We start from the raw sequence: 249,704 nt of genomic DNA, 5'->3' as shown, positions 1-249,704 counted from the left end.
AAAATGGGAACAGCAAGTGCCCTACTCTGCAGATGCAGATGTGAGGTTTAGGCGAGATCACATGCTAGCGAACACAGCCATGTTCTAGGAGCTTCCCCACCCGCCCACCTGGTGGCATTGGGGGTTTATGGCCAGAGCGAAGGGGGGCAGGCTTAAGCAGGGTCTGCCTTAGTCCAAACTGGTCCAGAAAACATGGGCAGAGCCCTCCAAATGGCTTACCAAGCCCTATACAGACTGAGGGCGGACAGAGGGCCCAGTGACGGCGGTCAGGTACCCATGGCTCACACACCACACACACACAGCCACGCTTAGAAATGTAATGTGGGCACTGGTATGCACCCCAGGGAGTCTAGAAATTCTACACAATGAAAAGCTCAAAAACAGCCTCCGAGCTGTGAACAGCCGGGGCTGACTAGAGTACGGTGGACAGGCCTTCCCCAGGCTGAGCTGGGCCCCAGTCCCTGTCAAGGTGAATGGCCCACTGTGCCGCCTGCGGCCTGGCCCGTGCCCCAGGCGGGAATCGTTCATGTAAAACCAGCTCCCGTGGGCACCCCTGCCCCCACGTAGACCCGGAGGCAGACTCAGGGCGCGCCCTCGGCCAGGCGGGCCAGGCCCTCCCGCAGCTCACTCAGCTCAAAGAGCCTGACGTCCAGCAGCTGCGCGGCCCGGCCCACCTCGGCCCGTGCCCGCTCCCGCTCTACCCGAGCCTCCTCCAGGCTGCGCTCAGTTGCCCGCAGCTGGTGCTCCAGTTCCGCGTTTCGGGTCTCCAGGTCCTGCAGGGAGAGGGCAAGCAGGGTTGGGGGCCCCAGCAAGTTTGAAGGGTCCAGCATCTCAATGGTATCCCCACAGCCTCCACTCTGGGCCAAACCTTCTATGTCACCTGGCTTCCCTGGTCCCCCTGCCAACTTGAACATCATTGAACTGACCACTTTCCTCTTCTATTCAAAACTCTCCTGTCACCTATCACGCTGGGAATGAAATACATAGCCCTCTTTCCTCTCTTTGTTCATTCCAACTCAGCCTTGCTGGCTTCCTTGTGGTTTCTTGAACATAATGACTCCCCCACCCCACCCCAGGGCCTTTGCACATGCTGAACACTCTGCCCAGAAGAAAACAGGGAGCATCCCTCTCCCAATTTCTCTCTCTTTGGGGGCAGAAGAGATCCTCTAAGTTCTCTACCTGCTGGACTCACAGGACATGCCCCCAGGAACATTTCTCAGATAAAGTCTTCAGTGAAAGCCAGGCCAGCCGCACATGGGTACAAATGAAGGCTCCCAACCTCAGGCTGGGGATGTGTGAGGATTTGATGGGGTCAAGAATGGAGATTCAACAGAGATTCAAAAACTGCTTGTTGGGAGTTCCTGCTTCGGCTCAGTGGGTTAGGAACCCAACTAGTATCCATGAGGAGGTGGGTCTGATTCCTGGCCTTGCTTAGTGGGTTAAGGATCCAGCGTTGCTGCAAGCTGCTGCGTAGGCCATAGATGTGACTCGGATCTAGCACTGCTGTGGCTGTAGGGTAGGCTGGCAGCAGTGGCTCTGGTTTGTCCCTTAGCGTGGGAACTTCCATATGCTGCAGCTGTGACCCTAAAAAGCAAAAAACAAACAAAAAAAACAAAACAAACTCAAAACTGCTGGTTGCATGAAAGGAATGAGATGAAATATTATACTAATAACTTGCTTATAAACCACCCACTGTGACTCAATCCCTCCATGTACCTGGTCACCTGAATCCTTCACAACCTTAGATGTCTTCCTGACTGCATTCATAGATGAAGAAACTGAGGCTCAGGGAAGCACATAGCTGCCCAGAACCCACCAGGAAAGGGAGATCCCATGTCTGTCCCATACCAGGGGCTGGGGGCCCTAGGCAGTCATCCCACCCTCACAGCAACCACACACACCTGCACCTTCTGCTGTGTCTCCTCACGTTCGGTGGTGTCTGGTGCCTCTCGGGTCCCACCAGTCTGGCTCTTCAGCGTCTGGATCTCCTGGTGGAGAAGTTCCCAGGATCTGTTCTGAGGGTCCTGGCTCCCCCATAGGAGATCAGGGAAGGCAAAGTCCAAGGAAACACACATGCACACAGACAGTTCACACACCTGGTCCTTGGTTTGCACTAGTGCCTCCAGTTGCTCCAGAGACTGGCCCGGCCCCTCCTTCTCAGTGACTGTGGGTGGCTCAGTGGCAGCCTGGGCCTCCAGTTCAGCCACCTGCAAAGATAGGAGGGTCAGTTCCCTGACCCCCAGTCTGTACTCTGCTGACCCGTGGGGAATATGCCTCCTGATCAGTCAAGCCCATGACTGGGCACTCACCCCTTCTATTTGGGGCCACCACCCTGACTCTGGCAGATGAGACTTTAGGGTCCTAAAGGTAGGACAACCCTCTGAGGCTCACATTATTTCAGACCCATACTACAGAGCACAAAACTAAGGCTCAGGTCAGGGAAGAGACCTGCGGAGATCACACAGCCAGCCAGCGGACCCGAGACAGACAGGGCGCAGGGACTTCACAGTGGCCTGGACCACTTGGGGTCTCTGGGAGGGAGGGGCTCCCTCACCCGCTGCCGCAGCCTGTCGGCCTCTGCGCGCTGGGCCTCCAGCTGCTGCCTCCACTGGGCGGCGGCGGCGTTGGCCTCTCGAAGGGCGCCCGCCAACTTGTTGTTACTGTCCTGCAGCGCGAAGAACTCGGCCTCCCACTGCACCTCGCCCACCGAGCTGCGGGAACACTGGAGTCAGCAGAGGGCAGGGCGGGGCCTCACTGGGCGGAGGACCGGGTGAGGGCGGTGCTGTGCTAGGGGGCGTAGTTATGGGCGGGGTCAAGATACCTCGAGGCTACAGGGTGGGAAGGTACCGGGGGAGGCGGGGTCTTGCGCGGGCGGGGAGGCGCTGGTCAGTTTTGAGAGACGCAGTCGGAATGCCGAGCAGGATCAGCCCAGGGGGGCGTGGACAGAATGAGGTGGGGGTAGGGAGGCACCCGTGGGTTTAGAATTAGCTGGAGGAGGCGTGGACGGCCGGGGTTAGCCCGAGATATGGAAGATGCAGGACTGGGTTTGGCTCTTGTAGGAGCATAATCTGGGTGTCTCCTCCCCGACCCCAAGCCTTGGGTCCACTGTTAGATTCCGCCGCCTGAACGAGTCTCAACAGCTTCTGGGAACCTCCTCTCCCCCGCTTCCCCTTCGTCCTGCCTCACCCCTGTGCCCCGCCTCACCCCTCGGACAGCATCTTCTTGAGCCTCTCACGCTCAGTGGGGCCCGGGGCGTCCGCGCTCTGGCTGCGGAATAGCTTCTCATCGCCGGGGCCGTTGGCGCTGACGAGGGGGCTCGGGGGCACCTAAGGGTGTGGGCAGAAGTAAGGACACAGTGGGGGTGGCTTCAGTCAAGGGCTGGTTAGAAGGGCATTATTGGGATCAGGGTTGATGTTAATCGCTCGGGTCGTGACAGGGCAGGGGACCCTTCCCAGGTCTGGGATCTGACTGCGCCTCTCCCCTCCTCACCTACCGTCCATGGAGCCCCTGCCCTCTGGGCTGGAGTTCTGGGCCCTGCCCCAACATGGCCCGCTGGGCTCTCACCAACTCCCTAGGGGAGCAACCCTGAGGCGGGCCAGCCTAAACACAGGGAGATACTCAAAATCTGCAAAGGGGAGGCGGGGTTTGCAATCTGAAGCCTCCCTGTTATTCCCTCATAGCATTGACCTTCCCTGGGGCCAAATTTCAACATCAATTTAAGATTCCTACAGGAAACTCACTCCATCAGGCTGGATTAATTATGAATCCCCTTGCTGCCAGGACCATAGCCCTGGGGGACCAGCCAACTTTTTCATCTCCTTAACCCCAGTGCCCAGCCCTGGGTGAGACACACAGTAGGTGGTCGATAAATTATAAATAAATTAGTGGGGGAAATGCCCAGGGACAGTTTTTTTTTACTCTGCTCCTCTACTTAGCCGTTTCAACTTCCATGTCTCAACTCTGCCATGTGAGCTGGTTCTCTGGCCTTCTTCTATTTTTTTTTTTTTTTTTTTGTCTTTTTTAGGGCCACACCCGCAGCATATGGAGGTTCCCAGGCTAGGGGTCTAATCAGAGCTGTAGCCACTGGCCTACGCCACAACCACAGCAAAACGGGATCTGACCTGCATCTGCGACCTACACCACAGCTCACAGCAATGCTGGATGCTTAACCCATTGAGCAAGGCCAGGGATCAAACCTGCGTCCTCATGGATACTAGTCAGACTCATTTCTGCTGAGCCACAACAGGAGTTCCTTTAATTCTAATCTGAGGCTAGGACAGACCCCCTAGGACCATGCTGACATGTTCCTATAGCACCCACACCCCTCTTCCATGGTCCTTGCACTGATCTAGCTTTATATCATCTGTGAGCATTTGGTCCTGGGCACCGGTACAGCACCTAGACCCCCCAATATCAGCTGAGTTCTTGGCAGACATGGGATGGAGAGTGCTGACCTGGTGGGCAGTAAGCCCCAGAGCTGGACTGGTGAGCTCCCCCCCATCCTGAGATTTCTCCCGTGCCAGCCTTGCTGCTTCCTTCACTTCCTGGAACTTCTCAGCAAACTGAGGAAGGGGGGACAAGAACAGAAAGTCAACAAACTCCCAGCCCCCTCCCACAGGGCCCCACCACAGAACACCCACCCAGTGCTAGCTCTGCTCCTTTGGAAGGAACTTTAGAACTGAGTGCATCGCCCTCATCTCATGAACTGGAAGAGTGGGAAGAAAGCTTGGATGATGCTCAATGAGTAGAGTGGGTGTCAAGGGCTGGGATGTTCATGGATGTGTATCATACTAAGCCATCTTGAGAAAGGGATCTCCTTTTCCTCTCAATCAGGCTTGTTTCAGCTAATCTGTCTTTCATGCCTGAGACACTTGTGAATATCTTTTTTTTTTTTTTTTTTTTTTTTTGCTTTTGCTTTTATATAGGACCCCACCCCATGGCGTATGGAGATTCCCAGGATAAGGGCATAATCGGAGCTGCAGCTGCCAGCCTACACCACAGCCACAGCAACTCAGGATCTGAGCCTCATCTGCGCCCTATACCACAGCTCATGGCAACGCCGGATCCTTAACCCACTGAATGAGGCCAGGGATCGAACCTGCATCCTCATGGATGCTAGTCAGATTCGTTAACCACTGAGCCATGGAGGCAACTCCTGAATATCCTTTTATCACCAAGAAAAAGCAGGTCTTGGCCTTGGAGCCTCTGAGAGGCACCCCTAGCCAGTGAGAAAGCAATCACCCGGATCTCATTTTTGTTACGCCATAGTTTACATTTACCTACCACTTTTCCAGCTAGGGTAGGATACACTATATATATATATTTTTTTTTATTTCAAAATAAATTTCCTTAGTTTGAAAAAAAAAGGGGTTTTTTTTGGTTAAGCCCATAGCATATAGAAGTTAACGGGCCAGGGATTGAACCTGAACCCTAGTATCCATTAAGATGAGAGTTCGATCCCTGGCCTTGCTCAGTGGGTTAAGGATCCGGCATTGCCATGAGCTGTGGTGTACTTTGCAGATGAGGCTTGGATCTGGCATTGCTGTGGCGTAGGCTGGCAGCTGCACTCTGATTCGACCCCTAGCCTGGAACTTCCATATGTCACAGGTGGGGCCATTAAAGAAAAGAAAAAGAAAAGAAAGGAAAACAAATGCTTCTAGAAGAAAAGTCTCATGAGCTCAACAGGACTCAGAGAACACTAACCATTCAGGGAAACAATGGGTAAGACAATACTGAACAGGGAGGAGTTCCCATTGGGGCGCAGTGGTTAAAAAATCTGACTAGGAACCATGAGGTTGCAGGTTCGATCCCTGGCCTTACTCAGTGGGTTAAGGATCTGGCATTGCAGTGAGCTGTGGTGTAGGTCACAGACACGGCTTGGATCTTAAGTTGCTGTGGCTGTGACGTAGGCCAGTGGCTACAGCTCCCATTAGACCCCTAGCCTGGGAACCTCCACATGCCACGGGAGTGGCCCTAGAAAAGGCAAAAAGACAAAAAAAAAAAAAAAGAGATAATACTGAACCCTAGAACAGCTGAGGGTAGAGGAAGTTGATAATGAAGGTAGTGCTAGCGTGTGTGGGGAGGAAGCACATCCCAGGCATCCAGGGAGGGGCAGGTGCTTCTGAAATCAGAGCAGGCAGGCAACAGAGCTGGGATGTGAACCAGGGAAGTGGGAAGGGGCCACTGGCTTGTCTAATTCTGTTTTCTTTCTGCTTGTCCAATTCTGTATGCCCATTCTGCAGCTGGAAAAATGGAGGCCCAGCCATCTGTCCAGGGTCCCCCAGCACCCAAGAGAAGACCCATCCCTAGCCCCGTTCCTCCCACCATGTACCCCCACAGGCCCACCTGTGTCAGATGCTGTTCAGAAGCAAAGCCAAGGCCATAGACAGTGTTGGCGCGACTGTCTGCCCACTGCCCGAACTTCTGGGAGGTTTTGGTAAAGGTCATGTTGGGGGTGACAGTGCTATTGATGATGGCCTGGGGGGGAGGGTAAGCAAAGTTCATGGTTGATGGGAACTGGTAATAATGAACATGAACCCCTTCCCCGGGGGGTATCACTTTGTATTAGCACCTCAGAGGTCTTTGGCCATTTCAAGAGGAAGATTGAGGCCCAGAAAGACTCAGGGCACCCCCCCACCACCCCGTGCTCCCAAAGCACACAGCAAAGCAGCAACTGAACCCACCCCTGTCACTGGGATCCTTGGCACCTGGCACCCCACCCAGGCCCCACCAGGACCTTGGCACCCCCAAGGCTGATGATTCGGTAGACATTGCGGGTGGCATCGTAGAAGTAGGAGACAGTGAGTGCATGTTTGCCCGCAGGGATCCAGTTCCGCTTAGTGGCCGGGTCGATCTGGAACACATGCGCCCGAGTGCTGAAGATGGGCTGCTCCCTGGTGGGGAGAGGGTGCTCAGTGGAGGCCAGGCAATGCCCCCCATCTCAGAAGACTAAGGGTCAAGCTGGTAGAGGCAGAGGCTCACCTGGCTGTGGACATTGGTCAGGCTGGTCTGTGGGCTCCAAGGGGCAGCCAGAAGAATGGTAGGAGCTGCTGGTTTGGCCTTTGCGGGGAGAAGGGGGGCCTGTGAGTGTCCCCCAGGCCAGGCTGAGGGAGGCCAAGCATGTCCAACATCAGGACCCACCACCAGGTTCACTATTCACAGAGCTTCAAGCTCAAAGTTCTCAGCAAAAAGACCCCAACTCTCCCCATCTAGAAGAAGCCCTTGCAACACCCTGGGCAGGAGACTACCTCTGATAGGAGCCAAGTGGCTCCTACCAGCATAAACCTCTCATCTTCTTGGTTATTAGACCCCCAGTGAAGTCTTCTTAATCTCTGGGTTGGGCTGAGGAGGCCAAGGCCAACTCCTGTGTAGTACTTCCTGACACATTCATCCATCACTCCCAAAGCAGAGCCTCCATCAAAAAGTGGGGCATTGGCAGGTGCCTACTGGTAAACCAGTCCCCTTCTGGACCCACAAAGAGACCCCTCAGCTTCCACCTTAGGGCAGAGGCACACCTCAGAGTCAAAGCCCCCAGGGAGCCCTCAGCCTAGTTAAAAAAACAAGATGTGGCTAAACAGGTTCAAGGTGGTGGCCTCCAATCACCACTCAGTCCGCATCACCTCTCACCACTTAATCTGAACACCCTGGGGTTGGGGGGGGAGTCCTAGGGGAGGACCTGGGGGAAGGGGGAGGCAAACTAAGGGAAGAGAGGCCCCGACCCAGCAGCCTCCATGGTCAGAGGGGGAATGCCCCCCTCCTCTGTCCTGGGCAGCTGCTGTCCCGGTCACAGGGTCTGAAACCGGAGCCCCTGGGTGGGGGAGGGGCAGCGACTTTGGCCAGGGTTGGGGCTAGGTCCCGGGTTGAGCCAGGGTTCCGGGCGCAGGGGGTCCCAGAAACTCGGGCCTCCCTGCCCGGATGCTCCTGCAGCGATTCTAGGCGTTGGGGAAAGTTACTCACCAACTAGTCATGCGCCTCGGACGCCGCTGCTGCCGGCAGCGGGGCTCCCAAAGGGGGGCCTGACCCCGCCCGGTGTACTGGATCCACAATCGCGTGAGGGGGCGAAGCCCCACCCCAGGAACCCCAGCCCAGGGGATCTGAGGAGATACTCGCTCAGAATCGAATCCCCACCCGTCAGAAGCGGGGTGCCCCATGTGCGCCCCAAATGCAGGAAGTGCCATCCCGGACCTTGGTATTTCCAAGATCCCTGCTACGCCTCCCCCCCTCCCCCTGACTCCGGATCCAGAACTTCGGGGACGTGTTATCTACCTCCTGCAACTACAGGTCCAGAACTTAGGGGATCCTCCCCGCTGTCCCTGGCTCTTGAACTTCGGGGACCCCTGCCACCCTTCCATCCCCAGGTCTGGAATTTCGGCGTCCCCTCGCGCCTCCCCTCCACCTTAGGTCCGGAATTTGGGGAACCCGGCGTACTGTGCCCTCCTCGACCCCGACTCCGGAACTTCGGGGTTCCTGTGCCCTCTCAAGCCCTGGAACTTCGGGGCTCCCTGATCCGCCCCCAGCCTCCGTATTCGGAACTTCGAGGACCCCCGAGCCCTGTCCCCAGTCCCAGAACTTCGCGCCCCCAACCCCCTGCACCCAGTGCAGGCTCAGCTATCCAGGCTCACCCTGACGGCTCGGCGCCCCGCAAATGTCCGGGCGCGAGACGGGTGCGGCCCCACGGCGCCGACTCCCCGAAGCCGGGCGCCCCGCTCGCTCGCTGGCTCCGGGGCCCGCGCCCTCCTCGCCGCCCGCCGCACCGCCCGCGCCTTTGTCTGCGCCGCCGCCGCCGCCCGCGCCGCCTCCGGTCCCATCGCGGCCGGTCCCGACGCGGCCGCCGCCCGCCCCGCCTCCCCGGGCGGCCGAGGCCGTCCCGCAGCGCCCCCTGCCGGCCCTCCGCGGCGAGGGGGAGAGGGAGGGGTGGGAGCAGGGAGGAAGTGGGGAGGATTGTGGACGGGATATTAAGATGGGTACAGAAGGGGACAGGGGATGCAGTGGAGACAGAGACCCAGACCCAGAGACAGAGAGATGGAGGAGGGAGTCAGAGACAGGCCTAGGTGGACAGAATAGAATGTGGCCTCATCCTTTGTTCAAGAGTGAGCCGGACCCTCCCCATCACTGCTGCTTTTGCCTGTGATGGGGGGTCAAGTCCCTCTTCACCTGATGGGAATCCAGAGGCAGCGCACATCTGACGCCTTGTGGGTCCAGGCGTCTGCACACGGTAGGAGCTCAGTGCGTGTTTCTAGAAAACCAAAGAGACTTGGGCGGAGAGGGGCCTAGAAGAAGGTGAGAGAGAGGCAAACAGTAGGCACTTAAGGGGCTTGATACAGGATGCCCTGCTCAGAATCCCTGCCTGCTTTCCCATCCCACCCTGATCCCCCCAAACAACTGTAACAATGCTAGTGAGGGGAGTTCCTGTTGTGGCTCACCCCAAACAAACCCAACTAGTACCCAGGAGGATGTGGGTTCCATCCCTGGCCTCGCTCAGTGGGTAAAAAGATCTGGTGTTTCTGTGAGCTGTGGTGTAAGTCTCAGATGGGCCTAGATCTCAGGTTGCTGTGGCTGTGGTGAAGGCCTGCAGCTGCAGCTCTGATTCAACCCCGAGCCTGGGAACCTCCATGTGCTGTGGGTCAGGTGTGGCCCTAAAAAAAAAAAAAGAAGAAGAAAAGAAAGAAAAAGAAATGCTAGTGAGGTTGGGTTAGGATTATTGTTGCTGTGTTATAGGGTCCAAAGACTGAGGTGGAAGGAACATCATTGTCCAGGTCCCACCAAATGAGAAAATTGCCTGGAGGCCCACAGGCCTGCATTTGCCACCTCTGGTCAGAGGGAAGCCACCCCTTCATACGCTTGCTGGGAGAGGGTCCTTCTGGAACTGAGTTCAGTCTCCCCTGATCCGAGCCTGCCTGTGGGGCCCCCTTGTCAATCCTATTATCTGCCCTTTCCCTGGAGACTCCTCCCTCCAAAGTCACACAGTGCCACCGAGTTCTTGGACAGAGCACTGAGGCTCCTCAGAACCTGCACTTCCCTGAAGCTTGGAGACTCACTTGTGAGCTTTCTCAAACCTCAGAAGTGTTTGCCATTTTTTTTTCCCCTGTCTTTTTAGGGCTGAACCTAAGGAATATGAAAGTTCCCAGGCTAGGGGTCCAATCAGAACCATAGTCAACACCAGATCAGAGCCACATCTGTGATCTATGTCGCAGCTTGTGGCAACGAGGGATCCTTAACCCACTGAGCAATGCCTGGGATTGAACCCACATCCTCATGGATACTAGTTGGGTTCTTAACCTGCTGAGCCACAACAGAAACTCCTCCTTTTCTTGTTCTAGTATATTTGTCTGCCCCCATCCCCACCCCAACAAGAATTGCACAGCTGAGCTGGTAGCTCCCTTCAAATTACCTTTAGGTGAATTCCAGTTTGTATAATTTCTAGAAACTTATTCCCAGGCCAAGATCTGAGGTTTCCTCCTTCCAGGCCAGAAGGTGGGCAAACCCAAGCTGTTTCTTCCACATGGAATGCCCTTCTTGAAGGTACATATTTTGTTTTGCCCTTTCAGGCTCAGCTCCACTGCCCCTTTGCCTCCTTTCCAGGAGGCTCCTCTGACTATCCTGGGCTTGGAAGAGATCTTGCTCGCCTCTGTTCCACCACCCCAGCCTTTTCTGAGGGATCCCTGATTTATTTATTGGTTTGACAGTAGCCAGGGCAGGCCCATCCTGGAGCCCCAGCCTCGAGCCCCAGCCTTACTCAGCGTGAGAGGGACTGCTCATCCCCGCTAGAGAAAGGGAGCCGCAGACTCAGTTTCCCCAGCTGCCTCTAACTTCACACGGCATCTGAATAAGCAAAGGATTTGGCTTCGCTCTCAGGCCCGAAGCCACAAAATGCTTGAACACTGTAAGGAACAAAGAAAATACCGTCTGTTCTGTGCAAAGAGTGACTTTTCCTTATTACCACACACACATACAAAAAAAGTAACTAGAAAGGTGCCAGCAGGGCCGAGGCTTCTGGAAGATGCTTGGCATGTGCCGAGTGCTGGCTGGCTGTTGATCTGGGGCCCTGAGGCCATTCTAGGGGTGTGGCCAGGCAAGGAGCTTGGCCAGCCTTTACTCCTTGAGTGGGCAGGAGGGCTGGCAGCAGCATGAGGGAGAATGGGGTCCCCTCACAGGCCTCCAGGAAGGACTGGGATGCGGTTGACCTTGAGCAGCCCTGACCTGAAATTGTCTTAGTCAAGTTCAAACTGAGGGAGTGGTTTGTTGGTTTTTAAGTCTTTTTTTATTTGGCCATGCCCAAGGCATGCAGAAGTTCCCAGGCCAGGGATCAAACTTGGGCCACAGCAGTAACCTGAGCCACAGCAATGACAATGCTGTATGTTTAACCCACTGAGCCACCAGGGAACTCCAAGGGAATATATTTGTCAGTGTAGACCTCAGTTTTCTAACTTGGAGAATGGGTTGATGCTCCTAGAGCTAGGGGTGGGGTGGGGGGCAGGAAGGCTGCAAGCAAAATCAGCAGCTTCTCACTGTTCCCTGGGTATAGATGGGTAGGGGGCTGCCCTGAGCTGCCACCCGCACCCCAGCCTGAGCCCTCTTCTGCCTGGCTCTTGGACCTTTCTTCCAAGGTACTGGAGAGGTCCTTGTGGGGTGAGCAGAGGCCACCACCCTAAGGTGGCTAACTAGAAAATACAGCTCTCTTTTGGGGCTGAGGAAGGACATGAGGAAATGAGCTTCCTGTTATAGGAGGAACCAGGTAGAGACCAGAATAGCTTATTCGGTTCTAGAACTGCCTTTGCAGGGTGGCTCTTATAGGTCAGACTCTGACTTCTGGCCAGTTAAATCTGACCTAGCCTTTGGACTGAAATTATATTGTTTCTCACCCTTGGAGGGGTCTTGTCCTACCAGAGCAGCAGAGGTCTGTCACTCTTCCCCAAAGCCACATGTTCAACCTCATGGTGTGTGCGTCACAATGGCTGCTTAGATCTGTTTATGGCATGGTTTGGTTACTGTCTACTTTTCCATGGTCCTGTCATTGCATCTAAAGCAAGCCTAACTTGCAGCAGGAACTCTGTAAATATTTCTAGCAGGAAGAGGTCCCCAGGAACACATCTTGGTCCTTGGTGGCCTCTAGAGTTGCATGAACAAGGGAGTGAATCCCAGCTCTGCCTCCTACCTCAGGATGACCTGAAAGAAGTCACTTTCTGGAGTTCCTATTGTGGCTCAGCGGGTTAAGGACCCAACATTATCTGTGTGAGGATGTGGATTTACTCACTGGCATCACTCAGTGAATTAGAGGATCTGGTGTTGCTGCAAGCTGTGGTGTAAGTTGCAGCTGCAGTTCTGATTTGACCCCTGGCCCAGGAATTTCTATGTGCTGCAGGTGTAGCCATAAGAAAAAAAAAGGAGAAGTCACTTTCTTTCCTGGTACTTTAGTTTTCCCTTCTATAAAATAGGCATAAGGAGTTCCCATCGTGGTGCAGTGGTTAACAAATACAACTAGGAACCATGAGGTTGCGGGTTCGGTCCCTGCCCTTGCTCAGTGGGTTAATGATCCGGCGTTGCCGTGAGCTGTGGTCTAGGTTGCTGACGTGGCTGGGATACAGCATTGCTGTGGCTCTGGTGTAGGCCGGTGGCTGCAGCTCCGATTCAACCCCTAGCCTGGGAACCTCCATATGCTGCGGGAGTGGCCCAAAGAAATAGAAAAAAGACAAAAAAAAAAAAAAAGGGGGGGGTATAAGAGGAGTTCCCATTGTGGAGCAGCAGAAATGAATCCAATTAGGAACCGTGAGGTTGTGTTTTCAATCCCTAGCCTCGCTCAGTGGGTTAAGGATCCAGCGTTGCCGTGAGCTGTGGTGTAGGTTGCAGATGTGGATCTGATGTTGCTGTGGCTGTGGTGTAGGCCAGCAGCTGTAGTTCTGATTGGAATCTCTAACCCTGAGAACCTCCATATGCTGTGGGTGCAGTCCTAAAAAGCCAAGGGAAAAAAAAAAAAGGTGCATAAAAATGGTGCCCAGTTCTGAGGTTTCCCGTAAGGATCCAATGTGTCCTTGTGTGAAGAAGGCATGACCCTAGGAGCTTAATGAATGCTTGTTGTCATAAGCATTATAGTTATTCTTGGCTGTCAGGGCATGTGGTTTTGCTCCTGAGCTAAATTCCTAAGATTCTCTTTTTTAGAGTTTGAAGGGTGCCAACCAAGCATGAACTCTTGAGGACAGAAATGGGTCCAACCTGGCATAATATCTTCCAAATCTTTAGCTCTTTGTCCTTTATTTGCTTCTCTAACCACCACCTTCTTCTTCTCCCTATTCCCACAGGCTTGCTCATTTGGCCAGCCACTAGACCTCATCCTCCTGGCAAACTCCTATTCATTCCTCAAAACTCTATCTTCAACACCCTCTTCTCAAAGAGCCGTCTTTCCTCTCCCACTAACAGTTTCCAACTCCCTCCCTCCTTCTAACCCAACCCTGACCCCAGAAGCTGGGGGTGTCTCTTCAGCTCTGATTCCCCCAGCCTGAGGGTATCTCCAGGGCTGGGCTGAGCCCTCACTTGGGTTTGGCATCGCTCAGTGTCGGGGTTGATGCATAGGGGTCACGCCAGAGTTGAGTTTGATGACTCAATATTTGTGATTTTTCATCGCTTGAAAGTGACCCCACCTTAATTCAGATCCAGTTCACTTTCTGCCCAAGGCCGAAGTTAACTCACTAAAAAAACAGTCCCCAGGAAGTAACGGAGCCAGGCCCCCTGAGGCCCAGGCATGAATAGGCTGGAGAAGGGGGTTCAGCACTGGGTTATGGAGTTGACTTCTCAGAACAAGGGTGGGTTGGGGGTTGAGGGAGGTGGCACTTGAGCCCCCTCCAAACTCCAAACCTGGATTTGTGGTTTGATTCCCACAGACCTAATTACCCTCATTTGCCACATGCACTAATTACCTCCAAGGTACCAGGTGGCTGGGCGGGGCTGCCCCACTTTTGGGAGGTAGGTCGGGGCCTGATTATTTTTGGCTGTGTCGTCCTTGAAGGCTCCACCATCCGCTCATGTGAAGGGCGGAAAATGGGGCAGAAAAATCACGGCCACATCAAGAGAGACACTGGGAAACGTGAGAGTCAGGTTGGCCCAGGAGCTCCCTAAGCAGGGGGTTTGGGCCTGAGGACTGAGGGTCTTTGGCACCCACCTTTTGCGTAGCAAAACCTGGAGAGGCTGAGAACTATTCATCTCTACTATGGACTGGTCTGGAGACCCATTTTTGGTTTTGTTTTTGTTTTGCTATGCCTGCAGCATGCAGAATATTCCTGGGTGAGGAACTGAACCTGTGTCATGGCTGTAACAATGCTGGATCCTCAACTGCTAGGCCACCAGGGAACTCCATCCTGGAGTCCTGGGTTGTTGGTGTTTTTTGTTTTTTTTTTTTCCCTTTTTAAGGCTGCACACAGCATATGGAAATTCCCAGGCTAGAGGTCAAATCCAAGCTGCATCTGCGACCTATGTTGCAGCTTTGGCAATGTGAGATCTTTAACCCGCTAAGCGAGGCGGAGTTTGAACCCAAATCCTCATGGATCCTACATCCGGTTCTTAACCTACTGAATTACAACGGGAGCTCCCTGGAGTCCTGTTTTAAACGTGACACAGCTAGAGAGAGAGGGCTTGAGTGGTGGGTCATCAGACAGGCCTGGATGCAAATCCTTATTCCCATCAACTTGATATGTGTTCCTGGGTACACACCCTCCTCTTTCGGCACCTTTCCTGAGGGATCATTAATAACAGAACAAGAGTGGTCTGGGCTGAGGGCACAGCTTGTGCAAAGGCCCTGAGGTGAGCATGGGCTAGGTGTATTTCAGGAACAGCAGAGGCCAGGGTGGTGAGAACAGAGTACATGGCAGGAGAGTATGGTGGGGGCGCTAAGGGCTAAGAGGGTCACAGGAATCAGGTGGGACCTCCTGGGTGGTAATGAGTTGTATGGGTTTCATTCTGAGGGTACTGGGGAGCCATGGGAGAGTTTGGAGCCAGAGAGGGAGGGATGTGATCAGATTTACACAGTAGACTCCAGACAGGGTTTCAACTCTTAGGAGAGAACCAGGTGTCTCTACATGGGCAGAATAGGAGAGACCCTAACTTTCTCTGAACCTCAGTGTCCCAATCCCAGTCACAGTCCAGAGGCTTTGGCAGTCCCAGGACATGCTGGACCCTCAGCCAGGGAATCTCCCCTCCCCACAGCTCCCGAATTCTGGCCAAGCAGCCTACATGGCCTCCCCTCCGCCTGCCCTCTCCTCCTACTCTCCTTCTGTGGCCTCGAGGAACAGCTGTGGGAACAGAGAGCGGGAGGCCTCAGGGAGGGCTGCGTGGAGGGGCTCCGGGGGCAGTGTTCCTGCTTGGTAACAGCCTACACAGGGCCGCTGGGTGCCGAATGTTCTTGCAGGAACCGGGTGACTCAGATGTTGCATCCTCCTCTCTGGGTCTGCCAGGACAGGCCGTTCCTGGTCCCCAGGCATAGGCTAGAGTCAGGATTCACCACTCTGGGCCGCCCCCAAACCAGCCTCCTCACCCCCGGGATCCCTTAACTGGCTGCATTGCTCACTTTCCTGCCCCAGCACCTCCATGGCTCTCTTGGAGGCTTCAGAGGGTGGATCCAGTGCCTTATGGCCCTTGGTCAAGCTGCTGGACCCCTCTCTGAACTTTCACCCGCCCTCATTTCCTCTTCTTTTTCTTTTTTAGGGTCGTACCTGCTGCATATGGAAATTCCCAGGGTGAGGGTCAAATTGGAGCTACAGCTGCCAGCCTACGCCTCAGCCATAGCAACGTGGGATCCGAGCCGCATCTGCGACCTACGCCACAGCTCGATGGCTCTGCCCCCACCCCAGATTGAGGGCCCCTCAGAGTCCCAACTTGGCCAAGGCCTCTCAGGGCTCTGTCATTGCCCAGTGTGGGAAGGCACTAAGGGGGAGGGAAATGCCTGCTGTGACAGCCAAGGCAGGACCCCACAGGCTGCCCCCTTCTTTTTTTTTTTGTTTTTGTTTTTTAGGGCTTCTTTTTTTTGTTTTTTTGTTTTTTTTGTTTTTGCTCCCACGGCATATGGAGGTTCCCAGTCTAGGAGTCCAATCGGAGCTGCAGCTGCCAGCCTATGCCTCAGCCACAGCAACGCAGGATCCCAGCCGCGTCTGCGACCTACACCACAGCTCACAGCAACACCGGATCCTTAACCCACTGAGCAAGGCCAGGGATAAAACCCACAACCTCATGGTTATAAGTTGGATTCGTTTCTACTGCACCACGATGGGAACTCCACGACCTCCTTGTTCTGACTTCTAACTTCTCTTCTTTTTAAGCCCACACCTGCAGCATTTGGAAGTTCCCAGGCTAGGGGTCGAATCAGAGCTGCAGCTGCCAGCCTATGCCATGGCCTCAGCAACACAGGATCCAAGCCGCATCTGCAATCTGCTCTGAAGCTTGCGGCAACTCCTGATCCTTAACCCACTGAGCAAGGCCAGGGATCGAATCCAAAGCCTCACAGACACTATGTCAGGTTCTTAACCTGCTGAACCACAATGGTAACTCCCTAACTTTATTTTTATAGAAGAGGAAACTGAGGCTCAGGGGACTTAAGCCAGTTCCCCAAACTAAAAGATGGCCAAGGAGTTCCCTGGTGGCCTAACGGTTAAGGATTCCACATTGTCACTGCTGTGGCATGGATTTGATCCCTCATCTGGGAACTTCTGTATGCCATGGACAAGGCCAAACAGACAAGGGGGAAAAAAAAAAAAAGAGCAGGCCTAATGGAAAAGCTTGGCCTCGAACATGAACCTGGATCTGACCAGCCAGGCCCTGCTCCTTAAACCCTTCAGAGCCTTATTTACCTGTAAGAGGGAGAGGAGGGCACTCACTTGCCAGTAGGTAGATTTAATACAAGCTGGGCTCAGACTTGAAAGTTCCAATAGTCCATTTCCATGGATGAACTGGGGGCTTCCCTAGACCTCTGTTTTCTCCTCTTTAAGTTGGGAGTTCTTTTTTTTTTTTTTTTTTTTTTGTCTTTTTGCTATTTCTTTGGGCCGCTCCCGCGGCATATGGAGGTTCCCAGGCTAGGGGTCAAATCGGAGCTGTAGCCACTGGCCTACACCAGAGCCACAGCAACGCGGGATCCAAGCCACATCTGCAACCTACACCACAGCTCACGGCAACGCCGGATCGTTAACCCACTGAGCAAGGGCAGGGACCGAACCCGCAACCTCATGGTTCCTAGTCAGATTCGTTAACCACTGCGCCACGACGGGAACTCCTAAGTTGGGAGTTCTTGGTGTTCACCATGTGGTGTGGTGGGTTAATGATCTGGCTTGTCTCTGTGGAGGTGCTGATTTGATCCCTGGCCTGGGGCAGTAGTTAAGGATCCATTGCTGCAGCTGTGGCATAGGTTGCAGCCACAACCTATGCTCAGCCTCAGTGGCCCAGGAATTTCCATATGCATGGGTGGAGCTGAAAAAGAAAAAAAAAAAAAAAAAAGATGAGGGTTCTTTTTTTGTTTGTTTTGTTTCTTCACTTTTGGCTGCCCAATGGCACATGGAGTTCCTGGGCCAGAGATCAGATCCAAACCTCAGTTGCAACCTATAGCCAGCTGGGGATCAAACCTAGATTCTGGTGCTGCAGGGATGCCACTGATCTCTTTGCACCTTGGTGGGAACTCCTCTTTTTTTGTTACACACATTTTTTGAGCACCTACTTCATGCCAGCACTGTCGGAGGCTCCACTGCTCTCTAGTGGACAAAATGGATAACAAACAGACAGCATGGGGTGAATTCTGACAGCATTTTGTGAGGGAAAGAAAACCAAGCAAAGCAGCAGGCAAAGGTAGTGCTTGGCATGAACTGTTCTGAGTTCGGTCACACACGGGGGAGGTGGTGATTCGGGGGGAACAGCATGTGCAAAGGCCCTGAGGTGGGACCGATCTCAGCTCTTTGGAGCAGCATCAAGGAGGCAGGTGTGGCTAGAGCAGGGTGAGTTGGGGGCACAGTTGGGGCCTCTGGGCCCCAGTGAAGAATGTGAACTGGGGAGCCATGGAGGCTTTTGAGCAAGAGGGGGGGATAGGATTTCCTTTTACATTGTTAAGATTTGCCTGGGCTCTGTGTAAAAATGGACTGAGGAGGGTGATTCTAATATTTTCCTCCTTATCATGAAGCAGATAACTTACTTATGAGCATGGGCTGTGCTTTATAAACAAATGACATTGTTATTAGCTATCGTTATATCTTTGGGGATGGCCACAGGATCTGAGCTGGTATCCCTCCCAGGGCCTCAGGGAAGAAGCCCATCTCAGTAACCTCCTTTCTGCTTTGTCTGGTCTTCCTCTTTCTGTCTCTCAAAAACTCTTGACACTGGCCTTGGTGTTATCTCTGAAATCCCAGGCCTCCAACAGGACGGAAACATCTGGTTTCCGGAGCAAGTGGATCCTGTTGCCCCCAAGAGAGGTCACAGAGGAGCCTGCTTTGCCCTGGGTTGGAGGAGGGGGACCACTGAAGGACAGAGAATGGGTCACATATTGAGCACCTGCTGCATACACAGGGGAGACACAACCTTCAGGCTGCCATCAGGGTCCTGGCTTTGAATACCTGCTCTGACATATTCTAGCTGGGAAGCCTCGGAGGAAGGGTTACACACTTCTGGGGAGGAGAGTCACGACCTGGCTTTGCCTGCATTCACCTGGCGCAGAGTAAGTGATTGTTGAGGGATGCAACGGGAGTGGCACAGCCTGCACGATTTACAGGACCCAGTGCAAAAGGAAAATGTAGGACCCCGCCTCGAAAAATGATTCAGGTCTTTCAGACTGTGACATCAGAACATTAAACACAGAAGCTGGGCCCGGGTGGGAGCTTTCACAGCCACTTTTTTTTTTAATTTTTTATTTGTTTATTTTTTTTTACAGAATAAAATACATATATTTAAACACAATTACATTCACACAGATTATTATATCATGGATCTTAAGAAACAGATTAAGTGACTCCCTCTGGAGAAGTGGAATGGAAAATATGCTGAGACAAATAGGAGATTTATTCTATACTTTATCCCATTTTGTATGGCTTTCATCTTTACTATTTAGTATTATCTATTACATTTCAATTTTTCTTTAAAAATTGGCACTATATTAAAATTGTGTATATTATGCAACTAAAATTTATAAAGAAAGCCTTATATACCATTAAATATTTTATATAGCATAATAAAAAGAATAACTTAACTGGTAAGAATAACAAAAATAATACACCCTCTGAAAATAAGTAAAATATAAAATGCATAAATTGGTTAAAAACGGTGTAACTATATAAATATGTCCTCACAATTTGTTACATCTTATTGATTCTTCAATATAGGCATTACACCATTCTAGGTGATATGATAAACAAGACATTATAGACCTTACATTATACCATGGAGAGAAATGGTTATTAATAATACAATTGTACAACTGTATTACAGTTCCACAGCCACTTTTTACAGCTGGAGAAACTGAGTCTGAGGCATGCCCAAGAGCAGAAGACTCACGGGGACTCTCCCACCTCCCAAAATGTTGACATGTGATGAATGTAGTGGGGGCAATTGGGACTGGATCCTTTTTAGGATGCTAAAACAGGAATGCGGAATTCTGGGAATTGTGGTCCCCGAGTCTCAAAATTCTTTAATTCTCTTTTATAACAAATCCAAAAGTGAGCACAGACAAGGGGAACTCAGATTCTGGGGAAAGGGTGTCTCCTCACATCTTGGGGTCTCTTGTCGCACCTTGGGACCCAGGTGGGCTGGGCTGAGTCCTTGAGGATGGGCCTCTGCTGTTTGGGGGGCACCCTCCAGGGGGAAGAGCAGAGACAAGAGGGAGGATGGGCCCCCCACAGGGTTGGCCAGGTGGCCAGTGGCTCAGAGTAGGCTGCCCTGTCTTATTCACCCATCCACTAGTCCACCCACCTGCCCATTGTCCATCCACCTACCCATCCATCCATCTGTCCACCCACCCCTCCATACATCTACCCATCTATCCATCCATCCATCCTCCATCCATCTTTCCATCCACCCATCCATCTACCCACCATCCACAACCACTTACCCATCTACTCACCCACCCATCCATCCACCCACTTACTCATCCGTCTACCTACTCTCCCAGAGATTCAGGCATCATTCATGATCCACCTCCATCTTCTATCCATGCATCCAGCCAGCTGGTCTTCCACTTCTCAACCTAGCACACTTCAACTCACTCTTCAGGCCCCAACTCTATGTTCTCTCCTCCATGCAGCCCTCCAGCTTTTTCCAACAGAGGCCCAGACCTGATCCCATGGAGCAGAAAGCAAATGCATTTGATCTGGCATCCCCAGGCCTGGGACTGAGGCTTCTTGAGGAACCAGCAGCACCAATGTGAGGTGTATACAAAAGAAAAGACCAGGAGTTCCCCTCGTGGCGCAGTGGTTAACGAATCCGACTAGGAACCATGAGGTTGCGGGTTCGATCCCTGCCCTTGCTCAGTGGGTTAACGATCCGGCGTTGCCGTGAGCTGTGGTGTAGGTTGCAGACGCGGCTCGGATCCCGCGTTGCTGTGGCTCTGGTGTAGGCCGGTGGCTACAGCTCCGATTCAACCCCTAGCCTGGGAACCTCCATATGCCGCGGGAGCGGCCCAAGAAATAGCAACAATAACAACAACAACAACAACAAAAAAGACAAAAGAAAAGACCAGTGATTTCGGCCCATACCCCAATGAGAAGCCAAGCTTCATGTGGGGTACAACTCCCCCTATCAGAATTAAAGGCACCATCATATAAGCCTAATAAAATGGCTGCAAGCGCAAGAGTGGCCCTAAAAAAAAAAAAATGGCTTCAAGGGAGGAAGGGATCTAGGCTTGGCTTGAGCCCATTCCAGGGAACAGAAGGAGCTCTGGGGGCAGACATCTTCCATTGACACCTATGTGCTGTGTGACATTGAACAGGTCAGCTTACCTCTCTGAGCCTTTGAGTTCCCCCATCTGGAAATCTCTCCATCTCATTTCCTTTTTATTTTTCTTTTTTGATCACCTCCAGGCACATGGAGTTCCTGGGCCAGGGATCAGATCCAAGCTGCATTTGTGGCAACACTGGATCCTTAACCCACTGTGCCCAGCTGGGGATTGAACCTGTGTCCCAGTGCTGCAGAGACAACACTGATCCCCATTGCACTACAGCGGGACCGCCTCTCTATCTCATTTTAATTGCATATTTTCTCAGAGCTCAGCCCAGCCCCAAACTCCAGGAGTTGGGATGTATCAACACTCTCAATGAGGGGCCAGGAGGAACCAGGCTAGAGGAAAGAAGCGGCGGCTGAGAAGACAAACAGCCATGTCCAGGAGCAGAGAGGTCATGAAACATACACACATACCTTTTCTAATGGAATTAGCTTTATGTGTTTTCTCTTCTGACTGCCAAAGTAATATGCCAGTGTAAAAATAGTTTCAGAAGACACAAACAAGCATAATGTAAATAATTTAAGTAGGCCCTTCGTTATAGCATTTAATTTCCTGAGTGAATTTTTATTACTCACCTATGATGTGCCTGTGCTCACTGTTGCTAAGAAACACTGGTAGGAGTTCCCGTGGTGGTGCAGTGGTTAGCTAATCCGACTAGGAACCATGAAGTTGCGGGTTCGATCCCTGACCTCCCTCAGTGGGTTAAGGATCTGGCATTGCTGTGGGCTGTGGTGTAGGTCGCAGACTCGGCTTGGATCCCATGTTGCTGTGGCTCTGGTGTTGGCCGGCCGCTATAGCTCTGATTCGGCCCCTAGTCTGGGAACCTCCATATGCCGCAGGTGCCGCCTTAGAAAAAGACAAAAAAAAAAAAAAAAGAGAGAAACACTGGCAGAGGAGGGCTGGCACACACAAGGTGCTCTGTAAATATCTGTTGAGTGAATGAAATTTAAAATAAAAATCAACACCCAGAAACCACCGTTACTAACATGATCGTCTATTTCACTCTTTTTTGGGGGGAGCGGGCACACCTGCAGCATATGGAGGTTCCCAGACTAGGGGTCAAGTTGGAGCTGCAGCTGCCAGCCTAAACCACAGCAACAGCAATGCAGAATCCAAGCCTCATCTGTGACCTACACCACAGCTCACAGCAACACCAGATCCTTAACCCTCTGAGCAGGGCCAGGGATCGAACCTGCGTGCTCATGAATACTAGTCAGTTTCATTACCACTGAGCTACAAAAGGAACTCCTATTTCACTCTAGATTGTTTTCTTTCTTTCTTTTTTTCTCAGCCACAATGAAATCACACTGTACACTGGAGGATTTGGAGAAGCCCCACAGCAGCCAAAGTAGGGAGGAGGAGAAGGTTGGAAGAAAGGCTTAGGCCCCTGGGAAGAAACTCGGGCAGTGTAGGTAGACATCAGGTAGAGAAAAGTGGGCAGACTTTTGATTGTCTTTGGGATAATATGTCTTACAGTCATCCCTTTGTATCAGGAGGAGGGGGAGTAGCTGGTTCCAGAATCCTCCTTGGATACCAAAACCTGCGAGTGCTCAAGTCCATTATATAAAATGGCATCATATTTGCATGTAAGTTACATTCATCCTCCTGTATACTTTGTTTATTTATTTGTTTATTCTGTCTTTTTGTCTTTTTAGGGATACACCCGTGGCATATGGAGGTTCCCAGGCTAGGGGTCTAATCGGAGCTGTAGCCACCTGGCCTACACCAGAGCCACAGCAACACGGGATCCGAGCCACATCTGCGACCTACACTACAGCTCACGGCAACGCTGGATCCTTAACCCACTGAGTGAGGCCAGGGATCGAACCCTCAACCTCATGGTTCCTAGTTGGATGCATTTCCGCTGTGCCACGACGACGGGAACTCCCATCCTCCTATACACTTTCAATCATCTTTAGATTACAGTATCTAACACAACCAAAATACTATGTTACTGGTGGCTGGTACAAGTCAAATTCAAGATTTGCTTTTTGTAACTTTCTGAAATTTTTTTTTCCAGACTGTTTTTGATCTGTGGTTTTTTTGAATCTGAGGATGCAGAACCCATGGATACAGACGGTGGACTGTATAAGACATCTTTGTCTTATACAGATAAATTGTTCTGAGGGCGAGGTTGGCCATGGGCCAAGCCAAGGACCAAGGAGGTAATGGCCTTCCCTCTTGGGAGACAATTCCTTGGAGCCCATGGGCTGGAGACCACAGGGCCTCTTCCATGATAACCATCTCTCAGTGGTGGCTGTGGACCTTGTGCAGGTGCCTGTCATCTGGGGGCAGGACACACTGCGGGGGGAAGCTCTTCAGGCTTTGCTGAGAACAGGCCTGCCTCAGAGATTCTAGGGTCGAGGGAACCTTGGCCTGTCCCAGTCTAGCTGTGTGATGGGGGTGGGCACACACCCTCTCTGGGCCTCAGTCATTTTACACAACAGGGCATTGATGACAGCTCCAGGGTCAGGTGAGGATTCATTGAGATGAGGTGTGAACAGCAGCTGTTGACAGAGGTTCCTCTGTGCCCCTTGCACCTGCCAGCTCCCAATGCCATTAATCTGGCCATGGCTCACTTTGCCCACCTGTGGGGTTGGCTAGAAGTGCCAGGTCAGTGATGCCAGAGAAGCCCTGGCCACTGTGAAATCAGCCCTGAGCTAGGACCGCTCTGCCATGTGCTCTATGCTGTCTCACCAAGGTTCTCGGTGGGACTGAGCTCCAGTTGCCCAGAGAACTCCCTCCCTCCCTGTCTTAGGTCTTCATCCCCCAACAATGGCTTCCTGGGGTCACGTCCCATGTAATCCAAGGGCCCTCAAGTCCTTGTCCTGGAGTCTGTTTTTGGGGCCCCCAAACCACTACTGATAATCAAAAGTGACTGAATGAAATGGACTGGCTTTGCTCAACCTGCAGCCATTTAAAAAAGACCTCCATTCCCCACACCCCAACACCTGGCTAGACCCTCCCCATCTCTGGGTTATTTGTGAAAGTTCCTGGGCCAGGGATCAAACACCCACCAAAGTGGTGACCCAAGTCACTGCAGTGACAATGCTGGAACCAGTGCACCAAAAATCCTACTTCTAGGAATCTGGCATTAACAGAGAGAGACTATGAGTTCCCTTCGTGGCTCAGCGGTTAAAGAACCCGACTAGGATCCATGAGGATGCGGGTTCGATCACTGGCCTCGCTCAGTGGGTTAAGGATCCTTTGCTGTGAGCTGTGGTGTAGGTCGCAGATACAACTCAAATCCAACAGCTCTGATTGGACCCCTAGCCTGGGAACCTCCATATGCCATGGGTGCAGCCCTAAAAAAAACACGAAAGACCAAAACAAAACAAACCCAAACAAACAAACCAAAAACAAGCAGAGAGAGACTAGCAATGACCTAGAGGGGACGACAGGATGAACTATCCATAATCTGCTAGTGGAGTACACAACTATAAAAAACAATGAGTTAAAGCTCTCTATGGAAGCCTCCCTTGTGGCTTAGTGGTAATGAGCCCCACTAGTATCCACGAGGATGTGGATCTGATCCCTGGCCTTGCTCAGTGGGTTAAGGATTCAGTGTTGCCATGAGCTGTGGGATAGGCTGACAGCTGCAACTCTGATTTGACCCCTAGCCTGGGAACTTCCACAGGCTGTGGGTGAGGCCCTAAAAAGACTAAATAAATAAATAAATAAATAAAATGAAGAAACAGGATGAAAGGGACAGGCTAGAAGCTGATTTCTCTGAGTTTATCTTGCTTTGCAAATGTGACTTTGGGATCATGTAAATGGTTTTCATGGTTACAAAACAAAACAATGAAAGTGTGAAGGAGAAACCCAAAAAACTTGAAATCGAAATGAGACAGGAGTTCCCATTGTGGCTCAAAGGTAATGAACCCAGTTAGTATCCATGAGGATGTGGGTTGGATCCCTGGCCTCACTCAGTGGGTTAAAGATCTGGCATTGCCGTGAGCTGTTGTGTAGGTCATAGATGAGGATCAGATCCTGTGTTGCTCTGGCTGTGGCATAGGCCCACAGATGCAGCTCTAGTTCGACCTCTGTCTAGCCTGGGAACTTCCATACGCTGCAGGTTCAGTCCTAAAAAAGCTAAAAACAAAACCAAAATGAGACAAACAAACCTAATTGTGGTTTTGAGTCAGTTTACCCCCACAAACAGGAATTTATTTCAAATGATTTTTTTCCTTTTTAGGGACAAACCCTTGGCATTTGGAAGTTCTTAGGCCAGGGATTGAATCAGAGCTGCAGCTGCCAGCCTATCCCACAGCTCATGGCAACACCAGATCTTTAATCCACTGAGCAAGGCCAGGGATTGAACCCACATTCTCATGGATACTAGTCAGGTTCGTGGTTGATCCCTGGCCTTACTCAGTGGGTTAAAGGATCTGGTGTTGCTGTAAGCTGTGGTTGAGTTGCAGATGTGGCTTGGATCCTGAGTTGCTGTGGCTGTGGCTGTGGCCATGCCTGGCAGCTGCAGCTCCAATTCAGCCCTTTGCCTGGGAACTTCCATATGCTCCAGGTCTGGCCCTAAAAAAAAAAAAAGAGGTAAATACACAAGTAAGGAGAGCTCCCTGGAAATACACACTGAGAAGGAAATCAAACAGGAGAGGGGAGCTGACTGGAAGAGCATGAGGGAGGGGGCATTCGGAGGAGGTGACATTTGAACAAAGAGCAGAAAGAGTAAGAGTCAGGCAAGCTGAGATCAGGAGGAAGAGCATCCCAGGTGAAGCGCATAGCACATGCAAAGGCCCTGAGGTGGAAAGGAGCTGGGAATGATTGAGGAACACTGAGGACGGTGCTGACCCTGGAGCAGGGTGAACAAAGGGGAGAAGGAGAAAGAAGAGATGCCAAGGAGATGGGCAGAGACTGGGCCTCAAGGTGGGGGAGGCAGCTGCTGCAGGGAGGAAGTAAGATTCTAGGATGATGGGAGCCATGGGTGAGTTCTGAGCTGAGGAGCACCTCAGTATGGTTTTTCCCTGGGAAAGCTTCCAGGGACTGCTGTAGGAAGAAAGACTGCAGGGGTATTGGTGTCAGGAGGCATGGAATATAACCATGGCGGCATTCAACATTTACCAGGTGCCACTTGTGGCCCCCAAGCCTCCTGCTTCCTGACCATCCCCAGAGCCAGTGAGGGGAGAGATGGCCTGCCTGAAGCAGGGGGAGAATTTGGCCAAGGGAGGAATGTTCTAGAGGCTGAGGGAGGAGAGAAGTCTAGGGAGACTCCTGGATATATGGGTGTTTGATGGAACCTCTCCCTAAGTTGGAAAGAGTTGGGGGGATGCTGAGACTTGGGTGGCCTGGGAGGCTCATGTTCACCTCTCCCCATGAATGAAAGTGCCCTATATAAGCATGAACTTGAACTTCCTCTTGGCAGAGACATGGTGGGCCTTCCATATTGAGACAACACATACAATACAGACATCCACCTTCCCCCCCAAAGAAGGCAGGAAAAGGAGAAAAAAACTGTAAAAGGTGGGGTCAGGGTGGGCAGGAGACTGAGTGAGATGTTTCACCATCCTTGCAGGAAGGAAGCGAGTTAGAGCTGGCCTATGCCTCCCCACCCTGCTTCCTCTGGCAAATGCTCTAAAACAGTCATTCCATTTTGCTGACCATGCAAAGCTTGCTAGGCTGGCTAGCTGTTAGGACAGGCCCACAGGGGACCTGGAGACTGTTCCAGGTTGAGTCAGATACTTCTGGGTTGGAATCCCTGCTTCATCCCTGGTTGCCCATGTGAGCTTGCACATGGATAAACTTTTTAAGAAATATTTCTGGGCATTCCCGTCATGGTGCAGCAGAAACAAATCCGACTAGGAATCATGAAGTTACAGGTTCAATCCCTGGCCTCACTCAGTGGGTTAAGGATCTGGCGTTTCTGTGAGCTGTGGTATATGTTGCAGATGCAGCTCGGATCTGGCATTGCTATGGCATAGGTTGTGGCTTCCATTCCTTGACCGCTAGCCTGGGAAGCTCCATATGCCAGTAAAAAAAAAAAAAAAGAAAAAAAAAAGAAATTTTTCTTGAGCAACTGGATTTCCATGTAGGACAAAACGAACCTTGATCCCTACCTTATATCACGTACAAAAATTCACCTTTTGGAGTTCTCAGTGATGCAAAGGGATTGGCAGTGTTTTGGGAGCTCTGGAATGCAGGTTCAATCCCCTGCCCAGCACAGTGGGTTAAGGACCTGGCATTTTTGCAACTGCGGCTTAGGTCTCGACTGTGGTTGGGATCTGATCCCCTAGCCTGGGAATTCCATATGCTGTGGGATGGCCAGAAAAGAAAAAGAAAAAAAATTTTGCCTTTTTCTGGAGTTCCCATTGTGGCTCAGCAGGTTAAGAATCTGACTAGTATCCATGAGACTGCAGATTCAATCCTTGGCCTGGCTCAGTGGGTTATGTATTTATTTATTTATTTTTCTTTGTCTTTTTATCTTTTCCAGGGCTGCACCCACGGCATATGGAGATTCCCAGGCTAGGGGTCTAATCAGAGCTGTAGCCACCGGCCTATGCCACATCCACAGTAACACCAGATCCTTAACCCACTGAGCGGCTCAGTGGGTTATGGATCCAGCTTTGCCGCAAGCTGCGGCATAGATCAAAAAGTACGGCTTAGATCCAACATTGCTTTGGCTGTGGTGTAGGCCAGCAGCTGTGGCTCCGAATAACCCCTAACATGGGAACTTCCCTATGCCTCAGGTGTGGCCCTAAAAAGCCAAAAAAAAAAAATTTTTTTTTTCACCTTTTTACACTCTGAGCCTCTTCTGGGAGATGGTCCCCACCTTGCCAAGCTGTGGTGGGATTGGGTCCCAATAGGGCTGTTGTGCAGTTGACTCTCAAACGACTGTCATTAGTATGATTATTTCTTGAAAATTCTATGAGGCACCCACATGAGTGCATGTAAAACTGGAGAAATCTGAGTAAAATCTGTTGCTTGTATCCACATCAATTTCCTGGGGATGATAATGGATTATATCATGCATGATGTTCCCGTTGGTGGAAGTGGGATGAAGGATTCCTCAATTCTCTCTGTAACTTTCCTTTTTTCAACAGTTTTTTTTTTTGAGATATAATTCTCATGCCATACAATTCACCCTTTGAAATTATTCAGTTCAGTGGTTTTTAGTATATTCACAGTCATACAACCTTGCCACTAGTTCCAGTATTTCATCACCCCCAGAAGGATCTCTGTTCCTCTTAATCACTTCTCATTTTCCCCTTCCCCAAGCTCCTGTCAGCCACTAATCTACTTTCTGTGTCTATATATAGACTTGCCTATTCTAGACATTTTATATAAAGGAATCATATATCATGTGACCTTTTATTTTATATCTGCCTTCTTTCGCTTAGCACAATGTTTTTAAGATTCATCCACGTTGTGGCATGTATACGTATTTCATATCTTTTTATAAATAAATAACATTCTATTGTATAGATATTTCACTTTTTTTTTTTTTTTGTCTTTTTGGGGCCGCACCCATAGCATATGGAAGTTTACAGAATAGGGGTCGAATTGGAGCTGCAGCTGCTGGCCTATGCCACAGCCATAGCAATGGCCACGGCAATGCCCGATCCTTAACCCACTGAGTGGGGCCAGGAATCCAACCTGAGTCCTCATGAGTCCTATTTGGATTTGTTATCTCTGAGCCACAACGGGAACTCCCAGATATTTCACTTTTTATTTACCCATTCATCACTTGGATACATTTGCATTGTTCCCACTTCTGACTATTATGAATAATGCTGCCACGGATATTTACCTACAAGTTTGTTTGTTTGTTTGCTTTTTGGAGCCACACTTGAGGGACATGGAAGTCCCCACGCTAGGGGACAAATTTAAGCTGCAGCTGCCGGCCTACACCCACAGCCACAGCTGTGCTAGATCCAAGCCACATTTGCAACCTACACCACAGCTCGTGGCAACACCAGATCCTTTAACCCACTGAGTGAAGCCAGGGATTGAACCTGCATCCTCATGGATACTAGTCGGATTGGTTTCCACTGCACCACTACGGGAACTCCCTACATACAAGTTTTTGTATGAACATATGCTTTCAAGACTCTGTCTTATCTCTTTCAAATGCACGTAAATCTAGAGTTATTTTAAAATAAGAAGTTTAGGAGGTCCCACTGTGGCACAACAGGATCGATGGTATCTTGGGAGCACTGGGATGCAGGTTTGATCCCTCGCCTGGTACAGTGGGTTAAGGATCCAGTGTTGCCACAGCTGCAGCTTAGGTCGCAACAGTGGCTTGGATCTGATTCCTGGCCCAGGAACTCCATATGCTGCATGGTGGCCAAAAAAAATTTTTTTAATTAAAAATTTTACTGGGAGTTTGGGGTCAATAGATGGGAACTTCTTTTTTTAATTAATTTTTTTTCTTAGGGTTCCCATCATGGCTTAGTGATTAACGAACCCAACTATTATCCATAAGGACGTGGGTTCGATCCCTGGCATCGATCAGTGGGTTAAGGATCCGACGTTGCCATGAGCTGGTGTAGGTCACAGATGTAGCTTGGATCCCACGTTGCCTTGGCTGTGGCCTAGGCCAGTGACTACAGCTCTGATTCAACCCCTAGCCTGGAAATTCCATATGCCTCGGGTGGGCCCTAAAAAAAAAGGCAAAAAAAATAGATAAAATAAAAAACAAATCTAGCCAACAAGGACTTACTGTATAGCACACGGAACCATACTTAATCTTTTATAATAACCTATAAGAGAAAATAATCTGAAAAAAGAATATTTATATAGAGAGGATACATAAATATAAAGAATATATAAATATAAAAAATATGTAACTGAATTGCTGTGCCGTACACTTGAAATTAACACAACATTGTAAATTAACTATACTTCAATTAAAAAAAACTTGAAAACAAAAACAAAATTTAAATGAAAGGGAGAAAAAAGACTTGCAACACTGAGAGATTAAATCACATAGTTCCCACTGTGGCAAATAGGGTCCATGGCTTATGTGGAGTGCTTGGACAGGGGTTCAGTCCTGGCCTGGCAGCACAGAGGGCTAAAGATCCAGTGTTCCCACAGCTGTAGCATAGGTAGCAACTGTGGCTCGGATCTGATCCCTGGCTTGGGAACTCCATATGCCACAGGGCGGCCTCCCCCACCAAAAAAAAAAAATCACTTAGTGAAAATAACAGAAACTAGAAAACAATAAAATTATTTTTTAAAGTTGAGGACAACCTGGAGTTCCCGTTGTGGCTCAGCTGTTAACGAACACGGCTAGTATCAATAAGGACGCAGGTTCAATCCCTGGCCTCGCTCAGTGGGTTAAGGATCCGGCATTGCCAGGAGCTGTGGTGTAGGTTGTAGATGAGGCTCGGATCCCTCCTTGCTGTGGCTGTGGGTGTGGTGTAGGCTGGTGACTATAGGTCTGATCGGACCCCTAGCCTAGGAACCTCCATATGCTGTGGGTGCGGCCATTAAAAAAAAGACAAAAAGAAATTTGGGGACAACCTCTATGAAGATAGTGGAACACAAACAGCTGTTTGAAACATGATGTACTGGGAAGGGCACCAGGAGATGTGCCAGGTTGATTTGGGTGGTGGTTACCTGGGTGTGCCCATATCAAAAATTAACCAAAATCCACACTTAAAATTAGTGCACTTTTCCTGGGTATAAGCCATACTGCAATAATTTTAAAAAACCAAAATATAAATTTACATTTCACAAAAAATTTGAAAAACTATTACAAAAAATTTCAGTGGGGGATTAAAGTGGTCCATTTGGGGAAAAAAATGAGATAGATCTATATGTATAAACGTGCACATGTGTTCCCGTTGTGGCTCAGCAGGTTAAGAACCTGATTAGTATCCATGAGGATTTGGGTTCAATCCCTGGCCCCCCTCGGTGGGTTAAGGATCCGGTGTTGCCATAAGCCGTGGTGCAGGCTGGCAGCTGCAGCTCTAATTCAACCCCCTAGCCTGGGAACTTCTATATGCCAAGGGTGCAGCACTAAAAAGAAAAGAAAGAAAGAAAGAAATGTGTATATATATTCACAACAGGGAGTATGAACAAAACAATTTGCAGATTAATATGTAGAGTAGAATCACATTTCTTAAAAATAAGAAAAATATGTATAATTTCTGCATCTGTATATTTATACCTAGATAAATGTCAGACTACTCTCCAAAGGGCATAGTGGAGGTTCTCTCTTTACTCAACAGGACTCTGCAAATTTGAATTTTTTACACTTAGTGAATATTATTTTTGAATTTAAAATATATTAGGAGGAGTTCCTGTCCTGGCGCAGTGGTTAACGAATCCGACTAGGAACCATGAGGTTGTGGGTTCGATCCCTGCCCTTGCTCAGTGGGTTAACGATCTGGCGTTGCCAGGAGCTGTGGTGTAGGTTGCAGATGCAGCTCGGATCCAGCATTGCTGTGGATCTGGCATAGGCCGGCGGCTAGAGCTCCGATTCGACCCCTAGCCTGGGAACCTCCATATGCCGCGGGAGCGGCCCAAGAAATGGCAAAAAGACAAAATAAATAAATAAAATAAAATAAAATAAAATAGGAGTTCCTATTGTAGCGCAGCAGTTAACGAACCCGACTAGCATCCATGAGGACGCAGGTTTGATCCCTGGCCTCGTTCAGCGGGTTAAGGATCCGGTGTCATTGTGAGCTGTGGTGTGGGTCAAAGATGCGGCTCGGATCCTGCCGTTGCTGTGGCTGTGGTGTAGGCCATCGGCTACAGCTCCAATTCAACCTTAGCCTGGGAACCTCAGGGCGGGTGCGGCCCTAAGGAAAAAAAAAAGATAAAATAAAATAACAAAAGGAGTTCCCTTGTGGCTCAGCGGTAATGAACCCAAATAGTATCCACGAGGATACGGGTATAATCCCTGGCCTTGTTCAGTGGGTTAAAAATTTGGCGTTGCCATGAGCTGCTGCGTAGGTGGCATACGCGGCTCAGATCTGGCATTGCTGTGGCTGTGGCAGATTTGACCCGGAGCCTGGGGACTTCGATATGCCACAGGTTTGGCCCACAAAAGACACACAGAAATAATAATACAATAAAATAACAAAAAGGAAAAAATTTTAAATTTAGTTTTTTCCTAATCACTTGATGCATTCATGTCATGGATAAAGTCTAGACCCTGGACAAGTCACTTACCCCTGTCTGGGTCCCAGTTTCCTCTCATGTAAAATGGAGAGACAAAATAGCCCCTGTGAGGGTGAACTTGGATGTATTAGCCCAGCCCTCTTGCCTCTGGGCTAGCCAAGCTCTGGGGTGCTCTTCATGCTCCAGGTCCCCCTGTGGGATCAGGCCGAAGCTGGACGTCAGCTTGTCTCTTGCCCTAACTTGCTTTCGGCTGGGTTTTGCTGGGTGGAGCTGCCAGCCTTTCTCTTCCTATTAGCTGTTGCTACTTATATATATGTGTGTGTGTGTGTCTTTGTTTACGTGGTGCGTATATCTTATCTGTGTAAACAGAGGAAAGAAGTATACAAATCAAATTGGGGAGTTCCCCTAGCGGTATAGCAAGGCTCCAGCATTGTCACTGCTGCAGCTTGGGTCGCTGATATGGCACAGGTTCGATCCCTGGACTCAGAACTTCCACATACTTCGGGTGTGACAGAAAAGAAAAAAAAAAATTAAGTTGTAAAAAATGTTCTGGACACAGTAAGTGCCTTATCTCAAGCTTCACTGGACCTTGGAAATTAGCGTGATGATCATCTTTCCTGTTGTAGAGATAAGAAAGCTGAGGCCCAGAGAGATGAAGCTCCTTATCCCAAGTCACACAGCCAGTGGGCAGATCTGGGATTTGAACTTGAGCGGTCTGGGTCTAGAGTCTTTGGTCACAACCATTTGCTGTTCTTCATCTCATAAGTATTCATAGTATGAAAAAAAACAAAACAAAACTGAAGTTTCATTCCCCTACTCCTCTCTGGGTGGAGGGATGAAAAGAAATTGTTCTGTTTTTGGTTTATCTGTATTTTCTAAATCATATGCAGTAGATATGAAGTGTTACTGCATACTAAGAAAAATAAATTCTTTCCATTAAAATAGAGTTCTCAGAGTTCCCGTCGTGGCGCAGTGGTTAACGAATCTGACTAGGAACCATGAGGTTGCAGGTTCCATCCCTGGCCTTGCTCAGTGCGTTAAAGTCTCTGGTGTTGCCATGAGCTGTGGTGTAGGTCGCAGACACGGCTCAGATCCTGCGTTGTTGTGGCTCTGACGTAGGCCGGTGCCTACAGCTCCGATTCGACCCCTAACCTGGGAACCTCCATATGCCGCGGGAGCAGCCCTAGAAAGGGCAAAAAGACAGAAAAAAAAAAAAAAAAAAAAAAAAGTAAGAGTTCTTGTTTTGGAAATGATACGTAATTTCTGCCTTTTTTTTTTTTTTTTTTTTTCCTCTCTCCTTATCTGGTCTGTTGCTTACTCTCCTGGAGAGTCACATTACTCGGATAATAACAAAAATATAATAAGACCTTTTTAAAAAAAATCTTTTTAGGGCTTCACCCATGGCAGATGGAGGTTCCCAGGCTAGGGGTCTAATCAGACCTACTGCAGCATAGGATCCAAGCCGCATCTGCAACCTACACCACAGCTCACGGCAACACCAGACCCTTAACCCACAGAGTGAGGCCAGGGATTGAACCTGCATCCTCATGGATGCTAGTCAGATTTGTTTCCCCTGAGCCACGATGGGAACTCCAACAAGGCTGTTTTTTAAATGCCGGGAGGCGGTATATGCCAGGGGAGATTATCTACCCTGAGCTATTGTGGGAGAGGTTGTGTCTTTCTCTATTTGTTTTCTTTTCTGCTTCTTTGATTCTCTGTCAGGAAATTGCTCAATCTTTTTATAATTAAGGGAAAATGATCATGTAAAACCCTGAGGTGGAGAAGTTACTCCAGGTGCACCCTCCCGCAGGTCCTGGGGCTTTAGGGTGGATCTCATCCCCCTGACACTTTGAACTGGGGGTTGGGGAGATGGGTCCTTGTGGGAGGTCGCCAGCTCTGCTTTTCCTTGGAGGTACCAGTGCTGTGAATTCTGGGGCAGACATCCTCTCCTGGAGGTTCGGTACATGCAGATCAGACTCCTAAGTGTTGGGGTGAAGATGAAATGAGCTAATTCAAGGAAGGGGTGGCCTCACCCGCCCAGGCCTGAAGCCAAAGGTAAATCCAAAGGCCTGAACCCTCCTGATCTGCTGTTCTTGCTTCTAGAAGAGAGGGGTTGGCATGTAGTAGGTGCTCTATTATTGCTCTGGAGGCACAGAGATGATTCTCGTTTACAATGTGATGTGCTTCCCATAAGAGAAATTTGCCACCACCCACAGCATATAGAAATTCCTGGGTCAAGGACTGATTTCAAGCCACAGCTGCAACCCACACTACAGCTGCAGCAAGGCTGGATCCTTTAACCCTCTGCAGTGGGATGGGGAGTGAACTGGCAATGCCACAGAAACAAACTGGATCATTAACCCATTGAGCCACAGCAGGAACTCCCTTTCCCTAATCTTCAGTCTTGTAGGAAGTTGAAATGGAAGCTAGTTGGGATGAAGCATATCAGGCTGACTTCAAAGAGGGCTATCTATTGCTTCTGCAGAAGCTACCTCTCCTGAGGTTACTCTGTGGATGGGGTTCCCTGAGCAGTGTCCCTGGCTGCCTCTCTGTGCCTACCTGCTCATAGTTCCCCATATTTGTTCTATGTCCTTGAACTCATGGTCTTGCAAATTCCCTCTGTTAGGGTCATTGCCAGCTCTTCCCCATCTGCTGAACTCCTGTTCATCCTTCAACACCCAGTGTTATTGCCCCCTCCTCCAGGAAGCCTTCTTTAACCTCCCTGGCAGGGTCCAGCTCCATGTTCTTGGGTCCTCCAGCCCCAATCCCTCCCTCCAGACCAGCCCTGATCCCATGGGCTCCCCAGACTGGGGATATCTTAAGGATTGAGGCTTAGTGAATCCAGCATCACCTAGCATGGAGCCACACACAGCATGGCACCATAATATTTATAAACAAATGGTATGAACATGAACGTAAAAGTTCAGAAAATTCATTCCAGGCTCAGTTTTGGTAGCTCTTAATTTTGTATCCAGAAGTAAAAGATTTGAAGAGAAATAGGCATTTAGCAACTCTGTGAAGTTGGCCCCTAGGGAATTTCTAGAGGGAAGGTCATATGGCAGTGGGCAAAGGGCATCAAGAATTCCTCGAGAGGAGTTCCTATTGTGGCTCAGCTGTTTAAGGACATGATATTGTCTCTGTGAGGATGTGGGTTCAATCCCTGGCCTTGCTCATTGGGTTAAGAAACCAGTGTTGCCACAAACTGTGGTGCGGTTTGCAGATGCAGCTTGGATGTGGTGTTGCTGTGGCTGTGGTGCAGACCTCAGCTGCAGCTCTGATTTTACCCCTAGCCTAGGAACCTCTATATGCCACAGGTGTGGCCATAAAAAAAAAATTCCTTGAGAAGCAGCTGTGAAGCTTTTGCATGGCAATGCACAGCTTGGTGATATTTCTGATACTGGGAAAAATTAGGAGCTGCCCCAAGACTCAACACAAGAGGCCTATTTAAATGTGTGTACATGAAAAACCATGGCGTGATGGGGGCAGGACTGGGATCAAATCACTCTTCACTTGCGAGAGACCATGCCCAAGCCAGCAGCTCCACTCCTAGGACTTTCCCCTACAGAAATGTGACACAGATGTGCCCAGCAGCACCATTCCTGGTGACCACAACTAGAAGCCACCAAATTCCATTCACAGAAGGATGGAGACACTGTATATGAGGCATGCTATGGAATACTATACAGCCATGAAAAAGAATCAGTAGCCAACCTACAACCATGCTGATGAATCTCACAGCCATTATGCTGCAGAACTGGTGCTTCTATTTATGTGAGATTCTACCACAGGCAGAATCTACATTTGAAAACTAATCTACATTTGAAAATTTATCAGTGTGACACCACCTTAAGAGAATGAAGGACAAACATCACATGATCACCTCAGTGGATGCAAAAAAGCATTTGACAAAATCCAACACCCTTTCTTCATAAAAACATTCAACAAACTAGGAATGGAAGAGGATTTCCTCAACAGGATAAAGACCATGTGTGAAGAGCCAACAGCTCACATCACACTCAATGGTGAAAAACTAAAAGCCTTTCCTTTAATATCAGGAGAAAAACTATGTCTGCAGTTGCAGCTCCAATTAAAAAAGCAAAAAAAAAAAAACAAAAAAAAAACCCAAAAACACAACATTGTAAATCAACTATACTTCAATTAAAAAAAAAAAAAAGAAAAGAAGAAAAATTTCTGGAGATAGATGGTAGGAATGGTTGTACAATGGTGTGAATGTACTCAATGCCACTGAATGGTACACTTAAAAAGGGTTAGAATTGTACATTTTATTTATTTATTTTGCTTTTTAGGGCCGCACCCGCAGCACATAGAGGTTCCCAGGCTAGGGGTCCAAGCAGAGCTACAGCTGCCAACCTATGCCACAGCCACAGCAATGCAGGATCCGAGCTGCGTCTACGACCTACACCACAGCTCACAGCAACACCGGATCGTTACCCCACTGATCCAGGCCAGGGATCGAACTTGCCATGTTACCGTTACTAGTTGGATTCGTTTCCACTGTGCCATGATGGGAACTCCAGGATGGTAAATTTTGTTATGTATATTTCACCAACAGACAATCCAAAAAAAGTAATAATGTAACAGTACTATGTGAATTGAGGCCCTACTGTGTGCTGCCTGGGGCAGACCAATACAGCACCTCCTCACCGAGTCTGATTGTGGTTCCCATTGCTCAGGTGAGGAACGTGAGGCTCAGTGATGTCCCATGTCCCACAGCAGCTGGGGCAGAGTTCAGGCTGGGACTCTGCCCCCCACTCGGAGAGGGAGGCACCATCAGGTGGACATGCTGCCCCTTGGTCTCCATGAGCTTCCAACTTCTCATCTGTAAGACAAGCCCCTAGTGGGGCTGCTGTAAGCACTGCGCCTTAGGAAAGATCCTGCCATGTCATCAATACCACCTCTTGCAAGAATGCTTGGCTTTCTTTTTTTTCCTTTTTTTGTCTTTTCATATTTTTAAGGGCAGCACCCTTGACATATGGAGGTTCCCAGGCTAGGGGTCGAATCAGAGCTGTAGCTGCTGAATAGCCACAGCCACAGCTATGCCAGATCTGAGCTGCATCTGCGACCCACACCACAGCTCACAGCAACGCTGGATCCTCAACCCACTGAGCGAGGCCAGGGACTGAACCCGCAACCTCATGGTTCCTAGTTGGATTCACTTCCGATGTGTCACGACAGGAACTCCAGGAATGCCTGGCTTTCCACCTATCACCAGTCTTGCAGAGCAACTAAGTGTCAAGGGAGGCAGGACATTCCTGAGAGGAACTGAATACTCTATGGATGTCCCAAAAATTCCCCTTTGCTCACATGGGGCTTTTAAGTTTTTTCACACTCCTTGGAGGAGAGTTGACAATTCTCAACAAACTGGAGAAGATTCCCAACTTCTAGGAGAATCGTAACGCCTCAAATCTAGTCCAAACAGCAGAAGAGAGGGCATGTTTGGGGTCTCTGCAGGAGCAGGTTTGAACTCTTGAGTTCACGTGGAAACGTAAAAAGGTCTTACAAAGATGGAGTCGTACAGCAGGAAGGGGTCCAAGAGGCATCTGTCCCAGCTCCCCTTGGCTGTTAGCCAGATGCATGTCTGTGATTGACAGTCTGGACCCAACATGGAAACCAAGAAAAGGTGAACTCAGAATACGACTTTCAAACATCTGACTACAGGCTTACCAGAGATAATGATGGCCTGTGTACTGGTCTTTTCATTAAGTGATGACAGGAGTTCCCGTTGTGGTGCAATGGAAACGAATCAGACTGGAAACGGTAAGTTGCGGGTTCGATCCCTGGCCTTGCTCAATGGGTTAAGGATTCGGTGTTGCCGTGAGCTGTGGTGTAGGTCGCAGAGGAGGCTCAGATCTGGCATTGCTGTGGCTGTGGCGTAGGCCAGGGGCTACATCTCCATTTCGATCCCGAGCCTGGGAACCTCCATGTGCCTTGGGTGCAGCCCTAAAAAGACAAAAATAAACAAATAAATAATAAGTGATGACAATATGATCCATCTTTCATAGGTGATGTCAGCCTCCCTCCCTCCAGGTCCCCAAACTTTTGGAGATAGAGTTGGACACAGATACTCCCAGAGAAGAGTGAGGGCTCTGGTTGAGGAGTTGAGGGGTGCTTCCAGAGGAGGAGACATTTGAGTTGAAGGGTGAATAGGAGTTCACCAAACAGAGAGGTGAAGAAGAGCAAACCAGGCAGAAACAACCTATGTTTGAAAAAGAGTGAGAATGAATCCGAATGGCTCTGGAAAATGGGCAGAAGTGTTGGAATGTTTTCTTGAGGTAAATTGGGAGGCTTAGGGAATATAAGAGCAGAGGAGGCCCATGGCCAAAGTTGCACCTTTAACAGATTCCTCTGGAGTTCCCTGGTTGCCAAGTGGTTAAGGATCCGGCATTGTCTCTGCTGTGGCTCAGGTCACTGCTGTGGTATGGGTGCTATCCTTGATCCAGGAATTTCGCCATGCTGTGAGTGTGGTCAAAAAAAAGAAAAAAAAAAGTGAGTTCCCGTCATGGCTCAGTGGTTAACAAATCCAACTAGGAATGATGAGGTTGCAGGTTCAATCCCTGGCCTTGCTCAGTGGGTTGGGGATCCGGCGTTGCCGTAAGCTGTGGTGTAGGTCGCAGATGCAGCTCAGATCCTGAGTTGCTGTAGCTCTGGTGTAGGCTGGCAGCTACAGCTCCAATTAGACCCCTAGCCTGGGAATCTCCATGTACCTTGGGTGCCACCCTAGAAAAGAAAAAAAGACAAGAAAAAAAAAAAAAAAGAATCGTGTTCCCCCTGTAGCACAGTGGATTAATGATCTGGCTTGTCTCTGTGGTGGCACCAGTTCCAGCCCCAGCCCAGCACGGCGGGTTAAGGATTGGAGTTGCTGCAGCTCTGGTGTAGGCTGAAGCTGAGGCTTGGATTTGGTCCCTGGCCTGGGAACTTCCATATGCCACAGATGCAGCTGAAAAAGGAAACAAACAAACAAAAAAGATTCCTCTGCAGGTGCTGGGGGGGATGGACTGGAAGGAGTGAGAGTGAAGTCTGCAGGAATGGCTCAAGTAACCAATAGGAAAAGACCAGGAAAGCAGTGGATCAGCGTTTCCATGGTGACATCAAAGCTCTGGGGGGAGAAGGGGAAGGAATCTATGAGTCATGGTTTAAAGGGTGAAAGAATGATGAGAAGGGGATGTGGCTCTTATTTATTCACTCAACAAGCAGTTATGGAGAGACAGTATTGGTTTGTTTGTTTGTTTCTTTGTTTCTTTGTTTGTTTTTGCTTTTTAGGGCCACATCTGAGGTATATGGAGGTTCCCAGGCTAGGGGTCCAATCAGAGCTGTAACTGCAGACCTACGCCACAGCCACAGCAACTTAGGATCTGCGATGCATCTGCGACCTATACCACAGCTCATGGCAATGCTGGATCCTTAACCCACTGAGAAAGGCCAGGGATCGAACCTGTGTCCTCATGGATGCTAATCAGATTTGTTAAACACAGAGCCACAATGAGAACTCCAGTTTGTTTATTTTTTGGCTGCATTCCTGGCATATGGGAGTTCCCAGGCCAGGGATCAAAACCATGCCACAGCAGCAATCTGAGCCACGGCAGTGACAACACCAGATCCTTAACTTGCTGCACCACAGAGGAACTCCCTGAGAGATAGTGTTGTAGGTACTGTGAACGTGGCAGGAATCAAGGCAGAAAAAGTCCTGGGGGTTCCTTACTCCAGAGAGAGAAGCATAAAAGAAAAGAAAATTGTTTCAAACCCTGGGAGGTAAAACAGGTGATATCACAGAGACTGACAATAGTGAAGACAGCTTCCTCTGGAAGGTGAAGGTTAAGCTGAGCTTCAGTGAGGAGAAATTGGCCATAGGGAAAATGAGAGGAAACGCATTTTAGTTAGAGGAAACCACCAGGGCAAAGGCCCTGGGGTATGATGAAGGTTTGCATGTTTGGAGAATCTCAAGATGGAGCCCATTTTCCCTGCCAGTCTGTCTGTCAGGGGAGACGGCTTGGCTTTCCACCGGGAGCAGGGAGAGAAGACAGCTGTCTCTAGACAACAGCTCCCCAGGGGTCCCACACTGGATGGGAGGCATGGGTGCCACAGACATTCAGGGTAAGGTCATTGACCTTGTGCAGCCTAAGGATGTAGTTTTTCTTTTCTTTTTTTGCTTTTTAGGGCCACACCTGCTGCATATGGAGGTTCCCAGGCTAGGGGTCGAATTGGAACTACAGCTGCCAGCCTACACCACAGCCACAGCAATGCAGGATCCGAGCTGCAAGTGCAACCTACACCACAGCTCATGGTAACGCTAGAGATCCTTAACCCAGAGAGCAAAGCCAGGGATTGAACCTGAAACCTCATGGTTCCTAGTAGGATTCATTTCTGCTGCTCTAAGACAGGAACTTCAGGAAGTTGTTTCTTTTTTTTTTTTTCTTTTTTTTCTTTTTATGGCCACAACTACAGCATATGGGGATGAATTGGAGCTGCAGCTGCCGGCCTGCACCAGAGCCACAGCAACATCAGATCTGAGCCACATCTGTGATCTACACCACAGCCTGTGGCAACGCCAGACCCTTAACACACTGAGCAAGGCCAGGGATCAACCCACATCCTCACAGAAATAACACTGGGTCCTTAACCTGTTGAGCCACAATAGGAACTCCCTAAGGAGATAGTTTCTGACATATCTCCTGGAAGAAAGCAGGGGACCGAACTCATGGCCAGAGCACAGCATGATGGTTTAGCAACTCATACGTACTGTATCTGGAACCTCTTTTCTTTCTTTTTTTTTGGGGGGGGGCATACCCGTGGCGGCATATAGAAGTTCCCAGGCTAGGGGGTCAAATCAGAGCTGCAGCCCCCGGCCTACCCCATAGCCACAGCTACGCCAGATCCAAATCATGCCGGCAACTTACATCACAGGTGCCAGATCATTAACCCACTGAGCAAAGCCAGGGATCAAACCCACATCCTCATGGATACTAGTTGGGTTCTTAACCCATTGAGCCACAATGGGAACTATGGGAAGCTCTTAAATTGGCTCTACTCCGTTCCCACAGCCCTAAGCCCAGATCTTGCCATTTCCTCTCTAGACTGGAGCCCTGACCCCAGGTGCCCCCCTACCCATAGACCCATAACAGTCAGTGACAAGCTTCTCAATGGTTGGTGTATCACCATACCTCTCCCCCACTCTAACACCTACTATGGCTCACAATGGCCTGTGGCAAAACCAAGATCCTTGGCTGGACTTGGAGCTCTTGCCCTTGCTGATATCTCTGCTGCCTTCCCACAGACACCCCACTTGCCTTCCCTGCTTGCTGCCTTTCTGGCTCCCTCCATCCAGATGCAGACAGTCGCCGCACCACCACTTTCTTTCCTTTGTGGCCAGGGTACATCACGGAAGTCTTCTCGGTGGAAGTGGCTTTCTTGTGGGTATTTGGCTGTGGAGTGGGGACACGGAAGCACACTGATGGTTAAGATGTATGTCTCGGAGTTCCCGTCGTGGCTCAGTGGTTAACAAATCTGACTAGGAACCATGAAGTTGTGGGTTTGAGCCCTGCCCTTGCTCAGTGGGTTAAGGATCCGGCGTTGCCTTGGGCTGTGGTGTAGGTCGCAGACACGGCTGGGATCCTGCGTTGCTGGACAGTCTGCCAGACAGATTCCAGACTTACTAACCCCCACGATCATATGAGCCAATTCCTTAAAACAAATCTCTTCATATTTATAATATACATACATCATGTTGATTCTGTTTCTCTCAAGAGCCCTCACTGATACAGGCCTGGCAGTGGGGGGAGACAGGGATTGCTTTTTAGAGATGGGATTCCCTTGACATGGAGGCAAGAACTCAGCCTACTTTGGCCTTTCCTGACTGGACACAGGCCAGGTTCTCAGCCTCAGATGCCACCAAGACACCTGCAGGCCAAGGACATGCATGCGAGGCTTCGAGTTTCATGGTCCTGGGCAGAGGCCGCCCCCAACGTGCTGACCTAACCTGCCATCCTTCACCAAAATAAACTCAGGGCAGTGTGCTGCGAGATCAACCCCGCTCCAAAACCCCAAAACCTGATCTGGGTCACAGATCTGGGTGTTTCCAGCCCCATGGACAGGGCTGTCCTTGATACCAAAAGCCCTGAGGGGTGGACCACTTGGCCTCAAGGAAAACTTCATTTTGGAGGGACCCAAGAGAGAGAAAGTGATCACAGCAGCTGACAATGAAAGGGTGGCTTCTTTTTCTTTTTCTTTCTTTTCTCTCTCTCTTTTTTTTAAGATTTATTTTTTATTTATTTATTTTTTTAATGGTCGCAGCATATGGAAGTTCCCAGGCTAGAGGTTGAATCGGAGCTGCAGCTACTGCCTACTCCACAGTCACGGCATTGCCAGATGCAAGCTGAAATGCAACCTACACTGGAGCTCATGACAACGCTGGGTCCTTTAACCCACTGAGCAAAGCCAGGGATTGAACCCACATCCTCATGGATACTAGTTGGTTTCTTAACCTGCTGAACCACAATGGGAACTCCAAAGGGTGCTTTCTACTCAGGGGGACCTCAGACCCCTACAAGGTGATCTGTGGGATCCAGGAGCCTCTGTGTTACCCTTCACATGTGAGACAGTGGGGGCAGATTCCAGCCCACATTCTGGATTTCAAAGCCTGTTATGTTGTTCACCTACCCAACCCAGGTGACTCTGTGACTGCAGATTAACAGGATTCAATATAACCATTAAACATTTTCTGTCAGTCCTCAGGATGCACCCAGGAGAAGTAAAAACATAAGTCCACACAAATATTTGGACGTATGTGTTTGCAGGAGCACTTTTCACAGCAGCCAAAAGATGGAAACAATCCAATGTCCATCAGTGGAAGAACGGATGAACAAAATGTGGTCCATCCACACAATGGAATATTATTCAGCCATCAAAAAATAAAGCACTGATACATACTACAATGTGGATGAACACTGAAGACAAGCTCAATGGAAGAAGCCAGACAAAAACGGCCATATGTAGTATGATCCTGTTTCTGTGATCTTATTTACACAAATTTTTCATAAGAGGCAAATCCATAGAGACAGAAAGTAGATTAGTGATTGCCAGGGGTGCTGGAAGGAGGAATGTCGGTGACTGAAAGGAGCACAGGGTTTATTTTGGTGGAGGCAAAACTGTTCTAAAATTGACCACAGTGGTGGTTGTACATATCTGTGAATATCCTAAAAACCATTGAACTATACACTTTAAATGGGTGAATTGAATGATATGTGAATTATTTCTCAATAAAGCTATTTTTTAAAAAATATTCCCCTAAAGCTTCGTATTTAGTGAGTGCCCACTACATCCCAGGCACTGAGCCGGGTGCTAGAACAGAACCCAGAGTGGGAGACAGAGTCATAAACAAATGACCATAGTGTCAGAGGATTCCTCTCTTACAGAGGAAAGATGTAGAATTCGTGTGGGCGTCTGTTGGGTTTTGACAGATGAATAGGAGTTTGCCAAATTAAAGTTGGAGGCTGAGGATGAATTCAACTTTATAAAGTCTAACAAACAGTATAAAATAAATATAACTTTAAAAATGAAAATGAGTGCATTGCTAATTGCCCTATGAACTGAAGGAATATATATTTGGACACTTCACAGCCCACATAAACCATGTCTGGCTTATCCATATCATTTTCTTATTTTCTCTTTCTCTCCCTCTGTTTCTTTTTAGGGCCACATCTGTGGCATATGGAAGTTTCCAGGCTAGGTGTTGAATCATAGCTACAGCTGGGACCTAAGCCGAAGCTTGCAGCAATGCCAGGTACTTAACCCACTGAGCAAGACCAGGGATCAAACCCACATCCTCAGGGACACTATGTTGGGTTCTTTTTTTTTTTTTTTTTTTTTTGTCTTTTTAGGGCCACACCCACGGCATATGGAGGTTCCCAGGCTAGGGGTCGAATAGGAGCTGTAGCCACTGGCCTATGCTACAGCCACAGCTACACCAGATCTGAGCTGCATCTGTGACCCACACTACGGCTCATGGCAACGCTGAATCCTCAACTCATTGAGTGAGGCCAGGGATCAAACCTGCAACCTCATGGTTCTTAGTCAGATTCTGCTGCACCACGCTGGGAACTCCCAATATGTCAGGTTTTTAACCAGCTGAGCCTTGATGGGAAATCCCCATGTCAATTTCTGAGTGACATTGTTTATGTCCACAGCAAAGACAGTGCTGTAAATAGCATGTCAGCCTCTTTGTTGATTAGGAGTATGGAGAAATGGGGAAATTCAGCTGCAGGCACTGCTGGTTGCTCTCTATGAGGATAAACAAAAGACAAAGGGCCAGGCCTGAGAGAGACCCTCCCTGGAGAGCCTGCCATTTCTCATCTAGGCTGGATTCTCTCTGACCTCCCTTCTCCCATTGTGGCCAGAATGTGACTCTGGCAGGTGGCCACTAGAGCAAAGAGGAGGACATCCAAAAATAAATTGTGGCCCTGAATGGGTAAACAAGAAACTAGGGCGGAGAAGGGGGCTGGGGAGAGGCTGAAGGGAAGGAGAGAATTGTGACTTTCCTGGGAAGATGAATGCAGCCTTCAGAGGCTGGCCTCCCAGGGCTGGGCTGGCAGCCATGTGCTCAGCCTCTGCTACAACCTCAGCTGCTCCCAAGAACCTGACATCATCCTTGCTGGGTCCTGAACCTGACACCCCTGACACCCCTCCCAACATGGACCCTAACAGCCCTCAGAAAAGTCCTTTCCTTGCACTTTTTTTTTTTTTTTTTTTTTGCTTTTTAGGGCCGCACTTGTGGCCTATGGAAGTTCCCAGGCTAGGGGTTGAATCAGAGCTGAAGCTGCCAGCTTATGCCACAGCCACAGCAATGCTGGATCCAACTATTCCACAGCTCATGGCAACACTGGATCTTTAACCCACTCTGTGTGGCCAGGGATCAAACCAGCGTCCTCATGGATACTAGTCGTGTTTGTTACTGCTGAGTCACAATGGGAACTCTTTTTCCTTGCACCCTTAACGTGGATCTTGCTTTTTTTTTTTTTTTTTTTTGTCTTTTTCCAGGGCCGCACCCTTGGCATAAGGAGGTTCCCAGGCTAGGGGTCTAATTGGAGCTGTAGCTGCCCACCTACACCACAGCCACAGCAACGCCTGATCCTTAACCCACTGAGCAAGGCCAGAGATCGAACATGCAACCTCATGGTTCCTAGTCGGGTTCATTAACCACTGAGCCACGACGGGGACTCCCTGTGGATCTTGGTCTTTGTAAACCCAGTGTAATCTCTGACTGTTCATTGAGAGCAAAATGCTCCCTCCTTATGACCCATTTTACAGAGGAGGAAACTGAGGCTCAGAGAAGGGGAGAGAGCAGGGAATGGGATTCAATGGTGAGAGGCCCCAGGGGACCTCCCCAAGCCTGATTGATGGTGATTTTGAAGCAGGAGGCTTCAGAAGGGTGGATGTACTTAGTCAAAAGCAGCTGAGATCAGTACAGTTCAGGGTGAAGGCTTGGGCCGCAATCCTGGCTCTGCCCTGCAGCCTATATTCCTGCTCCTTCTGGGAACAGCATCTTGGTGTGTATAGGGCTGACCCTCTCTCCTCTCAGCAAAGTCTCCCAGGCCCTGTCAATCAGTGTATTTCGTTGGCTCTTTGTAATTTGTTTGGAGAGAAGCATATATGCCCCAGGCTGGGTCAATAAAATGCAATCTTGCTGCTTCTACTATAGTATCAGAAAAAACAGATATTTTTTTTCTTTTTTGGCCACCATATGGAATTCTCAAACTAGTACTAGCAGCTATGACCTACGTGGCAATGCAAGATGTTTAACTCACTGTTCCAGGCTGGGGATCAAACCTGCCCCCGAAACTGAATCCCGGAGTTCCAGAGACATTGATCCCATTGCGCCACTCCAAAAGCAGAACTCTTTTATGTTGCTTAAGTGTGTAATTCTCAGTTCAGAATTGCTGGCCATCATTTTACCTGCCCAGAAATGAGGCAGATGCAAGCACAACAGAGCCAAGGAATGGAGAAATGTGCTGCCCTGGTGAGGTTGGTTAAGCACCTTGATTCAGTTGAACCTGAAGCTATCATTTTCAATCCCATTAACCAATCAGTTCCCTTTTGGCTTTCTGCAGCCTAAAGAGTTCTCGCAGATACAGCACTTATAAGCAAGTGGTATAATAAGGGTTGTTAAACAATTTCTCTGGGCCTCATTTCCTCATCTGTATAATGGGTTGTGCCTGTCTATGTTGCAAAGGAAGTGCAGGATGAGAGCCCTATTCTGTGCCTGGTGTTATAAAATAACCGATGTTATCTAGGACACTCAACCTTTGGCTCCTCCTGAATAGGATATGGAATAGTTTTTTTCTTTTTGGCTGCCCTGCAACCTATGGAATTCTTGGGCCAGGGCTCAGATCAGAGCTACATTTGCAACCTAAACCTCACCAACAGCAACGGCAGATCCTTTAATCCACTATGCTAACCGGGGATCAAACCTGCATCCTGGCACTGCAGAGATGCCGCCAATTTCTTTGCACCACCGCAGGAACTTCTGGGAAGGTTTTTTTGAGGTTTGCAGTTTGAAACCAGCCATTCCTGCCCACTTCAACAATCCACCAAGAAATGCTGAAGGCCGGAGTTCCTCCAGTGGCACAAAGGGATCAGTGGCGATTCTGGAGCACTGGGATGCAGTTCGATCCCCAGCTCCCTGTATCAGCACAGTGGGTTAAAGATCCAGTGTTTCAGCAGCTGTAGCAAAAGTCGAAACTGCAGCTCTGATCTGATCCTTGGCCTGGGAATTCCATATGCCTCGGGGTGGCCAAAAAAAAAAAAAAAAAAAAAGAAGAAGAAGAAAAGACAAAAAATCCTGAAGGCCAGAAGGATGAGAGAGTGGACATCTCAGTCTGGGCTCTGGAGTCAGAGGTTCCAGGGTGGGCAGCGGCAGAGATGAGCCATTCCCAGCAAGGGAAGACTGGCTCCGGGTTCCCTGGAAGTGACTTCCCTTGGGCTCGGGGCTGGGGTAGAACCTGCTACGTTGTCTGCAGCCCTGTTTCAGATAACCGCCTGAGACTGAGGCTGTTCTGACACAGCCTTAGTGAGAGACTACCACCGATGCACCAATGGACCTGACAGAAAAATCCTTCCTGGGGTTGTTTTGTCAAACGGCTGGCTGACCAGGAGACGGGGTGTTTGGCTCTGTGTCTCTTGGCCCACTTGGGGGCAGGAGTGGTGTGCACATTGGCCTGGAGGACATGACACCCTCTGCCCTGGCCTTTTGCCTCTGTGGCTGGTCCCTGGAGCAGAGTCTAAGACAGGGATTTGTGGGCAAATGATTTTTTTAAAGAAAATCTCAGGAGGACCGGGAGGGAAGATGTGAAGCAGGTGGAGGGAGGAGAGTGCGTGTTGGTGGCATAGTGGTGAGCATAGCTGCCTTCCAGGTGGAGGTAGGAGAGAACAAATAAGAGTGTGCATAAAAAAAAAAAAAAAGAAAGAAAGAAAGAAAGAAAGAAAGAAAGAAAGAAAGAAAGAAAGAGAAAAATAGTGTGCATCCAGCAGAGTCTCTGGAGGGCAACTTTGGCTCTATCCTTTGGCTGGGGGATCTGGAAACCCCTTATGCCATTGGTCAGGGCTACCCTGGGGGATGTCAACTCAAGGCATGTCTGGCCCCCTCTTGGGCATGCAGGCAAAGGGTGCTCCAGCAGCCCAGAGGAGCCCCTATCAATCCCACGGGTACCTGGTGTTAAACAGAGAGAGGGATGAGAGGTGTGGATGGAGCAGCACAGTGCTTATTTCCATTCCTGCTCTTCCATGCTGCTCTTTTAAAAATATATATTGGAGGGAGTTCTCTTGCGGTACAGGGAGTTAAGGATCCAACATTGTCACTGCAGTGGCTTGGGTTGTTGCTGTGGCTTGGGGTTTGATCCCTGGTCCAGTAACTTCCACATGCTGGGCCAAAAAAAAAAAAAAAAAAAAGGATATATTAGAGGAGTCAGAGTAAAAAGGCCAGAATTCCTGTTGTGGCTCAGTGACTAATAAACCTGACTGGTATCCATGAGGACGTGTGTGTGATCCCTGGCCTTGCTCAGTGGGTTGAGGATCTGGTGTTGCCATGGTGTAGGTCGCAAGCATAGCTCAGATCTAGTGTTGCTGTGGCTGTGGCGTAGTCCAGCAGCAGTAGCTCTGATTCGACCCTTAGCCTGGGACCTCCATATGCTGCTGGTGCAGCCCTAAAAGGACAATCAATCAATCAATCAGTAAAATAAAATAAAAGGCCACATATCATATTTACATGAAATGTCCAGAATAGGCAAATTCATAGAGACAGAAAACAGATTAATGTTTGTCAGGGGCTGGGGAATAGGGAAGGGGGACTGATTCTAACGGGGATGGGGCTTCCTTTTGGAATGATGAAAATGTTCTTGAACTACATAGAGGTGATGGTTGTACAACACTGCGAATGTATTAAATGCCATGCAATTAAACATTTTAAAAAGGTAACATTTATGTTAAATAATTTTTACCACAATAAAAAAAAAGTATAAACAGGGCTGTGCCCCTGCCATGCTCTGAAGCCTCCCATGATTCCTCATTGCCTTAGGACAAAATCTATACTTGTCTCTCACCCCAGAAACCCCTTACCCTTTTCTCCCTCCAGGCTCTCTTCCTCTCCCTCCTCTTTCTGAGCTGAGATCATGTGCACCTCAGGGCCTTTGCCTTCCTTTCTCTATCCTGGCATCCTCTTAGTCATCCTTTAGGTCTCCAGTGAAATGTTACCTCCCAGACCAGGCCCCAGCATGGCACTTTTATTTGTACCTTGGATGTTTCCTTCAAATCACTGACTTGAGTTTGTAATTTCATTGTGGCTTTAGAGCTTGGCTGGAAAATTCCACCAGGAAGGAGCAGTTAAGTGTTTCTCAAATCTATAGTGAATGAATGAGTGGGTGAAAAAAAATGAATGAATGAGTGAGTGAATGAGGAATGAATCAGTTAGAGGATGAGTGAGGGAATGAATGAGGGAATGCCTGAATGAGGGAATGAATAGGTAAATGAGGGAATGAATGAATGAAGAAATGAATGACGGAGGGACTAAGGGAATGAGTGAGGGCATGAATAGAAGAATGAACGAGTGAGTGACTGAGTGAACCAAAAGATAGATGGACAAAGGCTACAGAGAGACTGTCAGAGAGATGCTGGAGGGACATTCATGGCAGCCTATAAAAAGCAGTCCTGGAGGAAGCAATGTTCAATCACCTATTTGACACGGGAAGAGACTTTCTAGATTCACATCTGGTGCTTTTTTCTCCTAAAACCACAGCTGCCTCTGAAACAAAGACTGACAATTGCCGCCAGCACAGGCTCCATCATTTTTACTTCCTTTGAACATTCATCAATGGGTTTTCTTTTCAAACTGCATAGGCATGCGCTCTCCCAGCTCCCAGGCACACACGGCTGCAGAAAGGAAAGGAAGATCTTCCGCCCCGCCTCCACCACTTTCCCATGACTCAGACAGTTTGGAGCAGACCCTTCTCTGTATGTGGGGGAATCTGTCTACATTTTAGAAATTTTATACAAAAATCACATCACCCTTTGCAATTTCATCCTTTCGGATTCTGCAAAAATCACATCATGCTTTGGAGTTTGTCCTCTGGGGTCTAAATTCTTTATGAAAATTTTCATCATATTTCACATCCAAAGTTCTCTCTCTCTCTTTCTTTCCTTTCTTTCTTTCTTCTTCTTCTTCTTCTTTTTTTTTTTAGCACCTCACCTGCAGCATACGGAATTTCCCAGGTTAGGGCTCAAATCAGAGCTACAGCTGCTGACCTACACCACAGCCACAGCAATGCCAGATCCGAGCCCCATCTTCGACCTACACCACAGCCCACAGCAACGCAGGATCCTTAACCCACTGAGGGAGGCCAAGGATCAAATCCACATCCTCATGGATACTAGTTGGGTTTGTTTCCGCTGTGCCACAGTGGAAATTCCCGGAAGACCTCTTAATTTCTCTCTACCATCCCTCTATTTGCTTTGTTCCCAGGATTCTGCCTCACATCTGTGGACATGGAGAATCATGCCCTGGGTTGACCACAGTGGGTTTGCTCCATGAGGGAGAGGATCGTGGCTTTTAAAGATATTGGCCCAGATCAGTTGGCGAAGATACAGGAGTATGGAGCAAACCCATGGAAAACAGCTTGGCAGCTCCTCAAAAAAGTAAATGTAGAATTGTTATACGATCCAGTAATTCTGCCCTTAGGTACAGATCCAAAAGAATTGAAAACAGATTTTCGAGCCAAAATTTATACACGTGTGTTCCGAGCAGCATTTTTCACCATTGCCAAAAGGTGGGAAATATACAAATGTCCACCAATAGATGAAGAGATGAACAAAATATGGCCCAGATATACAGTGGAATATTACTCAGCCATAAAAAGGAATGAAGCACTGACACTACTACATTGTGGATGAACCCTGAAAACATTAGGTTAAGTGAAGCCAGACACAAAGGACCACGCAGTGTATGATCAATTTCTATAAAATACTTAGAATGGACAAATCCATAGAGACAGAAAACACATTAGAGATTATTAGGGCCTGGGGAAGGGGGTATGGGGAATGACTACTAATGGATGCGGAGATTCCTTTTGGGGTGATGGGAATGTACTGGAACTAGGTAGAGATAGGGCTTGCACAACACTGTGAACATATGAAATGTTACTGTTCACTCATGAATTTTACATCAATAAGAAACAAAAAAATTGGGGTGGTCCTCATGGACACCAGTAAGGAGGGAGGTGCTGTCCCTGCCAATGCAGGCAAGCACTGGGCATTAGCAATTCTAACATTTGTCTGGGCTTGTGGTCAGAGGGAATGCCTCTTCTCAGGTATTTATTAGCTGCTTCCATTGCTTTTCTCCAAATTCCTTGTTCACACAGACTTCTGGGCTGGTGCTCCAGGAGAGGACTAATATCCTTATTCCGCATATGAGGAAACTGAGGTTCCAAGGGATGAAGTGCATTTTCCAAGATCACTCATTGTGATCCTTCCATCACATCACAGGATTCAGATAAGGACTTGGGAACGTTATTTTTAGGAGGAGCAGGCCGACAGGAAGTCTCAATGACAGGCTCCCAGTGACATAGAACGGTGGAAAGAGTACAGTGAACATTTGTGAGCTTTGCAGCACACTGGCGCTGATTCTCAGAAGCTGGCATTAGATACTACCGTTCTTTCATTTTATAAATGCGGGAAATAAGGCTCAGAGAGGTGGATCACTCACCCCAGGTCACACAGCACAGGGAGGACATATTAGGACTGAGGATTCAAACCCTCGAGTTCTGTTTGCTCTGAGCTGCCCCTGGGCAAAAGCAAGTTATCAAGATATAGACACGGGAGTCCCCGTTGTGGCTCAGTGGTCAACAAATCCGACTAGGAACCATGAGGTTGCAGGTTCAATCCCTGGCCTTGCTCAGTGGGTTAAGGATCCGTCGTTGCGGTGAGCTGTGGTGTAGGTGGAAGATGCGGCTTGGCTGTGGCATTGCTGTGGCTGTGGTGTAGACCAGCAGCTGTAGCTCTGATTAGACCCTTAGCCTGGGAACCTCCATATGCCATGGGTGTGGCCTCAGAAAAGACCAAAAAAAAAAAAAAAAAAAGCTGAAAACTCACACCTCACACCTGGACCAGGAATTCCTGGAACTGGAATAAGTCCTCCCATAAGTCCAAACGGAGGAATCTTTGGAGAAAAATTAAGCAAAGAGAAAAGCTCAGCTCAGGAGACCCCCCTCCTGGGGTCTTAAAGGAAGCAGCTGGTAGCAGATTCATGGTGGAGCTACAATTCTTGAGTGCCGAAGTTCTCAGGACGGTGAGCATGGGCTTGGTGGGAAATAGAAATGGTGTGTGTGTGCATGTGGGTCTGCATATATGAGGCATTGAGCCTACATGTGCACACGTCTGTCTTTGTGTGTGTGCATGCATGCATGTACATGCGCACACGTGTGTGAATATATGAGGGTCTTCAAAACCAGATGAGACCAACTGGAAATCCTGGTGTCTAGTGTGAGTCTGGAGTCAGACTCCCAGGCCTAAGTTTCTTCACTGGGAAATGGGCCAGCTTCTGCTAGATGTGAGGGTTAGAGTGCAGTGAGGCTACTGACTATCAGAAGGAGATTTGTCACAGTATATAGTCTGGGAGACAGTTTCTTTTTTTCTTTTCTTTCTTTTTTTTTTTTTTTTTTTTTTTTGCCATTTCTTGGGCCGCTCCCACGGGCATATGGAGGTTCCCAGGCCAGGGGTCTAATCAGAGCTGTAGCCACCGGCCTACGCCAGAGCCACAGCAACGTGGGATCCGAGCCAAGTCTGAGACCTACACCACAGCTCACGGCTACGCCGGATCCTTAACCCACTGAGCAAGGCCAGAGATCGAACCCGCAACCTCATGGTTCCTAATCGGATTCATTAACCACTGCGCCACCATGGGAACTCCCTGGGAGACAGTTTCTGAAGGAGTCTCTCCAACACTTGATAATCCCAGACTAGGAGCCAAAACTTGATGCCGGGGCTTAATTCTAGATCCCAATAATGAGTTTGAATGGTTGTTGCTTGCTGCAGCACAATGCCAGCTCTACCAAGATGGGGAAACTGAGGCTTGAACTGGCATGGAGGGTTTTTTGTTTTTTTGTTTTTTTTTTTTTTTTTTTTTTTTTTTTTTGTATTTCAGGGCTGCACTCATGGCATATGGAGTTTCCCAGGCTAGGGATTGAATCAGAGCTACAGCTGCACGGCCACAGCAGCACAGGATCTGAGTTGCATCTGCAACCTACACCACAGCTCACGGCAATGCCGGATCCTTAAACCCACTGAGTGAGGCCAGGGATCAAACCCGCATCCTCATGGATCCTATTCTGGTTCATTAACCGTGGAGCCATGAACGGAACTCCAGGCATGGAGATTTTGAAGAGCTCATTGTGAAACTTTCCCCTTTCTGGGCCTCAGTTTCCCCATCTGTAAAATAGGATGGGTCAGCCAGCAGAGTTGTCCACCTGGGCTGGAGTTTGGCCCCAGCCCCAGCAGTAACTGTCACACTTACTCCCATCCTACCGTCCCCATGCCACAAACACATGGGAGTTTGACAATTTACCTGTCTCCTAAGGGCTGGTCCCTAGGTCTCAGCACCTCCTCAGTAGAAAGGGGGCAGTTTGGGTGTATGACCCCCACCTTGGGCTGGCCAGGGCAAGATGAGCAGGACACACTGTAAACGGGGTTGGGGATCCTCATGGACAATGCCTGCTTCAGAGGTGGGGAAACAGAGGCCCAGGAGGAGGGGCTGTGGATCAGTAACAAAACCAGTTCCTCTAAACCTTCTCTAGGAGAGGTACCATGTATAACCCTGCAAATCAGCTACCCCATTTCACTGGAGGAATCCAAGGCAGAGTCCCACTACCTGATGTGACAGCCCCCCTACCCTCACCCACTGGCCCTTCTCCAGCCCTTTTGATGCTCCTTGGATGGGTGTTATGCACTCATTGGATAGAAGGGGAAGTCAAGGCCTGGAGGAGCAGGGTCCCCTGCCCAGGCCAAAGGCCCCTCTGGGAACAAGGTCACCTGCTATGGCTTTGTCAGCTCTAGAATGGTCAGGTTTTTTTTGGGGGGGGGTGACAGGGTTAAAGTAGGGGAGCCTGGGGGAAGTAGAGGAGGCAGGGGCAGCCAGATCCATGTCCTAAATAGAGCGCAGGAACACAATCCAAAGGGATCAGGGCCATGGTCTCATTTGCGGTGGAGTACTTCCTGGGTCCAAGCTCCAGCACACACTGGTGAGACAGCCATGGCTATGGGTTAACAGGTATGCCCCCAGGGTTGCTCCCAAAGTCAGAAGGTACAGGAAAGCTGTGGAGGGAGGCAGTGAGGTGGGGAGACCCCAGGGAGATCCCTTGGTCTCAGAAACACCATGTCTAAGGCTTTATCCATAAAGGTGTTCTACAATGTTGGGGCCATTGTTTGGCCAACAATGAATATGGCTATGGGTGGGGAGATAAATGACTGTCCATTACATAGATATACTTACATTTTTTTTTGAAAAAATGTTTAGTAATAAAAAGCAACAAGCAGGATAAAATGTGCATCGAAGTACAATTTGCATTTTTAAAAAAGGGTTCTATCTAAAATATGCCCATATGTATATATATCAACTACACATAAGGGATCTGAGACCTGGGTGCTGTGGGTTGCGGAAAATTATTTTCCCATAGAACATACTTCTGTTAATTTTTGACCTTACTCAGGCATTACTTATTCACAAACAGTACTTGAAAATTTTACTCACGTGGACAGACTGTCAAGACCTCCAACCACATGAGGAAGTGAGTCTCCAGGCAGCATGCATGGTATGCCTTTGTCTTTTTTTTTTTTTGCCTTTTCTAGGGCCGCTTCCCACGGCATATGGAGGTTCCCAGGCCAGGGGTCCAGTCGGAGCTGTAGCCGCTGGCCTATGCCACAGCCACAGCCATTCAGGATCCAAGCTGCGTCTGCAACCTACACCACAGCTCACGGCAATGCCGGATCCTCAACCCACTGAGCAAGGCCAGGGATCGAACCTGCAACCTCATGGTTCCTAGTCGGATTCATTAACCACTGCACCACGATGGGAACTCCAATGTCTTTTACATGATTTTTTTGTTATTTTTACATGGGAATGGGAAGGAGGGGAAACTTCTGTGCTCTGCTCTGTATCTATCTGGCTTTTGTATTTTTAAAAATCTTTTACAGGAGTTCCTGTCAATGGCTCAGCAGAAGCAGATCTGACTAGTATCCCTGAGGACTCTGGTTTAATCTGTGGCTTGGATCTGACGTGGCTGTGGCTGTGGCATAGGCTGATGCCCACGGCTCTGATTCGATCCCTAGCCTGAGAACCTCCATGTGCTGAGGGTGTGGCCCTAAAAAAAAAGACCAAAAAAAAAAAAAAATCTTTTACAAAGAAAGTGTACTGCTGTTGCTTGAACATGCGTGTTTGCATGTATTATGCACACACGTTACACAGGTCCGTGTGTAGGCACGGCAAAGGCCTGCTTTAACACTGGAGATGAGTTTTGCCGGCAGAACTCTGTCTCTTGAGGTCCTGGGGAATCCAGGCTTCCAGGGTGAGGGGAGGCTAGGGGGAGAAAGGGACAGGCCCTCAAGGCTGAAAATGGCATGTCTGGGTTCCAATTAACTCTAAATGACAAGGCAGCAGAGGAAATTTTACCTTCTGAACTGGAAGAAATCCTTCCCAGGTTGCAGAGGGGAAACTGAGGCCTGAGGTGAAGAGATCTGCCTGAGGTCAAGGTCTGATGGTGTCCTAGTCTGGAGAACTTCACTCCCTGTGTACTGGTCTAAATGACCTTCCCCAGACTTGAGCAATGATAGAGAGGAGCTGGGAAGAGGGTCTCTCAAGAGGGAGGTAGAGATGGGTTCACCACCAGCTTCAACATCTTGTAGGTTCTGAGTGACTTTCTCAGGGAGTGGCACTGAGGCCCATGGGCAGACACCCACTTCAAGGGCTCTCTTGAAGATGATGGCAAATGTGTGAGATTCTTGGTACTGTATTCACAATAGCTCCCATCTTGATCATATGGGTCCCTGTCATTCCTGAGTGTCCTTTGTCACTCCTAAGTATCCTCTGGGACACAGTGAGAAGGGAGGGTCAGGGATTCAACACTAGCTTCCTGTCAACAAAGCCCCCCAAAGCCTCTTAGGCTCCTTGCTTCCCTGGGCATACCACCATGGGGCTCTTGCCCATTGTGCCATGCTCAGGTGGAGGCCCCTGAAGTCCTGTACGTGCCAGGCTTGCCTGTGTGCTCTTTACCCTCCCTCCTCACTGGAAGGACCAAGGGGCTGCTGATGGAAGACTCAGACACAGGCCAGACAACATATGGGAACAGCAGGGAGCTCTGAAGAGGTTCCATAGGCCAGCTCCTCAGTCAGGGAAAAGCCCAGGTGGGTCTTGGTCAACTCTAGCAGCTGGAACCCGGACCCTGAGATTAAGAAAGGCCATGAGGTGGGCAGGTGAATTGTGGGCAGCCCAGATAAAGCTCCCATGTCCAGACAGTCTCTCAAAGGCAGACTCCTGTACTTAGTAACAATCCGCCCGCAACACACAGAACAGGGTACACCCACCCACTGTGCTTGGCCCTGATCACTACCTGCTCTCTGACACCCTCTAGGCTTTTCTGGTGACTTATCAGACCCCCAGCTGTGGCAAGCCAGGCAGAGAGGCCCTGGCAGGCAGAGGGCATGCCTGGGAGGCAGCAGTGTTTACGATCTGGTTCTATGTAGGTCTTACAACATCTACCACTCATTCCATTACCGGTGTGATTTAATTTTTTCTTTTTAGGGCCGTACCTACGCATGTAATTCTGGGCTAGAGGTTGAATTACATCTGCAGCTGCCAGCCTACATCATACCACAGCAACACCAGATCCAAGCTGCATCTGAGACCTATGCTGCAGCTTGCAGCAATGCTGGATCCTTAACCCACTGAGCAAGGCCAGGGATTAAACCCGCATCCTCACAGACACTATCTCTGGTTCTTAACCCACTGAGCCACAATTCGAACTCCTGACCAGTCTGATTTAAAAACACATCAATGGTGGAGTTCCTGTCGTGGCGCAGGGGTTAACGAATCCGACTAGGAACCATGAGGTTGTGGGTTTGATCCCTGGCCTTGCTCAGTGGGTTAAGGATCCAGTGTTGCTATGAGCTGTGGTGTAGGTTGCAGACGCGGCTCGGATCCCACATTGCTGTGGCTCTGGTGTAGGCCGGTGGCTACAGCTCTGATTAGACTCCTAGCCTAGGAATCTCCATATGCCACGGGAATGGCCCTAGAAAAGGCAAAAAGACAAAAAATAAAAAAATTAAAACACATCAATGGAGACCATGGAAAGTTGGGTTTCCTCTACATTTATTTCAACTGCTAAGTGATTAACAACATTCACAACTTCTTAGATTAAAAAAAAAAAAAGAAAAAACCCCCAAAACTTCCATTTTATAACATCACAAATGTCTTCTAGGTTTTACCAAGGACCAAAAATGCTAAAATTCTTTATATGATTTCCAGTGATGGAAACAAGGCAGAGACAGTAAGCACCCAAAGTGGCGAGTTAGCACTTTCCGGATGCCTGTCGTCCTCATGGAAGAGACCCTGGAACTAGAATGACAGAAAAGATACTGTGACTTTGACAAGGCTATGCAACTGCACATCGCGCTCACTCACACGCACACTCCCTGCAGAGTGGCCTTTGCCGGAGAGAGCAAGGGTGGGCACAGATGGCCAGCGTGCTGGTCCCTGGCCGACAGGTGGCACAAAGATGCACCATCACACTCCACCCCAGCTCCCACGCTTTCACTGTCTCAATGCCATCTCTGTAGAAGCATCACCTGAGTGCTTACAGGACTTTCCAGGCTCAGTGAGTAGGTGTTCCCTTTGATGTTTGCCAAAGGCTCATAGTGTCAGCTCAAACAGGACACCCCAGGAGGAGGGGTGGCCGGAGGCTGTGGGAACTGGGAATTCCTCAAGTATTTTACTTATAAATTAAAGCAGAGAAAGCCAAGAATGAGCATACTAAGACAAAGTGAATATGATGATCAGAGCTATGAAAGAAAGAGCCAGAACCCACGTTAGGGGATGCAAGCCTTGCTCAGGGCCAAGAGGTGCTCTATGAAAGGCCTGGGAGACAGAGGCCCTATTTTCAGAGTTCTATCACTTTGCCTGACCTACAGCAAACATGGAAGCCTGCTGGAAGGATCAGAAAAGAAGGTAAACTCCTATAGCTGAGGTTTCCCCAAGCCACACCTCCCCAGCAGGCTGTTTCAATTCTGCTGAGGCACCTCTAGCATGTCCAGGGCTATCAGGATCTGTCAGTTGCCAAAGCAACAAAAGTGACCAGAAGCAAGCAGAGACCTGGGGACTACACCTGACAGGAAGAAAGGTGGCAACAGGTGGGTATGTGAGATGCTGGCTCAGGCCTATGATGCTGTCTCTGCTGGTAAATGTGGACCAGACAGGCAAGATGGATCTAGAAGAGCCTGGGATTACAGCCCAGGAGATCTGCGACTTTGAGAAAGCAAGGATTTCCTAACAGCCAATAAAAGTGGCTGTCAGGGTAACTCACTGCTGTGTCCCCCAAGCTTGTAGTATCAGCAAGATTCCAAGTTTTCCAGATTTTAGCATATATTTAAAACTTCAACACTACTGCTTTATGAGGAAGGGCTGAGAGGTCCCCACAGCCTGCAAATTTCACATGTAGTTGCAAGAAGCAGAGTACGAGAAGCTGGAAGGGGTGGCAATCACATGCCTTGAAATAGCAAACAGCTGCAGAGCCCACCCCAAGAGGATCCTTTCTGCTCTGTACAAAGGCCCTAATAAAACAATTCTTTACACTGCCACACATGCAGAAAATGAAGAGTCTTAAAGAGTTTACACCTCCCACCCCTTTGTAGGAGAGATCCATATGTGGTTTAAAAAAACAAAAATCTGTAGTTTGCTTTGTGGATTCTAAAGAGAGACAAGTAAATTTGGGGAAAGTTTCATCAGTGTAATGATTACTCCCCACTGAATATAGCTGCTGAATACACTGCTGAAATTTCATTAAGTCTTTTGGGATGCATTTAAGAGATGAAATTCCATAACTAACACATTCATTGAATCAAGTATCTCCACTTGTTCAAAGAGCTTCAGCACTCCGACAGGTTATGGTACCAGAGCAGACTTATTACTACTGATTTATATTCCTTATCTAAATTTGAGAAGATATGATCTGTGATTGTTTCAGCATTGAGTTTGCTGACTGATCACTTTTCAAGAGCAACACATCCTGGAACAGGAAAATTGACAGGACTTGGTTCCTGAGCACTTAAAGAGCACCCCCATCTTCTGGGGGAACCAGGGGAGACCTCGAGAAGACTTGCTGCCAAAAGCATTTGGAAGAGGGGGAAAGGCAAAAGCAGACTGGAAATGGTGCGTTCTTTTTTTTAAGAAACAGAAAAGCCAGCAGGTGGAACCTCTGCACCAGAAACTGCAGAGATGTTTGTTTTCATGTACACACCAAACCTACTTGGGCACTGGTTCCAGGGCAGATCCGGGACAGAGTTGGCGTTTTAAGAGTAATTGCTGCTTCAAGCCTTATCTTTCTCACCAATGGTTCTCATCTATTCAGGGAGAGAATGATTTTGTTCAAAACTGAGTTGGAAATTACATGTGGGCAGGGCAACTAAAATGAGAGGAGAAAGATGAGGGTATAGGCCAAAGGGCCTTTGGAAGGAAAAGGATCTGAAGACCCTCAGAAAGGGATGAGGCAGAGTGGCATCCTCTGCACCACCAGCTTCCAGGTCACCCTTACACATGCAAGACACAAGGCCACTCCTGTGGCGGCTTGTTTCCACAAGGTGGCCACGTGCAGTTGCACCTGGGAGCCTGAGTTGAGGCCCCACGGGGGGCTGCATGGGACGGTGCTTGGTGAGCACAGGGCTTGCTCCTTCAGCCAGACCTGGAAGGTGAGAGGTGGGACACATCCGCATTCAAACACTCCTTCTGTTTTCCTCACAGAATTTTCTGGGGGTTTGTGTGTGGGGTGGGGGCGGGTGGTACTTTGGTGTTTGGTTTTTGAGAAGTGGGGCACACCAACTTTTCTGGAGGAAGCTTCTCTGTGTACCAGAATGCCAGTTTAGGCAGAATGCCCCACACACTAGCTCACAAACATACCTATTTGTTGGCCCGTTTGTGTCTGTACATTTGCATCATCCTCTGACGGAACACGTCAAATGTGTCTTCTTTGTGCTCCTGCCCGTCGGCACCCAACCCCTCCCCTTCCGAGGCAGTTCCCCTAAGGAGCAAAATGGAGAGTTAGCCACATCTGAGCCCAGGGCCTGGCCACCAGGAGGCCGAAAACAGCCCAAGCCATCAGAATGGGACAGAGGTATGGGGGACACACAACAGTGACAGCAAGAAAAAGGGAAAGTAAAGACACAATTCACAATGGGGAACAAGGGATACTCACCTGTGCGGGTATGTGGTCCTTCTGAGGAGCATGCTCAGAAGCTAGCCCCTGACTATAGCAGCAAGCCTCCCCAGCAGGTGCTAAGCTCGGTTTTAACTGAAATGCTTGCTGGATGTTAACGGGGCTTAAACTCTGGGCTGTGCTCTATCCTGGCTAGTCTGCCTAAGGGTTTCTGGGAAACGGAAGTGGTTCTTAGCAATAACTACCCAGAATTACCACTTAGCTTTTATGACAATAATGAATGTGGCCAAATGCCAGGGATCGATCATGTCTATGCAAGCATAGCAAGGAGCTGTGCAAACACCCGCATATGTCAATGACCTGCTTTAAGCCATGTTCAACATGAGGGAAACCAAAACCCAGGCTGCAGATCAAAGGACTTTAGGACCAGAATCCCACAGAAAGCCTCATCTCCCCAGGCATAGCTGCCATGCCCACTCCCGGCCCCTGGCGCCTGCCGCGTACACGCTGACGGGCTCCCTGATGCCCTTCCCACAGGAGCCCAGGCCGTGGCCCTCTTTCCAGCCCATCTTCTGCAGCATCTGGAACCCGAGGTTCTTGTCAGTCAGCTTTTGCTGGGCGAAATCCAAGTCCTTGGGTTTCTGAAGAGAGAGAAGAGTGTGGCACATGGGGTGCAGCAAAGCTCTAGGATCGAGGGTCTGCTCAGGACATAATCCAGCACTAACACCTCTTGAGCCTTCTTGACTCCCCAGATCTTTAAGGTCAAGCTGTGGTTGGCAAACTCCCTGGATGGGTTGAGACTTCTAAAGGCTAGAGGTCACCAGCTGGAGGTGCCCCTGCAGAACCAAGCCAGGCCAGCCTCTCCGGCTTTCGTGTGATTACTCCTGTTGCAGTATTAAGACTGTGAATTAAACTTTGTGAGGGGATGGCGGGTCCTGGGATCAAAGGGTCAGTAGGCAGAGCCCAGAGTGGAGACTTGGATAAAGAGGGTGGCCCTGTGATGATGAGAGGGCATATCCCAGGCTGAGGGGAACAGGGCACAGGCCTTGAGGCAGGAAGGGCCCTGGGGTGCAGGCGTCAGAGGGAGGCAGGGCTTAGGTAGGAGAGAGATAGACAGGCAGTTGAGAGAGGCTGTGCAGAAAATCAGCTCAAAGGGTCCTGCTTGTTCAACTCCCACCTCGTGGCCACGCATTGCTTCATTCATTCCATGAGCTTCCAGAACTCTGAGTAGTAACTACATCCTGGAAGCTTCCCTGACTGCCCTCAGGCATTGCTCAGCAAACCTGACCGATCTACCAGTCTGTCTGCCTGCTTCTTCTCAGGTCTGAGCTCTAAGAGCACCCCAAGGGCAGGGACCAGGTTTTACTTGGATCTGGGGTCCATGTCTAGACAGGGCAGACCTCACTGAGAGCTGGAGCAGCTGGTAAGGAGGAGGCTTCTGTGACAGATTTTATGGGTGGAGAGGTAAGAAGCCCTAGAGGAGATCTGGGCTCCAGAGCTGGCTGTGGGAAGACAAACTAAAAGGCTTGGAGGAACTCCCATCATGGCTCAGCGGTAATGAACCCGACTAGTATCCATGAGGATGAGGGTTCAATCCCTGGCCTTGCTTGCTTAGGGGGTTAAGAATTTGGCATTGCCACAAGCTGTGGTGTAGGTTGGCAGCTACAGCTCTGATTCAACTCCTAGCCTGAGAACTTCCATACACGGCAGGTGCGGCCAAAAAATTAAAATAAAATAATAAAAGGCTTGGAGGAAAAAAAGGTCAGGAGGGCCCTAAAAAGATAAAAGACAAAACAAAACAAACAAAAAGGAGTTCCCACCGTGACTCAGTGGTTAACGAACCTGACTAGTATCCATGAAGACAAAGGTTCGATCCCTGGCCTTGCTCAGTGGGTTAAGGATCTGGCGTTGCCGTGAGCTGTGGTGTAGGTCGAAGATGCAGCTCAGATCCCAGTTGCTGTGGCTGTGGTGCAGGCTGGCAACTGTAGCTCTGATTGGACCCCTAGACTGGGAACCTCCATATGCCATGGGTTTGGCCGTTAAAAAAAAAAAAAGTCAAGAGGCCTCTGAAGGAGGAGCCTGCCCAGAGGGGATTTCCACTCATGAATATTCATTAGTACCCACTGTGTGCTGGAACTGGTCAGCGGGCAGCTAGGGGCTCACAGTCCCTGCCACCTGAGCCTGTGTTTCTTTAATTCATTTACTAAACACTGAACACAAGATTGAGAAGGCTCCTTTGTCCTGATCAAGACAGCTGGGGGCAGCGGAAAGGGTCTGAGCAGAGGACAAGTGTAGGAGAGAAGAGGGTGGAGAAGGCAGGGGAAAGGCTGGCCACAGGTCCCCACATGGCAGGCTGGTACCTGCTTCAGGAAAGCTGCTCTGGTGGGACTAATGGGAGCAACAGGAGTCAGCTCAGTTGGACGGATCTTTGTTGAGTGTTCAATTTATGTCTAAGAATGACCCTGCCTCATCTCCTGGGGCTGGAGAAAAGCGGTGCACTGCGCACCACAGGCCAAGCTGAGGTATGGAGGGAGCTGCAGGGGAGGCCTCTTCCTTGCCTGTGGTTACCCCACAGAAAGACCCATGTATGCAGGACTCCAGCTGCACCCCAGGTTAACATTCACTTCATTTTCTCCTCAACGTATCTCCTACCTGCAGGGTAGGTGCAATCTGCTCCCCTTTACGGACAGACAGACAGAACCTCAGGATTCACATGCTAAGATTAGATGGCCAGGCTAAGCCTGAAACAGCTGCCATCTCACCAGGCTGTGGTTTCACCCAGGACATGAGATGGATACGGGTGCTGGCTCAGCTTAAAACCCAGCACACCTGTTAGGAACACAAGCTTTGGTCACAGGAAGGTCCTTGCTCCCAGCTGTAGCTGGGGTCACACTGACACTCCATCTGGCCATTGAGACCAATGCAATGTACTCAGAACAGGTCTGAGCCACCACATGGGCTTTCCTCACCATTGGACATCAGCAGAGACCTCACCTGGTTCCCAGCTAACCTCCTTGAACTCTAAAGACGTGATGTCCCCACATGTACCCCTGGTGACCTTGCCCAGCCTTACCTGCCCCAACACGTGTCAACCCAGCTGTAGGGAGTGCACCCCTGTCTCCTTCCAATGTCCTGCCCCCGCACAGGGGCTCTCCATTTCAGTCAATGGCAGCTCCATTCTCTTAACTGCCCAGACAGACAACCCTAGAGTCACCTTGAGCTCCTGGCTTTCTCTGTTCCACATCCAATCCACCAGCAAGGCCTGCCAATTCCACCTTCACCCCTCCTGATGCCCCCACTCTACCTACACCCCCCCAGGATGCTCTCACCCAACCCCTGCTCATCTAAACCCCCACCCTTGGGGCCTATTCTAGGGGCCTATTCTTGGGGCCCTATTCTATTCTTGGGGCCTATTCTAGGGCCTGTAGATGGATGTCTATGCTGACATCCATCTACAGGCCCTACGTGACTTGGGTCACCTCCCCACCCCTATCACTCCACTCCAAGCACAAAGGGCTCCCTGCTTTCCTGGGGCTTCTCCTAGGCCTCCCTGGTTAAAGGGTACCGCCCCCAACCCAAATTATTCCCCGTCTTTCTTTGACCTGTTCCTCTGCACCGACAGCAAACCCCATGACCTGGTCCTGCACATTTTTGTCCTTGCCAGCCCTGTTCACTGTTGTCTCTAGGTGAGCTGGGCATATAGGAGGTGCTGACCAGCTAAAGAAAACACACACACACACACACACACACACACACAGATTACTAGCCAGATGTGCACTCTTTTAATCACAATTCTAGTTCACTATATCTGAACTTCTCAATGGCTGAGACATTATCTTGTTCATCTCTTCAATCCGTTGTACATATTAGGCCTCGTCCATCCGTTAAATAGACTAATTACTCCCTCCTGTGCTTTGGGCAAAGCAGAATAGTGTTTTGGGAGTTCCCATCGTGGCGCAGTGGTTAACGAATCTGACTAGGAACCATGAGGTTGCGGGTTCGGTCCCTGCCCTCGCTCAGTGGGTTAACGATCCGGCGTTGCCGTGAGCTGTGGTGTAGGTTGCAGACGTGGCTCGGATCCCGCGTTGCTGTGGCTCAGGCCGGTGGCTACAGCTCCGATTCGACCCCTAGCCTGGGAACCTTCATATGCCGCGGGAGCAGCCCAAGAAACAGCAAAAAGACAAAAAAAAAAAAAAAAAAAAAAGAATAGTGTTTTGTTTGGGGTGGTGCCCAAAACATGTAGAAGTTCCTGGGCCAGGGATCCAACCTGCGCCACAGCAGCGACCCAAGCTGCTGCAGTGACAATGCCAGATCCTCAACCTGCTGCACCACAAGAGACCTCCCAGAACAGTTTAAAAAAGTCCCCAAAGAGAAAAGGCTATGTGTTGTGCCTTGTATGTTGACACTTGGCCTGAAACATGACTATAGCTTAGTCACAGGCCACAGTGTCCTTCGAAACTCTGGAAAACTCTGACTATGTCACATGTGAGGATTCACAGCCACACTCACCTTCTTCTTGGACACGGGACGACCCCGAGGCCTGTCATATGCAATTCGAACTGGTTCGTGAACTGAAAGACAAAAAAAAAATGTATATATACAAATTTCTGTGCTTCCCCCAAATTATTCAGAGAGAGGATGAGGGTGCTGCCGTTTTGGGTAACAGCCCCTCTACCAAAAGAAGGTGGCTAGGAGCTGTACCATAGAGGTAGAACACACAGGTTCAACTGAGGGCTGCCTCACTGTGAGAGAGGCTACCCAAGCGTGACTCCGTTTATGATGAAGGACCTGACATGTGGTTCATTTTCCATGACCAAAGCACTACACTTTGCTTCAGCAAATGAACCATTGCCCACAGTGCCCTCCTTGTGTCTCTGTGACTGTTTCAGATAAAGAACTAAAGTCCACACAGAACTTTCTGGTAAAAACAACCAAGCTTCTCATATAGAGCACTAAATGATGTTACTATAATTGTTATTATTGTATTTGACAAAGGGGAGATCAGTGGGTCCAATACTGTTTCATCAACTACCCAAATAACTGAGAGCTTCTAAAATAGAAAGAACTCCACTATTCCTATATGAAAGCCTTATTAACAAGCATTCTGATGTGCTATCACCCTCTGTGATCATTCTGAAGGACATAAGAGTTTGGTAGAACAGTTAGCAATCTATTGCAATGTCAAGGTTTCCAAACATGAACCACAAGAACTGTTTCCTTAGCAGAAAAAGCTATACTGACAACAGTGAGTATGAACGTCATGGTCTTAGCAACATAGAATTCAGTTTCTGTACACACAGTGGAACACTGTTTACCAAAATCGCCTCACATGCAAGTATTGGAGTATCAGCCCCACGCAAGAAACATATCCAAGGCTTGGGTGGATGCACAAACATGGGTGGAGAGCAGGCAGCCCAATAAAAGGCAGCACATGATGTGATTCACCTGACAGTCTAAAAAAGGCAAAACCCCAAGGCCAGAAGATGGTTAATGGCTGCCAGGGCCAGGTAGGAGAGGCGACCACAGAGACACAGAGATATTTCTGCGACAGGCTCTGGCTTGGCCATACTGGGTGATTCATGTCTATACACTTTTGCCAAAACTCCTTGAACTGTCCACTTGAAAAGGGTGTACTTTATTGCTAATAAACTGTACCTCAAGAACCTTGACTCTCTCCATAGGCCAGCAGGAGATGGACTTCCACAGCCATAGCAGGCAAAGAATGGAGAGCAAAGGTCCAACTAACTACTGCCCAATACTGGCCCCATTCCATGTCCTCCCGCCTCACTGTCACTAAGCAGGTATAACTACCCTAGGGGCTTTGCAAGGGCTCAGAAAGCTGGGCACCCCAAAATATCAGGCAGGAAACAGCTGAGATGACCCAGGCCCATTCCTTCCACAGCCAGGACTCCCCTGCAAGAGTCTGAGTAGTAATGGAAAAAAACAAGCAGCATGTGGGGTGCCAGAAACCAAACACAGCATCTCCTTAGAGTGCCAACTTTAGACCAACTGGAAACATCAGTTTCTCAAGAACATTTTGGATTGTGTGAAAAACCAGTAGGACTATTTTAGGTTAAAAAAGCAAGACCAAAGAACCCCATGTTGTGTTGGTCCTGGGGAGAGATTCTGGAAAGTAACATCCAGGTTAGCCAGAGTAATCACAGGCAGAAAGGGTGACAAGGGCCATAGCTGGTCATCTTGCAGCTGAACTTGGGCTGAGGGCCAATAAATTCTTCAAAACATTCAGGCAATGTTTCCACAACTTTCCATGGCCCACACCAAGCACCATGACTCTTCCTCAGGTATTAAACAGAAGACTGTGCTGGGGGCACTGTTTTGTGGGCTAGGTACTCACCTTTGGGCTCCTCGATGAGACATAGCCTCTTGGGAGCAGGAATCATGCCAACCTTCAATGACTTGCTGCTGACCCTCTTCCGGGGGAAGCAGGCCCCTGAGGAGGCCTGTGACAGGGCAGGTGTACCAACTGAGCCGTCCTCAGCCACCTCACTCAGGAGACCATCAGCGGGGGAGCTGCCCTCAGAGCCCTCAGACTTGGTGGACTCTCCTGCCAGTCTGGAGGCCCCTCCTGGAGTGGGGGCCTCCTCATCTCCCTCCTCGTCTTCCTCCTCCTCCTCGTCCTCCTCGTCCTCCTCAGGTATCACTTCTGGGCTCTCTAGCTCCGCTTCATGCTGAGGGGGCTCATCCTCAAACTCTCCTTCCCCTTCCATGGGCTCCAGAGGGCTCTCCTGAGAATCGGCACTCTCGCTGGCACGTAGGTTCAGTGGAGATGATGTAAAGCAAATAGATGGGCACAGTTCAAATACTTTCTTTCGATAGAATTTGAAAGCTGAACTATTTTGGTCATGTAGAAACCTGGGATAAAGATGAAATACAATGGTAACCAGAAGGTTCTCTAAACATTCCAATTTGCTGAAACTGTCCAAACAGACCTGAAAAAGCTGGAGGTGGGACAAAAATGCAAATTCATGACCTCTTTCTACCAGCTATGGTTGATGGTCTGCTTTGCCATGAGATACAAAGTTAAGGAGAATTAGTAATTTAACAAAGGAGCCAGAACATAAGAGGCCTAACTGCTCTTAAGAGGAGGGAGTTGGAGAAACAAGGTACGCAGGTACAAGGGAACATGCCAGAACAAGCTCTAACGCTGCAGGAGATCTGACCTGGGCCCTACCTCATCTCTTTCTAATTACATCACCGGTCACTCTGGGTCTGCATGTGCTCACTGTGACTCTTTGGTTCCTCCCTCCCTCTAGCTATGAGATAAAGGAAGGTGTGTCACCCGTAGCACTTCCTGCCTCATATCTTGCAGCAAAGTTGCGTGAATGTGGTGGCAATAAGGCATCTCTGCACCTTGGAGGCAATGGTCCAAGCCACAGCTTAGAGCTGCAGCTGGTGTAAGAAACTAAAAACACACAAAATACACTCGGGCCAAAGGAACGACAGCCCTTGTTCTTGGATAAGCCCACTCCACCTCATAATAATGTCAATTCTCTTCTACTTAACATATTAATGTACAAAAGTATCCCAGTAAAGGCACCATTTTTTTTTTTCTGGAACTGAACATGATTCTTAAGCTCATATAGAAACATAAACATCCAAGAATATCTAGGAAACACCTCAACAAGATCACCAAGCGGTTCAGCTCCATCAGCTATTAAAAGGCATGTGAAGCCTGTATAGTAAAAACAGTATGGTACTGGTCTATGGACAGACAGACCAAGAAAGGCCAGAAACACAGTATCTGACAGAGGTGGCCTCTCAAACCTCAGTAAAAAAGAAACATCTTTTCAACTGAATGGTGTTGGGACAACTAGGCACCTTTTTAGAAAAATATTTAAATTGGAATTATGCAGTACTCTCTGCTCCTGAATAATCAACCCCACAAAGATGAGAGATCTAAATGTAAAAATCAAGCCACACAAGTTGTAGAAGAAAATACATAATGCCTTTGGGTGTGGGGAGGTTCCTTCTAACTACAACTGAGTATGCAGGTGAAATAATAGAAAAAAAAAAAAAAAACAAGAAATTTGACTACATAAAACATTCCTGAGAGTTCCCTTGTGGCAGAGTGGGTTAAGGGTCCAGTGTTGTCAATGCATCCATCAGCTGGGGTTGCTGCTGTGGTGCAGGTTCAGTCCTTGACCTGGGAACTTCCATATGCAATGGGCACAACCAAAAAAACAATCTAAGAATTTTTTTTTTTAATTTCTGTATTGCAGAACATTACATAAGCAAGTGAAAGATAAATATCCCACTAAGAAATAAACAGGTACAATTATATCACCCCTAAAAGCTTTTAGATACTGAGAAAGAATAAATCAAAAAAAGTCCAATCAAGAAAAGGGCAAAGAGGAGTTCCCGTCATGGCTCAGTGGCTAACAAATCCGACTAGTAACCATGAGGTTGCAGGTTCAATCCCTGACCTTGATCAGTGGGTTAAAGATCTGGCGTTGCCGTGAGCTGTGGTATAGGTTGCAGACGAGGCTCGGATCCCGCATTGTGGCTGTGGCTGTGGCATAGGCTGGCAGCTACAGATTCGATTTGACCCATAGCTTGGGAATCTCCATGTGCTGCGGGAGCAAAAAGACAAAAAAAAAAAAAAAGAAAAAAGAAAAAGAAAAGGACAAAGATTAAGAACTTCTCCCCTCGAAAAGACACTGCTAGAATGAGAAAATAAGTCACAGACTGTGAGAAAATATCAACAAATTACATGTCTGATAAAGGACTTGTATTAAGAATATACAATGAACTCTCAAAATTCATTAATAAGTAAATAAACAACAATGAAAAAATGGGCCAACGATCCAAACACTAAAGAAAGACACAAGCATGTGCAAAAATGCTCAGCACCATTTCTCCTCAGAGAAACACAAATGAGAACACAGTGCAACACCCCTCCCCAACATTCCCCGACACTAACATGAAGAAGACTGACACTATCAAGTGCTGGTAAGGATGGGAGGAACCAGAACTCTCTTCCAAGATGCTGGAAATGCAAAACAGTGCCGCCACCTGGAAAGACAGTTTGGCAGTTTCTTCAAAAGTTAAACATGGACCCACCATGTGAGGCCTCCCTGCCTCAGTATTTTACTAAAGAGAAGTAGAAAGACCTTGTACACAATTGCTCATAGTAGCTTTATCTGTAATTGTCCCAGACCAGAAACATCTCACTGCCATCAACAGCTGAATGGGTAAATAACTGTGGTCCAGTCATACACTGCAATACACTCAGTAGTAAAGAGGAATGAACTATGGACACACATAACATGGCTGAATCCAAATAATTATCTGGAGTAAAAAGCCAGAAAGAAGGAGAAAACAAACAACACTTACACAAAATTATAGAAAATGCAAACTATTTACAGTGAGAGAGCATTGGTTAGCAGCTGCCTGCAGGGAAGGATGACAAAGAGCACAAAGAAACTTTTGGCTCATGGATGTTCATCATCTTGGTGGTGATGGTTGCATGAGTGTAAACATGCATTCAAATGTATTACACAAAATACGTGCAGTTATGGCATGGCAATTTACCTCAACAAAACTTTTTTTTTTAAGAGGACAATACTATTTGTTTGTTCATTTTTAAAATGGGTGGGAGTTCCCATCGTGGTGCAGTGGAAACGAATCCGACTAGGAACCATGAGGTTGCAGGATCGATCCCTGCCCTCACTCAGTGGGTTAAGACTCCAGCATTGCCGTGAGCTGTGGTATAGGTCGAAGACACAGCTCGGATCCGGCATTGCTGTGGCTGTGGTAGATATAGCTCCAATTAGACCCCTAGCTTGGGAACCTCCATATGCTGCGGGTGTGGCCCTAAAAAGACAAAAGACAAAAAATAAAAAACAAAAAAAATAAAGAAATAAAAATAAAAAGGGCAAATGGAGTTCCTTTGTGGCTCAGGGGTTAAGAATCTGGTATTGTCACTGCTGTAGCGCAGGTTCAATCTGTGGCCTGGCCCCAGAATTTCACATGCCACAGGCTTGGACAAAAAAAAAAAAAAAAAAAAGGCAAATGACAGAAATTGGCACAACACTGTAAAGCAACTACATTCTAATAAAAAATAAATTTTAAAAAAAGGGCAAGTGATATGAACGGCTTACAGAAATGTATTCAGAGGGCACAAGTTTACAAAAAGGCTTTGCTTTCACTGAGAAAATTAGAAATTTCTCACCAATCCCACTGGCTCAAAGGCATGCCAAAAGTTGGGGAGTGAGACAAGCATTCATGACACTCCTAGGAGAGTGGCCCTCAGGGAGGGGAATCTACACTATCGAAAAAGGTCCCAAACAAGAAAGACCAGGAACAGTGTCCCCTCCTCAGACTCATGAGCGCTTAGTCACTACTGAGTCCCAGAAGTTCTCCAGGAAATGTAAAAATTTTAACCATATCCTTAAACAAACTAAGGCACAACTCTCTAGCACTTTGGGAGTGGGGCAAAGGTCCAGGCAGCACACAATCCACGCAGCACGGGAACCCCACCCACTCCAAGGGGAGCCCAGGAGGGTTATGGCTCAGTACCAGGAACACATGGCCCTCAGGCAGCCTCTCCCTAAAGAAGAACTCACTTCCCTCAGGCAGAGTAGGATCCTGGTTCTGTCACCTTTGGGCTCTCTAGAGTTGAATGGCCACCCCAGATGAGGAATGAAGAGAATAATGGCACCCCCCCTCCTGGCACAGGGTGCCAGGTCACCACTGCATGGAAATGCTTGTTGCTCACACCAGGACCATGACTCATCCATCCATCCATCATGCCACATGAGCAGCACAATGCCCAGAGCAGCCAGCAAGACTAAAGACAGTTCCCCACTCCTCCTCAGACTCACAGGCGAGGACATACCCTCCTCTTTGCCGCTGCAAAGGTTCTGGGGATCCTATCAGCCCCTCTGCCAGGGTGTTCTCTCCCTCTTTCCCTGGCCAATGTCCATTGACCCTTTGGAACCTGTTTAAATTTCCCTCCAGGGAAGGCTTTTCCCTAATGCCCCAGATGAGGGCAGGTCTCCCAGCAACCCAAAACAGATGCTTCTCCCTAACAGCCCTGAGCTCAGTGGAAGTAAAGTCATGATTTATATCAGGACGCCCTCCAGGGCACGAGGCCATCTGCAGGCAGCCCTACGGGCTCTCAAAGACATTCATAGGGTGAACATAATCAAATCAAATGGGTGTAGTGGGTACATACCACAGGTCAGGGTTGTCAGTGCTATTTTCTATGCTGAATTGTTCAATCTCTGGTCCCACCTGAGCAACAAATTTGGCCAGTTTCTCTGCAGTCTCCATGGTCTTCGTGTCAACTACAAAAAAACCCAAAAACGACTGTCATGCATTGGTTCTGAGCTGCCAGTTCCCATGGTAAGGTTGCAGAGACTGATTACAAAGACAGTCCTTCATTGTAGCCTTGCCCTTTGCCATATGACTCTGCACCTCTGTCCAGCAGAGATGGACTCTTTTCTCCCCTTGAATTGGGGCTGGCCCTGGGACTCTTGCTGGTTGAGAAGGTGACAGAAACAAGAAGCCTGAGCCTCAGAGGCCTCAAGCACCTCCTCTGCCTCTCCTGGATGCCCAAACTCAACCATCCGGTGAACAAACACAGTCTGACTGCTGGGGGGTGACAGGCATGTAGTCCAGTCATCCCCATCACTTCAGCTAATAGTCCCAGACAACTTGCCACTGCCTATAGACACATTTGCAGGTCTAGCCTAGCCCAGTTCTCTCAAAGCCAACACTGGATGCCTCGTTTGAAGCTACAATTTGGAGCACCTTGTTATATAACAATAGCTAGAGAAACACAGCCGTTGCATGGATTTTTTTTTCCCCCTCTCCATTCCCAGGACTAGTGCTAAATGAGAATCACTGGCCAGAGGGCAGGCCTGGTGTGGAAGGAGAAGGTAATGGCTGGGAGAAACAAAAGAAGAAACTGAGGGTCGACTAACCCTAAGTAAGAGACCTTGGCAGGAAAAGAGGCAGCAGAATAAGAACAAGGGCATCCCTACGGAATGTTCTTAAGGAAGCAGTAAGAACAGAAAGAAACAGATCAAGGAGTTCAAAGGCCCAAGCATGGGCACATGGCACACCCTACTGGCCAGCAGGAAGATCTTGAAGGGAAGCAGAGTTGCTGGCAGCACTTCGTGTCAGCTCCACACTCAGGACAGGGGGAAGGGTGCAGCACGCCTCTAGGGCTGGCCCCTCAAGGAAGCAAGAGGAGAGAGTGTGCCTCTGTGTGTGCACCATCTTGGCCAGGTCCCTTTCCTTACTGCCTGCTGCCCAACCCATTAAAGCCACCCATCTCTGCAGAGACCCCTGGAGATCAACCAGAGTTGGGACTGGGGCTCAGAGGAGAGGGACAGGCGTAAGCACTCACCATCGGAAGACGGGCAGGGAGAGGAGCTCTGAGGGGCTTCAGGGACATCTACACCTGCTGGCTTGGGGGATGGGCCTGAGGCTTCTGGGCTGGGGTCCTGAGGAGAGGGTCCGGCTGGATCTGGCAGGCAGTCCTTGGCAGCAGCATTTCCATCTGGCTGGGGCAGCTTTCCCTGCAAGGAGCCTGGAGCCTGACGGCCATGGTGTTTCAGCCTGGTGCCTGAGGAGAGGAGGGTCTGGGTCCCAGTGGTTGCTTTCCTCACCTTCCAGCCCCGGAGCCCTTGAGCTCGAAGCAGCCCCCGTCGCCGTCCCGGGAGGAGCCTCTTCTTGAGGCTCCGGACTGCCCGGGCATATAGCATGGCCCGGACTGCACACTCTGCTGCCATTGGCTTCTGATCTGCTCCTGGCATGGTCTGGCTCATCCGCTGCATTTCAGCCAGCTTCAGCTTGTAATATTTGTACTCCAAACTACTATCATCAGACAAAAACCTATGTAACAAAACAGGCACAGCAAGACATTTGTGAATACACCAGCATGACCAAATTATTGCTATAAATACACGTGTGCAACTCCTTTCTACCTGGTGGCCTCCCTGCTGTCAGAGAGGCTCTGTCCAGCTCCACCCACCAAGGACCCAGAACTGGACCCTGGTCATCTGCCCCTGCTCAGAGTGACCATAGGGTGACCAGGAACTTTTATGGAGCACTGGTTGATTCTTGCTCAATTTCCATCAGCAGCAGCCAAGAAAAAGCTCACAGCTCCTGGTGGTCGTACAATACAAACCAGTCACCCTGGAACCATGGAAACAGTCCAATGCCAGGGAGCGGCATGTGTTGCTCCTGGACCACTTTCAGGAGGTGCTGCTCTTCAAGTGGAGGACACTCAGTGACATTTTAACTGCATTGAGGCCAGTGTGCGACTGCTGTGAAATCACGTGCCAGAATCACAAAAAGAACAGTACAGAAAAGAGGAGTTACAGGAAGAGATCCATAATACTGCCAGTGGAGAGCAAGCTCTAAGAATACCAACATCAGGGAGTTCCCGTCGTGGCGCAGTGGTTAACGAATCCGACTAGGAACCATGAGGTTGCGGGTTCGATCCCTGCCCTTGCTCAGTGGGTTAACGATCCGGCGTTGCCGTGAGCTGCGGTGTAGGTTGCAGACATGGCTCGGATCGCTGTGGCTCTGGCGTAGGCCGGTGGCCACAGCTCCGATTCAACCCCTAGCCTGGGAACCTCCATATGCCGCGGGAGCGGCCCAAAGAAATAGCAAAAAGACAAAAAAAAAAAAAAAAAAGAATACCAACATCAATACGTACCATATGAAACTGCTTCGTGTATATAACATTCATGAATATTTGCTTTTTTCGCATAGGTTAAAAGATTAGAAAGCAAACTTAAGAACTAGCTCTGAGGAATGGGTTAAAAAGGAGAATGGAGAGAGACTTCTACACATTTGCTCTGTTGACCATTTCATTAGCACTTTCTTTCATCTCTATAAACCCTTCCCTTCTAGTCTCTGGGATTTTGGTGGGTTTTTTGTTTATTTTTTTGTTTTTTGCTTTTTAGGGCTGTACTCACGGCATATGGAGGTTCCCAGGCTAGGGGTCGAATCAGAGCTGTAGCCGCTGGCCTTTGCCACAGCCACAGCAACACGGCATCCAAGCCATGTCTGTGACCTACACCACAGCTCATGGCAACACTGGGTCCTTAACCCACTGAGCGAGGCCAGAGCACCCATATTTGTCAAATTTCCCTTATGTGGGAACCCTTGCTTGTTAGGGTGCAATCTTGCAGGATACTGCTGTTGTCCACAACAGCATTTAGGGCAGCAGAGGAGCCAGCATGCAGCCTGTTTCCTCAGATCCAGCCAGACCTTGACTGTGCAGAGAGCATCAACAGGAGCTTCAAACGGAGCTGCCCCCATCATGCAGTGCTGCCAACATCTTGTGCACTGCTACCTCATGTCCAATCAGCTTCTGTCATTGGTAATTAGGAACTTCATCTAATATGTGATCTTACCATCAGGCAATCCAAAAGCCGCATGAAATATTGCCGTACTTACCAAACAGTACTCACTCTAACACAAACTGAAAGTGAACATTCACAAAAACCTTCTAAATGAGGTCATGGAGAAAATTACAGTACATCTCAGGAAAGGAAGATCAGGTGAGCCACATTATGTAATGCATAAAAGTTGAAAGCAGCAACACCAAAATAAAACAGGCTTCTAGGAGTTCCTGTTGTGGCTCAGCAGTTAACGAACCAGACTAGCATCCATGAGGACATGGGTTTGATCCCTGGCCTTGAAAATGCTTTGAATACTGCCTGGCATTCATTAAGTGGTCAACAAATATTAACACAGCATCTCTGCTAATACCCATTTACTGCGTGCTAAGTTTCCCATACCTTTTTTGGATGACATCTATCTACTTCAGAGAATTATAGTCAAGTCTCCTAGCATGATAAGGATTTATCTTATCCCCCTTTTATTTCTAAACCTTGTTTAGGTAGCTCATAGCTGCACGGTTCCAGCAGTAAGATTCCCAGCTGTTGTAGCTCCATGACTTTCCCTTGTTAGTAACTTTTTTTTTCCGTCTGAATTCTTTTCTGTTTAGTCTTAAGTAACATTTCCATACCTCCTTTCTTTCTGGTAGCATTTGCTCGGTATGCAATCTTCCATCTTCGTTTTCCATTTCCTGTGTTGTTTTTTTTTTTTGTTTTGTTTTTGTTTTTGTCTTTTTGCCTTTTCTACGGCCGCTCCCGCGGCATATGGAGGTTCCCAGGATAGGGGTCTAATCGGAGCTGTAGCCGCCGGCCTACACCAGAGCCATAGCAACACCAGATCCAAGCTGCATCCACGACCTACACACAGCTCACGGCAACACTGGATCCTTAACCCACTGAGCAAGGCCAGGGATTGAACCTGCAACCTCATGGTTCCTAGTTGGATTTGTTAACCACTGCACCATGACGGGAACTCCTTCCATTTCCCGTGTTTTAAGTGACTCTGAGAGGAAGCAAAACCTGGTGCTTTTAAACCCCAGCGTCAGGCTAGTAAAGGTAGCGGCAACCTATGGAAACATGGATTCCTAATAAGTTGAATGTATTCAAACTCTTGTTTTGCATCTGCTCTTTCCTCTTCATTTTTTTGTTCTTGTTTTTCTTCTCTTTCCTTTTTTCAGTTTTAGGGCCGCACCTGTGGCATATGGAAGTTCTCAGGCTAGAGGTCGAATTGGAGCTGCAGCTGCTGGACTATGCCACAGAAAAGTAGGCTCTGAGCTGCATCTACAATCTACACCACAGCTCACTGAAATGTCAGATCCTTAACCCACTGAGCAAGGTCAGGGATCAAACTGGCATCCTCATAGATACTAGTCAGGTTCTTAACCCACTGAGCCACAATGGGAACTCCTCTTTCTTTTTTATCATTGGACTGAATTATTTTCTTTTTTCTTTCCTCTCCCCTTTATAGTAGCATGGAAGTTATAAATCCTATTTCTATGCTTTTAGTGGGAATAAGCATTAAAGCTCTTATTCTCTGTCACTGTCCAGAGTTACTCACTAGCTACATAGCCTTATTATAAATAAGACAAGAGCCCTAACATCCACTTCCCTCCTTCCCCTTGCATGTTTATTAAAAAAATTTTTTTCTTCGCTGCGCCCATGGCATATGGAAGTTCTTGGGCCAGGGATCAAACCTGAACCACGTCAGTGGCGATGCTGGATGCTTAGCCTGCTGAACCACCAGGGAACTCCACTCCCTTGCATGTGTAGATAACGTGAGATTTTAGTTTTTCCCCGAAGCATCAATTAGACTTTTTGTTCATTTTGAGGCCTTTGGACAATCCTGCTAAAGGTTAAACTAGAGAGATTCTTGGCCACCTACTTCTTCCCAAGTCTCTCAACATGTGGACATGGCAGACTATCCCTGGAGAGCATAATCCAGAAAAGGTAAGTGCCATCCCACTCCCAGGAGACAATTTAGAAGCTGGGAGAAAACAACGCACGACATGTTGAACTGTTGGGATCATTCTATAAGCTTGTTCCTCTGCAACCTCTTTTGTAGAAAGCAAAGGAAGTCGGGAGTTCCCATCATGGTGCAGTGGAAACGAATCTGATTAGGAACCATGAGGTGGCAGGTTCAATCCCTGGCCTCGCTCAGTGGGTTAAGAATCCGGCACTGCCGTGAGCTGTGGTGTAGGTCACGGACATGGTTTGGATCTGGTGTTGCTGTCACTGTGGCGTAGGCTGGCAGCTGTAGCTTTGATTAGACTCCTAGCCTGGGAACCTCCATATGCCATGGGTGCGGCCCTAAAAATAAGACAAAAAAAAAAGCAAAGGAAGTCTACCTTTCAATCCTTCAAATGAGGAAGTGTCTGTCTGTATTACTGATATTTTAGTGCACCAGAAGGGGTAGGCCACCTTGGGAAAAAGCAGTGGCCAGTTCCGTCCACAAGGCTTGGCTGTGAGGTTGTGAACAAACTTGTGTTTACCCTTCCCCATGAAGAGAGGGAGTCTCAAATCTCTGCTAGACCCCAGCAGGTACAGATAATGGAAACCCTCCCTATCTGCTTTCTAAGAACTGAACCTTTCACTTACTAATAAAAAGAACACATTATTGTGTTAAGACCTAGCAAAAAGAGCATCCTCTGATCAATGACTAAGAAATCCTCAAACACTGGGGAGGAAAGTGAGCAAAATTCCCATCTATCTTCATACGTACAACAGTAATACTGTACAACTGATAATGAAGAAAGAACAATACAGGAAATCAACTTACTCCAAATATAAAGTAAAAATTACTTTTTTAAAGTAATTAAAATAAAAAAAAACAAGGAGTTCCCGTTGTGGTTCAGTGGTTAATGAACCAGACTGGTAACCATGAGGTTGCAGGTTCGATCCCTGCCCTTGCCCAGTGGGTTAAGGATCCAGCGTTGCCGTGAGCTGAGGTGTAGGTCAAAGATGCAGCTCAGATCCCGAGTTGTTGTGGCTGTGGCGTCGGTTGGCGGCTACAGCTCCGATTCGACTCCCAGCCTGGGAACCTCCATATGCCGCGGGTGTGGCCCTAAAAGGACAAAAAGACAAAACAAAAACAAAAACAAAAACGAGCAACACAGGCATATTATCTCTAGAGATACAGAGGTAAATGTTAAGAGTAGTTTAAAGAACTAAAAGTGACTACCTCCAAGGAGTGGAACTAAAAAGTGACTGCATGAGACTGGATCATGGCAGAAACATTTTGCCTTTAGTTCAACTGATTTATTTTCTTACTTTTTTTTTTTGTAAATTACAAATAAGTACTCCTTTTTTTTTTTTTTTTTTTTTTTTTTTTTTTTTCCCCATTTAGGGCCAAACCTGCCACATATGAAAGTTCCCAGGTTAGGGGTTGAGTCGGAGCTGCAGCTCCAGACCTACCCCACAGTCACAGCAATAACAGATCTGAGCTGCATCTGCGGCCTATGCCGCAGCTTGTGGCAATGCCAAATCCTTAACCCACTGATCAAGGCCAGGGATGGAACCCACATCCTCATGAATACTAGTCGGGTTCTTAACCTGCTGAGCCATAATGCGAACTCCCATACAAGTCCAACTTTGAATTAAGTATTCAAACATATGTACCAAAACACTAAGTCTACTAGTTTTTTTAAAAGCACTTTTTTTTTGGTATCACCCTATCCTTATAGTCTCTGGGCAATTCCTTCTAAAGGAACTCACAGGTGATCAAGTCTCCAAGTCTAGGAACCTAATCTGTCTTCATCCAGGTCTATTCTATTGACCAACCACTGAGGTTTTTATTTTAACAATTACATTTTTCATTTCCAAGATCTTAATTGGTCTTTTTGCCTTTTCTAAGGCTGCTCCTGTGGCAAGTGGAGGTTCCCAGGCTAGGGGTCTAATCGGAGCTGTAGCTGCCAGCCTACACCAGAGCTATAGCAACTCGGGATCTAAGCCGTGTCTGTGACCTACACCACAGCTCACGGCAATGCCGGATCCTTAACCCACTGAGCAAGGCCAGGGATCGAACCCGCAACTTCATGGTTCCTAGTCAGATTCGTTAACCACTGAGCCACGACGGGAACTCCTGGCCTGGGAACTTCTATATGCTGCAGTTGTGGCCATAAAAAGCAAACAAACAAACAAACAAAAGCAAATACACAAAGTATAAACTTTTCTATTTCTAGCAATCTAATCTAGAGATAATCCTAAACACATGCCAAAAATGTGATTCATTAAGCAATTCACAGAAAAAAATTAAAAATAGTATACAATCAAAAACATTCTAGGAGTTCCTGCTATGGCACAATGGGTTAAGAATCCTACTGCCAAGACTTGGGCTTCTGCAGAGACAGAGGTTCAATCCTTAGTCCAGCACAGTGGGTTAAAGGATCCACTGCTGCTACAGCTGTGTTGTAGGTTACAACTGTGGCTCAGACTCAATACCTGGCCTGGGAACTTCATATGCCACAGGTGGGGGCATTAAAAAAAAAAAAAAAAAAACTCTAAAAATCCAACAAGAGGGAGTTTCTTGGTGGCTCAGCAGGTTAAGGGTTAAGGATCCAGAGTTGTCACTTCTATGGCTCATGATGCTGCTGTGGCACGGGTTTGATTCCTGACCAGTGAACTTTGGTATGCCTTGGGCGGAGCCAGGAAAAAAAAAAAAAATCTAACAAGAGAGGAATAGCTAGGCGTTCCTGTTATGGCTCAGTAGGTTAAGAACTTGACTAGTATCCACAAGGACTCAGGTTCGATCTCCAGCCTCCCTCAGTGGGTTGAGGATCCAGCGATGCCACAAGCTGCGGCATAGGTCAAAGATGCAGCTTGGATCCAGTGTTGCTGTGGCATCGGCCAGCAGCTGCAGCTCCAATATGACCCATAGCCTGGGAACTTCCTTATGGCTGCCAGTGAAGCCATAAAAAGAAAAAAAGATAGAATGGCTAAACAAAATGACCACCTACTCTATGGACCAGTAAATGCAGCCATCTGAAATGTTTACAGAGAAGGATATGAGCATTTTCCTGTGTTATTTAAAAGGAATAGGGCATATTATATCACAGGATAATCACAACTATCATTAAAAACCAAACAGCCTTTCATGAGCAGAAAGACCAGAAGCAAATGCCCCAAAATGTCAGTGGACGTCAGCAGGCACACAGGTGGCTTCTCCCACCTTTTGTTCTTTATCTTCTCTAATAAGCAAGTTCTGTATTTATGGTGAAAACCTTAATTTTAAAAAGCTGTTCAAGTGAAGAGGCAGTAAGGCAAAAGGAAAAGACAGTTTAACAAACAGTAGCCATCAGTCACAAATAATTTCTGTGACATACTCATCTTATACTCTCTTTGCATATGCACCTCTCACCTCATCCTCAAACTAACACAGCAGGGCCAAGGAGCTCCATGTCTGGATGAGAGAAGGCCACATGGCAGGTAAGCAGGAGGATTAAACCCATGTGAACTTGTCCACCCTCATGCTCTTCCCATTGACAGCAAAGCTCAAAACAAGCATCTTACCCTCTGCTCTGGACACCATCAGAGCAACAAAAACACTGCCATGTGCTTTTTATAGGAGGGATTCTAAAGAGCAACATTTAAAGACTTACCAGTAAGCAGGGTCCTCCTTGAGAAGAGCTCTCTCTTTGGGAGACAGGCTGCCTCCGACTACACGTGAGACCAGCTGGTCAATGATGTCCACCACTTTGTGATCTGCTCGCTGGGGGACCTCTGGAACACACAGAAGGGCTTTCTGAGAAACACACTGGACCACATGGGGCCTAGAAGACCAGGACAGAATTGAGGGCTTAGGATGGAACCTAAGCAGGCACCAGCAACGGAAATCCTCATTCACTAGAGACCAACATTGAAAATGTTAACATAACAGCATTTCTGTTATTCTAGAAACCAATATGCAAAACATCCTCCCAAAAGCTATAACAGCATAATCGCTAAAAAACAGTTACAAACTTATAATGACTGTACAGAGAAATGCATGTACATATTCCATAAGAGGAAATGGTAAATAGCAATTCCATAACACTTTTTGCATATAACTTAACTTGAATGTTCACAATATTAAGGGAAAATAGAAAGACATAAAATGTATCTAGGTATAAAATATGTAAAAGTATATCTAGACTCCCAACATGAAAAAAGGAAGAAAAGATGCATACACAAAGAAAAAAAAGATAAGAAATATGCCAAAAAAAAAAAAAAAAGAAAAAGAAAAAGAAAAAAGGAAATACACCAGAAAGTTAACAGAGGTTATCTATGGGTGGTAGGTTTATCAGAGAATTCTTTTTTTTCTTGATTTTTAGAGCTGCACCTGCGGCATATGGAGGTTCCCAGGCTAGGGGTTGAATCGGAGCTATAGCTGCAGGCCTACACTACAGCCACAGCAACACCAGAGCCAAGTCGCGTCTGCGACCTACACCACAGCTCATGGCAATGCCGGATCCTCAACCCACCAAATGAGGCCAGGGATGGAACCCACAACCTCATGGTTACTAGTCAGATTTGTTTCCACTGCACCACAATGGGACCTTCGAGATTTCATTTTTTATGTGCTTTTTCTATAAAAAATAAACACACATTTTGTAATCAGAAAACATATAAATTAACAAAGAAAAAATTTCCAATTAAAGAAGTCAATGGTCCTAAGGTAGGTGTTGACAGAAAATATTTGCTGAATGTATGAAAACATTTTTTAAGGTGTGAATTTCCTTCAATATGACTTGCATTTTTTTTTTTTTTTTTTTGGCCGACTCGGCCTATGGAGTTCACGGGCCAGGGATCAGATCCGAGCCACTGTTGTGACCTACGCCACAGCTAGGGCAATGCCAGATCCTTTAACATACTCTGCCGGGCCAGGGATCAAAACCTGCATCCTGGCACTGCAGAGATGCCACTGATCCCATTGTACCACAGCGGGAACTCCTGACTTGTAATGCTACCAGCAACACAGAAGTGTGTTATGACCTTAAATACTAGGACTTTTTAGTTTTCTGATACTTAAAAGTTTTAATAGCACAGATGGTCTATTTTTTCATTCATTCAACAAAAATTACCCCGAACTGGAGAGGTTTTCCAGTTTGTTCTGTGGAATGGTATTTTAAACATCCATATCAGATCTTAACAAAAGAGGAGTCAATCCTTCAATTGTCATGTCATTTCCCCTCTGAAATTACTTTCCCTTTTTTTTTTTCTTCTTTTTTTGCTCTTTAGGGCATCACCCATGGCATATGGAGGTTCCTAGGCTAGGGGTCAAATTGGAGCTACAGCTGCTGGCCTACACCACAGCCACAACAACTCGGAATCCGAGTTGTATCTGCGACCTACACCACAGCTCACAGCAACACTGGATCCTTAATCCACTGAGCAAGGCCAGGGGTGGAATCCGGAGCCTCATGGTTCCTGGTGGGATTGTTTCCGCTGTGCCACAACAGGAACTCCTTACTTTCCTTTTTCTTTTGATGTTGGCTCTCATTTTATAGAACTGCTAGATTTATATAATTTTACAAAAGAGTAAGAGGTTCAAAGTCAGAAGCTTTCAAAGACAATGAAATTTGTCCACTGCTGCAATCATCTCTAGGGATAATCATAGCCCAGAGCCAGAAAGTGGGTCCTAGGTTTGGCCCAGCAATCATTCTGAGAACATCTCCTTAAAGAAGGATTAAAAAAAAAAGTTTAGGAGTTCCCGTTGTGGCACAGTGGTTAACGAATCCGACTAGGAACCATAAGGTTGCGGGTTCCGTCCCTGCCCTTGCTCAGTGGGTTAACGATCTGGCGTTGCCGTGAGCTGTGGTGTAGGTTGCAGACGCAGCTCGGATCCCATGTTGCTGTGGCTCTGGCGTAGGCTGGTGGCTACAGCTCCGATTCAACCCCTAGCCTGGGAACCTCCATATGCCGCGGGAGTGGCCCAAGAAATAGCAAAAAGAAAAAAAAAAAAAAAGTTTAATGAAAATAATAGTAATAATCAATATATCCAATCAAAGATGTTTCCCCAGCACTTCTAACAGTAATGGAAGTAGTGGCAGGGCAGTGTCCCATTGAGATGTGGGTGTTGGCGCCATCTACCTGCTGATCAAACAAGAAGACAAGGCTTGCAGATGCCAACTACATGGGAATCCAGCTCTGCTCAGCCTCAGAAGCCTCTTGTAAAAGGCAGCGTGAGTCCAACCGCAAGGAAGAGAGATGAAGTAAATTTACATTAAGTCAATATCAAGATGCAGCAATTGCTATAAAAACACAGAAAAGAGCCTTGATAATCCTATAAAAGAGCAGACTCTACTGTTTGCAGCATGGCAAGACTGCAGCTACAGGCAAGCCTGTACAGCAGCACGGTCAGAGGACAGGGGTGGGCAACATTAGGTTATGGGGGACTTTTTCATCTTTCTTACAAAGTTCTTCAGTATCATTGTTTGTTTGGTCTTTTTGCCCTTTCAGTATCATTGTTATACTGACTTTCTATCCCACTACTCTGGGGCAGGTATAGGGAAGAGGGGTCCTGCTTAAGCCTCGAAACCACTTATGGAAGGCTCCCTCTCTGGGAGGTGTGGCCACTCATCATGGTGGGACCTACCCAGTGCCTGTTGCACAAGGCTGGAGAGGACTGAAGAAAGTCAGGGAAAAACAAGACTTCCCCAGTCGGCTGGGGCAATGGAAGCTAAGAACTATATCAGGAGGAAAAGGGACTTCCTTGCTGGTTACATGGCGACTACACATGCTCATGACCTCTGGGATGTCTGGGTTATGAGAACATTCATCCTGGGAGCTAAGGGAGAGGGAAAAGGGACACAAAACAGTTGTTTCTATCTCTATTACCTTCTTCTTGGTCTTTCCCCTTCCAAGTAAGCCAATTCATCAACTGCAGCTTACCAGGTATATCTAAGTTAGCTCTCGAACTTTAGCCAATCTAAAAAAGTAAACAGGTGAAAAGGTGTCTGTCCTCAAAACACTGCCTCCCTGACTCCCCAGCTCCTCCTGTGCAGGCTGAGGCCTCTCCTACATAGCTCTTAATCCCAGCACAGAAGGGGCTGGGTTTTGTGATTTCTTTCACTCAGGAGCCTGAGGAGTCCTTGGAGACAGTGCCCAGCATTTATTCCCCCTTCTAGTAATACCTGGGGGGTGCGGGGAACACAGGGAAGGGGTGGCATAAGGCCTCTTAACCTTGGCTGCAGGATGGTACAAACACACCAGAAAGTGCAAGCAAAACTGTGTACAAACATATGTGCATTTTTCTCTGGCAAGGACCACAGCTTTTCTTGTCTTTTTGCTTTTTCTAAGGCCGCTCCTGCAGCATATGGAGGTTCCCAAGCTAGGGGTCTAATCGGAGCTGTAGCTGTCAGCCTACGCCAGAGCCACAGCAACGCAGGATCTGAGCTGCGTCTGCAACCTATACCACAGCTCATGGCAACGCCAGATCCTTAACCCACTGAGCAAGGCCAGGGATCAAACCTGCAACCTCATGGTTCCTAGTCAGATTCGTTAACCACTGAGCCACGATGGGAACTCCCAAGGACCATAGTTTTTCATCAGATTCCCAAAGGAGTGTGTGACCCAGAAAGTCTAAGGACTTCTTTGGTGGACAGAAGATTCTTAATACATGCTCACACGCTTATAGAATGAATGGCAGGCATATATTCTGGTCACTGTGAGTTTTCTGCTAAAATTCTGATTTTCTTCCAAATGGTTAAAGAACTTCCATGTACAAATCTCAAAGAGAGTAAGAAACATTACAAGGAAACATGAAAAATAAATCATAACACAGAGTTCCCGTCATGGTTCAGCAGTTAACGAATCTGACTAGCATCCATGAGGACACAGGTTTGATCCCTGGCCTTGTTCAGTGGGTTAAGGATCCAGCGTTTCCATGAGCTGTGGTGTAGGTTGCAGACATGGTTTGGATCCTGTATTGCTATGGCTGTGGCACAGGCCAGCAGCTACAGCTCCTATTTAAGCCCTAGCCTGGGAATCTCAGTGTGCTGCAGGTGCGGCCCTAAAAAAAAAAAAAAAAAAAAAAAAAAGGAAACTTAATCAATCATAACAAACAGAAACTTCTGCTGCTTTCCTTACCATCACTCAGACCACTTGGAGCCTTGGCCTGAATTTCAGGTTTAGCAGGAGGAACTGTTTTCTCCTCATCTCGAGCTGGCTCAGGTTCGGCTTTCTTGACCTGGAGTGGACACCCACTGCTGACCAGCCAAGCCTTTAGGTGATCGATGTACTCTCTCCCAAACAGGGTAGAGTCCTCAAAGTTTGGAAATGCAGCAGGAGAGGGAGCTATATCTTGGAGGCCAACAGCTTCTAAGATTTTCTCTTGTCGGAAAGAAGAGGCCAAAGAGAATGTCTGTCCCAAAAGAGCTAAAGACTTCCGGCAGAGAGAATTAGTGGTCTCCAGGGCAACGGCCAAGTCCAAGGGGTTACTGAGGGTCTTCATCTTGACACTCAGCTCATAGGCATTGCAGGCCATGAGCAGGGGTGTGACACTCTTCAGAAGCCGGTCTTGAAGTCTCATTATGTATTTATCAAAGGGCTTTATGATTTCGAAAAAGCAATTTTTGGTCTTCACAGCACCTTTGTCTAAAAGCATGTTTAAAAACTCGTTATCAACTCTGGGTGTTTTCAAAGCAGAGTGCTTTAAAAATTTGATAGTAAAAAAGCAAAAATCTCTGTGCTCTGGTTTTAAAGAGCATTTGAATGAGGCGAGCATTTTAGCACAGGTTTCGGTTTCAAGTTCAAAGAGAGTCTGGAAAAGCTGGGAAAATTTAACATCATCTTTTATGGTGTGGAATCCTGCCCATTTGATTATTTCTATCCCAAATCTTGAAAAAACATCAGATTTATCTATGAGATCAAAGCTCATCTTTCTTCTGGGGAGCCGAATATCCTTCAGATTAAGCCCCAAAGGGATTTTCTGAGTGGGGAATTGGACATCTTCCGTCCCTGGGTTTGTCCCCAGGGTCACATCAGAACTTGGGGTAGTTTTCTGGATTTGGTTAGTGCCCTGAGTTTTGGGAGTGATACGACTTACAGTGGGTACCTTTTTTGTGCTCACACTTCTCAGTGTGACAAGTTTCCCAACCCCCGCTTTAGGCGTGAGCAGGCCTTGCGTCTCCCCCTTTCCTAGGAGGGCACCTTCCTGATCAACAATGTTTAGACCTCGGCCTCTGCCTTGAACTTGGCTGCTGCCCCTGAGCACAGAGTCAGCCTCCCCTGGATGGTCCACATCATAATCCCGACTCTCTTTCTCCAAACACTCTTTCTCAATCAGCCTGGAGGAGCCAAAGTCCCCCAGTAATGCAGAGGGACCAAAACTATACTCCTGTGACCAGGAGGATTCTTGAGAAACTGAGTGGCCAAAGTCTTGTTCCCAAGAGCCACGGAGTGCAAATTTCCAGTCCTGAGAACGGAAATGTCCCAATTTTCGGTGGCCAAAGACCTGGTCTCGGGAGTCAGTGTGAGAAAATTCCAGATCCCGTCCACATTCTTTGCGAAAGTAGCTGTCTTCACTTACAGAAGGGTTGCTTGATCTGAAGGAAGGTCCTGGAAATACATCACTTCTTAGGCCTTCTCTCCCAGTGTCTCGAGGATGAGCTATAGACCCACCCAGAGTATACCTGCTGTCACTGTGAATGTCATCAAACATATCTGCTCTGGCTCTTGGGACCGTCCTTAGAAGATCTGAAAGAAAAAACCCAAAAAGAAACACAAAGGTACTTTAGACCTGAGGTTACAAACAGATGATTCACAGATCACTAGCCAGCAGGGGTACTTTATCAGAGTACATTTTAGAAATTCACATTTGTTGCCAACATTTAAAATGCATATGATTTCAGGGGGGGTTCCTGTCGTGGCTCAGAGAAATAGAATCTGACTAGCATCCATGAGGACACAGGTTCGATCCCTGGCCTCACTCAGTGGATGAAGGATCCGGCACTGCTGTAGCTGTGGTGTAGGCTGGCAGCTACAGCTCCAATTTGATCCCTAGCCTGGGAACCTCCATATGCCACAAGTGTGGCCTTAAAAAGCAAAAAATAAAATAAATAAAATAAAAATAAAATGCATGTGATTTCCAAAACATACAAAAAGCTCATACAACTCAACAACAACAAAAAACAACTGAAAAATGGGCAGAAGGAGTTCCCGTCGTGGCGCAGTGGAAATGAATCTGATTAGGAACCATGAGGTTGCAGATTTGATCCTTGGCCTTGCTCAGTGGGTTAAGGATCTGGCATTGCCATGAGCTGTGGTGTAGGTTGCAGACATGGCTTAGATACTGTGTTGCTGTGGCATAGGCCAGCAGCTGTAGCTCTGATTAGACCCCTAACCTGGGAACTTCCATATGCTACAGGTGCAACCCTAAAAAGGGAAAGAAAGAAAGAAAGAAAGAAAGAAAGAAAGAAAGAAAGAAAGAAAGAAAGGAGGAAGGAAGGAAGGAAGGAAAAAAAAAGGAAAAGTGGGCAGAAGACCTAAACTGACATTTTTCCAAAGACATAGAGATGGCCAACAGACATGAAAAGATGCTCAACATCACCAATTAGAGAAATACAAATCAAAACTTCTTGGTGCCACCTCACACTGGTTTCAGAATGGCCACCATTTAAAAGTCTACAAATAATAAATGCTGGAGAGGGTGTGGAGAAAAGGGAACCCTGCTACACTGTTGAATGGAATGTAAACTGGTGTAGCCACAATGGAAAAGAGTATGGAGATTCCTCAAAAACTAAAAATAGGAGTTCCCATTGTGGCTCAGTGGATTAAGAACCCGACATAAGAGTCCATGAGGATGCTGGTTTGATCCCTGGCCTCACTCAGTGAGTTAAGGATCTGGCAGTGCCACAAGCTGTGGCATAGGTCACAGATGTGGCTTGGATCCAGTGTTGCTGTGGCTGTGGCATAGGCTGGCAGGTGCAGCCCCGATTTGACCCCTATCCTGGGAACTTCCACATATCAGAGGTGTGGCTAGCTGTAAAAAGGAAAAACAAACAAAAACGACAAAAAGCTAAAAATAGAGTGGCCATATGATCCTGCAATCCCACTCCTGGGCGTACATCTGGATAAAACTATAATTCAAAAAGATACATGTACCTGGCCCAGGAACTTACATATGCCCTGGGTGCGGCAAAAAATGCACCCCTATATTCATAGTAGTACTATTCACAATAGCCAAGAAATGGAATTAACCTAAGTGGATAAAGAAGATGTGGTACATACATACAACTGAATACTACTCAAGTCATAAAAAGGAATAAAATAATGCCATTTGCAACAACATGGATGGACAGAGAGTATTATAATAAGTAAATGAAGAAAGTAAGAAAGAGAAAGGCAAATGCCATACAATATCGCTTATATGTGGAATCTAAAATATGACACAATTGGGAATTTCCACTGTGATGCAGCAGAGGGTTAAGGATCCAGCATTGCCACAGGCTGCAGCATAGGATGCAGATGTGGCTCTGATTTGACCTCTAGTCTGGGAACTTCCATATGCCACAGGAGCAGCCATAAAAAGAAAAAAACAAAATAAAAAAATAGGAGCTCTCACTGTGGTGCAATAGAATCAGTGGCATCTTGAGAACCACTGGGACATGAGTTTGATCCCTGGCCTGGCATAGTGGATCAGGAATCGTGTTGCCACAGCTGCAGCTTAGGTCACGACTGTGGCTCAGATCTGATCCCTGGCCTGGGAGCTCCATATGCTGGGGGGTGGCCAAAAATGACCTGTTGTGGCTCAGTGGAAATGACTATGACTAGCATCCATGAGGATGCAGGTTCCAACCCTGGGCTCAATCAGTGGGTTAAGGATCTGGCGTTGCCATGAGCTGCGGTATAGGTCACAGACGTGGCTCGGATCTGACATTGCTGTGGCTGTGGCATAGGCCAGTGGCTACAGCTCTGATTTGACCTCAGCCTGGAAACCTCCATATGCCGTGGGTATGCCCCTTCCCCCCAAAAAGACCCAAATAAATAAATAACACAAATGAACTTACCTATAAAACAGACACAGACAACAGATTTGTGGTTGCCAAGAGGGGAAGAAAGGACAGGGAGTTTGGGACTTGGGAGTTTGCAGAGGCAAACTATTATACATAGGATAGATAAACAAGGTCCTACTGTATAGCACAGGGAACTTACATTCAACATCCTGTGATAAACCATAATGGAAAAGAATATGAACAAGAATATATGTATAACTGAATCACTTTGCTGTATAGCAGAAATTACACAACATTATGAATCTAGTATACTTCAATAAAATTTAAAACAAAATGCATGTGATTTCACTTAAAATTCTAGATTACTACTTACAAAAACAGAAGACCTACAAGCACTGGGCTTGCATTTGCCCTGACGACAGTCCATGGAGGCTAGGCAGCAATGCCCCTTACTCATTCAGATCTCCTGCTCTGGCTCTGTTTAACTGGCCCTCTTTTAGACTCAGGAAAGGGTATTTGGTCCCCAAATAACCCAGACTTCTTTACTGCAAACAGAACACTTACGTATTTCTACTTCTATCACACAACTGTCTGTCTCACAGAACAGACAGTTTTTCTAGAGGCTGCCTGCCTTTCCTGCTTCCTACGAGGAACTCTTGGCCCACAGTGCCTCTGAGGCTGGTGCCACATCTGACACTGCCCCCACCACATCTGCCTGGGCCTTGGCCAAGCACTTGACCCAAAGTTGGCTGATAGCTCCCTTGGAAAGGTCCACTGAGCCAACCAATACCTGAAAAAACAGAGATTGAGGCAAATAAGAGGGAAGGCAGAAGTTAAACAAGCAACAACAGAGGCCACAGTGGAAACTGCACAGTGTGTGCTTTTGTCCTCCTCTGTGTAGAAATGAGGAAAATAGGAAACTATATTTGCATTTGCTCATTCATGCAAAGAAACTGTAAGAAGCTAGGAATAGAAGTAAACTACAGCTGTACGGGAACACCCACAGTGGGCCTCAGGGAGACTTTGCACAGAGTGCCTTTCTTACTTTCTAGCTTTTGAAACAGAATCTACCATCTAGTTGGAAAGTCAAATGTAAAGAAAAGGGAGAGAGATCATGGGGGGAAAAAAAGAAAACGGAGGGAGTTCCCTTCATGGCTCAGTGGTTAATGAACCCGACTAGAAACCATGAGGATGAGGGTTTGATCCCTGTCCTTGCTCACTGGGTTAAGGATCCAGCATTGCCGGAAGCTGTGGTGTAGGTGGCAGATGCGGCTTGGTTCCCATGTCGCTGTGGCTGTGGTGCAGGCCAGCAGCTGTAGCTCCATTTCTACCCCTAGCCTGGGAACTTCCACATGCCGCAACTGCAGCACTAAAAAGCAAAAAAGGAAAGAAAAGAAAAAGAAAAAGGGAGAGAGAGAAGCCAAGAAGTAGAGATAGGCCGAAAGGCCACAGGAAGCTAAGGCTTTGTATAAATCCAAGTTTATTTGTCCAACAAGTACTTACTAAGCATCTATTGTATGTAGGCACTGCTCTAGGCACTGAAGTTACAGCAGGGAAAGGCGACAACGAAGTCCCTACTTTCCTGGACTTGTCAGTTGAGGAAGTCAAACAATTAACAAAAAATCCTTCAGATATAATAAAAGTGCCAATAAGAAATATCAAGCAGGTGGGAACGTGAAGAGGGAAAACCATTTTTAGACAGGCTGGTAAAGGTGGGCAGCTCTGACAACAACGTATCTGAGTAGCAGAGGCCTGAAGTGCAGAGCCAGAACGTGCAGTTATGGGGAAAGCCTTCCAGGTAGAGGGAGTGTGAGGACAAAGCCCTGAGGTAAGATGAGTAGGGGACAACTGTGGCCAGAATAGAACAGAGGGAAGGAGGGGCAAAATGGTAAGGAAGCAGGACCTAAACTCTGCTGTACATTGAAGTTCCTGGGGACCTTCAGGTATACTGATTTAATCAGGTTGAGGTGTGACCTGGGCATTATGGTTTTTTTTTAAAAAAACCCAAATGATTCTTATGTGCAGCAAAACTAGGGAACTATTACAACAGCAGATGCAAAGAGAAGGGAGCAGATACCAGAGCAAGCCAGGCCCTTAAGAGGACTCTGGCATTTACTCTGAATGAGACAGAAAGCCTTAGGGGGTTTAGAGCAAAGAGACAACCTCACTGGTTGCTGTATGGGGAACAGACCACAAGGAACAAGAGTGGATGCTGGAGTTCCCGTCGTGGCGCAGTGGTTAACAAATCCGACTAGGAACCATGAGGTTGCGGATTCGATCCCTGGCCTTGCTCAGTGGGTTAAGGATCCGGCTTTGCCGTGAGCTGTGGTGTAGGCCACAGAATCGGTTCAGATCCCACGTTGCTGTGGCTCTGGTGTAGGCTGGCAGCTACAGCTCCGATTGGACCCCTGGCCTGGGAACCTCCATATGCCGCAGGAGCAGCCCAAGAAACGGCAAAAAAAAAAAAAAAAAAAAAAAAAAAAAAAAGAGTGAATGTTGATGTTCCAGCAAGAAGTCCACTGAGATAATCCAGTATTGATGGTTATTGATGCTGTGGCTAGGGCAGTAGCATTAGAGATAGGGTGGTGGCTGGATTCTGCACAACAGGATCTTCCAAAGACTTGGTTTACAAGGCATGAGAAAAGTGCAGAGTAGAGCAGAGACACAGAGAAAGGCTGACCAATGGACCTCGCAGTTTTGTGACAAAGAGATGGTCCCAGAATCATCTAGCATCCTACTGGTTTCAAAGTCTCCCCGTCCTTTGAACTTTCTTGAGATAACTAAGATATGTATTGGTGTTTGGGTCTCTAGGTAAAAATAAACAAGATTTAAATTTCCATACATGTGTGTATATGTACATATATATATAAACACATAATTATTCACGATTCATAAATGGCTAAAAGAATTAAAGGATATACACAATACCACAAATATGATTACTTTTGAGGGATAAGGAAGCTACAAACAGGCTTGTCACATCCTATTTTTAACTACTTAATTTTTCTAATTTTTTTGTAACAGGAATGTTTTGTGTGCTACTCATTAATTTCTGAAAACTCAGAAGCTGGAAACAGCCTCTGAGCCTCAGTTTCTCCAGGTTCAAAACACCTAACAATAGTTATCCCTACCCTAAGCACTCAAGACTCATCCAGCCAACACTGAGGAAGCCTCTTCTATGCTGAGGCTGGCTCACCAACTGGTGCAGCAGCAAGCAGTACAGGCCCAAAGGAGGCCTGGAGGATGCCAGCCCACAGCACAGGAGCAAGCATACTGTGTAAAATCAATCTTAAGGACTACTAGGACCTCCTGGGAGAAGGCACCTGTGAACTGGGTCTTAGTGCCTGAGGTGAGGGAATTAACCATGCAGAGCTGGGATGAGGGATTCACAACAAACAGGCCTGAGGCAAGGGAGTGGGGCTGGGAGCCTCGGGTGCCATGGGAGACCCCCACATTGTCCTGCAACCTGTGTGGGCACCATTTTTTATTTTGCTGGCATGATGTTTCAAAACTTTGCAAAGGGAGTATTTTCAAGCAGAGCCTACATTCAGCAGCTCCACAGCCCCCACGCCCCTCTGTCTTGCACACACCAGTTACCTTGCTGCTCCTGCACATGTCTGAAGATGTAAACCTAAAATGCAGAGCCCCAAAAGTCCAAGCAGAGCCTTGGCCCAGCAAGACTGACATTAATAGATCTGTGGGGAGAGCAAATTTGAGGGGAATGAAGCCAGAAACGAAAAGATCTTTCAGAAGGAGATTATTGCAATAATCCACATGAGTTTGGAGTTCCCGTTGTGGCTCAGCAGAAATGAATCCAACTAGTATCCATGAAGATGCGGGTTTGATCTCTGGCCTCACTCAGCTGGTCGGGGAGCCAGCATTGCCATGAGCTATGGTATAGGTCGCAGACGCAGCTCAGATCCTGAGTTGCTATGGCCGTGGCGTAGGCCAGCAGCTACAGCTCCAATTGGACTCCTAGCCTGAGAACTTCCATATGCCGTGGGTATGGCCCTAAAGAAAAGGGGAAAAAAAAAAAAAAAAAAAAGAAGTTCAAACCTGGGTAGCAGGGTAGCTATGGTGGGTACAGAGCCAGAAGATTGATTTAAGGACCCTCTTTAGTTGGGGGCCAGTGCCCGGAGAGAAGAAGCTCCAAATAATAACAATACTTCCTTCTACATAATGAATTGGCAAGTGGACCAGGAAAAAATTTTATCTTCTCTTAACAAATACGAAGGCAGGCTCTTTTGCATTTTGCCCAAAGCATTGAAATCCTCTTGCTCTGACCCTAAACACAGGCCCCATCCCCTCCAGCCCCTCAAAATAAGCAGTTCAGTTTACCTTGAGCTTTAAACTGAAGAGCTTCACCTACAGCCTCACCACTGGGGTCCATATGATATCGTTTAGCCTTTTCCTGCAATACAGCATCAAAAGTCTCCTGTGCAATTCTCCTTGTTGCCATGTTTCTCTGACCTGCAGTAAGAAGGGGAAAAAAGACACTAGGAGTGACAACTAATGCTCACAGAGCCTGCTCTATTTTACCTAATCCTCAAAGTAAAAGGCAATAATCCATAATCTGACATGGTATTTCAAAGGGAGGCTGGATTATTTTAAGAAGAGCTCTGCCCTCATGAACCTCAGAGGTGTGTGTTAGCTGAGAAGGAGCAAGACAAGCATGTTGATCTCGGACAATTTATTTTGCTTCTCTAAGCTCATTTCCTCAGAATCCCTTAAAAGCAGCTCTATAAAAGCAGTCCTGTCTCCTGGGGTTACTGAAGGACTGCACGAAGCAATACATAAAACTGAACACAACAGTGTAGGGGAGCAGGGACAAACCTAACCTTGCAAATGGTGGTTAGGGAAGATGTGATATTTCCCATTTCTGTTTTCCCATTTCACAGACAGAGCAAAGAAACTCTGAGAGCAGACTTCCCCTCTGACAGAGAATTCTCAGTGAGTGAGTGGAGAAGTCCCTGACCAGTGACAATGACCTACTGACAGAGCTTACTCTGTGCCAGGTCCTGCTGCAGGGGAGGGAATCCCACAAGCCCATTTACTTCTCACACCAACCCAGGAAAGAAGTGGGTCCTATTATGAATAAAATTATACAAAAATGCAAAAGGGAAATTCAGACTCAGTGACCCATGCAAGGTCAGGTAGCCCAGACTGGAACCTGGCACACAGGGCCCTGGTGGTGGGGACAAAGCCCTAAAGGCTGAGTAGAAAAAGACTGAAAAACAAAACAGGGGAATCCAGTAGCAATGTCCTTTACCACCAAGATATCCCTTCCATCTTGAAATCTCCAACCTCAAAACCCAAACTTGTTTCTGCCTTATACTCATTTCTTATAATCATCACCTCCTTTTCCCATCCTTCAGCCCTTTTTCTGAGGCACCCCTTGCTCTGTGCTATCGAAGGGGAGGGTCTCCCGGCCAGGTGGCCCGGGATCAATTCAAGTGACCTAACCTTTCTGAGCCTCCACTTCCCCACCTATAGAATGGGCAGCTCATGATGAGGAGTTGCTGTGGGGATGGAATCGGTTAAAAAAAAAAAAAAAAGCAAACAGCCGAATTCAGCGACCCGCCGCCGTTACTGTCCCACTAGAGGGGCTGTTCCAGGCTCAGGCTGAATGAATGAACGAACGAATAAACCCCTTCGGGAGCGGCCCGCCTCCTCTCAGCCTCCGAAGATGAAGAAAAGGGGGCGTCAGGCCCGGGAGGCCGCAGACCGCCCCCCAGGCTGACGCGGCCGCCGCGCAGCCCAAGGGCCGAGCCCGCTGCGCCATCGCGGGGACCCAGGGTTCCCGGTGTTGCGCCCAAGCCCCACCACCCCGGGGTCCACCCGCAGACGACGCCCGGGCCCGGGCCTCACCCCGAGCCCACCGCGCGCGGAGCCGCCCCCGCCACCGCCTCAGGCTCCTCACCCGCCGCCGCCACCGCGCGAGGCGGGGACATGCAAATGAGCCAACGGTCTCCGCAGCGCCGCGCCGCGCAGGCGCAGGCCGCCACCGAGCCGGGATGCACGGACGCAGGCAGCGGTCGCCAAACCCTTCTGCGCAGGCGCACTGCCTGGTCTTCGGGGCGGATACTCCCGAGGCAAAAAAATTTGTCTGCCGGCGGCGGCGGTAACGGGAAGCAGGCCGGAAAAGGTGGCAGAGACGCCGCTGCCTCACACCTGTTGGCTCTCTTGGCCTTACCTGTACCCGCGATCACCCTTGGTCACCCAGGGAGCGGTTCTCCAGGCTGAGAGGGGCCGAGGCGAGGCGGCGCCAGCGCGCCTGCGCGCGTACGGCGGCCGAAAGGGACCAGCGGCGCTGCAGCTGGTGACAGCCGCGAACCCCACCCTTTTCCCACGTGGCCGGGAAGACCGGGTGAGAAGTGGCGACTGCCGAGCCCCCTCGCGCGCAAGGCAGGGAGTGGACGCCGTGGGGTCGGACTAGTGACCGTGGCGCGGCCTTCAAGGACTTGGTTTTGGGTAATGAAAGACTGTTACGGAAGCCGCCAGGAGACAAAATTACCCACTTCCTTGCTTTTCGCTTTCTTTTCATTTATTCATTCTTTCAGCACCTGTATATGTACTGAGTGACTGTTGCATGTCCGTCCCCATGCTAGGCTGGTGGGGGTGGGGGGATGGAGGAAGGTGTTTAACAAAAGGAGCTCCAGCTCTCATGCAGTTAAATTTCATTGGGGGAGGAGGCTAGACAGCAAAAGCAAATAAATAAATGAACTATTTCGCTCCATGTTGAGATAATGTTAAAATTATAAAAGAGTGATGTGATGGGAGAGCGGGGGATGCTTTGACCAGAGTGATTATGAAGGCTGTCCCTTGGATAGCTGGGAAGAATGAGAAAGAAGCAGGGAAGCACAGGTGAGAAGGTCCCGGTAGGAAAAGTGCTGGTAAGGAGACTGGCTTTGGTTTTGGTTTTGGTTTTGGCTGCACCCATGGCATGCGGGACTTCCTGGGCCGGGGATAGAACTCCCGCTGCCACAGCAGTGCCCCAAGCCATAGCAATGACAACATGGGATCCTTAACTGCTAGGCCACCAGGGAACTCATGGGTCTTGTTCTCAAAGGTTGGAAAGCCACTGCAGAATTTTGAATAGGTGAGTGAGGTGGTCCCTGAGCTTTCAAGTCTCTCTCTGGCTGCCTTGTGGAGAGTAGAGGCTCTGGGTATGGCAGGGAGAAAGCAGGTGAGGCCACCTGAACCAGGGTGGGTGTGGCAGGTGAAGGGAGAGGAATCATGCAGAGTCCTTGGCTCATCAGGACAGTTTTTTTGATAAGCAGAACTGTGGCTTTAAAAGGGAAGCTGGCTGTCAGTTGGGAGCCTTGATGACTCCCTTCCCCCTAACATGCCTTGGATGCAGTACCAGAGCTGGTAATGCTTTGTCTCTCCTCTTCTGGCTGAGGCTATTCCCCAGGTGGCTCCCAGGTGACCATTCCCAGGCACCATCTTTCTCATAAGCTCCAGATCTATACTTTCTTTCCTTTCTGTCTGTCTGTCTGTCTGTCTGTCTGTCTTTCTGTCTTTCTGTCTTTCTTTCTTTTTTTTTTTTTTTTTTTTGTCTTTTCTAGGGCCGCTCCTGTGGCATATGGAGGTTCCCAGGCTAGGGGTCTAATTGGAGCTGTAGCCACTGGCCTATGCCAGAGCCACAGAAACGTGGAATCTGAGCCACATCTTCGACCTACACCACAGCTCACGGCAACACCGGATCCTTAACCCACTGAACGAGGCCAGGGATCAAACCCGCAACCTCATGGTTCCTAGTTGGATTCGTTAGCCACTGAGCCACAATGGGAACTCCAAGATCTGAACTTTCAGTCTGGCTCCCAGCGCTGGGCTGGATCTAGGGGACCCTGAAGGTCTGGCCTAAGGGCTGGTCCCAGAGCCAAACACTGACCCCTGCAGCTCAGGGCTCTTAAGTCTGGACAGAGGGAAGTTCTTGGGGCAGAAGGAGCCAAAAGTACACCGGCTTTGTCTGAGTGGTCAGGGAAGGTTCCCAGGAAGAGGCAGTCTAGGAGGACTGGTGGGAGCTCTGCAGAGGACCCAGGTGGAGGGAAGGTGTTAACGAGACAGGAAAGGGTGATAGGGTCCTATCCAAGCCTCTTACTGCCTGTGGACCTGCAGCAGGTTCTTCCTTTCTCTGAACTTCAGATTCTTCATCCTTAAAGTAGACGCAGTGATGTTCCCTTTAGGGCTGTGCTTCTGTGATGGAAAGGCCACTCACCATTGGCGCATTTGGTCTGAAGCATGGCCAGGGTGATGAAAGCAATGTCTGATGGCTGAGCCAGGAGCAGGGTCCCTCTAGCAGCACTCAGCCCAGAAGTTCCCACCCCTCAAAGCTGACCAGGAACTCTCCACTACCAACAGTCCAGGTTCCCCACGAGAAACTTTTTATCTTTTTTGTATGTGTGTGGCCCCACCCACAGCAAGTGAAAGTTCCCAGACCAGGAGTTCCCGTCATGGCGCAGTGGTTAACGAATCCGACTAGGAACCATGAGGTTGCGGGTTCGGTCCCTGGCCTTGCTCAGTGGGTTAACGATCCTGCGCTTCCGTGAGCTGTGGTGTAGGTTGCAGATGCGGCTCGGATCCAGCGTTGCTGTGGCTCTGGCGTAGGCTGGTGGCTACAGCTCCGATTAGACCCCTAGCCTGGGAACCTCCATATGCCGCGGGAGCGGCCCAAGAAATAGCAAAAAGACAAAAAAAAAAAAAGAAAGAAAAAAAAAGAAAGTTTCCGGACCAGGGATGGGACTGCACCACAGAAACAACCTGAGCGCTGCAGTGACTACCCCAGATCCTTAACCAGCTGTGCTGCAAGGGAACTCCAGAAACTCTTTATCTTAAAACAGAACATCCTTAAGCTTTTCCTTCACTTTTGATCTTGGAAAGTCTTAACAACCCGTAACCAGGCTCCCTGATTCTTCACGGGAATAGAGAGGGGGGATGTCTGTGAGGGAGTGAGGGAAGATGTTTGGTGCCCCGCCCCCCATGAACTGGCTGAATTACTTCTTAAGCAACAAAGGAAAAGAACAGCTAACTGATGTTTATTGAGCTCTGTGCTAAGTCCTGTTCTTAGTGCTTTGTAGGAACTGATTGTGTGAATTTTCACTGCACCTCTATGAGGTAGATTCTGTGCTTGTTCCTGCGTCACACATGAGAGATTTGACCAATAGTGAGGTTAAGTGGAGGGCCTGGAATTTGAGCCCCCCTGGCTGATCCTGGAGACTATCCTCCCTCCCCTACCCCCGCCCAAAGTATCTACACAAACACAGATGGAATACTCACATCCTGTGCTACCTCCACAAAGAGAAGTGAGGGCTTTAGTGGCTTGTTTCTCACATGGCCCAAATTTTCACATTCCCATGTCACTGTCCTAGTACCCGCTGTGCCTTTGTCCTCCTAACACACTTTCTGTGCTTTTGGTGATGCATAATTCTGGAATGGTACCCAAGACCAGAAAAAAACACAAACTGTCTTAAAAGGCAATATTACAACAATCAAGAAAATCCATCATGTACTGTATGTTAGAAAACAGTATTGTATCCATGTTAAATTTCTTGTGTTAAATTTCAGTCATTCTGTGAATTTATAATCCTTTTTTCGGGAGAGTCATGCTGACATCTGCAGGAGGGAAGGGATCTGAAGAATGCCTGGAGAGTGCTTTCAGCCGATGTATATGTCACACTCTCATAGGCACTCACTCACTCATGTAGAGAAGTTAACATGGCAAAATGGTAATTGGTGAAGTAAGAGACCCTTCTGTGTGTACCCTATACAGCACACCTTGTACTCTTCTTGTAAGAAGTGATGTGGAGTTCCCATTGTGGCTCAGTGGTTAATGAAACTGACTAGTATCCATAAGGATGTGGTTGATTCCTGCCTTGCTCAGTGGGTTAAGGATCCAGTGTTGCTGTGAGCTGTGGTGTAGGTTACAGACGAGGCTCAGATCCTGTGTTGCTGTGGCTCTGGCGAAGGCTGGCTACAGCTGATTGGACCCCTAGCCAGGGAACCTCCATATGCCTCCGGTGCAGCCCCAAATGAAAAAGAAGAAGTGATTTTTTTTTTTTTTGGTCTTTTTTTTTTTAAGGGCCGCACCCGTGGCATATGGAGTTCCCCAGGCTAGGGCTTATGTCACAGCAACTTGGGATCTGAGCCTCGTCTGTGACCTAAAACCACAGCTCACAGCAACGCTGGTCCTTAACCCACTGAGCAAGGCCAGGGATTGAACCTGCATCCTCATGGATGCTAGTCAGATTTGTTTCCGCTGAGCCATGACGGGAACTCTAAGAAGTGATGTATTTTAAGTGAAAACTTGACATAATTCCAAGATATGAAATGTAGTTTTGCTGCAATAAACAAGGTAGATATAATAAAACAAATGAAATTTTAAAAGTTGTTAACCTCTGTTAGGCTCTTGGCCTGAGGCTGGTCCCTCCTCACTACAAAGAGAGGGTGGAAGTTCCCGTTGTGGCTCAGCAGGTTAAGAACCTGACCAGTATCCATGAGGATGTAGGTTTGATCCCTGACCTCACTCAGTGGGTTAAGGATCTAGCATTGCCGGGAGCTGATGTGACTTGGATCCCGAGTTGCTATGGCTGTGCAGCTGTAGCTCTGATTTGACTCCTAGTCTCGAGTGCGGCCCTAAAAAGATAAAAGAAGAGAGAGAATGAGTGGCAGATATTAGCTGTTAACAAACTGCTTGCACCCTGGTGACCATCTTGTCAAGATCACTGGTTCTTTTACTGAAGCTTTTGTCTCATTTAACTCTATGATCTGTCCCCAACCTCCTAAAGGAAAAGGCACTGTCCAAGGTGCTGGGTCATGTAACTACTGATACTATCCCTTGCACTCCAGTGTGTACCTGTGCTGGATTTCCCTTTTTTTTTTTTAAGTTATTCTTTTTTTAAAAAAAATTTATTCGAGTATAGTTGACTTATAAAGTTTTCCATTTGTTTTTTATTTTTTTAAAGTAATGTTTGTGGGGTTTTTTGTTTTGTTTTGTTTGCTTTTTAGGACTGCTCCCACGGTATATGGAAGTTCCCAGGCCTGGGGTCGAATCCAAACCAACCTACTCCACCGCCATGACAATGCCGGATCCTTAACCCACAAGCAAGGCCAGGGATCGAACCTGCATCCTCATGGGTTAGGGTTAAGGTTAGGGTTAACAACTAGGGTTAGAACTAGTCAAGTTCATTTCCACTGCCCTGCAACTAGAACTCCTTGTTTTTTATTTTTTTATTTGATTTGAGAACTTGGTTTTTTATTTTCTTATTTTATTTATTTACTTACCTATTTTTGCTTTTTTAGGGCCACACCTGAAGCATATGGAAGTTCCCAGGCTAGGGGGCATATCAGAGCTATATCTGCTGGCCTATGCATAGCCATAGCAACACTGGATCCAAGCCGTGTCTGTGACCTACACCACAGCTCATGGCAATGCTGGATCCTTAACCCACTGAGCAAGGTCAAGAATTATACCCGTATCCTCATAGATATTAGTTGGGTTCATTACCGCTGAGCCACAATGGGAACTCCAATTGTTTTTGATTTTTAAATAGAAGAGTACTTTTCTCTTTATTTTTCTTTTTTCTTTTTTGGCTGCCCCATGGCATGTTGTGTTCCTGGGCCAGGGATCAGATCTGAGCTGTGGTCTTAACCTCGGATCCTTAACCCACTTTGCTGGGCCAGGGATCTAACCTGCATCCCTGTGCTCCAGAGATGCCACCAATCCCAGTGTGTCACAGTAGGAACTCCAAAGAGAACTTTTTCATTGAGCTGTAGTTTGCATACCATAATATTCACCCACGTGAAGCGTGCAACTTGGGGTTTTTTTTGGGGGGCGTTGTTTATTTGTCTTTTTAGGGCTGCACCCACGGCATATGGAAGTTCAGGCTAGGGGTCAAATTGGAGCTATAACTGCCAGCCTACACCATAGCCACAGAAACAGCAAATCAGGTTCTGAGCTGTGTCTTTGAACTACACCACAGATCACATCCAGATCCTTAACCCACTGATCAAAGCCAGAGATTGAACCTGCATCCTCACGGATACTAGTTAGGCTCTTTTCCACTGAGCCACAATGGGAATTCTGTAGTGATTAAAAGTTGCTTAACCACTAATTCCAGAACATTTTTATCACCTCAGAAGGAAACCCTGTACCCATTAGTAGTCATTCCCTAGTCCCCTACCTGTTCACCCCTCAGCCCCTAGCAACCACTCACTAATCTACTTTCTATCTCTGTGGATTTGCCTGTTCTGGACATTTCGTATGAATGGGTTCATACAACATTGTGGGCTATATGAATCCTGACTCTTAGTCAGTGTGTTTTGGAGGTTCGTTCACATCGTAACATGCGTCAGGGCTTTGTTTTTTATGGCTGAATAATACTCCATTGTATGGACACTCCACATTTTGTCCGTTCATCTATTGAAGGACCCCCAAGCCTTTTCATTGTTTTTGTGGTTTATTTGTTGAAAGCCCTAGGTATTTTTCCTGTAGCTGAGGCTGCCTCCTTTGTGGGGATTTTGCAGATCATATCCCTCTGATATTGGTTGACTTGTCTCTTTGTCCTCAATTTCCTATAAACTAGTCAACAGCTCTAGAATCTTGCTGCTCAGTATGGCAGCCACTCATCACACGTAGCTATTTATATTAAAATGAACTAAAAATAAAGTACATTCAGGAGTTCCTGTTGCGGCTCAGTAGGTTAAGAACCCAACATAGTATCTATGAGGATGCAGGTTTGATCCCTGGCCTCGCTCACTTGGTTAAGGATCTGGCATTGCCACAAGCTGCAATGTAGTTCACAGATGTGGATTGGATTGTTGTTGCCATGACTGTGGCATAGGCTGACAGTTGTAGCTCTGATTTGATCCCTAGCCCTGGAACGTCCATATGCCACAGGTGTGGCCCTAAAAAGAAAAAAAAATAACAACAACGTACATTCAGTCTCTCGATTGTATTAGCTACATTTTAACTGCTAAATCCCATATGGGCTGGCATTCAGCAAGATGGACTGAGATTTGGGTCTGAGTTTTCAGCAAGATGACTTCACAAGTGCATTTTGTGCTTGTTGGGGGGCAAGTTTAGTTGTGTTTCTCTTTTGTTGACCTGAAATCACACAGTGGGCCTAGATACTGTCCACCCATTGTCACGTTACAATTTTTTTTTTTTTGCTTTTTAGGGCCATGCTTTCTACATATGGAAGTTCTCAGGCTAGGGATTGAATCGGAGCTGTAGACACCAGCCTACACCACAGCCACAGCAACGCCAGATCCTTAACTCACTGAGTGAGGCCAGGAACAGAACTTGCATCCTCATGGATTCTAGTCGGGTTTGTTAACCACTGAACCAAGATGGGAACGCCACCATTCTCCATTTCTTAAGTAAAATCTGGTGTACTACCTGCCTCTTCTGTACTTTTAGACATTCTGTGGGTATTGAGATATCACCCTTTCCTGTGACTCAGGTCATAAGAATTTTTCCAGGATGGTTTTAGGCTCTGGCCCCTTGTAGCTGCTCCCTAAATGGTAGCCAGGTTCTCAGTTGCCATCTCACCCTCAATGAAGCTTTCTTCTCACCTTCTCAGCTTGGGAGCATCTGTTGGGCACCTTTGGCCGCACACGGAGGAGCTAAAGATGGCCTCCAAACGCATCACTCAAGAGACCTTTGATGCGGCTGTTCGTGAGAACATCGAGGAGTTTGAGATGGGGCCAGAGGAGGCAGTGAAAGAGGCTGTGAAGCAGTTTGAATCACAAGGTAGGGCAGTGGAGCTTGGTCTCAGCGATGGTCGGGCTCTTTGCCACACAGTCGCCTCCAGTCTACAGCTCTTAACCTGCAGGAGTGATGTCCTGCCCTGACGCCATCTCTCCTAGCATGACAGGCCTGGCCCTGTCCCCTCTCTGCACTCTGCCCCAGGCAGCTGGCCACCCACTCCCACCTCAGTGCTGCCCACACTCTACTTGCCTGGACCTCACCCTGACATCCAAGGGCTGGGTCCTTCAAAGTGGGTCTCGTTTACACTGTCACTTCTTTGATGAGACTTTTCTTTTTTCTTTTTTTGTTTTTTAGGCCACACCTGCCGCACAGGGAAGTTCCCAGGCTAGGGGTCAAATTGGAGTTGCAGCTGCTGGCCTACACCACAGCCATAGCCACGCTGGATCCGAGCCATATCTGTGACCTATACCACAGCTCACGGCCATGCTGGATGCCTAACCCACTGAGCAAGGCCAGGGATTGAACCTGCATCCTCATGGATATTAATCAGGTTCTTAACCCACTGTGCCACTACAGGAACTCCTGAAGAGACTTTTCTTGACCACCTCCCAAGAAACAGGGCCACCTACCTCCCTGCCCCACCTGCACCCCAGCTTGTGTTCATGGAGGCAGAAGGAATGTTGGTCACCAGGTGGCATTCGCAGGCTGGGCCGTGGAGGAGAGCAGTTAAGAGGGAATTCTCCGCGATAGTGTGGGCAAAGTTAGGAGACCCTGCCAGCCACATCCAGGACCTCCCCGCTCCACAACAGGCTATAGCTGGGGATGAAGGTCACCTGACAGAGGCAGAGACAGGAAGCTGGAAATGAACACACTGCCCTCCCACTCCTGCCCCTGATCTCAAGTCCCGCTTCCCATTGGTCAAGCCCACTCAGATGCTGGAGGGCAAGGGAGCCCTGGGATCCAGCTTTAGAGGTCAGAAGCTGGCCTCTTGGGCACCGAGTAGGGTATAGACACTGGATAGGAGCTGGAGGGGCACTTAGATGTGTTCTGCACAGTGGGGGCTTCCTTTGGGTGTGCCGGTAAGGGCTGAGATGCCGCCTGGATGAAGAACAATGGGAGCCCCCAGGGAGAAGGCCATGGGTTCCCCTCCCCTCTCAGCCCACTAGACAGAGTGTGTCCCTTACTGCAGTGCTGTTGTGCAGCCTCGCAAGTCCTCTGCTTCCTTTGACTGGACGGGGCTAAGGTGCAAAGACCCTGCCCTGCATCCTGGTATGGGAGTGGCTGCTGGGCCCTGCCCAAGAGGGCGGGGGTAGGGTAGGGAGCTGGGCAGATCTCTGACGGCCTCCAGAGTAGGGTGGTCCCAGCTGAAGAGATATGCTGTGTGACTCAGGCCTATAGGGGTGATGGCTGCCACTTGTTTCCTAACTCCCCCCTCTGCCGCAGGGGTTGATCTGAGCAACATTGTAAAGATGACGCCGAAGGTGTCTGCAGATGGAGCCCAGGAGCCTATACATGACATCCTGCAGGTAGGAGAGGGCAGCCCACATGGGTCTTACAGGTATGGGCCCATGTCACCCCAAAACTCTGTCGGGGGCACCTCTTTCCTTGTTCCCAAATGGCAGGCACAGACTTAGAAGATCTGAGCCTGCCCAGGGAGCACAGGTGAGCCTAAGTTTGCAGCCAAAGCTTCCTGAGTCCATGCCTGAGGGCCTCTTGGGGGGCCACCTTGCTCTGCCCTCCCACCCAAGTGCCACATTCTGAGATTGGAGCTGATGGGATGGACAGGGAGTGGCTAGCACTTGGGGCCTGAGGGGCGGACAGCATTCATGTTTGTCCTGGTGTTGAGGTGAAGGATGACTTGAAGGAGCCCCTCTGTGGTCTCCTGCCTACTGAGTTTGCTCAGAAAAAATCAACAGGAATCCCAGGACAAGAGTGGGATCATAGTAAGGCTGTCACTTTTTTTTTTTTTTTTTTGTCTTTTTGCTATTTCTTGGGCCACTCCCACGGCATATGGAGGTTCCCAGGCTAGGGGTCGAATCAGAGCTGTAGCCACCGGCCTACGCCAGAGCCACAGCAACGTGGGATCCGAGCCGCGTCTGCAACCTACACCATAGCTCACGGCAACACCGGATCGTTAACCCACTGAGAAAGGGCAGGGACCGAACCCGCAACCTCATGGTTCCTAGTCGGATTCATTAACCACTGCGCCACAACGGGAACTCCTTTTTTGTCTTTTTAAGGCTGCATCCGTGGCATATGGAGGTTCCCAGGCTAGGGGTCCAATCAGAGCTATAGTTGCTGGCCTATGCCACAGCCACAGCAACACCAGATCCAAGCCGCATCTGTGACCTATACCACAGCTCACAGCCATGCTGGATCCCCCACCCACTGAGCAAGGCGAGGGATCAAACCCGCATCCTCATGGATATTAGTTGGGTTCGTTACCGCTGAGCCACGTTGGGGACACCAAGGCTGTCACTTATTGAGCACCAACTCTTTACTGGCATGTTACAGCCTATCCCTGTAGCACTTAAGCAAACCTGAAGTAGATCGTGTCATCCCTGGCTTGTTTGCTTGCTTGCTTTTTTTGAATTTTTTTTATTTTATGGCCACACTCACAGCATATGGAAGTTCCCAGGCCAGGGGTTGAATCCCAGCCACAGCTGTGGCAACACTGGATCCTTTTAACCCACTGCGCTGGGCCAGGAATCGAACTTGGACCTCAGCAGCAACCCAAGCCACCGTGCCACGGTGGGAACTCTATCCCTGGTTTTCTGATGGGTTGTTATCCCCATTTAACAGATGGTAAAATTGAGATCCAAAGGGAAAAAAAAATGACTCACCTTGCAGCCAGAAAGCATAGTGACAAAAGAGGAGGATAAAGGAGGTGGCCCTGGGTGTGAACCTAAGGGGACTCCCTCAGTACTTGTCCTGTTGTAACTGGTTTATTTCACTTAGAATAATGTCATCAAGATTCATCCATGTGGTAGTATTGTCAGAATTTCCTTCCTTTTTTTTTTTCCCTTTTGGCTGCCATGCGGTATAACAGAGTTCCCGGGCCAGGGATCAGATCTGAGCCACAGTTGTGGTTTATGCAGCAGCTTGTGGCAACACCAGATCCTTAACCAACCATACAAGGCCAGTGATCAAACCTGCGTCCTCATGGTTAATAGTTGGGTTCTTAACCCGATGAGCCACTCCTTCCTTTTATGGCTGAATAATATTTCATTGTGTGATTACATATATATGTATAAAATATGTATATAGTCTTTTTTAGGGCTGCACCCACAGCATATGGAAGTTCCCAGGCTAGGGGGTCTAATTGGAGCTGTTGCTGCCAGCCTACGCGACAGCCATAGCAATATGGGATCTGAGCCATGTCTGAGACCAAGCTCATGGCAATGCCAGATCCTTACCCACTGAACGAGGCCAGGGATTGAACCCACATCCTCATGGATACCAAACAGGTTCGGTACCACTGAGCTACCAGGGGAACTCTCACATTTTTTTTCCTGGCTGCACCTGCAGCATGTGAAAGTTTCTGGGCCAGAGATGGAACCTGTACCACGTGAAAGTTTCTGGGCCAGAGATTGAATCTGCACCACAGCTGTAACCAGAGCCACAGCAGTGACTACCCGAGATCATTGACTTGTTGAACCACAAGGGAACTCCTAATACACATTTTGCTTATCCGTTCATCCACTGATGGACACTTAGGTAGCTTCTGCTTTTTGATTGCTATTAATAATGCTGCTGAGGGAGTTCCCATGGTGGTGCAATGGAAACGAATCCAACTACTATCCATGAGAATGTGGGTTTGATCCCTGGCCTCGCTCAGTGGGTTGGGGATCTGGCGTTGCCGTGAGCTGTGGTGTAGGTTGGCAGCTGCAGCTCCGATTTGACCCCTAGCCTGAGAACTTCCTTATGCCACGGGTGTGGCCCTAAAAAGCAAAAAAGCAAAACAAAACAAACAAAAAATGCTGATGATGGATTTCCTTGGTGGCCTAGCAGGTTAAGGAACTGGTGTTGTCACTGTTGTGGCTCAGGTCACTGCTGTGGCACCGGTTTGATCCCTGGCCTGGGAATTTCTGCATGCCATGGATGTGGCCAAAAATTTAAAACAAAAAGCCAAAAAAATTAGTAGTAATAATCCTGTGAATATGAGTGGGCAAACATCTCTTTGAGACTCTGCTTTCAGTTCTTTTGGTTATGTACCCAGAAGTGGAATCTCTTGCTGGATCTCTTGGTTTAATTTTTTGAGGAACCACTGTACTGCTTTCTACAGCAACTGTACCATTTTATTTTCCCACCACCCGGGCAACAGGGTTCCAATTTCTCCAAGTCCTGGCCAACACTTGTTATTCTCTATTCATTTGGGGTTTTTTTTAATAGTAGCCACTTCAATGGGTGTGATGATGTCATGTTGTGGGGTTTTATTTGCATTTCTGTAATGATTTGTGTGATGTTGAGCATCTTTTCATGTGCTTAGTGGCCATCTGTGTTATCTTTGAAGAAATGTCTATTCAGGAGTTCTGTTGTGGCATGGTGGGTTAAAGACCCGGCATTGTCACTGTATCAGCCTGGGTTACAGCCTGGCATGGGTTCAGTCCCTGGCCTAGAAATTTCCATGTGTCACAGGCACAGCCAAAAAAAAAAAAAGAAATGTCCATTCAAGTAACGTATTCTGGTTTTAACCTATTTATTTATGTATTTTTATTTATTTATTTTTTTAGAGCCACACCTGTGGCATATGGAGATTCCCAGGCTAGAGGTCTAATGGGAGCTGCCGGCCTACACCATGGCAACACCAGATCCTTAACCCATTGATCGAGGCCAGGGATCGAACCTGCAACCTCATGGTTCCTAGTCAGATTCATTTCTGCTGCACCATGACAGGAACTCCTGATTTTAACCTATTTCTTACTAGTCTGTTTCATAACATATACTCAGTTAAATCTACAAATCTGAACTCAGTGAGACTTGACCGACAGGCATTCTTGTCTTCCATGGCAATCAGGACCAAATCAAAGCCCTTTGGGCTGATGGCATCTGTAGACCCAGCCTCCCTAGGGCTGGGATGCAAATGATGTCATATGCTATAGGGGCATGTGTTCATCTTGAGCTCAAGCTGAGGCAGGTCCTAAGGCCATGGCATTGAATGGAAGCTAGACTTGTCTGTCCTGTTCAAATTGTCTTCACTCATTTTACATTTTTCCCCAAGGGGCTTAGAGTTGAATATAGGTAAAACAACCGTGTCTGTAGCTCCTAGGTAGGGACACTGAGATGGCGAGGCCAGTCTCTCTCTGTTGCCTCTCAAGCTTAATACTTTTTTTTTTTTTTTTTGGGTCTTTTTAGAGCTGTACCCACAGCATATGGAGGTTCTCAGACTAGTGGTTGAATCGGAGCTGTAGCTTCCAGCCTACACCACAGCCACAGCAACGGATCTGAGCCACATCTGCAACCTACACCACAGCTCACAGCAAGGGATCCTTAACCCACTGAGCGAGACCAGGGATTGAACCCACATCCTCATGGATGCTAGTCAGGTTTGTTAGCACCTGAGCCATGATGGGAATTCCTCAAGCTTAAGACTCTTAAACAGGTGTAGAAGCTGCCACAGAACTTCCGCCAAGGCCCAAATCTCAGGGAGGGAATCTCACAGGGGTGCAGCACTGTCACTGTGACCCTCTTTGGACTGAGCTGACACTGAGGTTTCTCCTCTGTTCCCTAGGCCCTGGATGACCTGCAGGAGTCCGTGGCCCACTCTCACCCCCAGGAGGCATCAGCCCACCTTGCCCGCTTTTGTGAACAATGCAAGCAGCACAAAGCCTGTCGCTTCCTGGCAGCCGAGAAGGGGGCCTACCCCATCCTCCTTGCTACCTGGAAGTTGGCCGCAGCAGGTGACCCCGGCCTCCTGATCCAGGCCCTCAATGCCCTGTCAGCCCTGACTGAGGGCCAGCCTGACCTCCTGGACACCCAGGGCCTGCAGCTGCTGGTGGCCACACTGGCTAGGAATGCCGACTCAGCCAATGTGACCAGCTCTGGGATCCGTTGTGTGCGCCATGCCTGCCTAAAGCATGAGCAGAACCGGCAGAGCCTGGTGAAGGCTGGTGTGCTGCCCCTGCTGACCGGTGCCATTTCCCGGCACAGGCACTGTGCTGATGTGGTCAGGGAGGCTTGCTGGGCCCTACGGGTCATGACCTTTGATGATGACATCCGTGTGCCCTTCGGCCATGCCCATGACCATGCCAAGATGATTGTGCAGGAGAATGGAGGTTTGAAGGTGCTCATTGAGGCTGCCAAAGGTAGGAGCCAATGTGGCAAGAGTGAGAGTCAGGGAGGGTTATGACTGCTTCAGGCATGGCTGGTTCCAGGCTGTGCTTGTCTGTCAGTGTGGTCCTATCTGCATGGCAGCCCTAGCAGAGCAGTGTCCTTACTCCTGGTTGTTCCAGTAGAGTTCCAAGCCAGCACTCACTGGCCAGGACCAGGTCCCATGTTCATCTCAGAGCCATTTGGGGAGGGGGCTCAGCCCTGTGCAATAACACAGACTAAGAGTGGAGAAGAGTGGCTCCTCAAGGAGAAAAATAAGGCTGTTGACTCCCAAAGATAGGAGGGTGTTGCTGGCACCATGGCCACTCCCAGGCAGAAGTTTACACCTTGGTTTACACTTGGCCATCAGTTCTTCTGCATGTCCATGTGCCTAACTCAGGGGTGACTCTGATGAGCCAATCACAGTCACAACACTGATGTTTGTGTGTGAAAGCCCCTGTCCCTAGTCCACTGCATCTACCGGAAAAGGCCTGACTAGGGCCTGGTGCACAGAAAGTGCTAGAGAAAGGAGTTTCCCTTTCCAGCCTGCCCTGTGGCTCTGTGGCCAGGCCCATGTGTGTGACTCTGGCACTGTAGGCAGGGGAGGTGGGCCTGCCTCACACTCCCCTCCACACCTCCAGAGAGGGCGAAAACTGGTCCTGACCATCTGCAAAATTGGGCTGCTTTTCCTAGGGTTAGTTTGCATCTTCTGTGTTTATTTATAGGAGCTCAGACCAGTTAGGGTGCTACCAGAGAGACAGAACCAATAGGATATATACGTGTGTGTGTGTGTGTGTGTGTGTGTGTGTACATACAGAGAGAGGTTTATTGCAAGGAACTGGTTGTGGGGCTTTTGAGCCTGAAATCTGTGAAGCAGGCTGGAGGCTCAGGTAGTTCCTCCTCCTCTGGGAAGCCTCATTTTCCTTCTTAAGGCCTTTAGCTGATTGGATGAGGCCCACCCGGACCATCAAGGGTCATCTCTTTTACTTAAAGTCAGCAGGTCACAGATGTTACCACATCTGGAGAATACCTCCACGGAGTAGTGTTCATGGAGTCATTAAAGGCAATGGCCTGTCCACAGGGACATACAAACTGACCATCACTGAGCTCTGTGTCATCATGGCTCTCTGCACTCCTCCACTCCCCCACTCCTGCCACAGAGCCCTAACCCTCTCCTCCCCACCATCAGTCTCAGTTGGGCGTCTCCTCCTTGGTGCCTCTGAGCTTTATCCTCAGCATCTGTGTCCAATTTTGCCCCAGTCACCTCTATCCATATGTCCCTCTGCAGCTTCTAGGTGTCCTGTTGCACTTAGAAAGGTCATTCCCAACCCAAGATCATAAAAATAGTCTCAGATGTTTTATTTTAGCACTCTTATGGTTTTCTTTTTTTAGTCGAGATCATCAGTTAGTCTGGAATTTATCTGGGACATGGTAAAGGGGGAGACACATTCCCATATCTTCCCTGGCAGCCAGCAGGGGGCGCCACAGGCCCATGCAGGCCCCCCACCTCCACACCACCCCACCCCACCCCGGGGTTCACTGGAGCCTTCCTAATGCAGGTGGGCATCCTGCCAGGAAAAGTGGCCCGGCTTCCCTGGTGGAGTGGAATTCAGGATTCCCATTTCTCCCAGGACAGCTGGCTCTGAGCCGAGGCTGGTTCGCCCCCGCCTCATCCCGGCGGTTCCTTCTTCCCTCTCTGCAGCATTCCCTGACAACCCCAGCATCCTGAGTGAGCTCTGCAGCACCCTGTCCCGCCTGGCTGTCCGCAATGAGTTCTGCCAGGAGGTTGTCGACCTTGGGGGCCTCAACGTCCTGGTGGCCCTGCTCGCGGACTGCAATGACCACCAGGTGGGCATCCAGAGTTGTCTTAAGGGGCAAAGTCCCCTTGCCCAAGTTTCCAATGGTCATTTCTCTCGACATGGGGCGGGGAGGAGTGGGAGGGGGACGGGCAGTGAATTCTGTCCCTTTGGGCCCTGCTCAGCCACGCAGGCTGAGTCAGAACATGCTGGCCCTGGCTACTGAGCCCAGAATCAAAGTTCAGTTGACCCATGAGAAGGAACTTTAAAGTTTAGGGGGAAAACAAACCCACCCGCCCCCTCTCACTGTACTTTAGCACCTTTGAATTTTCAACCAGGAGCGGGAGGAGCAGAGTGGGTGGTCAGAGATTGGCACTGACCCCAGCTCAGATGTGTGATGCTGGAGTGAGGCCCACCTGTGCTGTGGCTGCTGGCCTGAGCCACATGCCCTTCAGTGGTGGTGGGGGGTGGAGGGAGTAGCAAAGTCATCCAAACCCCTGGCCTGGATACAGGTGGCCAGAGCCTCCAGATCCACCTCCTGGAGCTTCCCCTGCCTTCTCTTTATAGCAAGTGACAGCCCTGCTGTTCCCTGCCACTTGTTGTTCAGAGAGCAGACGTTAAAGCAGCCCCAGATCCTCCCTTGAGACCCCCCTGCCACAATCTGGAAACCAAGTAGTTAGTGCTGCTTAGAAGAAGGGAGCTGGAGGTGACCCGTGTGTTGCCCCCATTCAGGACCTTGTGAAGCAAGTGCTGAGTGCACTGAGGGCCATTGCAGGCAACGATGATGTGAAGGATGCCATTGTGCGTGCTGGCGGAACAGAGTCCATTGTGGCCGCTATGACTCGGCACCTGGCCAGTCCCCAGGTATGCACTTAAGGGCAGGATGGGGGTGGGGGGACATGTGAGGTGAGGCAGTATGGCTGGAGTCCCAGATCAGTATCTACATCTACACAGGGGTCTTTCCCATCTGAGGCAGGGCCAGGTCTAGGGTGAGTAAGAGAGTGGCGGGGAGTTCCCTTCATGGCTCAGCAGTTAACGAACCCGACTAGGATCCGTAAGGATGTGGGTTTGATTCCTGGTTTCCCTCAGTGAGTTGAGGATCCAGCGTGGCTGTAGCTGTGGCGTAGGCCAGCGGCTACAGCTCCGCTTCAACCCCTAGCCTGGGACCTTCCATATGCCACAGGTGCAGCCCTAACAAAGTTAAAGAAAAAAAAAGAAAAGAAAAGAAAAGAAAAGGGGGTGGGGGCAGGGTGAGTGAGGGCTAGGGTGGGGGCAAGCAAGGAACCTGGGGCCAGAATGTCACCCCAAGAGCTTGGATGATGTACCCTGGCATCATTTCTGTTATTTCTGGTCCAGTTTTACACATACAGGCTGACAGTGGTCTGTCCAGGTGAGGTTGCAGGGCATTCACCTGGGGAGCTGATGATGGTGGGAGTCTGTCTGCCTCCCCTCAGCCATCCCTGTGACCCACCCCACAGGTGTGTGAGCAGAGCTGCGCAGCCCTGTGTGTCCTGGCTCTGCGCAAACCAGAGAACAGCCGGGTCATCATGGAGGGCGGTGGGGCCCTGGCTGCACTGCAGGCCATGAAGGCACACCCGCAGGAGGCTGGCGTTCAGGTAGGCATTGGGACAGGAAGAGGAGACAGGAGCCTGGTGGGCAGGTCGGGCAAGAGGCCAGAATGCAGGTTAGGAGGGTTTGGTGTAGGATGCAGAGCCTCTTCGTCCCTGTTCCATCCCCATCATGAATTAAGCCTTCATGGTCTTCTTCTTTCTTAGCCCCTGATGTCCTACACCTACTTCCCACCTCCAGAAATGCTGAATTCTGCCCACTGTTTTCTCCTTTCCTGTTCCTTGGCTTTTTTTTTTTTTTTTTTTTTTTTTTTTTTTTTTTGGCACACCCAAGGCATGCAGAAGTTCCCTGGCCAAGAATCAAATCCTTGCCATTGCAGTGACGATTCCAGACCCTTAACCACTAGGCCACTAGAGAACTCCTCCTTTCTCTTCTTGCATTTTATCTTTTCCATTCCTGACAGTCTCTTAGGGAGATCTGGGGGGAAGGAGTAGGGATATTGGGGGGGACTAGCAGATGGGGATCTCCTGAGGTTTGGGGAAGGTTCCCTGCCCTACCTTAGGCTGCTGCTTTGTGTGTTTTGGGTTTTTTTTTTTTTTTTTTTTTAGGGCTGCACCCACAGCATATGGAAGTTCCCAGGCTAGGAGTCGAAACAGAGGTACAGCTGCTGGCCTGAGCCACAGCCACAGCAACTCAGGATCCGAGCCACTTCTGCAACCTATGCCACAGCTCACGGCAACGCCGGATCCCCAACCCACTGAGCGAGGCCAGAAATCGAACCCTTGTCCTTATGAATCCTAGTCAGGTTCGTTAACTGCTGAGCCACGAAGGAAACTCTTGCTGCTTTTTGTTTTGTGTGTGAAACCGCTGTCCACACCTTGCTGTGGAGTCAGTAAAGCTGAAGTGTAGACAGGGCAAGGCACAGCCCTACCAGAAACCTACACTCCTCCCTGTAGTGGCCCCCAGGGCGCTCCCTGCCTCCCACTTTTCATACCCTCCCGGCACAGGGGCCTCCTTGTCAGTCCTGAGACATACCAGGCCTTCGTTCTTGCTGGTCCCTCCTCCAGGATGCTATTTCCTTGGCTGGCCCGTCTCCTGTCCACTCTGGCCAGGCAGGTCCTCACACTCACCTGCTTCTCGTCTGCTGTCTCACTGGTGGTGGACGCCATGGTGGGATGCTTCTCAGCACCCACTCTGGGCAGATACACAGAGCACAAATGTTGACTGGATGAGTAACACTATAATTGACAGCTGGACCCTGAGTACAACCCCACTCTTCTCACTGTCTCCCTGCCCTCCTCCCCTGCCACCTGGCCAGGCTCTTGCCAGCATCAGGGGATATTGCTTGGAGACTTTGGGTCCCAAACCTGAGGGATCAGCCACACTCACCAAAGCACTTGGCTATCCTGAGCTTCAGTCTCCTCACCTGGGAGATGGGAGGATTAGTCCTGCCTCCCAGGACTTCCACAAGGATGAAGTGAAGGCATGAATCTAGCCTGATGAGTCATAGCATCAGCCCCTGCTGAATGTTGGCTGCAGTCATGTTGTATTATGTTGAGGATCCCAAGGTCAGTGTGGACCATCCTCGAGTGCCCCAGCCCCCTGCCAGCTCACAGCCAGCCATCTTCTGTTCTCCCTTCTAGAAACAGGCCTGCATGCTGATACGAAACCTGGTGGCCCGCAGGCAAGCCTTCTCACAGCCCATCCTGGACCTGGGGGCTGAGGCCCTCATTTCTCAGGCCCGTGCCGCCCACCGTGACTGTGAGGACGTGGCCAAGGCCGCCCTGCGGGACCTGGGCTGCCACGTTGAACTCCGAGAGCTGTGGACTGGCCAGAAGGGCAACCTGGCACCATGACCCCAGGCTCAGGCTGAGCTGTGACTCTGGGTGAGTCACGTGACTCAGAAACAGTTCAGGGTTGGGGTGGGGGCAGGATTAGATTCTCTCCCCCATCAACAAGAGGTGTTTTCTGATGGGTACCAAGTGTTGGCCAGAGAGTGGGAAGGGAGCATCAGGGAGGCACCTACACAGCAGAAAGCAGCCCCTGGTTCCCAGCCTCCCTGCATGCTGGTCCCCTCACCGCTGCAAGCATCAGGATCATTTGTTCTGTGCCGCCCTACCCCACACCGCCTCCTAGTAGAAGTGGTCCCTGAACATTGCTTAGGGCCAAAGGTCTGCCTGAAATAGGGAAACCATACTGGCCAACCTCAAAGCAGGGCAGGGATCCCACTTCTGTTGCTACATGCCCGTTCTCACTCCTACTACTGTTTCTCTCACTTGTGAAATGGATCACAGATGCCTGGCTGTGCTGAACAGAGGGCAGGGACCAAGGCTTGTTTGTCACTCTGTGTCCCAGGCAAGCCAGTGTTGCCTGGTAATAAAACTGTTGGTTGAACAATGGAGGAGTCTATTCCATAGCTGTGGGGCATAGGGGCTGCAGCCAGTGGCTCCAAGGAACTGGGGTGGGGTGCATGTTTGGGGCGGCCATGGGTTTGCTGAGGAAAGCAAAGGGAAACAACCTGGGAAACATGATTCACTGTCACCTCAGAGGGGTGGGCTGCCGGGGTCATCCTCAGACTTGGGATCTATGAACAAGGTCACTGTTTCTGAATGTGCGTTGCCTTGAGGGGGCTGGGGTGCCCACTATCTCATCCACCTCAGCTCTGTGGTCTTGAGCTGGTGATGTAACCTCCCTGAGCCTTGATTTGATCCTATGGGGAATGGGGAGGGGAGAGAGCCCCCTCCAAGGGGTGTGGGAGCAGAGCTGGGCACATGGGAGACACCCAGTGTCTAGCTTCAGCACCTGACTCACCCCAGGAGAACTGTCCTACCCTCTCCTGGCTGAGCACGTCAAGGTCCTCACTCCCTGGCAGCCCGCCTTCCCTCTCTTAGCCTCAGTTTCTCCATCTGTGAGATGGGCATCACTGTTGCCACCCCCAGTGCCCATCCCCACAAGTGTTTTTGGGGAGTCCCCAGGCAGCAGTACCTGGCACACCCCAGCTCTTCTTCTCTGCATTCACCCTGGGAGCCATGTTGGGGTCACCTGGCAGCTCGAACAACCTGCATAGCCCAGTCAGGGTCAGGGCAGCCTCAAGCCTCTGGTGGGCTCCAGCCCACACATTAGGAAACCCTCTTTCCTCTTGGAGCCCCCAACCCCCTGCTTGTCATTCATCTCTTCTAGACTGAAGAGTGAATTCTGTCCTTGATATCAGCTCAAACCCTTTCCCAGAAGGCTCCTGGTTTCTATGGAAATTGGCCCATGTGAATAGCTATTACGGGAACATCACCCTGGTCCCACTTCCCTGTGGTGTTAAAATCTCCCCTACCCCCAGCAGGGGCGCCATGCTAGCTCAGTGGGGCTGATGAGAACCTCTGATCTGATCACTCAGCCTGACCTCCCTCACTGGGGACTCAGCCAATGTGTAGAAGGATCCTATATCTGTTCCAGGTGGCCCTGACTTGACTTCTAGGTTGGCCACCCATGTGACCTTGAATCAGTCCTGTGACCTTAGAGCCATCCTCAGACCCTGTGAGCCTCATGTTTCTTCATCTGTCTCATGGCAGGATGGGGGTGCTTCCATTTCTGGGGAAGCCTGAGAAGTGCCAGCCCTGTTTGTAATTCCTGCCTCAACTCTGCTCTCAATCTGCTGTGGCTCCCCATTGCCCTCCCCATAAAACCAAACTGTCCTCCAGGACCTGCCTACCTCCCAACCTCATTTTCCCCATGCTCCCCTTTAGTCAGATTTCCAGTTACACCAGCTACCGCCCTCCCCCTACCCCGACCTCAGGGCCTTGGCACATGCTGTGCCCTGCGTGGAGCATCCTTCCCCAGCCCTCCCCATGGCTAACTCCTTCCTGGCACCAGGTGCCAGCTCACACATTGCCTCCTCAGAGAGGTTTCCCCACCATTCCCTTGCCCTCACACCCCATTCCCCTTACAATTTGTGCTGTATCTCTGACCTCTAACTCCATCTGAGGTTGCCTGGCTTGTGTGCTTTTTGTTTGTCTGCCCTATGCTCCCCGCCCCCATGAGCTCCATGTGGGCAGGCTTCTGCCTCCCCACTCTGCTCCAGCTTCCCCATAAATGTTTTTTTTGTTTGTTTGTTATGTTTTTTAGGGCCGCACCTGTGGCATATGGAGGTTCCCAGGTGAGGGGTCAAATCAGAGCTACAGCTACCTGCCTACACCACAGCCATAGCAATGCAGGATCCAAGGCGCATCCACAACCTACACCACAGATCATGGCAACGAGAGATCCTTAACCCACTGAGCAAAGCCAGTGATGGAACCTGCAACCTCGTGGTTCCTAGTCAGATTCCTTTCCACTGTGCCATGATAGGAACTCCCCCTTAAATGTTTTTGAACATACACATGAATAAATGGATAAGTACACAGGGTAGTTGGAGGGAAGGCCTCCACCTCTGCAGCCCTTGTCTCCTCCCCTGGGCTCCAGCCTTCCTAGAGCAGCAGGCTTCTTCCTGGAAGGGTGGCTCTTATCAATCCTCCCCAGCTTGCCAGAGGGTGTCTTCAGTGAGCTTGGGTCAGGGCCTTTTTGGCCCAGGCTGGGTGAGGCCCCCTCCTTCCAGCTGAAGACCCCGCATTTCACTGACATTTCATTGATGCCAGGAAGGCCTTTGTTCTAGTCCTTCCTCTGCCACTTCCAGTGAGCCTCTGCCTCCTCACCTGAAAATGTGCTAAGTGTGTCACAGCCCAGGACCACAGCCCTCAGCAAAGCCTGGCTCAGGGGATGCCTCACACACAACACTCCCCTAAGGAGTACTTGTTGTCCTATCGTTGATAACACAGGAGCATGGGCTGAGGGGAAAACCGCTACAAGGGAGGAGCCAGGACTTTCAGTTATGTCTCTACTGCTGTGTGATTTTAGAGGAGTGGCCTGACCTCCCTGAGCCTCTGGGAGGCTGAGTGGGACTGCCTTGAAACTAGTCAGGCTTGATGTTGTCCATTGAGACCAGGGTGTCCATCCAGGATGTATCGCTCCAGCCAGGGTCCTGGGAAGGAACACTGTTACCTCTTCACTGAAAACACATCTCTGAGAGGCAGGGCCTGTGAACTCCATTTTCCAGATGAGAAACAGCTTCACCAGCAGGCATTTGAGGGGTGGCAGTGGGATGAGAACCCAGTTTGGCCTGCCTTCATGCCCCTCCTCTGTTGCCAGTATTGCCCTGACCTTGGGCAAATGGCTCTCTAGCCTTGGTTGATTAAGCCCTGTCACTGTGCCCAGGCCTGGCTTGTGGCCATCGTGTCAGATGATTCCTGGGATCCTCAAGAAGTGGAAGAAACTGGGGGCGGGGGCAGGGCAAGGCAGAGAATCAGTGTCTGGCCTAGGGGAAGCCAGGAGGATGGGGAAGAGCTGGGATCCCGCTCCCTCCCCCAGGAAACCCTGACCAAGTACAGCCGGGGTGCCCATGGTGGGAGGGTGTCAGTTGCTGGTGCCAAGAGGCACAGCCTGCCACTGTTGGAAGATGGCTGGGAGACTGGCCAGTGCCACCTTGCTGACAAGTGAACAGAAGCCAGAGCCCAGCCAGCACCTCTGGCACCATCCGGAGAGGCAGCCCAGCGCTGGGCCACTGCCTGACCTTTGCCTCAGTTGGCACTGTCCCCGGGGGTACTGTGGGACTTTCCAGGAGCTTGCCGCTTCCCTCACAAGACCTGACAGGTGAGCACCGAAGGTGAGGACTCCTGCAGGATAAATATCTCCCTATTTGGGTGGCAGACCACACCCATAGTTGGTCTCTCTGCTCGCATTCCATCAAGTGCTATTTAGAGAGTGGGAAACGGAGGCCCTGGAAAAGAACAGTTTATCCAGCCCACACTCAGCAAGCACTCACTGCAGATCAGCACGGTTGTGGTTTGCTTCCATTCATTTCATTAATGCTCCTATCAACCCCGGAAGCTCCTTGGAGAAACTGAAGCAGGGCGTTTGAGTCACTTGCTAAAGGTCCTATGATCAACAAGTCAAGAAGAGCAGGGATTCAAACCCAGGGCCCTTCCAGTAAGAGACACTTGTTGCACAAAACTCAGTTTTCCCACCTGCAAGGTGGGCCACCAACACCCCTCTCTGGAAGTCAGGTCATGAGATTTTGTTTGTTTCTTGGTTGGGATTTTTATTTGTTTGTTTTTGCCATCCCACAGCATATGGAGTTCCCTGGCCAGGGATCAGATCTGTGCTGAAATTGTGATATACATAAGTTGCATCTGTGGCAATGCTGGATCCTTAACCTACTGGGCCAGGGAGCAAACCTGTGTTCCAATGCTCCAAAGACACTGCCAACCCTGTTGTGCCACAGCAGGAACTCCATAAGATGATATTTGAGCCCTGCAAGGATATGATACCCAGTAGGTGTTCACCAGACTCAGCTTCCATCTCTTCTCCAGAGGGCAGGATGGAGACTAGGGCCTGGAAATTGCAGGGAAGCAAACCACAGTTGGGAGCTATTTGAGCAGAGACTCAGGTGGGAACATCATGGGAATATCAGGCATCTGATGGTAACCTCAAGCTAGTGACTTCCCCTTGTGAGCCCTCATTGTATCCTCAGATGGGCCCTTTGCAAAGTTATGGATTGAGAACTTAGCCGGGGGATTGTCCAGATCTAAACTGTGAGCACTTATTACAGTCTAGCTCAGCCTTGCTCCCTCCCAGGATTCTCTTGTTCTTAACTCGATTTCCACCAACACCCGCCCACACCTAGAAGAAATAAGAGCCAGTATCTGGGAATATTTGTAATCCTCTATGCCCCAGAGATTAAAGGGGTGCACTTTGTGAGTCAGAGAACAGGGTAGGCTTTGGGGAGGTGCCAGTGACACAGCCTGGTGCTGGACTGCAAGTGTCTCCCTAACTATCTGCAAAGAATCTCATGACCCCACACCTCACAGAAAAGCTGGGGCTCACAGGCCAGATGTGATCTGTGCAGGGTCAAATGCTTTCACCAGAAGGTCAAGGTGATGGCTGGAATGTAAGTTCTCCCAGGGGAGCAGCCCCAGAGAGGAAAGATCAGGTGTAGGAATCATTGTCCCTTGAGGAAACTGAGGTTCACAAGTGCATTGCCTAAGGTTGAATAGCCGAAATGTGGCCTCTGTACACCAGCACAAATTAAGACTTGGAGACAGAGTTTTGGGCAAAGCAGAAAGAACAGCTTTATTACTTTGCGAGGCAGAGGAGGCCACAGTAGGCTAACACCCTCAAAACTGTGTCCTGCCTTGAGAGGGGATAGCAAGGGGTTTTATAGGTTTAGCCTGAGAAAACAGGGCTGTTGGTAAGGATTTGGGTGCCTGTGTTCCTCTCCCTCCATAGATCATTTCAAAGTCATCAAGGCCAGAGTCAGGTGGTCTGGTGACAGTCTCTGGTGGTCTTTGGGGTTATTGAACCTTGACCTTCTCTCTGAAGTGAAGATTGCTCACAAAAGGAAGGGGGTGTTAAGGAAGTGTTTCAGATGAAAAGAAAACACCAGGTGCAATATAACTCTAACTAGAGTTTCTGTCGTGGCTCAGTGACTAATGAATCTGACTAGGAACTATGAGGTTGCGGGTTCAATCCCTGGCCTTGCTCAGTGGGTTAAGGATCCGTTGCTGCCGTGAGCTGTGGTGTAGGTCGAAGACATGGCTCAGATCTGGCGTTGCTGTGGCTCTGGTGTAGGCCGGCAGCTACAGCTCCAATTTGACCCCTAGCCTGGGACCCTCCATATGCCGTGGGAGCGGCCCTAGAAAAGACAAAAAAGACAAAAAAAAAAAAAAGAAGAAGAAGAAGAAAAGAAAGTAACCATTAGTAATAAGTTAGTGGGTCAAGGTAGGACATAATATAATGGAGACTGTTTTCCTAGTTTTGTTTTTCTTTTTTTTTTTTTTTTGGTCTTTTTGTCTTTTATGGCCGCACTGCAGCATATGGAGGTTCTCAGCCTAGGGTCAAATCGCAGCTGTAGCTACTGGCCTACACCACAGCCACAGCAATGCTGGATCCTTAACCCACTGAGAAAGGCCAGGGATTGAAGCTCCATCCTCATGGATACTACTCAGGTTCATTAACCACTGAGCCACAACAGCAACTCCTGTTTTAACTAGTTTTTTAGCCGTAACAATATTTCCTAATCATTAACTCTTGAGTCAGTTTTTTGAGACTGAGTTTGGGAGGCTAAAGAAAGTCTTTTACTTCAGAACATAAGGTCTCAGGGACTCGTACACCATATCTGTTGTAATGTCAGCTAGTGGCTGGACAAGTATTCAAACCTGTGTCACTCAGGTCCCCCATGGCTGTCCTTTGGCACGGCCTTACCCTACTTCCAAAAACCAGGCAACTTTGGGCCTGCTGAAGTGCTGTGTGAGCATGGGCAAGGATTTGACCTCTCTGTGTTCTGGTTTCTGTAAAATGGAGCCAGTAGTCGCTTTGACCTCATGGGATTCTGGTTAGGATTCAGTTAATTCACCAAAGATTTAGCAGGGAAGTGGCCTGACAGGGATGTCATTCAGTCCTGTGAGGAGCAAGTTTGTACTCGGAGAAGTCAAACATTTCCAGAAGATCACAAAGCACGTAAGATTCCACCTATTTCCACATTTTGCCATTACCCGGAGCTGTGGAGGACAGCTGAGTGACTTCCAGCGAGACTCTCTGCCCCCTCCGTATCCTTTGCAGGGGAATAGTGGGTATTTCCTATTAGTGGCCAAGTTCGCCGCTCAAGTTGGAGGTCCTGCTTCTGCACTGGGTGGCCAGAGAGCCTGACTTTGCCACAGCCTGAGGGGACCCTACGCCAGACTCCCAAGGCCACCTCGGGCCACAGTGCTCAGGGCCAAACTCTACACCTCCTTTGCTCCAAAGTCTGGTCCAGGGCGCACCGCCCACGGCCCTCGCGACTGGCCGCCGGCCCTGCCTGTCTTTGGCTTCGCAGCCAATCTCCGTCGCCCTCCGGGCTACGCCCTCCGTTCCTCGCTGCCAGTCGCGCCAGCTTCTTTGGAGCCCCGCCCTTTCTCCCAAGCGATTGGTCCTTGGGGCTGCCCATCTTCTCCGAGGGCTCCAATCTTCGCCTGCCTACAGGCCCTCGCCTCCCAGCTCCTCACACCCAGCAGGGCACCCCCGGGACCCGCAGCCTCTCCCAACAGCCCCGCCTCTATCCCCCAGTTATTGGCTGCAAGGGCTGCCCGTCCGCTTCATGCTCACCAATATCCGCCGTCTTCAGAGATGGTTGGCCAGCAGGCAGCCAATCGGAGTACAGCGTGGATCCCTCCCGCGGCGCGCGCCGAGAGTGCGCGAGGCGGGGCTGTGGCGGTGGAGGTGGCGGCGGCAGCGGCGGCGGCGACGCTTCCCAGCCGGTGAGGGGGCACGGGGGGCGTGGGGTGGCGCAGGCGTAGGGGGGCCCGCGCCCTTCGGGCCGACCTAGGGCGATGCACAGTTCTGTCATGGGCCTGGAACGAGGGCAGACGAGGCGGGGCGTGACAGCAGCATCACCGGGACTGGAAGAGGTTAAAGCCCACCCTCCCGACCTCCACGTCCCGCGTCTGGTATCCCCTGAGGGCCCCCAGCCGGATGTGAGACTCACTGTCAGCCCCCACACACCTGACATCACATCCATTCTCGTTGACATCTCCCCTTACATACCTAAGACTGTCCGCCTTGCTGACATCCCCCACCCCCTTGGGGCCATGCCCCCAGGCTCCCCGCACAGTTGAGCCTGCACCCCCTCACGCATCTGAGTCTATGCTCCCACTCATATTCCCCCTTACACACCCGACACTCGCCCCTGCTCACGAATGCCTCCCATGTCGTCTCAGTCCGTCCCTGATGACACCCCCACACCACTGGGTAGTCTCCACCCTCCTTTCCGTCCCCCTCGATACCACACCTGGGCTTGTACCTCCACACCCATACCTGAGCCTGTCACCCCAAACTTACCGTCCCCCATTCACATCTAGACCCGTTCCTATCTCCTCACCAGCTTTCTCATACCCAGGACTATGACCCTCTCACTGCTCCCTCCCTTAAGTAATCTGGGTCATTGCCCTCAGGTACTCCCCCAACACATGCACACACTTGCCCTCTGCCCCTTGCAGCCCTCTCATCACTCGCACATCCCTAGTCTGTGCACCCACCCTTACTTCCGTTCAGACACAGGTGTATTTGTGCCCCCTCCCTAGTCCTTCCCAATTTCCCCAGGTTTTCCAACATTCACCCAAGCTTTGCTATCTCAGGATCACTGCACCCTCCACACACACAATCCCCAAGAAAAGCCTACCCAGATATTTTTTCATTTATGGCGGTCTATAAAGTGATTTCCGGGCTTAGAATAATCCCTTCAGCCAGACAAACCGGAATTATCTCCTTTTTACCAGCAACAAATCTAAAGCGATTTAATTGGGGAGGCATTGCCCACACCTTCCTGAGCATGGCTGCTGACCCTTCTCTGTGGGCCAACCCCATTTTTGCCCATCTGTTGTGTTCATCTTTGTGGAGTTGGCAGGGGAGGGGACCCCCCACCCTCCTTGCAGCTGTTCCTTAGGAGTCATGACTTTGACTAGGTCCGGAAAGACTGAGCTGGAAGGGGTGGCCCCAGTCGTTTGCTGAGCATGTGTCTCAGAGCCCTGTAGCTAGTGGAGGCGGGGCGTTGTTGGAACTGGGCTTCAACACCCAAAGTGCCACTGGCCCAGCGGATAGGGTCGCGTGGGGGTAGGGGTGGGGACTTGCCTGGCCAGATCTTGCAGACCCCTCGCTGACCAGGGGGAGCTCCTTGGGTCCTGGAAGCTGATGAACCAAGAGAGTAAGGAAACACTCTTCACAGTGAGAAAGCTAATGTTTCAGCTGCTTAGAGATAACTACAAAACTGGAGCCTGGCATGGTGCTGGGGATAAAGATTTTTCTGGAACTTTTCAAGTTCTCTGGTGTGTGATTTGCAAGTGTACAACAAGGAAGAAGGTTTTGTTGTCAAAAAAGCAGTAATGTGCTGTTTCCTGTAATGCTTGCATAATATTTCTTACCTCTCTCCTGGCTTCCCCTGCAAAGATGATGCTGGAATGTTCTGGAGGGTTTTTTCACCTTCAGCTTCTCCTGTGGAAACTGAAGCCATCGGGGTTTTCTGTCCAAGTTCAAAAGGAGTCATTTAAATTGTGTGCGTGTTTGTGTTTGTATGTGTATGTATATGTATATATATGTAGATGTACATATATACACATACACACATTTTATATATGTATGTATGTGCATATGTTGTGTATACAAACACATTGTGAATATATGAATAAACTTTGACAAAGTAATTGATGTACTTAGTAAAAAAAATAAATAAAATCAAACAGTACATAGGAGTAAAAACCTCGCAGGTCTCTCCATAGGGCTGTACCCCATCCCCCTCTGGGGGCCCTCATTGTTAATAATTCCTCCTATCTAATAATGTTCCCTTCCAGAGATAGTCTAATGGCTCTAGGGGAGGGGTGTATATCCCCCCTCACCACCCCTTTTAAACCACTGGTAAATTTGTATAAGATTTTATCAAAAGGGTGGATGATTTTATAACTACTCCCTTGCTGGCAGCTTTTTAAGTTGTCACTCTTAGTCTGCTTTTACAAACCAAGATGCAATGAATAGATAGAACCTTGCAGGAGCAAATAACTACATAGTGAACATGTATGGGGCTCCAGCAGCGCTCAGTCCTCTCTGTCTTCATGGAGTTTAACATCCAACTGCAGCAACTTCCCAGGAGTGGCCAGGCCAAAGGACATGTCCATTTAAATGGTTAATGTTCCTCTGTGGAATCTGTGCTGTCATCCGTATTCTCTCAGCTGTGAAGTTGGAATGCCTGTTTCCTCCCCCAGAGCCCAGGACAGTTGTTATCAAGTGTTCTGGTCTCTCCAGTCTTCCTACGTATCTCTTAGGTGTTCTGGCCTGTGGCATGGTGATGAAATATTAGATTTCTGTTTCTCTTTCGAGGTCTAAAGTTCAGTCCTAGAAATATCTGAGTCCCTCCTCTGCCAAGCTTTGAAGGAAACCTTGGGGTTATGGGACAGGGGGTGAAGGGGTTGGGGAGAGGTGGGGGAGGCCATCTTTTCTTTTTTTTTTTTTTTTTATTTTCCCACTGTACAGCAAGGGGGTCAGATTATCCTTACATGTATACATTACAATTACATTTTTCCCCCACCCTTTCTTCTGTTGCAATATGAGTATCTAGACAAAGTTCTCAATGCTATTCAGCAGGATCTCCTTGTAAATCTATTCTAAGTTGTGTCTGATAAGCCCAAGCTCCCGATCCCTCCCACTCCCTCCCCCTCCCATCAGGCAGCCACAAGTCTCTTCTCCAAGTCCATGATTTTCTTTTCTAAGGAGATGTTCATTTGTGCTGGATAGATTCCAGTTATAAGTGATATCATATGGTATTTGTCTTTGTCTTTCTGGCTCATTTCACTCAGTATGAGATTCTCTAGTTCCATCCATGTTGCTGCAAATGGCATTATGTCATTCTTTTTTATGGCTGAGTAGTATTCCATTGTGTATATATACCACATCTTCTGAATCCAATCATCTGTCGATGGACATTTGCGTTGTTTCCATGTCTTCGCTATTGTGAATAGTGCTGCAATGAACATGCGGGTGCACATGTCTCTTTTAAGTAGAGCTTTGTCTGGATAGATGCCCAAGAGTGGGATTGCGGGGTCATATGGAAGTTCTATGTATAGATTTCTAAGGTATCTCCAAACTGTTCTCCATAGTGGCTGTACCAGTTTACATTCCCACCAACAGTGCAGGAGGGTTCCCTTTTCTCCACAGCCCCTCCAGCACTTGTTATTTGTGGATTTATGAATGATGGCCATTCTGACTGGTGTGAGGTGATATCTCATGGTAGTTTTGATTTGCATTTCTCTTATAACCAGCAATGTTGAGCATTTTTTCATGTGTTTGTTGGCCATCTGTATATCTTCTTTGGAGAAATGTCTATTCAGGTCTTTTGCCCATTTTTCCATTGATTGATTGGTTTTTTTGCTGTTGAGTTGTATAAGTTGTTTATATATTCTAGAGATTAAGCCCTTGTCAGTTGCATCATTTGAAACTATTTTCTCCCATTCTGTAGGTTGTCTTTTTGTTTTCTTTTTGGTTTCCTTTGCTGTGCAAAAGCTTTTCAGTTTGATAAGGTCCCATGGGTTTATTTTTGCTCTAATTTCTATTGCTTTGGGAGACTGACCTGAGAAAATATTCATGATGTTGATGTCAGAGAGTGTTTTGCCTATGTTTTCTTCTAGGAGTTTGATGGTGTCCTGTCGTATATTGAAGTCTTTCAGCCATTTGGAGTTTATTTTTGTGCATGGTGTGAGGGTGTGTTCTAGTTTCATTGCTTTGCATGCAGCTGTCCAGGTTTCCCAGCAATGCTTGCTGAATAGACTTTCTTTTTCCCATTTTATGTTCTTGGGGAGGCCATCTTTTCTAAAGAAAAAGATGCAGGCATCACCCGGAGTCCCAGGAGGGAAGGTCTGAGATATTGGCCGTTATTTTTTTTCTCATTCTTCACTTGCATCTGCCAGAACAATGAGGGGGTCAGATGAGATTGAGACAAGTCAGGTGTAAAATCTGTTTGGGAAGTCATCTTGAGCTGTCAGTGGTTTCCCATTATTGGTACCAGGTGGAGGGCATCAGCTGGGGGGCAGCAGGCCTTTTCCCACGTGTCATCCCATTTTCTGTTTTCCTCTTCTGTTTTGGTAATTAGACATTAGAGGAATATTGAGGTGATCAAAGCCGTTAGCTTGTTTGGGTTTTGCCAGCCAGCATTTTTAAAAAATGCATTGTATTTTCAGAGTTCCTGTCATGGCACAGCGGAAACGAATCTGACTAGGAACCATGACGTTGGGGGTTCGATCCCTGGTCTCGATCAGTGGGTTAAGGATCCAGTGTTAAGGATAAGGATCAGGGCATTGCTGTGGCTGTGGTGTAGGCTGGCAGCTGTAGCTTCAATTTGACCCCTAGCCTGGGAACCTCCATATGCTGCGGGTGCGGCCCTACAAGAGCAAAAAAAAGAAAAAAAAGTGTCGCAAAAAAGAAAAAAATGGCCATTGGTAATTTTTATTTTAGGTGGTGTGCAATACTTCTTGCATAATCCAACAGTATGTAATGTGTGCACATGAAAAGAAAGAAGGTAGAAAGAATAATGAAACTAACACCCAGTTTAAGAAGTAGAGTGTTGGCATTCCCATTGTATTATAGTGGAAATGAATCCTCCTAGTATCCATGAAGATGTGGGTTCCATCCCTGGCCTCACTCAGTGGGTTAAGTATCCAGCTGTGAGCTGTGGTGTAGGTTGCAGATGCGGCTTGGATCCCGAGTTGCTATGGCTGTAGTATAGGCTGGCAACCGGAGCTCCCATTCGACCCCTAGCCTGGGAACTTCCATATGCCGCGGGAGCGGCCCAAGAAATAGCAACAATAACAACAACAACAACAACAACAACAACAAAAAAAAGAAAATAAAAATAAATAAATAAATAAATAAATAAAAATAAAATAAAATATGCTTGTCAGAGTTCTCGTCGTGGCTCAGTGGTTAACGAATCTGACTAGGAACCATGAGGTTGTTGGTTCGATCCCTGGCCTTGCTCAGTGGGTTAAGAAGGATCTGGCGTTGCTGTGAGCTGTGGTATGGGTCGCAGACGCAGCTTGGATCCTGCATTGCTGTGGCTCTGGTGTAGGCTGGCGGCTACAGCTCCGATTAGACCCCTAGCCTGGGAACCTCCGTGTGCTTCAGGTGGAGCCCTAAAAAGACAAAAGACAAAAATAAAATAAAATATGCTTGTCAACATTTGTTTTCTTTTTTCTTTTTTTCAAATGACCACACCTTTGGCATATGGACGTTCCCAGGCCACGGACTGAATCCAAGCTGCAGCTGCAAACCGGCACAACTGGCAAGCGGCAACACCAGATCCTTTAACACACAGCACTGGCCAGGGATGGAACCCATGCCTCTGCAGCAACCTGAGCTGCTATAGTCAGATTCTTAACCCATTGTGCCATAGTGAGAACGCCTCAACATTTGTTTTTTTTTTTTTTTTTTTTTTTTTTTTTGCCACCCCACAGCATATAGAGTTCCTGGGCCAGGGATCAGCTCTGAGCCACAGCTGCAACCTACACCACAGCTGTGGCAGTGGGATCCCTTAACCCACTGTGTTGGGCTGGGGATCGAACCTGTGTCCTGGTGCTGCAGAGACGATGCCCATCCTGTTGTGTCAGAGCAGGAACTCCACCATTTGTTTTCTTTACTGGATACCCTTTGCTAGAGCTGAGTGCTTGGGTTCTAGAGTCTCAGCAAAGATCAAGAGAAGCCAGGTTTTCTGTTGAAACTCTGCCAGCAGGACAGCCTATGAAATCTAGAGAGTGGTGGTCATGAACTGATCACTAGGCAAGGGACAGCACACACTTGGGAGGTTTGGTTTCAGACTCCTGCTGTATTAAAGTCCTGGGGCTGCCATAACAAATTACCACAAACTGGGTGGCTTAGAACAACAAATTTTTATTCTGTCACTGTTGTGGAATTCGTAAGTTGAAAATCAAGGTGTTGGGAGTTCCCACTGTGGCGCAGTGGGTTAAGAATCTGACTGCAGTGTCTCAGGTCGCTACAGAGATGTGGGGTTCGATCCCCAGCCCAGCACAGTGGCTTAGAAGGATCCAGCTTTGCTACAGCTGCAGCATGAGTTGAAGCTGTGGCTCAGTTTCAGTCCCTGGCCCAGGAACTTGCATATGCTACAGATGCTGCCACAAAGTAAAATAAAAATAAAAATCAAGGAGTTCCCATTGTGGCGCGGTGGAAACGAATCTGACTAGGAACCATGTGGTTGCGGGTTCGATCCCTGGCCTCTATGAGTGGATTAAGGATCTGGTGTGCCCTGAGCTGTGGTATAGGTTGCAGATGCAGCTCGGATCTGGCATTGCTGTGGCTGTGGTGTAGGCCAGTGGGTCCGATTAGACCCCTAGCCTGGGAACCTCCATGTGCCACGGGTGCAGCCCTCAAAAGACAAAATAAAAATAAATTAAAAAAAGTAAAAATCAAGGTGTTTGTAGGTACTATAGGCTGAATGAATGCTTGTGTCTCTTCTAATATCCATATGTTGAAACTTAATCCCCAGTGCGATGGTATTAGGAGGTGGGGTTTGGGCCAGTGATTGGTTATGAGGGTGGAGCTGTCATGAATGAACAAGGCCTCAGAGAATTCCCTCACCCCTTCTGCTATGTGAAGACACAGAAAAGTGGCCATCTGTGAACCAGGAAGAGCATTCTGAACAGATACCAAATCTGCTGGCACCCTGATCTTAGACTTCCCGGCCTCCAGAACTGTGAGAGATACATCTCTGTTGTACCAGTCTGTGGTATTTTGTCACAGCAGCCAAAACCAAGATAGCAGAGGTGGTTCCTACTGGGGCCCCTGAAGGAGAATCTTTCCATGGCTCTGGTGGCTGCCAGCAGTCCTTGAGTTCTTTGGCTTGCGACCACATCACCATAATCCCCGCCTCCGTCTCCAAATGGCCTTCTTTCCTGTGTGTGTGTGTGTCCTCTTAAAAGGACATCTATCGTTGGACACCCATCAAATCCAAGATGATCTCATCCTGATATCCTTAACTCATTACACCTGCAAAAACCCTATTTCCAAATAAGGTCACTTTCTGAGGTTCTGGGTGGCCAGAAACTTGGGGAGACCTCATTCAACCCCTACAGCTGTGAAGCCTGCATTCCTGTGAGGGCGTTATTCAGGGAAGGGCTTATTCAGCTGCCTCTGCTGTTTCGGACGAGATGAGGCTGGTAGGTCAGCGCACACTTCCCAGCCCCTCCAGATGGCGTATGTGTGGAGCCTCTGTTGACTCCCTTGCTCACCCGCCTCCCTGCTGGAAAATGGTGGCATCTGCTCAGAGCTATCAAGGACCTGGACAAATGAACGTTATGTCTTCTTTTTGCTCCTTGCCTCCCCTTGGCATGTGCTTACCAAGCTATGAGCTTGGTTTTATATCATCCCAGATTTTTTTTTTTGCTTTTTAGGGCCACACCTGCAGCATATGGAGGTTCCTAGGCTAGGGTCTAATTGGAGCTACAGCTGCCGGCCACAGCCATAGCAACACCAGATGTGAGCCACGTCTGCGACCTACACCACAGCTCACGGCAACACCAGCTCCTTAACCCACTGGGCGAGGCCAGGGATCGAACCCGCAACCTCATGGTTCCTAGTTGGATTTGTTTCTGCTGCACCACAACAGGAACTCCAAGATCATCCCAGTTTCAGGGTGTTCCAGGCTTCAGGGGCCTTTTCTCAAAGAATATATGGAGAACACGGGGAAGCTGGAACAGACCTAGGTTGTCCTGAATCTAGATTCTTGTCCTCCTTCAAACAAGTCACCCATAGCACCATGCTTTCAGCCACTGTTTGCCATAAATGTATATACAGCATCCTGGAACACCACCACCAGCACTGCCTCCAAGAGTGGCACAAAGTTGAAGCCTTACAACATAGTTGTTCCATAGTCCATACAATCCCACCATGCAGAGAAGGCAGAAACACAGACTCAGAAAGATAGGGGACATGGACATGGATCAGACCTTCCCCAAATGATTGGGGGTGTTATAATTGATTGATCCTGAGCAGAGGCTGGGGGTGTTAATTCCAGGGGCTAGGAAAGCTCCTGGAGACATGAGAGCCAGCAAGGAGTTAGCCAGGTGGCAAAGTGTTGTGAACAGAGGACGTCTGGGAGTTCCCGTTGTGGCGCAGTGGTTGGCAAGTCCGACTAGGAATCATGAGGTTGTGGGTTCGGTCCCTGCCCTTGCTCAGTGGGTTAACGATCTGGTGTTGCCATGAGCTGTGGTGTAGGTTGCAGACATGGCTCAGATCCAGCGTTGCTGTGGCTCTGGTGTAGGCCGGTGGCTGCAGCTCCGATTCAACCCCTAGCCTGGGAACCTCCATATGCCGTGGGAGCAGCCCAAGAAATAGCAAAAAGACAAAAAACAAACAAACAAACAAAAAAAAAAAACAGAGGAAGTCTGTGAGCCTGGATGTCATGGGACCCAAGAGATGGCCAAGGGGCTGGGGAGCACGAGAGGGTCCAGAGAACAGACTAAGTTGAAGGACCTAGTCCTTGGTGCTGGCAAGAGATGCAGGAGAGGGCCTCACATCGAAGGCCGGCTGCTGTGGGCAAGCTATAGTCAGTAAACCCAAGCTCAGAGCCTCAGATCACCTGTGTCTCCCCAGCTGTGAGATGCGGACCAGGATGGGAGACCTATTTTGTGAGTTGTATCAAAGTTTCCATTGAAACTTGCCAGCACAGAGCTCCAGACAGATGTCAGAGCCATTGCTCTTATCTCTGGGCTGCATGCCTTTGCCATGGGATAAGTTGGAAAAGTGAATATGTATGTTTCAATTAAGATTTTTTTTTTTTTTTGTCTTTTTAGGGCTGCACCCACAGCATATGGAGGTTCCCAGGTTAGGGGTCTAATCGGAGCTGCAACTGCTGGCCTATACCACAGCCACAGCAACACCAGATCCAAGCCATGCCTGCAACCTACACACAGCTCACGACAACACCGGATCCTTAACCCACTGAGCGAGGCCAAGGATCAAACCCAAATCCTCATGGATGCTAGTCGGATTCTTTAGCCACTGATCCAGGACAGGAACTCCCTCAATTAAGTATTAATTAATCAATTCATTAGTGTTATGTAAAACTTCATATAAAATTAAAGAATTAAAGAAGTTGTCTGGGGGCTCAGCAGGTTAAGGATCCAGTGTTGTCACTGCTGTGACATGGGTTCGTGCAGTACTTCTGCATGCTGTGAGTGAGGACAATCCCTCCATCCCCCCCCAAAAAATTAAAGAATTAAAAGTACAGGAGTTGTGGCTCTGCGCTACTGAACCTGACTAGTATCCATGAAGATGTGAGTTCGATCCCTGGCCTCACTTAGTGGGTTAAGCATCTGCTGTTGCTGTGAACTGCAGTGTCGGTCGCAGACGCGTCTCGGATCTGGCGTTGCTAGCTGTGGAGTAGGCTGTCAACTACAGCTCAAAATCAAGCCCTGGCCTGGGAACTTCCATGTGCTGTGGTGTCGCCCTAAAAAACAAAGTACAGCTGGAGTTCCCTGGTGGCACAGCAGGTTATGGATCTGGTATTGTCACTGCAGCGACTTGGGTCACTGCTATGGCACGGGTTCGATCCCTGGCCCAGAAACTTCCACATGCCACAAGTGTGGTCAAAAAAGTAAAATAAGGACTTCTCATTGTGGCACAGTGGAAACCAGTGGCATAATCCAACTGGTAACCATGAGATTGCGGGTTCAATCCCTGACCTTGCTCAGTGGGTTGAGGATCTGGCATTGCCGTGAACTGTGGTGTAGGTTGCAGACGTGGCTCGGATCCTGCATTACCGTGCCTGTGGCATAGGCCAGCAGCTGTAGCTCCCATTCAACTCCTAGCCTGGGAATCTCCATATGCCTCGGGTGTGGCCCTAAAAAGCAAAAAAAAAGTAAAATAAAACAAAATAAAAGTATAGCTAAGGGAGTTCCTGCTGTGGCACATCATGTTAAGGATCTGGCATTGTCTCTGTGGTGGTACAGGTTTGATCCCCAGCCCTAGCACAATAGGTAAAGGATTCTGCGTTGCCACAGCTGTGGCTCAGATTTGATTGCTGGCCCAGAAGCTTCCATATGCTGGGGTTTGGCCAAAAAATATATGTATATAGCTAAGAACATAAGCATGATCTGTGTGAGAGGATTCAGTATCATGCACCCTGTTTCCTTCATGCACTAGTGTCCCTAGAGATTGTGGGACAGGCACTCCTGGAAATACCTGGCAGAGTGGTGTAGAGCTGGGGGGTTATTTGAGACCCTGTTCCTCTCCTGCTTCAGGCAGGTCTCTGTAGCCATGAGAGGGGAGGGGATGAGGGGGAGCACGTGGCTTGCAGCGTTGCTGCTCTCACCTTAGCCAGTGGCTGCTTTAGCCTCCCCGTAGTGATGGGATGCATAAGAGCCAGGCCTTGAAGAACAGGCAGGTTTGGAGCATGTGAGCCCCTTTTGTCTGGAGTACATTGGTCAGAGCCAAATGTTGATTATCCCTGAATGCTGGAGTTGGAGACTGTGCTGCCAGCTGTAATGGGCACGGCTGAGTGCTTGGTGGAAAGCAGGCACTTCCTAAACTACCATCATTTGATGCGTAGTGGGGTGCTGCTAGCCAAATTTGGGGAGAGATGAACCTGGAAGAGGCAGAGTCGGGCTGGATGCCACAGACCAATCCTCAGCCTGCTTGGAGGCCCCAGCCTGGAGGCGTGCAGGCTAAATGGTGAGTCATGGGAGCTGGGGAGGCCTGCTCAATAGGGCCAAGTGATGTCACCTCCATCTGACTTCTTGTCAGGGAGAATGATACTTAGCAACACTGGTGACCCACTTGAGTAGCACCAGCATCAGAAGGTAGTGACAGAGGAGGAAACTGAGGCCCAGGAAGGTTTAGTAACACATCCAAACTCACATGCTAGACTGTGTCTTAGCTTGGCATGGCAAGGAGCCTCTTGGGCATCTTCCCGCTTGAGGAATGAGGCATACAATGACAGAAGGGGTGCACTCCTGCTCCTGGGTATATGATGCCTAAAGGGCAGGAAGACATTCCTGTCTTTACGTGTATACCTCTGGCTCTTTGGTAGGCACAGACAAGTAAGTGTGACCCAGGCCCTTGCCTTCCAAGGATGCCAGGCTAGCCCGGGGAAGCTGAGTGGGAAGCAGCCCCTCCCAGCACAGCAGGAACCACAGAGTGTTCAGTGCATGACAGAGCAGTTAACATTGGGGAGGTGAGGCCAGGACATTTAGGATGGGCTTTGAAGGATGCAGAGGAGTTTGCTAGGCATGGGGAATAGGATGAGGAGTGTAGCCAGAGCAGAATTAATTCACTCACCCAGCAGATAATTGAGTAAATGCGAGCACTGTGCTGGGCTCCGTGTGTTAGGAACACAAGGCTTTGGGGTAAGAGTGTTACCCAAGTGCACCCTCTTAGCCGAGGGAGTGCCTGTTTGTTTTAAGTCACTGCACATGCAGTTGGCCACAGGTGGTAGGCAGCATACTGTCTGCAATGACCAAGGACAGTGATTGCCCATAGACTATTCCGAATCTTTCAGGAAGTGGGTGTCTGACCCATAGAGGCTGCAGCACAGGATTGCAATGACCAGAGTGTGTCTGAAAGGCTTACATACAGAAGGACCTGCAGCGGGGAGAAACATACAGCAGCCAGTTGGGTCAGGGTTGACAGGGAATGGCCATTATGTAAACTGTTTCCCCTCTATTAGGTCCATTAACTGGAAAAGAAAACAGCCTTTATCAGCAGGCAGATAGGATGATAATTGGCTTCCATTTACCAAGAGATTACGGGATCTGTTCCATGGCTGCTTATAGGTTCCATTTCCCAAGAAACTGCCCTCTTAGAGTTCTTTTCATGGTGCAGCGGAAACGTATCTGACTAGGATCTATGAGGATGCAGTTTCAATCCCTGGCCTTGCTCAGTGGGTTAAGGATCCAGCATTGCTGTGAGCTGTGGTGTAGGTCTCAGATGTAGCTAGGATCTGGCGTTTCTGTGGCTGTGGGTAGGCCCGCAGCTATAGCTCTGATTCAACCCCTAGCCTGGAACCTCCATGTGCCATGGGTGTGGCCCTAAAAAAGCAAAAAAAAAAAAAAAAAAAAAAAAAGAAAAGAAAAAGAAAGAAAAGAAAAATCTTCCCCTCTTGTTTGTGCAAACATTTACCTTGTCCTATGGGGTGGAGCGTACAGCTGTGTGGTGCCCCCAAGCACATGCTGACATGACTAGTGGCCCTGGTCAGGGTGCTGCCTGTGTGTCTCTGTGTGTATGTGTGTTAGGACAGCCGACATGGAGCACCTACAACATGGGGCTCATAGCTGGGCTACCTAAAATCCTGTGACCCCAGGTTCATGTTTCTTAAGACAGTGCTGTTCAGTAAGTTGTATTACTGCATCACGCTCCTCCCTCAGCCACACTTCACTTTACTTTTTGTTTGAAGTGTCGTACTGTGAAGTGTCGTCTGTGAAAAGATGAATGGGAGTTCTGCCATGGCGCAGTGGAAACAAATACAACTAGGAACCATGAGGTTTCGGGTTCCATCCCTGGCCTTGCTCAGTGGGTTAAGGATCCAGCGTTGCCGTGAGCTGTGGTGTAGGTCACAGACATGGCTCGGATCTGGCGTTGCTGTGGCTCTGGCATAGATAGGCTGGCAGCTGTAGCTCAGATTAGACCCCTAGCCTGGGGACCTCCATATGCTGCTGGTGTGGCCCTAAAAGGACAAAAGACAAAAAAAAAAAAAAAAAAAAAAAAAAAAAGAAGGAAAAGATGAATGTTTGTTCTTTGGGGCTTGGCTGCAAAAACAAACATCACTCACTCATGGCGTGTGGGGTGGCCCTTCCGTACGTGGCCCCTGGTTCATACCCATCCCTGAGGAAGACTCTGGCACCTACATCCTAGTTCGTGGGTACTTGTTAAGGGCACCTACAGGATGCCATCATCTGTAGTTGGAAATACAGCATAGGGCTGGAGGGGTGTCAGGGAAATAAATAGTTCAGGGCTCTGGGAGGTTCGGAGGAGAGAAATCCATCCCAAACTGGCCTCATGAGCTCCAGGGTGGAAAAGCCCGAGTGCACCTTCTGGGTTCTTTCCACCCTGTTGGGTCCCAGGACACCCCAAGTCTGCAGGCCTCTGTCTCCCGCTCCTGGCCTTGGCTCTGCTTGATTGCCCTTGGGCATTATTGCTTCCCCTCCCTGGAGAAAGAAGACTCTTCCAGCACAGGGAGCTCCCTCGAAAGTTGCAGCACCCAGGAGTTCCTGTCGTGGCTCAGCGGAAACGAATCCGACTAGGAACCGTGAGGTTGAGGGTTCGATTCCCGGCCTCACTCAGTGGGTCAAGGATCTGGTGTTGCTGTGGCTGTGGCATAGGCTGGCAGCTACAGCTCCGATTAGCCCCCTGGCCTGGGAACCTTCCTATGCCATGGGTGCAGCCCTAGAAAAAGACAAAAAGACAAAAAAATAATAGTAATAATAGTCAGAGCTCCTGTCTTGGCTCAGTGGTTAACAAATCCGCCTAGGAACCATGAGGTTGTGGGTTCGATCCCTGGCCTCGCTCAGCGGGTTAACGATCCGGCGTTGCCGTGAGCTGTGGTGTAGGCCTCAGACTTGGCTCGGATCCTGCGTTGCTGTGGCTCTGGCGTAGGCCGGCGGCTACCGCTCCAATTCGACCCCTAGCCTGGGAACCTCCATATGCCTCGGGAGCGGCCCTAGAAAAGGCAAAAAGACAAAAAAAAAAAAAAGAAAAAAGAAAAAGTCGCAGCACCCCAAACCCAGGAGTGTGAGCTCTCGTGACCTGACCAGGGTCACCTGGGTACCTGGAGTTAAGGGGAGGGTCAGCGCCCCCTTCTCCAAGGTGATAGAGGGCAGAGTGGGTGGCTGCCCAGGGTGCAGTTTCCAGAAGGGGGCCAGGTGTGCACTGCACCTGTGACCCACCTACCACCTACTCAAAACATCTCCTTTCCATTTTGAGTCATTGCCAAAGTCTTCAGCAGGTATTGTCCACAGGTGGGGAAGGCGAGCAGTAGCAAACAGTGCACCTCGCCCCCCAGGTACCAGCATAGTCCTCTGGGAACTAGGAATACGACACTCAGGGTCACCTAGCCTGGGAGGAGTCCGGAAGGTTTGTTTTTGTTTTGTTTTACTGTTTAAAACATTTTTTTTTTTTTTTTTTTTTTGCCATTTCTTGGGCCGCTCCCGCGGCATATGGAGGTTCCCAGGCTAGGGGTCGAATCGGAGCTGTAGCCACTGGCCTACACCAGAGCCACAGCAACACGGGATCCGAGCCGTGTCTGCGACCTACACCACAGCTCACGGCAACGCCGGATCATTAACCCACTGAGCAAGGGCAGGGATCGAACCCGCAACCTCATGGTCCCTAGTTGGATTCGTTAACCACTGCGCCACGACGGGAACTCCTAAAACATTTTTATTGCACTACACCTTACGTACAGTAAAGCGAATAACTCATAAGTGTACAGCTCAAGGAATTTGAACATCTGTTCATACGTGAAATCTGATCAGAATACAGAGCATTTCAAGCCCTCAGCTGGCCTCTCCACATCCGCTTCTTGTCGTAGCCCCCAAAGTTAACCCCGTTCTGATCTTTATCACCACAGATGTGTTTTGTCTGTGCTTGAATTTCTTTTTTAATTAGGTTAAGACGTACAACATAAAATATACCATCTTATAAGACTTCTTCGTAGTGTGCCCTTCAGTAGCTTGAAGTACATTCACACTGTTGTGCAGCCATCACCACCATCCATCTCCAGAACTTTTCCTTCTTTCCAAACTCTGTCCCCATTAAACACTAACTTCCCAGCCCCCTCTCCCAGCCTCTGGCACCCCCGTGACTCTTTGTTGCTACGAATCTGATACTCTAGGGACCTCATGGAGGTGGAATCATACAGTATTTGTCCTTTTGTGACGGGCTTATTGCACTTAACATGATATGGTCAGGGTCCATCCATGTTGCAGCATGTGTCAGAATGTCCTTCCTCTTCTTTTTTTTTTTTTTTTTTTCCTTTTCAGGGCTGCACCTGTGGCACATGGAGGTTCCCAGGTTAAGGGTCCAATTGGAGCTACAGCTGCTGGCCTACACCACAGCCACAGCAACACCAGGTCTGAGCCGCGTCTGTAACCTATACCACAGCTCACAGCAATGCAGGATCCTTAACTCACTGAGCGAGGCCAGGAATCAAACCCATAACCTCATGGTTCCTAGTCAGATTTGTTTCCGCTGGGCCATGACAGGAACTCCAGAAGGTCCTTCCTCTTGAAAGCTGAGTGACATTCCATTGTGTGGACAGAACACGTTGTGTTACTGGGCTTGGATTTTACTTAGATCTGGTACACAGTCTTTTGTATCGGCTTCTTTCTCCACTGCTCTGCCTGCTGGATCCATCCCTGTCGTTGCACATGTCGGCAGCTTGTCCTATGTTGTCATATGGTCCCCATTGTGTGCCTGGACCATCTGTGCAAACTCATTCTCCCGTGGGTGGCCATCAGGGTTGCATCCACAGAGCGGGCTCATCATCATCATCATCACTGTGAGAGAAGGTGTTCTGAGCTCCCAGGTGACCCAAACTCAGCCCAGGGTCACAAACACTGAGGAGAGGCCTGGGGGAGGCATGCGGTTGTGGGGGGCCCTGGCTGGGATAGTGCAGCAGCTGAGGTCCAGAGGTGGGAGGTCCGGCAGCAGTGCAGGGGGTGGGGGGCAGTGGGGATGCTTTGTCCTTTCCTGCAAGCAGCGTCTTCCATGGCCCACAGCACGCACACACACACTTGACCTGTCTTTGTTTCCCTGATCAGCCTGAGCTCACTCCCTGGGGAAGGTGTGCAGTGTGGGGGGCCTCTTCCCTGCTTCTCTCGCATCGGATGATCCCAGGACAGACTCCTGCCCCACCCCTCTGAGCTCCACTCACTTTCATTCCCATGTGGGTCATCTGCCCACACTCCCTCCCCCCTCGACACTGCCACCTCCCCAGAGCGCATACACAGCAGGCACCTAGTTAATCTGACTCCAAATAGATTAGTAGAAAGGGTAGGGTCTGTGAGGAAGGGAGGCCCAAGGTGTGACTGGGCTCCTGCCACCCTGGGATCCTGATGGATCAGAGAAGGGCCTCCCAGGGCAGATGGGAGCCTGCGGCTGTTTTTTTGTTTGTTTGTTTTTTGGTTTTTGTCTTTTTAGCCTCTCGGCATATGGAGGTTCCCAGACTAGGGGTCAAATCAGAGCTACAGCTGCTGGCCTACACCACAGCCACAGCAACAAGGGATCTGAGCCACATCTGCAACCTACACCAAAGCTCACGGCAACGCCGGATCCTTAACCCGCCAAGTGAGGCCAGGGAGCGAACCTGCATCTTCATAGATACTAGTTAGATTTGTTTCTGCTGAGCCACAACAGGAACGCCTGGGGCTGTTTGTTTTTTTGTTTTGTTTCGTTTATGTTTTTGTTTTTTTCCATAAAGTACATACAACTTAAACTTTACCATTTCCCCCCTTTTATTTTTCTATTTTTTATTTATTTATTTTTTTGGCCTCGCTTGTGGCATGTGCAAGTTCCCAGGCCAGGAATCAGACCCTTGCCACAGCAGTGATAATGCTGGATCCTTCACTGCTAGGCCACTAGAGAACCTCCACCATTTTCCCCTGTTTATAGTGTACAGTTCAGTGGCAGTTAGTATGATCGTAGTGTACTTCAAAACGAACATTATCATCATCCTGAAGGGAAACCTCCCCCTCCTCCAGCATCTAGCAACCACTAATCTATTTTCTATCTCTATGGATCTGCCTGTTATGGACCTTTCATCTTACATGGGATTGTACAACATGTGACCTTTTGTGTCTGATGTCTTTCACCTGGCATAAGGTTTTCAAGATTTATCCACAGGGTAGCACGTGTCAGTGCTTCATCCCTTTTTATGGCTGAGTAATAATCCACTTCATAGCTGGACCACATTTTATTTATCCACTCACCTGTTGATGGATGTTTGGGTTGTTTCTGTCTTGTGGCAACTGCAACTAGTGCTGTTCTAAACACGGTGTGCAAGGATTTGTTTGAACATCTGTTCTCAGTTCTTTTGGGGATGGCCTGGCAGTGGAATTGCTGGGTCACATGGTAACTCTGTGTTCGGCTAGTTGAGGACCCTACAGAGTGATTTCTGTAGCGACAGCCCTAACTGGTATTCCTGGTATATGAGGGCTCCAGGTTCTTTGGGCAAGTTCAGGCAGACCTTGGCAGGATGAAGTTGGGAGAACATGGTTCTTCATTCGGCTCACTCACCCCAACTGGGTATCAGCGAGCCCAGGCCCTGGGAGCTGGGCCATCTCCCTGAGGGCGCTCCCCTAGTGAAAGGACAGAGCCAGCCTTGAACTCATGACTCTGCCTTCCAGGTTACACAAGGAGATACTTCCCTGACAGGTGACAGGAGAGGCCAGAGTGTGGCTTTCTACCACTGGACCCATAAGGAACCACAGGAATAGCCATTAGGACCAGCCTGGTAGGTAAGGGTGGGCAACGAGACAGAGCATGGGGGGAGTGGGTGAGAAGAAACAGCACCTCTGAAAAGGACTGATGCCAGGTCATGTCCAGTGTGAATCCACTGGGTGTGTCTTTAATTAAACTTTAATTAAAATTAGCTATGCTGGGAGTTCCCATCGTGGCTCAGAATCTGACTAGGAACCATGAGATTGCGGGTTTGATCCCTGGCCTTGCTCAGTGGGCTAAGGATCTGGCGTTGCCGTGAGCTGTGGTGTAGGTTGCAGACACGGCTCGGATCCCGAGTTGCTGTGGCTCTGGTGTAGGCCGGTGGCTACAGCTCCAATTCGATCCCTAGCCTGGGAACCTCCATATGCCACAGGAGCGGCCCAAGAAATGGTAAAAAGACAAAAAAAAAAAAAAAGAAAAATTAGGTATGCTGTATGTTTTCCCTCATATCCTTCTGGGTGGTGTATTGGGACCACTTGGTACCAGAGGTCTTGACAACGTTTTCTCAATTTGGGCAAGGATCTGCCAAGAGTGGGGCCCTTGCAACAGGAGCCACTGCCCTGCTGGGCTCCACTTCGGCCCCACAAGCCTCCTGGTCCCAGAAAACAACCCCACCCCTCCTGGGTCTCAGGCGGAACTTGGGGAGTGGGCTCCTGGGTCACCCTCAACCTCCCTCCATCAGACCCCATCTCACCTGAGTGACCCCATGGGTGGCCTCTAGGCCTCCCTGCACCGTCCCCTCCTTCCCCACTGCCTCTCTGGATCCACACCCTCCTCTCTCACTGGCTGACTCATTCCTGCCCTGGAGTCTTTTGCACATCCTGTCTCACTGCCTGGAAGGAAACACCTGCCAACACCCCTGCTCCCTACTCTGTTTATTCCAGCCTCAGCACCCACACCCCACTTAGGAATGCTAGTTTGACCATCCAGTCTCAAATCTAGGCTCCCATCACTTGGTCCGTCTCCCTGTTTGCTTCCTTCATCACAGGTGCCAGTTCAGTTCCCTGAATTGTCTTGCTTCTGCATGGGGGCAGGTGCCTGTTCACTGCTGTGCCCTCAAAGCCAGCAGGGCCTGGCATGGAGGAGGCTCTGAGCATCTATCTATGTGAATGACCACCTTCCCCAAGGGGCAGAGGTTGGGCTATGGGTGGTCCGGGCTGCCCTGGCTTTCTCATTATCTTATGTTGACTGGGAATTGACCTCCTTGTGACTCCCCTGAGTTGTCGCACAGGGCCACTGCCCCTGCTTCTTTGTGACAGCCTGCATCAGGTTCCTGTGGCTGCTGTTAACAATCTGCCAGATAGTTGAGGCCAAAAGCCACACAAGTTTGTTGTCCTCCAGTTCTGGAGGTCAGACATCTAAAATGGGTCTTCAGGGCTGTGTTGCTTCTTGAGATTTCAGAAGAGAATCTGTTTTCCTTGCCTTTTCCAGCTTCTGGAAGCCACTTGCATGCTTCCATCGGTGGCCCCTTCTACCACCTTCAATGCCAGCAGTGCAGCATCTTCAGATCTCTCTGAAACCTACCTCCATCATCACATCTCCATCTCTGACACTACTGCCTCCCTCTCTTAAGGACTTGTGAGGATATTGGGGCCATCCTGATATTCCAAGACAGTTTTCCCATGTCAAGATCCTGCAAAGTCCCTTTTGCCATGTAAGGTAGCATCCACAGGTTCTGGGGGTTTCCCAGACATCTTTAGGGGCCACCATCAGCCCACCACAGCCCTTTAATTATCAGACCAGGCTGGTCCTTATGGTTGTCCTTTCCTGGACCGGTACCCCAAGTATCAGGATTCAAGGACTCTCAGTCCCTGCTCATGGGCCTCCCAACCTGGCCTTGCCCAATGGCACCATTCCTCCTGTCTCAAGTCCTCTTACCAAGATTGAAGGCGTGAATTCCACTCAGTTCCCACTGCCTAGGTGCTGGGGGGCGGGGGGTGGCTAAGTGCACCCAGAGAGCTGTCACATGAGCCAAGGCAGCACAGTGAAGGTTGGGGCAGAGGGAGGACGAGGGAGCAGTGAGGACCAGGAGCACTCGACCTCAGACTGGAGTACTCACCCTGTCTGGCCTCGCCCCTGCATCTGCACCGTCAGATTCAGGGCCCATAGGTGCACGTTGATGTTCGTCCCTTGAGCATGCCCTGTTTTGGCTCCTGCTGCTGCCCAGATCTTTTGGACCGCCGTTTCGTCATCCTCAAGGTCTCCATCCCCGCCCCTGCTCCAGACCTGCCCCCTCCCCCTCCGGTGGATGGAAAACAGCTCAGACCACATGGCCAATGCTGGACGATCAGAGCAGTAAATAAGTAACAGAGGATCTTGTTGAACCCAGAGTGTAAACAGATCTGGATAAATGACTGAATAACTGAGTAAGACAGGGAGGTGGGGACCAGAGAAGAGACCTCTGTTCTGTGGAAGAATTCTGAGCTGTGTATGTCCATTCTCCCTCTCCACCTCTAGCTTACTGCCCCCTGCCCCCCACCACCTCTTGCCCAAAGACTTGGTTCCAAAGAGAAGAATGTGGAAAGGGAAAAGGGTTACTTGACAGGGGGACACCTGGCAGACCCCACTTTAACCAAGAAGCCCAGGCTCATCTCCCTTGGATTAAGTCTGTGCTCTCAGGGTCCCTAGATAATGTGATGGCGAGGGCTCCCCACCTCCGTGTTCTTCCCAGAACCCCACAAACCAGGCTAATGGCGAGAAAACACATCAGACAACCCAGATGGAGGGGTGGGGGTGTTCTGCAGTACGGGGAAGGCCTCAGGCTCATGGATGGATGAGATCCTGGGGCAAAAAAGGAAGATTCAGTGAATAACCGGTGAAACTGAAAAAAGCCAGGAGTTGTGTTGACAGCGGGAACAAGGGCAGTAAAGGTCTCATCAACCAGGTCAGAGCAGGCTGCTTTTGCAGTCACCCCTCTCGGATCTGTGGGCTGTGACACTGGGGGGTCTCAAGAGGCTCTTGCTGGGAATTCCCATTGTGGTGCAGCAGAAACAAATCCCACTACTAACCATGAGGTTATGGGTTCAATCCCTGGCTTCGCTCAGTGGGTTAAGGATCCAGCGTTGCCATGAGCTGTGGTGTAGGTTGCAGATGCAGCTCAGATCCCACCTTGCTGTGGCTATGGTGTAGGCCTGCAGTTGTAGCTCCGAATCATCTCCTAGCCTGGGAACCTCCATATGCCTCGGGTGCAGCCCTAAAAAGCAAAAAACAAAACCAAACCAAAGAAAAGAGGCTCCTGCTTCCTTATCTATTTTATCAAGTACCACCATGTGTCATTGCCCACTGTTGGTAATTCATCTCCACTGCAGTGGGTGGTCTACATGAGGCCCTACATTCAGAAGATGGGGTGGCTGAGGCTCAAACCTACTCCAGCTCTTCCCAGTTGGATGTCCCATCAGCATTTTCAAATACAGCATCATCCGCCCAGCCCGCCTCTGTGGGGTGGTTTTCTCCTCCTTGTCCCTAGCATCTGGTCTCCCCTTGCACCTCATTATCCGAGGTTAGGTCCTAGATTTTAGACTTTCTTTTTAATTAAAAAAATTTTTTTGGCCATACCCACTGTATCTGGAAGTTCCCAGACCAGGGATCAAACCTGTGCCACAGCAGCAACCAAAGCCCTTTAGCTTCGTGTTCTGCACAGCTTTGAGAGTTGTGTTCAGGAGCCATCTGAGTGTAGCCAGACCCTCGCTCCTCTCTCCCCTGTGCTGTTTGTTGTTCTTTAAGGTGAAGCGAAATCTTTATTACAGGGCACTTCTCTAGAAGAATCACTCAAGATAAAATGGTGTTGAGCTTGTCTGAGGGTCGGGCTCTCTGGAGGAAGACTTGGCAATGGCTTTGGAGCCCTGTGTCAAGGCTGGAGTTCCTTCTTTTTGTTTTGGGTTTTCTCTTGTTGTTTTTGTTTTTTTGGCTGTGCCCATGGCACATGGAAATTCCCAGGCCAGGGACTAAACCTGCGCCACAGCAGCAACCCAAGCTGCTGCAGTGAAAATGCCAGATCCTTAACCCGCTAAGCGACGAGGGAACTCCTGGAGTTCCTTCTGCCGTTTGTCTGGCCAAGCTTCCCACATCTCATGGGCAAAGTGGGGAAAGAAACCAGTGACTATGGACACTCTCCCCCCCGCCCCCAACCCCCCGCCCCCAGTTGTTAGCTGTGGTGATTGTCACTATAGCAGTTTCTGGCTAGGACTCACAATGCCTCAGCTTCCCCATCTGTAAGGCAACACACATGCACATTGGTTAGGGCTGGCCAGATTAGAGAATACAGGGACAAAGGGACTTAATAAACAATAGCTGCTTTGTACTGTATTGTGTCCTTGTGTTGAGCATCTGCCTTCACCCGATTCTCACCCCCACATGCACAGCCAGAGGCAGAGTGTGAAGGCCTTGGCCTGAGGAGAGGCCAGGGTCAGGGTGCACCTGCCAAGAAGGGTACCCGTTTCCCCTCAATCCAGGCAGCACTAATCCCCCACACGGCTTCCCATGACTGCCAGTACCCTTCCCCAGCCCAGAACATGGAGGCCCCGGGGTGCCAACTAGACAGGGAGGAGTCAAGTTACCAGGTCAGCCCCTCCATAGCCGCAAATACCCGAAATGTGTTTCTCTGAAACCACTGGCACATCCCAGAGGCACCTGGTTTTCTCAAAGCTATTTTTTTTTTTTGGTTTGTATCTTGAAATAATTTTAGACTTACAGAAAAATGACAAAAATAACTGAGCATCCGTGATACCCTTCACTCAGCTGCCTCCATTGTTAGCATCTTACAGGATACTGTTACCTGAACCAGAAAATTTACATTGATGCAACACTAGGAACCCATCTCCAGACTGAATTCTGATTTCACCAACTTTTCCCCTAATGTTCTCATTCTGGTCCAGGCTCCTATGTTGCATTTGGTCCTTGTGTCTCCTAAGTCACCGCCAATCTGTGATCTGTGATGGTTCCTCAGTCTTTCCTTGTCCACAACCTTCACTGCTGAGAACGGTTCAGTTGTTTGTAGAACGTGCCTCCATGCGGTTTGTCTATTGTTTCCTCATGATCGGATTGGGGCTGCGCATCTTTGGCACAAATCCCACAGATGTGATGTTGTGTTCTTCCTGCTGCATTGTGTCAGGGGTACGAGCTGTTGCTGTGTCCTTATCACTAGTGGTGCTGACCTTGATCACTTGGTCGGTGTAAGATCTGTCAGGTTTCTCTGCTAAGAGAAATTATTAAGTGTCTTATGGAGAGTTGCTTAGAGATCACAGACATACCCCACTTCTCATCATATTTTCACTCCCTCATTTTAGCATCCACCCACCTGTGGTTCTTGATGGCAGTCATGAATATTGGCATTTGCTTATTGGTGGTTTTCTCTGTCCATCATTCCTTATACATTGATTAATTGAAATTCTGCTGTAAGGAAGAGCTGCCTCTTCTCTTCATTCATGCAGCTACCTATGGAAATAAATGGAGGCCACCAATGAGAAAACAGGCTCGCTAGAGCCAGGGGTTCAGCTGCCACCACTGCATTTGGCAGAGACTCAAAGACAGGTGGGTGGGGGGAGCTTTATGGCGGAGCAGGGAAGGCCCAGGTATACCTATTGCACGCTGTTGGCAGGAGAAAGCTGGGGGTGGCTGATGAGAAGCATATTGTTTTTTGATTGGTCTTGAGCTGGAAGCAGGAACAATAACTAGAGAGGCTACAGTCAAGTACCCAGACCCAACTGTTTTGGATGGATCACAAAAGAGTAACCCTGGCTGGTTATTGCAGAGGCAGCAAGTCAGAGTTCTACCATTATGCCATGTCCCTGTGTATATTCTCTCTCTTACCTAAAGGGTTCGGGGTTTTGTTTTGGGTTTTTGTTGTTATTGTTTTACTGAGGACTTTCTTTTATTAAAATACAGTTGATTTACGGAGTTCCTGTCGTGGTTCAGAGGTAACAAATCTGACTATTATCCATGAGGGAGGAGACCAGAGCATTCAGGGCGAGCACAGGTCCCCTGTGAATGGGCATCCGGAATGTGGGACTGAGAGGTGGGCTCCTGGGCTGAACACAGAGACCCTCAGAGGCAGTGTCACCGGCATGAGGAGTGGGGATGTGTCCTTCTGGTCCATGAGATCCAGGTGGTCATGCACCAGACACACAGTATCACAGGAGGTCATAGATTCCAACACAGGAGCTGAGAGAGGGGTATGGCAGCAGGACGTCCATGCCTCGGAGGGTTGGGGGTGGCCTTGGGGGACACCAAGGGCCAGACCTCTGAGCTCTCCTTATTTTTCAAAAGATCGAGTTTTTTCAGGAGCAAACTTTTCCAACTGGCCTCATCTAATGTTCCATTCCCTCCCCCACCCCAGATACTATTTTATATAAATACATCGTTGAACTTGTGACTTGTATCTTAAGAAGGTCAAGTGTGGATGCTGAAGCAAAAGCAAAGGTCTGTCTGTGTTCTTCTCCCGAATGATGCATATGAGGACTGTCTGGGTTTTACCTCTGCCTAGCAGTCCCAGCCACGGGTGTGTTTGCATGTCAAGAAGCAAAACTGTCTCCCTGAGCAAGTGGCTGCCCCGATCTCACCCTCACCCTCATCCGCAGGACTGGGCCATAACTTGGCTTCTCCCCTTGAGCTCCAGAGCCTCAGTGAACATAGGACACTCCTGACCACAGAGAGCATCTCTCTGCTGTGAGTCACCCAAGGGTGACTCTTGAGCCCGGTTCCTCTGAGATCCCCAGGGAACGCTTCCCCCAGTTCTGCCAGCTGCACATCCTGTCCTAGGATTCACTTTACAGTTTTCTAACTTGATTCATCTAAAGAATATTTTATATTACTACCCTAAAAAGAAATCCAGAAGTTAGGGCTTAAATAATGTGTGTATATGTTTGTGTGTGGCCACATAGATTCATATCTGCCAAACCTTAGCTTTTAACAATATTCCTTCAGTCTGCTGCTTGAGACCCTATTCATGAAATCAGTATAGTTGGTGGTGATTAACTTCACTGAAAATTAACTGGAGGTGGGAAATGGCAGAGTAAATTGCGCTTAAATGAGCCACCTGTTACTTCCTGAAACTCCTCTTGCACTTAGGACATGTAGGCAGGAGTGTCTGAGTATAAGTGAGTGTGCGATGCAAAGCATATTTCTTTTTTTCCTTTTTTTTCCCCCTCAACAGTGACAATACCAGATCCTTAACCCCCTGAGCTATCAAGCTATCAATCCACTGAACTCCAGCAAAGCATATTTCTGAATGTAGGTTACAGTCAAAAGATCTCTTAAATAATTGGTCAGCTAACAAATGTATGAAAATTATTTAAAAAGAAAGGAGTTCCCTGGTGGCTCAGCGGGTTAAGGATCCGGCGTTGCTGTGAGCTGTGGTGTAGGTCGCAGACGCGGCTCAGATCCTGCATTGCTGTGGCTCTGGCATAGGCTTGCAGCAATAGCTTGGATTAGACCCCTAGCCTGGGAACCTCCGTATGCTGCAGGTGTGGCCCTAAAAAAAAGCAAAAGAAAGAAAAATAGAAATCATCTCGCCCAGTTGCCTGCCTTGGTACAGAGCCCAGGCCTCTTGCCCTGGAGAGAGGGAGTCAGCGGGGCTGGAGGAAGGAGGGAGGGGACTCCAGCCACTTGGGTTTTCAGCACCAGCTGAGGCCACTCTGGGCTTCACCCTCAGCCATGTGGGCCATTGTTCACCATCTCACCAGTGAGGAGCTCCAGACTATGTCCAAAGGAGCCTGTGTTCTTGGGCACAGACATGGGTGCTCCATCTGGGCAGCGAGCGAGCTGGACTCTGAGAAGTCCTGGCCATGGTGTCCTCACCCTGGTGGCAGAGGGGGCCTGCTGACTTTCCTGAGCCTGGGTGTTGTGTGTGGGCAGTGGCAGCCCCAATTGAGTGAGTGGGAGGCGGGGAGGGCTCTCAAAGCAGGGGGAGGAATCAGAATCATGTGGCAGTTTCAGGGAAGGGGGCTAGTAGGGAGCATGGAGGGGGTGCCTGAGTGCAGTGGAGGGTGGCCACATGTGGGTCATGTCCTCTCTCTATTATTAATGAGTAAGTAAGTAGGGGGTGGGGAAATGCTAATTGCAAGAGAATCTGTACATCCACAGTCAGCCCCACTCCCGCCCTTGTCACCTCCCAAGTCTGGGAGTCCCTGTTGTCAGCACTCTATAAACAACTGGACTGTTTCTTGTCCTTGCCAGGGTCCAGGTGGGTTCACCCATTAGTGACAGGCTGTTTGACATCCTCCCATGAGGGCTCAGGTCACATGTTCTCCCTGTCACCCTCTCCTCACTCCCCCTTGGCTTCCCATCCAGACCTTCTCACCTTCACTGGGATCAGCACCTAGTAGTGCCCTTACTTGCCCACAAGGCTTCATGCTTACCTGTTATGGGCACAGCACACATTCCAAGGCACTTGCCAAACCACCTGCAGAGAGGTGTTTCCACAGCCTCCCTCCATGGCCACTTGTCTCACCTACCGGTTGCATTACTGTCCTCACACCTGCCAACAGCCCTCCACTGAGAGTTAAACCCACCTTTTCCCTTTTTTTGGCCGAGCAAGTTCTCAGACCAAGGATCGAACCCATGCCAACAGCAATAACCAGAGCCACAGCAGTGGCTGACAAATGCCAGATCCTTAACCTGCTGAGCCACCAGGGAATTCCCCACCTTTTTTCTTATGAGTGTGGTCTGGTATCCGTCATATTTTTTAATTATTTTTCTTCAGCGTTCCCGTCGTGATTCAGCAGAAACAAATCTGACTAGCATCCATGAGGACACTAGTTCAATCCCTGGCCTCCATCAGTGGGTTAAGGATCCAGCATTGCCGTGAGCTGTGGTACAGGTCACAGACGCGGCTAGGATCTGGGATTGCTCTGGCTGTGGAATAGGCCAGTGGCTACAACTCCAGTTTGACCCCTAGCCTGGGAAACTCCATATGCTGAAGTTGTGGCCCTAAAATAAAAAAGACAAAACAAAATTATTTTTTTTCCTTCCCAGTGATCTGGCTGTTTCTTGCCTTTTTTCTTTTTTTCTTTTTTTTTTTTTTTTTTTGTTTTGGTTTGGTTTGGTTTGGTTTGGTTTTGGTTTTGTTTTTAACTGATTTGAAAGGGCAAAAAGCTCTTTGTTTCTTAGGAATTTAGGGTTTGGCCTGAGGGACAAAGTCTTGAAGGCCCTCCCCGCCCCCCCCAAAGAATCTCCTCCTCTTCACTCTGCAATCCCGGGAGCTGTCAGGAAGCGCCTGACCGTGGCAGGATAAGCCCTGGCTACCCGCTCTGCTCGGGGTTGTAGAGACCTGGGGCACCCCAGGTTCTCCTCCAAAAAGGGCCTTTCATCTTAGTTTCCTTTGACCCTGTAACAAAATCACCACTAACTGGCTTAAGACAACGGAAATTTATTCTCTCATGGTTCTGGAGGTCAAAGGTCCCAAATCAATCCTCCTCCAGAGCCACTCCAAAGGCTCTAGAGGAGGATCCTTCCTTGTCTCTTCCAGCTTTTATGCTCAGGCATTGCTTGGCTTGTGGCTTGTGCGTATCATATCACTCCAATCTCTGCCTCTATCTTTTTTTTTTTTTTTTTTTAGAGGCACACCCTCGACTTACGGAGGTTCCCAGGCCAGGGGTCGAATTGGAGCTGTAGCCGCCGGCCTACACCACAGCTATGGCAATGCCAGATCCTTAACCCACTGAGCAAGGCCAGGGATCAAACCTGCATCCTCATGGATGCTAGTCAGATCCATTTCTGCTAAGCCCTGGATCCTTTGACCCACTGTGCCAGGCCGGGGGATTGAACTCACACCTCCACAGCAACCCAAGCCACTGCAGTTGGATTCTTAATTCACTGTGCCACGGAGGGAACTCCTCCGCCTCTATCTTGACATGGACTCCCTGTCTGTGTCTTGTTTTTCTATCTCCTATCAGGTCAATCACTTGTCATTGATTTTTAGGACCCACTCTCACCCAGGATGATATCTTCAGATTCTTTCCGCAAAGGCTTTTTTTTGTCTTTTGTTGTTGTTGTTGTTGTTGCTATTTCTTGGGCCGTTCCCGCGGCATATGGAGGTTCCCAGGCCAGGGGTTGAATCGGAGCTGTAGCCACCGGCCTACGCCAGAGCCACAGCAACGCGGGATCCGAGCCGCGTCTGCAACCTACACCACAGCTCATGGCAACGCCAGATTGTTAACCCACTGAGCAAGGGCAGGGACGGAACCCGCAACCTCATGGTTCCTAGTCGGATTCGTTAACCACTGCGCCATGACGGGAACTCCTCCGCAAAGGCTTTTTACAAATAATGTCACATTCCCAAAGGCAGACATGTCTTTGGGGGCCACTGTTCTGTCCCCTGCAGATGCCTTCCCTGTGTGACATGCTGTTGTAGGTCTGCACTGGTTTGTGTGACAACTGTTTCTGTCCAAGTCTGCCACACTGCAGCCCCGTCTGAGCCAAGTACAGAGTTCCTAGGGCAGGCCCTTGGCGCGGGCCAGTGGGTGAAGACTGGCTTAGTGAGCAGTCAGCAGCCTGGGTCTGAGCCTGCACCGTCCTCCTGCAGAAACTCTGTTTCTTCCTAGAGAGCTTGGAGCAGGAGCCATCCTGGGGGGGCGGGGGGTGGAGCAATAGACTCTAGACATACGAGGTAGGGACCAAAGAGCTGGATTGACAGTTTTGCAAAATATGTCCACATCCAAGAAAACTTAGGAAGCTCCCTTTTTGGCTCAGATTACGAACCCAACTAGTATCCATGAGGATGCGGGTTTGATCCTGGCCTCGCTCAGTGGGCTGAGGATCCCTGAGCTGTAGCATAGGTCACAGATGTGGCTCAGATCTGGCATTGCTGTGGCTGTGGTGTGGACCAGCAGCTGGCAGCTCTGATTCAACCCCTGGCCTGGAAATTTCCATATGCCACGGGTGCAGCCCCACAAAGAAAAGAAAAGGAAAGAAAGGGAGAAAGAAAAGAGAAGAAACAAAACTTAGGGCCTGACTTGGCCCTAAGAAAGGCTGCATCATCCACATCTAGGCACCCAGATGTGGGGACCATTCTCCTGGGTCTATAATGTTAGCGGTGGTGCTAACCAGCATTGGGATATGTGGTGGGGGTGGTGATGTAGTCACAGCGCACCCCAAAGACTGATACCCCAGCAAGTGGCTTGAACAGATCCCTAGGGCCTAGTTTCTCTTTGTTTGCTTTAGATTTACAGAAAAATTGCAAAGATAATGCAGAGTTGCCATACACCGCATGCACCTAATTTCCCCAAGTGACGTCTTACATTAAAGTGGCGTATTTGTGACAACTAATGAACAAATACTGATATGTTATTGTTAACTAAAGTCCATACTTTTTTTGGGGGGAGGATTCTTTTTAGGGCCACACTAGTGGCATATGGAAGCTCTTAGGTTAGGGGTTGAATTGGAGCTACAGCTGCTGGCTTACGCCATGGCCACAGCAACACCAGATCAAAGCCACATCTGCAATCTATGCCACAGCTTGCAGCAATGCTAGATCCCTTACCCACTGAGCAAGGCCAGGAATTGAACCCGCGTTCTCATGGATACTAGTCAGGTTCTTAACCCACTGAGCCACAATGGGGACACCCTAAAGTCCATTCTTTTTTCAGATTCCCTTAGTGTTTCCCTAATGTCCTTTTTTTTTTTTTTTTAATATACGTAACGTTTATTCTTTTATTTTTAGAAAAAAAATTTTTTTTTTTTCTGTCTTTTGTCCTTTTAGGGCCGCATCTATGGCATATGGAGGTTCCCAGGCTAGGGGTCTAATGAGAGCTGTAGTCATCGGCCTACACCGGAGCCACAGCAACACGGGATCCAAGCCACATCTGCAACCTACACCACAGCTCATGGCAATGCCGGATCCTTAACCCACTGAGCAAGGCCAGGGATCGAACCTGCAACCTCATGGTTCCTAGTCAGATTCACTAACCACTGAGCCATGACGGGAACTCCTAATGTTTGTTTTCTATCCCAGGATCCTCACTTTACATTTAGCCATCATGTCTCTTTAGGACCCACTGGGCTTAGACAGTTTCTTAGACTTTCTTGGTTTAGTATGGCCCTCCACTGATATTTGTCTGGTGTTTTTCTCGTGGTTGGACTGCAGTTTGGAGAAAAGGAAATCTGAGCTGCAGCTTCAACCTGTGCCATAGCTACAGTAAAGCCAGATCTTTAAACCCACTGTGTCGGGCTGGGGCTCGAACCCTGGCCTCTGCAGTAACCTGAGCTGCTACAGTCAGATTCTTTTTTTATTATTTGCTGAATTTTATTACATTTATAGTTGTACAAATTTTATAGCGCTTCCATCCCAAACCCCCAGCACACCCCCCTACCTTCCCAACCTGTCTCATTTGGAAAATGTAAATTTTTAAAAGTCTGTGACTCAGTATCTGCTCTGCAAAGAAACTCATTGTGTCCTTTTTTTAGATTCCACATGTAAGTGATAGCATATGATGTTGGTGTCTCACTGTCTGACTCACTTCACTTAGCATGATAATTTCTATGTCCATCCATGTTGCTGCAAATGCTATTATTTCTTTCCTTTTAATGGCTGAGTAATATTTCTTTGCGTATATGTACCACCTCTTCTTTATCCACTCTTCTGTTGATGGGCATTTAGGTTGTTTCCATGTCTTGGCTATTGTATATAGTGCTGCAATGAACATTGGAGTACATGTGTCTTTTCAAGTCATGGTTTTCTCTGCCCAGGAGTGGGATTGCTGGATCAAATGGTAATTCTATTTTTAATTTTCTGAGGAATCTCCATACTCTTTCCCACAGTGGTTACACCAATTTACAGTCCCACCAACAGTGTATGAGGGTTCCCTTTTCTCCACACCCTCTCCAAACTTATTGTTTGCAGACTTTTTGATGATGGCCATTCTGGCTGATGTAAGGTATTACCTCATATTGGTTTTGATTTGCATTTCTCTAATAATTAATGATGTTGAACATCTTATCATGTATTTTTTTTTGGCCATCTGTATGTCTTCTTTGGAGAATTGTTTAGATCTTCTGCACATTTTTTGATGGGGTTGTTTTTTTGGTTTTGAGCTGCAGAAGGTGTTTATAAATTTTGGAGATTAATCCCTTGTCAGTTGCTTCATTTGCAAATATTTTCTCCCATTCTGTGGGTTGTCTTTTCTTGTTTAGGGTTTCCTTTGGTGTGCAGAAACGTTTTAAGTTCAATTAAGTCCCATTTGTTTGTTTTTGTTTTTATTGTCTTTAGGAGGTGGATCTGAGAAGATGTTGCTGTGGTTTATGTCAGAGAGTGTTTGGCCTATGTTTTCCTCTAGAGTTTTAGAGTATCTGGTCTTACTTATATTTAGGTCTTTAACCCATTTTGAGTTAATTTTTGTGTGTAGTTTTAGGATACAGTCAGATTCTTAACCCACTGTGCCACAGCAGGAACTCCATCCTTTTTTTTTTTTTTTTTTATTTTCTTTCTCGCAGTATTCCTGTTTTGGTCACTGGGAGCTCTCTGATTGCCTTTTTGTGTCCTGCATTGCTTTGGTTACTCCTTGGCCAAACAGGGTACTCCAGGATCATCTTTAAGATTCCTGCTCCATCTTAAAAGCAGCCATTCCTCCGGATTCAGGGACTGTTATAGGTGGAAACAGTGGCAGAGGCCACTTGGAACAGAACCCTGCTTGTGCTTTCTAGGATGTTCCATACCAGTGGGTGCCTGGGAGGACCCAGAGGACAGGAGGGGCTTCCATAGTCAGCTCGGGGGACATCTGCCTCATTTGCATCATTTTATAGGAAAGCATATTAGTGCACTGGGTAATTTTAAAGCTTAGGATCTGAGACCTCCAAGCACATCAGTGCCTGGGGGTATCTTGGCGATACCAGCCCTTCATCTTTTTTCTTTCCAGTCCCCTCCCTGTGGTTGGCTGAGCTTTGCTTTGAATGCACTTCCACTGAGAGGTTAAAGGTAGGTTTGTTACCCCCAAAACTGGATTTGCCTCTTGGTGAGTGTTGAGCCAATAGATACAACCAAGTCAAAGATGGGGAGAGAGGGATTTCCCGTCGTGGCGCAGTGGTTAACGAATCCGACTAGGAACCATGAGGTTGCGGGTTTGGTCCCTGCCCTTGTTCAGTGGGTTAACGATCTGGCGTTGCCGTGAGCTGTGGTGTAGGTTGCAGACGCGGCTCGGATCCCACGTTGCTGTGGCTCTGGCGTAGGCTGGTGGCTACAGCTCCGATTTGACCCCTAGCCTGGGAACCTCCATATGCCGCGGGAGTGGCCCAAAGAAATAGCAAAAAGACAAAAAAAAAAAAAAAAGATGGGGAGAGAGGAGTTCTCTCTTTGGCACTGTAAGTTAAGGATCCAGCATTGCTGCAGCTGTGGTGTAGGTCATAGCTACAACTTGAGTCTGATCCCTGGCCCAGGAATTTCCATAAGCCAGGGGTGCAGCAAAAAAAAAAAAAAACAAAAAAAAAAACAGATGGAGACAAGGAAGGATTTATCATTACTTGCAGCAAGTAAGGAGAATACCAAGGATCATTCTCAAAGCAGTGTCTCCCCAAACAGCAAAATGGGGAAGGTTTAAGCTAAGGGTACATGCATATTCATGAAGGGGCTTGAGCAGAGGAGAATTCAGCATAGAATTGGGGCAAAGTTAGGTAGAGTCCAAGCTTTTTTCTTTTTTCCTTCTTCTTTTTTTGGCCACAGCATTCAGCAGCTTTGAACTAGGATTTCAGTTCCCAGGCCACCATGATGAAAGCACTGACGCCTAACTACTAGACCACCAGGGAGCTCTCTAGTCCAAGCTATAGTTGAAGTCAGGAGGGTCAACATCATGATCCCATCCTCCACCAGCAGGGGAGTGGGCTTAATTCTTGAAGAACTCATAGGTATATTATTATTTATATCCCTTGAGGAGGAACCAGGACTCTGCTTTATCACTGCCCTTTTTTTTTTTTTTTAAGGGGTGCATCCACAGCATATGGAGGTTCCCAGGCTAGGGATCAAATCAGAGCTAGAGCTGCCGGGAGCCATATCAGCAACCTATACCACAGCTTAGGGCAACGCCAGATCCTTAACACACTGAGCCAGACCAGGGATTGAACCCGCCACCTTATGGTTACTAGTTGGATTCGTTTCCCTGGATTCATTTCTCCTGCACCACAACGGGAACTCCTGTCACTGCACTATTGTATGGCAGCTTTTTCTCTTCTTCCAGCATTCCTTTGTTCCCGTAAGATCATTAATTACTGGAGTTCCTGTCGTGGCACAGTGGTTAACGAATCCGACTAGGAACCATGAGGTTGCGGGTTCGATCCCTGGCCTTGCTCAGTGGGTTAAGGATCCAGCGTTGCCGTGAGCTGTGGTGTAGGTCGCAGATGTGGCTCGGATCCCGTGTTGCTGTGGCTCTGGTGTAGGCCAGGTGGCTACAGCTCCGATTCGACTCCTAGCCCGGGAACCTCCACATGCCACGGGAGCGGCCCTAGAAAAGGCAAAAAGACAAAAAAAAAAAAAAAGATCATTAATTACTGAGACCTATTCAAGGGCAAGCATTGCTGCCAGGCTTAAATCACAAAATGGCATAGGCCAAGGAGTTCCTGTTGTGGCTCAGTGGGTTAAAAACCTGACTAGTAGTTCCCGTCATGGCGCAGTGGTTAATGAATCCGACTAGGAACCGTGAGGTTTCAGGTTCGATCCTTGGCCTTGCTCAGTGGGTAAGGATCCGGCGTTGCCATGAGCTGTGGTGTAGGTTGCAGATGCAGCTCAGATCCTGTGTTGCTGTGACTCTGGCGTAGGCCAGGTGGCTACAGCTCCGATTAGACCCCTAGCCTGGGAACCTCCATACGCCACAAAAGCAGCCCTAGAAATGGCAAAAAAAAAAAAAAAAAAAAAAAAAAAAGAAGAACCTGACTAGTATCCATGAGGATTCGGGTTTGATCCCTGGCCTCGCTCAGTGGGTTAAGGATCTGGCGTTGCTGCAGGCTGCAGCATAGGTCACAGACGCAACTTGGATCCAGCATTGCTGTGGCTGGGAGCTGTAGCTCCAATTTGATCCCTAGCCTGGGAACCTCCATATACCAAGGATGTGCCCCTAAACAGACCAAAAAAAAAAAAAAAAAAAAAAAAGGCTTGGGCCAAAATGGCTTCTCTTATGTCAAGAGAGCCATTCCTGGTTCTCTTTCTTCAGGGACCCCTAACTTATTGGCTTCCAGGTTGCCAGGGAGGAATCCTCAAGTATTAGGACCCATTACTACAAGCTTGGCCATGCAGTAAGAAAGATTAATTTTCTAAAAGTATTTCTATGCACAGAATCTCTCTTAGGTCCAAGCTTGCAAAAGCCCAGAGGGCACTGGGTTCCAGATCAGACGGGGCTCTCCAGCCTCCATACCCTCCAGCCTGCCATGACCCCACCTCCTGCTGTGTAACCTTGCTGGCAGCTTAACCTCTCTGAGCCAATCTAGGCAGTTGGTATTACATTAAAAAATAGAGGAGTTCCCATCATGGCTCAGTGGAAATGAATCTGATTAGCATCCATGAGCACACAGGTTCGATCTCTGGCCTTGCTCAGTGGGTTGAGGCTCTGGCGTTGCCGTGAGCTATGCTGTAGGTCGCAGATGCAGCTTGGATCTGGTATGGCTGTGGCTGTGGTGCAGGCCAGCAGCTACAGTTCCAAATCAACCCCTAGCCTGGGAACCTCCATATGCTGTGGGTGCTGCCCTAAAAAGCCAAAAAACAAAATTAAAAATTAAAAAAAAAGGAGTTCCTGTCGTGGCCTAGTGGTTAACGAATCCGACTGGGAACCATGAGGTTGCGGGTTCAATCCCTGGCCTTGCTCAGTGGGTTAAGGATCCGGCGTTGCCTGAGCTGTGGTGTAGGTCAAAGATGTCTTGGATCTGGCATTGCTGTGGCCGTGGCCGGCAGCTACAGCTCCAATTAGACCCCTAGCCTGGGAACCTCCATATGCCGGGGGAGTGGCCTTAGAAAAAAGCAAAAAGACCCCAAAAAATAAAAAATAAAAATAAAAATAATTTAAAAATTAAAATTAAAAAAAATTTTTTAAATAGACTCAAAGGCCTGTTTATGATGATGAGCTAAAAAAAGCCAATGAGGGAGTTCCCGCCGTGGCGCAGTGGTTAACGAATCCAACTAGGAACCATGAGGTTGCAGGTTAGATCCCTGGCCTTGCTCAGTGGGTCGAGGATCTGGCATTGCCGAGACCTGTGGTATAGGTTGCAGACGTGGCTCGAATCCCACGTTGCTGTGGCTCTGGCCGTAGGCCGGTGGCTACAGCTCTGATTAGACCCTAGCCTGGGAACCTCCATATGCCTTGGTTATGTCCCTAGAAAAGACAAAAAGACCAAAAAGACTGGAAAAAAAAAGCCAATGAGAAGAGCTTTTGTAGAGGGGACTGTGTCACTGTGATGTAGGTTCCAGTGTCTTTCTCCTGCAGGGAAACTGAAGCCAGGTTAGGAAAAGGGTACCACTGGAGCAGTGCTGGCTTCTGGGGGACTTGAGGATGAGTCACAGGCCCCAGGCCCATGGTGGGGGAAGCAGGCTGCCTTCTCACCTCCTCCCTCTTGCTCCCAGGAGTCTCCCCACCGTCCTGAGCAGGCCTGGAATGGGTAATGGTGTGAAGGAAGGCGTGGTGCGTTTGCGTGAGGATGCTGAGTCTGTCCTGCACTCGCCTGTCTCTTCAAAGGCAAGTACTCCATGGGCGTTCCCACCGGCTCCCTATTCTGTGCTCACACCCCATTTACAATGAGGGGGGAGCAGTGACAGGCTGCTTTTGATTCCATTTTTATAGCCCTATTTGTGCTGTGAAACCAGCTGCCCCTCCACTTGGCGAGAAGCCAGAAACCTCGCCCACATTTGGCTGGGAGGTCAAAGGTGTCCTTGAGCCCCTTTGCTTGCTCAGATTTGCCAACACAAAAGAATTAGCCAAGGGAGTTCCATCTGTGGCTCAGCGGGTTAAGAACCCAACTAGGGGAATTCCCGTCGTGGCGCAGTGGTTAACGAATCCGACTAGGAACCATGAGGTTGCGGGTTCGATTCCTGCCCTTGCTCAGTGGGTTAACGATCCGGCGTTGCCGTGAGCTGTGGCGTAGGTCGCAGACGTGGCTCGGATCCCGAGTTGCTGTGGCTCTGGCGTAGGCTGGCGGCTACAGCTCCGATTAGACCCCTAGCCTGGGAACCTCCCATATGCCACAGGAGCGGCCCAAGAAATGGCAAAAAGACAAAAAAAAAAAAAAAAAAAAAAAAAGAACCCAGCTAGGATCCGTGAGGATGCAGGTTCGATCCCTGGCCTTGCTCAGTGGGTTACAGGATCCAGCGTCACCATGAACTGTAGTGTAGGTTGCAGACGTGGCTCGGATCTGGCATGGTTGTGGTGCAAGCCAGCAGCTGCAGCTCCGATTCAACCCCTAGCCTAGGAATTTCCATATGCTGCAAGTGCAGCCCTAAAAAAAAAAAAGCATTAGCCAAAGGTGGGGTGGACTGCAGAAGAGGGCGCCCCAGTGCTGTGTTTACTCTCAGCTCTGACGTTTATCTACTAATTATGCCCTTCAATTGAAGACAGAAGGTTTGTTTATTCCCTCATAAAGAAATCGGATCAGCCCTGTCCTTGTTCACTGTAGAAGTGGGTAGAAGTTCTCCCAGCTGAACCTAGAACACAGACAGACCCAGCCCCATCTTTATTGCCACTTTGGCTCAGGCACCCACAGGCAGTTCTCAAAGTCCACAGGCTCAAAGGCCAAATCAGCACCATCCTTTGGCCCTCCTGACCTTTCCCTGAATTCCTGGTCACCCTGTGGAGTGCCAGGCGGGCAGAAGGACTGATTCCCAAGGCCACCATCACCACACTGGGGGGAGGGGGTGAGCCCCAGAGCAAGTTGAGTGAACTTCCCAGCAGAGTATGAGGGAGACGTGGCCTTCCCCCCACTAGGCTGCTGGATGGATCCCAACAAACAGACATGCTTAGCAAAGCCCCCCCCCGCCCCCGTGCCAGCATGCGCTGGAACACACATGCTGGCTGGCACGACCCACGTCAGTCTGGACCCACTTGGCCAGCCCAGAGCAGAGAAGTCACTCTGCAAAGTCCCACTTCTTTTTTTTTGGCTCCCCACCCCGGCAGCATATGGAGGCTCCCAGGCTAGGGGTCCAGTCGGTGCTACAGCTGGAGGCCTACACCACAGCCATAGCAACACGGGATCTGAGCCGCACCTGCGACCCACACTGCAGCCCATGGCAATGCCGGATCCCCAACCCACTGAGCGAGGCCAGGGATCGAACCCACAACCTCATGGTTCACAGTCGGATTCATCTCCGCTGTGACAGGAACTCCAAAGTCTCACTTCATTGGTTAAGGAGTTGGGCATCTTCGTATGGTATTCACTGCTCGGGTGAATCACCCATTTCTTCCCTACCAGGCTGCCTGGCCCATGCCTCCTTTGCAGGATTTCTCCATGTGATGGATATGGAGACTTTGCTCAGTGGTGCCTACACCAAACTCTTTAAAGAATAAGCTGCCTGTGGTCATTTAAGAGTCCCTGGAAGCTTCGGCCAAAGGCAGCAGCCACCTCCTCCACTAAGCATGAGAAGTGGGCTCACAGCAAGTCCCTAGAGCACCACATCAAGAGTTAGGGTTCAAGGATGTGTGCGTTACCTATGCGCACAGCTAGCCTTGTGATTGTAGGAACAGCAGGTTCCACAGGAAGTAACCTGGTGAGGGACATGGAAGGGACACATCAGCTCCGCCTCTAGCGCCCAGTGACATGGGGCATCCCTTCCGCTACCGTGGCTTGAGGTGAGTGGTGACCACATTGATTCGCAGAGGGCCAGTTAGGCCTTGGAGCCGATGCCAGGAGCACCACTGAGCCTTCTGGTATCTGATGTCCACATCCCTCAAAGCCAGTGGGACCAGCCGCCCAGAACCTTGCTGTGTGACACAGGAAAGGCAGGGGTCCCCAGTGACAGGCCTCTGTGAAGCAAGAAGATAGAACCCCACAGTGAAGCCTCTGTGAAGCAAGAAGACAGAATCCCACCTGCTGTGGGAATTTGTTCTTTTAGGGAAAGGTGGGCTGGGCTGGTGGAGGGTGCTCCAGGGACATTAGGGGAGAGCAAACAGGGCCCCTGGGAGCATCCAGGACACTTGGGATAATATCTGGGACCCAGGCCAGGAGACAGTGCCTCACTGTGTCAAAGATGAGGAACAGGAGTTCCCTTCGTGGCTCAGTGGTTAACAAATCCGACTAGGAACCATGAGGTTGCAGGTTCGATTTCTGGCCTTGCTCAGTGGGTTAAGGATCTGGTGTTGACGTGAGCTGTGGTATGGGTCGCAGACTTGGCTTAGATCCTGCGTTGCTGTGGCTCTGGCGAAGGCCGGCAGCAACAGCTCCAATTAGACCCCCAGCCTGGGAACTTACATATGCCGCGAGTGCAGCCCTAGAAAAAGACAAAAAGACAAACAAACAAACAAAAAAAGATGAGAAACAGAAGACCAGAGCGGCCATTCAGTCACTGCAATCAGTCAAGACAGGCCCAGAGCCAGGTCAGGAGTGTGGACAGACCCAGCCCCTCCCCCCCCAGCCACCTGCTGCGCTGAGCAAACTCAGGGCATTGCCCTGGACCCCACTATGTCTACTCGGACCCAGGCTGCCAATGCTCCCCCAGATACCCCCTCATCCCTCCCCTCTGACAGCCTCACCTGGACCCAGCCTCTGTCGTCTCCATCCTGGGTTTTGGAGGAGTTGCCTGTTCTCTGGTTCCAGTTTAAATGGCTTGTTCACCTTCCACGCTCCTCTGCTTCTCTTTAGGCAATGACCAGCTTCCTTGCCAGGCCCCCCACACTCTGTGGGGTCCAGCCCCACCCACTTTTCATCTCTCCTGTCTTCCCTGTGCCCCCTTCCTTTCCCTGTGTCAGCCACCCTGCCCCCCTTGTGGTTCCCCCAGGCCCCCTACTTCTTTTCACAGGTGCTTCTGAGTGTTCCATTCATGCATGCTTTTACACACACACACACACACACACAGGCAGTTAGCTGCTCAGAGTCAGAGTCTGCCTGCCTGATCCTGCCTACCCACCCCTCAGATCACAAGGATACCTTACCCTGAAATACTGCAGTGCAAAAGTACTTCACACATAGGCAATGGGTGGAACCAAGGCTTGCAAGAAGGACAGGTCAGGGGTGACTCATGTTTGGAGTCAGTCCTGTCATAGGCCATCTCTAAGAACTGGGAACTTCACGGAACAGCCCAGCTAGCATGTTACCTCTCACGTGGATGGTTCTTGTGGCCTATTCATTATGTCCCATCAGTTTCTGGCTGTTGGACCCGCCACAGCTCACCCCAGCCTGCCCAGGGCCCAGCAAGGCTGTGTCACTCTGGCCACCATGTGCCTGGGCCAGAGGGAGAAGAGAGATGTTCCTCTCAGGAAAGTGACCAGGCAGACACCTTTGATGACAGACCATGTGTTTGTGTGTGTGTGTGTTTTTTTGCAGAGTGATCACAGGCAAGTTCTCAGCTCCCTCCTTTCGGGGGCCCTGGCTGGTGCTCTTGCCAAAACAGCAGTAGCTCCCCTGGACCGAACCAAAATCATCTTCCAAGGTAAATGCTGCCTGACTATCTGTCCCATGCATTAGAGAAGCTGCCAGGTAATCACTCTCCTCCTCCACTGGCACCTCCGAAAACTGCACTGCAAATGGATGGTTATTGGGGTTTTTTTTGTTTGTTGTTTGTTTTCCTGACCACACCCACGGCATATGGAAGTTTCTGAGCCAGCTGAATCTGAGCAGCAATGCCAGATCTGATTTTTTTTTTTTTTTTTTTTGGTCTTTTTGGCCTTTTTGCCATTTCTCGGGCCGCTTCTGTGGCATATGGATGTTCCCAGGCTAGGGGTCTAATCAGAGCTGTAGCCACCAGCCTGTGCCAGAGCCACAGCAATGTGGGATCCGAGCCGTGTCTGCAACATATACTACAGTTCACGGCAATGCCGGATCCTTAACCCACTGAGCAAGGCCAGGGATCGAACCTGCAACCTCATGGTTCCTAGTCGGATTTGTTAACCACTGAGCCACGACGGGAACTCCTGGATCTGAATTTTTTTCTTTTATGTCTTTTTAGGGCTGCACCTGTGGCATATGGAGGTTCCCACACTAGGGGTAGAATCGGACCTGTAGCCACCGGCCTGCACCACAGCCACAGCCACACTGGATCCGAGCCACATCTGTGACCTACACCACAGCTCACAGCAATGCCGCATCCTTAACCCACTGAGCAAGGCCAGGGATCGAACCTGCATCCTCATGGATGCTAATCAGGTCCATTAACTGCTGAGCCACGGTGGGAACTCCAGCAATGCTGGATCCTTAACCCACTGTGCCAGGCTGAGGATCAAACCGGCGCCTCCTTAGAGGCAAGCCAGATCACTAACCCACTGCACCACAGTGGAAACTCCCTGAAAATTGGTTTTTAACATGCCTCTTTAGAATCCACTTAGAAAGTTAGTTAGCATTTAGGACTGGCATCACAAAATACCACAATCCAGGCAGCTTAGGACATCAGGAACTTATTCTCTCACTTTCTGGAGGCCAGAGGTCCAATTTCAACATGTCTCTAGGATTCCTTCTGGGTCCCTGAGGAAGAGTCCTTCTTTGCTTCTCCCAGTTTCTGGTGGCTCCAGGCATCCTTGACTTGGGGCTGAATCCGCCTCCCCCCCCCCCCCGGTCTCTGCCTCCCCCTCTCTCTGTCTAGTTCCTCTCTTCTTCTTATAAGGACACTTGTCATTGGATTAGAACCCATCCTACCCTAGTGGGACTTCAGTTTAATTCAATTATATCTGCAAAGACCCTGTGTCCTATTAAGGTCAAGTCCACAGGTGCTAGGGATGAGGACATGGACATCTCTTTTGGGAGGACCCAGTTCGAGAAGCCATCTTGGAGTTCCCTTGGTGGCTCAGTGATTAATGAACCCGACTAGTATCCATGAGGATGCAGTTCAATCCCAGGCCTCGCTCAGTAGGTTAAGGATCCAACGTTGCCATGAGCTGTGGTATAGGTCTCAGATGTTGCTCATATCTGGCATTGCTGTAGCTGTGACCTAGGCCAGCAGCTCTAGCTCCAATTCGACCCCTAGCCTGGGAACCTCCATATGCCATGGGTGCGGCCCTAAAAAAAAAAAAAGAAAAAAAAGAAGCCATCTCCCTCCTTCCTTAGGGTTAAGCAGATGCTGGGGCGTCCCTGAAAAGGAGCCTTTCTGTCCTGCAAATGGTGACCAGGGCCTGCATCACGCCAGGCAGGAGGATGATCACAACTTGGGTCCCCTGCCCCTCAGCCATTTGGGAGGAGGGGACTGCAGACTCCAGCCAGGCCCTTCCCACTTGTTCCCCCTTAGCCTCTCAGGACCTCAGTTTCCTCATCTATAACAAGGAAACATTGATATCAACCTCCTCCCCAAGGAGAGGGAGGAGGAGTGAGCTGACATAGTGAAGGGCGGGCATGCAGCACTGTTGTTATCAGAACTAATGCCCTGCAGGGAGCTGGGTAGGAGGTGTGCCCATGTCCACCCAGCCAGGAGTGCAAGGGTGTCCTAGGAATACAGCAGGTGCTGGGGAAGTGAGGAGGAGGGCTGCAAGACCAAGACCTCATGGTTTATATAAATTTCTGGGTCCTCATGGCCATTGCAGCTCCAGCCCCTGGTGGCAGAGCTCACCATGGGGAGAGGGGGTGAACCAGGCAGCCACGGAGGGCCGGAGAGCCGGGTTAGGGCCGCCTGTGCTGGGCCATCAATAAGAGAGGGCAGCCCTCAGATGTCAGACATCCCAGGGCCTTGTTCTGAGAGAGTGGAGCCCCTTGGCTGGCCCCCAAAATGGCTGGGGGCTTAGGGGCCTCCCCAAAAGAGGTCTGGTAGAATCGGGGTCCATCCAGGGTGGGGGCTGCCTAGAGTCCTCCCACAGGCCGTGCGGAAACCCTCACTGTCCTAGGAGGTCACGTGGCAGCTGGGCTGCCCTTCCTGGGGAGAAGTTGGTGGGCATGGGAGTGGGGTGGAGGGGGAGCTTCCTGGGAGGAGGGTGACTCTGCAACCCTAGTAGACTGGGGGCATTCCCAGGAGCTGCTCTCACTCCCCACGCTCAGACCAGACCCCTAGGTAGGGGTCACACAGACTCAGGAGGCCCCTCGTTCGTATCTATCACTCTGTTATATTTTTGGTTTTTTTTTCCAGTGTCCTCGAAAAGATTTTCCGCCAAGGTAAGCCACTAGGTCACGGACCCCCAGCTCTGGAGCCTTCACCTCTTCCCCACTGATCTGGCAGAGGCAGAGGAGGAGGGTGGTGGGGTTAGGAAAATGCTTGTCAAGGTGCTTTTTCCCATTGGTTTCATCACCCCCACCCCCGGCCAGCTCCAGGCCTGCCAGGCGCCAAGGCCAAGGCCCCCTGTCTACAACCTAAGCTCTGCCTAGACATAGCCCACCCTGGGAATTGACAGGAGATCCACATTATCCTTGGGGCCATGATGAGGGAACTTGACAGTCTAAACTCAGCTTTCATATTTGATTTATTTTAAAATACAAAGCAGGTGTTACTTCTTAATAAAGGAAAAGAAAGTTTTCTTTTTCTTTCTTTTTGGTCTTTTTTAGGGCCGAACCTGTGGCATATGGAGGTTCCCAATCAGAGCTGTAGCTGCCGGCCTACACCACAGCCACACTGGATCCAAGTTGCATCTGTGACCTACACCACAGCTCATGGCAAGGCCGGATCCTTAACCCACTGAGCGAGGCCAGGGATCGAACCTGATACTAGTCAGGTTCGTTAACCACTGAGCCGCAACAGGAACTCCAAGAAAGAATATTTTTAAAAGGTAAACTACCAAACGCCAATGAAACATCCTCTGTAGGACTCTCTGTCTGCTTGACCAACCTGGTTTCCCCTGGCTCACTTTACAACTGTGGGAGTCAAGAGGACTAGGGGGTGGGGTGGGGGCCCTAGCGCAGAGTCCAGAGAATGTGGGGTAGGGGCTAAGGCAGGGCTGGATTATTATGTCACCCCCAGGCGCAGGGCTGGACAAAATAAGGCAGGCGGGGAGGTCAGGGCTCTGCCAGCAAAGGCGATGCTCCGCAGGCAGCGGAGGCAGAGGCAGAGGGCACTGACCTTGCCCCTCTCCCCCTCCTAGGAGGCCTTCCGGCTCCTCTACTTCACCTACCTCAACGAAGGCTTCTTCAGCCTGTGGCGTGGAAACTCGGCCACCATGGTGCGCGTGGTGCCCTACGCCGCCATCCAGTTCAGCGCGCACGAGGAGTACAAGCGCATCCTGGGCAGATACTATGGCTTCCGCGGAGAGTGAGGGCCCCCACCCCACCCCCTGCAAAAAAAAAAAAAAAAAAAGAGAGAAAGAGAGAAAACCCTCTCACCTCTGTCAAGGCACCCTGTTCTGTCTTCCACATGCTCACCATGTCCGAGCTTCTCTTATTTACCCGGCCTGCCCTCAGAACCTGATCCCAGCTGTGCCCCACAGTGGGTAGGGAAGCTGCACGTTGTTCATTCATTCATACAAGCAGCCGTGGGAATTCCAAAACGGTGCCCACCAAGAGACATCCCCCCCCTCCCCAGCCCCCCATCAGCTCCCTACAAGGAAGCCACCTCATGCCCATTCCTCCCTTCCTCCCCCTCAGACCTGTGGGCACCGAAGCCCTTAGGGTCTCACCTTCTCCCCCCTTCAACCCCTTTTCAGAGCTCTGCCCCCTTGGCCCCGCCTCCTCGCGGGCGCACTGGCTGGAACTACGGCTGCCTCGCTGACATACCCGCTGGACCTGGTCAGAGCAAGGATGGCCGTGACCCCGAAGGAAATGTGAGTCCTACCACTGTGACATTTTCACCAGCACAGGGGGCTCTGTCTAGTGGGGCTCGCAGGGTGACTCCCTCCATCGGGCCCCTGAGGTTTGGGTCTGGACGTCCGCATCCAGCTGCAGATAAGGCTGTGCTGGGGCTCTGCCACCCTGACTTTGCTGAGGGCGGGCTGGGCGTGTGGCTCTGCAGCGGTTCCAGAAAGGCAATAATTGGATCTCTCAGCTTGGGGGTGATTTCCACTTCCATCAAACCCAAAGTCTTCAGTCTGAGTTGGGCATAGTCATGTTACAAATGTATCTGAGTTGGTGTTCCCATGTAACTCAGTGGATTAAGGATACTGCATTGTCATTGCAGCGGCTTGGGTCACTACTATGACATCAGTTGGATCCCTGGCTCAGGAACTTATGCATGCCTGGGGTACCAGCAAGAAAAAATCTGAGTTGGAGTTCTCTGGTGGCCTAGCAAGTAAAAGATCCAGTATGGGCATTGTCACTGCTATAACTGGGGTCCCTGCTATGATGTGGGTTGGATTCCTGCCTGGGAACTTTTGCATGATAAGGGCAAGCCCCCCAACCCTCCAAAAAAAAATTCCAAGTGAAAGACAAAGGCTGAGCAGAGCAGAGTGATCCCAGTGGTGAAGGTGGCATATGGCCTTGGGATGCATGGCCCCACTGAATGCCAGAACTTCTGCAAGGTGGTTCTGTCAACATCCAGGCCTGCCCCCTGGATGAGGCGAGGCATCCTTGGGGCGAGGCGAGGATTAGTGAATTGAGCCCCACAGGCTCCAGCACCACTCTGCCCTGCAGGTACAGCAACATCTTTCACGTCTTCATCCGCATCTCGCGAGAAGAGGGGCTGAAGACCCTTTATCATGGATTCATTCCCACTGTGCTGGGGGTCATCCCTTACGCTGGCCTGAGCTTCTTCACCTACGAGACACTTAAGAGCCTGCACAGAGGTGAGAAGGGAGCAGGGAGCCAGGGCATCACCTTCCTGGGTCCCACAGACCTGGAGGCACAGGAGCATTAAGACTCCCTGGGAGGGGCCAGCTGGGGGCCTAGTGTCTGATTCAGGAGCAGATACATATCAAGCCAGCCCTGAGGAAGCTGGATTCATGACTTTTAATGCTTCATTTTCAGAGCAACCTTGTGCAATCGAGAAAAGTACAAAGAAAAATATAACCCTACCCATACCTGCTACCTGATATGATCAAGCGTTAATGATCTGCCTTATTGGCTCCAAGATACATATTTTTTTCTTTTTAGGGCTGTACCCACCAGCATATGGAGGTTTCCAGGTTAGGGGTCGAATTGGAGCTACAGCTGCCAGCCTACGTCACAGCCACAGCAATGTGAGTTCCAAGCCATATCTGCAACCTATACCACAGCTCACAGCAATGACGGCTCCTTAACTCACTGAGCGAGGCCAGGGATCGAACCCTCAAACTTATGGTTCCTAGTCGGATTCATTTCCGCTGGGCCACAACGGGAACTCCCAGATATTTTTTGGTTGAAGGAAAATGTTCCAGGTAAAGCCAAGGTCCCTTGTTCCTGGCCTCCGACCCCCAGCCCGGATCCCCCTGAAGCCTCCTTATTAGGAGTCTGGATTGGACCCCTCACCGCAGTTGGAAACCCTTTTATATGGACTTGTGTGTATCAGAAACAAGCCTTTGTGCTGTTTCCTTGTTACGTGAAGTAGCTCGAATGGTCACCTGTGCATCGGAGTAGTGCAGCTCTGATAAATCCTTTAAATAGTGGAGGGGGGGAACTCCCCCTTTCGAGAGACTGTGAGGCTGTTTGCAGGGGTTTTCTGTGATCAGCTGACGTTGGGGAGCTCCTCACCTTGTGTGCGTGTGAGACCGAGGGTGTTTTTGTTTTTTGTTTTTTGTCTTTTTGACATTTTATGGCCGCACCCATGGCATATGGAGGGTCCCAGGCTAGGGGTCCAATCGAAGCTGTAGCCACCGGCTTACGCAAGAGCAATGCCAGATCAGAGCTGCATCTTCAACCTACACCACAGCTCATGCCAGTGCCGGATCTTTAACCCACTGAGCGATGCCAGGGATTGAACCCACGTCCTCAATGAATTCCAGTCAGGTTCGCTAACCGCTAAGGTTTCGTGGTTTTTTGTTTTGTTTTGTTTTTTTGGTTTTACTCTCCACCGGCTACTCTTCCAGTGCCCCCCATCGGGCAGTGTGGGTAATGCAGAGGGTTCCGGCCACAGCGAGATTTTTTTTCTTGACTAGACAGGAAACGAGAGACTGGGTATGAGCTTATTCTGGGTCTTCGGACTTGGTTATATAATTTTTTGCGCTCTTCTGTCTTTTAAAAATCTCTTCTTTCTCAAATTTGATTAAAAACGAGTGACCAGGAGATGAGGAAGTAAGGAGGCCCATGGCCCGGGTTTGAAGGCCCAGGCAAGCCAATCAGGTCTTGAAACGCAACTGTGACACAGCAGGCGCCTGTGAGTGCGAGGTGCAAGGGTGGGCGCCAGCGCCCCTGGGTACAGTGCGCAGGTGGGTGCGCCCCCTTCACGGCCCCTTCCACCCCTCCCCCGGCAGAGTACAGCGGCCGCCTGCAGCCCTACCCCTTCGAGCGCATGATCTTCGGGGCCTGCGCGGGCCTCATCGGGCAGTCGGCCTCTTACCCGCTGGACGTGGTGCGGCGGCGCATGCAGACGGCCGGCGTCACAGGCCACCAGCGCACCTCCATCGTGCGCACCATGCGTGCCATCGTGCGGGAGGAGGGCGTGGTGCGCGGCCTCTACAAAGGCCTGAGCATGAACTGGCTCAAGGGCCCCATCGCCGTGGGCATCAGCTTCACCACCTTCGACCTCATGCAGATCCTGCTGCGGCACCTGCAGAGCTAGGGGCTGGTGGGGTCGGCTGCTCTCGAGCTTCAGTTCGCGGTGGACCGCTGACCCCTTCTGTTTCGGAGCCTAGGGAATGAGAGTGCGCCGGGTTCCACCTGGGAGCCGTGCAGATGCGCCTTGTGGAACAAGCAGGGGGACCTGAAGGGCCTGGGCTCGGTGCACGCCCGTCGGAGGAAAAAGCCAGTGGCCGTTGAAGTTCATTGTTGGGACTGGGGGGCCGAGGCTCATGCGCTTTTCTCTAGTAGCCTCAGCAGGGCTGGGGCTGCCCACGGAGGGAATTATCTTGAACGCCCTGAGTCAGGAATGGTCAGAACTGCCTCCTGGGTCCCTCCTGGTGTACTCTGTGACCTTGGACAGACTCTTGGTTCTAGTGACTAGCCCTACTGGGCTCAGAGGCAGACCCCGCCGGCCCCTTCTTGTTCTGAGTCTGTGCTTGTGGGCAGGGGGACGGGGAGCCCCAGGGAGTGTGAGGGAGAGACCAGCCTTCTGCTCAGCTGTGGCTACAAAATGCAGCCTCTTACCCGCCCTGCCCACCTCGCCTTTCCTGCCTTCTCCACTGCTTCCCAGGTGACACGACTCCTCCATCCCCAGAGCCTACCGCTCGGGAGCAGCCTTCTCCCAAGAGAGTTCTTCAGATCCCATCCTCTATCGGGGGACACCCCCTGGGATTGGGTCCTCCCCTCTGTTGCCCCTCTACCTAGTTTGTGATGTTCCCAGGAGGGTCATGGCTCTTATAGGCAACAGAGTTTGAAGAATCACGGTGAGTTTGGGTTTGAGCAAAACCCAAAATGGAGTTGGGTTGCCAGGTTGCCTCCTCTTGGCCAGGCTGCTCCCGTTCTCACTCTGCTGGCTGTACTAACGGAGGCTGGGCCCCTGGCCCTGACCCTCTGCCTGTAGGTATGGGGACTCCTAGGGGGGACCCATGGCATCTGGCACGTCCCTGACTCCTCACCTGGGTGGTTACTTGGCTAGAACACGGGACAGTCCTAGGCCCATGGGGTGGTCTGGGTTCCAGTGACTGGAGAATATGGAGGCAGCTGGCAGCCTTGATTTTCCCACCAAAGTGAGAGCCCCCCAGACAGCGTCTAGCCTGGAGGCGGGAAGCTCAGAAGTGTCAGTGTACCCCAGGGAGCTGGTCTCACAGAGGAGTCTCCCTGGGTCCCGTTGGGTATCACAGGGACTCGGAAATACCTGTTTCCTAATGACAATGATGTTTGGATTTTGATTGTTTTGTTTTGTTTTTCAATTTGGCTGGTCCTGGGTCTAGATACAATAAACCCTCACCAGTCCAATCTGATGCCAAGACCACGGGGCCCAGAGAGTCGGTTTTCACAGTGGCCTCAGTAGCCACGAGGTGTGAAAGGGCTGAGGGGGGCGATTTACTGCTACATGCATTTCCAGTTGTGACTTTCCTTTCCTGCCTTCATTCTGTCCCTTTTCTGTTTTTTCTTGCCTTAGTTTTGTGGGTGTGAGGCCCCTCTTTCTGTTCTTCCTGCATGTTTCCACCAGCCAGCCCCCATCTTGTCCCCAGACTCCTGTTCCTGGGGACCCAAGCAGCCTGTGATGGCTGTCCTGTTGGGTAGCATCCAGCCCACCTCCTCTCCCAGCCTTGCCCATTGCTGAGGGTCCCCAGGTCTCCCCTGAGACCCCTCCCAGGGAGATGGAACAGGGGCCCTGGGCTCTCTGGGCCAAGCAGCAGGGACTGAGGGTCCACCCCAGGTGGGTGAGACCACATGGACAGTTGGGCAGCGCCCTCCTTTGAGCTGCAGGCTGGGCAGGAGCAGGGAGGGGTTGCCAGCCCCAGCGTGCCTCCCCAAGGAGGCTCCCAGCCAAGTGGGCCTCAGCAGCACAGCTGCCCCCCCACCCCCAGCCCTGCACACAACTGGCCCAAGCCCCTGGCAGTCACTCCTCTCACTGATGGCCTGGCCTGGTTTGGAGTTACATTTTGATGCCATGAAGATACTTTGTTTATATATAATGTTTATATATTTTAAAGATTTGTGCCAAGAGAGTATATTTAATAAAAATTAAAATGACTTTTTCTCTTGCCCATGTCTCTTCTTCAGCTCTAACCCTCTCCCCCCATAAACCAAAAACAGGGTTGAAGTTATTTTGACAGATTTTTGAACAAAGGCTTAAATAATTTTTTTTTAAATGTTATTGTTGGAGTTCCCATCGTGGCTCAGTGGAAACAAATTTGACTAGCATCCATGAGGATTCAGGTTCGATCCCTGGCCTCACTCAGTGGCTTAAGGATCCAGCATTACCGTGAGCTGTGGTGTAGGTTGCAGACACGGCTCGGATCACGCATTGCTGTGGCTGTGGTGTAGGCTGGTGTCTACAGCTCTGATTCAACCCCTAGCTTGAGAACCTCCACATGCTGTGGGTGTGGCCCTAAAAAGACAAAAAATAAAAATAAAAAATAAATTAAAAATAAAATATATTGGAGTTCCTGTTGGGGCACAGCAGAAACCATCTGACTAGGAACCTTGAGGTTTCGGGTTCAATCCCTGGCGTCGCTCAGTGGGTTAAGGATCCGGCGTTGCCATGAGCTGTGGTGTAGGTCACAGACTCAGCTTGGATCTTGCTGGGGCTGTGGCATAGGCTGGCAGCTGTAGCTCCAATTTGACCCCTAGCCTATATATGTAGTTGCTGTATGGATTTTTTTTCTTTTTTGGCCATCCCATGGCATATGGAGTTTCCAGACTAAGGATCAAATCGGAACTGGAGTTGGAATCAGCGCCACAGGTGCGGCAACTCCGGATCTTTAGCCCACTTCTCTGGACTGGAGATCAAACTGATGTCCTTGCCACTGCAAAGACACCATTGATCCATTGTACCACAGCAGGATCTCCAACTTGCTCTATGGATTGTTAATCCTGACGATGATTTGCAAGTGCACAAAGGATTTTACTGTGAAAGTATGTGTCTGCCTACTCTTCCCATCACAGCGACATCTCCCATTACCAGTTTCTGTGTCTCTTCTGGAGAGAACCTGTGCACACACACTTGTTCCTTTGGGGACCTCAGTGGGGATGGGCTGTGTCTGCTGCATGACTGGCTTTGGGGGAGAGTATCACAGTCTGCAGGGGCAGGAGCATAAGGCCACCAGAGGTCTTCCAGCGAACACTGAGGCTCACCTCACCTGCAGCTGATTGTCTGGAAAGACTTGTAGGACCCACCCAGCTCCCAGGCAGCAGGAATCTCCTTATGTGGGGGAAGGGGGAGGGGGTTGGGGAGCTATTGGGGTCTGGGTGGTTGCATATGCCTGTGTGTGTGTGCAGTGCCAGCATGTTCCACTGAGCTACTCTACAACTAAATGCCTTGCACATCAGTCTCTGAAGAAGAAAAGCCTCATTGTTTAGCGGCAGTTTAGTGTTTCCCTGGGAGATGGCCTATGATGAGATCCCAACCCTTATTGATTGATAAGTAGGTAGGTTGTTAGTGAGCTGTTGCCATGACAACATGGCAGGTGGCTCCTGAGGTCTGAGCTTGCCCCAAACACCTATCTCAATTTCTTTTTTGTTTGTTTTGTCTTTTTTTTTTTTTTTTTTTTGCTTTTAAGGGCTGCACGCAAAGCATATGGAGGTTCCCAGGCCAAGGGTCAAATTGCAGCCACAGTAATGCCAGATCCACAGCAGGATCCAAGTCTCATCTGAGACCTACACCACAGCTCATAGCAATGCCAGATCCAACCCACTGATTGAGGCCAGGGATTGAACCCACATCCTGATGGATACTAGTGTGATTCGTTTCCACTGTGCCACAACAGGAGCTCCTTGTCTTTCTTTTTGGCCATGCCCTCCACGTGTAGAAGTTCCCCGGCCAGGGATCAAACCTGCGCCGCAGCAGTGACACCAGATCCTTAACCCACTCTGTCGTAAGGGGAAGTCCATCCACCTCAATTTTCAGTCATGTAGATGTTTCCTAGCCTCTTCCAGGGACAGCTTCAGCATGCACCTTCCTTTCCCACTGGTTCCAGGGGAAGAAACCCCAATCTGGGGTAGTTTTTGGCACTATCTTGTGAACACAAAGTAGGAAGCAACCCCAGGGTAAAGCTGCCATTGCAGAAAGCAGAGCTGAGAGAGTTCTTCTGTGGCTCAGCAGGTTAAGGACCTGGTGTTGTCACTACAGTGGCTTGGGTTGCTGCTGTGGCGCGGGTTTAAATCCTGACCTGGCAACTTCCACATACCATGGGCACGGCCAAAAAGAAAAAGAAAGAAGATGGGAGTTCCTGTTGTGACTCAGCAAGTTACAAACCCAACTAGTGTCCATGAGGATGCAGGTTCGATCCCTAACCTCGCTCAATGGGTTAAGAATCTGGCAGTGCTGTGAGCTGTGGTGTAGGTTGCAGACGCGGCTTGGATCCTGCATTGTGGCTGTGGCATAGGCCAGCAGCTAAAGCTCTGATTCAACCCCTAGGCTGGGAATTTCTATGTGCTGCAGGTGGAGCCCTAAAAAAAAAAAAAAAAAAAAAAGAGAGAGAGAGAGAAAGAAAAAGAAAAGAAAGCAGAGCAGAGATGAGGAGAGAAATTAGATTCTCGGTGACTTTATCTGGGCTGCTGGTTCAGTTTTACCTGAATTTGAACTGCCTCTTACCTTCCAGCAACACAAGTTACTTTTTCTTTAAGACAGAGTTGAGAGTTCCTGCTCTGGCACAGTGGGTTAAGAATGTGACTGCAAGAGTTCCCCATATGGCAAAACAGGATCAGCAGTGTCTCTGTAGCACCAGGATGCAGGATCGATTCCCAGCCCAGCACAGTGGGTTAAAGGAACCGGTGTTGCTGCGCCATAGGGTGCAACTGTGGCTCAGATCTGATTCCTGGCCAGGGTGGCCAAAAAACAAAAGAAAAAAACAATGTGACTGCAGCACCTTGGGTCATTCAGAGGCAAGGGTTCGATCCCCTGCCCAGTGTGATGGGTTAAAAGATCCAGCATTGCCATAGGAGGCTGCAGCTGCGGCTCAGACTTAGTTCCTGGCCTGGGAGCTTTCATTTGCTGCAGATGCAGTCATAAGAAAAAAATTTTTTTTCTTCTTGTAAGGACACTGGTCCTATTGGACCAGGGCCCACCCTAACAACCTCATTTTAACTCAATCACTTCTATAAGGACCCTATCTCCAAATACATTCTGAGATCCTGGGGGTTAGGACTTCAACATAGGAATTTGGGGGTGGGGACACAACTCAGGGCAGAAACGCCAGCGGCTCGTCACCAGTCTTTTTGACCTTCCATAATCTGACAGTTTAAAAAGTGGTGGCTCAGGGAGCTCCCTGGTTGTCTAGTGGTTAGGACTTGGCACTTTCACTGCTGCAGCCTGGCTTTGATCCCTGGAAACTGAGATCCCACATTAAGCTACTCGTGGCTTGACTATCTAACATTACCTGCACAATTTAACACTACCTGCTTTTTTTGTTTGTTTCTTCTTGTAATAGAGTTTTCCTTGTAAGAAGAACTCAAATTTTCATGATCTTAGCAGTTACAAAGTTTTTCCCCAGTTTATTTACTCATTCCCCCATTAGCTTTCTGCCATCAGGAATAACATAGTGACGGTATACCCGACTAGTATCCATGAGGACGCGTGTTCCATCCCTGGCCTCGCTCAGTGGGTTAAGGATCCAGCAATGTCGTGAGCTATGGTGTAGCTCGCAGACGTGGCTTGGATCCTGCGTTGCTGTGGCTGTGGTGTAGGTCAGTGGCTACAGCTCTGATTTGACTCCAACTTGACTGGGAACTTCCATATGCTGTGTATACGACCCTAAAAAGACAAAAAGAAAAAAAGAATTTTGTGTTGTTTGTGCTTTAGCAAGAGACAGGTATAGGTGTGACACCAAGACATTGGTGAGAAGCCAACCATGCACCTTCATGCAGGGACCCTTAGAGCCCCTGTGTGCTTCGGCCTTATTCACCTCCAGGAATGGTTGAGTCATGGTTCCCAGACTCGTGTCTACCCCTGGTGGGGAGGTGGTTCTTCAAGGCTGTTCAAAGTTTTAGAACATGCTGAGTTGCTGAGGGGAGGCAGGTGAGACTCCTGTAGGACAATTGAGGAGGGAAATACCCTACCTGGGGTGTTGGGTCCCGAGTTGCTGTGGCTGTGGCCAGCAGCTGTAACTCTGATATAACCCCTGGCCTGGGAACTTCCATATGCTTCACCTGCAGCCCTAAAAAGACAAAAATAGAAGAAGAACCTGATTAGTATCCATGGGGATGCGGGTTCGATCCCTGGCCTTGCTCCGTGTGTTGACCCCTAGCCTAGGAACTTCCATATGCCACATGTGTGGCCCTGAAGAAAAAAAAATCTGTCTCCCTCCCTTCTCTGGTCTCCACCATGTGAGGATGCAGTGAGAAGTGGCCTCTACAGCCCAGAAGCAGGCCTTCCCTGGAACCCAACTATGCTGGCACCCTAATCTGGGCCTTCCAGCCTCCAGGACTGTGAGACATCAATTTCTGTCATTTTTTGGCCACCCAGCCTTTGGTCCTTTGTTGCAGCAGCCCCAACAGATGAAACCAGTGATAACTGGTCCTTTTCTCACCAACTTTCAACCCTGTTTGTCCCTGTCACCTCCTTTGGCTTTGCTCCAGCAGCATCTGTGCACAGGAGATGTGGGTTTTTTCTCTTGGGAGCTGGGTACCCTGCAAAGTCTCTGCTCCCCTGAGGGAAGTGGCTCCACAGAAGGAAGGAAGGGTCTCAGGTGGGGATGGAATCCCTCACAGCCTCCTCTCTCAGCCGGAGGAACTGAGGGAGTTGGAGGGGAAGGTTCAGGACCTCTGGACCCACTGGATCAAGCTGCCAAACTGGGTTTTTCTGGGGAACACATGAGGCCCAATGAAAGGATGGAGAGGAAGGAAGAGGAACCTCTAAGGGAGGAGGGGAAGGGAGGCACGAGGGGTGGCCAGGGAAGTGGGCAGTGACTGGACAGCCACAGGCAGAGAGGGGACAGCCAGGGAAGGAGGCCTGAGGACAATGGGTGGGCTTGATGGGTGGAGGCCCCTGGGACTGTGACCATCTGGAGGTGTGTGGTTCATCACAAGTCCTTGGGTTTGTCACATGTCTCTTTGCAATTTTCTGCTTTGCTGACTTCTCTTGACTTGAAAGTTTGATTTGTTTGAGGGTTTTCTTTTTCCTCTTCTGTTGTTTTTTTGGCTGTGCCCAACATTCTTGACAACCTCCTTCCAACTTCCCTATTTTTCTCTGATGGTGGTTCCACCTTATTCTTCTCATTCTTAGAAGATTCTTTTTTAAATTATGAAATGTGGGAGTTCCCATCTTGGCTCAGTGGTAATAAACCCAACTAGTATCCATGAGGATTTGAGTTCAATCCCTGGCCTCACTCAGTGGATTAAGGATCTGGTGCTACCTTGAGCTGTGGGGTAGGTCACAGACACAGCTCGGATTCTGAGTTGCTGTCTCTGTGGTGTAGGCTGGCAGCTACAGCTCTGATTCAACCCCTAGCCTGAGAACTTCCTTATGCCATGGGTGTGGCCCTAAAAAGATTTTTAAAAATTACAAAATGTGTCACAAAATGGAGTTCCCACTGTGGCACGGTGGGTTAAGGACCTGGCATTGAGGCAGATGTGGCCTAAGTTGCTGATGCAGCTTGGATTCAATCCTGACCCAGGAACTTCCATATACTGTGGATGCATGTGTGTGTATATATATGTAGTTGCTGGATCATAGGGTAACTCTATTTTTACATTCTTTTTTTTTTTTTTTTTTTTTTTTTTTTTGCTTTTTTAGGGCTGCGCTGGTGGCATGTGGAGTTTCCCAGGCTAGGAGTCAAATCAGAGCTACAGCTGCTGGCCACAGCCACAGCCACAGCAACGCCAGATCTGAGCCGAATCTGCGACCCGCACCAGAGCTCATGGCAACACCAGATCCTTAACCCACTGAGCAAGGCCAGGGATCAAACCCACAACCCCATGGTTCCTAGTCAGATTCGTTTCCACTGCACAATGACAGGAATTCCCTGTTTTTAGATTCTTAAGGCAACTTCTTCCTTTTCTTCTTGGTGTTTCCACCCTCCTATGTGTCCCTAAGCCACACGGTGTTGAGCTCTGAGAGTGAAGGGCACTACACACAGAGCCCTGGCTGAGCAAGCAAAGGGCCAGGTGGCCTAAGGCACCAGTGCACAAGGGACTGTGCCCTTGGCTCAGAAGCCAGCCAGGCTTGAGCAGTCAGGAAGTCCCTGGTGATTCCTGGGGTGCTGGGGATAATGCTGCATCATCTCTGATTCCTGAGCCACTAGATGTCACCTGTTGTGTCCTTTTTGGAAGCTTCATTCTGGAACTTGCCTTGAGATGCAGCTTTTGTCACCCAGCCTCAGGTACCTGGAACCTTCTGGAACACAGTCCTCTGTGTTGTTCCAGGCAGTGTCTCCTTGGATCGCTCCTCCCAGAATACTCGTTATTTGGAAAGTTCTTCCTAGTTGATCCTTTCATTTCCTTTTGGCCCTCTCTTATTTTACGTATATTTTAGCTTTTTATTTCTTCTGCAAGATTTCCACAACTTTATCTTCCAAGAGCTCAAAAACAGAACAAAAAAGTTCTTTAGCATTTTTATAGTAGTCTATTCTTGTTTCATGAATACAATCTCTTCTTTCTGAGAATATTCTGGACCGTTTGTTTGTTTTATAAGTTTCCTTCTCCCTGGAAAATCAATTTCCCCAACTTGTTGTTGTTTTTTTTTTTTTTTTTAGTCTTTGGGTCTGCTTTCCAAACTAGATACTTCCTCAGATCCCTGGACACTCTGGACACCGGCTCATGACAAAGAATGGGGACTAGGACAGGCAGATTGCAAGGCCAGCTGTATAGGGGAAGAGATACAACTCAACTGGCAGCTGACAAGAATTCCATTGTACCAGCGTCTTTAGATCTTTCTTCTTGGACCAGTCATATTTCCCAGATGTCTTCAAGTCTCATGCCTGGAAGTCTCTGGAATATGCACACAGGATGAGGAATGGTGGTTGTCTCCATTTATCTTTATGTGTAGTCACCCAATCCCATTTGCCCCTACACCCCCTGTCAAGCCTAGCTTCCTCCTTCTGGCTGCCCAGTGGCATTGTGGGAGGGACACAGGCACCTGAGAACTTTCCAAACAAGCTTCCATATCAGCAGCCTCTATGTTCCACTCTGACCCTCAGCCTAGCCAAATAGGACACTCAGTGCCTCTGGAAGGTTCTACAGCTAAATCCGGCTGGGCTTTCAGTTTGGCACCCATGGACCAGGCAGTCAATTGAGGCTCCTCCCTTAATTCCCACTTTCCGGAAGGTTCTGCAGCCTCTGTATTTTTACTGGGATTTTGAAAAGGATCAACAGGAGTTCCCATCATGGTGCAGTGGAAATGAATCTGACTAGGAACCATAAGGTTGCAGGTTTGATCCCTGGCCTTGCTCAGTGGGTTAAGGATCTGGCGTTGCTGTGAGCTGTGGTGTAGGTCACAGACACGGCTCGGATCTGGCGTTGCTGTGACTGTGGTATAGGCCAGTGGCTACAGCTCCAATTAGACCCCTGGCCTGGGAACCTCCATATGCCAAGGTGCAGCCCTCAAAAGACAAAAAAAAAAAAAAAGAAAGAAAGAAAGAAAGAAAGAAAGGAAGAAAGAAAGGAAGAAAGAAAGAAAGAAAAGGATCAACATAAGATGATGCATTTAGTTTGCCATAAGCCTTGTTTTTTAACATACTTCATGTTTATCCACATAACAGGAGCACAGTTTCAAAGGTTAAACACCTGTCCAGCCACCAGGAAAACTGCATTCCTTGTGTTCCCCCACCCCCAACTCCCATTCTTGGAGCTGCTAGTGCTTTCTTTGGGTGTCTAGTTATAACCTCACTTTCCTAAGTGGAACCATGCTCCATTGGTGGTGGTTAAGATATACAAACCAGTGGGGCAGATGGGCTTGGGACAGAGGTTGGTGAGGGAGCCTCTCTTCTCAGGTGACAGGGGAGGGACCTGAAGCAAAGTGAAAGGCCTGAGTTGGGTCATGTGTGCCCCCCGGGCAGCCACCTGAGCCCCAGGGCCTATCACTTAAGCCCTTGGCTTTCACCCTGGGGAGGGAAATGGCTTCTTGTTTTTGTTTTGTTTTGTTTTTGTTTTTGTTTTGGGCTGTACCCAAAGCATGTGGAGGTTCCCAGGCTAGGGGTCAAATCAGAGCTGCAGTTGCCGGCCTGCACCACAGCCACAGCAATGCAGGATCCAAGCCACATCTGTGACCTATACCACAGTTCAAGGCAACGTTGGATCCTCAGCCGGCGTTGAGGCCAGGAATTGAACCCACATCCTCAGGGATACTAGTGGAATTCATTTCCTTTGTGCCACAGTGGGAACTCCTACACCTTATCTTTTTCTTTTTCTTTTGGCTGCACTAGTAGCACATGGAGGTTCCTGAGCCAGGGATCAAACCTATACCATAGCAGCAACTGGAGCCACTGCAGTGACAGCCCCAGACACTTAACCCACTGCACCACAAGGGAACACTTTATCTTTTTTATTCTTAGTATACAGTTTACACATGCTAAAAGATCACATAATTTACATTTTGAAAAAGAACAACAAGCTCAAAGTGGAGTCACTTATGTTAAGGCCCATGTCACCAAACCAAGGCTTAATTACAGTTTGAGCTCTCCCAGTAATAGACTTTGAAACCAGTCAATCAGAAATGGCCTGATCAGCACTAGTGAGGTCATCTACCTGAGATACTCTGCCATCCCCTGAAGGACAGTGACCTTGCCACAGCCAGTCTGCTTTCTGCTAGTATAACTTCCTTGTTCCTGCTTCCTTCTGCCTTATAAAGTCTTTCATTGTATACAACTCATCAGGAATTCCTTTCTATCTGTTAGATTGCATACAGCCCGATTCATGAATCATTGATCTTTAAAATTTACTCAGCTGGGAATTCCTATTGTGGCTCAGCAGGTTAAGAACCTAACTAGTATCCATGAGGATGCAGGTTCAATCCCTGGCCTCACTCAGTGGGTTAAGGATCCAGCATTGCCACAATGCTGATAACGCTTAGATCTGGTATTGCTGTGGCTGTGGCGTAGGCCGGCAGCTGCAGCTTCAATTCAAATCCTAGCCCAGGAACTTCCACATGCCATGGGTGCAGCTCTGAAAAAAAAAAAAAAAAAAAAGGAAAAAGAAAAAAAAAATTTCTGTCAGCTGGATTTGGTTTAAAAACGTGTAGGTTAGAATACACACACACATGCACACACATCAGTTTCCCACTAGGTGGCCACAGCTACAGGAAAATGCCAGAGTCAGTGATGGCCGCACTTGCTCCTTCCCTGGGTCACCATGGACTCAATGATGGGCCCATTGGCTGTGTGTGACCTTGATATGAAAGTGCTCTTGTGGTGCAGCAGGTTAAGGATTAAGGAACCAGTGTTATCACTGCAGTGGTTTAGGCCACTCCTGTGGCCTGGGAATTTCCATATGCTGCAAGCACTGCTAAAATGACTAAATAAATAAAAGAGCAGCCCCCCTATATCAGTGGAAGAGGTCTGTAGCCACCATGGCCTCCTGCCCTGCATCATAGGCTCACCAACTTCAACTTCCCTTGCCAGGTGTTTCTCTCACTTCTCACTTTTTGTACATTTCTTCTCACCCCCTTTTCTTCTCTCCTCCCTTCTTCCTCCCAGGCCTTTGCTACGCTCACCCTCCATCATCCCCATCACTCAACACTGAAGTCCCAATCCCCCACCTCTGTGCACTCAGGTGACCCGAGAGCCTATGGGAAGCTGCCTCCCAAACCATTTGAACCTTTTTTTTTTTTTGGTCTTTTGTCTTTTTAGGGCCACTTATGGAGCTTCCCAGGCTAGGGGTGGAATTGGAGCTGTAGCTCCCAGCCTAAGCCACAGCCACAGCCTCAGCAACACGGGATCTGAGCCACATCTGTGACCTACACTACAGCTCACAGCAATGCTGGATCCTTAACCCACTGAGCAGGACCAGGGATCCAACCCACATTCTCATGAATGCTAGTCAGGTTTGTTAACCACTGAGCCACGACGGGGAACTCCTGAATCCTTTTTGTAAAAAGCAGCTTGCTCCTTTATTTGTTTAGAAGAGTGTCCCCCTCCCCCAACCCTTACCACCCTGCAAACTGGGCACATGCAATCTGGGAACAATAGCTGGCCACGGGACCCTCTGCAGCTGGGCCTGGGGAGTCAGTTTTGAGGCAGAAGCTCGAGGTCCAAGGGGGCTGGGGTACAGAATCAGGCACTGCGGTGAAGGGGAGTGGCACAGCTAGCACAGCAGAGACTCCCAGGGCCGCCTTGCTCCTGGGGACACTGAGGGGGCGGCCCATGTCCCGCTGGCCCAGGACCAGAGCTTGGGACCTCAGGAGTATCTGCAGACGGCTAGGAGCCCGCCAGGTGCTGGTGGAAGTACAGGCCAAAGAGGCTGGAGAGCAGTTGGCAGGCGGCGATCCACCAGATGAGGAAGGCGAGGACGCCACGGAGGAAGAGGGGCGTGAGCAGGCTGCCCAGGGCCCCAGCGATCAGGGCAGCAGTTTGCTGGACCTCGTCCTCCTCCGGGCCAACCGGGCCATCGCGGGCTGAGGATGGGGTAGGAGACAGCGAGGGGACCGGGCCCAGACCCCAGGAGTAGCCACCTGCGAGAGGAGGAGGATGGAGGGAGTAATGCGTGGAGGTTCAGGCCACAGAGACTCCCACCTGTACTGATCCTCACCCGCCAGCCCCAGGCCCCGCCCCTGCCCCTTCGGGCCCCACCCACGCCCTTCGAGCCCCACCCAAGGCTCCGCCCCCGCCCAGGCAGGTTCTTCTCACCCAGCGTCTTGAGCAGCAGCGTGCAGTTGAGGGTGAGGATGAGCGGCGTCAGGTACTGCAGACTCACAACCGTCACGTAGCAGTACACCCGCACCACCTGGTGGGCAGGTAGCAGTGGCTGCAGCCAGGGACCTCCGGAGTCCGGGTGACCCCACCCCCGAGGGACCGGGAGCCCTGCCCAGAGCCCAGGATTCCCTCCTCCCTGTCCGGGGTGCCGCCGATACCCGCCGCTGGATCTCGCGGGCCTCGATGCGGCCAGCCTCCCGCCGCAGCTGCTCCACGCGCGACTTGGCCAGGCACAGGTAGGCCTGCAGGTGGGGACGGGTCACTGCTAGCCGCAGCAAGCACAGTGCCACCAGCACCCAGAGGCGCAGCGAGTCAAAAGCCGAGTCCGACAGCCTGTGCCGAGAGGAGCCAGGGGGCTAGTGAGGTTGCTCTCCCCCTCAGGATCCTCCCCCAGGACGCACGGCTCCTCCCTTAGCCTCAGAGACTGGAGTACCCCGGGGGGGACCCCAACTGCCCTGCCTCCCAGCGCCACCCCGTACGCACAGAGAGACCGTAGTGCTCCCAAAGGGCGCCTGGTGCAGGAAGTCCCGCGCAATGGGCTTGGTCCAGAACCACAGGACGAACAGGGGGGACAGGAAGCTGGTGTGCAGGAGGAGCCTGGGGGCAAGGGTGCAGAGAGCGTGGGCATGGGTACCCACCATCCCCCCAGCCCCTCCCCCTAGGCTCCCTAACCCCTCACCCACCCGATGCCCCACGTAACTGCAGCATGGGCCGGTCTTCTGACATGGTGAGCGCATCATGGTGGGTCTGGGCCAGACGCAGGCCTGGGAAGGTGAGGAAGGCGCCCAGCATGGAGCCTACCGCCGCCAGCCCCACCCGGATGACCAGCTTGACCAGCGGGAGACTGGAGAAAAGAGAAAGGTCAGGGGGTCCCTTTGGCAGGTCAGCATCATGCCTGCAAGTAGCAGCCTGCCTTGTCCCCCCTCCTTTCTCAGGACTCACGCCCAGTCCCAGTCTTGTGTCTTCAGTAGTGGCTCCAAGTTCTGGGTCATACTGTCCAGGCCTGGGAAAAACAAAGAAAGGATGGTGTCCGGTAGACCCCTGGGGCCTCAGAGCCCACTCTGTCCACACCCCGCCCAAGACAGCCTTTTGCTCCCCAGGTAGGAATGTACTAGCTTCAGCCAGGCCCTGTGACAAGCATGAGGACAATTTTGTTGTCCAATTATGTGCAGCTCAGAATGTGCTAGGCAGACACCATTGACTGGACTGGGGGACATGGGGGTGGAGGGCACTGAGTCTGAGCTTCCTGGAAGCTGGAGGATTCCAGGAGAAAACTAAAGTCCTAGAAACAATTCTCAGTTCAGGCCCCCACATTTTCCATGGAGTAAAAGCAAATAAATTTGAGCTCACAGCCAAAATCACCAAACACACAAGGAGACAAATCACCATAAAGGCGAGTCAACAGAAAGAAAAAAAAAAAGTGTAGATCCCAAGGATTTCAGAAATCAGCATTATCAAATTCTGTGTGAAATGACTGAGGCAAATAAAAGTAGAATCGCAGATCAGGTGACATGAGACTACCTCAGATGACCAGATGGATTTGCAAAGGAATCAATTAAGTCCTTTTGAAGGGAAAATATAATTATTGAAGTGATAGATTGTTAAAAAGCATATTAGAAACAGCCAAAGGAGGAACTAATGAATTGGATCTGAAGAAATCACTAGGGTTCCAACTCAGAAAAATAAGACGGTGGGAAATATGGAGGAAGATTAAGAAATAAGGAAGATGGAGTTCCCATCATGGCACAGCGGGAAGGAATCCGACTAGGAACCATGAGGTTGCTGGTTTGATCCCTGGCCTCGCTCAGTGGGTTAAGGATCTGGTGTTGCCATGAGCTGTGGTGTAGGTTGCAGATGTGGCTTGGATCCCGAGTTGCTGTGGCTGTGGTGTAGGCCAGCAGCAACAGTTCCAATTAGACCCCTAGCCTGGGAACCTCCATATGCTGCAGTTGCAGCCCTGAAAAGACCAAAAAAAATAAAAAAAATAAAAAAGAAAAAAAGAAAAAGAAAAAGAAAGAAAGAAAGAAAAGAAAAGAAAAGAAAGGAAGATAAAAAATAAACTAAAAAAAAAAAAGAAATAAGGAGGATAGCATAGAAAGTCCATTATAAGTCAAAGCCCCAAAGGAAGAGAAGAAAAAGAATGAAAGAGAAGAGATATTGGAAGAGAACGATTGAGAAGTCTGCAGAATGGATGATACACACCGAATATATAAAACCAGATAAATACGAAGAAAACCATACCTAGACACACTGTGGTGAAACTGCAGAATACCAAAAACTAAGAGATCACAAAGCAGTCAGAAGTTATAACAGATCACCTAAAACAGAGGACAACTGAGCTGGCAGTCACTGTCAACAGCAACAACAGAAAAGGAACAAATACAAAGTGAAAATGTAAAATAGTAAAAACAAGGCAAATATGTCAGAAATCATAATAAATGTAAGTGGATTAAACTTTGCAATTAAATGATACAGACTGTCAAGTCAATTGAAAATATCTGTATATGTGTTGTTTAAAGTAGACATACCTCAACATGAGGTCACTAGAAGGGTAAAAGTAAAGGGATGTTGAAATAAATAAATATATATGTATATGTAACAAATGCTAATCAAAAGAAAGGTAATGCTGTATTTTTCTTTTTTCTTTCTTTCTTTCTTTTTTTTTTTTTTTTTTTTTTTTTTGGTCTTTTGTCTTTTCAGGGCTGCACCCGAGGCATGTGGAGGTTCCCAGGCTAGGGGTCTAATCGGAGCTACAGCCGGCCTATGCCACAGCCACAGCAATGCCAGATCTGAGCTGTGTCTGCAACCTATACCACAGCTCACGGCAACGCCAGATCCTTAACCCACTGAGCGAGGCCAGGGATCAAACCCCCAACCTCACGGTTCCTAGTCGGATTTGTTTCTGCTGCACCATGACGGGAACTCCATATTTTTCTTTTTTTTAACAGCCACACCTGCAGCATATGGAAGCTCCCGGGCTAGGGGTCGAATCAGAGCTGCAACTGAGGCCTATGCCACAGCCATGGCAACATCCAATCCAAGCCATATCTGCTGGCAGCTTGTAGCAATGCTGAATCCTTAACCCACTGAGTGAGGCCAGGGATCGAACTCCAAGTTCTCATGGAGACTATGTTGAGTCCTTAACCCACTGAGCCACAATGGGAACTCCCAGGCTAAGGATCAAACCGAGTCACAGCAATGACCCAAGCTGTTGCAATGATGACACCAGATCCTTAACCTGCTGCACCACAAGAAAATTCCTGTATATTTGAAAGTTGCTAAGAGAGTAGATGTTAAAAGTTCTTATCGCAAGAAAAAAAAATTGTAACTATGCTGTAATGGATGTTAACTAGACTTATTGTGAGCATTTTCCAATATACACAAATATTGAATCTAGTTACACACTTGAAACTAGTAATGTTATATGTCAATTATAAATCAAATTTTTTAAAATGGCCGCACCCCATGCCACATGGAAGTTCCTGGGCCAGGTATTGAATCCATATGCCACAGCAATGCCAGATCATTTAACCCACTGCAGTGGACCAGGCATCAAACCTGTACCTCCACAGAGATCCAAGCCACTACAGATTCTTAACGCATTGTGACATAGTGGGAACTTCAATTATATCTCAATTTTAAAAAGAAAGGAAGTTGGGCATTCCATGTTGCTGTGAGCTGTGATGTAGGCCAGGTGCAGATGCGGCTTGAATCCTGCAATGCTGTGGCTGTGGTGTAGGCCAGCAGCTATAGCTCCCATTTGACCCCTAGCCTAGGAACTTCCATATGCTGTGGGCATGGCCCTTAAAAAAAATTGTTTTTAATTAAAATAAAAAAAGAAGTGAGTTCCAGTTGTGGCTCAGCAGGTGAAGAACTAGTATCTATGAGCATTTGGGTTTGAAAAGAAAAAAGGAGGAACAGAGTTCCTGCTGTGGCACAATGGGATCAGCAGCATTTGTGCAGCACAAGGATGCAGGTTCGATCCCTGGTCCAACACAGTGGGTTAAAGGCTCCAATGTTGCCACTGTTGAATAGGCATAGGTTGCAACTGCAGCTCTGATCTGATCCTGGCCCAGGAATTCCATATGCTGTAAAGTGGCCAAAAAAGAAAAAAAAATTAAAAAGGAAGGAAGGAACTGGAAAGATGATATTAATACCAAACTGAACTAAGATGGAAGCATTATTTAAGACTCAAAAAGGGTCAATACATCATGAAAAAATGGCTGATCTGCCAGGAAGATGTAACAATTTTAAACTTGTAAAACACCTTGTCATTTAGCCTTAAAATATATAAAGAAAACACTGACAGAACTACCTGGAGAAATTAAGACTTCCACCAACCCAGAGGGATATGTTGGGGAAAAAAAGTTAGAAAAGATGGAGATTTGAATTTATTGGACACATAGAGGCAGGGAATATATGTTAATCAAGAATATGTGGGGGTCGGGAGTTCCCATCATGGCACAGCAGAAACAAATCTGACTAGGAACCTTGAGGTTTTGGGTTTTATCCCTGGCCTCCCTCAGCGGGTTAAGGATCTGGTGGTGTTGCCATGAGCTGTGGTGTAGGTCGCAGATGCAGCTCAGATCCTGCGTTGCTGTGGCTGTGGTGTAGGCTGGTAGCGGTAGCTACAATTGGACCCCCAGACTGGGAACCTCCATATGCAGCAGGTGCAGCCCTAAAAAGCCAAAAAAAAAAAGAACCCGGCTAGTATCCATGAGGATGCAAGTTTGGTCCCTGGCCTCACTCAGTGGGTTAAAGGATCTGACATTGCCATGACTGCAGTGTAGGCCAGCAGCTACAGCTCTGATTTGACCCCAAACCTGGGAACTTCCATAGGCCACAGGTGCAGACATTTAAAAAAAAAAAAAGTAGAGAAAGTCAAAAGAAAAATGGGAAACTAAGAAAAAATATTTACAACTCCTATCACACACAGAAGCTAAATTCCTTAATATATAAAGAACTGCAAATCAGTAAGATAGTCAATAACCTAGTAGAAAACTGAGCAAAAGAACAAACCTTTTCCAGAAAGGAAATAGAAATGGCTCTTTAACATATGAAAAGATGCTCAACCTCACTTATATTTTCATTCATCACATTACTCAAGATGAAAAAGTCTGAAGAAATACATTGGAGAAGATGTTTATACATATCTTCCTGAAGGGCAATTCTGCAACATTATTAAAATGTACTTTCTTGCACAGAGTCACAGACACAAGTCTGTTCTTGTACAACACTGTATAACAACATGGTTTGGTGTAACAACATTTAATAGCAGAAAGACTTAAGTCCATAAATTGGGGCCTGGTTAAATAATAACAAAAAAAATCCATAAAGTGAAATATTGTATAGCTGTTACAAAATGTAGTATCAAGTTACTGTTACTATGTTACTGTAACATACTGTTACTGTATATAGTAGCATATAGGGACAACCTCCAATATTTTTTTAAATTGAAGTATGGTTAATTTACAGTGTTGTGTTAGTTTCAGGTATACAGCAAAGTGATCCAGTTACACACACACAAACACATGTTCTTTTTCAGATTCTTTTCCATTACATGTTATTACAAGATAGTGAATGTAGTTCCTTGTGCTATACAGTAGGTCCTTGTTGTTTATCAATTTTATTTATTTTATTCATTTTATTTTTTTGTGCTTTTTAGGGCTGCACCCATGGCATATGGAGGTTCCCAGGCTAGGGGTCCAATCGAGCTATAGCTGCTGGCCTACACCACAGCCATAGCAACATCAGATCTGAGCCGCATCTATGACCTACACCACAGCTCACAGCAATGCCAGATCCTTAACCCACTGAGTGAGGCCAGGGATCTAACATGCAACCTCATGGTTCCTAGCTGGATTCGTTTCTGCTGTGCCATGATGGGAGCTCCTATCAATTTTATACATAGTAATGTGTATATGTTAATCCCAAACTTCTAATTTATCTCTCCCCCACCCCTACCACCCCCTTTGGTAACCATAAGTTTGTTTTCTATGTCTGTGAGTATTTCTGTTTTGTAAATAAGTTCATTTATATCATTTATTTAGATTCTACTTATACCACTTATATAAGTGATATCACATACTTGTCTTTCTCCGACTTACTTCACTTACTATAATAATAATATTTATTATTATTATTATTATTATTATTATTATTATTATTATTTTGGCTTGTTAGGGCCACACTCATGACATATGGAGGTTCCCAGTCTAGGGGTCTAATTGGAGCTGTAACTGCCAGCCTACGCCAGAGCCACAGCAATGCCAGATCCAAGCCATGTCTGCAACCTACACCACAGCTCACAGCAACACCAGATCCGTGACCCACTGAGCGAGGCCAAGAATGGAACCCACAACCTCATGGTTCCTAGTCGGATTTGTTTCTGCTGCACCATGACGGGAACTCCAATATTAATTATTTTTAAGGGAAAAAGCAGAATGTAGAGCCATGTACACTACTATTTTATGTGAATATGGGAATCTGGTGCCCTAGGTTTCCTTTGCAAAGGACAACCAGTGTGGAAGGGTGATTTTCACTCTATAACCTCCTGTAGTTTATGAATTTTATACCGTTTATCTATTTCCTTCCCCCAATTTTTTTTTTCTTTTCTTTTTAAGGCACACCTGCAGCATAAGGAAGTTCCCAGGCGAGGGGTTGAATCGGAGATGCAGCTGCCAGCCTATACCACAGCCACAGCAACGCAGGATCTGAGCTGCATCTCCAGACCTTCCCCACAGCCTGTGGCAATGCTGGATCCTTAACCCACTGAGTGAGACCAGGGATCGGACCCACATACTAGTCAGGGGCTTAACCCTCTGAGCTTCAAAGGGAACTCCTCCCCCCAATTTTTAGAATAAATAAATAGTAAGTCACTGTGGCCACTGGGTAGAGGACAGATTGGAGGGAAACAGAAGTGCCCAGGTGAAGTTACAGCCACAGGCATCTATCAGAGACAGTGAGACAGGATATCCTCTTGTCCTCAAAGCCCAAAGGGGCATCTAGGGTAGCAAGCACCCATGGAGACTGTTCAGGCCCCCAGGGGTCCCTTCCTTCACCAACTGCGTGCAGGTAGAAAAGCCACTTAAACCCCACCTTTGTCAGTTCACACAAGGGAGTGATGGAGGTGGCGCCCCCAGGCCCCAGACTGCACGTACCTGGCTCCAGGCCCAGCTCGAGTGTCTCCTCCCGCACCACCTGCACCAGCATGGCCAGGAGCAGAAACAGAAAGGCGAAGGTGAGGCAGACGGAGCGCTCGCCTCCCTCTTCTGCACTGAAGTACAGCCGGGTCACCGTCAGGAACACCTTGCTGCGGGCAGGGCTAAGGAGGCCTCCAGTGCCTGTGGTGGCCCTTCCCCCATTCAGGGTCCCCCAAACTCCAGAGCACGGATGTGGAAGTTCAGGATTGAAGTCCCAGGGAGCAGGAGAGTGATCAAGAGCCCCTGGGCAAGCCCAGGACACAAGGCTCACTGCTGTTGGACCTGTGTCAGTGGCATGTGGGCGGGCCTGAGCCAGCCCTTCCGCTTGGCTTCATCACACGGCCTGTGGTCAGTTAGGAATGGCCACTAACACTGTCTCTTCAGGTCAAGCCCCCCTGACCCACTGAGCCTCCTTCCTGCATTCATAGCTCATAAGTTTCCCATTCCTCTGAGAGGCTATCAGAGATAACAAGGCTATAGCTCCAATCTACCAATCTGAGTCTCTGAAAAAGACTCTTGGCGCTTTCAGGAATCAGTGTGGGCTCCAAGATGGGCTTCCCATTCCACAAGAACATTTTGTCTGACTTGGGTCCTCAAAGTCAATTTTGCCTCTGCTCTCTCTGTACAGCTTAAAAAATTGCAGAGGGGGAGTCCCTTGCCAGTCCCTCCATCTGTGCTGGCCTGCTAACTTGCTTTGATCTGGAGAATGGACAGGGATGGAGCAGGCAAAGCCTCAGGAGACCGACAGCATCCCTTTTCCTTCCTGGCCACTGTGGCAAGGAAGCTTGCTCTAGCCTGCTGGAAGGTAGGCCCATGTGGAGCAGAGATGAGGCAACCCAGATGAGCCCAGCCCAGGAAAACAAAAGAGCAACTGCTTGACCCCCATGGAGTTTTGGGGGAGTTGATGGCACAGCAGTTGATAACTGATACACCAATTTAGGGGAGACAAGGAACCTCGGGTCCAGCTTCCACATGCCACTGCCTCCCCTACCTGGGGAGCCCAGAGGGAGGATACATAGAGAAGGCGATGGTGAGCAGGCACCAGAACACTGCAATGTTGGTCTCCTTGGCCGGGCCCAGCATGTAGTAGTAGGCCTCTGTAAAGAGGTACACGCCACCCGAGTACACCGCAAAGTCCACAAACCACTGGTACTCCAGGAAGAAGCGCAGGACTGCGGGGAGCATGTAGCTCAGTCCCCAGCTTAGCCTGCTTGGGATGCTCCTCCCACCAACCCCACCAGGATGTGGGTCAAGGGAGAGGAGTTGGGGACCCAGCTGGGTTGTTACCAAGGGCATCAACAGCTGTGAGGGGGCAGGTCTCCAGCTGGAATGGGGTGTCTCGAGGCACAGATAACGGCTTCTCCTCACTGTAGCCATTGGCCCATCTGGGGAGAAGGGGGGACATGTCAGAGCAGCATCCTCTGTTCTTCCCTCCCCAGTGAGCCACGACAGCCCTCCCCAGCCTGGGAGGCTCTACAGTGTCACCTTCAGAGCACAGGAGGAGCTGGCCTAGAAGGTACCTTCTCCCCCAACCTGGGCGTTCTCTGCAGGCCCAGATATGGCCAACATCCACCCACGGGGCTGACTTCCAAAAAGCGTTAGATGCCAACCAATGAGTGACAGTGACCATCTCCTCAGCCTGGGGCATCCCTGATTTTTCTATGCACAGAGCAGCACCTGGAAGCGGGCAGGGCAGTCCCTGTGCCCTCATGGCCTCCCAAGGAAGGGAGCCCCTCACCTGAGCTTGGGGGTTCACTTACCGCTCCTTCCTGCCTCTGGGTCTCTGCTTCCCTGCCAGGGCCCGAAGTTCTTCCTCGGAAGGGTGCTTGTATCGGAAGAGACTGAGGACAGAGACAGGCAGTCAGGGAAACTTGGGGAAGGGGGAGAATCAAAGCAGTGAACCTCAAAACTTGGAACTGTAGTCAGTGGGAAGCCTGGCCCCAAAAAAGCCGGGGGACAGGATGGGTAAAGACCATGGAAGGCCAGGGAGGTGGCCGGGGGTTGGTTAGGGGTGTGTCACAAGGGTCCTAGACACCTCAGAATCTGCTGGCTAACTCTCTAGGTGGAACCGGTGTGTGCATTGTGCTGGAGAGAGAATTCACAATTTCCACCAGACTCTCAGAAAGGGTCTGAGACCCAAACCAGGACCAAAAGAGTTTCAGGAAACAAATCTACAGCCAGAGTAGGAAGAGGCGCAGGAGTGGGGGAAGCAGCTGCTCTTCCGAGTGTGGAGATCGTCTCGGCGCTGTTACAATCTGTCAAAATCGATCCAACTGTGTACCTCAAATATTTGCAGATTACTGTTTTACTGATTATATTTCAATAAAGTTGTTTTTTTAAAAAAAACAAAACTCGGAGTTCCCGTTGTGGCGCAGTGGTTAACGAATCCGACTAAGAACCATGAGGTTGCGGGTTCGGTCCCTGCCCTTGCTCAGTGGGTTAACGATCCGGCGTTGCCGTGAGCTGTGGTGTAGGTTGCAGACGCGGCTCGGATCCCGCGTTGCTGTGGCTCTGGTGTAGGCCGGTGGCTATGGCTCCGATTCGACCCCTAGCCTGGGAACCTCCATATGCCGCAGGGGCGGCCCAAGAAATAGCAAAAAGACAAAAAAAACAAAACAAAACAAAACTCCCCAGCCAGGGCGTGAGGTGGGGCTTCGGAAACCCAGGGAGGGCGGGGCTCTTGGGGCTCCTCCCACTATTCAGGAAGGAGGTGTGGCTCACCTGCCATTGCAGAGCAGCCAGCGCGCGAAGGAGCAGTGTGGGGCCAGCCTGTGCATGAGGGTGGCGGTGAGCAGCGTCACCACCAGCTGCACTCCAAGGACCGCCTGCAGGGGAGGAGACATGAAGGGCAGTGCCGGCCAGAGGGTCACAAGCTCAAGCCGGCCGTTGGAACCCCGGCTATTTATAGAGACGCTGGGGCCAGATGGGGGAGGGAGGCCCTCCCTGGCTCCTGCTGCAGCTTGGGGAGTGGTTCTGGGGTGGGCTCAGACCCAACCCTGGGAGCCCCAGCAAAGCGCGGGTCCCCACCACCTGGCTGGGCTGTAGGGTGGAGGGGAGCATACGTTGGAGCAGAGACTGGGGCTCACTTTCTGCCTCTGCTAAGGATTTAAAGTCTCCCCAAGGATTTAAAGACTCCCCAAGCCTCAGTTTCTTCATCTGGAATGAGGGGATCCTATTTTGCTTCATGTCCTCTCAAGACCACCTTCTGCACCTACCAGAAGCAGGGCATATTCAGTGAAAGCCGCTCTTACCCCACTGTCCCACCCACGCACCAACAATGTCTCAGGTGAGCTTCCAGCTTCAGCAGTCACCCTGGTGCTCCGACCCCCAAGTCTTTCTCATTTTAATTACCTTTGATAATTTAAATCACCCTCTCTCCCTCTCCCTTCCTCTATAATCAACCAACGAGGAAAGCTGTCTCTGGCCCACTACCTGTTTCAGGACAAAGACTTACATATTTGAGTGGTATGACTTTTTAAAATCAGGAATTCTTTTTCTTTGCTTTTGCTTTTTAGGGTCACACTGGCAGCATACAGAAGTTGCCAGGCTAGGGGTCAAATTGGAGCAGCAGCTGCCAGCCTACCCACAGCCACAGCAACACGGGATCCCAACGACCTACGCCTATTCCGAAGCTCAAGGCAACATCCGTCCTCAACTCACTGAATGGGGCCAGGGATTGAACTTACATCCTCATGAATACTAGTCGGGTTCGTTACCGCTGAGCCACAACAACTCCCCCATGTGCTTATTTTAAAACATTTTAGAGGAGTTCCCGTCGTGGCGCAGTGGTTAACAAATCCGACTAGGAACCATGAGGTTGCAGGTTCCATCCCTGGCCTTGCTCAGTGGGTTAAGGATCCGGCGTTGCCGTGAGCTGTGGTGTAGGTCGCAGACATGGCTCGGATCCCATGTTGCTGTGGCTCTGGTGTAGGCCAGCAGCTGCAGCTCCGATTAGACCCCTAGCCTGGGAACCTCCATATGCCGCAGGAGCGGCCCTAGAAAAGACAAAAAACAAACAAACAAAAAAAACCAAAAACGTTTTAGAAGAAATGTTTGTCAAAATCAGTCTGAAACTTAAGCTGGGTTTTCCTGCTTAAATGCAGTAAATATCGATTTACTATCAGTAATTACATAATATTAAGCGCTCAAGAGGGCTGTCTGCTAGTATTGTGGCATTATAATTAACAACTAAAATGAAATAAAGATTACGTTAATATTAAAACTAATTATTAAGATTATCCTTTAATCAGTCAAAAATAAGCTAACTTTAATAGGAAAAGCTTGGAGTTCCCCGGTGTGGCTCAGTAGTTATGAACCCAACCATGAGGATGTGGGTTCAATCCCTGGCCCTGCTCAGTGGGTTACAGATCCAGCGTTGTCCTGAGCTTTGGTGTAGATCGCAGATGCGGCTCGGATCCCGTGTTGCTGTGGCTGTGGTGTAGGTCAGCAGCTGCAGCTCTGATTCAACCCCTAGCCTGGGAACTTCCAAATGTGCAGATGCCGCCCTAAAAAAAAACGAAAAAAAAAAGAAAAGCTCTAGGGCTCTCAGGCCTAGCGCTGTAATTCAGAATGACTGCTGAGAAATCAATCTATCGTTAAAATAACTGACTAGAAGGATATTTTCGCTCTGCCTATGACTTGTAAACTGAGAACGGGATCATTTTTCCAGTAAGGAGGCTGGGCTGTCATCTTTCTGACCTCTACTCAGCCTCCCTCCCATCCAAGTGCAGACTGGCTAGCAGCCATTAATGACCAATAGCACTAATGGAGGTTGGGCCCCTCCAAGCCCAGTGGGAGGACCTTCTAAGTGGCCCCGCCCTTCCTCTTAGGACCCCTCCTCTACTCTCCCCTCCCCCGCCCCCGGAAACCCACCAGCTGCTCTCCAGGTGCCTCTCTCTTGTGACCTGTGCCTTGGCAGGGTTTTCACCACCGACCCAGCCCAGCACGACTCCAGCCCAACAGCACCTCCAGTTCAGACCTCTCTGCTGAGCTGGAAGACCATGCCTCCTCCAGCCCCTTCCCCGGAGGCCCCAGCACCCACCCATCACTCCCGTGGGCATGACTGTGGGCTCCTCCAGGCAGCCCAGGTCCTTCCCAGTCTCATAGTAAATGTCCAACTCCGCTCCTCAGCCCTCAAGGCCCCGCGGACCCAGCTCAGGACCACCCTGCCTCATTGCCCTGCGCTCTCCCCCAACCCCCAGCAGCCCCCCTCAGAGGCCCTCCAGGGCCCCCAGTTCTCCATCACTGACCCCATTACTCTCCGACACCTTCCCAAGGAGGAGACCTATGGTTCAAACTGCGGTCCCAATACCTAGGAGAGGAAGGACGGTAGGAAGGAGAGGGAGAAAAAGGAGGGAGAAGTAGAGGCTTCAGAAGGATGGATGTTAGGATGAAGGAGTATGAGAAGGGAAGGGGGAAGGCAGGCATTCATTCCTCCACCTAGGCTCCAGAGGTCTATCCAGGGCCACCCCCATTAGCCTCCAGTCTTGGGTCCACGCTCTGCAGATCTCCAAAAATCTCTGGAACCTCCCATCAGCCCATGTCCCTTCCCTGTTTAAAGCCCCTTCAATGGACCTATGATCCCAGAATCTTGCCAAGTAACATCAATGTGACTTTCCTCCATTCCGTTTCTGAGAGCCCTTCCTCTCACCGTTCACAGCGTCCAGAACCCAGGCCTGGAACATCATCCATTTTCATCAACCAGTTCCATCAATGCTCTTACTTCAGACCCACCTAAAACGTCCCTTCTCTGGGACGCCCACCCCCAACCCAACCAAGATGAAGCTGCCTTCCCACCCCTCCAGCCTATCTTTCCCTCTGTCCAGTCCAAACTCGGGGTTGGGGCGGGGAGGTTGGGGGGGGGGGCGGTTCCTCCCTCTTCTGGCACCAGCCCAGCCCACAGGGGCCAGGCTAAGCTTGAAGAATAAACGCAATGGGTTGGACCCAGAACTGCGTGAGACCTGAGGGTTTCAAATGTGATGTCTCCAATTCTGGGATCCTCACCTACTCTGAAGCCAGAGCCCCTTGTCATGGCCCCCTCCTCTAAGGATTCTCCCTGGTCCTTCTGCACACCTCATACGAGTAGGTACCCCCGATGGACCCTGTCAGCGCGGCCCCCACAGCTCCCACAGGACAACATCCCCAGAGTGGGCCCAGCAGGACCCAAGATCTCCCTCGAGGGGCTCTGAATGTGTTCAGATCCCCAGTACCTTCCATGGACGAACCCTCAGCAGAACCAGTCTCCTAGAGGGCCCCCCCAGGGACTCGTCAGAAGCCCAGAATTGCTCAGAGCCTTCAAGTCTCCTTGCACAATCCCCGAACCCTTCATAGGTCCCGTAGCGAGATCCTGACTCCAAAGAGGGACACATGGCCCTCAGCGCGACCCAGAGTTCCTCAAAGCACTCAACCCCCACAAAAGGTTCCCCGTCTCCTCAATGTCTCCCGGGATCCCCTTGGCGGAATCCCAGGCCCTCAGGGCGCCCCCCATGCTAGGAGATGCCGGCTCACCATGTTGCCGGCGGGAGCGCGGTGCTGGGACCCACGGGCCTGAAGCTCCGAGCTCCTTGCGGAACTCGGCCATTCAGAACACTACTTTGGTATGACAAGCAGCCCATCCAACCAATCATCACGCTTGGAGCCGGGGCAAATCACTAGGGACAAGGAGTCGCTCGCGTTGCATGTCGGAAGTTGTAGTTCGAAGGCGCTCGGTGAGCTTAGGCAGAGGTTGAGTCCAGACTGTCTCTGCGACCCCTGTGTGGCCGCTGTCTCTAAAACTCAATTTCCTCACCTGCACGTATTTAGCAAGTCTGAGGCGAATACACTCATTTACCCACGTACTGCAGAACTCCCTTGATTAAGAACATCTGGTGGCAAAAAAAAAAAAAAAAAAAAGAGTTCCAGTTGTGGCTCTGTGGCTTAAGAACCCAGCATAGTGTCCCTGAGGATGGAGCTTTGATCCCTTGCCTCACTCAGTGGGTTTAGGATCCTTGCCCGTTGCCGCAAGCTACTGACAAGTCGCAGACGTGGCTAGGACTCCACCCTTGCTGTGGCACAGGCCCCCAACTGCAGCAGCTCTGAATAGACCCCCAACCTGGAAACTTCCATATGCCTCAGGCTCAGCTGTTAAAAAAGAAAAAAGAATTCGGTGGCTCCCACTGAATAGACTCCCAGTTGTTCAAACTGAATTCAGACCCCTCTGCCTGCCTGCAATCTACTGCCAACGCTATTACATGCAGATAATACAGCTAGCCACCATCTATGCTTTCTCACATCTCCAGTCCTCTGTAAATGCCATCTTCCATCTTGGAGTGGCTCCTTTCTCATTGTTTTTCACCTGGCAAAAGCCTTTTTCATTTCCATCAGCCAGAACTCTGGTTTCAAGGGGGAAGAAAAAATCCAACTTAAAAAGTCTCCAGCAAAAGGGAAAATTTTGGCTCATGTAACAGAAAACTGGAGTTTCCAGGTGGCTCAGAGGGTTAAAGATCTGGCATTGTCACTGCTGTGGCTCTGGTTACTGCTGTGGCTCAGGTTTGATCCCTGGCTCAGGAAACTATATGACTTGGGTGCAGCCAATTAACAAAAATTTATTTATTTATTTATTTATTTTTTGTCTTTTCTGGGGCTGCTCTCGTGGCATATGGAGGTTCCCAGGCTAGGGGTCTAATCGGAGCTGTAGACGCCTGCCTACACCAGAACCACAGCAATGCCAGATCTGAGCTGCGTCTACAAGCTATACCACAGCTCATGGCTACGCCGGATCCTTAACCCACTGATCAAGGCCAGGGATCAAACCCACAACCTCATGGTTCCTAGTCGGATTCATTAACCACTAAGCCATGATGGGAACTCCAAATCTGGACATATTGTATGCGTTTGACTAAATGTCTGAGAGTCTTTGTGTTCCCATTGTGGCACAGTGGTTAACGAATCCGACTAGGAACCATGAGGTTGCAGGTTCAATCCCTGGCCTTGCTCAGTGGGTTAAGGATCCGGCGTTGCCATGAGCTGTGGTGCAGGTCGCAGGTGCAGCTCAGATCCTGCGTTGCTGTGACTGTGGTGTAGGCCAGTGGCTACAGCTCCAATTAGACCCCTAGCCTGGGAACCTCTATCTACCGTGGGAAGTGGCACTGGAAAAAGGCAAAAAGACAAAAAAAAAAAAAATGTCTGAGAGTCTTTATGGGGCCTGTGAGTAGATCCTGTATTGTTGATTGCCTTGTCTCTGTGGGTGTTTTTGTCTTGTTTATTAGCACATGTGCGTGTCTGTTTGCAGGAGATTTGCTCTTTGTGACTTTGGTCCTCTGGACTCAGTGTGTTGGCCTGAGAGAGCATGGGTGACAGTGGTAGTGAGGGTCACTGGGATTTCCCAGGACCTACATGGGGATGGTGAGATGCCCCTCAGGACTACAACATCCAGATGGGCCCCAGGGAAACTGAAGTTTGGAGGAGGGTTTCAGAAAAAGAGGACCAAGAAAAAAAAGAGTAGGGTCATTATCTGCAGGCCCACTATGTGCCAGGCTGAGGGCAGAGCTCACTCAAGTGCTCCCTCCAGCAGATTAGAGTGGTGGGATGATTGTCTCCATTAAATTGATGAAGACACTGAGGCTCTGAGAGGCCCAAGGCTCTCCTTTGAACCCTGACTTTGCCCCTGGACGTAGGGTTTATGAGTCCAGGTGGCACAGCAGCCCCATGTCTTGAGTCATGGGAGCTGACACACACTTGGACCCCAGGAGCTCTGCATCTTCCCTCTGCAGCCTCCCCATTGCAGAAAAGGCAGCTCTGCCCCTGGCCCAGGTGTTTATACTCAAACTCTGAAGTTGGCCTTGAAGTCTCACTCACAATCTATGCCTGATCTGTTAGACTCTCCTGATGGCTTCACCTTCCAAGTGTAACCATTGTCCTATCCAGCCTCGCTTCCTACACAGCCTCCACCCAGTCCGGCCTCCATCATCTCCGACCTTCAGTCTCTTCTTGCCTGGTCTTCTGTGGCTTCCATTTCCCATTCTCGCCCCATCCCCACAGTCCACTGTTTTCCCCTAGCCATTTGAGGTCACCCATTAACATTTAAGCCAGACTATGTCCCTCCCTTGCTCATAACCATCCACAGCTCCCATCTCATGCACAGCAAATGCCAAAGTCTTCTCTTGGTCGATGTCCCACATCCTTTATTCTTTGCTCAGCATCTCAGTTCTGGTTCTACATTGATTGTTTCTCACCTTCTATTCTACACTGGATATTCATGTTGTCTGTTCTCCATTGGACATTCTTTTTTTACGCATTCTTTGGTGTGTGTTTTTTTTTTAAGGTTTCCATATTTTATTTTATTTTATTTTACTTTATTTTATTTGTCTTTTTTAGGGCTGTCCCTGTGGCATATGGAGTTCCCTGGGCTAGGGGTTGAATCGGGATCTGTAGCCACTGGCCTACGCCACAGCCACAGCAACGCCAGATCTGAGCTGCATCTGTGACCTACACCATGGCTCAGGGCAACACCAAATCCTTTAACCCACTGAGCAAAACCAGGGATGGAACCTGTGTCCTCATGGATGCTAGTCAGATGCGTTTCCGCTGAGCCACAACGGGAACTCTGCTGGACATTCTTCATTGTCTGTTTTCCACTGGGTGAATCCAAATTCTCTGTTCTATGCTGGGTATTCCATTTTCCCTGATCCTCACTGGCAATCCCATATGTCTGCCTATACCAACGACTCACAATCTCTGACTACACTAAGGTCTACACTCTCACAGTGTTGCATCATCTTTATTTATTTCTCTCAAAAATGCATCTCTCAGCTCTCCAACTTCCACCATTGTGTTTGTACCCAGGCCATGCTGCCTACATTGTTTCCAACCAGGCACCAATCTCCTAGGACACTTGGGACCCCACTGATGGTTACGCTGGCCCTAGTTAATATCCACTATGGTGTCCTGAGAGAGACTGGCAGTAGGTGACTTCCACACAATCCTCCTTTCTTACCACCCCCCACCCCAGCCAGGAAAACTAGGGTCTGGACCCCGAGGCCTTTCCAGAACCTGGTAGCATACCCACGGTTCCCTTATGGTCCAAGACACCCCAAGCCATATTTGTATAATCACACACCCATGACATGTGATACAGCCCTTTTTGGTTCCTCAGGCTCAGAGACTGAAAACGTGGGGTGGACTCCCTAGAAGCCAAGATACATTCTATTTATTTGTTTGTTTACTTATTTCCCCTTTATTTTAAAATTTTAAGGAGTTTAAAGTCCAAAGTGCACCTTTGGGATCCACCTAACGGCAGGTGGTGAGAGTGCAGCCTCCCAGAGATGAAGCAGTAGAAGCATACCTATTGGCCCTCCAGGCTTTGAAAGCAGCCCACATTTTTATGCAACTCTACACTTGGCCTGTGGGCTGGCTTCAGGGACTGGCTCATATTTTTATCCACCATGGGAGTAAGATCTCTCAGAGGCTGAAAAGAGGCCCTCTCTGGCCATGCCTCAGTGTCCCCCAGAGGACTGGCTGCTTTGGCCTCTCTCATCCTCCCAAGTCTCTGGTCTTGTGTCTGGTTGGATGGGGAGCTGTGACTATGACACTGTGGGGGAACACCAGGTGGGCAGTCCATCCACCTCATGTGGATGGCCAGGGTCCTTGTGACCAGAGGAAGGGGCTCCCCAGAAGGGTAACCCAGGTGGGGAAATTTGCATGACCGTGGTGGCCATGGTGCATGCAGTGATGGTGCTGTTGGGGTGGCAGGGGCTGTGTGCTTGGCCAGATCCCCAGAGTCCCCAGAGTCCACTGTCATGGGTTGGGGTGGAGACAGGGGCTCACCCCTCCTCTGAGGGTGGGAAGGGAGAGAAGGATGCAGGTGGGGAGGATTTCGTATATGAGTCTAATCGGGTGACAAAGCTCTCCAGCCTAACTGAAACACTCCACAGGGGCCTTCGGTTCACCCCATGCTCTGCATTCTCTGCAGGCTTCCCTGGGCAAGAGGGGCTGTGAGTTGCCCTTGAGGCCCTCTTCCCTTTACCCCTATATCTGAGCCATCTGCAGGTCCTGGTGGCTGCACCTCTGAACAACATACCCTGGGATGTCCCTCTGCCACCCCCTTGGCCTCCTGCTTTTTTTTTTTTTTTTTTGCTTTTAAGACTGCACCTGCGGCATATGGAGCTTCCCAGGCTAGGGGGTCAAATCAGTGCTACAGCTGCCAGCCTACACCACAGCCACAGCAAAGCAAGATCTGAGCCCCATTTGTGATCTACACCATAGCTCATGGCAACACTTGATCCTTAACCCGATGAGCGAGACTGGGGATCGAACCTGCAACCTCATGGTTACTAGCCAGATTCATAACCTGGTGAGCCAGAATGGGAACTCCCAGGGGGTGATTGATCTTGAAGCCTGTACACATTTTGCTTCTGTCTCCACGTCCAGGTCTCTGTGGGCTAATGGTGGATGGCAAGGCATTGGATTTATTGAAAAAGTGCTGGGGTGACAAGAGGGGACCAAGATCTTGAAATTATTGATCAAGCTGACTCACTTGCCCCCAGCCAAGCTGGACCAATCAGCTTTGGACCATTGTAGAATGATGGGGGCAGGGCGGAGAAAGGGACACAAATCTTATGAATGCTGATACCAACAGCACATGTTTTTTCATATTTCTCTCCAAATTGGTCATTGTACTAAGCAAACCCTTTGTCAGAGCCATTCCTCAGCTTGGGGCAGTGAAGAGGGCTTCCTAGAGGAGGGGACATGGAGCTGGGCCTTGGAGGGTAGGAACTAGTCTAAAAAAGGAGGTCTGTTGGGGGTTGCAGGAGGCAGCCCAGGAGGAAGGACTAGCATGGCCCTGGCTTGGAACAAGTATTTCTAGGGACCTCAAGGCAGGGGAGAGTAAGTGGGGGCAACTGAGGAGTTTGGGAAGGACAGGGGTCAGAACTGAGCGTTATAAAGATCCTACTGAGACCACCTGGGGAATGACTGAAGGGAACAGATGGAGCTCCCTCTGGCCCCCGGACCCCCAAGTCAGCCCTCACACAGGACAGGCCAAAGTGGAGGGACATTGCACCACCCAGAAGTGAGTGGATAATAAATGCCTGCCCCTGCCTCCCTCTGCTGGAACAAAATTGTTGAGTCAAGAGATCAAGCAAGGGATATGCCCATTGAAAAGCTGGTAGTCCAATATTTATGGTTCCCCGCTGCTTCTTTTTTCTTTTTCTTTCTTTTTAGGGCTGCATCTGCGGCATATGGAAGTTCCCATGATAGGGGTGGAATCTGAGCTGCAGCTGGATCTTATGCCACAGCCACAGCAACGCCAGATCCGAGCTGCTTGCAAGACCTACCCTGCAGGCAACTCTGGATCCTCAACCCACTGAGCAAGGCCAGGGATCGAACCTCATCCTCACTAACACTATGCTGGGCTGGCGAGCCACAACCAGACCTCCATGGTTCCCGACTGCTTCTTACTGCAAGCAACTGTGACCCAGCCTGAGCTCCACCCAACACCCCCAGGAGTTTTAGAGTAAATAGTACATTCTTGACTCCTGAGGAAGAACCACTCAAGGTTCACCCTCTACGTGGTCGCTAGTGACCCAGCAAGCTGAGCAGCTGCTACCCAAGGCGTCACCTGCTCGTTGGCGCCTCCTACAGGGCTCCTTCCCTTACTTTCCCCCCTCCCTCCATCCTCATACTGGCATGCCAGACTGGAGTTCACCTTTCACCGTCAGACTCTGGAGTGGGTACCCCAAACCAAGACAAGGCAAGACTGAGGTCTCTGGGGAAGATGGGAGGATCTGGGCAGAGGTGTGGCTCTGAGTACTGACAGTTTCATCAATGGATGCCACGTGTGTTTTATTGATGGACTTATACCCACTGGAAGGGGGAAAGGAGCCCCCCATCCGGGGCCCGAAGCCAGACTTCCCCTCTCCAGGTTCCCACCGCAGTCGTAACTGCTGGGTCTTCAGGATGCAGGTCTTCAAGATGCTGGGTCTTCAAGATGCAGGGAGGGAGGTTGGGACCCCACATGTCCTGGTGTGGTGGGCGGGATCGGTGTCACCCCCGGGCTTACTACCGAGGCCAGCCGTCAGCCGTGGGCAGTCGGCGCATGGGGGGCCCAGGCCGTAGGGGCTCTGCCAGGGGCCGGGCCAGGAGCAAGGGGTAGGGGAAGGTCTTTGGAAAGTCGCCGGGGCCTCCAGGGGCCGGTGAGAGGCGCTCGGACTTGATGCTGACTGGAGGGGTGGGTGAGGAGGCGCCGCGGGCCGGGGGGCCTTCCTCTCCCAGGCTGCGGCCCCCACTGCAAGGAGAGAGAGAAAGAGAGAAGGGAGGCCATGAGTTCTTCAAGGGAAAGAGGGAAGCCAGGGAGGTGGCATGGCCTGGGCAGAGATTGGACAGGAGGACCCTGGGAAAGGAGGGGGTGGCGATCCCTCTTGGGGCCCCCAAAATAGCCGCCCATTCCCATGGGGACCAGTCTGTAGGGGCTAAGTGCAGAACCGAAAGTGGCCGCCAGGGGTCAGCAGTGTCCGGGGCTTTGAAAGACTTGGAGGGGCCCCACCGCGAACCAGAACTGGGAGGGAGTCAAGGAGAGAGTCGGGGCACTTACCTGGACTGGGTAGGGGTGGCTGTGGGCCCATCACCCCTGGAGGGTTGCCAAGGGGCCAGGGTGGGGGGCTGCAACAAGCCTGGGGGCGGAGGGGGGTCTCCCAGGCCATATTCTGGAGGAAAAGGAGGAGTAAACCGAGGCCCTGACCTCAGGGAGCCCCTTGCCCAAACCTGATGCCCCGCCACCAGCCAGTTTTCAGTTCTGGTGAGTGGGGGAGAGTGGACCCCACTGCAGGCAGGTGTATGGATGGCTCCCCCAGCAGGGCAGGTAGGGGGTGCATACCTGGGGGGCCTGCAGGGAGGAAGGGGAAGCTCCCAAGTGGGGTTCCTGGGGTGGCAGTGGAGCATGGGCTCTGCAGGCTACCATAGAGACCTCTCTGCAGGGAGACAGGGGAAGGGGGAAACTGAGGCCCACACCCAGGCCACCCTGCCCCCATGGCCCTGTCACACCTTCCCCTCACTCACCGAGGTGCTTAGTCCCCCTCGGGCCCCAGCCAGGCCACCAGGTAGATCTGGCCTCCGCCCATCCGTTGCCAGGTACAGGGGGGGTGGTGTCTTGCTGGCGAGGTGGCTCGGTGAGAAGAGAGGGTGTGCCAGGCCTGGGGAGCAGGAGAACCCCAGAGAGAGGGCAGGCGGCCACGTCATCTAATGCAGTCTGAGGTCCAGAGTGATGCCCACAGCCAAGCACGGCTAGAACCAATATTTCCTCCCTGCAAAGCCCCCCTTGGACCTCCACTCCTCCTCCCCCAGGACCCATGCCCCATGCTCACCTGGGGGCCCAGCTTTGGGGGCTGCTGGCCGGAAGGGGGATGGACGGCTCTGGGCAGGCAGGGCCTCCCCAAGCCCACTGGGGTCGCAGCCTGGTGGAGGCAGGGCCCCATATACCATGTCCGGGCTGGGCATAGTAGGGGCTGCTGGCTGAGGGCAAAGAGGACAGGGTTGGTTGGGGGAATGTGGAGATGTGGGCATCACGTCTAAGAAAGAAAATCCTAATGAGTTCAGGGCCAGCCTTCGCCTTCTAGAAGCCCTCAATACTGCTCCCTCTGGCCTAACCTCACATGGCTGGGGGAGTCTATGTCTGCCTCTGTCACTCCTTAACAGCTAGGCCCAGAGGCTTCTTACTCAGCATAGGTTTGGCCTGAGGAGGCTTGCCAGGGTGTTTGATGAATCACAGAAACAAGGAACTGTCTGCCTGTTGAACTCTTTTCCACACTTCAAAGCCCCGGCTACAATGTCCACTCCTCCAGTAAGCCTTCCCTGCCCACCCAGGTAGAGACCTACCCTCAAACTCTAGGCTGCCTGGCTTTAGGTCTCCCCCCCCCCTGCCTCTCTCTCTCTCTCTCTCTCTCTCTCTCTCTCTCTCTCTCTCTCTCTCTCTCTCTCTCTCTCACTCTCGGTCTCAGCCTCAGACACTTGGGCCTGGGAGGTTGGGGGTGGGCCCCATTCACTGCAGAGCAGGGAGTCACTTACGTAGAGCCGGGGTCGGGGCAAGGCTGGGTCACCTCCATCACCTGCCAGTCTCCGTAGCTTCTCTCCTGGCCCCTCAAGCCCCTCATCTGGCTCCAGCTCTGGTCCATCAAGGCCCACCCCCCTCCGCTTCAGTGTCTGTGGAAAGGGGAGACAACAGGGTGACATTCCCCCAGTCCTGGCCAAGGAACCTGGTTCTATGGGAGAGGGGAGGACCTATCCCACCCAGCTCCGGGGACAAGCAGAGTGCAGGTACAGTCTGCTCCAGCCAAATCCCATTGACCCCAAACCCCAGTGAGTCATCAAGTAGTAAGTTCCAACTGTGTGAGAGAGGGACGGTCCTGGCTTGGGACCAGAGAGGCCCAGGTCACATAGCAGGGGCTGAGATCTACGCAGGCCTACTGGCATTAACCTAATACTCCTGAGTGTGATTCGGTACCTCCACTTCATACTCTTGTGCAACCTCAGAGCCTGCAGTAGGTGCTTAATAAATGTTAGCTGACTAAGCACCTGAGGGCAACTTTACAGATGCTCTCTCTCTATTTTTTTCTCTTTTTGTCTTTTCTAGGGCCACACCCACAGCATATGGAGGTTCCCAGGCTAGGGGTCCAATCGGAGCTGTAGCTGCCGGAACATGGCAACACGGGATCTGAGCCATGTCTGCGACCTACACCACAGCTCACGGCAATGCTGGATCCTTAACCCGAGGCCAGGGATCTAACTCACATATTCATGGATAATATGTCGGGTTCTTAACCCCTGAACCACAATGGTAACTCCTTTAGAGGCCCTCTTAAGCTGCTACCTCTCTGAGACAGGTGACCTGCACATCCTAGACCCCTGCCTCTTTTTTGCCAGCGTCTCCCACATCAGGCCTTCCCAGGCACAGTCCTAGCCCACTGCTCTCTCCAGCCCTGTGGCTTTTTTTTTTTTTTTTTTTTTTTTTTTTTTTTTTTTTTTTTTGTCTTTTGTCTTTTTAGGGCCGCACCCACAGCATATGAGGTTCCCAGGCTAGGGGTCAAATCACCTACACCACAGCCACAGCAACGACACAGGATCCAAGCCACGTCTGCAACCTACAACACAGTTCATGGCAACGCCAGATCCTTAACCTGCTGAGTGAGGCCAGGGATCGAACCTGCAACCTCATTGTTCCTAGTCAGATTCGCTTCTGCTGCACCATGATGGGAACTCCCCCTGTGGCTTTTGCTTCCTGTCCTGGGTAAAGATTTCAACTTCCAAAGCATCAGTGATCTCACTCATCCTGGGTGGTGGGTGTGAGGGCTGAACCAGCTAGCTCAGGGGCTGCTTCTGCCTCTTTCTCCTGAGGACACAGCAGCTCAAACAAAAACATTCCAGAGTTCCACAGTGGCTCAGTGGATTAAGGATCCTGCATAGTCACGGTTGTGGTATGGGTTCAATCCGTAGCCTGGGAATTTCCACATGCCATGGGCATGGCCAAAAAAATAATTTAAAAAACATTCCTGGGGCGTTCCTGTCATGGCTCAGCCAGTTAAGAAGCTGACTAGTATCCATGAGGATGGGGGTTCAATCCCTGGCCTCGCTCAGTGGGTTAAATTTCCGGGGTTGCTGTGAACTGTGGTGTAGGTCAAAACACAGATCGGATCTTGTGTTGCTGTGGCAGTGGCATAGGCTGGCAGCTGCAGCTCCAATTCTGCCCCTAGCTGGGAAACTTCCATATACTGCAGGTGCAGCCTCCCCCCCCCAAAAAAAAGAAAAAAAATCCTAGACCTCAGCAAGGTCTGATCATTTTGTGGTACCTTTTCTTCTCTGTTTCTGTACTCACCAAATGGGTAACAGAAGTGAGTGAGATGATGTGTGTGAGGGGCACAATGGTTTTTATTTCTACTGTCCAGGCAGCTGCCCCTAGAAGGGGCCCTCCATTACCCCAGATCAGCTTTTCCCGGCAGCAAAGCCAAATTGCAATGCTCATCTTTTGTGCAAAGCATGAGTCCCTAGGATCTGAGTGAGCATAGTGTGCTGAGCTTTGTGGGGCTGGGGAGGAAGGTCCCAAGTGGTACCTCGAGGATGTCGGTGTTGGTGCGGCTCTCATGGGGCTCACTGTACTCCGTGTACTTCAGGAGCACGCGGTCCATGTCTGTGCTGGCATACTGGAAGAGGCGGTTGGCGCTGTTGAAGATGATGAGGGCAATCTCACAGTCGCAGAGCACACTCAGCTCATAGGCCTTCTTCATCAGTCCGAACTTCCGCTTGGTAAATGTTACCTGGACCCAGGAGTCACAGGCGGGGTGGGCAAAAACAAAGATTTGGGGTGGTTAGAGGGGAGGTGGAGGGGCCTAACTGTTCCCTGAACATGCCTCGTGATTCCATACTTTTGCATGTGCTGTTCTTTCTGGCTGTTACCACTCCTCACTTCCCAGCCTGGAAACTCCTATTGATACTTCAAAACCCAGCCCAAATGCCTTCTCCTTTGGAAGTTTTCCTTAGCCTCCAGGCAGAGGTCACACTCCCTCTCTGAGCTTCCTCAGTTCTATGCCTCCCCCTGGTCCAGCACTTTGAGGTGGATGTGTTTGTGTCGAGTTCCATCTCCTCTGCGACTGGGGCTCTACTCATCAGGGAGAATAAATGAATAAATCATCATGAGAATGAGTAAATGCTACATTTCAAGCTCTTTTTTTTCTTTTTTCTTTTCCTGGTTGCAGCTATGGCATATGGAATTTCCCAGACCAGGGATCAAACCCATGCCACAGCAGTGGCAATGCTGACTCCTTAACCCACTGAGCCACCAGGGAACTCCTACATCTCAAACTCTTGACACTATATCAGGTCTCCTCATTCCCTTGCAGTTCTCCCCGAATGGCCAGACCTTTGCCCAGGCTTAACCCCCTGCTAGGATTACCTTTCTCCCAACCACTGTTCCACCCAATGAACTCACCTGCCGATTCCTTTGGTCCAGAATGCGGGAGATCTGAATTTTTTTCCTCCCCATTGTCCCAGGCTGGGTGGAGTAACCTTGGTCTGGGGGTTGGAGGGAAGAAGAAGAGGATAGAGTGGGTGGGTGGAGAGTGGGGACAGGCAGCCCAGCCTACCCTCATCTTCTGCTTGCCCCTGTCAGGCACTGAAAGGGAGATGATAAGGGAAATCAAGGCAGCATGGGTCACCCCCTTAGCCCCGACCCTTGACCAGCCCAGGATGTAGCAGATGGTCACTGAACACCTTTGGACCAGTGCCTTATAAGGAGAAGGCTGACCAAGGGGGAAAGATTGAGAAGTACAGATGTCCCACCTGAGGCTTAAAAGCAAAATAAGCTGGCAGGTGATTGTGGGACCTCGAGGGAGCCTGATCCTCCCAGATCCCCGTCTGTGAGAGGTGATAATAGTGCCATGCACTGCCAGGGCTGCTGGGGGATAAAATGAGCTAACCCATATAGAGTGTTCAGATCTGCCCTGCCACCTATGTGCTGCTGTCATGAATACTGGCATTAGCCTAAAAGTTCTCAACGGGCCAGGTTGGAGGGCCATCTGATGCTGGCACCCAGGGGTGCTCAGGGATGCCGAGCGATTGAAAGTTAGACTGGTCCATGCAGCAAACACATTTCAACTCATTCAACCCCACAGCAGCGCTTCAATGAGCAAGTTTGAAGGCTATGGTTACCAGAAAACACATGTTGAAAATATGGGGGAGTTCCCATTGTGGCTCAGCAGTAATGAACCCAACTAGTATCCATGAGGATGCAGAGTCAATTCTGTCCCCGCTCAGTGGGTTAAGGATCCAGCATTGCTGTGAGCTGCGCTGTAGTTTGCAGACGCAGCTCAGATCTGGCGTTGCTGTGGCTGTGGCTGTGGTGTAGGCTGGCAGCTGTAGCTCCGATTTGACCCCTAGCCTGGGAACTTCCATACGCCATGGGTGTGGCCCTAAAAAGCAAAGAAAAAACCTAAAAAAACCAAAAATTAAAAAAAATGCATTGAGGAGTTCCCTGGTAGCTCAGTGGGTTAGGGATTTGGTGTTGTCACTGCTGTGGCACCTGTTTGATCCTTGGCCTAGGAACTTCCACATGCCGCAGGGTGCAGCCAAAAATAAATAAATAAATATGGCATTAGGATGTGAAGAAAGACTAGAAGGAAATGCTAAAGCTGGGAGTCACTGCTGGGGGGAAATTTATGAGTTTTTTTCCTTTTTTTAAAAATTGAGATGTGGAAGTTCCCTTGTGGCACTGCAAGTTAAAGATCTGACGTTGCCTCAGCTGTGGCGCAGGATGCAGCTGCAGTGTGGGTTCGATCCCTGATCCGGGAACTTCCACACGTGTGGCTAAAGAAATAAAAATAGAAATTGAGATGCAATTATATAACATAAAACTCGCCATTTTAACATGTGCAATTCAGTGGCATTTAGAGAATTCACAACCTTGTGCAACCATCACCTCTATCTAGTTCCAGATATTTTTCATCCTCCCAAAAGGAGACTCCAGCCCCATTAGCAGTCACTTCCCATTCCCTCTCGCCCTGGCAACCACTAATCTGTTTTTTGTCTCTATGGATTTGCCTGTTCTGGACACTTCTTATAAATGGAACCATACAGTGTGTGGTCCTTTTGTCTTTTTTTTTTTCTTTTTTTCCTTTTTTAATCATTTAAATTTTCTAACTTTTCCCCCTCGGTGACTATAGATTTCTGTTTGAAAAAGTTGTGGGTGTAGGAAGCATAACAGAAACCCCACCCCTGCCCCACATTCCAGCAGGAGGAGGGGGGATACCCTGGAAAGACTTGGGCTGGGAAACCTCAGACTGGGGAGGAAAGCATTGGGCCTACGGAACCTGGGGAGAAACCCTGAATCCTCCTTATGGGAATCTCGGATCTCCCTGGTGGGGGGCCCAAGGGTGAGAATGGGCAGCTCAGTGAGGGTAGCACATCGTCCTGCAGCACCTGCACCACCCTACAGTCAGGCCATGGTCCCCCGATACCTGAGACCCCCTCTGTCACCTCTATGACCACTCTCCACCTTCTAGCCCTCCCATGTCATAGGTGACTGAGGCCATGCTGCAGGCCTGCCCAGGGTGAAGCAGGCCTGCGCTCAGATCCCAGCCAGGCTCTGACCAGAAGGGCGGTCCTCAGCAAGGGAGGCCTCTCCCTTGGCTTCAGTTTGCTGTTCTGTGAGTGGGGTGGGTATGAAACACAGAGTACCTGGCACAAAGCCTGAGAATGAGTTCTTGGGAAGTGTAGGGAGATATGGGTCTTCTCTGGGAGTCGCCACACCTGCTTCCCAAACCCCAGCCTGAGGGGAGACATCTCATCTTCCCAGAGACCCAGGTCTGTGAGTATGAGATGTCCCAGCCTGTCCCACACGGCCTGCTATGGGACCCCAGACACTCCCTCCAGTTTCTCTGGGCCTGATCTCTGAGCAGTCACAGCTATGCAGAGCCCAGGCCGGCGAGAGCCCCCACCTTGGCCCCCCAGCTCCAGCTTGACTTCCTAAATTTAACCTCTGGGGCTAATTTTAATCCCTGGCCGGAATCGGGCTAGTTCCCACGGCTGGGATGTGTTATCCCCGCCATGACGGGTCCCTAGGGACAGAAGGAGGGCACTGGCCCGGAGGTCTTGGTGCCAAGATGACTCCGGAAATACCCACCCATGCCTGGAGTCCCATGGGAACATGGGACTTGGACACGAGTCTCTGGGCCTGGAAGATCCAAGTCTTGCCCCTTCTCGATCTGTCCCCATTTTAGACAAGGACATCCTGGCTAGGGCAGGGTTCACATAATGGGGGAGCCCCAAGAGTCAGAAGGTCAGGTGGCCAGGGGGCTCTCTCTGAACTGAGATCTGAGGGCCAAGACAAGAAGTAAGTTCCAGGCAGAAGGAAAGGCAGGTGCAAAGGAGGAAGAAGAAGGTGATGCATCCACAAGGCTGGAGTGAGGAGGCCAGAGCGGGACAGGCTGCAGAGGAAGGGCCACTCCGGGTCCTCTGAGCTTCAGGGAGGGCTGGAGGTTTGGGTATAAGAGCAATGGAGAGCCACGGGAGGGTTTTGAGCAAGAAGGGACAGGGTTTGATTTATTATTTAAAAACTTGGCCATGGGAGCAGGGGTAGAGATGATAAGAGACCCTCGGAGGCCAGGGCTGTCTCCATCTGGGCAGAGACTAGGGGTGAGGCCCCCTCTATGCTATGCCTGCATGGTGCACTTTGTCACTATACTTCGGATTTTGGGGTTCTCTAGAAGCCACCAGGTCCTCTGGCGTCTCTGGAGCCAGGCCTGACAGGTACAGATGGGCTCATGAAGGGGTTTGAGGCTTCTGATTTTTTTTTTTTTTTTTTGTCTTTTGTCTTTTTAGGGCCGCACCCACAGCATATGGAGATTCCCAGGCTAGGGGTCCAATTGGTGCCGCAGCCACCAGCCTATGTCAGAGCCACAGCTACGCCAGATCTGAGCCGCGTCTATGACCTACACCACAGCCCACGGCAACGCTGGATCCTCAACCCACTGAGAGAGGCCAGGGATGGAACCCACAACCTCATGGTTCCTAGTCGGATTCGTTTCTTCTACGCCATGATGGGAACTCCGAGCCTTCTGACTTTTGATGAACTTGGAACCCCCAATCCTCACCCAGGAACCAAACTCATCCCCTGCTCTGGTCCTTGAGGGATCCACCTAGTATACAGCTCTGATCATGCCCCTTCCTACTCACACATACCTCATGGCTCCCCACTGCCCATAGGAAGAAGGAAGTTCCAGTCTTCAGCCTGGCATTTAAGGCCTTGCCCCCATCTACTCCTGCCCCCCGTTCTCCACTTTCAACAAAATGACTCTGCCTGAAAAGCCCTTTTGCCCCTTCTGTACCTGGCCAACTCCTATTCACACTTCAAAAACCAGCCCCCAAAAATCCATTCTTCCAGGGAGCCCTTCCTGCCCTGTGGCCCCTGTCCTTCCCCTCCAGTTCTGACCCTGTGGGGCTAGAGGGTTTGTATATCCACCTCTCTCTCCCCCTGAGACTGGAAGCCCCTAGGATTAGACACAGGAGCAACTGGGAATTATTTGGTTTGGTGAATGGAGCAGGCCAAGAGGGACACATCTGAACTCCCCCAGCTTCCCTCAACAACTTCCTCTCAGACTCCCCCAGCTGACTCCCTACCCAGAAATACACGCGCATGCAAATCCAGCCACTCAGCGTTGACCTGTCTCAGGCCCAGGTGTGAAGGGCCAGCCAAGGAATGCGGAGGCGGAAGGCCCAGGGTGTGCATATATATTTGTACTCACATGCAAATCCCCACCCCGAGCCGCAGACAGACCTGGCGGCCCGTTCTCCAGATGTTGGTGTGATCGGAACTGCTGGGGGGAGGTAGCGATGCGTGCTGAATGTGCAGGGCACGAGGGGGGAGGCTGAAGTTGAGAGAGGCTGAGGTTGGGAGAGGCCTCTCCTGTGCACCTATCCCCCCCTACCCCCATCAATGTCCAGCTAGAAAGCAGAGAGCTTGCGGCATCTTCCCAGGAGACAGATGGACTCATCGACCTGGGCATGGGGCAGGAGAAATCCAGGAGGGCATGCTGGAGGAGGAAGCACGTAGTTGAGACTTGATGGAAAGGCTGGATGCGGACCTGAGTAGATGGCCATAGGGGGTGCGGGCAGCATTTGAAACCAAGAGTCCGGCACCTCCCAACCCCTTTCTTTGCACCCCATTTATCAGGTATCAACAATGTGCCAATCATTGCGATAAACTGACCTCAAAAGAAGTAGAGGAGTTCCCCTCGTGGCGCAGTGGTTAACGAATCCGACAAGGAACCATGAGGTTGCGGGTTTAGTCCCTGCCCTTGCTCAGTGGGTTGACGATCCGGCGTTGTCGCGAGCTATGGTGTAAGTTGCAGACGCGGCTCGGATCCTGCGTTGCTGTGGCTCTGGCGTAGGCCAGTGGCTACAGCTCCGATTCAACCCCTAGCCTGGGAACCTCCATATGCCGCGGGAGCGGCCCAAAGAAATATAGCAAAAAAAGAAGTAGAAAGCTTATGGTGTTCCCGTTGTGACTCAGTGGTAATGAACCTGACTAGTGTCCACAAGGATGTGGGTTCAATCCCTGGCCTCACTCAGTAAGTTAAGTATCTGGCATTGCCACAAGCTGTGGTGTAGGTTGCAGGCATGGCTCTGGTCCTGCAGTGCTGGCCAGCAGATGCAGCTCTGATTGGACCCCTAGCCTAGGAACCTCCATATGCCACAGGTGTGGGCCTAAAAGAAAAAAAAAAACAAAAGAAAGAAAGAAAGAAACCTTAAGTAGATCAATGACCAGAGAAGATTTAAAAAGTGACTTGGGGAGTTCCCATTGTGGCTCAGCAGTAACGAACCTGACAAATATCCATGAGGATGTGGGTCCAATCCCTGGCCTCACAAGTGGATCCAGCATTGCCGTGAGCTGCAGTGTAGGTTACAGACGCAGCCCGGATCTGGCACTGCTATGGCTGTGATGTAGGCCAGCTGCTACAGCTCCTATTCAACTCCTAGCATGGGAACTTCTATATGCCATGGGTGTGGCCCTAAAAAGGAAAAAAAAAAAAAAAGTGACTTGAGACCTACCATTAAAATGACAACAGGTCCTTATGGTTTTATCAAACCTTAAAGGACTGGAAAGTGAAATGCTCTCTATACTAACTGGGACCTTTGAAAACTGAAAACTGCCCGAGTCATTTTTAGGAAACTCTTGTAGGTTGGAACCTAAGTCTAAAAAGAGAGAAGTATTGACCATGAAAGGGGCAATGTTACTGGCCAGGAGTTTCAAGGAAGACCTTTCTGAAGAGGTGACATTTTATTTATTTATTTCATTTTTTGTCTTTTTACAGCTGCACCCGCAGCGTATGGAGGTTCCCAGGCAAAGGGTTGAATAGGAGCTGTAGCTGCTGGCCTACACTACAGCCACAGCAACACCAGATCTGAGCCATGTCTGCAACCTACACCACAGCTCACGGCAACATCGGATCCTTAACCCACTGAGCGAGGCCAGGGATTGAACCTGCATCCTCATGGATACTAGTCAGATTCATTTCCGTTGAGCCACAACGAGAACTCTGAGAAGACATTTTAACTGAGACCCAAAGAACAAGAAAGACACAGACAAGAAAGGGAAGAATCAGATGTGGGATGATCTTGTGGAAGGGTGTTCCTGGTAGAGGGAATTGCAAGGCAAAGGCCCAGAGTGATCATGAGTTTGGCATTTGGAAAAAAGCAAAGATGTCTGTATGGTTGGGCAGCACAAGCAAGGGAAAGAGGGGAAGGAAATGGTAGCAGGGGGAGAGTTGTGAGGTTTGGATCACATAGGTCCTTGTGGGCCACAGTGAATAGTGTGGGCTTTAATCTGAAGGCAATAGGGAGCCATAGAGAGTTTGGGAGCAGGGGAGGGTCAGGATATAATTTTATAGTTTAAAAACTCCCCTTGCACTTTCATGCATTGCTGGTGGGAGGAGAAAGAGGTAGATCCACTCGGGACAACTGTCTGGCATCTACTAAAGCTGAACATGTATCTATCTTATGACCCACTGATCCTTCTTCTCAGTATTCACCTTAGAGTAAAGAGTCCTTGTTTAACCGAAGGACACAGAAAAGACTGCTCTCAGCAGTTTCATTTGTCATAGCCCCCAAACTGGAAATGACCCAAATGCCTTCAATGGGAGAATTTGTAAATACTTTCTGATAAATGTTATGGTGGACTACTATACAGCACAGAAAAAGGATGCGTTCCAGCTCCATGTAACTACACAGGTAAACCTCCCTAACCATGTGTTGATTCAACAATCCTGGACTCCACAGAGGGGACACACTCTGTGATTCCATTTATGTGAAGTTATAAAACTGGCAAAACTCACCCACAGTGATGGATATCAGCACAGTGGCCACCCCAAACAGAAGCTGTGATAAGACAGCAGGAGTCCAGGGGCTGGGGTATTCTGTCCCCTGGTCCAGAGTCTGGCTACACAGGTGTGTTCAGTTTGTGCAAAATTTTTAGCCCCACTCCAATGATTTTTGCATTTTCCTCTATGTGATTTATCTCAGCCAACTGACTTTTTATCAAAGCTCCCTATGCTCAAGGCTGCCATGAGAACAGCATCTCTCTGGGCAGGAGTGAGATGACAGGGAAAGGCTGGGGCAGGTGTCCAGGTGGGAGATGTGAGGCCTGAACTGGGACAGGGGCTTCAGGGAGGCAGAAGGAAATAGATTTTTTGGCGACCCAGGAGACAGGACATTCTGATGCCTGGGTTTGGGAGGGAGCCTGGGATCTCAGGTCTGAGCACTGTTGGGAGGGAAAGCTAAAGGGATGAAGGAAGATTTCATGAGTTTCTGGAGCATCATAAACTCTCTAAGGTGATACCTGTGGTCACTACGTCCATCAACAAATACCCCTGGGGTCCTTCAGACCATGCTGGTCACCTCCCTCTAAGTGGCTTCTTAGCCCTCTGGTGATGGAGATGGGGGCTAGAAGGACTCCTATCCTCCCACTGACCCTTGACTGCTGGCCTCTCCGTGTGGAAGGACTCAGTTTTCTCACCTGTAAATGGGAGTGAGAATCATTCTCCCACCAACTGGGGAGGAGGGGGCCGTGGAGGGGTCTATCGACCTTGCCTTCTGAGCTTCCAGGAACCAGAAGGAAGAGGGGCCTTAGAACTGGCGGTGCTGAGTCAGCATGCCATCTTTTTGTGTGTGTGTGTGTGTGTGTCTTTTTGCCTTTTCTAGGACTACTCCCGCAGCTAGGGGTCAAATCGGAGCTGTAGCCGCCAGCCTATGCCAGAGCCACAGCAACGCAGGATCCGAGCTGCGTCTGCAAACTAGACCACAGCTCAAACTAGACCACAGCTCACGGCAACGCTGGGTCCCTAACCCACTGAGCAAGGCCAGGGATCAAACCCACAACCTCATGGTTCCTAGTCGGATTCATTAACCACTGTGCCACCAAGGGAACTCCTCAGCATGCCATCTTGCAAGACCATGGCAACACCCACTGCGACACTCTAGGCAACATCAGACCCCCACTTCCTCCCCCATAAAACGGGTCACAGAATCCTGATCTCAAAGACTTTGTAGTGAGGATTTGAGAGAAAAGACCTAGAATAGTCAAGTTCCCCTTCTTGGCTCCCAGTGGGGCTTTAATGGAGGGACAAGTGGCAGAGTCACGCTGCCAGACCCTTGAGCCCAGAGGCCTCAGCTTGGTGGGGGACCCGGGCCGGGAAAGGAGAGGAGGAAAGGAGAAGTGAGAGGCAGGTGGGTGGTGGGGGGAGGTGAGGGCCCATGGGACGCGGCGAAGCGGGGAGGGGGCGCTGCTCCTGGGCCCTGCAGCAAATCAGGCCGGCGGCCCCGCCTCACGCAACCCAGGCAGTGGTTTCATCACCTGCTCCCCAAGTACCTCATTACAGGCGACAGGAAGAGCCCCTTGGAAAGTCGGGACCCCCCCTCCCCTCTCTTGAGGGCTCCAGCAGCTCTGACCCCAGCTGCTGGCGACCCTCCCCCCGACAGCCACCAGGGCCCTGGGCCGCCTCCTCCCCTGGGAGCCTGCGGAGATGGTGGCCCAGGTGGGGGGCACTGTGGGTGACCTAGGAGCTGGCTCAACCCACAGGGGCCCCTGGAGCCCCTCACCTGCCCTGGGGAGAGGGTAGGCTTTAGCAGCAACTCCCATGTGGCCAAACTTCTCTGGGCCTCAGTTTCCTACCCCAGAATATGGGGAGAATCAGGGGCACTTCCCCAAGTTGGGGGGGACTGCAGTAGGTGCTCTGGAAATGATACACCCCACCTTCCATATGCAAGCAGCTTTTGCCATCACTTGCCTGTCCCCTCCCAGAAAGCCTTGGGGTCACCTCTCCTGAGCCCTGGGGTGCCCAGCTCAGAATCAGGGCCCCCAGGCAGACCCAAGAAGGGTGCTGGGGACCCGGGGTCAGGGAGAAAGCCCTTTCCTCATGTGTACAGATGGGGGGTTGGGAGACTCCTCTCACAGGGAGACCCCTAAGCACATGCATCACTTCCAGACATATGTGGATCCCTGCACATAAGTCTGCAAACACACGCAGTCCACAATACACGCAGACCCCTCCCAAGCCCACGAGACCCTTCAAACACACACAGGTCCCAAACACACACCGATCCCTCTGCCCACACAGATGCCCGATCATACAAAGACCTCTCAGACACACACAAAGCCCCCAACACGTGCCAATCCCCCGAATACATGCATACCCCTGACCCACACAGAGTCCCCCAACACGGGCTGACCCCCCAAATGCACACAACTCCCAATACATAAGATAATGCCCAAATACACCATGCCCTCAAAAACATACAAGCCCCCTCAAACACATGTAGACTCCCCAAATCCATGCTAGTCACCCATTGCACGGGTTAAGACCTCCATACCCTACAGAGGTACCACCCACCCTCTGACTGCCTGAGGCAGGGTGGGAGCACCTCCCAGGAGAGAGACATGGGTTACGGGGTGGGGGTTCTGAGGGTGGGGGGGTGAGGATCTCAGGGATCACATGTACGGACACGGCACAGGGATGACAGGCTACACTGGTGCAGGTGGCAAGGTGTTGTGGGATCTGCGGGGTATTCCTGGGGACTGTGAGGGTCTGAGGGTGGGTGTGTTACCCTCAGGCGACTCTGAATTCCAGAAACCCCTTTGTGGGTCCTTTTGTCCATCGGTCCTTCTGGCACTCATGGGGAAACTGAGGCCCAGTAGGGGACCCCCTGACCCACCTTCACAGACCCCTCCCCAGGTTGCCCCAGGGAGGGCCCAGCATAGCCACGTGCTGGGAGGCATGTGAACCTGGCTGGGGCTGTGGGCCCAGCGAGACCAGAGTTCATATCCCAGCCCCACTGTACATGTATTGCCTGACGTGGTCCAAGCCTCAGTTTCCCCATCTGCACAATGGGCCCTGGGGGCTCCTTATGTACCCACCCACCTGTCCCTCCACTTTATTTATTTATTTATTTATTTATTTATTTATTTTTGGCTGTGCCTGAGGCATGTGGAAGTTCCCTGGCTAGGGATTGAAACTGTGCCACAGGAGCGACCTGAGCCGCTGCAGTGACAGTGCTGGATTCTCCGCCTGCTGTACCACAAAGACACGCTGTCCCTTCACTTTAGAAAAAAAGGCCTCATCTACCAGCCAATTCCCAACTCACTGTCTGCCCCTTTCTAGGTACCTGAAACACCAGCCCCATCCAGACCTGCCACTTTCCCATCACCAGGCCTTTGCCTTTTCCCTGGAACACCCTTCTCAGACTCATCCAGGTCTGAGAAGCTGCTCCACGTCCTTCAAGGCTGGGCAGAAATCTCTCTCTAGAAGCCAATTTCATCAGACCAGATTTCTCTTCCCCTATGGCACTTAATCCTACCAGATATGTTTAGTGCATCTTTGCCACTTTCTTTGATGATCATGTTGCTCCACTAAGATGTCTGCTCCATGAGAGCAGGGATGGAGCCGTCTCAAGGCCTGGCACACGGTAGGTCCACAGTCACCCTCTTTTTTTTTTTTTTTTTTTTTTTTTTTTTTTTTTTTTTGCTTTTTACAGTTGAACCTGCAGCATATGGAAGTTTCTGGGCTGAGAGTGGAATCAGAGCTGCAGCTGCCAGCCTACACCACAGCCACAGCAACACTGGATCCGAGCCCCATCTGCGATCTGCATGGCAGATCTACAGGTTGAGCTTGCGGCAACCCCTGATCCTTAACCCACTGAACAAGGTGAGGCCAGGGATCAAACCCAAATCCTCACGGACACTATGTCAGGTTCTTAACCCACTGAGCCACAACGGGAACTCCGCACAATCACCCTTCCTTGAATGAATGAGCAAACAACTGCTTAACAAATGGAAGAAACATCAGGTTCAGTTCTTTTTTAAACACCTCATGGCTCACAAAACAAATTTGAGGCCCCATCTGGCCCACAGGCTGCCAGTTTGAGAACCCCCCACTCTAAACAGCCAACAGTGCAACAGCCCACTGGATGGCGCTCATGCTTCTCTCAGACTGAGGGGCTCACTTTCTGTGGAAACTGGACAGAGGCAGGCCCATGCCCACAACAGTGATTCATTATGACAACTTGCCTGGATTGTTCCTTCCAAGGACCCCACCTCAATTTCCAGTGCCCACCTTGGAAGTAAACTGGGTCCTGAGGACATGCAAGACCTGGATGCCTTCACTGTCCCCTGCAGGTCCTGTCAGGAAGGCTAGTTTCTCCATCATGGTCACTGCAAATGGAGACTCACCATCCCATCCCACCTCCCGTGGGGCTTGGGACCCCCACCCCTGGGGCTGGGAGATATTCTACCTCCAGAACCCAACTCTGCAATCTCACACAGGTCATAGCCCTGGGCTACCTGAGTCTCCCATGGTAGCTGCAGGAACGGCCTGAGGTTTCTCTCTCTTTGTTCTAGAGAAAGATCTCCCTGTAGGGCCCCAGAAATTCATCCCCAGAGGTCCAGGGCTCCCTGCCTGGGAAATTAGCACATCTGTCAGTGCTAGGCGGAAGGGACTCGGGTCATAGCCTGTCAGACCCAAGACGCAGCCAGTGGGGAACCCAAGATGGGGCCTTTGGGGGCATCCCTGGTCCCCACTTTCTTTTTCTCCCCCACTTTCTTCCTCCAGAAATGTCTGGGAGCTCACCAAGGTGCCAGGGATACAGGGCAGAGCACCTTGAGTGGACAGACCAGCCCTGCCTTCTCCATTGCCCAGTCTGGTGGGGGAGACAATAGACCCATAAATGTGTCAGGGACAGAGGACTTTGACAATAAAATTCAATAAAAGGAGGTGGTGGGAGAGGTGGCAGCAGAGGGAGCTGCTTTGGCCAGAAGTGGTTTTCTGAAAAGGGGACCCCAAGGATGAGAGAACACCAGCCGTGAAGGGATGTGGGTGAGAGACTACATAGTGGAAGGAACAGCAGGTGCAAAGGCCCTGGGGTAGGAATGTGCTGGGTGCATAGCAGGTACAGCAGAGGTGGATGCTATGTCTGGGTATGGGTGAGAGGGGCATCTGGAGGCAGAGAAGAGCAGGGAAGCTGCAAGGGGCCTTGGGATCAGGGTGAGAGAGTGGGCCATGGAGCAATGGGGAGCCATGGAGGGTGCATGAGCAGACGGGTGGTCTGTGGTACCATTCAGGATTTTCAGAACTGTGGCTACTGTGGAGAGAAGTCCTATGGGATCCTGAGGCCAGGACAGTGTCTAGTGGGAGATGGTGTGAGCTATGGTTGTGGAAACTGGACAGAGGCAGGCCCATGCCCACAACAGTGATTCATTATGACAACTTGCCTGGATTGTTCCTTCCAAGGACCCCACCTCAATTTCTGGTGAACCTGAACCTGAAGGAGATCAGGACAGGGAAGCCAATAGGCCTGAGGCCTGCTTGGCCCTCGGTGGAGGATAGGGTGAGGGTGGGCCTGGACGCAGCTCGCTGTAGACATGTCCACTTGGTCATAGTTTGAATGGCACCTCCTGTTAAGTGCCTACTGTCTGCCCAGGCCCATGCTTCCCCTCATTTACACACAGGACCAGCCTGACTCACAGAGAGCCCACTGAAGCGGAGATAGCTGCCCGGTTTTACACAGGAAGAAGCAGGCTTCTTCCCAGGGCCACACGGCGGGACCCCAGATCCTCACTCAAGTGTGGACTTATACCCCAGGGTTATCTAGCTATGCCCCAAACTCACCGCTGCCTCAGTCTGGGAAGTGGGCTTGGGTGCCAACTAGGTCCGAGACACTCACTCCAGAGTTATCTCAGACACAACTGGGAGCAAGGGGCAGCCTGGCAAACCCCCAAGATGTAGGCCCAGGGATGCCTTTTAGGATGCTAAGAAATGGGACACATCCTCTGTGTACATTCTATGCAGATTCATGGGTCAGGGCTCGGGTGAACTCTCCAACCCCAAATGGGATCCCAGGGTATGATAAATAGTCTCGGAAAATTGACATCTGTCTCCAGGTGCATGTGTGCCTCAAATCTTCCGGAAGGTCAGACCCCCAACATGTCTATACTCATTGCATCTGAGTTAGGGTGACAAATGATTTTAATTCCCTTTCTTCTCTAATTTGCATTTTCCAGATGTCTGCCTGGTTGGGTAATGATTTAATGAAATCAATCATTAGTTGGAGATGGGAAGTAAGATCGGGCTCCAATTGCTCAGGTCACAGGGGCAGCCAGAGAGCTCAGAAAGGGGCAGCAATCTGTCTGAGGTCACACAGAGAGGGGAGAGACGAAACTGGAGCCCATCACTCCTGGCTTTTGTTCTCCTGGGGGCTAAGGGGCAGTCTTGAGCTCAACCTCTCTCTGAGGGGCCTAGGTGTGCCCACCTGGACTCAGTCTTCCCTCCTGGAAGGTAACCAGTTTCCAGCTGTTGCTCTCACCCCAAATGTCCCAAAATTCCATTCCCTAGAGGCCAAGATTCACTCCTTGACTCACGCAGGTGGTAGAAGGCAGGTATGGGGACAGGAGGGAGCAAGGCTGACTTCTTTCTAGGTCCTTTGGCCTTTTGAATCTAACCCCACACACTTGTTGTACCAAGACTAAATACTTTATTTTTGGTCTCTTCAGGGTGGCACCTGCAGCATATGGAAGTTCCCAGGCTAGGGGTCGAATCAGAGCTGCAGCTGCCGGCCTATCCCAGAGCCACAGCAACGCCAGAATTGAGTCACCTCTGTGACCTACACCATAGCTCACTGAAAAGCTGGATCCTTAACCCACTGATCAAACCCAGGGATCAAACCCATGTCCTCATGGATCCTAGTCAGGTTTGTTACCACTGAGCCAAAACGGGAACTCCCTAAATACTTTTTTGAATGCTGTTTCCTCCACCCCAAGAGTCTGAGAGTTCTCATCCCAGACACCAAATGCCCAGAGGTCTGATCTTCAGAAGCCCAGCCAGGCCAGGCATAAGGTCTCAGCTATTTCTGACTTCTTGGGTCTGCAGCTTGCAGATTGAGAATAGCCAGGGACCCCAGTTGGCAACATCTGCCTCCCTTGACCCTGAGAGAGGCAGAGGGTGAGGACCATGACTGTGAAAGTAAAACAGCAACCAGCTTGTCATATGCTGACAACTTCAGAGAGCTGTGACTATTTTTCCTATACCCAAGTCCCAGATGGAACACTGAGGCATGGGGAGGAGGTGGTCCCAGCAGCTTTGGTCTTCTGCTCAGGGATCTGCGCCCACTGTCCTGCCCCAGCCACAGAGGCATCTTATGGGCCCAGCTGAGGCCCCGCGATTGCTGCATGAGGTGCAAAACCCATGGGGTGGGTGTCAGTCATGGAGGTCACAGGGACATAGGGATGTCATGCCACATACAGATCTGAGACCATGACACACGAGGGCACACCCACAGCAGGAAGGCATGGGGTTGTGGCTGTGCACACGGGCCTCCAGGATGCACAAAGAGGTATGCTCCAGGAAGGGGGTACACTGGAGCTTAAAGACGCATACCAGGGGCTCACGGCACCACAACTTTAGACACACAATTCCCTAAGTGACATCAAAACCTTCATATGGCCCTTGGACAAAACCCCTCAGACAACACACACAGTCCTTCAGATATAACTCCTGGGCATGCAACCCCTGGAACACACACCATTTCAGAACACAACCTCTCAGACTCACAAACCTTGAACATACCCCTCGGACTCACACCCCTCGTACACATGCCCTTAGGACACACAACCCCTGGGACACACAGCCTCTCAAACTCACAATCCTACGACGCGCACCTCTTAGACACAACTCTCTGAGGCACAGCAGCACACTCAGACCTTCAAACTCAACGCAGCCCACAGATGCAACTCAAAGGACACGGGACTAGCCTCGGCCAGACGCGAAACGTACCTGCTCCACCTGGACACTCGCTCTGACGCTCGCGCACACACCGGGCAGCAGCAGTAGCAGCACAGAACTCCGAGCTCCCGGCGGCCACAGGTGCCTTCAGAGCAGGCGGCCCCGCCCCCCGGGAGCTGATTGGGCGGGGCATAAATTTACATAGAGGGCAGGCCCGTGGGCTGAGATGGGCGGGCACTTGGGCGTGGCCGGGCCCCCGGGAGCTCTGGGGCCGACCGCAACTCCGACGCGGGAAGACGCCGAGGTGAGGGAATGGTAGAATAAGGGAGGGGGGCCTGGGGGGACTGGATCAAACCTGCCAGGCTTCCCCCGCTGTCAGTGGGTGCCCTGACCTTACTGCTGACCCTGACCCTAATTCGGACTCTGTCTCTAACCCCTGCAGTCTTCTACCCTGGACTTACCCCAACCTGAGTGAAATATATCTCTGACCCCAGACTCTGAGGCCCCAGGGACCAAGAACTTCTAGAAGCCAACCCTGACCCTTGCTCTCACTCAAATGGAGGGACTTTAGAAAGGGGCTCTGGGGGCTCTGGGGGTTCTTGGGTCTCTCTGTAGCCTCGTCCAACTGTGCTTCCTGCAGCTGGGTCTGTGACCCACGTCCTTCGTCAGGAGGGTAACAGACCCCTCGGCTGCTAGGCACCCTCTTCCACTTCAAAGGTCAGCTGGGGAAGGGGCTTCCAGGACTGGACCCCTGCCTAGATCTCTAAATCCACCCTCTCTCTGGGATCCCAACACCATCCAGAAGAGTTCCCCACCCAAGGGGGATCAGAGCAGGATTAGTGAGTGACTCAGGTGAAAAGAATTACAGGATGACGATGACTTTGGACTGGGCAATCCTGGAGAAGCCCCCAGTAAGGAGGCAGAGCTACCACACACTCTTCCATCCCTGTGGGGTCAGGCCTGGGCCAGAGGGGTCAGAGAAGGTTTCTCCCAAAGAGGGGGCATTTGTACTGGGCCTTGAAGCATAAGTAGGAGTTTATCCCTGGTAGAAGGGTTTTCCAAGAGGGAACAGGACTTGAAAATGTACAGAGAAAGGGTGAAGAGCATTCTTTGGTGTGGAAGATGAGGTCAGAGCGGTGAGTGGAAGTATAATGAGCTGAGCAAAGAGAGGCTCAGAGATGGGTTGGGGGGCAACGTCCCTTTGGGGCAGATGAAAGAGGAGAGCAGGTGCGTTGCAATGGTGGCCTGGTGTTCACCTGCTCGGAAGACAGCAGATGATTGGATCTCTGGATTCAAGGGGGAGCATATGGAGATACTGGTATTCCGGGGCGGGGCGGGGGGGGGGCGGGAATCTGAGGAAGGGATCAGAAACCCTGAGAGGCTCGTGCCTCTCCCTACACCTCAGTTTCCCCATCTATGACATAGGCAGTTTTGACCTCTAGCCTAGGCACAGCTTTCTTTGGACACATAAACTAGGGTTCATATCATGTCATAAGAAGGTGGGATTGGAGTTCACCGGTTGGTGCAGTGGGGCAAGGATCCAGCATTGTTACTACTGTGGCTCGGGTTGCAGCTACGGTGCAGGTTTGATCCCTGGCCCGGGAACTTCCACACACTTCAGGTACAGCCTCCCGCCCTCCCCCCCCAAAAAAAAGAAGGTGGGATCGGGGCTCCTGTCTCCCCCGCCCCACCTTTGCAGCCCTTCAGTGCCCAGCACCACACATTCAGGTGTCCCAAGGACACACCTGCACCCAGGCCAGGTTGGGGGCTTCTGCCTGGGATCCAAGGTACAGAACAAGGCTTGGGGAGTGTGGAGGTGGCTGGGGAGCCCTGGGCCCCTCGAGGGCTGCTCTGTTTACCTGAGACCGCCCGCCTGCCTCTGATGCAACAGGCAGGCTCTGGTTACATGAGGGCGGCAGCTGGAGCAGCGCTGGGAGCAGCCTGAGCTGAGCCATCTGGGGCTGCCCACTATCAGCCACACCTCTTGCCCCCTCCCAGCACTGGGGCTCCTTCCCATGTACTTGCCCCTGCCATGTCAGCTTCTTCCACCACTCATGTTCCCAAACCCCCTTCCCATTCTGATCCATACCACCTTCTATCATGCACATCATTTCCTATAACAGCTCCTCATTTTTGCCTTTACCCCTGTCTTGACCTATGCCCTCCCCCATCACTGGCTGTGTTACCCCATGTGGACCCCCAACCCCTACTGAGGCAATCAAGAGCCTTGTCCTCAGTCTTCTCATACACCCTTAGTTGCTGGAGTAAGAGGCTGGAGGGTTGAAAAGGAGACTAGATCTAGGGAGACTAGGGGAGAAGAGAGTAGAAAAGGCCAGAGAGGGACATCTGGGAAGGGGGCCTGGAAGATGGGGAAGGTAGGAGCAGGTAGAGGCAGGGGTGGGAAGATGAGGAGGTAAAGAAGCTGTTCACCAGAGTTCCCACTGTGATGCAGTGAGTTAAGGATCTGGCTTGTCTCTGTGGAGGTGATAGTTCGATCCCTGGCCTAGTGCAGTGGGTTAAGGATCTGGCACCGCTGCAGCTGTGGCATAGGTCACAGCTGCAGCTTGGATTCAATCCCTGGCCTGGGAACTTCTCTATGACATGGGTGTGGCCAAAAAATAAAAAAAGAAAGAAACTGCTCCCCGCAAGCCTCCCTCTTCCGGATCTTCTCCCAGAATGTTAGCAGGCGAGGGCTTTGAAGGACCCGCCATGGCAGAGAGTGTGATCCAGTGGGTAGAGGTTCAGAGTTCAAGAGCCCTAGGTTCCCATCCCAGTTCTACTTCCCACTTGCTGTGCAACCTCAGGCCAGTCACTTCACCCCTCTGAGCCTGTCTGCTCATGTGAAAAGGGAGGACAATAGTATCCCTTCCTATGGGGGAGGGAGCATTTCAAGTTCCACCTCCAATACTCCCTCCTCCTCCAAAAGCCTTCCTTACCCCCTCCCATTTGGTATTCTGATACCCCCATCCCTCTTTCCACCTCAGCTCTGGCCCAGGGATGTTTGTGTCCAGCTCCCTCTCCCAGAGCCTGGGATCTGCTTGGGGCTGGGCCATGTGGCTGGGCCATATATTTTGGCACCAAAGGAGTGTCTCCATGGGGTTCTTGAAGAACTGGAGTCCTGGAGAGGGTCTGAGTAGTGTAGGGGCATGGGGACCAATCTTGGGGCATCCAGTGGCCTTGCTGGGGGATGAGGCAGGGTTCAGAAGGGACTTCCCAGGAGCAGGACCCTTTGAGAATACAGAGAAGGCCTGAAACAAAAAACCAAGACTTGTGGAGTTCCCTCGTGGCTCAGTGGGTTAAGGATCTGGCCTTGTTACTGCTGTAGCCCTGCTTACAGCAGTGGCATGGGTTCGATCCCTGGCCTGGGAACTTCCACATGCCATGAATGTGGCAAAAAAAAAAAAAAAAAAAAAAAGTTAAAGGGATATTTTTATTAAAACAAAAACAAGAGGTTCCCGTCGTGGCTCAGTAGTTAACAAACCTGACTAGTATCTATGAGGATGTAGATTTGATCCCCAGCCTCGTTCAGTGGGTCAAGGATCTGGCATTGCAGTGAGCTGTGGTGTAGGTAACAGACGCGGCTTGGATACTGTTGCTGTGGCTGTTGTGTAGGCTGGCAGCTGTAGCTCTGATTTGACCCCTAGCCTAGCAACTTCCATATGCCGCAGGTATGGCCCTAAAAAGGAAAAAAAAAAAAAAAAGACTTGGGTCAGGGCTAAGAACAAAAAGCCAAAACTCAAATCTGAGTCCCGTCCTGACCACTGTGGACCAACCTGAGGCAAGTCATTACCTTCGCGGTCCTCCTTTTATTCCATCCACAGATTTGAAGGAAACTGGGAGGGAGGTCCCACACTTGACCAAGGGATCCCTTCCAGGTTACCCTCACCTCATTCAAGTAGTGCTAGTCTTCCTACTTGAATGTCCTATAGCACAGGGAGCTCCCAGCTGCCAATCTATTTCTGGGAGCAAGTCCTAGTGAGCCAGGTCTGGGAATGCCCACTCTCCCATACTCCAGGGAATGGGTAAGGCTGCCAGCATGTGGGGGCAGATGCAAGGTCTGCTGGGTAAACTGACATTGTGGAGCCTTAGTTCACTTTCTGAAAAATGGGAGCAAGGACTTAAGAGGTGAAACAAGGCAGAGGGTTACAATGCACCCTCCAGAATCAGCCAGAACAGCGGGCAACGACTGTCTGGAGGTAAAGTGCTGGGCCAAGGCTTTGCCTCTTGCGCCCCCTGACGGCCGGCAAGAGCGGGACGTTCACCAAGCGCTTAGGGCAAGATGCAAATAAAACGCAAATTAACCAGCACCTCCAGGAGCCCCAGGACTTGGGGTGGTAAGGGATCTGACAACCTCGAGTCCTGAACATAGCCTTTTTTTTTTTTTCCTTTCTTTTTTATGGACGCACCTGTGGCATACGGAAGTTCCCAGGCCAGGGGTCAAATTGGAGCTGCAGCTGCCCGCCTATACCACAGCCACAGCAACACCAGATCCCAGCCCCACCTGCGACTTACACTACAGCTTGTGGCAATGCCATATCCTTAACCCACTGAGTGAGGTCTGGGATCGAACCCCATCCCAGGGTTGTTAACCCGCTGAGCCACAACAGGAACTCTGAACATAGTCTTTGAGAGGACAATTGGTTGCTGGCTGAGGTCATGTTCAGGGGCTGTGAGTGACAGACAGAGAGACCTGGGAAGGTCTAGGGCACCCCATAAGTGCCTCTCATAGTGCCTGACCAGTCCAAGGCCACCCATGAGATATATGCAATTCCCTTACTTAGCTGCCTGTCTGTCCAGTGGGTCTGAGTCCTGGGGCCAGGGTTGGCTCACTAGGGCATCCCCTGGACAGGCAGAGCCTAGCTCAGAGAAGGTGGTTGTTTGCTGGACAGAAGGAGAGATGGACGAGAGGTGCCTTCAGAGTGGACAAAGAGAGGGAGGTGCCTTCAAAGTGGACAACACATCAGTCAAGGTCTAAAATAGAGTGAACCTGAGGCTCTTCCCTCTCCCCAAACTGAGCTGGGAAGGCAGGGTGGTGGCACACAGGCCCACAGTATATGCTAGAAGAGGAAGAGGGCTGACCCTGTTTCCTGATGGTGGGAGGCAGTTATTTCTCAACACCTCCTGTGTCCCTGAACCCTCTCCCAGGCCCTCAGGCTCCTCCACAGCCCTGACACCATCAGGAGCCTCTCTGTCTCCCCTAGGGTGTCCTTGGCCTTTGCCACTGCTCCCTCCCAACCACTTCACACTGCTGGGGGATCCTCCCACAGTGGTGAGCTAGGGACCCACCCTGGCTCTACCCTCAGCAACTCCATTCTGATCTTCCTGATACATTTTGCTGGGCAGTGGTGGCACAGAGTTGGTCTCAAGATGTACAAGCTGTGGGCCATGGAACTTGCAGGGATCAGCGTGGGCTCGTGTGTGTGTGTGTGTGTGTGTCTTTTTAGGGCCGCACCTGCGTGGGCTCGTGTGTGTGTGTGTCTTTTTAGGGCCACACCTGCGTGGGCTCGTGTGTGTGTGTGTGTGTGTGTGTGTGTGCGTGTGTCTTTTTAGGGCCGCACCTGCGTGGGCTCGTGTGTGTGTGTGTGTGTGTCTTTTTAGGGCCCCACCTGCGTGGGCTCGTGTGTGTGTGTGTGTGTGTGTGTGTGTGTGTCTTTTTAGGGCCCCACCTGCGTGGGCTCGTGTGTGTGTGTGTGTGTGTGTGTGTGTGTGTGTGTGTCTTTTTAGGGCCGCACCTGCGGCACATGGGGTATCCAGGCTAGGAGCTGAATCAGAGCTATAACTGCCGGCCTGCGCCACAGCCACAGCAATGCCAGATCCGAGCTGCACTGGATGTCACCACAGCTCACAGCAGTGCGCCGGATCCTTAACCCACTGAGCAAGGCCAGGGATCAACCTGAGTCCTCATGGATACTTGTCGGGTTTGTTGACCACTAAGCCATGACAGGAACTCCAGCATGGGCTCTTCTGAAGTCAGCAGAAATACACTCAAAGCAATTTTGGCATATATAGTAACTTTAGGGAATCATGAAATTGAAGAATCAAGATTTTCTAGTGTTAGGTACAGCTGGATCCAGGGCCCCATGAAAAGTTCTCAGGTGTCCCCTTCCATCTGCCTAGCTCAACAACCCCAATAGAAGATGGTACATTTCACACTTTTCCAGCAAAATTCTAGGGGAAGACCTCTCACTAGACCACATGCCCATCTCAAATTAATCACTGTGACCTGGGAGATGGGGGGCTCTGATGAGCCAGTACAGGGTCCCATGTCCACCCCTGGACTTAGGGTGGCTTTTCCATATAGCCTGAGCTGGGGTAGGCATTTCTGCTCAAAGCAGAACATTGTCAAGGCAGGCAGGAACACAAATGTCTGCCTCAGCCTGGAGAGAGGGTCCAGTCCAGGCTTTTTTGTCAGATGGAGAAAGGCAGGACCAGAGAGGGTTAGCACCAGTCCCCAAGCCACACAGCATGTCAGAGGCAGGGCTGGGATCAAACTAGCCTGGGATCTACTCTTCCCTAGCTGTGTGACCTTGCACAAATCATGCCACCTCTTGGAGACTCTCTTTTCCCATCTGTATTGGGGTGACACCTGCCTTACAGGGCTGTAAGGATGAAAGATGACTCTTGTGACAGCTCCAGCACAAGCAGGTGCGTGATCAGGGCTGTAGTGGTGGCAGTTATTGGTTCAAGGAGCCACTGCTTTGGCCGTGTCCACGGCCAATGAGGGGGCAGGTAAGAATCCAGGGGCAGCAAAGCCTCGTCTCAGGACACCCATGGCTGGCCTGGAAGCTCCAGGCGGAAACAGGAGGAATGCGCTGGCCATACTTGCTTTGTCTTCGGTCCGTGCCAAGTTCCTCAAGGCTGTGTCCAAGGGCCCAGTTTGGACTGGCTGGGGGGCAAGAAGCAAGGGTCAAAGAGAGTTCTGAGACACCCCCAGGGCTGCAAGGTAGCCCCTGATGAGATGGCAGGATCCTAGGTGGAGCCAGGGGCAGAGGTGAAGTGCTGAGGGTTATAGGGTTTGGGTGTGAATTCTGTCATTTCCCATCATGGGTGGTGACCCTGCCTCACCTCTCTGAGCCTGTTTCCTCTTCTACAAAATGGGGATATGTGCCCCTGGAGAGGCAGGGGAAGCCAAGATTTGACCCTGTGGAGGTCACCTACATCACCGAGGGTGAGCAGACTCAGGAAAAGTGGGAATGGAGGCTCTGAGAGAAGAGGGTTGGGGTGGCAATTCTCAGGTAGGGGAAGCAGAGCATGGTCTGTAGGGACAAAGGTGGGATGACGAGGAGCCAAAGAACACTCTATTCCAAGAGGATGCAATAGTGGAGGGACAGCAGATGACCTAGGATGTTCATGGTGGGCTGGGAGGCTCCAGGCTGGAACAGAGGGTGTAGAGAGAGCAGAAGTATGGCATCCTTGAGGCTCCAGGGTGGGAGGGACCGGGGCACAGGGAGGAGGATGGGACAGCTGGTGGGGTGTGGGTCTAGGGCTAGTGGGCAACACTGGGTGGGGAAATGGGGTGGGTTGCTGACCCCCATGGCAGCCCCTCTGGCCCCAGGCCCTCCCCGATATCCCTTAGGCAATTCCACAGCCTGAGGGATTCCTTACCACCTCTATACCCAGAGTTAAGCCTGGCACACAGCAGGTGCGAATAAGAACTTTCTGACTGCACACCCGTGAATTTTGCTGCCTCTTGGCTCTTGGTCTGCTGCTCTAGGGGCTATGGGGGCCCAGTCCCCACCCATGCCTCCCCTGACCCTCTGAAAAGACCCCCACAGCCTAGAGCACCATCTCAGCAAAAAAGTGGGGGGCTCCAAGAGCCACACAAGCTGGGGGCTCAGTCAGTTCTTTGGACACCTCCACTGTGCCTGTGTCTGCCCTGCATGAGCACAAAATAACAAGAATAGGCCTTTCTTGGTGCCACACCCTCCCAGTACTGAAGGCATCCCATCTGGGATTAGTCCTGACCACGTGACTGGCCTTGACCAATGGTATATCTGTAACTGTGAAACAAGGCAAGGCTGGATGAGCATGTGCATACTGGGCACCCAACCAGTGGAAGCTTGGGTTGGCCTGCTGGAGAGGCCACATGGAGGAGAACCAGATTCCTCACCATACCCCCAAGCAGACAATACTGGTCGAGGGCCAGATATGAGGCCACCTCTGACTATCCAGCCCCATTGAACTCCAACAAGGGGCATGACTAGGCCCCAGGTGAGCCCAGCAAAATTTCCCAGCTGCAGTCCCAAATTGCAGAACTGTAGCAGACAAACCACTGGTGCCACTAAGCCACTAAGTTTTGGGGATATAGTTTGTCATGCAGCAGTAGCTGACTGCTACAACATACATCACTGTATACTGGAGGAGCGCCTTCTCTGCTGCCTAATGAACTACTATGACAGGAAGGAAAAGCAGAGACCAGGGTGGGGAGGGACTTGCTCAGGGTCACATGGCAGTCAGCAGCAACTGCTGCTGATTCCAGAATTTGATGGAAAACTGCAGTGCTGGGCTCTACCTAAGAGAATGTGTGGGTAGAGCAAGCAGCTGGCATGTAACAGGGTAGGGCTCCCCTCTCTGTGGGGGTCAGGGTTCTTGGGATCAGGACAGGGCCTTATCCTTCTGGTCTGGATAAGGGGCAGGGAGATGGCAGAGAGAGCACAAGGGAGATGGGCTTGAGAGAGAGATTTTTTGTTTGGTGTTTTTGGGCCACGCCCATAGCACGTGGAAGTTCTCTGGGCCAGGGGTCAAACTGGAACCACACTGGATCCTTAACTGCTAGGCCACCATGGAATTCCAAGGGAGATGGACTGACAGGAGCCCTGAGCAGCAGAGGGCAGGCACAAGGCCCCCTAACCCTCCAGCCTCCCACTGATGAAACCATCCTACAAGCTGAGGAAGAAAACCCAAGTGGTTAGTCAGGCAGGTCCCTTCTTGGATGCTGAGAGTGTGAGTTAGTTCAGAGCAGAGAGGCTCACAGCCCCACTTGGCACTGACCTGGGTCAGAGGGGCTGAAGCACCTCCAAGTCTCTTCTGGGATCAGGCTGAGGAGGGTGGGGGTGGTTCCTCGGGGCTGGAACAAAACATGTGCAATGTCTTAAGAGGGCTGCTCAGCTAGGCTCGATTGCATACTGGGGTAAAGTTCCACTCTCCCGAGACCCCTGGCCTGAGCCTCAGGGAATCCTCGGAAAAAATGGGACCAGCCACCCATTTCAGAGGTCGTGGCTGGATCTTACATAGAATTGGGAGCTTCAAGCAAAGAGAGGTGTTAGCAGGTGAGCAGCTACTACGCCAGCTGTTATTGGTATCTTTCAGGGGCTTGTTGTGTTTTATAACAGCAGGGCTTTGAGGAGCACCTTGGGAACTGAGATGAAAGTAACAGCTGTTTTTTGAGGCCCTACTGCATGCAGAGTGCTGTGAAAGGCTTGACGCAATGAACTCCAGTCCCAATGACTGTCACCCACCCAGGGTAGAGCAGCCACAGCCAGATGGGTTATTTAGTGTAAATGAACCCACGTGAACCTTTCCCACACTACCCAGAAGGCAGATTGCTGCAAATTCCTTCTTACACATTTACAAGGCTTTTTTTTTTTTTTTTGGCCGCATCCATGGCATATGGAAGTTCCTAGGCCAGGGATCAATCCCATGCCATAGCAGCAACTAGAGCCATAGTGGATCCTTAACACTGGATCCTTAACTTGCTGCGCTACAAGAGAAGTCCAGGCTTTGTTGTTGTTGTTGTTTTGTCCTTTTAGGGTCACACCCACGGCATATGGAGGTTCCCAGGCTAGGGGTCAAATTGGAGCCATAGCCGCTGCCCTACACCACAGCCAGAACAGGTCAGATCTAAGTTGTGCAAACAACCTACACCACAGCTCATGGCAAAGCCAGATCCTTAACCAAGGATCAAACCTGGGTCCTTATGGATGCTAGTCAGATTCGTTTCTGCTGAGCCACGACAGGATCTCCAGGCTTTGTTTTTTTGACAGTTCTTGTGTCTCAGTTATCACAGACAGCAACACAGAGTTTTTGTTTCCTTTCTGAATATCTGGTGGAAGACAGGCATGCCAGAACCCCACACTACAGGAACCAGACCCCTCAAGGTCAAGTGACAGCTTACAGCATGTGTGTGTGTGTTTGTGTGTTCAAATGCACGTTTATTAAGTTATAATGAAAATAAAACCAGAGTTTCTTCTCCAAAAACCCTCTCCCCAATATGTAAGAGCTCTAAGTACTTTTCATTTTTAGACCATCTGGTCATCGGCTCAAAGCCTCCGTCCATTCCACACGCCCTCCCTGCTGTTGCCCTCGAGGCCCCTACCCACCACCCTGACCCCGTCTCCCTCTCATGCACGCAGAGCAGCCACACCCACCTCAGATAGTCCTCCAACACACCCAGCTCCCCAGGCCCAGGGCCTCTGCTCTGCCACTGCTGCACCTGGAACACTGACCCCGAGTCATCTATGCATGTCATTTGAACCTCTGTTCACATCTCTGCCGCCTCCTGAGAGAGGCTCCCACAGCCCTCTTATTCCTCCACAAGTGTCTGGAATGTTCTTGTCTGTTCCATGTTTACCTGGTTGCTGTGCATCTCTCTGTGAGAAGACCATGAGCACACCTGTCTTGGTCACTGCTGCATCCCCCGCACCCAGCCCAGGGCCAGGCACACAGTAGAGCTCAGGACCCTGGGTGCTGAGTGACTGAACTCTTCTGTTACAGAGGCGAAAGGACGAGAGGAAGTCACCAGCCACCGTGAGATGAACAAAGGGAGTTGTCTAAGGAGCGAGAAGTGGCAGTTCCCGGCTGAGCAGCAAGTTCTTACAGCAAGGAGGCTGAGAGCAGCAGGGGTGGGCGGGCAGGCCTGGGAGCTACCTGTGGCCCTGGGCCGTGGCATTCATGTGGTCTCGGATGCTGATGGCCTGTTTGAGGAGACCCTCTACACTGCGGAAGTAGACGCTGCTGTCAACAAGGTTCTTCACAGCGCTGAAATGAGAGGACGGACCCAGTCAGCACCACGCTCTCTCCATCCCCTCAACCAGAGCTCAGCCTGCAGGGGCCAGGAGCTCGGCAGGCATCTGGGGGATTCTGGTGTGGGCCTCCCTGAGGGCTCAGTGCGGACCTCAAGTTTAGATTTCCCTATGCGACAGAGCACTGGCTGGCAAGAGGCCACTTGGACCACCTAATGCTTTAAGGGAGCTATAAGCATGCAGAGATGACCCCCCAAATATCTTGCTTTCCTCTTAGTTAACCTGTTCCTACCTCTGAAGGAAGCTTGTCAACTACGAAAAGCTCTATGGAGTTCCTACTGTGGCATAACACGATTGGCGGAATCTCTGCAGGGCCAGGTGGCAGGTTTGTTTCCTGGCCGGACACAGTGGGTTAAAGGATCTGGCATTGCCGCTGGGATCTGACCCCTGGCCTGGGAACTCCATACGCTGTGGGGCAGCCAAAAAGAAAAAGAAAAAGGAAAAATAAAAGAAAAGCTCTAGAGGTGATTTTAACCTAGTCACCATTAGAGGCCCTACTGCAAAGCTCTAGTGTTATGCCACATTGATAAATGACTAATGAAAGTGTCCCTTCCAACAGCACTACAGGGAAACATTCACCAAGCCACAACTTGCTAATGCCAGAAAGTTGCCTGTGCAGTGACCCCTGCGGTAAAAATAAAAGGGTCATTTTAAAGTCCTTCTAGTAAAGACAAAGAAATCACTCCCATTTATTATCAGTCAGGGACCTGCTTGAAAATGGCCATGAGATCAAAGGGGGATAGCAATTGACGGCTGTTACCTGCTCTGTTAACTTGCTCATCTGACACCACCAAACACAGTCAACTTTCTACTGTCTAAAACGTAAGCTCACTGTTGAATAGTTCACTCCAATCAATACACCATTTTAACACCTGTCAGTTTTATACCAACAATTAACACTGCAAAAGGCATTTGGAACATAAAGAATTTAAGGGCACTTTCATGTCCGTAAAGAAAACATGGTCTCTCAGCATTACAGAAATTCACATATCACTAAAGAAAAAGGCTCAGAGCTCAGAGTACACCGGCCCCCTGCCTAGCCCAGGGCAGCCTAGTAGAACATTCAGAAACATGATGGACATGTTCTTTATCCAATGAGATGGCTGCTAAGCACTTGAAAGGTGCTTTGTGGGACTGAGGAGTCGAATCTTTCACTTGGTTTTATGTTAATTCATTAAATTTTACATGTGAGCAGCCACCTGGGGCCCGGGCTCCTGTACTACATAGCACAGCTAGAGGAACTGGGGAAAATACATAACTTTGACCTGTTCTTCCTTGAACCTGGGACTTTCTGATGAGCTCTTGGCTGTCCAAGAGCTGTTTGGCAGCTTCAAAAGAAACTATTTACTTTCCATTCTTCCTGGAGCTAAGAAGGCGGTCTGTGATCACTATCCTCAGGAAGATGCCATCTGTCTGGGTCATCCTCCCATCCGAGCAGAGGGGCCAAGGCTGCTGATGGCAGAACTTGACTCAGTGCCCCCAGTGGCTGGAATCTTCCTGTCCAGGAACCTTCGACCACACAACAGAAACAGGCAGGCAAACTCCACAGTGCCACAGACAAGAACAGCTGGGGAGTATCCAGCGTCCACCAAAACAAGCCACAGCCTGTGCCAGGAGCAAACAGCACTTCTAAATAAAGTCGCCAAACTCCCAAAACAAATAGAACAAAGGCAGGACCCAAAAGAAGCACAAGAGGCAAGGCTGGCCAAACTTTCCAAATAATGGAAAGATACACCAACTATTGCTTTTTACTCAGACATATCCTTCACTTGGGGTAAAAAAAAAATCAGAATATTTAGAGAAAGCTAAACAAACAAAAATAATAAATGCTATACCCACATTGACAGCAGCTTTATTCATAGTAGCTAAAACATGGAAGCAACCCACATGTCCCTCAACAGATGAACAGATAAACAAAATGTGGTCCAGCTATACAATGGAATATTATTCAGCCCTAAAAGGAAGGGAATTCTCATACATGCTACAATATGGATAAACCTTGAAGACATTATGCCAACTGAAAAACAGTCACAAAAAGACATATATGGTATAATTCCACTTATGTGAAGTTCCTAGAATAGTCAGATTCTTAGAAAGTGGAAAGGTGGATGCCAGGAACTGGGGTTGGGGGTGGGAGGGGGGTGGGGAATGGGGAGTTAGTGTTTAATGGAGACAGAGTTTCAGCTGTGCAAGATGAAAAGACTTCTGGAGATGAATGGTGGGGATGGCTGCACAGCATTCTGAATATATTTAATACCACTGAACTGCACAATTAAAAATGGTTCAGATACATAAATTCTATGCATCTGACCATAATACCACAATACAAAAAAATTGGAAAGAAATAAAAATGTACAAAATAAACAGTCAGGAGCTCCCATTGTGGCTCAGTGGTAACGAACCTGACTAGTATCCAAGAGTATGTGAGCTCGATCCCCAGCTTTGCTCAGTGGGTTAAGGATCTGGCATTGCTGTTGAGCTGTGGTGTAGGTCACAGATGCAGCTCAAATCCCTCATTGCTGTGGTTGTGGTGCAGGCTGGCAGCTACAGCTCTAATTTGACTGCTAGCCTGGGGACTTCCATATGCTGCAGGTGTGGCCCTAAAAAGATAAAATAAATAAGTAAATAAATAAAGTCATGTTCACGTTTTGGTCCTTCCTGCAGCTGCCATTTCACCCCACTGGCCAGTTTGTAGTTCTGACTGCGTGGGAAACACTGGTCCCTTGAGCCACCCATCTCCAAGAATCCTTATCACCTCCTCCTATGACAGATGAGGAAAAGCTGAGTGCTGGGAAGAAGTCTGCCTGAGGCACACGGGAGTCAGTCAATACTGCCTCCATGTGGACTGGGTGGGTAGGTTTAGCAGGGCAGGGTTCACTGGTTGTAATAGGGTAATCCTGGCAGTGGGGAAGCTGTGACACTCACCTGCAGGCATACTCCACTGTGTAGATGGCTCCCTGGCTCTGCTCCTCCCACCGCTGCATGTCAGCCTGTTGGGGATGGGAGGGCTGTTAGCAGGGGGGGCTGCTACCCCCATCCTCTCAGCTCTCTGAGATGAAGCACCTGAACACCAGTCACCAAGGCTACAGAGACCACCCCCCTACAGCCCCTGATCTTTCCTCCCACAACTCCTGCCCCTTACCAGTCCGGGCTTTCTGTGAACACATGGCAGTGATGCCTCAGGGCCTTTGCACAGGCTGCTTCCTCTACTGGCACATCTTTCTCTTGGGTCCTCATATGGCTGCCTCCTTCTCACCATACAGGTCACAACTAATGCCAACCTTGCTGTCCCCTTCCTCCAAATCTGACCCAGATCTGACCACCTAGCTCTAACCTGGGTCAGAGATCACGTGCCTCCTTGCTGATGTCCCAGTCTTGACTCCTTCACCCACAGCCCCTACTCCACTCAGCAGGTCCTAGCTGATGAGGTGCAGACCCTGGGAGAGGTTGGTGGCGGGGCTCACCTTATGTTGGGCCAGTTCAGGCAGAGAGCGGCGCACATGCTCCTGCAGCCGGTACAGGGCCACGGACGGCTCATTGGCCAGGACGTAGACACTCTCAGTGAACTTATCTGTGACTGGTTCCAGGATCAACAGTTGGCAAAGTGGGGTAGGGTGGGGTGGGGTGGGATAGACAGGGGGTCAAGGAAACAAAGCATCAGACCCCTGATTGTTCAACCTGTGAGTCCAGCCAAAGAGGAGTGTCTGGGAGATCCCGTCATGGCTCAGTGGTTAACGAATCCAACTAGGAACCATGAGGTTGTGGGTTTGATCCCTGGCCTTGCTTAGTGGGTTAAGGATCCCACCTTGCTGTGGCTGTAGTGTAGGCTGGCAACTGTAGCTCCGATTGGAACCCTAGCCTGGGAACCTCCATATGCTGCGGGTACGGCCCTAGAAAAGGCAAAAAGACAACAAAAAAAAAAAAAAAAGAAAGAAAAAGAAAGAAAAGAAAAAAAAAGAGGAGTGTCCGTTGTCCCTCCCAGAAGCTGGATCATCTGTGGCCCCAGTGACAGGCTGCAAGAAATGGTCACAGCAGGGCCAAATAACTCCATCTGGGAGTCACAGAAGGGCCTCGATCTCGATGACATTAATGTGCCCAGTAAACTCATGATCTTTCCCTTCCCAAACACACTTGTAGCGGACACTGCTGCCACCTGCTCAGATCCACTCACATTCCTTTTACCCCAGTGACAAAATCCAAGATCCTTCTTTGAAGGATGCCCAATGGCTACTGGAAAAAAGCGCCTGGAAGTTTACACCTGTGGATGGTTCTCAGCCAGGACTGACCAAAGAGTTTGAAAGCCCATGTCCCATGCTGTGTGATGGAACAATTCAAAGACATGACTTATCCCCGTAAGCTCCCCTTCAGGAACATGCCGAAGCCCTCTGTGGGATTTTACCTGAGGTTGCTCCTTACTCAGCCTCCTCCCATCCCTGTCCTATTTCCCCCTCTCCTCTGTGAGGTTTTCTCTCTCTCTTTTTCTTTTTAGGGCTGTATATGGAAGTTTCCAGGCTAGGGGTCAAATTGGAGCTGCAGCTGCCAGCCTGAACCACAGCCATGGGAACACCAGACCTGAGCCGTATCTATGACCTATGCCACAGCTCATGGCAACACCAGATCCTTAACCCACTGAACGAGGCCAGGAATCAAACCCAAATCCTCATGGATACTAACAGGGTTCTTAACCCACTGAACCACAATGGGAACTCCTGTGAGTTTCTCTTGATAATTATACAAAAATCCTCATTCCAGGGGCTACTTCAATAAACAGCAGTCAGCAGGTTGCCCCATCCTTTCCTATTGCATTAAACTGCAGATCCTGCTGGTTCTGTTACAAAACAAAGTACCAAACTCACCCATTCTTATCAATGCACTGCCCCAGGCACAGCCACCTCTCCTCTAGATGCCCAAATTCAGCTCCTGCCTGGTCTCCCTGCTTCCCTCCTGCCAATAATCCAATCCTCACAAAAAAATGGAATGAGCTCCTAATAAACATATTAGGTATGTCCTTCCCTGTTAGAAACACTCCAATGACTGGAGTTGCTGTCGTGGTGCAGTGGTTAACGAATCCAACTAGGAACCATGAGGTTGTGGGTTTGATCCCTGGCCTCGTTCAGTGGGTTAAGGATCCAGTGTTGCCCAGAGCTGTGGTGTAGGCTGCAGATGCATCTCGGATCTGGTGTTGCTGTGGCTCTGGCATAGGCCAGCAGCTACCGCTCCTATTAGACCCCTAGCCTGGGAACCTCCATATGCTGCAGATGGGGCCCTCAAAAGACAAAAAGACAAAAAAAAGGAAAAGAAACACTTTGATGACTCCCACAAGCCAGAAAAATAAATCTGCCTTCTTTAACATGGCCCAGAAGACCCTGTATGTACTGCTTCCTGTTGCCCTGCCCTGCCCTCTGGCCCTTAGCCCTAGGCACAGGGGCCTCTTGTCTGGTCCTCGGCACTCTCAGCACTGTCCAAAAGAACTTTCCGAGATGATGGAAAGATTATACAGTCTATACTGCCCAAGGTGGTAGCCACTAGTCACATAAATCCACTGAGCACTTGAAATGTGACTGATGTGACTCAGAAACCAAACGTTTAATTTTAGGAGCTCCCGCTGTGGTACAATGGGATAAGCAGCATATTGGGAGCCCTGGGACATGGGTTCGATCCCCGGCACGGCACAGTGGGTTAAGGATCTCGTGTTGCCGCAGCTGCAGCTTAGTTTGTGGTTTGGCTCAGATCTGACCCCTGGCCTGGGAGCTCCATATGCTTCAGGGTGGCAAACAAACAAACAAAAAAAAAACCTTTAAATTTTACCTAATTTTAATTAATTTAAATACACATAAATACCTAGTCACTCCTGTATTGCAGCACAGATCTGAACACTGCCACCTCAGCATTTTGTACCTGTTGTTCCTGCCACTGCCACTGCCACTGCCCCCACTCCCACACATACCCCTCATTTCTCTTCAACCCTCATGTCTCAGCTCAAATGTCACTTTCTGGCCAAAGCCTTCCCTGGTCACCAAGATTAATCAGATATCCCTTCAATCTCCTTCTCAACCTTTGTTTATTTCCCTTGTACTTAAAATTCTCGTTCTTTATTAGGTTACGTCCATACCTAAAACTTGATTTGTGAGGGCAGGAGTTTCTCTGAGCCTCGGTTTCCTCACCTGTAAAAATGGAATGATAACAGTTCCTACCTCAAGGTTTGCTACACAGATGGATATCATGCTATTGCTCAGGCAGTGAAGCTGCTGAAGGAGAGAAACCATGTGTGTCTGGGAGTCGAGGGAGGTTGTGCATGGGTCTGTCCAGTTTGTGAGGGTCCAGTTTGCTGCTGTGTCCTGACTGGGGCAGAGCCCAGACTGCCACCTCCAAACTGTGTGTCCTCTTAGGCCTCATTTTGAAAATTAGCACAGTAGAAAAAGCTTACACCTCACAGTGCTGTTATGAAGGATGTGGAATGAAATGTATTTGTGACTTATAAACAATTAATTTAATAAGTAATAATGTACATGATGAAGTAACATAGATACTAATACGTTAAAAATAGCTTGTAGCATTTTGTAATTTCTAACTATGTGACTTACAAATAGTTTATAAGTCAATGTAAACATAAACGAATGTGTAAGTACAAAGGAAACAATATACGCAGCAAATGCCACGCCCCAAACGTTCTTGCAATGCTTTACAAATAATCAGGTTACTTAATTCTCGCAACAATTTTATGGGAGGAAGGAGGAGGACTATTATACTCCCCATTCCACAGATGAGAAAATCGAGACACAGACTTCCCAAAGGTTTTCAAAACTACTCAGCGGCCGAGCCGGGATTCCGTGGCAGTTTAATCACTGACCCCAAACTCTCCTTCCATGCCTTGGCCCCCTCCTGTCCCCAGTCAGGTCGCCCTTTCGCGAGTTCCTAACCCTTCCACCCCGCCTGGGCCCCCGCACCACCTTTCTTCCCCTTGAGCTGCATCTCTGGTTCCTCCATAGCGGCCTCGGCCCTATTCGGAGGGCCGGAACCGGAAGTTTGGAGGTGGGGATAACTGCCTAAACCTTCCCTACGAAACAGGGCGCCTCACATCAGTTCCAGTACTAATTGGCCTACTCTGTTCAACCTTTCCTCTGCCCTGACAGGAAAGGGGCCCTGAGTGAGGGACTCGGGGAAAAAGGGAGGTGGGTGTTCAGAGGGCGGAGATTCCCTGAACTTCCAGGAGGGACACCCCGTCGGAGGGAGGGGCGAGTGCTCCCTCGCTCACGGAACTCTTTTCCCGAGGCAGACAATTTGGGGGAACACCCTACACGTTGCCCAGTTCGGGTCATATAAACTCCCTTCTTATATCCCCCCTGCTGCCACCAAATTCCTGCACATGCTCCTGAGCCCTCAGGACCGCAGAGGGGACACTGTTATGGCGTGGGGGGAAGGGAGGCAGTGGCGTCGTCCCTTTAAATCCTGGACGCCCTGCCTACTTCCATCCGGCTCTCCTACAGTAGAAAGCTAGTTTGTGCGAAGGCGGAGCCTATAGGTTGCAGCTAGAAAAACCTGCGGGCGGAGTTGGCGGTGAGGGAAGACAAGGGCAGGGAACTCTGGGGTGCTCTTCGAGGCCCCGCCCATCCCTCACGACCCTTCTGGGCTCCCTCCGGAGCCTCGGGGACGAGCATGCGCAGGCGCAATTGCACGGCTCTTGCCCCAGTGGAAGCAACGCCTCTCCCCCAATCCTTAAAGGGCCAGAAGCAGCTATATCGCTCCAGCTCTTCCGCACTTTTGGGGGGCGGGGTGCGCAGGCGCAGTGGGGGGAACGCTAGGGTGGGGGTAGCGGTCGCGTATCAAGTTGCTCTCTGTCCCGGCAGAAGAAGCCAAGGCGCAGAGGGTCCAGGCTCCATCTTGCTCCCTCCTACATCGGTTGGAAGAGAAAAGTTTGTGAATTGGACCCCCAAGTTTGGGGGAACTCGAGCTTGCGACGTAGGGTAACAGAGGAGGCTCGTGGGAGGTGAGTGGACCCCCTAGATCGGTTTAGGAGGGGCAGGTGGGATGCAAACAATCACATCTTTGTTGAACCCTCACTCATTCCGGGAATTTACCCCACCCCCACTCCCAAAAAAAACATAGCGAACGTTTATTAGGCTCTGCCTGTGTATCAGGTATCCTGCTCCGATATTTACAGACATGATTTTTTTTTTTTAGATCTTATTTCCCTATTTTATTAATGAAGAAACTGAGGCTGAGAAAAGTTAAGTCATGTGCCCAAGTTTTCACAGCCTAAAAGTGGAGGGACTCAAACCCAGGTAGCTGACCCCAGAGTCAGGGCTTTTAAGTCACGCAGGTTCCATGTGATCTGGTGGTGGGGAGTAGTGGGCCTGAGAAGCAGTTGGACTCTGGTTTTAATTTCCTGGCTGAGTCCAAGTTGACTTAACCTCACTGTGCAAGCCTGTGTATGCAGTCAGTGCCTACTTAATGAGTTGTTGATAATTATTGCCATCTTTACCTGTTGGACCCTTCCACCAGCTTCCCCCATGGAGCCCACCCACCCTGCAGAGGATCTCAGCCTGACCCAGCAGGCTTCCACCCCAGAATTTGGGGACCCAGAAGACCCCAGGGATGAGGCCCCTGACAGTTCAGACACTGTGGTCCTCAGTCTTTTCCCCTGCACCCCAGAGCCTGGGATTGCTGAACCAGATGCTGGCACCTCCTCACCTCAGGGTAGGATACCTCCCCTGTGCTCCTGCTTGTGGGATGCAAGAACGGTGGAATGTTGGGCTCAAGATGGGACCTCTGTCTTTCTGACCCATCACCTAGGACATGTCTTGTCTCTCTACCCAGTGAGGGATTGTTAATTTATTTTTTGTTTTTGTTTTGCGGGGGAGGATTGGTCTTTTTTAGGGCCACACCCATGGCATATGGAAGTTCCCAGGTTAGGGGTTGAATCAGAGCTGCAGCTGCCGGCCTATGCCACAGCCACAGCAGTGCCAGATTTGAGTGGCGTCTGTGACCTACACCACAGCTCACGGCAATGCTGGATCCTTAACCCACTGAGTGAGGCCAGGGATCGAACCCACATCCTCATGGACACTACTCAGGATTATTACTGTTTAGCCACAACAGGGACTTCTTTTTTTTTTAATTGTGGTAAAATCCACATAACATAAAAGTTAACATTTTCGGAGTTCCCATCGTGGTACAGCAGAAACAAATCCAATTAGGAAGGGTGAGGTTGCAGGTTAGATCCCTGGCCTTGCTCAGTGGGTTAAGGATCCAGCATTGCCATGAGCTGTAGTATAGGTCGCAGATGTGGCTCGGATCTGGCGTAGCTGTGGCTCTGTCATAGGCTGGCAGCAACAGCTCCTATTCGACCCCCAGCCTGGGAACTTCCATATGCAGTGCAGCTGTGGCCTTAAAAAGACCAAAAAAAAAGTTATCATTTTAATCAGAATTGCTTACAATGGTACATTCACAACTGTGTGTAACCTCTACCTCTATGTAGTTCTAGAACATCTCTGTCACCCCAAAAGGAAACCCCAGACCCGTTAGCATCACTCCCTATCCCCTTCCTCCAGCCCTCAGGAACCAAAATCTGCTTTCTGTCTCTATGGATTTGCCCATTCTGGACATTTCCTATAAAACATGTAGCCTTTCCTGTCTGGCTTCTTTTACTCAGCATGTTTTTGGGGTTCACCCACATTGTGGCATGTGTCAGTGCCTCATCACTTTTATAACTGAATTATATCCTATAGTATGGCTGGACCACATTTATTTTCCATTGATGGACATTTGAGTTGTTCCCCTTTTAGTGACTGAATAATACTGCTATGAACATGCATATACAAGTTTTCTTAGGACACATGGTTTCAACACTTTAGGGTAGATACCTCAGAGTAGAATTACTGGATCAGGTGATAATTCTACATTTGACATGAGGACCTAAGGAATTTTTTCTTTTCTTTCTTTTTTTTTTTTTTAGGGCCGTATCTGCAGCATATGGAAGTTCCCAGGCTAGGAGTCAAATTGGAGCTGCAGCTGCCAGCCAACCCACAGCCACACCAGATCTGAGCAGAGTCTGTGACCTACACTGCACCTTAATGCCAGATCCTTAACCCACTGAGCAGGGCCAAGAATCCAACCCATGTCCTCATGGATACTAGTCAGGTTCATTTCCGCTGAGCCACAGTGGGATCTCCCTAAAGATTTCTTTTGACTGGAATCCTTGAACTTATTTAACTCAGTGCCCCCAGGGCCTTTGTCCCTGCTGGTCTTCTGTGTGGAATGCGCTTCCCACACCACTCCCCAGGTTTCTTCCACTAGCCAAGCTCTCAGTTGGTGTCACCTCCTTAGAGTAGCCCACCCTGACCACTTTCTCTAAAAGGGATGCACGCCCTGCCCTTCTTTCTTTCTACCACCTGCTTTTCATTTCTCCTGAATATGTATTTCTTTTTTTCTTTTTTGGCCACCCCATGGCATAAGGAGTTCCCTGGCTGGGGATCAGATCTGAGCTGTGGTTGCGACCTAAAGCCGAAGGTGCGGCAACGCTGGATCCTTAATGCATCTGTGCCAGACCAGGGATCAAACCACGACCCAGCACTCCCAACATTAGGAACAATCCCATTGTGCTATACCAGGAACTCCCTGAAGACATTTCAACTTGAGCTTTTAGTCTATTTCTCTGTTTCTGTCCAATTCCTTGGTTTATCCATGGGCCCCTTGAGGGTGGGGACTTGGTCTTATTTGTGCAGAATCTCACTAGGTGTGGAGGAAAAATATACATCCTGGGTATCTGGGAGGGTGGATTGAGTGGATAGTGGAATCGGGCACTAGCTTTGGTAGTTCCAAGCCCCCAGGGTCTGGCCTGAAGTCCAAGACATACTCAGGGGAAACTGAGTCTCTTCCTCTCTCTCTTAACAGGCAGCTCCCTGAAGCACTCCACAACCCTCACCAACCGGCAACGGGGGAATGAGGTGTCCGCCCTGCCAGCAACCTTGGACTGTAAGTGGGCCCCTGGTCCCCAAATGGGAGGGTAATAGCAGGGTGGTAGTAGCTAAGAGGAGCAACTTTGGACAGGGGGTAAACTGAAGCATGGAGCAGGGATGGGACAGGTGAGGACTCTGCCTCTCTTTGGTCCCCAGCCCTGTCCATCCACCAGCTTGCAGCCCAGGGGGAGCTGAGCCAGCTGAAGGAGCATCTGAGGAAAGGTGTGTGCCCACACACCTGCGCCGGTGTGTCCCATGCCTGTGTGACCTTGCATGCTAGTGTGACCTCCTGACATGACCCGAGTCTCCACATGTGTACTTGTGTCTGTATGTGTGTCTGAGCATGTCCACATGGGCGCTTCCCCCTCCCCCCATCTGACCCCAGCCGCCCGCCCCGCCCCTACTTCCGCAGCACTGGGGAGAGTGGGCAGGGGTGCATCCCAGTGGTACCACCCCCCTCCTGCCAGGCGACAACCTCATCAACAAGCCGGACGAGCGAGGCTTCACTCCGCTCATCTGGGCCTCTGCCTTCGGAGAGATCGAGACCGTCCGCTTCTTGCTCGAGTGGGTGCGTCCCAGCCCAGCTAGGGGCTTCCTGGGGACTTGAAGGCAGGCCAGGGTCTCAACTGAGTCTGCTGGTGCCATGTCTGTAAGATGGAGCTGCCATGGGACCCCAGGATTTCAGGGGATGCCCTCCCCCCTCCCTCCGCTCCCTCTTTTGTCATTGCCCCCTCTGCTCCCCCCAGGGTGCCGACCCCCACATCTTGGCCAAGGAACGGGAGAGCGCCCTGTCACTGGCCAGCACGGGCGGCTATACAGATATTGTGGGGCTGCTGCTGGAGCGTGATGTGGACATCAACATCTATGACTGGGTGAGGTGCCACCCACTGGCCCTGGGTACCTCGCAGGGTGCCAAGCCTGCACTGGTTGCTAAGAACCCGAGACAGACCCATCTCCAGGCCTCAGAGCTCCCAGTTTTTTGGGCAGGGGGTTAGCTGATGCATAAACAATCGGCTCGGATGTAGTGAATAACACTTTGTTGGCAAATACACAGCTAGCTGCAAGAGCCCAGTGGCTATCTGTACAGGCAAGGGAGGTCAGGGTGGGCTTCCTGGAAGAAGGGGCATCTAAGCTGAGACCCAGAGGAGTTAGATAAGCCAAGTGATAAGCAGGAGGGGGAACCACATTAAATTGTGGGGTCTCATGAGAATCTGGGAAAGATAGAATGTTGGTTGCCCCCAACAGAACGGAGGGACACCACTGCTGTACGCCGTGCGTGGGAACCATGTGAAGTGTGTCGAGGCCCTGCTGGGTGAGTGGGAATAGAGGCTGGCCCCACGGGAATCCTGAGGACCAGGGAGGGCTCTGCGCTCTGAACAGCTCTTGGGATGGGTGGTTGCTATCTGCTTTTGCCAGAAGACTGATTGGACAGGAAGTGGTAGGACAGCACGGGGGTCTGGCTGACTGAGTTGAGTACGCATATTCTTCATGCCTCATAGACCCTGGAGGTGGAGATTCTGTTGGCCATATCTCATCATAGAGGTCAGGCACTTGTCCAAGGCCACACAGGCAACCAGCAGACTTGTGGCTGTATTATGTTAGTCACTAGACCTCCTAAGTCTTTCTGCGCCACCCAGGTGCCTGGTCCCTAGGCCCCTGGTCTCCAGTCCCCTTTGCAGCGTCTACTCTGCTTTGCAGCCCGAGGAGCTGATCTCACCACTGAGGCAGACTCTGGCTACACCCCAATGGACCTCGCCGTGGCTCTGGGATATCGGAAAGGTTGGCCTGAAACACATGGGGGTGGTGACAGGGGTGCTGAAGGTGGGATGACCACAGAGGAGAACACAGGACATGCCTCTTGGATATCAGATGCTGGCAGCGAGAATGTTCATGTTAGCAAGCGTCAAGTGCCACTGTGTACTTTTTCCTGGGCATATGCTAGTCCCAGCTCTCAGCTCTCCCACCCTCTGTGTGCTGGGGCAGGGGTTTGATATCTATCAATGATAAAGGCCATGATGGGGGACACATAGGCACTGAGAGGCCCAGAGGAGGTCCTGGCAGGGTAAGGACACCAAGAGGGTCACATGAACAGTCACTGAGGCCAGCCCTCTTCTGTGGCAAGAGGTGGGAGTGAGCAGGGGCTATAGGCAGACCCAAGTTTGACTCCCCACTTCAGAAAATGGGGAGATCCTAACAGAACCAACCCCTTGAGGTCATGGTAAATACCCCACTCCTTTCTTGAAGGAGTTTTATTCCATTTGAGATGGAAGTAATTCCTCACAGCCCTTACAACTTTTCATAAAAGTTACAATCTGGAGTTCCCGTTATGGCTCAGGGGTAATGAACCTGACTAATATCCATGAGAATGTGAGTTCCATCTCTGGCCTCGCCCTATGGGTTAAGGATCCAGCATTACCATGAGCTGTGGTGTAGGTCACAGACAAGGCTTGGATCCAGCATTGCTGTGGCTATGGTGTAGGCCGGCGGCTACAGCTCCAATTCAACCCCTGGCCTGGGAACCTCCATACGCCATGGTTGCAGCCCTAAAAAGACCAAAAAAAAAAGTCACAACTTTTTTTGGTAAGGAATATTTTTATAACTCTGAAAAGTCTCCAAAAATGCATTTCTAGAAACTTAGGAGAAATTGAGGTTCCTAGGATGGGGGCCTTCTGTCTTCCTGTTCTACTCTGGCAAGGGCCTAGATTTCCCTGTGTATGAGAAAGGTCCTCCATCCAGGTCCCAGGGCTGAGAAGCCTCTGTTCATACCCTAAAGAGAGGTACGGGTTGGCCTGTGACTGCAGCCACTGTTCAGCTCATGCCCACCTTTCCCCTGTCCTGTTCCCAGTGCAACAGGTGATTGAGAACCACATCCTCAAACTCTTCCAGAGCAACCTGGTGCCCGCCGATGCCGAGTGAACATCATCTGCCAGGGACTCAGACACTCAGGGAACAAAATGATCAACCCAGAGCTGGGGGAACCCAGACCTGGCTTCAAAGGCAGCTCCTGGACAGACGGTGGGAGGGGGCCCTTTCCAAGAGGAGCCAATAAACCTTCTGTGCAGAACTTGAAAGACTAAGCTGTGCTTCTCTGAGGGCTTCCTGTAGGAGAGAGCCACCCAGCGGTCTCATACTTTCTTCTCCCCTAGTACCCGAAGGTGGTAGATGACCACTCGGCCAAAGAAATCAGTGGTGTCCTCAAATGTCACCTTCAGCCGGTCTACCTCAGCAGCTGGCACAGGGAATGTGTAAGCAGGGCAGTCAAGGGAAACAGGTGCCTTATTTCCCACCCACCAGCCCCAGGTTGGTATCACCAACATGCTAGGCAACCTGGCAGCTGTGGGCCCCTCTGAACTCTCGCACAGAACAGATTATTAGCGCATTTGACAGATGTAGAGACCATTTGCTTAAGGTCACACACCAGGACCCACAGCTTTCAGAGGCACAGACCACCCCACCCGGAGGCTAAGGCAGGATATCTGAAGCGAGTTGTTGTCCTCAGGGTAAAAGTCCACAATCTTAGCAAGAGCCTCACTCCCCTGGGAACCTGAAGAGGAGAAAGGGACAGATTGTGAGGCCATTGTGCCCCCTCCAATCCCCCACCTTCCAGGGCCTCCCATTACCTTCCAGACGACCCTGGCGACTGGAGAAGCCCCCCTGGAACTGGATCTGCAGTTGGGAGACACAGATGCGCTGGGGAAACTCCAGTATTATCCACTGGGAGGGGCCCTGGAAGCAGACAGGGAAACCAGTACACAGTCACTCCAGGTTCAGAGCCCTGCTATGCCCCTCTCTCATTCACACAGTCCGTGGAAGGTGGGAGGGCACAGTGAGCACATGTTTCCTCCTTGGCCAACCTGACTGCCCTGATTCTAGTTCACACTGGGGATGGAGGGTTCAGGGAGAGAGTGCCTCACCTGATCTGAGTTCCAGCACGTCTCCTCATCCTGGTCAAACAGGTGTTTCTTTCCAAACTGCCGGTAGTTACGATTCAACACAGAACTTACCCTGGAAACAACCAGCATCAAGGCGTGGAGAGGCGCTGAGCCCAGCGGCGAGGGCCTGCCCACTACCGGGCCCACCCCTCCTTCACCACTGGTTCCCCAATTTCTGTGGACCCCAGGTCCAGGGCCCCATTCGCCACTTCCCGCCGCCTCCCCTCCCCTACCCCCCCGCACCCGCCTGGTTCCCTCTCTCACTTGCTAACAGTCTCTGGGCAAACCAAAGAGTGGGTCATCTTGGCTCCACGAGGCCTCGGAGGACTCAGATCTCGGCTCAGCCCCGGTTCGAATCCAGGCACCAAAGCAGCTACAGGGGCGCGACCTCGTTCACATCTGAGGGTGCACGTCCTCACCTGTAACACCGCACAAGAACCGTCACTATCTCTCCACTCCAGTCCTAAATGTCGCCTGGATCACCTCCTTTCTGGAAAAACTGGGAAACTGACAATGACCTGGGGCCAGGCCTTTCACAGTGGGTCCAACGAAGGGAAACAGGTTTCCTGTGGGTTTCGGGGCGGTTGCTTCCTCTCCGAGCCTCAGTTTCTCTAACAGATCTATAAACCAAACCCAGATCCGGAACCACGTGAACACCGCGCAGACGCAGTGTGACTCAGGCACGCCCATCCCTAACTCCGGAGGCCGAGTTTAACTTGAGCCCCGCCCCCTCAGTGCCCGCCTCTTAAAGGGCTCTCGCCCAATAACTGCGTATCGCTCGGAGATGGAGGCAAGAGGATAGCATCTAAAGCAGTTGTGTGCCTACTGTGTGCGGAGCACTGTCCTTTGGTGCCCGCGGGTATGGAGCACTAGTTTTGGAGTCCGAGAGACTTCTTATAATGATGTCTTACTGCCGGCAGAATGAAGTCTGCTCAATTCATTCCCTAACTGCAACTGCAACTTGGGAACCCCTGCACCTCACTGCCTCCCAGAGGCCAGACGAACAGTTGAGGAAGAGGCCAAGATGTTGCGAGCACTGGCTTCCTTTGGTCTTCTCAGTAAAAGATGCCTGGGATGGGCTTCTTGGGGGAATATGAGGTGGATTTTGAAGGATGAAAAGGAGTTTGCCAAATTGGATTATACAAAACCTCAGATAATACAGCTAAATGTTTGGTTCACTGATTCACTAAACAACTCCCACCACTCCCTATTGTTCAGCCCTGTGCTGAGTGATGCCAAACTGTAAGAGGCCTCAGTTCCAGCTTCAAACCTGAGGATCTCCCAATCTGGGTAAGACAGAGCTAGACACATAAACTCCCACCCCATAAGACCAGGGCTAAGCCAAAGGGGGAGATAGGGCTGGGGAAGCAGGGGCTCTTCCTGGAGGGAGGGTTTCCTGGGAGAGGAGATATTGTACCTGCACTTTAATGGGTGGGCAGGAATTGACCAGGGTGAGAAAAATGGGGAAGTGAGTGGCAGGCAGAAAGAATAGCATAAGCAAAGGCCTGGTTGGATGAAAGACCACGAATTTGAATAAAATATGTGGAGCCAGATCCTGATGGGCCTAAAGCAGTCACAGAAGGTGTTTGAGAAAGGGTCGTACACCATCCAATCTGCATGAATGGAGGGTTCTGAGACAGAGCAACCACTGGATGCAGTTCCTGGCTTTAACTGAACGGTCTAAGATGCAGCCCCTTTCTTCAAGGGCTAGGGGAACGGTCCTCCTGGCAGCCTACTAGTGTCTGCCCAAGTCCACACCAGGAGTGGGGGCTGGCTGGGAAACTGGGACACCAGCGGAAGGGCTGCCCCATCAGCCCCTGCCTGCCAGGACTTCCTGCATTCAGTCATGGTCTGCTGCCAACCAGACCTGGCTCTGCTCATTTCAGGGCTGGGACTGGGAATGTCAAAAACACCTTCCTACCCCAGAGGAATTTAGTAAGAGCATGGAAACTGGAAGGCCCAGATGTGGTTCAAATACTGCTTGGGCCACTCACTCCATGGTTGTATGATCTTGGACAAATATGTCAACACCTCTGAGCCTCAGTTTTCTCATCTGTGAAAGGGAGGGAATTCTATTTCTAAGACTGCTGGAGAATTCAGTGAGTTCTTCAGGCTGACACATTACAATACTGGCTGACCGTTGTTGAGGGCTTAACCCTGTGTTTAACTCAAAGCCACATTTTGTCTATCCACTGGCTCATCGAACTTGCTGTGTTGGTCCCAGTCACTCCCATTTTACAGCCACTTGGCAAAGTTTCCTTAGGGAGGATATGCATGGCCCTAAGCCCTCTTTGCCACTCCTGGTCTTGGCATGGAGCCACCTTGTCCACTGGGATGAAGCCAGCTTCGTAGCCTCTTCCCGCCTCCTCACCCCACCGGCGCCTGGGCATGAAAGAGCCTCCTGTTTCTCCAGGGAATTAGCAGCTCTAAGCTCCCAGAAGGGCAGCCAAAAGTGGCCCATTCATTTGTCTGAGTGAGAAGAGACTAGGCACTCCCTTCCCCCTCACCCCGGGGGGGGTGGAGCAGAAGAAACTGTGGAAGAGCCAAGAGCTGCAACTCTGGTTCGCTGAGGGAAACTGAGGCACAGTAAAGTCATTTGGCTAAAGCCACCCAGGAAAACTGGGATTCAAACCCCAATCTAACTCTGGAGTCCTCTCCAAGGAGTTGCGTTCTGCATTTTTCAGAAGAGGCATTGGAGGCTCAAAGAAGGTCAGGGATTTACAGAAGTCACACAGCAAGTATGGGTTAGCAGGGACTCTCTGGGCAGGCAACCATGCTCATGGCAGAAGACGGGTCCTACTTCCTATGGGTTTCTTATCTCTGAGTGGGACAAGGAAAGGCCCTCAGATAGCTTTGACCCTTGGTTTCCCCTTGGGAAATAAGTATAATCGTGGCCCTGGCCTAGAGAGTCTGTAGGGGTGAGGATGACAGGATCTCCCATGCTGGCAGTCCCCTATGGGGCGGGTCCAGATCTGATTTGGAGTTGGCATTGTTCCCACGGGGCTCAGCTTAGAGTTAACAGATGCTCACTTGTTTCCAACTGGACTTGTCAGTCCTGGTAGCAGGTGAGCTTGAGAGCCTGGAAGCCTGGAAGCCAGGTAAGTGGAGGTGACAGTGACAGTGAGCATGGGAGGGGACTGCCAAGCATGAAGGGACGGGCCTGAGCTCACACAGGCACACCCAGGACCATGACTCGGGACTGGGTATGTTGAGTGGTGAGCATGAGTGGCTGTACTGAGTCAGGTCCCGAGCGGACCGTTGGTGTCAAGGGATCACAGTCTGGTGCTGTCTGTCCATAGGTATGCCTGCAGCTGTAAATGCGGTTGGGTGTAAACAGCACGTGTCAAATGTGGGCTGTTTGTGGCTACCAGGAAGGCAAAGTTTCGGTGGGTATGCACAGCAATGGGTGTGTTTGAGTCTGAAGGGACCCTAGGTGCAGCCAGGCTCACAGCTGTGAGTTTGGTTGTGCAGCAGGCATGACTTGTGTGTGGCCAGGTGACATGCATGGTCCGTGTGACTTCTATGTGGCCTGGCCAAGTATAGTTATATATGAGCTGCCTCTGCTGACACTGTGGGTCTGGGATGACTCTGT

The 249,704-nt window shown here is 50.1% G+C and overlaps 9 protein-coding genes and 1 long non-coding RNA gene across 50 annotated transcripts; 3 read left to right on the top strand and 7 right to left on the bottom strand.

The window, feature by feature from the left end:
* HOMER3 (homer scaffolding protein 3) lies at window positions 304–8,829 on the bottom strand. Of its 4 annotated transcripts, XM_021083466.1 has the most exons (11): window positions 8,622–8,774; window positions 7,957–8,093; window positions 6,982–7,059; window positions 6,737–6,893; window positions 6,346–6,477; window positions 4,455–4,562; window positions 3,205–3,326; window positions 2,555–2,711; window positions 2,097–2,207; window positions 1,902–1,988; window positions 304–773 (listed from the first exon to the last, which is right to left on the bottom strand). In XM_021083466.1, the coding sequence occupies exons 3-11, from the start codon at window positions 6,993–6,995 to the stop codon at window positions 582–584; spliced, it is 1,080 nt and encodes a 359-aa protein (XP_020939125.1). In that variant the 5' UTR covers window positions 6,996–7,059; window positions 7,957–8,093; window positions 8,622–8,774; the 3' UTR covers window positions 304–581. The 4 variants fall into 4 exon arrangements, with proteins under 4 accessions (XP_020939125.1, XP_020939124.1, XP_013846780.2 ...); XM_021083465.1 differs by lacking the exon at window positions 7,957–8,093 and having other exon boundaries at window positions 8,622–8,829; XM_013991326.2 differs by lacking the exon at window positions 7,957–8,093 and having other exon boundaries at window positions 6,982–7,103.
* On the bottom strand, window positions 56,919–94,769 carry SUGP2 (SURP and G-patch domain containing 2). 19 transcript variants are annotated; one of them, XM_021083464.1, is made up of 13 exons: window positions 94,497–94,563; window positions 92,642–92,773; window positions 84,438–86,045; window positions 79,970–80,090; window positions 72,371–72,858; window positions 71,192–71,303; window positions 66,350–66,867; window positions 64,504–64,565; window positions 63,068–63,180; window positions 60,499–60,635; window positions 59,739–59,859; window positions 59,092–59,185; window positions 56,923–57,185 (listed from the first exon to the last, which is right to left on the bottom strand). In XM_021083464.1, the coding sequence occupies exons 2-9, from the start codon at window positions 92,760–92,762 to the stop codon at window positions 63,157–63,159; spliced, it is 3,054 nt and encodes a 1,017-aa protein (XP_020939123.1). In that variant the 5' UTR covers window positions 92,763–92,773; window positions 94,497–94,563; the 3' UTR covers window positions 56,923–57,185; window positions 59,092–59,185; window positions 59,739–59,859; window positions 60,499–60,635; window positions 63,068–63,156. The 19 variants fall into 19 exon arrangements, with proteins under 19 accessions (XP_020939121.1, XP_005652975.1, XP_020939113.1 ...); XM_021083461.1 differs by lacking the exon at window positions 63,068–63,180 and having other exon boundaries at window positions 94,497–94,623; XM_021083460.1 differs by lacking the exons at window positions 63,068–63,180; window positions 94,497–94,563 and adding an exon at window positions 93,767–94,044.
* On the top strand, window positions 94,295–114,087 carry ARMC6 (armadillo repeat containing 6). Of its 10 annotated transcripts, none has more exons than XM_005652914.3 (8): window positions 94,295–94,774; window positions 101,887–102,056; window positions 103,458–103,540; window positions 107,746–108,319; window positions 110,026–110,171; window positions 110,852–110,983; window positions 111,598–111,735; window positions 113,332–114,087. In XM_005652914.3, the coding sequence occupies exons 2-8, from the start codon at window positions 101,936–101,938 to the stop codon at window positions 113,542–113,544; spliced, it is 1,407 nt and encodes a 468-aa protein (XP_005652971.1). In that variant the 5' UTR covers window positions 94,295–94,774; window positions 101,887–101,935; the 3' UTR covers window positions 113,545–114,087.
* On the top strand, window positions 119,422–169,415 carry SLC25A42 (solute carrier family 25 member 42). Of its 5 annotated transcripts, none has more exons than XM_021083445.1 (9): window positions 120,938–121,005; window positions 152,578–152,636; window positions 156,258–156,369; window positions 160,163–160,268; window positions 162,882–162,907; window positions 163,828–163,994; window positions 164,386–164,502; window positions 165,308–165,459; window positions 167,062–169,415. In XM_021083445.1, the coding sequence occupies exons 3-9, from the start codon at window positions 156,289–156,291 to the stop codon at window positions 167,367–167,369; spliced, it is 957 nt and encodes a 318-aa protein (XP_020939104.1). In that variant the 5' UTR covers window positions 120,938–121,005; window positions 152,578–152,636; window positions 156,258–156,288; the 3' UTR covers window positions 167,370–169,415. The 5 variants fall into 5 exon arrangements, with proteins under 5 accessions (XP_020939103.1, XP_020939104.1, XP_020939107.1 ...); XM_021083448.1 differs by lacking the exon at window positions 152,578–152,636 and adding an exon at window positions 138,637–138,743 and having other exon boundaries at window positions 120,961–121,005; XM_021083444.1 differs by lacking the exon at window positions 152,578–152,636 and having other exon boundaries at window positions 119,422–121,005.
* On the bottom strand, window positions 119,537–121,648 carry LOC100511007 (uncharacterized). The gene is given in 2 exon segments (NR_045043.1): window positions 119,537–121,069; window positions 121,586–121,648. It is a non-coding gene; the product is annotated as an uncharacterized LOC100511007 (long non-coding RNA).
* TMEM161A (transmembrane protein 161A) lies at window positions 177,839–194,040 on the bottom strand. 2 transcript variants are annotated; one of them, XM_021083443.1, is made up of 12 exons: window positions 193,929–194,040; window positions 190,143–190,246; window positions 189,182–189,262; window positions 188,709–188,806; window positions 188,437–188,593; window positions 187,380–187,531; window positions 181,162–181,222; window positions 180,920–181,063; window positions 180,703–180,816; window positions 180,378–180,552; window positions 180,154–180,250; window positions 177,840–179,978 (listed from the first exon to the last, which is right to left on the bottom strand). In XM_021083443.1, the coding sequence occupies exons 1-12, from the start codon at window positions 193,929–193,931 to the stop codon at window positions 179,725–179,727; spliced, it is 1,440 nt and encodes a 479-aa protein (XP_020939102.1). In that variant the 5' UTR covers window positions 193,932–194,040; the 3' UTR covers window positions 177,840–179,724. The 2 variants fall into 2 exon arrangements, with proteins under 2 accessions (XP_020939101.1, XP_020939102.1); XM_021083442.1 differs by having other exon boundaries at window positions 177,839–179,978; window positions 188,437–188,806; window positions 193,929–193,977.
* Window positions 200,224–223,605, bottom strand: MEF2B (myocyte enhancer factor 2B). Its single transcript, XM_021083441.1, has 9 exons — window positions 220,253–223,605; window positions 205,372–205,454; window positions 204,497–204,700; window positions 202,458–202,592; window positions 201,758–201,905; window positions 201,453–201,586; window positions 201,271–201,364; window positions 200,989–201,100; window positions 200,224–200,682 (listed from the first exon to the last, which is right to left on the bottom strand). Exons 1-9 carry the CDS (start codon window positions 220,392–220,394, stop codon window positions 200,457–200,459), a joined length of 1,278 nt encoding a protein of 425 aa, XP_020939100.1. The 5' UTR covers window positions 220,395–223,605; the 3' UTR covers window positions 200,224–200,456.
* BORCS8 (BLOC-1 related complex subunit 8) lies at window positions 226,192–238,270 on the bottom strand. 4 transcript variants are annotated; one of them, XR_300545.3, is made up of 7 exons: window positions 238,173–238,270; window positions 234,687–234,799; window positions 234,148–234,212; window positions 231,068–231,178; window positions 230,772–230,970; window positions 229,193–229,268; window positions 226,192–227,087 (listed from the first exon to the last, which is right to left on the bottom strand). XR_300545.3 is itself a non-coding variant. In XM_003362134.4 (6 exons), exons 1-5 carry the CDS (start codon window positions 238,207–238,209, stop codon window positions 229,235–229,237), a joined length of 360 nt encoding a protein of 119 aa, XP_003362182.1. In that variant the 5' UTR covers window positions 238,210–238,270; the 3' UTR covers window positions 226,192–227,087; window positions 229,193–229,234. The 4 variants fall into 4 exon arrangements, 3 of the variants coding, with proteins under 3 accessions (XP_003362182.1, XP_005659082.1, XP_013847789.1); XM_003362134.4 differs by lacking the exon at window positions 230,772–230,970; XM_005659025.2 differs by lacking the exon at window positions 230,772–230,970 and having other exon boundaries at window positions 226,192–227,083.
* Window positions 238,762–245,244, top strand: RFXANK (regulatory factor X associated ankyrin containing protein). Of its 3 annotated transcripts, XM_021080054.1 has the most exons (10): window positions 238,774–239,209; window positions 239,725–239,919; window positions 241,678–241,731; window positions 242,116–242,196; window positions 242,337–242,402; window positions 242,648–242,748; window positions 242,927–243,052; window positions 243,426–243,492; window positions 243,879–243,959; window positions 245,026–245,244. In XM_021080054.1, the coding sequence occupies exons 2-10, from the start codon at window positions 239,733–239,735 to the stop codon at window positions 245,094–245,096; spliced, it is 834 nt and encodes a 277-aa protein (XP_020935713.1). In that variant the 5' UTR covers window positions 238,774–239,209; window positions 239,725–239,732; the 3' UTR covers window positions 245,097–245,244. The 3 variants fall into 3 exon arrangements, with proteins under 3 accessions (XP_020935719.1, XP_020935713.1, NP_001230276.1); XM_021080060.1 differs by lacking the exon at window positions 243,426–243,492 and having other exon boundaries at window positions 238,762–239,209; NM_001243347.1 differs by lacking the exon at window positions 241,678–241,731 and having other exon boundaries at window positions 238,999–239,209.
* NR2C2AP (nuclear receptor 2C2 associated protein) lies at window positions 244,753–246,791 on the bottom strand. The gene is made up of 6 exons (XM_021083440.1): window positions 246,631–246,791; window positions 246,377–246,531; window positions 246,095–246,185; window positions 245,801–245,906; window positions 245,657–245,724; window positions 244,753–245,425 (listed from the first exon to the last, which is right to left on the bottom strand). Exons 2-6 carry the CDS (start codon window positions 246,412–246,414, stop codon window positions 245,306–245,308), a joined length of 423 nt encoding a protein of 140 aa, XP_020939099.1. The 5' UTR covers window positions 246,415–246,531; window positions 246,631–246,791; the 3' UTR covers window positions 244,753–245,305.

The sequence above is a fragment of the Sus scrofa genome, chromosome 2 (genome assembly GCF_000003025.6).
Source record: "Sus scrofa isolate TJ Tabasco breed Duroc chromosome 2, Sscrofa11.1, whole genome shotgun sequence".
Classification (NCBI taxonomy): Eukaryota; Metazoa; Chordata; class Mammalia; order Artiodactyla; family Suidae; genus Sus; species Sus scrofa.
This window is presented reverse-complemented; position numbering and strand designations above follow the sequence as displayed.

Coding starts and splice junctions, on each gene's coding strand:
- HOMER3 (XM_021083465.1), bottom strand. Junction 4,563..6,345: donor CTGAACAGCATCTGACACAG/GTGGGCCTGTGG, acceptor CCCCTTCCTCAG/TTTGCTGAGAAGTTCCAGGA. Junction 774..1,901: donor AGACACAGCAGAAGGTGCAG/GTGTGTGTGGTT, acceptor CTCTCCCTGCAG/GACCTGGAGACCCGAAACGC.
- SUGP2 (XM_005652918.2), bottom strand. CDS start 94,254: ATGTCCCCGCCTCGCGCGGTGGCGGCGGCGG. Junction 80,091..84,437: donor TCCAAGTGGTCTGAGTGATG/GTAAGGAAAGCA, acceptor TGTGTGTTCCAG/AGGTCCCCCAGCGAGCAGAT. Junction 64,566..66,349: donor TCTCATCGAGGAGCCCAAAG/GTGAGTACCTAG, acceptor TTTGTCTTTCAG/TTCACGAACCAGTTCGAATT.
- ARMC6 (XM_005652913.2), top strand. CDS start 95,112: ATGAAGGCTGTCCCTTGGATAGCTGGGAAGAATGAGAAAGAAGCAGGG. Junction 95,168..101,886: donor AAAGAAGCAGGGAAGCACAG/GTGAGAAGGTCC, acceptor TCACCTTCTCAG/CTTGGGAGCATCTGTTGGGC. Junction 111,736..113,331: donor CGCAGGAGGCTGGCGTTCAG/GTAGGCATTGGG, acceptor TCTCCCTTCTAG/AAACAGGCCTGCATGCTGAT.
- SLC25A42 (XM_021083444.1), top strand. CDS start 120,875: ATGGTTGGCCAGCAGGCAGCCAATCGGAGTACAGCGTGGATCCCTCCC. Junction 156,370..160,162: donor ACTCGCCTGTCTCTTCAAAG/GCAAGTACTCCA, acceptor GTTTTTTTGCAG/AGTGATCACAGGCAAGTTCT. Junction 162,908..163,827: donor CGAAAAGATTTTCCGCCAAG/GTAAGCCACTAG, acceptor TCCCCCTCCTAG/GAGGCCTTCCGGCTCCTCTA.
- TMEM161A (XM_021083442.1), bottom strand. Junction 181,064..181,161: donor ACACAAGACTGGGACTGGGC/GTGAGTCCTGAG, acceptor TCTTTTCTCCAG/TCTCCCGCTGGTCAAGCTGG. Junction 180,553..180,702: donor GGGAGCACTACGGTCTCTCT/GTGCGTACGGGG, acceptor CTCTCGGCACAG/GCTGTCGGACTCGGCTTTTG.
- MEF2B (XM_021083441.1), bottom strand. CDS start 220,394: ATGCCCCGCCCAATCAGCTCCCGGGGGGCGGGGCCGCCTGCTCTGAAG. Junction 205,455..220,252: donor CGAGTGTCCAGGTGGAGCAG/GTACGTTTCGCG, acceptor TCCAACCCCCAG/ACCAAGGTTACTCCACCCAG. Junction 201,101..201,270: donor CCTCCCTGCAGGCCCCCCAG/GTATGCACCCCC, acceptor CTTTTCCTCCAG/AATATGGCCTGGGAGACCCC.
- BORCS8 (XM_013992335.2), bottom strand. CDS start 238,209: ATGGAGGAACCAGAGATGCAGCTCAAGGGGAAGAAAG. Junction 234,213..234,686: donor CTGAACTGGCCCAACATAAG/GTGAGCCCCGCC, acceptor CATCCCCAACAG/GCTGACATGCAGCGGTGGGA. Junction 230,971..231,067: donor GCCACGGCCCAGGGCCACAG/GTAGCTCCCAGG, acceptor CTCGCTCCTTAG/ACAACTCCCTTTGTTCATCT.
- RFXANK (XM_021080054.1), top strand. CDS start 239,733: ATGGAGCCCACCCACCCTGCAGAGGATCTCAGCCTGACCCAGCAGGCT. Junction 241,732..242,115: donor GTTGCGACCTAAAGCCGAAG/GTGCGGCAACGC, acceptor CTCTCTTAACAG/GCAGCTCCCTGAAGCACTCC. Junction 242,749..242,926: donor TCCGCTTCTTGCTCGAGTGG/GTGCGTCCCAGC, acceptor TGCTCCCCCCAG/GGTGCCGACCCCCACATCTT.
- NR2C2AP (XM_021083440.1), bottom strand. CDS start 246,414: ATGACCCACTCTTTGGTTTGCCCAGAGACTGTTAGCAA. Junction 246,186..246,376: donor TGCCCAGAGACTGTTAGCAA/GTGAGAGAGGGA, acceptor GGTTGTTTCCAG/GGTAAGTTCTGTGTTGAATC. Junction 245,907..246,094: donor CGTGCTGGAACTCAGATCAG/GTGAGGCACTCT, acceptor GTCTGCTTCCAG/GGCCCCTCCCAGTGGATAAT.